The 288,358-nt window shown below is 42.7% G+C and overlaps 2 protein-coding genes and 1 long non-coding RNA gene across 7 annotated transcripts; 1 reads left to right on the top strand and 2 right to left on the bottom strand.

The window, feature by feature from the left end:
• Positions 1-54,279: 54,279 nt before the first annotated feature.
• On the bottom strand, positions 54,280-113,028 carry LOC137381436 (uncharacterized). 2 transcript variants are annotated; one of them, XR_010977176.1, is made up of 4 exons: positions 112,864-113,028; positions 110,583-110,636; positions 54,905-54,992; positions 54,280-54,602 (listed from the first exon to the last, which is right to left on the bottom strand). It is a non-coding gene; the product is annotated as an uncharacterized lncRNA (long non-coding RNA). The 2 variants fall into 2 exon arrangements; XR_010977177.1 differs by having other exon boundaries at positions 112,914-113,028.
• Positions 97,373-243,293, top strand: LOC137381435 (NF-kappa-B inhibitor delta). Of its 4 annotated transcripts, none has more exons than XM_068054023.1 (16): positions 97,373-97,456; positions 97,553-97,725; positions 100,229-100,581; positions 101,401-101,681; positions 144,411-144,593; positions 153,651-153,772; positions 169,452-169,497; positions 171,035-171,321; positions 175,643-175,914; positions 186,518-186,623; positions 190,926-191,072; positions 209,889-209,940; positions 218,323-218,492; positions 225,226-225,342; positions 230,663-230,827; positions 237,639-243,293. In XM_068054023.1, the coding sequence occupies exons 4-16, from the start codon at positions 101,609-101,611 to the stop codon at positions 237,702-237,704; spliced, it is 1,806 nt and encodes a 601-aa protein (XP_067910124.1). In that variant the 5' UTR covers positions 97,373-97,456; positions 97,553-97,725; positions 100,229-100,581; positions 101,401-101,608; the 3' UTR covers positions 237,705-243,293. The 4 variants fall into 4 exon arrangements, with proteins under 4 accessions (XP_067910124.1, XP_067910126.1, XP_067910127.1 ...); XM_068054025.1 differs by having other exon boundaries at positions 97,375-97,456; positions 169,455-169,497; XM_068054026.1 differs by lacking the exon at positions 144,411-144,593 and having other exon boundaries at positions 97,382-97,456.
• Positions 243,294-255,507: 12,214 nt separating this feature from the next.
• On the bottom strand, positions 255,508-282,697 carry linc.pou2af1 (lnc RNA pou2af1). The gene is made up of 7 exons (XM_068054258.1): positions 282,550-282,697; positions 275,059-275,150; positions 273,912-273,951; positions 269,475-269,578; positions 261,624-261,678; positions 259,700-259,935; positions 255,508-258,489 (listed from the first exon to the last, which is right to left on the bottom strand). Exons 1-7 carry the CDS (start codon positions 282,695-282,697, stop codon positions 258,169-258,171), a joined length of 996 nt encoding a protein of 331 aa, XP_067910359.1. The 3' UTR covers positions 255,508-258,168.
• Between the last annotated feature and the right edge of the window lie 5,661 nt (positions 282,698-288,358).

Here is a 288,358-nt window from a genome sequence, read left to right as displayed (position 1 = left end):
AGGAGATTTTAATTTTCCCAACATTGACTGGGATTCACTTAGTGTTAGAGGTCTAGATGGAGCAGAATTTGTAAGTAGCATCCAGGAGGGTTTTCTAGAGCGGTATGTAAATAGTCCAACTCGGGAAGGGGCCATACTGGACCTGGTGTTGGGGAATGAGCCCGGCCAGGTGTTTGAAGTTTCAGTAGGGGACTACTTTGGGAATAGTGATCACAATTCCGTAAGCTTTAAAATACTCATGGACAAAGACGAGAGTGGTCCGAAAGGAAGAGTGCTAAATTGGGGGAAGGCCAACTATACCAAAATTCGGCAGGAGCTGGGGAATGTAGATTGGGAGCAGCTGTTTGAAGGTAAATCCACATGTGATATGTGGGAGGCTTTTAAAGAGAGGTTGATTAGCGTGCAGGAGAGACATGTTCCTGTGAAAATGAGGGATAGAAATGGCAAGATTAGGGAACCATGGATGACAGGTGAAATTGTGAGACTAGCTAAGAGGAAAAAGGAAGCATACATAAGGTCTAGGCGGCTGATGAAAGACGAAGCTTTGAAAGAATATTGGGAATGTAGGACCAATCTGAAACGAGGAATTAAGAGGGCTAAAAGGGGTCATGAAATATCTTTAGCAAACAGGGTTAAAGAAAATCCCAAAGCCTTTTATTCATATATAAGGAGAAAGAGGGTAACTAGAGAAAGGATTGGCCCACTAAAGGACAAAGGAGGAATGTTATGCTTGGAGTCAGAGAAAATGGGTGAGATTCTAAACGAGTACTTTGCATCGGTATTCACCGAGGAGAGGGACATGACGGATGTTGAGGTTAGGAACAGATGTTTGATTACTCTAGGTCAAGTCGGCATAAGGAGGGAGGAAGTGTTGGGTATTCTAAAGGGCATTAAGGTGGACAAGTCCCCAGGTCCGGATGGGATCTATCCCAGGTTACTGAGGGAAGCGAGAGAGGAAATAGCTGGGGCCTTAACAGATATCTTTGCAGCATCCTTAAACACGGGTGAGGTCCCGGAGGACTGGAGAATTGCTCATGTTGTCCCCTTGTTTAAGAAGGGTAGCAGGGATAATCCAGGTAATTATAGACCGGTGAGCCTGACGTCAGTGGTAGGGAAGCTGCTGGAGAAGATACTGAGGGATAGGATCTATTCCCATTTGGAAGAAAATGGGCTTATCAGTGATAGGCAACATGGTTTTGTGCAGGGAAGGTCATGTCTTACCAACTTAATAGAATTCTTTGAGGAAGTGACAAAGTTGATTGATGAGGGAAGGGCTGTCGATGTCATATACATGGACTTCAGTAAGGCGTTTGATAAGGTTCCCCATGGTAGGCTGATGGAGAAAGTGAAGGCGCATGGGGTCCAAGGTGTACTAGCTAGATGGATAAAGAACTGGCTGGGCAACAGGAGACAGAGGGTAGCAGTAGAAGGGAGTTTCTCAAAATGGAGACGTGTGACCAGTGGTGTTCCACAGGGATCCGTGCTGGGACCACTGTTGTTTGTGATATACATTAATGATTTGGAGGAAAGTATAGGTGGACTGATTAGCAAGTTTGCAGACGACACTAAGATTGGTGGAGTAGCAGATAGTGAAAGGGACTGTCAGAGAATACAGCAGAATATCGATAGATTGGAGAGTTGGGCAGAGAAATGGCAGATGGAGTTCAATCGGGGCAAATGCGAGGTGATGCATTTTGGAAGATCCAATTCAAGAGTGAACTATACAGTAAATGGAAAAGTCCTGGGGAAAATTGATGTCCAGAGAGATTTGGGTGTTCAGGTCCACTGTTCCCTGAAGGTGGCAACGCAGGTCAATAAAGTGGTCAAGAAGGCATACGGCATGCTTTCCTTCATCGGACGGGGTATTGAGTACAAGAGTTGGCAGGTCATGTTACAGTTGTATAGGACTTTGGTTCGGCCACATTTGGAATACTGCGTGCAGTTCTGGTCGCCACATTACCAAAAGGATGTGGATGCTTTGGAGAGGGTGCAGAGGAGGTTCACCAGGATGTTGCCTGGTATGGAGGGCGCTAGCTATGAAGAGAGGTTGAGTAGATTAGGATTATTTTCATTAGAAAGACGGAGGTTGAGGGGGGACCTGATTGAGGTGTACAAAATCATGAGAGGTATAGACAGGGTGGATAGCAAGAGGCTTTTTCCCAGAGTGGGGGATTCAATTACTAGAGGACACGAGTTCAAAGTGAAAGGGGAAAAGTTTAGGGGGGATATGCGTGGAAAGTTCTTTACGCAGAGGGTGGTGGGTGCCTGGAACGCGTTGCCAGCGGAGGTGGTAGATGCGGGCACGATGGCGTCTTTTAAGATGTATCTAGACAGATACATGAATGGGCAGGAAGCAAAGAGATACAGACCCTTAGAAAATAGGCGACATGTTTCGATAGAGGATCTGGATCCGCGCAGGCTTGGAGGGCCGAAGGGCCTGTTCCTGTGCTGTAATTTTCTTTGTTCTTTGTGTGGGCCTCTATTTTCCTGGGTCAGCTGCAATGCCAAATGTTGGAGGTCCTTCTTCAGAAAACAACACTAGTCGGATAAACACTCATCCCAGCCTCCAAAAGTCAGGAAGGGGGAGCGGAGCAGCTTCTACAAACTATTAGGTTAAATATCAAAATATCAATACAGCCTTTTCAATTGTGCAGTAGAGATTTGGAAGACCTTGGCTCCAAATTCTTACTTTGGCACTGGAAAGAATATCTAAAACACTCGAACGGCATGCATGAGTCCCCACATCAGCAACTGATTATAAGTGGGCAGAATGCAGCAGAAAGTTTTTTTTTAATATTCATTCTTGGGATGTGAGCGTCGCTGGCAAGGCCAGCATTTATTGCCCATCCTTAATTTCCCTTGAAAAGGTGGTGGTGAGATGCCTTCTGAAACCGTTGTAGTCCATGTGGTGTACACCCACAGTGATGTTCAGGAGGGAGTTCCAGGATTTTGACCAAGCAACAATGAAGGAACAGTGATATAGTTCCAAGTCAAGATGGCATGCACTGGGGAGATGGAAGGCAGGTGCCTATTTCCATTTCCATTTCTGATATTCACCCTTATAGCTGCTTCAGTTGCCCCACTCATGCACAGAAAGGAGTAGCTGTACTTGTGGGTAAAGACATGTTCATCTACTATGGGTCTTGGGTTACATCCAGCTGAGCAATTTTCCTTTGTAGCAAAAACTGCAAGCAGTGCACCAAAGGTTTTGAGAACTGGGATATAATTATTTTATACTCTAAAATAACAAGTAGCAACATATAGGATCTATCCTGAATTGGTTTGACTGCAATTAGTGATTTCAGACATAGGATATCTTTTTAAACTGCAATTATTAGACAACAATAGTTGTGTAGGTAAATTGCAAGAAAATAATCTCAAAAGAGATTCAGAAGATAGAAACTGCTGTCATGAAGCTTAGTTATTATATAAACAAAAAATAAATAGTTGATGAAATTTTATTTTTCAGTAAATGTTACAGTTCTACTCTATAATGGCATAGTACAATATCCTTCTCTTGTCTTGCTTTCAACCAAAAAGCAAGCCTTTTGTGCAGACTTATATAAAGAATAAGCTTTTTTTAAAAAAGTTAACATGAGGTAGATGTCTTCCCAATTAGGCTTTAATAATCCATTACATTACTGAGATTGGTTGGCACATAGTCCAAGACCAGAGATTTCTTCTTAAAAATCGAATCAAGTTTATCTTTTTAACCTATTCTGTCAATCCACAAGAGACCCACTTGTTTTTACGCTGCCAAAACTTCCAGTTGTATCACTGAACTTGTCCTCTTTCTGATCAATCCCAATGGCATTGTGCACCCTTACTCATATTTCCTTCTTAATCACCTCCCCCATCCATTAAACTCCCTTCCTTGCTCTTGGGCTCAGTACCAGTGTGGGGATATCCGCCCCAGCTACGAAATTAAGTAAAATCTTTCATGGGTAGATTTGAAGGCAATTATAGTTTGAAGTGACTTAGAGTTTGAGCTGGGGTTAGGCTTAGGGCTGTATTTAGAATTTGGGAGAAATTATTTTGAAGGTGACTTTCTTTTGTTGAACTGGAGTGCTTATTTCAAGAGCGGGGGCAGGTGAAAGTGAAGGGTTGTAGATTGATTGACTGGAATGGGGAAACAGATTTGATACAGGGAGGGCAGTATATTTTGTGGCAAACATTAGAGAATGATTTTAGATTTGGACAGCCATTTTTGAAAGGATTCTATTGCAACATCTAGTTTAAGTTTTCTGAAAAATTAATAAATTGTTCTTTGATCGTACGTTGGAATGACCGAGTACTCATAAAATCCTAATGTTTGCAGGATGACACAACATGAGATTCCATTCTTAATTTCCACTTTAACCATGCGTTATGAGCAAAGGACCTCTTATAATATGACGTTTACAAATGATGCTCCTGCTTTCTGATTACAATCCTTAACAATCCTATGTTTTAAATGCTTAAAGTCATTTTTCTGAGTCACATTGACATCATGCCAGATTCACACAATTACAGTAAAGTGCTTTACCATCTGTCATTCTTACTCCATCTTCTTTTTCATCTGTCCTCCTCCCAAAAAAATAAAAATTCTTCCAATATTTTAGACTGTGCCTACTGCCCTCTCACAAATTGAAGGCAGGATTTGTTAAAGGGAAGGCAACAATTCCCACTTGTAGTTGAAGCTGGGCTCACAAGTTTGCAAGCCAATGTTACTCAAACTGAGACGCAAGTATATGACAAGACATTTACTGCAAAAGCAACAGAAAATAGACAAGCTATTGATGTGATGAGAGGAGTCTATCCCAACCACATGATTTGGTGAGACACTGCTACTAAAACATAGAACTTTCAGTGATCCCAAAAAAGCTATCACTTTTGCCGAGTGGGTTCGAGCCTGGAGCTGCAACTGATCCCTATAGACTCATTCCTATTCAGCAGCAGTACCATCTGAAATAAGGACACCAAGGATAGCTCCCCGGTGTTCTTCAAAATAGTGCCATGAGATAATTTACATCCACCTGAGAGAGCAGACTGGCTTCAATTTAACATCTCATCCAAAGACAGCACCTCTGACAGTGTAGCACTCCCTCAATACTGCACTGCAGTGTCAGCTTACGCACTTGTGCTCAAGCCTCTGGACTGGGACCTGAATCCACAACCTACTGTTGCACAGGCAAGAGTGCTACAACTGAACACAGCTGACACTGAGGAACATCATTAGACCCTAATTCTGTGCCTGTTAAATTTTGGTTAAGAAACAGAACACAGGTAAATGAAATTGCCTTTCATCTTTTCTGAGGCAAGAATTTCAGTCCATGAATCTTTCCTCAAAGCACTAAGAGTATAACCGTTTAACTACCTCACAACTGTATTGAGGTAATTAGAGCTTCAGGATTCCATTCTTTATTCAGCAAAATTCTGGATCAGACTGAATAATCCTCTTCCTTCTGGTTCCCAAGGAGCTGAGTATGTTACACCACACTAGGAAATCATATCTCAAAATGAGCTGGCTTTACATACTGAGTCCAATAGTCAGAACTGTTTCTTAACCAGTAACAGATTTGGCACCAACAACTCAAAGTTAAGTTCTGATGCCAGCAACAATCCTCAGCTCATAGAACTTTGACAAATGTAGACGCCAGATGATTTATGTTGACTCTCTATTCTCATTAATTGTTTCTGTGGTTCGCACATGGGCACCAGTCTGGGAGTTGCAGATCCCTATTAACAGCAATTGTCTAGGTTTGTGGTTTTACATTCTTCCTCGAATTGCTTTCCTCTGTGTGATATAAAATGTGTAAAATAGAGACAATTCTTGTCACTACCCAATTTTATTAAGTTTTTCTCTTAATAATGATACAACCTTGCAGAAAGCGAACTGTAAATGTTGTTTCTCCCCCAAACAAAGCCCTTGGCCAAGTAATTGTATTACACATCACCCAGAAGACTGTGTATGCATCTCAGACTCCAAAATGTCCCACCCACCATATTGGGTAAGGACAAACAAGAGGTGCCCTTAAGCAGGGATTAGGCCCCTTATTTTCTTGTGCAAAGAACACAACGTCTGTTTGAGTTTGCCCCTCCAGTGTTGATGTTCCCTGAGGCAGCATCATAGGCCACACTGTCGTAAATCAACCCGAGGGATTGCCTACAAGAAAGAAGGCAAGTAACCTACCTGAATGTGGAGACGAGAGGAGCAGGAGACTCCCCAGCAGGTGGTAGCACCTTGCCAGCTCCATTACAATGAGGTCAGAGGCCCAACATCTGGGGATCTTTGGATCTCTCCATTCTGGCACAGGGTATTTACCCAAAAATGGACGCTTCTGAATTTCTGGGCCTTGTTCTTTAGCAATGTTACCTTTAATTTCCTTATGCTGTGCGCGGCCATTTCTTGCACTGCACAGTCCCTTTCAGATTGCTGCATGACCGCTCATGTGTGCATCTTAAAGGGACTGCTGCTTGTGTGTGGCCAGTTTATCCCCTAAACAGTACATTTCCAATTGTATTGCAGCCGCACACACTTACAGTTTAGAAGGAATGTTGGTCTTAGTGAGGTCCATTGCAAGATTCCTGTTTTTATTTTATTCATTCATGGGATATGGGCGTCACTGGCTATGCCAGCATTTATTGCCCATCCCTAATTGCCCTTGAGAAGGTGGTGGTGAGCTGCCTTCTTGAACCGCTGCAGTCCATTTGGGGTAGGTAGACCCACAGTGCTGTTAGGAAGGGAGTTCCAGGATTTTGACCCAGCGACAGTGAAGGAACGGCGATGTAGTTCCAAGTCAGGATGGTGTGTGACTTGGAGGGGAACTTGCAAGAAATTCTTTGTTGGGTTTTGTACAAAACAATTGGCATATTCCTCATTCCAATTTCCATCGACTCCGGAATTGATTCTTGCCTCTTAAATTCTGCCCGGCCCCAAGCACCCCCACATCCCCTAATAACCCATTTATAAATCTCTACTCAGCAATGATATCCAGGGTTGACAGATTGCTTAGTTACACAGACACCAGTTTTGCTCCTCTAGCTTGATGACTGAATCACTGGCAATAGGACTTAGATCCCCACAGATGTGAGGGTATAATGGAAATAAAGCTTTGGATCTTGTTGTATGTCTACAACATAATGTTACGCATGTCTCAGCTTTTCACCTTGTATATCAATGCATTCATAAAGATTGAAAAAAGAATTTGATTTTTAGATTAGTAAACAGAAATTATAGTACGGAAACAGGGCATTCAACCCAACTGATCCATGCCAGTGTTTATGCTTCACACAAGCCTCCTCCCATCCTACTTATCTAACTCGAACAGCATAATCTATATTCCTTTCTTCCTTGTGTATTTATCTAACTTCCTCATTAATGCATCCTTACTATTCATCTCAACTGCAGTTTACAATAGCAAGTCCCCCATTTTAATCATTCTCATGATAAAGAGTTTTATTGTGAGTTAGTTATCGGATTTATTAATCTTACATTTATGGTCCCTTGTTTTGGTCTCCCCTACAGTTGGAAACATCTTTTCTATGTGTACCTTATCAAACTCTTTCTTAATATTAAAGAATTCCAATAGGTCACCCCTCTGCCTTCCATTTCCAAGTGGATAGGGTCCCAGCTTGTTCAGTCTTTCCTGATAGATGGAACTCCAGTTGTGGTATCATCCTTGTAAACCATTTTTGCATCTCCAGTAGCACGACAATATTCTTTTTGTCATTTGTACATCATTTGCACGCTGTGACAATAAGACTAAGCCAACAGCTTTGTAATAATTCCTCCTCAAATGGTTTCCAGGCCGTTAACAATTTGAAGATTTGCTAGGCTCAGAGATGGCTCTCTCTAGAATAACTGCATTATATAAACAGTTTTCTTTTTAAAATTAATGTCCATTCACATACACTTCGTCATTGAGACAGAGGGCTGGATTTTAAAGCCTTTCTGATGCCAGGAACAGTGGCGGGGGGACAATGAAGATGGGAAAGGAGGAGGCCCGCCATCGACCCCGACACCGGCAGGCCCCGTACCGATCTCGGCAGCGGTGGCATAGCCTCGTGGCGGCATCCCCGCTGCTCGGCGACAGGAACACGATTTCCATATGTCAATTAATTTATGTACCTGAGTTAATGAAGGTCCCGTTGTCTCCTTTATTGCCGCTCCGATCTTCATTTGGGCATCCAGCAATGCTGTCCCTTCGAATCCCCGTTCAGGTCCTGTGGGGACGGGGGAGGAGGAACTTTTTTTTACTGTGGTTGGGGTGGGGTGGGAGGGTGCGGAGTCAAACTCCTCAGATTGTTTGGGAGGGTGATGGAAAGGGATAAAGGACAAAGGGTATGAACTTTGTGGGGGGGGTGGGGGCGGGGGTGAAGGTCTTTTAATGATGGTAGGTATTCCAGGATGGGGGAAAGGGCTGAAATGAAGTTTAATGCCATTGGAAGGTGGGAGAGGGCATGGGAAGACATTTAAATCATTTTTTACAATGTGCATAAACAGGCCCTTTCAACATTTAATGTTTCATTTGGGGTTCTAAGTCCTTTAAAAATGGCACCGCCGTCTGTGCATTGGTGCCAGACATCATTGCCGGCAACAGCTCACCCGCCCCCTCTACGTCATCGTGGTGGGGGGGGGGGGGGGTCAGCCGCCCCGGACATGGTAATGAGCCATCGCATTTAGAGTTGCGATAACTCCGCGATGTAGGCCCCGTGCGTGCGGGCTGCAAATTTTTACACCCGCCTCCGAAATAGGCAGCGGGCTTTTAAAATGGAGCCCAGTTTGTTTGCAGCACAGAAGAGGCCATTCAGCCCATCCAGCCCAAGCCAGCTTTCTGCAGAGCAATCCAATCCAATCAGTCCCATTGCCCCTCTCTATCGCCTTAGCAAGTTTATTCACCTCATGTGCCTATCCAATTTCCTTTTGAAATCACTCATCATCTCTGCCTCCGCCACCCTCGTAGGCAGCAAGTTCCAGCTCATTTACCACTTGCTCTGTTAAAAAATTCTTCCTCACATCCCCCCTGCATCTCTTGCCCAAAACCTTAAATCTATGTCTCCTAGTCCTTGTACCATCAACTAATGGGAACAGCTTTTCTTTGTCTACCATATCTAAATCTGTCATTATCTTGTACACCTCTACCAAATCTCCCATCAATCTCTTCTGCTCCAAGGAGAACAACCCCAGCTTCTGGTAAGTCTCCTCTGCACCCTCACATCCTTCCTAAAGTGTGGTGACAAGAACTGAACGCAATATTCTAGTTCTAGCCTAACTGGAGCTTTATAAAGTTTCAGCATAACTTCCCTGCTTTTGTACTCAGTACCTCTACTGAAACCCAAGATCCCATATGCTTTGCTAACTACTCTCTCAATATGTCCTGCCACTTTCAAAGATCTATGCACGTGAACTCCCAGGTACGTCTGTCCCTGCACACTCTTGAGAATTTTCCCATTAAGTCTATATTGCCTCTCCCTATCACTTCTGCTAAAATGCATCACCTCACACTTCTGTGTATTAAATTCCATCTGCTATTTGCCCATTCTGCTGGGCTATCTATGTTCTCCTTACTAAGCAACCATCTGCAGTTTTACATCCAAGTCTAGGGATTAATGATGTTGAACTCAGCCCACGAAACCATCATACACTAACCAGTTCGGATTGAAATGAATTTAATTTATTAACCGTCGATTAACACTATCTTGCCAAATCATCAAGGAAGAAGCCAAACCACAATAAATACCATTTATTGGTAAATCACAACTTTTAAAGACAGGTACATGAAGGCTTAATAGACATGCATAAATGAAATCAGAGTTACCTAGCAGCTGAGTAGAAAATCATTAATGGACCGTTACTCAACAAAATGAACGGTACAGGTCACACAGGCAATTCAGTCTGATGGTTGCTGAATATTAACTACAGCAATGCCAGAGTCTGAGGCTATAAATTGGTGAGGTCACTTTAAGAGTAATTCTTTAGATCAGAATTGCGTTTGATAAGGTGCCACATAAAAGGTTATTGTACAAAATGAGAGCTCAGGGTATTGGGGGTAATGTGTTGGCATGGATTGAGGACTGGCTAATACACAGAAGGCAGAGTCGGGATCAATGGGTCTTTTTCAGGTTGGAAAGCCGTAGCTGGTGGGGTGCCACAAGGATCGGTCCTAGGGCCTCAACTATTTACTATCTCTATCAATGACTTGGAGGAAGGACAGAGTGTAGTGTATCCAAATTTGCTGATGATACAAAAATAGGTGGGAAGACATGTTGTGATAAGGACACAAAGAATCCGCAAAGGGATATAGATAGGTTAAGTGAGTGGGCAAAAACTTGGCAGATGGTGTTCAATGTGGGAAAGTGTGAGGTAATCCACTTTGGTAGGAAGAATAAAAAGGCAGATTATTATTTAGATGGAGAAAGACTACAAAATACTGCAGTACAGAGGGATCTGGGTGTTCTTGTGCATGAAACACAAAAGGTTAGCATGCAGGTGCAGCAAGTAATTAGGAAGGCAAATAGAATTTTGGCCTTTATTGCTAGGGGGTTAGAGTTTAGAAATAGGGAAGTCTTGTTACAACTGTACAGGGTATTGGTGAGGCAACACCTGGAGTACTGCGTACAATTTTGGTCCCCGTATTTAAGGAAGGATTTACTAGCATTGGAGGCAGTTCAGAAAAGGTTCACTAGGCTGATTCCTGGAATGAAGGGGTTGTCTTATCAAGAACAGCTAAACAGGTTAGGCCTTTATTCATTGGCGTTTAGAAGAATGAGAGGTGATCTTATAGAAACATATAAGATTTTAAGGGGGCTTGACAGGGTAGATGTTGAGAAGATGTCTTCACTGGTGGGAGAATCTCGAACTAGGGGACATAGTTACAGAATAAGAGGGCACACATTTAAAACTGAGATGCAACAGAATTTCTTCTCTCAGAGGGTGGTGAATCTATGGAATTCTCAGCCTCAGAGAGTTGTGGAGGCTAGGTCACTAAATGTATTTAAGGAGGAGGTAAATAGATTTTTGAAATCTCAGGGATTTGAGGGTTAGGCAGAGCAGGCCCGAAAGAGGAGTTGAGGCCTGGGACAGATCAGCCATGATCTTATTGAATGGCGGGGCTGGCTTGAGGGGCTGAATGGCCTACCCCTGCTCCTATTTCTTATGCTCTCATGAATCACTGAATCACAGAATTGTTACAGCGCAGAAGGAGGCCATTCGGCCCATCATGTCTGCACCGGCTCTCCTAACGAGCATTTCACCTACTGCCATGCCACCACCTAGTCCCCATAACCCTGCACATTCTTCCTTTTCATATAACTGTCTAATTCCCTTTTGAATTCCTCGATTGTACCTGCCTCCATTACACTCTTAGGCGTTGCTTTCTAGAACTTAACCACTCACTGCATAAAAAATTTTCCTCCTGTTGCTTTTGTTTCTTTTACCAATTACTTTAAATCTGTGCCCTCTCATTCTCGATCCTTTCCCAAGTGGGAACAGTTTCTCCGATCTACACTGTCCAGACTCCTCATGATTTTGAATACCTCTATCAAATCTCCTCTCAGCATTCTCTTCTCCAAGGAAAACAGTCCTAACCTCTCCAATCTATCTTCATAACTGAAGTTCCTTAACCCTGGAACCATTCTTGTGAATCTTTTCTGCACCCTCTGTAACGCCTTCACATCCTTCCTCAAGCGCGGTGCCCAGAACTGGACGCAGTACTCCTGCCGAGGCTAAACTAGTGTTTTTTTTTATTGGTTCAAGGGATGTGGGCATCGCTGGCAAGGCTAGCATTTATTGCCCATCCCTAATTGCCCTTGAGAAGGTGGTGGTGAGCTGCCTACTTTAACCGCTGCAGTCCATGTGGGGTAGGTACACCCACAATGCTGTTAGGAAGGGAGTTCCAGAATTTTGACCCAGCGACAGTGAAGGAACGCAATACAATTCCAAGTATGTGGCTTGGAGGGGAACTTGCAGGTGGTGATGTTCCCATGCATCTGCTACTCTTGTCCTTCTAGTAGAGGTCATGGGTTTGGAAGGTGCTGTCTAAGGAGCCTTGGTGTGTTGCTGCAGTGCATCTTATAGATGGTACACACTGCTGCCACTGTGCATCGGTGGTGGAGGGAGTGAATATTGGTGGATGGGGTGCCAATCAAACGGGCTGCTTTGTCCTGGATGGTGTCGAGCTTCTTGAATATTGTTGGAACTGCAGCCATCCAGGCAAGTGGAGAATATTCCATCACACTCCTGATTTATGCCTTGTAGATGGTGGACAGGCTTTGGGGAGTCAGGAGGTGAGTTACTCACCATAGGATTCCTAGCCGCTAACTTGGTCTTGTAGTATTTATATGGCTACTCCAGTTCAGTTTCTGGCCAATGGTAACCCACAGGATGTTGATAGTGGGGGATTCAGTGATCGTAATGCCGTTGAATGTCAAGGGGAGATGGTTAGATTCTCTTTTGTTGGAGATGGTCATTGCCTGGCACGAATGTAATTTGCCACTTATCAGCCCAAGCCTAGATTAGTCCAGGTCTTGCTGCATTTCTACACGATCTGCTTCAGTATCTGAGGAGTCACGAATGGTGCTGAACATTATGCAATCATCAGCGAATATCCCCACTTCTGACCTTACGATGGAGGAAAGGTCATTGATGAAGCAGCCGAAGATGGTTGGGTCCAGGACACTGCCGTGAGGAACTCCTGCAGTGATGTCCTGAAGCTGAGATGATTGACCTACAACAACCACAACCATCTTCCTTTGCCCTAGGTACGACTCCAACCAGCGGAGAGTTTTCTCCTGATTCCAATTGACTCCAGTTTTGCTCGGGCTCCTTGATGCCAGACTCGGTCAAATGCTGCTTTGATGTCAAGGGCAGTCACTCTCACCTCACCTCTTGAGTTCAGCTCTTTTGTCCATGTTTGAACCAAGGCTGTAATGAAGTCAGGAGCTGAGTGGCCCTGGCGGAACCCAAACTGAGCGTCACTGAGCAGGTTATTGCTCAGCAACTGCCACTTGATAGTACTGTCGACAACACTTCCATCACTTTACTGATGATAGAGAGTAGACTGATAGGGCGGTAATTGGCTGGGTTGGATTTGTCCTGCTTTTTGTGTACAGGACATATACAAGTTCAACTTGGCCTCCTTGCTCGTGTACTCTATGTCCCTATTAACAACAGCCAGGATCCTGTATGCTTTGTTAACCGCTCTCTCAACCTGTCCTGCTCCCTTCAATGGCTCATGCACATACACACCCAGGTCCCTGTACTCTTGTACCCCGTTTAGAATTGTACCTTTTATTTTATACAGTCTCTCCATGTTTGTCCTACCTCGGCTAGATAGCTGACAAGTTAACAGTTTTGAATAGCCAGTCTCCCAAAATGAACTTACACAAATTCATCCTCACAAGCTACATGTTCGGGCCAATCTCCTTCCTTCCCTGCGACGCAGGCATTGGCTTCTGGAGTGTTGCATTGATGAACACCTTCATAACTGGGTAATCAGTTTCACTTTGGATCTTCGGATCCAATTAAACCCGCCTTACACATCAGTGATGATATTGGCACACTTTTCTTGATCCAAGACTACTCACAACTTAGCGATACTCATAGCTCTTAGGCAAAAATTAGCTTTTTTAAACAAAGGGACTTAGACGAATATGTGGAGTCATGACCTGCTTATGACTCATTAAGTACTTGTCCTCTGGACCAGAGCCAAGGAATAATGTTTTCATGACATAATTTCTTAAAAGCCTGTGTTCAATATTTGAAAAGCTGTACTAACAATTCACTTCCCAGCCCAGTTCAGCAGCTAAATTCCATATTATATGGACACCCTCAGGAAATTTACAGTGTTTCCCTTACAAATCTTGAAGGCAGCCCTTCAAGCAATTTTACAGGACGTCGGTCCTGCAATCCCACTTCGAATCTGCAGGGCTACATTTCCAGTGGCATTTCCCCGGCTGGGGAAAATATGCGGCTAAGGCATGATATGCTTCATCAGCACCACCCAAACCTGTGACCTCTACCACCTAGAAGGACGAGGAGAACAGGCACATGGGAACACCACCACCTCCAAGTTCCCCTCCATCGTTGTTGCTGGGCCAAAATCCTGGAACTCCCTTACGAACAGCACCGTGAGTTACCTTCACCACAAGGACTGCAGCGGTTCAAGATGGAGCTCACCACCAACTTCTCAAGGGTAACCAGGTAACCAGGTCACTCACATCTCATGAACGAATAAAACAAATCTTAGATCGGCACTTTCTGGGATGAAGGTTTAAGGGGAATTAAATAAATGTATCAGTTTGAAGTAGATTGGGAGAACGATCCTCTATTTTTTAAGAAGTAACCATTGATGCCCAGTTCGACCCTTCCCTAGCTATCTTTATTTTGTTTTATTTGGAGCAGGACATGTATTGTCATCATATCTGAATCCAATAGACAAGAACCACATGCAGCTGCTAACTTGGATTTAGCTAAATTCAGATCCTCTTCTGGGTAACTGTAGTGAGCAAGGATTATGTACACTTCCAATAAATTCCCTCAACACACTGACATCTATTAACTTGTGACAGCCAAGAGATACAGTGACCATTCGTACTATTTAAGCTTCTTTTTACGCTCAGTCCATTGAGTGATGCACATAATACAGGTTGGCAAAATGTGGATACTTGGAACAGGATGATTGTATCATTCCTGTGTTTTACATATGTGCTTGTATTTTGCATTAAAAAATTCTTGAGGGCATTTACGAAAAATTTGATTCGTGCACAAAATGGATCCAAAATAATGACAAATTGGATGATCTAGTGTTTGATGAATTAGGCTCAGAACGCAGATGGATGTTAGAACATTGTTACCTTTGTTCACCAAATTTGGCAAAAGGCACATACAAATCTAAAGATTTATAGTTAATGGCATTTAGCTAATGAATTATTGTGCCAAAGTGATAAATTATGATACACACCAGCCCAGTGGTTAATGAATTCATGTGGCATTGTACAAAGTATGTGATGCCCTGTGGTGCTAAGTTATCTGATCTTGTCAAGGAAGCAGTTGAGGTATCGCAATTGGCCTTAGTAATTGGTGAACTCATGCAGGCAGCAAGGTGCGGGGGGGTGGGGGGGGGAGGTGGGCACAGAGGTGGGGAGGAGGCAAGGAAGAGAGAGAGGAAAAAAAGCCAAGGTTTGGCTTCAGATTGCCATCACTGAACCGTTGCTGGAAGCTGTGAGATGTCAGATAAGGGTAAGATTTGCCTTGGCTGTGATTTCTCTATATGGTGAAATAGCCACATGGCACTCACTATGAAGAATGGCAACATGGGCACTGCACAGGAGATCTGCTGGTATCTGCAAAACTATCACCCACAAAGTGTGAAGACTCCTGATGAGATTGAGAGAAAAAAATGGCAAAGTTGAAAAAGAAATAGGACATCCAAGTATTAACATCCAGAATTGCTCGTGGATGTAAGGCAGGAATGAAAAGATGTAAGCTCTCATATAAGGTCTGGTATACAAATGTTGTTTGTCATTGTGTGCACTGATTGATGTCTAATCTAAATTTTGAGAGACGGAGGCAGAGCCTACAAATCACTTTGAATTATTAAGTTATCAAATTAACAAAGACCTGATTAATAATCTCCCCAGCCCTTACTGGATTTATGATGCATTGAAAGCTATTTTGACTATGAAAGTTTAGTATACAACACTCAAAGAAGCCTTTGAATTTATATAAGATTTTGCCTGTACAGTCATTGCTGTAACTATGCTTTCATTAACTCAAAGCCATTCTCAAGGTATGTTGAACCTAGGATTGAAGTCTGCAGGACTGATTTTGTTCTAGGGTGGGAATGAAGCTGTAGTGAGTGGAAAATTATAATGAAAAATCAACCAGTCTTCAACTCCCACTTTTGGTCAGGCCTTCAAATAAGCAACCAATGCACCCATTAAAAAACAGATGGGAGCCTCAATATTGTATTCAATTTGGGGTCCTATGACATACAGTATATTTAACCTCCTCCCTTCACACCATCCAAGGCCCAAACACTTCTTCCAGGTAAAATAGTGATTTACCTGTACTTCTGTCAATTTAGTATACTACATTCGCTACTCACAATGAGGTCTCCTCTACACTGGGGAGACCAAACATAGATTGGGTGTCTGTACTGTGGCAGCAGCTGTTGGTAATGATTATTTTTCCCATTTACATCTCCTCTAGACCCAGCATTTGTTTTTTTACTTGTCCAAAAGCATGGGAGAAGCGGTTATGATCTGAAATTGTTGAACTCAATGTTGAATCTGAAAGACTGTCAAGTGCAGGAGGTGCTGAGGTGTAGGAAGCTAAAGACAGAGAGGTCAAAGTAGAAGTGGGATGGAGAATTAAAATGACAGACCATCAGAAGCTCGGGGGTCACGCTTGTGGACTGAACGGAGGTGTTACCAGAGTGACACTCCAGAAGCAAATGCTTGCATCCCAGGGAAGCGAGGAGATTGTCCCAACCATGCCACTTATAAAGTTGAGCTCATGTACATTCTGAAGGTTGTTATTCGCACACCTAGACTTAAACGCTATGTGAGACTTGCTATTCTCATATATATATGAGATGTTAACTTGTCAGCTGTCTAGGGAATTACAGTTAAATAGATCTCACCAATTTATAACTTAGATTCTGGATAATTGGCTGACTGGAGCTTCCAGTGCAAAGGTCCATAGAAAGTCGATGAGCAAGTGCAAGTATAATGAAGAGCTGGTACTGGTCGCCAAGTCCAGCATTATGTTTCTCAAGTTGCACTTGTGCACGAAAGATGTTTACACATCTACTGTCTGTACTGGAGATGCAACTTGGAGTGGAAAGAGGCATAATTACAATTTAATTCCCACTAAATCCTTAATATTTTAAAATTTGATTTCTGCAAATCCTAAGAAAAGTGTACCTGGTAAGATTTTCCTTCCTTCCTTTCTCTATCCATCCAGTGCAGATTCATTGGGCCAAATGGCCTCCTTCTGTGCCGTATGCCTCTATGACTCCCACTTTTGGGCTACATTTTAAGAGGTCGCTGCCAAACGGACCGCCCGAGCAGGCTGCATGTCAAACAACCGCCACAACCTCCCACACAGCGGCCCAGTTAAATGGCCAGGTCAGTCTACCCCCCCCCCCACCTATCACGTGGAGGGGGTAGGCTGTCCGTCACCGGCAATGGCATCAGCTGCTTGTGCGCAAGCGCTGGCGCCATTTTTAAAGGGCAGCCAGCCCTGCCGGCACATTTAAATTTTTAAAGAAGTAACCCCCAAAATTAAATAAATAAATTTATAATGCCCCTCTCCCACTCCCCAATAATAATTACAGTAACTATTTGCTCTTTCGCCCCCCCCCCAAAACCTTTTACATCTGACCTTCCCCCCCCAAACTGCACAAAGTTTAAAGGTCAACCTTTCCCACCAGCCCTACACCCATTACATTTATTTATTTGACCCCGACCCTCCCCCACTCCCGCACTGAAAAACTTACCTCCTCCCCCCTCCCCACCAGTGTGGCGCCGTGTTTCCCGGACGGGGATTCGAAGGCGCGGAAGTGCCGGCCGCCGTGCCGAAGATCGCAGCGGGCCCTCAAGATTGCAGTTAAGTCTATTTAAATGTATTCATTTTATTGATTTCAATATCTTAATTGAGGCCCCGTTGCCCAGAACCTCACCGCCGTCAGGAGAATGGGGCTGGGCCTTCCCGGGTCGAGGTCCGTGGCAGGCCCCATCCACAGCCATCTTCACGCCCTCCCCACCCCGCCACACAATCCGACGCCTGAAGGAGAACAAAATCCAGCCCTTTCAGTTACAATTTCTGGTTATAAAAGTTAGCTTTTTAAAAAGAAACTGAGATATATACAATACAACATTAATATTTATGATTAACACAAATAGATCATTATTGCATGACAATGGTAAACTATTCGCAACTTTAAAGTGCTTGTAATGCATTGCTGTGTTGCACTATTTTTATGCTGAGATTAAGCCATTTAAAGTTAACATATGCGTAAAAATAGCAAAGACAGGAATGTAGTTAACACCTGTCTAAAAACAGTACATATGGGAATGTTGTATGAGCACATTAGGTAGTTCTATGTGTGCTTTGCTGATCAGAAGCTCAAATCTGTGCAGTTTGTACCATTCAGCAATTGTTTGCGGATGAACCATCTGTCCCTCATACTAATCCTCAGGCACCACCAAGTATCTCTTTTTAAATAAGTATTGGAAATTCAGATCAATATGGTTCAGCTTGCACCTGATCACTTTCATGGTAAAAACTCCTGACAAATCACGGCTGTAAACATTATGATATTTATAATCACTTAGGATATTAAGCAGTTTAATTAAAAACTTTTCAGTCAAAATTGAATGAATGCTTAGTTTCAATCATTGGCGTGGTAACTGCTGCAAAAAGCGTTTTTATAAAAAAGGAAAACAATACCACTGAGAGTTTACATACCAAACATTGGTTGTTTATATATCATACAAAGGAAATATAATAATGTAACCGCAGTTAAGAGTCAACGTGTTCCAGCATTTCAAAGAATGTTACCACCTGTTTTCTTTATCCCCCGCAGGATTGTAATTACATATTTTGCGTCAGATTCAGTACTTGACTTGATTAATATTTTCACTTTGGACACGGATCCCATTGCTTAAGCAGGGAAAGGGAACACAAACTACGACAGAACCATGCAATATCAAGCTACCGTTAAGCAATATAATTCCTGTTGCCTAAAGCAAACTTAACACCCAAGCATAATTCAACAGTTCCAACAGGTATAAACCAAAAAAATCTAGCATTCCGAACTGCTTTACATGGGACAAGTTAAATTGCCAATTCCATTTGCAAGTTGTTGTCAGTAACAGGTCTGTTTTTCACAGAAAACCCTCCCTGTCATTTTTTTTAATACTTAGTTTTAAGTATGATGTTAATTTGATAGATTTTGCACAACATATTGTCTATCCCTACATCAGGATAGTTAAATCAGTGAACAGAATTCCAATGAAGTGCAACATAAGGTCGAGGAACAGCATTTCAACTTTCGATTAGGCACCTTACAGCCTTCCGGACTCAGAGTTCAACAATTTCAGATCATAACCTCTGCTCCCATTTTTTTTGGTCAAGTGAAAAAACAAAAGATGTTGAGGCACGCTTGAAGGGCAAGTAAGGATTTTCTTTAATGTGCCTGTGCCAGGCTGGCAGGGCCCAGTGATCAGAGGGGTGAACCCTCCAGGGGTGGCAGTGGTGCCTTGGGGGGACAGCATTGCTGCTGGGGGTGCCCCTCCATGGGCCAGAAAGAAATGCTCTCACCCCATCCGGGAACCCACTGGGTTGGGGGGGTGGGGGGCTGCCACCTCGACATCTCGACATAGCTGGCAGTCTCCCCACGTGACAGGGACTCATCCCAGAGCCAATAAAATGCTGGCAGGAGCGAAACGTCATCAATAATTGGCCACTTAATTGAATTAATTGGCTGGCCGCATCTGCCCGGTGGGGTGGCAGCACTGCTGCCATTCCCACTTCTGGGAATATTCCGTGGCAGCAGGAAGACATCGGGTTTCCCTCCTGATGCCTTCTGTCACCATTTTGCCAGCACTCTCGCCTCCCAGCCTGTCTCCAGAGGGCTGGTAAAATCCAGCTTTTTCTCTCTCCACAGATGGTGGCAGACCTTCTGAATATTTCCAGCATTTTCTGTCGTTATTATAATAGAATTACTTCCTCAGTGTGGAACTTGGCATTATCTAGCTTTGTAGCTCATGTGGTTGGTCATCAGTTTCTTTTTGCTGATATCTATTCTGTATGTACAATGCCCACTCTATTTTTATAAAAGTTATAAGCTTTATATTTAACTCAGGGTAAAAATTATTTAGTGGGGAACAGTGAAGGAGTAGAGCCTTCATTTCTCTGAGAGATCATCCCTGTTTGTTGCTCCACCATGACATACCACCCATTGTCATCGCCACCGGCAGTATGGTGTGCAATTTTACCCAACTACTGTCATCATTGCTGAGATGATGATTGTTCCAAGTGTCAGAGATTCAAGTTACGAGGAAAGGTTACATTGAGGTTGTTTTCTTTCTAAGTGTACAAATCGAAGTTTTCAAGAATATGAGGAGGGAACCACCGAATTCTTCGACTTGTTCATTGTGATGGATATTGTATATTGTTGCTACTAGGAGATAGGTTTGATTCCTCTAGCTTGTAGAGATCACTGAGTCTTTGTAATGTTTTAAACAATAACTCATGTCTTACATTTCAGGAGCTATTTATACTTCATCTTAAGCAGGTCTGACATGATGCTGTTTCTCCTTCTTGGGTCTCTACCACATGTGATCTCTGACATCATCACATTGGGAGGTGTTACATGCACTGTCCCAAAAATTAACCCTTTCAGACCCTTATACCACATCTCCCCCCCCCCCCCAAGTCTTTGTCCATATATATATATTTTCGATATACATTCATTTTTACTTTACATACTACCCCTCTCCCCCAAGTCTCTGACATCACAGATTCAATCTTTCAGCAGTCTTCATGACTCTCCCTGATTGTGTTCTGGTCAGATGTGGAAGACCAGTAGTCTTTCTCTGAACTTTTGCTTCTTGACTTGGACATCCTTTATTGAGGTTTGTTTTCTGAATTTCAGGTACAACATCTGGTTTGTCCAAATGTATGGCTGATTGACATCTTTGATGAATAGAAAAAGATTTCTCCTATTTCTTCTTATATTACCTTCTGAAGTATGTATTAAATAAGATCTCTGTTGATTATCATCTCTCTGGATGATTACTCCTTCTCTGCCTTGGTCACATACCTTTTCTCCTTCCCTCAATTTAAGTAGGTTCCTGGTACAATATTTCCGATTATAATTATAGGCTTGTTGCTTTCAGTAAGACTTTTCTCTGTCTTGAACTGTCTGACATTCCTGGACTTATAGCCCTGGAAGTAACTTCTTAGGTAGGATAGAAAGTTGTGTTTTAAGTTTTCTCCCCATCAACAGCTCTGACGGTGCTAGTCCACATAACAATATATATATCGATAGTTCAGGAGTGCTGTTTGAAAATCTTCATTCATCTTTAACAGTGCTTTGATAGTTCTGACTCATCTTTCAGCGTCGCCATTTGATTGAGGATATCTAGGGGAACTTGCAAGACGCACAAATCCACATTTTCTGCCAAGTGCGTGAAGTAGCCATTTGCAAATTGAGGAGCATTATCGGACAGAATCTGATCAGGAATGCCATATGTTGCAAAGATCTCCTGTAACACTTGAATGAATGTTTCAGTTGTCATTGTGTACAAACATTTGACCTCAATCCATCTTGAGAAGTAATCGATAACAATCAGGTAAGATTTCTTATTAAATATGAATAGATCCATCTACAGACGTTCCCTCTGGTTTGGTTGGAAATTGAGTTGAGATAAGAAATTTCCTCTGGTCTGGTCTGTGCATTGCACATACCTGGCAATTTGAAAACATTTTGTCTATATCTCTTGATACTCCTGGCCACCACACCGATGACTAAGCCCATGCTTTGCATGTTGTGATACATATGTGGCCCTGTCATGCTAGGTCCCCACCTACCAAGAATGAGGCAGATAAATTTTTGTCATGAACATTGATTTTAAACTGTTACTGGAGTGAAGAAAAGATTGGCTAAACAGATCAGCTGTGGCTGGAAAAGGCATTTGCATATTAAAAGACAGTGTTTGAAAGGACAAAGCAGCCATTCCCTGACACATTCAACCCATAATGGACTTTCGATCACCAGACGTTGAAGGTGGGGAGCTCGCATTCCAGGTTGACTGCTAAGATGGCCAAATAAACAAATGGACATGGTCAAACCAACTAGTCACATGACTAATCTGCTGGGCAACCTGTGTTTTTTGAATTTGTACAAACAGTTTGGACAGAAATTCTGTTTGCTCCTGGACTGAGAAGATCTCTCTCCTGTCTGCTCCCATCTCTTTCTCACAACCCTCTGAATCCACTGAAGACACATGAACCCCAAGAGAGAAAAGTCTACAGCAAACAAGGTTTAAGAAGAATACTAGGCCCCGACGAAAAGCAAGAAAAAAAAACAATCAAGGTCTCTACAGTGAGCTCGAAGAACCGAAACAACAACTCTTCAGATATTGCCTCAAACCTTTCTGCTTTATTTTTCTTCTGCTCTTTTCTGTCTCTATTTGCATGTGTGTATCACGTATGCATGCTAGCGAGGGTGCGTCGTGTATCTGTAGGCGTCAACCGAAATAGAGTTTAAGTTTATGTTGAATAAATTTCAACTTTTCTTCTTTAAACCTAAGAAAGCCTGTTTGGGCTGGTTTTTTAAGAAATAAGTATTAGTAGAGAAATGGTGTTGGGGAAATTGATGGGATTGAAGGATGATAAATCACCAGAGCCTGATAATTTACATCCCAGAGTAATTAAGGAAGCGGCCCTAGAAATAGTGGATGCATTGGTGGTCATCTTCCAAGATTCTATAGACTCTGGAACAGTTCCTACAGATTGGAGGGTAGATAATGTAACCCCCCTATTTAAAAAGGGAGGTAGAGAGAAAGCAGGGAATTATAGACCAGTCAGCCTGACGTTGGTAGTGGGGAAAATTCTAGAGTCCATTATCAAAGATTTTATAGCAGAGCACTTGGAAAACAGTGGTAGAATCGGACAGAATCAGCATGGATTTACGAAAGGGAAATCATGCTTGACAAATCTACTAGAATTCTTTGAGGATGTAATTAGTAGAGTTGATGATGGGAAGCCAGTGGATGTGGTTTATTTGGACTTTCAGAAGGCTTTTGACAAAGACCCACATAAGAGATTAACATGTAAAATTAAAGCGCCTGGGATTGGGGGTAGTGTATTGCGATGGATAGAAAATTGGTTGGCGGACAGGAAACAAAGAGTAGGATAAATAACAAAAACAAGAAATGCTGGAATCACTCAGCAGGTCTGACAGCATCTGTGGAAAGAGAAGCAGAGTTAACGTTTCGGGTCAGTGACCCTTCTTCGGAACTGACAAATATTAGAAAAGTCACAGATTATAAGCAAGTGAGGTGGGGGTGGGGCAAGAGATAACAAAGGAGAAGGTGCAGATTGGACCAGGCCACATAGCTGACCAAAAGGTCATGGAGCAAAGGCAAACAATATGTTAATGGTGTGTTGAAAGACAAAGCATTAGTACAGATTAGGTGTGAATACACTGAATATTGAACAGCAGCAAGTGCAAACCTGAAGAAAAAAACCTGAAAAAAACAGTGGGTAAGCAAACTGAACAAACTAAGATGAAATGAAATAAATGCAAAAAAAGATTGTAAAAAATGTAAAAAAGAATGTAAAAAAAAGGAAGAAAAAATAACTAAAAATGAAAGTAAAATGGGGGGCTGTCATGCTCTGAAATTATTGAACTCAATGTTCAGTCCGGCAGGCTGTAGTGTACCTAATCGGTAGATGAGATGCTGTTCCTCGAGCTTGCGTTGATGTTCACTGGAACACTGCAGCAATCCCAGGACAGAGATGTGAGCATGAGAGCAGGGGGGGAGTGTTGAAATGGCAAGCAACCAGAAGCTCAGGGTCCTGCTTGCGGACTGAGCGGAGATGTTCCGCAAAGCGGTCACCCAGTCTGCGCTTGGTCTCCCCAATGTAGAGGAGACCACACTGTGAGCAGCGAATACAGTATACTACATTGAAAGAAGTACAAGTAAATCGCTGCTTCACCTGAAAGGAGTGTTTGGGGCCTGGGATAGTGAGGAGAGAGGAGGTAAATGGGCAGGTATTACACCTCCTGCGATTGCAGGGGAAGGTGCCCTGGGACGGGGACGAGGTGGTGGGGGTAATGGAGGAGTGGACCAGGGTGTCGCGGAGGGAACGATCCCTTCGGAATGCTGACAGGGGAAGGGAGGGGAAGATGCGACTGGTAGTGGCATCACGCTGGAGGTGGCGAAAATGGCGGAGGATGATCCTTTGGATATGGAGGCTGGTGGGATGAAAAGTGAGGACAAGGGGAACCCTGTCACGGTTCTGGGAGGGAGGGGAAGGGGTGACGGTGGAGGTGCGGGGAATGGGTCGGACACGGTTGAGGGCCCTGTCAACCACAGTGGGGGGAAATCCTCGGTTAAGGAAAAAGGAGGTCATATCAGAAGCACCGTCATAGAAGGTAGCATCATCAGAGCAGATGCGTCGGAGACGGAGAAACTGAGAGAATGGAATGGAGTCCTTACAGGAGGTAGGGTGTGAAGAAGTGTAGTCGAGGTAGCTGTGGGAGTCGGTGGGCTTATAATGGATATTGGTAGACAACCTATCCCCATAGATGGAGACAGAGAAGTCGAGGAAGGGAAGGGAAGTGTCAGAGATGGACCATGTAAAGGTGAGAGAAGGGTGGAAATTGGAAGCAAAGTTGATAAAGTTTTCTAGTTCGGGGCGGGAGCAGGAAACGGCACCGATACAGTCATCAATGTACCGGAAAAAGAGTTGGGGGAGGGGGCCTGAGTAGGACTGGAACAAAGAATGCTCGACATATCCCACAAAAAGACAGGCATAACTAGGACCCATGCGGGTACCCATAGCGACACCTTTTACTTGAAGTAGGGATAAATAGGTCTTTTTCCGAATGGCAGGCAGTGACTAGTGGGATACCGCAGTGATCGGTGCTAGGACCCCAGCTATTCACAATATATATTAATGATTTAGATGAGGGAACTAAATGTAATATCTCCAAATTTTCAGATGACACAAAACTGGGTGAGAGGGTGAGTTGTGAGGAGGATGCAGAGAGGCTTCAGGATGATTTGGACAAATTGAGTGAGTGGGCTAATGCATGGCAGATGCAGTATAATCTGGATAAATGTGAGGCTTTCCACTTTGGTAGCAAAAACAGGAAGGCAGATTATTATCTGAACGGCTAGAAACTGAGTGAGGGGAATATGCAGCGAGACCTGGGTGTTCTTGTACACCAATCGCTGAAGGTAAGCATGCAGGTGCAACGGGCGGTAAAAAAGGCAAATGGTATGTTGGCCTTCATAGCAAGAGGATTCAAGTACAGGAGCAGGGATGTCTTGCTGCAATTATACAGGGCCTTGGTGAGGCCACACCTGGAATATTGTGTGCAGTTTTGGTCTCCTTATCAAAGGAAGGATGTTCTTGCTATAGAGGGCGTGCAACGAAGGTTTACCAGACTGATTCCTGGGATGGTGGGACTGACATATGAGGAGAGATTGAGTCGGTTAGGATTATATTGCTGGAGTTCAAAAGAGTGAGGGGGGATCTCATAGAAACCTATAAAATTCTAACAGGACTTGACAGGGTAGATGCAGGAAGGATGTTCCCGATGGTGGAGGAGTTCAGAACCAGGGATCATAGTCTAAGGATACGGGGTAAACCTTTCAGGACTGAGATGAGGAGAATTTTTTTCACCCAGAGAGTGGTGAGCCTGTGGAATTCGTTACCACAGAAATCAGTTGAGGCCAAAACATTCTATGTTTTCAAGAAGGAGTTAGATATAGCTATTGGGGCGAAAGGGATCAAAGGCTATGCGGCGAAAGCGGGAACAGGCTACTGAATTGGATGACCAGCCATGATCATAATGAATGGCGGAGCAGGCTCGAAGGGCCGAATGACCTACTCCTGCTCCTATTTTCTATGTTTCTTAAATCATCCACAATAGTAAAGTGCTTTCTGTACTCAAAGAAGATTTTTTTATCACCATACCACCAGGACATTGCTGTGGCCATCCTTGCATGCAATATTGGCATATTCAGATGCATTCCTAAGTCACTCTAGAAGGCAGAGCAAATTTAGACCTATGAAGGCACAAGCAAATAATACAGTGCTGGATTGCACCTATTTTAATACAAGGAATCTTACATGCAAGGCAGTTGAATTGAGGGTGTTGATTAACACATGGGAATATGATATTATTGCTATCACAGAGTCATGGTTGGGGGAAGGGCAGGACTGGCAGCTCAATATTCCATGGGATAGAATCTTCAGGCATGACAGGGTGAGGCAGGGTGGGGGTGGGTGGGTGGGGGTGTAAAAGCGGAGGTAGCATTGCACTATTGATCAAGGAGTGAATTACTGCAGTAAGGAGGATGATATCTTAGAAGATTCCTCAAATGAGTCCAAATGGGCAGAACATAAAAACAAAAAGGGGGCAATCATTTTGCTGGGAATGTACTACAGGCCTCCAACCAGTCAGGCAGAGATAGAGGAGCAGATATGTAAGCAAATCTCAGAGAGGTGTAAAAATAATAGAGTAATAATAGTAGGGGATTTTAACTTCCCCAATATTAACTGGGATAGTCTTAGTGCAAAAGATTTAAAGGGGGTGGAATTCTTAAAGTGCATCCAGGAGAGGTTTTTGAGCCAGCACGTAGAAAGTCCTACAAGAGAAGGGGCAGTACTGGACCTAATCTTAGGGAATGAAGCCGGACAAGTGGTAAAAGTGTCAGTGGGGGAACATTTCGGGAATAGTGACCATAACTCTAAGATTTAAGGTAGTTATGGAAAAGGACAAAGAGGGACCAGAAATAAAGGTACTTGGGGGAAGGCTGATTTCAATATGATAAAACAGGATCTGGCCAAAGTGGACTGGGAGCAGCTACTTGTAGGAATGTCTACATCAGACCAGTGGGAGTCATGCAAACAGGGAAGAGTGAGAGTTCAGAGCCAACATGTTCCAATAAAGGTGAAGGGTAGGAACAACAAGTCCAGGGAACCCTGGATGTCAAGGGATATAGAGGATTGGATAAGGAAAAAAAGGAGGCTTATGGCAGATTCAGAGCACTGAAAACAGCAGAGGCCCTAGAGGAGTATAGAAAGTGTAGGGGGGTACTTAAAAAAGTAATTAGGAGAGCGAAGAGGGGACATGTATAAACACTGGCAGGCAAGATAAAGGAAAATCCTGAGGCGTTTTAAAAGTATATTAAGGGCGACGGTAATCAGGGAAAGAGTAGGGCTCATTAGGGACCAAAGTGGCAATGTGCGTGTGGAGCCGGAGGATGTAGAGGTTTTAAATGATTACTTTTCATCTGTGTTCACTATGGAGAAGGACGATGTAGGTGTAGAGATCAGGGAGGGGGATTGTGATACACTTGAACAAATAAGCATTGAAAGGGAGGAAATATTAGCGGTTTTCGCGGGCTTAAAAGTGGATAAATCCTCGGGCCCAGATGAGATGTATCCCAGGCTGCTATGTGAGGCAAGGGAGGAGATTGCAGGGGCTCTGACACAAATTTTCAAATCTTCTCTGTCCACAGGAGAGGTGTCAGATGACTGGAGGACACCAAATGTGGCACCATTATTCAAGAAGGGTAGTAGGGATAAGCAGGTAATTACAGGTTGGTGAATCTAACATCAGTGGTAGAGAAATTATTGGAAAACATTCTGAAGGGCAGAATTAATCTCCACTTGGAGAGGCAGGGATTAATCAAGGATAGTCAGCATGGCTTCATCAGGGGGAGATCATGTCTAACAAATTTGATTGAATTTTTCGAGGAGGTAACTCGGTGTGTAGATGAGGGTAAAGCAGTAGATGTGGTCCACATGGACTTCAGTAAGGCTTTTGATAAGGTCCCGCTTGGGAGATTGGTTAAGAAGTTAATTGGATTCAAGGCAATTTTATTTTTATTTATTTTATTTTATTTAGAGATACAGCACTGAAACAGGCCCTTCAGCCCACCAAGTCTGTGCCGACCAACAACCACCCATTTATACTAACCCTACAGTAATCCCATATTCCCTACCTACACTAGGGGCAATTTACAATGGCCAATTTACCTATCACCTGCAAGTCTTTGGCTGTGAGAGGAAACTGGAGCACCCGGCGGAAACCCACACGGTCACAGGGAGAACTTGCAAACTCCGCACAGGCAGTACCCAGAATCGAATCCGGGTCCCTGGAGCTGTGAGGCTGCGGTGCTAACCACTGCGCCACTGTGCCGCCCACAATTTGGCAAATTGGATCCAAAAGTGGCTAAGTGGCAGGAGGCAGAGGGTGATGGTCGAGGGTTGTTTTTGAGAGTGGAAGCCTGTGTCCAGTGGTACACCACAGGGATCGGTGCTGGGACCCTTGCTGTTTGCAGTGTACACTAATGACTTAGACGTGAATATAGGAGGTATGATCAGTAAGTTCGCAGATGACGCGAAAATTGGTGGTGTCGTAAATTGTGAGGAAGAAAGCCTTAGATTACAGGATGATATAGATGAGCTGGTAAGATGGGCAGAGCAGTGGAAAATGGAATTTAGTTGAGAAGTGTGAGGTGATGCATTTTGGGAGGACTAACAAGGCAAGGGAATATACAATGGATGGTAGGATCCTAGGAAGTACAGAGGGTCAGAGGGACCTTGGTGTACTTGTCCATAGATCACTGAAGGCAGAAGCACAGGTAGATAAGGTGGTTAGGAAGGCATATGGGATACTTGCCTTTACTAGCCGAGGCATAGAATATAAGAGCAGGGAGGTTAGGATGGAGCTGTATAAACACTAGTTAGGCCACAGCTGGAGTACTGTGTACAGTTCTGGTTGCAACACTATAGCAAGGATGTGATTGCACTGGAGAGAGTGCAGAGGAGATTCACCAGGGTGTTGCCTGGGCTGGAGCATTTCAGCTATGAAGAGAGACTGGATAAGCTAGGGTTGTTTTCCTTGGAGCAGAGAAGGCTGAGGGGGGACCTGATTGAGGTATACAAAATTATGAGGGGCATAGATAGGGTAGATAGGAAGAAACTCTTTCCCTTAGTGGAAGTGTCAATAACCAGGGGGCATAGATTTAAGATAAGGGCAGGAGGTTTAGAGGGGATTTGAGGAAAAGTTTTTCACCCAGAGGGTGGTTGGAGTCTCGAACACACTGCCTGACAGGGTGATAAAGACAGGAACCCTCACAACATTTAAGAAGAATTTAGATGAGCACTTGAAGTGTCATAGCATAGAAGGCTATCGGCCAAGTGCTTGAAAATACGATGAGAATAGATAGGTGCTTGATGGCCTGCACGGACACGATGGGCTGAAGGGCCTGTTTCTGTGCTGTATAACTCTATGACTCTATGACAAATCTCTTGGAGCTTTTTTGAACTTGCCCCACTTTTGACCTGCTGTTGTAGTCACAGCATTTATGTAGTTGGTCCACTCAAGTGTTTGGTCAATGGTAACCCCTGGGATGTTGATGGGGGGGTTTTCAGTGATGGTAATGGTCAGTGGTGATGATCAAAGTGAGATGGTTAGTTTCTCTTTAGTTGGAGATGGTCATTGCCTGGCACTTGTGTGGCGTAAATGTTACTTGCCATTTATCAGCCCAAGCCTGAACGTTATCCAGGTCTTGCACAATGAGGGCACAAACTGCATCAGTATCTGAGGAGTTGCGAATGGTGCTGAACATTGTGCAATCATTAATGAACATCCCCACTTCTGACTTTATGATGGAGGGAACGTCATTGAGGAAGCAGCTGAAGATGATTGGGCCTAGAACACTACCCTGAGGAACTCCTGCAGTGATGTCCTGGGGCTGGGATGATTGGTCTCCGAAAACCACAAGCAGAGGAGTTTTCTGTCTGAAGGCATGAATCCTATGATCAAAAGTAGTTATGTCCTCTGTCCAAAAGGTAATCAACAGCCTGGAAATTGCTGCCGATGCACCAGTCTGGGAGTTACTTTGAGCTACTAATAGCTTTGGGGAGATACAAAGGCTGGATTTAATGACCCCCCCAACTAACCTCCCCCCCACCCACCACCCCGGGAGTGGGCTAGGAGGCCGGGGGCTATAAAATTGTGAGGAAGGGAGAGGGTACCGTTCTCATCACCTACCCACCCCTGCTGCTATTTTACCAGCAGTGGGGGAGGTGACAAATGGCCTACCTGCCCCAGGCCAATTGAGGCCTGTAAGTGGCCAATTAATTGCCAACTAACTGCCATTAAAGGGCCTTTTCCCGCTGCAGCTGGTATTTTCCAGCAGAGGACGGACACTTCAACACTTGAGGAGGCGACCTAGTAATACCTAGCAGCCTCCTTATGGACTGGAGGGCCCTCCTGATCGGGCATCATGTGCCAATTAAGGGCCAATAAAGGCACTCTTCCTGCTGCCACTGGGATTTTGCCAGGGGCCCTCCGCCATGTGGGGAGACCACCCAGTAAAAGATGGCAGTCTCCCTGTTGGCTTGAGCATGGGAGGGGCCCTCCTGATCGGGAATCCTGTGGCTCACAGTGGACCCCTCCCCCAGTAGCAAGGGCCACCTCCAGTGAAAGGCCCCCCTCTGCCCGCACTAACGAACCCCCCCTCCACCCGCCAAAATCCCTTGCCAGAGCCTGCCCAAGTGGCCCCGGTGAACTCAACCCCACTCACCTGTCTTCTGGGGCCTACTCTGTGGCTGTTACTCCGGGCCTCCTGCAGTACTAACAGTGGGCACTTCTCCCATTGGCTCACAGCTCTTGGGGTGAGATCTTGTCCCTTAAAGGGGACAGCATCCTGACAGTTAATAGCCTACCCACCATTGAATTCAGCCAGGGATCCGACAAATGGCCAAAGTGGGGTACATCCCACCTTCTGCCCTAACCCCAGGACACCTGCCTCCGAAATAAAATTCAGCCTTCGATCTGTTCTTTCCTGCTCCCCATGCCCTTGGTGTTAATTGTATATCAATTGTGTTTGATTGTATGCAGCTGGTGGGCATTAACTGGGGATTCACTTGAGTCCTTATTAATAGACACAGGTGGTGTTGGGTTAGGAGGTTTTTAGTTTAGTTTAGTTTGGTTTAGAGATACAGCACTGAAACAGGCCCTTCGGCCCACCGAGTCTGTGCCGACCATCAACCACCCATTTATACTAATCCTACACTAATCCCATATTCCTACCACATCCCCACCTGTCCCTATATTTCCCTACCACCTACCTATACTAGGGGCAATTTACAATGGCCAATTTACCTATCAACCTGCAAGTCTTTGGCATGTGGGAGGAAACCGGAGCACCCGGAGGAAACCCACGCAGACACAGGGAGAACTTGCAAACTCCACACAGGCAGTACCCAGAATTGAACCCGGGTTGCTGGAGCTGTGAGGCTGCGGTGCTAACCACTGCGCCACTGTGCCGCAGTGTATGCTTGTAATGTGTAACCCTGTAAATAAATATAAAAGTGTGCACAGATTGTCTCCAGTTCTAGCATTCATCAACTGGCTTTCTGGAATAGAACACATGGGAACTATCCAGCAATCCATTATTTGCATTGTCAGTCATCTGCCGTTATCTCATGTTCAATTGCTAGCATAGCTTTATTTTCCCAGGCATTTGATTCAATTATAGCCAAGATTCTGGACAATTTTTGCAAACTATGGATTTACAAAAAGCCTGGGGTGCTGTGTATGACATATTAGTCACTTTACACAATGAGCAAAAGGAAAACATACATCAAATATATTTATAGCTTGATGACAGGGCAATGAAAAATTATCAAAGTAAATATTCCCTTAAGCATTATTCATTGGAAAAAGTGTTGAAAATGCAAAAAAATTTCAAAAGAAACCAAGCCTTAACTTTTACTTCAGTTCTATTTATTGCCATGTGTAATCTAAGGTTTGGTTCTGAATTCTGATTTCAAGATCAAACGAGATACTTGCATGCATTTGGTGTGGCCCAGACCTCCCCACCATATGGGTTCTGGGAACTCATAAAACCCTCCTGCTATATAAGGTTAACCTCCCTTTGTCCATGGTACGAAGATGGTTACAGCCATAGAATCAGCCTGTCAGAATCAATTCTCCAAGGGAATAATATAATACAAAACAACACAACCACCTCACTTACACTGATAATCATGGTGGAAAACGACTGAATGCTAATCGTTTCCTTCATTCCCTGTAAAGCATCTTGAGAAGTCTGGTGCTCGTGAAAGGTGCGATATAAATGCAAGTCTTTCTTTCTTTTGTCATGAAGACCCCACCACCTTCCAAAAATGAGGCATATTAATTTTGTAATATGAACATTAATTTTAAACTGTTGCTGGAATGAAGAAATGACTTGTTTAAAGAGATCAGCAGTGGCTGAGAAACATTTGCTTACTAAGAGACAGTTCCTGGAGACAATAAACCTGGCTCCCTAATTCAATTAACCCAAATGGATTTTGATCACCAGACATTGAATGTGTAAGAAAGCCAGAATTCCAGGGTGTCTGCTCAGATGGAGAATCCACAAATGCAGGACTTTGCGAAAACAGCACAGTTTGGGGCAGATTGCGACTAAACTTGGAAGAAGAGAGCCTCTCTCCTAGCTAGCTTGCTCTCTCTCATGCATCTCTGGATCCACTGAAGTCACTTCAATCTCAGGAGAGAAAAGACTGCTACATCGAAACAGGTTTTAAAGCATGCACTGGGCCCTAATGAAATGGCAAGATTTACTGGCAATCAAAGACTCTACATCGAACTCAAAGGACCATAAATAAATCCCAGCTATTGCCTCAAACTTTTCCCCTTTATTCTTTCTACTTTTCTGTCTCTATCTGCGTGTGTGTTTATCGCATATGCATGCTAGTGTGGTCACGTCGCATATTCGTAGTCGTTTACTGAATTAGAGTTTAAGGTTAATAAACTTTCACCTTTCCTGTTTAAATCTAAGAAAACCTGTCTGATTGATTTCTTTATCTTACAATTGGAGAGCAGTGAACAAGGATTCACTGAGAGGGAGCTTAAACACAGTGTTTTAAAAATTCAACCCTGTTACGGTCAAACCAGGCAAAGGCTGAGAGGGAACCTCTAGACCCCTTTCTCACTTGGTTGTAACACTTTTAACTTACTAAATTTTGCTGTCTGGTGCAATTTCACCACAACAGGGCCAATGTGGAGGGGCATACAAGGCTAAACGTTTTGCCATTGCATCGGTTCGCCCATCAGCTAAATAAGCAGAAGAAAAGCACTTATAAGTTTAACACAAACAAGACTTGCTATGGTTTACCAAGTTTAAAACTGAACAGAAGGGGACAGTGGGTAGGAATGTGGCTCAAATTGCTTCCACGTCATAAAACATAGAAAAATGTGAAAAAGGTCTCAGTTGTAAAAAATTAACCTGTTTACACTTTATAAATTAACAGATAACTCCTTCAACAGTCCAAAACAGCATCCTTAATATATATATATGCACTAAGCACTTAGCATATCCACATGATCCTAAAAATTCAGACTGTGAAGTTGCCTTACTGAAAGCCAATACTACATCCATTTGGCTTTGCTGGTGCTATTCCTGGCCGGGATTCTTCCCTCGGCGCACGGGAGCGGTCCACCGATTGAAAAGTCGGTGGTGAACTCGCTTCCACCGGCCTGGGGATCCAATCTGCATTTTGCAGTTCCCTGGCCTTGAATTGTTCTGAGGCGGGATTTCCACCCGCTTGAGGCAGGAAGTCCCACCTAATAGAGCTACCGGCCAATCAGCAGGCCGGCAGCTCTTAGTCCCAGCAGCACCACCGGAACTGGTGGCCACTGCTGGGACTGCAATCCAGCTTCAAAAAGAAGATGTCAGGGAGCCCCGGTACCAAGTTAAGTTTTGGTTGCCTCACCGGGGGTGATCGGTAGGGCCCCAGTGAGGCAAAGGTGGTTGATTGGGGGGATGGGGGTGCGTGTTGGGTGTTGGGTGTGGTTGGGGCAGCGGGGGCAACCCCGATCATGAGGGCCCCCACCCCCCAGGCCGTCAGAGAGCCACCTGCTTTTGTCAGGCGACCTTTCTCGGGCCTGGGCCACCCGATTAGCCATGGGTAAAATTCCCGTGGTGGCGGGCAGAGGCCTTTAAGTGGCCACTTAAGGGCCTTGATTGGCCTGGGGCGGGTGGGCGATTTTTCGCCGCCACTGCCCTGCATAAAGTGGCGGCGGAGGGAGGAGTGTGTTGGGAAGGCCCCCCCGAGCCTCCCACTCCATTTTGCGCAACTCCCCCCCCCCACCTTCCCGTTCTTTGCGGGGAGCATAACATTCCGGCCCCAGTATTGGAATCTACAGGTCATGGGTTGAATTCCACTCCAGCACTTGAGCACATGAAGAGTTGCACACTCCACGTAAACATGAGATACTATTGGGCCAGATTTTGCTGGAACAGGGCACCAGACAGCATCTAATTTAGACTTGCCTCTGCATCCTTCAGCTCCAAAACATTTCAAATTTTGCCCACTAAGCTACTGGAGATGTGAGCTTATGATGGTACGGCAAGGAAAGCAGGGCGTCTGGGACCTGAGTAATCAGGGTAACCAACAGGGTATCTCCTTAACCAGTAAGAGTTAAGGATTGGAAAATAAACAGTGGAAGAACAGAGAAGTAAGTCTAAATTGGACTGGTTGAATTCACTGCGCATTACAGAGACAGAAAAGTAAAGAGAGGGAAAGAAAGACTGGATTAAGAGAGAAAAAAGAGACAGAAAGGAAAAGGAAGAAAAATAATTGACATTTTTAAAATCTCCTGAAACAACTCACAACTTGAAGGAATGAGACTCTACATGTATAATAGATTATTTTAAGTGTCAGAGAGGTTGATTGCAGTCATTAATACTTATCACATCATTAAAAGAGTACTTACATTTGGAGTTACTAGCTATTAATATCCGCAGTGAGTTTAATTTGTATCGACCGTGCAGTGTCATAATATTGAATGACTCCAATGATGAGGCAGACAGCAAGATGCCATTTACGTGAAGCTAACAGCTGAGCTGTGCAACTCGGACAGAAGTGTTTGCATATTTGCATTTAACTGCACACCTACCCACCCCCCCCCCCCGCCCCCCGCCTGATATCGGTGCGCCATTTGGACATAAATAACAGTGGGCTGAATTTAGTCATGTTGGCGGGGTAGTCCTCAGCCTTTTAGAGCCCCGCCCCCCCTTCCCAACACCCCTCCCCCAGTGCAATTCCACAGCACTCAGGCATTTAAGTTCCTGATGCCGGGATCCCTATCCCTTCAAGGATGCCAATCCCGCCTCCAAGAGTTGCCAGCCAATCAGAGGGCCAGCATCTCAGTAGTGTCAGCAGTGCCACCGGGAGCGGTGGTTACTGCCAGTAATACAGGGAGGCCCTGGAGGCACACCTCATGGTGGAGACCTGGACTTCAGGTCAGTAAGGTGAGGTCGTTAGCGACAGTACGGTGGGCCCCGGTGATGGGGGGAATGGAGGGTGGGTAATGAGTTCAGGAGAGGGGTGTTACTGGAGGTGAGTTGTTTACTGCCGAGGATCCTCCGTTGGCCGCATCCTAACCCCAAGTCCTCCGGGAAGTCGCCTCATTTCACTGGGTGGAAACCCCACTGGCTTAAAGTCTTCAGCCTTTCCCACCCCTGACTTAATCGTGTTGCAAAGGGAAAGTGATGGGCCCTCCACACCACCACCACAATTGTGTGGACCCTCCTCGGTCGTCTCTGGGGGAGGTCCATCAAATCCAGCCCACTGAGTGTCATTAGCTGCACTGTTACTTGACAGCAAAACCTGGCCCATTCTCATGCTTTGGAAACCAAGGCTGCATCTGCCTGTCCCTGTTATTTAGATAGCAACTCCTCCTCTGCCTCATCATAAAAGGTAAGTGGGGCTCCTTAGCCCTGGTTGCAACATACCTAGGAAAAGGTCAAAACTGTGAGGGAAGCAGAAAACTACCTCAGCTACTCTTCGGGTAAGTGGTTCAAGAATCTCACATGTGCCAGCCCTGAGTTAGGGTCTGCCCTAGAGCAGAGCACAATGAACAGCACTATTTTGAGGAAGAACAGGAAGCTCTCTCTTGTTACTCCCAAAATCAAGTTAACAGTCATTCACCCAATTGCTTTGCTGCTGTATTTGATTCAAAATAATTCATCGTGTGAAATACTTTAGGATATTTGTGAGACATATGACATGATGTTATAAATTCAAGTCTTTCATTCTCAAAGTAAACCTGACAGCTCCACTTAATTAACAACAACTGAGTTAAGAATGATCGAATGCACTGGGACTTAGTGTTATTATACAGCACAGAAGGAAGCCATTTGGCCCATCGAGCCCATGCTGTCTCTGCAAAGGATTTGCCATCACAACAATGGCATACACTCAGAAACTACTGACTATGTTATTTGGATAATCCATACGCAACAAGATTGGTTGGCCTAGAAATCGGACCCACCTCTGCCTGTTTGTCAGGTGTGGAACGAGTACAAAAAGATGCTGCAACCCCTACACCTGAGGGTGCCTGAAATACCTTTGACCCTTACTGAGTCAGGTGCGATTCTGCTGTACCCCTAAAACAGATGTTAAGCCCCTTGCCTAATGCCTGTTTCAGCACCCATCCCGATACTTGGTTACGGGTGTAAGTGGGCCTACTCCACTCAGTGTTTTAGGTGTTTCAGTGGTCCAACCAGCCTTGAAGAAATTTGCTGCAGGTCACCAATAAAAAGATAAGCTTATTTTTAAGAACTTAGCTTCATGTGGAGCTGGGGAAAGCAGGAATGCTCCTTCCAGTTCCATGATACTACTGTGAGTCACTATCAGCCTGTGCTAGCCTTTCCCGCTCCCCCACCCCCCAAACCATATCCCAGGGACCACAATCCTTCCAACACCTAGCTGTAGGCAGCTGGCCTTGCAGGTAGCTGGTCCGAATTGGAGAGTCGAAAACTGACGGGCTACCTCTGGAGGCGTGACAGGTGCTCCAAGCTTGCCACAATTACTACAATGCATACCAAGCCTAATTTACAAGTTAATTCTTAATGTACGGATCATTTACGTAACGTGATAAATTCTATTTAATGCGAGATATCATTCATTCTTATTTCAGCTGAGCAAGGCATACCTTTTATCTATTGCACCTGGTATCTTGATAAGAACATAAATTATGCAAATACATTGTAAATGGTGACAAATGCTACTGAATTAAAAAGAATCATCAACAGATGTCTTAGTATCCCTCCAGCAGTTACTTCACCAGGTGTTATTCTACAGCTGTCCTTTGTAATATTAGTGAATTCTCTTTTCCACTCCTTTGCTGCTGATATGATGTCTAAGTCCCCTTAGCCTTTTTTTTCTGCCCTAACTACAAGTTAAAATATTTGGTTTTGACTAAAAACTATCTCCTCTCCATAGAACCATAGAAAAATTACGGCACAGAACGAGGCCACTCAGCCCATCGTGTCCGTGCCGGATGAAAAAACTAGTTGCCCAATCTAATCCCACCTTCCAGCACCTGGTCCATAGCCTTGCCGGTTACAGCACCTCGGGTGCACGTCCAGAGATGTCCATCTCCATATGCTTTCTTCAATAAATTTGAGAAACATCGGCTGGTTTACACTGAGAGCACTGTGCACTGTTCTGCACTCCATATTACAAAGAAAATAAAAAGACACTGGAGAAGGTACCAAAAAAATTTACAAGGATGATACCAGAACTGAGAGGTTGAATCCATCAGGAAACACTGAACAAGCTGGAGCTCTTTTCTCTAGAGAGGTAAAGAATGAGGGGTGACCTAATAGAGATTTTTTAATTATGAAGGGGTTTGATAGAGTGTACGTAGATGAGTGTATGCAGGATCTCATAATACCTAGAATATTCATAACAGCACAGGCATGACGGGCCGAATGAGCTCCTTTTGTGCTGTGTGACTTGTTGCCCCCAAGTATTTTACAGCTACTGAATTGCAATTGAAGTGTCGTCACACCATTTTGTAGGCAAATGCAGCAGCCAATTTGCGCAAATTAAAGTTTCACAAATAGCCATGAGATACGTGACTGGTTAATTTGTTTCTAGTGTTATTGATTGAGGGATGACTCTTTACCAGGGACGACAGCAGAACTCTACTGCTTTTCTTTGAATCACTTCATGGAATCTTTTATATCCTCCTGAAAGGACAAACAGGCCCTCAATTTAACATTTCATTTGAAAGGCAGCGCCTCTGACAATACTGCACTCAAATATCAGTACATGGGTAGCTCTGGCTTGAGTCTTGGTCTGATCATTCAGAGGCAAGTGTTCTACAACAAAGCCAGTGCTGACACAATGAAAGAACATTGCTATTGACTGTTTGAATCTTTTTGGATTGCAACATATGTTGTATGCCCTACAATGAACTTTTATAAAATTTGAGCATGATTCGATTTTAGAAATCTGCAGCACCAGATTCAAATGATATGAAATTATGCAATAGATGTTATCTGTTTTGGTTGTCCCTGCAGGCAATCTGTGGCTGCATGTGATGAGTGATGAGCACATACACAATTTTCAAAGTTGCTTGATATTGCCTCCAGCTTTCTTGCATCTAATTAATTCTCCAGTGATTAATCCTCCAGTAATCTACAGTATACAATAACTGCATTGTGCAGTACAAAATGTTTCAAATCACATTCATTTAAATGCTCAATAATGGATGTTACAGGAACCAGAGTAAAGGTGTGCAAAGGAAACCCGACCGAGCCCGAATGCCAGATCCTGAAGTCCGACCTGACCAGGCCCAAACCCGACACATGTCGTCGGGACCCGTCAGGGTCGGGTCGGGTCGCAGGCCTTTACCCACGTACTGATGTAAAGGCCTGCTACCCGACCCGACCCCAACGGGATCCAACGGCACATGTCGGGTTCGGGCCAGGTCATGTCAGGCTTCCGGCTCTGGCATTCGGACTGGGGTTGGGTTTCCTTTGCACACCTTTAAACCAGAGTAGCCCATTCAGCTTCTCAAGCCTGCTCCACCATCAGTTAGATCATGGCTGATCTATACCTCAACTCCATTTACCTGCCTTGGCTCTCTATCCTTTGATACCCTTACCGAACAAAAATCTATAGATCTCAGTCTTGAAAGCTCCAATTGTCCCAGAAGCCTTTTGGGAAAAGAACTTGAGACTTTTACCACCCTTTGTGCTGAATTTTATTCGGGCACCACACTGCACGGCGGTACCCTTTGAACTCGGCGGGGTGCCCGCATTCAGTGGCCACCAAGGAGCCCCTGTGATATTTTGTGCGGAGGCTCATTTAAATAGTGGGGGCGCAGGCACGGGTACAATTTTTAAAGGGCTTTAAGCCCTTAGAATTAATTTAAATTTTTAAATGGGCAGCAGTATTAAATTTTTAATTAAACAATACGAAATATGTGGATTCCCCAACCTCCAATAGTCATTTCAATGCCCGAAATGATCAACACATTCCTTTTTCCCTACCTGAACTTTACCCCCTAAACTTATAACATTTGGCCTATAACCCCTTCCCACCATCCCCACATCCAATAAAAATTCATTTCCCCGCTCCTCCACCCCTCCCACCCCGAGATTTTTATTACTCCCCACTAGGTTCTCGCCTCGGAACTCCATATGGGGTGAGAACTTGGTGGGGAGGGAGGAGTAATAAAAATCTCCCTACGGAGTTCCGAAGGCACACAAAGGCCGAACGGAGATCATAAAATCGGCGTGGGAGAGCAGGTAAGTTCATTTGAATGTAATTAATGTCAATTTAAATATGCAGATGAAGGGCCCGCTAGGCGGCGGGGGGACTGCACCAAGGTCCCCTCGCCTCCGGTAATATGTGGCGGGACCTTCTCGATATCGCAGGTTGAGTTGGGCCTCTCCCTGAAACATTTTACTGGGCCCTGCACTGCGACCGGTGCCATCGAGGGGCTGGCAAAATTCAGCCCTTAATGTGAAAACTTGCTTCCTGATTTCCCTCCTAAATGGCCTCAGTCTAATTTGTCTTTTCATTCTTAATTCTCTCATCAGAGGAAATAGTTTCTCTGTATCTACTGTTATGATCAGGTGAGGAGGGGTCGAAGGGCTCCCCTCTTTTCCCTCTCCTTGTTTGACAACAACAGCTTAATTTCTTTTTGAAATGGATATACTTGCCAATTCAGTGAGTATTTAATTGTTTATGCACCATGAGCATAAAAAGAACTAATTGGGCAAGTTTTCTTGAGTTTAACAAAGACAGAGGCTAGCTTTATTGTACTTAAACCTATCTAAGTAAAATAATAAAATATGCGCCAACTTTCTCATACACACACACACACACACACAAATAGGTTACTGAATACGTTACTATTTCTATACCAGAAATAGGCAGTAGCCTAGGGGCTAAAAAGAGTGAAGAAATTAAGGATATTGATATCAGCCAAGAAAAAGTATTGGAGAAACTGAGGGACTAAAATCTGACTAAAGTCCCTGGGATCAGATGGCCTACATCCTGGGTTCTAAAAGAGATACCTGCAGAGATAGTAGATGTGCTGGCTATGATTTTCCAGAATTCCTTAGATTCAGGAATGGTCCTGTCAGATTGGAAGTTGGCAAATGTTACGCCACTTTTCAAGAAAGGAGGTAGAGAAAAAACAGGGAATTACAGGCCAGTTAGCCTAACATCAATCATTGGGAAGATGCTGGAAACTATTATTAAAGAAGTCTTAACATTGCACTTGGAAAAGCATAGTATGATTAGAACAAGTCAGCATAGTTTTACTAAAGGGAGATCCTATTTGACAAATTTATTAGAGTTTTTTGAGGATGTAGCTAGTAGGGTAGATAAAGGGGAACCAGTACCTGGATTTTCAAAAGGCATTCGATAAGAAGCCACATAAAAGATTAATAGGCAAGATAAGGGCTCATGGTGTTGGGGATAATATATTTGCATGGATAGAGGATTGGTTAACATACAGGAAGCAGAGAGTGGGTATAAATGGGGAATTTTCAAGTTGACAGGCAGTGAATAGTGGGGTGCTGCAAGAATCAGTGCTGGGGCTTCAGCTATTTACACTCTATATTAATGACTTGGATGAAGAAACAGAAACTGGTAAGTGTTGATGTTCAGTGAGACTTGGGGGTACTCATGCAAGGAACACACAAGTTAACATGCAGGTGCAGCAGGCTATTAGGAAGGCAAATGGCATGTTGGCCCTTTTTGCAAGGAGATTGGAGTACAGGAATAAAGAAGTCTTATTAAAATTGTATAGGGCTTTGGTGAGACCGCACCTGGAATACTGTGTGTAGTTTTGGTCTCCACATTTAAGAAAGGATATACTGGCACTGGAGGCAGTGCAGCGAAAATTTACTAAACTGATCCCTGGGATGATAGGGTAGAAGCAGAGAGATTGTTCCCATTGGTCAGGGAATCTAGAACACGGGGACACAGTCTCAGGATAAGGGGCCAATCATTCAGTACTGAGATGAGGAGAAATTACTACACTCAAAGGGTTGTGAATATTTGGAATTCTCTACCCCAGTGGGTTGTGGATGCTCCATCCTTGCATACATTTAAGGGATAGATAGATTTTTGGCCTCTCAGGGAATCAAGGGATATGGGGAATGGGCAGGAAAGAGTAATTGAAACCCAAGATCAGCCATGATCATATTGAATGGCGGAGCAGGCTCGATGGACCATATGGTCTACTTCTGCTCCTAAATCTTGTGTTCTTGTGAGTGGGGAAGGATAGATTGGTCGAATTAAAGTCCGGAGAAATAAAGGAGGTATACAGTCTGTGGAGGTTGGTGACTCAGCTAGCTTCAGGCTGAATTCGGTGCTCACGTGACGTTCGTTTGTTTGTCCTGAAGCTTCCGGTTTGAAGATGTGGACGGCTGATTCGGTGGTTCTCTGGGAGGCAGAAATGCAGCTGATTTCCTTCAAGAGAGTCTCTGTCTGTCCTTTCCGGAAACCTCCCTACTCTCAGTAGCTCCCCCCCCAGCTTAAGTAATTAAGCATAGTGAGCATGGATCAGTAAACAGACCAACGCAATCAAACACAGATCAATTAAACCACTGAAAACTACAGTCTGCAGCAGAGAATATGTTCACAATCAGCAGGAAGATTTCGAAGCTTGCAAGGTTTGAGTGGTTTGTCTCCACCATTTAATATTCAGGTATCCAGCCAGTGGATTAAATAGCATGTTTTTGTGACACTACCCTATTGTCAGTGTGGTGCATGTGATATTATCACATCATTTTGTCATCAACAATGAAGCCATAAAGCACAGAATCATGGAATCATACAACACATAAGGAGGCATTCAGTCCATTGTGCCCCTATGCCAGTTCTTTGAAAGATTTATCTAATTAGCTCCACTCCCCTGGTCTTTCCCTGTAGCCCTGCATATTTTTGCTTTTCAAGTCGATATTCAATTCCAATTTTTAAGTTACTATTGAATTTGTTTCCACCACCCTTTCAGGCAGTGCATTCAGATCATAACACAGTGCGTAAAAAAAATTCTCCTTGTCCACCCTCTGATTCTTTTGCCAATTATCAAGGATTAACTATTTTTCCTGAAGGAAGAGACTTTGGTAGGAATATTTGTTTAGTTCTATTTAGTTTGGGTCACAGTTGTACAAGTGTTCAAGAATTCAATGAAAAAGCTTGTGTCAGTTTTGCTTTATTTGAAACCCTCGGACACTTAAAAGCACCCATTGTGAGGCAGTTGGGGGCATTATGCTTGGTTAAAAGGTCCATGAAAATGTTTGATCCTGATATAAATTGTTAATGATGCATTCTTTGGGAGCTTTGCTGGGTGTGAAATTGGTCCACACCAGCAGGGTGCATCAGGCTCGTAGAGAATCAGCAATCTATTATACACTGCACCAGTTTTTATTTTCCACTGACTTGGTAAATATTACCGGGATTTTTAATTTCAACCCAAACAAAATCGACAGTGATGCTAGGAAACAAGTCTCCACAAAGAGTTTGAACTATTGTTCTGTGGACTTCAGTGGAAAGAAGATCAGGTACGGTGAAAAATAGGCTGCTGATTTACTATGAGACTCTTTTGGACAACTGGCATAGACTAACTTCACCCCCTCTGCCTTCAGGAGCACATTATGTACTGGAGGTAGTTGAATATAAGAACATAAAAAATAGGAACAGGAATGGGCCATTCAGCCCTTCGGTCCTGCTCCGCCATTCAATGAGATCATGGCTGATCTTCTACTTCAACACCATTTTCCTGCACTATCCCTGTATCCCTTCATGTTTTTAATATGTAGAAATGTATTGATCTCTGTCTTGAACATGCTCAACTATGGAGCATCCACAACTCTCTGTGGCAGAGAATTCCAAAGATTCGCAACCCTTTGAGTGAAGAAATTTATCCTCATCTCAGTGCTAAGTGGCCTGCCCTTTATTCTGGTTGGAGAAGTTGTCTTAGAGGGGAGTGGTTCAGGTTATCCTCTGGCTTAGCATTCTGAAATGTGGAGAAAGACAAAATCTGTTTTCATTGCCGAGGAATAAAAGATTGAGAAATGATATAATTCAGGTCTTTAAAATGCTGAAAGGAACAGATAAATTTAGATGACTGCATGATTTGTCTTGTGGGCTAGAACTACAGCGAGAGTGCAAAATATCATACCTCAAGCTATGTGAAACAGATTTCCTAACTAAAGTAGTTAATGGTATATCAAGTAAGTCATTTTAGAAAATAATTGCATAATTATCTGCCTGAGAACAGGATTATAGAGTAGAAATGTGAATATAGATGAAATATTCTATGGAAGCTGACAGATTCTGGGCTGCAAATGTAGTCCGTTGGGGCGGCACAGTGGCGCAGTGGTTAGCACTGCAGCCTCACAGCTCCAGCGACCCGGGTTCAATTCTGGGTACTGCCTGTGTGGAGTTTGCAAGTTCTCCCTGTGTCTGCGTGGGTTTCCTCCGGGTGCTCCGGTTTCCTCCCACATGCCAAAGACTTGCAGGTTGATAGGTAAATTGGCCATTATAAATTCTTTCTTTCTTTCTTTTGGGCCTCCTTATCTCGAGAGACAATGGATACGCGCCTGGAGGTGGTCAGTGGTTTGTGAAGCAGCGCCTGGAGTGGCTATAAAGGCCAATTCTGGAGTGACAGGCTCTTCCACAGGTGCTGCAGAGAAATTTGTTTGTTGGGGCTGTTGCACAGTTGGCTCTCCCCTTGCGCCTCTGTCTTTTTTCCTGCCAACTACTAAGTCTCTTCGACTCGCCACAATTTAGCCCTGTCTTTATGGCTGCCCGCCAGCTCTGGCGAATGCTGGCAACTGACTCCCACGACTTGTGATCAATGTCACACGATTTCATGTCGCGTTTGCAGACGTCTTTATAACGGAGATATGGACGGCCGGTGGGTCTGATACCAGTGGCGAGCTCGCTGTACAATGTGTCTTTGGGGATCCTGCCATCTTCCATGCGGCTCACATGGCCAAGCCATCTCAAGCGCCACTGACTCAGTAGTGTGTATAAGCTGGGGATGTTGGCTGTCTCGAGGACTTCTGTGTCGTAGATACGGTCCTGCCACCTGATGCCAAGTATTCTCCGGAGGCAGCGAAGATGGAATGAATTGAGACGTCGCTCTTGGCTGACATACGTTGTCCAGGCCTCGCTGCCATAGAGCCAGGTACTGAGGACACAGGCTTGATAGACTCGGACTTTTGTGTTCCGTGTCAGTGCGCCATTTTCCCACACTCTCTTGGCCAGTCTGGACATAGCAGTGGAAGCCTTTCCCATGTGCTTGTTGATTTCTGCATAAATGTAAGATAATCATTAATAAATCCAATATGGAATGTAGGAGAAACCTATTTACCCCAGTGGTTAGAATGTGGACTCACTACCACAAGGAGTAGTTGAAGCAACTAGCATAGATGCCTTTAAGGAGAAGTTAGATAAATGCATGAGGGAGAAAGGAATAGAAAGTTACGGAGATGGGGTTAGATGAAAAGAGTGGGATGAGGATTGTGTGGACTATAAACACTGACATAGACCAGTTGGACTAAATGACCTGTTTCTATGCTGGAAGTACTATATAATAAAATTTCCTAACTGGGATAGCCACCTAAGCACTCCTGGTGCACACCCGAAATGCATAAAGGGATCTTCTGCACATCCTTCCCATAACTTTCCAATTAATGGTCACAAAATAGCTGGCAGGTGGAAGTTCAGGCCTTTGTGTCTGCCGTATACGTTGTCTGTTGTATCTGCCCTCATAGTGGTCAGTTTGAAAGATTTAAGGATTGCCTAAAGACAAAGCTAAAGAAATGTGACATCTCACTTGATGCATGGAACCTGCTGTTTGTGGCTGGAATAGTGGCAAAAGATGATTCATGACAAAGCGTGCAGCCAGTTATATTCAGGTAGCTATCGAAAAGAGATTCCAAAGGAAATCAAGGAAAGATCAGCTCTTGGGTCAATTTAGCATCCAATGTCCTGTGTATGGGAAATATTCCTGGTGAAAATCACTCTCTACAGTCATATGAGAACCTGCAACCTCTGTGAATTGGAGATGAATCACAGACAAACATCAGCATCATCATCATCATCCAATACAGATTAAATACTTCACTATTCATTAAGTATTTTAAGCTTGTATAGACTAGAAATCACCATGAGCAAAAGTATTGTACAAATTCTTGATCCATTTGTGTCAAATTTCTCTATCCACCATTTAAGTAGGAATTAACCTATTTGTTTTAAATTAACAGTTCCGTTAAAATAGTAGACAAGGAAGCTGATGCACAAGCATAATTTTGAGACTTGTGTTATTTCCCTTTCTGATTGCTTCTGATTTATTACACAAGCTAAGAGCATGTGGTGTTGGTGCAGGGGTGGGGAGGGGGGGTGGTAACATATTAGCAAGGATAAAGGACTGGCTAGCCAACAGGAAGCAGAGAGTAAGGTTAAATGGGTGGTTTTTTTAGGGTTGACAAGCTGTAACCAGTGGGAGTGCCACAGGGATCAGTGCTGGGGCCTCAACTATTTACAATCTATATCAATGACTTGGATGATTGTATGGTAGTGAAATTTGCCGATGACACCAGGAGAGGAAGGAAAGTAAGTTGTCAAGAGGAGATAAAGAGTCTACAAAGGGAGATAGATAGGTTAAATGAGTAGGCAAAAATTTGGCAGATGGAGTATAATGTGGGAAAATGTGAACTTGTTCAGCTTGGCAGGAAGAATAGAAAAGCAGTATACTTATTTCAATGGAGAGAGATTGCAGAACTCAGTGGTACAGAGGGATCTGGGTGTCCTGGTACATGAATCATAAAAAGTACAGCAAGTGATTAGAGAGTCAAATGGAATGTTGCTGTTTATTGCAAGAGGAATCGAGTATAAAAGTTTTACTGCAGCTGTACAGAACTTTGGTGAGACCACATCTGGAGTACTGTGCACACTTTTGCTCTCCTTATTTGAAAAAGGACACAATTGCATTAGCAGTTCACAAAAGGTTCACTCGACTCATTCCGGGGATGAAGGGCTTATCTTATGAAGAAAGTTTGAGCAGGATCGGCCTATACCCTTGGAGTTTAGAAGAATGCGAGGTGATATTATTGAAACATATAAGATTCTGAGGGAACTTGATAGAGTTGATCACGGGAAGATGTTTCCTCTTGTGGAGGAGACCAAAACTAGGGGACACTGTTTAAGAATAAGAGCGCTCCCTTTTAAGAAGGAGATGAGGAGAATTTTTTCTCTCTGAGAGTCATTAGTCTGTGGAATTCTCTTCCCTAGAGAGCAGCAGAAGCAGGGTCATTGAATATTTTTAAGGCTTAGAGAGATTCTTGATTGGCAAGGAAGTCAAAGGTGCAGGCAGGAAAGTGGAGTTGAGACCACAACCAGATCAGCCATGATCTTATCGAAAGGCGGAGCAGGCTCAAAGGGCCAAATGGCCTACTCCTGCTCCTAAGTCCTACCTTCCTATGTTCTTAGTTACAATATCACGATTCATTAATAATATTACACAAAAAAATCTGCATAATCAAAAATCCTCTGACATGAGCCATCTAATGCAGGCCCTTGTTTTAAAACAGTGTATCCTCTGATTCACCTTGAACAATTTCACAGGAGATCCATCACGATTTATAACTTACTGAATGTCTTGTGGGGAAACTTCTGTGATTTTAGTATCTCTTGTAGAAAAAAGTTAGGAAACATTTTAAAACATTGCACAAAGAGATCCATTCAAAATAGTTGATGACATTTTAACCATCTTTTCTTTCTCCTATGTCACCAATCTTAATATGCTTGGTCTTTCGGTTTCCTCATGATCACCGCCATCTTATTTTAGCTTTGGTGCCTACTCCAGTGCCATTAAGTATGAGGCACCCGTTCAAGGCACTGAAATAGACAAGGAAGTCTTTTTCCTTTGCACTCTCGATACACCTGCGTGAAATGGACAAGTTCTAGTGAACTGTTTTCTCAAGTCCCAAGACTCAGACTGATGAACAAGGAGGAAGAAGTAAGCATTGGAACCTCTTTGTTGGTGTACCAAGTACAAATTACTGGGATAACCCAGAAGCCTAGTACTGACCAATGCATGGGATTGGTTTAAATCCAAAACTGCTTTATACCCGAACTTCTACTCACGTGTTTTCAACAAAGCCACTAGGCGGAGTATCACACTGAGTACAGTTTTTATTACCCGATTATGGAGCAACCAAGGCAGTATTCATAGAAAAGTCTGCTGCTGCTTTTACCCCTTCACCCCAACCTCAGGGCATCAGCTCTGAATGAACAAAATCATAGGTGAAAAATAATGTAGAACGAAGATGGTGAAGAGGACAGTAGTATAGAGAAAAATATGTTCATATAAACCTGAGCAACTCAGGCTAATTCCCTCTGATCAACATGAACAAGTACCTCAAAGTCGATAAACAGCATGTGATCTGGACTGGATAATATGCATTTTGAGTGCAAAACACACCTACAATTGAAATGGAAGATCTGGTTCTCTAGCGAGTAAATTAGATGTGTCCAGTCAAGCATGTTGATTGCTGTAACTGATTGGAAGAGAAAACATGTTCCATTCTACTCAAACTAGTGCTGCACCGGCAGGTAATATTTTCCCTCACCCTTAAGACTGGAAATCAGAGGTGACTAATCAAGAATTTTGGTTCGTTCTTGGCATTGTGACTAGTTTTTAGCTGTTTGAAGTTGCAACCTTCACAATACTTCATTACTTGTTGATGCACCAAAGCGGAGACTCCTTTCCTTGTCAAAATTATTCTCTGAAACTTGAAAAACATCAAAGACTTGGCCTCATCCAAAACTCTACTGCCCGTATTCTAACTCACAACAAGTTATTCACCTATTATTAGTCTGCTGGCTGACCTACATTGGCTGCTGCCCAGAAGCACCTCAATTTTAACATTCTCATCCTTGTTTTCAAACCTCTCCCTATCTCTGAAACATGCTCCAGTCCTACAACCCTCCGAGACCTCTGCACTCCTCCAATTCTGGCATCCTGCGCATCCCTAATGTTAATCGCTCCACCATTTTGTTTGATAATATTCGTGTGAAATGCCTTGGGACATTTTACTACATTGAAAGGTGTTGTTTAAATGCAAGTTTTGTTGTCTCAGTCTGATTCACATAAATGTATAAGGCAGGTGACATATAAATTGCTTGCCAGGGCTGGGAGTTATACAAACTTCCCTTGTATAAGATTATTAGGTTACTTAAAACTACTAACTAGAGGAAACATTGGCTTATTATTATAAACCAATATTTAGCTTTATTAGAACCCTTGCTTGAATTATAGTAAAGTGGGAAAACATAGGAAATAGGGCACAGTATTGACAAGATGTCAAGATAGAGGGATTCTGGGAGATTATGCCATGTTTTAAAATGCTTACTTGCAGTAAAAGGGTGAGACCTTGAGAGCAGACAGTGAAAACAGCTTCTGTGTAGATTTGTCTCGTAATGAGATAAGGAACCTCGAAATGTAAAAGTATTGAGATAAAGTAATCAACACAAAGGGGTACTACTTGCGCAAGTTCAAAAGGTTAGCAACCATCATAAAATGATCCTTGGTTGGTTAAGAAAGGTATCCTTCAATGCAAGACTAATCACTGATTGGGAGAGGGGCGGGTTAATTGGAAAGCTGCCAGGGTGAAAGAAGTCTTATCTTTGACAATGTACAGCAGAGAAATTTCGAACAACAAGAGACAAGAGAGCGAGACCGACCAAAACTTGAAGACCAAAAGCTGCAAGAGAAAGAGTCGTGCGCTCTGCCGTCCAGTATCTAATACAGGTAATGTCTATGTTAGGCTGTTAACCACTGCCTGAGTCTGTGACAATGATTTATCTGAAAACTTAACAAACTTGTCTTTACCTTTATCTCAATAACGTCGGTTCACAACAAGCTTTGTGTTGCCAAGTCTGTTCCCACCTTAGAAGGGGGTATAAACCACCTCTATCTTATCAAATCTAAATGTTAGTTTATAATAAGAAGTCAATTGTTGGTTTATAATAGCTAGATTTTAACAATTAGTACTCTGGTTAGTAGCTTTTAGTAATGTAATAATCTTACACCTGTGCTGACAATAGCCAGAGTGACTGGGCAATCGCATACATCTCTCTGGCTGGTTTCCCACGGTTACAGGGTGCCATCAATCGCACACACGTGGCAATATGAGCACCAACACCGCAACAAAGAGTTTTCATCGACTGCAAGGGATATTATTCCATCAGTCCTCAACTGGTGTGCAACATCTGTGCCAGGTTCCCTGGGAGCTGTTATCATGCTTTCATTCTGTGGTAGCCCAACATTCAAGACCTTTTTGTTCCAGCATGCCAATTTAAGGGCTGTCTCAGGGGAGATAATGAATACCCACTTCAAATCTTGCTCAGGGCACCTGTGAGGAACCCTACTGATGAGGTGCAGGAGCACTGCAATATGGGCCACATGGCCACCAGGTGTATCATAGAGCAAATGTTGAATAGAAAGTTGAAGATTCGCTTCAGGTGCCTAGGCAGGTCTAGAGGCATGCCTTCAGTACTTGCCAGTATGTCCAAAATGAAAGTGGTGTGCGGCACCCTGCACAATATTGCACAACAGACAGGATTGCAGGTGGACGAGGACACAGATGCTCATCACTCATCTTCAGATGAGGGATCCCGCCTCCAAGAGCTGCCAGCCAATCAGGGGGCTGGCACATCAGTAATATCGGCAATGTCACCAGGAGTGGTGGCCACTGTCGAAACTCCAGGAGGCCTGGGACCTGTCCCATTGCTGGAGGCCTCGACCATAGGTAAGTGAGGCGGGGTCGCTGGTGCCAGTCAAAAAGGCCCCGGCAAAGGTGGGGTGCAGGGGGTGGGGGGTTGTGAAAGGGTGGGAGATGAGGGTGGTGGGGCTGTTACTGGAGGGGCAGCCTTTGCCATGAGGGGACCCATAAAGGAGGATCCCCCTAGCCCACGAGGAGGTGGCCTTGTTTTACTGGGCGCCCTCCCTGCATGGCAGAGGCCTCTCCACCACCACCCCACGCACCCCTCCCCCACCCCCCCCCCCCACCATCCCGCTGCTGGTTTAATTCCAATGGCGGTAGGAAGAGGCCCTTCAATGGCTATTGTTTGGCCACGTAAGGGCCTTTGGCGGGAAGGCCAACCTCGGCTTTCCAGACCCCAACTTAATTGCAGTGCAACAGGAAGGCGTCGGGCTATCTGTGCCCCCTCACCCCGCCCCCACCTTCTGCCATAATTCTATGAGCTCCCCACCTCCTGGCCCATCTGCGGGGGGCACATTAAATCCAGCCAAATATATTTGGTTGAAAATATCTTGTTTTTAAATTCATTCTCTGTAATTGCAGATAAAAAGGCAACTTACACTGTGACCACCAGCTCCTTGCATTGATCCCTTGATAAACCAAAAGCAAGGATATTCCTTAATTGTTTCTAGTATGTAAATGTTGAATTTTGCTTTCATTACGTGGGAGTATCTGAAGAAACTACACACATGTGGTATCGTGGCAAATGTAGGTGGTGAGGCTGAAAGAGAAATTGCAATTGAGAAAATACCATTTAAAGGTTGTTGGAAATGACTGACAAGTCCAGGACACTGCAGAACTGACGGTGAAGTTATGTATGTAGTGGTAGCTACAAATTTTAGAACTATAACTAGAAGAAGGCTGTGGCTCATACCAACACATTCATATTTATTTTAAGAGATGTTTGGGCGTGTATAACAAGCTTGTGATAATCTCCTGATTTTAGTCAGAATAGTGAATCGGAATATTGAATTATTAGTTTCCCGCAGTTTGTCATGATCTTACCACTAAGTCAGAAGTACATTGATCCGAGACCAACTACAGTCTTGAGAACCTAATTGAGACTTGATCCTGCAACATGGTACTCAGAGAATGTTCCACTGTCACAGGGGCTGTTGTTTGGATAAAATGCTAAACTGAGACCCTGTCTGCCATTCAGGTAGATGAATAAGATCCCGGGGCAGTATTCAAATAAAGGCAGGGAGTTCTCCTGGTGTCCTAAGATTATTCCTCCCTCAATCAATGCCAGCAAAAGCAGATTCAATGTGTTATTTGTGAGACCTTGTGGAAAGAAACTGTAACATTTGCCTTCACAGCAAAAGTGACTACGCTTCAAAATTAATGAATTGACTGTTAAGCACTTGGGGACCTCCTGAGGATGTGTAAAGCACTATATAAATCTAAACTTTTCTTCTTCATAATTCCTTGCCATTTGGTATGTAAGGACAGGGGGGATTTTCTAGTTCTGGGCAGTGGGATCACACTGAACACATTACCACACTTCCTGCGAGCTCTCTGCCTAGATTGGGCCACAAAGTGCTGTCAAAGTCCTCCTTCACTGCCAAGGCCAGGGATTGGAATCTCAGGTGGCCTGCCTGCAAAATCCATCTATACTATCTTTGCACCACACTTTCATGGAATCATTTGAAAGTGTCTCATGCATCCTGCAATGTTGTCCACTGTCCAAATCAGTGAGGTGGTCATAGCTACCTCATGGAACTGCAATCCATGAAATGCATGGTAACCCTAGAGCAAGCCACAGCACAGACTGCATTATCCAAAGTCTTAAGCGCAGTGGTGTTTTTGCTCATATATGTCAGGCTGGCATTTATAGAGAGGTTGGACGATAGGCCTTAGGTATGTACAGGAATCTTGCTGGTTGAGTAACAAGATGCCGGCGTATCAAATTGAGAGACATTGAGGCAAGAGTTTTATTGATCTCATTGCTGCCTAGCACTGCACTTCCATGGAGGTCATGAAACAGGCAGCAATTGCACCATAGGACATATAGGGCCAAACAGCAACTGCAGCCTCAGAAGAGCAGGGCCACTCTTTGCTAAAAAGATGCAGAACTACCTCCATCCCAGAGGCATACGTCAACACCCAGCAGACACCCACCGTCCTTCCATTAGGAAAACACTCAGAGTTGTAGAATAGATTCTCGAAGACATGCCATGTACTGTCGTCAAAGGAAAGAATGGGCTAAGAAATGCCAAATATCCAATTCATTAAGAGACACAAGATTCACAGCAGATACTAATCCCCTCAGCTATTATACTCAACAGTGTCAGTTATGTGAACATATAAGAGAATTGGTGCATGAATATCCGTCTCACCAGGGAGGCTTTAAATTAGGTGCCGCAGCTGGCATTGAAAATGTGCAGGGACAGTCAGCCAACTGCCATGCATTACCAAGGCAGTTCAGGTAAAACTTCTTCAACTTTCATGAGACCACAGGGACCTTCCAGGCACTCACAGGGGACATCACAGGAATTAGCCACATTGTTTTTCTTTTGAACCGCTGACACTTCCTTTTATGCACAATAAAGGAATGGTAAAATGTAAGACATTAATTAATTTTAGTTTTCAGTGCTCCTGGGGTATGTGTCTAATCCTTGTGTATTTATCCTTGTGTATTACAAGCAATAAACACTGGCATACAACATACTAGGGAACTAGCAAGACATACAAGAAAACCATGATCTCTGACTAAGCGAGGGGCTACAGCCACTGTAGGTTCATTCTTTTCAGATATGGCACCTGTGACACTTGTGCAGGGCTATTGCATGTAATGAGTTCTTTCATGTTGTCTGATGCAACATAAATGAGATGTATGGAGTCCAGTTGGTTGAAGATCTCAAGCAGGTTTATTACAGCTAAACTGTTATATACTGATGGCCGTGCCTTCACATGCCTAGGCTCGAAGCTCTGGAATTCCCTCCCTAAACCTCGCTGCCTCTCTACCTCACTCTCCTTCTTTAAGTCACTCCTTAAAACCTACCTCTTTGATGAAGCTTTTGGTCAGCTGTCCTGATATGTTTCTATGTGGCTCTGTGTCAAATTTTGTCTGCTAACACTCCTATGAAGTGCCTTGGGACATTTTTACTATGTTGACGGCGCTATATAAATGCAACTTATTGCACAGAACTGCTATTGGATTGAGTCGGGCTGGCCCCATTACTGAATGGCATCTCATCAACATATCTACTGATTGTGAGCCAAAGGACAAATTATCCTGTTTATTACCTCCTTATCACATGTGGGTCCATCCTCACCCATCAAAAAATCCATGACTAGGGATTATTAGCTACTTGATCTAGGTGATAATTTTCAGTAGGCTGCAACATGTTTCTGATGTGAATTTGGATTCAGGATTTTCAAGGGTGCAACGGCCTTTCTGTCACCTTGAGGAGAAGGGGAAGACTTGCGTCAGATACAAAGGGAGGATTGGCACATTAACAGGCATATCTAAGTTAATGTACAGCAGATTGAGCCAACTGGATAAGTCATTCACACATTCAAATAGTTCCAGTAAACATTCACAGGTGAAAGATTAAAATGTCTTATCTTTTTGAGCTCTTCAGAAGCTAATTTCAAGAAGCCCAGCAGCCAAGCATGGGTAGTATTTGGTTTAATTGGCAGCCTTACCAGTCAACCATTGGACAAAAAAGGAGTCATGAGTCAAACTGACAAACTTCCTGTCAAAATGGGATTTAAAGAGGTCCATTAGTAAGATCAGCTGAGACAGGCAGATGAGACCTAATCCAGTCTATATTAAACTGAAGGCCAAACATACCTGGAGCAACCCCTAGTCTGAGGCAGTGACAAGATGGATGAAAGGGAAGTGTGATTTAACCCACTAATTGGGACAAAGTGGCATAGTTTATTACTTTCTTTATGAGAAGGAACTGATGTTAGTTAAAATAAGGTAAGATTGGTTACAACTGCTGCTCTGCATGTTCGTTTACTGGCTGTACAATAAAGCAACTTCATAATTCTTATGGTTCAATGGTTTTATCTGACTAAAGTTTTATCAGTCTGCCTTTCAGAAGGTGAGAGATGCACATGTGCAAGAACCATGATAATGGTATATAACAAGGGAGACTCACTGTTACCCAATTGTTACCCACTGTTACTCCATTGTATGTCTAAATACTGGGCAGTTATTGCGATGGACACAGATCTGCTTATGGGAGAGGATGGTGACACTGGGGACCTGTACCTCAACGTGAGTTAGCAGCTCCAGGACAGGACTGGAGAAAATTGTGGGGGAATGTGGCAAAGAAAAATAACTGAGATCGGACCTGAAGGTACATAGCAACATCTAATTAATCATAAAATAAGACCATTTTTGGCACTAGATTACTGGGAAATAAATGCAATTCATTTAATAAGAATTATTAAAAGGAAAGATTACTTGTTTTTTTTTTACAGATTTCATTGTGATTCCATAATTTTTTGAAAAAACAAATAATGTTAAGACTTAATCCGGTCTATTTTAAGATGTAGGAAGTGGCCACAACCAGGCATTAAAGAGGCTCCATGGCAGAGTTTGGCAAACCTTCATTGTTTCGAGAGGGAGTAGAGCCATGTATCAGTTGTTATGATAACTCCACACGCAAACAACATACTGACCACTTAAAGCTGTTTTTCCTCATTTGCATTGTTTGTAAACAAACAAGAAGGTGGACCTGTAAAACAAGACATGGCAATTTTTACATTGGCTGCTGCATTGTAATATAAACAAATAATTCAGGCCTCAGGGCCTCAATGGCTTCTAAATTTGTGATAGTGTGATTATAAACTTGAGTAATTAAATTTGACTGTTACTGGAGGTACATTTTAGGTAATTTCAGTTGCACTTTAAACGGCTGAAAGCTACAGCAGATAGAGCAGACAGACACTGCGGGGAAGTACCTCCCTGCACTATTACTGAGCTGTGAACAGATCTATTTTCAATGTCACCAGTAACAAAGAAGTGTGTGTGGCCAACCTGGGGATCCCTCTCAAAGCGTCAGAGTGAACTTCATACTAGACCATCACGTTTTTCCCCTTCACTGTGTAGGCGCCGTTGTAGAAACCTGTAAACAGACATGATTCATAGTGACTCAGAGTGAAAGAAAAGGTAAACTTGATAAATAAACGCCCTTTGAAAGGTGACTGTGGGGGAGAAAGGTTGGATGCAGAGGTCAGTGGTTTAGATGCCTGCAGTATTTCTGCATGTTAGCTGGTTTAAATTATCTATAAATTTTCACAAGACAAAATAATCTACCTATCTACATTTTTGATTTGATTCATTTTATATCATGTATATTGAACACCATGTGGCGTACATCAAAATAAAGCTGACAGCAATGTAATATATTCTAATTTTAGTGCTCAAGAATTTAAAATTTTACTGTTTTCAGGACTGCATTGCACAATCCCATGCATTTTTCCAGTGGAAACCACTAACTGGTGGCTTTGACTAGGATTGAGACTCCCAGTTTTGGGTTCAAATCAATAAGACGCCTGAATGGAAAGTTGAACATTATTTTGATAATTCAAAAATAAGGATGAAGGCGAATAAAAATTGGCTGGAAATCCTACATTTTTGTGTGTTAAATTTTCAATCATGCTTTCTTTGAAATACTTCAACAGCAACAGAGAGGAAGTGATGCTTCTCTCAAATAACATTGGTAGTCACCCAATAAAGGATAAAACAAAGGATTTACATTGCGCACGATTTTACTCAAATCTTCCCTTTTTAAGTGCAAGAAAACTAAAAGCACTAATAAAACTTGAAAAGCTTATTTTAGCATAATCAGGCCCTCCATCACTCTTAACCTCTGTTTCTTCTGAAACTTAGCTGCATTGTTACCAGAGCAATACCATAAATAAAGTCTAAGTTTGCTGTCAGGTCCCAAACCTAACACTGGAGTAAGGCGCAGTGAGACTCCCTGGAGGAGTACACACACTCCGCTTCTCTCCTGAAATCCTGAAATCGCTTCATACCAATGCTATACTATAAATGCATCCTTAATGGGCCTGTACCATTAAAGAAACACAAAAGAGATTGAAGAGTAAGTAATGCATGTGGATCAGATATAATTATTTTGCACTGAAGTTACACATGGAGCAGTGCAAACTAATTGCAAGATCAATTTATAGAGACATCAAATCTCATTTCAATTCGGGCATGCCACTGGGACCAAGGCCGAGGCCTAACAAAGATGATGGAGAGACATTACATTGGCTCCGCTAGGGCACAAGGCACTGATCATGTCCCAGAATCCATTGCATAGAATGGCATGAAACCAGTCGACCAGCATCTCACGCTACAAGTTGGCAGATAGCTGGCAGAAGTAACATGTATGGCTAGACTTACTGCACTTTAATGCCCCTCACTCATTCCGGCGGCATTAATATAAGGGAATAATTCAGTACCTCAATCCTGTATATCTTTTGGCATTGATAAACTACTCTAGTTTACTGCCATGTTTTTTTTTAATCATTATCAGAACTGCTTGACTTAATTCTTGCCATCAAACTATTATCCAATCTAGCGAAATAATTAAGGTTTTATTTATTAGATCTCTCTGCCTCTCCATCTCTCTCTCCTCCTTTAAGACACATGTTAAAACCTACCTCTTTGACCTGTCCTAATATCGTTTCATGTGCCTTGGTGCCAAATGTTGTTTGATAGCACTCCTGTGAAGCGCCTTGGGATGCTTCACTACATTAAAGGGGCTATATAATTGCAAGTTGTTGTTGTTGATGTCATTTTGTAACTGTGTGGTTAAAATGGGCAGGTACAGTGGCGCAGTGGTTAGCACCGCAGCCTCACAGCTCCAGCGACCAGGGTTCAATTCTGGGTACTGCCTGTGTGGAGTTTGCAAGTTCTCCCTGTGTCTGCGTGGGTTTCCTCCCACATGCCAAAGACTTGCAGGTTGATAGGTTAATTGGCCATTATAAATTGCCCCTAGTATAGGTAGGTGGTAGGGAAATATAGGGACAGGGTGGGGATGTGGTAGGAATATGGAATTAGTGTAGGATTAGTATAAATGGGTGGTTGATGGTCAGCACAGACTCGGTGGGCCGAAGGGCCTGTTTCAGTGCTGTATCTCTAAACTAAAAGGTAGGCATTTAAAATCAGTCAGGTAACTTGCTTGCATTGATCCCGTTGCTGAAATTTTAATCTGCTCTTCTCAGCAAGTGGCAGTGATGCCCACTTGAAGGTTCTTTTGGGCCTCCTTATCTCGAGAGACAATGGATACGTGCCTGGAGGTGGTCAGTGGTTTGTGAAGCAGCGCCTGGAGTGGCTATAAAGGCCAATTCTAGAGTGACAGGCTTTTCCACAGGCGCTGCAGAGAAATTTGTTTGTCGGGGCTGTTGCACAGTTGGCTCTCCCCTTGCGCCTCTGTCTTTTTTCCTGCCAACTACTAAGTCTCTTCGACTCGTCACATTTTAGCCCCGTCTTTATGGCTGCCCGCCAGCTCTGGCGAAGGTGGTTCTTGTTAAATGTGCAGATTGATGTCCAATTGCGTAATTGAGCTCAGACTGATCAAAGAATCCATTGTGGATTTCCTGCAAGGTCCTGACAACGCTGGAAAAGACCCAAACACATATATTGATTTGTTTGTATTCCTTTTGAGGCCAGAAAGAGCAGGATTGCTCCTCTGGGCCCCACAAGGAAACTTTTGGCATCCCTGCAACTTATTCAAATTTTGGTGACCACTCCTTCACTCCCAGTCAGTGGCCTCCTGCTGCTGTTGTATTGCCTTTCTTGTTCGAATTCATTTTGTTACTTTAAACACCAGAATACACAAACATCAGTTGTAACAATATAGAGCAGGTCTTTCATGAGCTCATGTTGCACGATCCAACATGCATGCTCAGGTACATCATACTACACTATCCAATATGCATACAAGTCTTTAATGAGCTCAAGATGCACGATGAGAACTCAGGTACATCATACTTGACAATCCAGTGTGACCCCAACTTACAATGCTTTACACAAAACTCTTAAAGCAATTCTACCTTCAATCTCTACATTTCATGCAGACGACCACTGCAATGCATCAAATGGCACACAAAGTGACAAATAAAATAACAACATGGAGCTAAGAAGTTGCACTCAGCTCATCTCAATCTCTATTAATCATTCTGTTACCATGGTTATATGGTTCACTTAAGCTCTTCCAATCACTTTATTATTGTAAACACAGTGACCAGACCAACAAGATGAGGATGTCACACATTCCTTCAGTTTCTCAATCTTGCCTTAGGCTTTTCAATGCATTCCTGTTCAGCACAAAGCTGTTTTAAATCATTGTGTACTGATCCCACAAACAGCAGGGTACACAGGTAGTGTAAACCCACATTTCCAAACTGCCCATGCTTCCATTCCTACCCATCACCCAGTTGCCGCTTCCCACCCATTTCTGACTGGCAATTGACTAGAAGCATGCAGATGAGGCCTGGGAGTTAAATATCACCTGGATCTTGCTGCCAAGGCCCTGGGAGATTTGGCGTTCACCACTCCCTCGCCTATCTGATTCCTGCTTCATGCTTAAAATTGCGACGTATGTCTCTTTATTTTTCCTCTTTCTACTGCATTATGCTCTACTTTCATTATTCCCTAATGATACTGCACAAAATGTTCTCCTCCCACAATTTAATTTCTAATTGCACTTGAGAAAAAGCACCCAATCACATTGCAGCAAAATAACATTTATCTGAGGTGCAACCACCATTGACACTTCTTCATCCATACTTAAAAATAAACTTTACCACCTAATTAATGTACCAAAATGAAATTTATTTTTTATAATCACAAACTTTCCCTTTCTACCTTCCAGTCACTCTTTCTATATATTTCTCTCCTTTGACCCCCCCCCCCATATACAAAATAAACAGCTTCGATCCCACCTTCACCCCGCTAGCAGACAGCAGCAAACCCACACACACCCCAACCCTCAAAAGGTCATTGACACAGGAAACATTAAAACACTTCTCAAGCAGCTGCAGTTGATCTGGTCGAAGCTCACCTTCCCAGGTCCAAAGCCCGTGCCCAAATGTTTCCAGTCTCTCTGCCCAGCCCAACAGATAAGCAAGTCCTTCGAGAGATAATGACAAGACCTTTTGAAAACCACAGCAAAAATCACATTCCATGATTCAAACTAGCTGCGAGCATCACCATTATGAGAGATCTAATGGCATCTAATGTAATCTAATCAAGATTACAAAAAATAAATTGTGCTGACATAATGACATTTAGCCAGCAAGGACTCGATGGGCCAAATGGGTTCCTTCTGTGACATAAATGACTCTATGACTCTTTAATGGGGTAAATTATCAGGTATTATTGTAATTTATCCGCCATAAAGGCGGGGCTAAAGTGTGGCGAGTCGAAGAGACTTAGTAGTTGGCAGGAAAAAAGACAGAGGCGCAAGGGGAGAGCCAACTGTGTAACAGCCCCGACAAACAAATTTCTCTGCAGCACCTGTGGAAGAGTCTGTCACTCTAGAATTGGCCTATATAGCCACTCCAGGCACTGCTTCACAAACCACTGACCATCTCTCGAGACAAGGAGGCCAAAGAAGATTGTAAAATATTCCTCTGCATCCCTTATACCAGCTTTCACTGGAGACTTATTCACCATACAGTGGCGCAGTGGTTAGCACTGCAGCCTCACAACTCCAGTGACCAAGGTTTGATTCTGGGTACTGCCTGTGCGAAGTTTGCAAGTTCTCCCTGTGACTGCGTGGGTTTTTGCCGGGTGCTCCGGTTTCCTCCCACAGCCAAAGACTTGCAGGTTGATAGGTAAATTGGCCATCGTAAATTGCCCTTAGTATAGGTAGGTGGTAGGGGAATTGAGGGAAGGTGGGGATGTGAGAGGGTAATGGGATTAATGTAGGATTAGTATAAATGGGTGGTTGATGGTCGGCACAGACTTGGTGGGCCAAAGGGCCTGTTTCAGTGCTGTATCTCTAAATAAATAAATACCATGACACATTTTCCAACTGAAAGCTCATGCTCCATGCGCAAAGTGGCTCTTTCTTTTCAACTAACCGTGCTGCCTATGTCTAAAACTGGGGACCCATGTAACAAATTTCAGTCACATACCTATCTAAAATATTTCTACTTTACAAACATTATTTTAGTGTCAAATCTTTATCACAGATATTTCAGTTCCTCTTCAGAACATTTTAAGTATCAACAGATTAAAAATAGTGTGATTGGAAGTCTGCTGAGGAGGTCCTTCAATACTCAAAGCACAAGGTGAAGCAAACTGGCTTCAATGCGGATTAGTCGAACAACCTGGCCCAATCAACCTAAATAGTTCACACATACAGCACAAGGCAACGGGAAAGGAACACACTTGATAAAAGTCATTTTCAGTCAGCCATCATCTTTTTTATTTCCTCCCCCATGATTTCTTTCTGCCAACTTTCTCTCTCATCTCTTGTCCCTTCTCTCTCACTTCTCTCCCCTCCTCTGCTGGAAATATTAGGGGTAATTTTCACCTTCGGATTGCTTGTCCGTAATAGAACCCGCCCGATTTTTGTTCCATTGAAATTAATCGGAGATCTGGCCTCAAATTTGGGTGGCTATACTCAATGATAAATTGGCATTTGTTTGTGCTCATGGATTGTAATCAGCCAGTTTTGACTCCAGTTCAATCACCATGAGAAAAAGACAAAAAAAAGTTCACCAAAAAAGAGGGTTTCTATAAAATGGCACCACCACTTTGTAAAAGAACCAATCAAGCAACAGCATAAAACCATCTTGAATTATCAGCCCATTAACTGTGTGGGGAATATGAATAGCAAAACTTCACACACCTATGGAGCACTTTCCTATGGTGAGTGTAAACTAGTCATTGTATTGAAAAAAATATTATATGGTTTACAGATGCCATCATCGCAACAGAATTGGTGCATTGTTATTTTTGGCTGTTCTCTTTCCCCAGCAATAGATTTAGTATTGAATTGAAAGATGTAAGAAATAAAAACATCTACAGACTAATATCTGCCAATTTTATCTACATGCAATTACAAATTATGACTATCAAAACAGGAGTAGGCCATTCAACTCCTTCAGCCTGTTCCACTATTCTATTAGCTCATGCTGATCTGTGTCTCAACTCCAGTTACCCGCTGTGCTCCATATTCCTTCATACCCTGACCAAACATAATTTTTTTTATTCGTTCATGGGATGTGGGTATCACTGGCCAGGCCAGCATTTATTGCAATCGCTAATTGCCCTTGAGAAGGTGCTGGTGAGCTGCTTTCTTGAACCGCTGCAGTCCTCGGGATGTAGTTACACCCACAGTGGTACTATTGATCTTAGTCTTGAAAGTTTCTTTGACCCAGCATCTACAGCCTTTTGGGGCATGTGCTCCAGATTTCTACTAACTTTTGCGTGATAAAGCACTTCCTGATTTTATTCCTAAATAAACTAGCTCTAATTTTAATATTATGCTCCCTTGTTCTGGCTTCTGTACCAGGGAATAGTTTCTTTGTATCTATCCTATCAAAATTTTTATTATTTTCAATACTTTGATTAGATCTCCCCTCAACTGTCTAAGCTTAAGGCTATACAAACAAAGTTTATGCAACCTCATCTCATTGCTTAACCATTTTAGCCCCCGTACCATTCATGTGAATCTGTGTTTACCCCCTCCAATGTCATTATATCCTTCCTGGGGTGCGGTGCCAAAGACTGAATGAGCCAGATAACTTATAGTAAAGAAATTAATGTAGTTTCAGACTTGTACTGAATGAAAAGTTATAACCCTCACCTTTTCTCCCAGGTTATAAATGTTCTTTGTTACAATTCTGTGTTAACTTTCCTTTTGAAAATATTACTCTAGAGAATCGGTTCAGAGAATCTACCATCAAATAGATACCGTCCCTCTAGAGCATTGCTTAAAATACACCATATAGCTAAAATAAAATGTTTACTTTAGTTTTGTGTATTTAATTTATGAAGACAAAACTACTTTTTCAGAAATATGTGACTGTGTTCTGCAGATTTCTTCTTCCCTTCAATCCATTTTGTAGAAAGATAATGTTGTGCATGACAGAACACAAGAGGACCGTGACACAACAGACAGACTAAGGCATGCTGCCAAGAACATTGAAATTGTTTTTAAGTTTCTGCTGATACCTTTCTTGCTTCTGTTAGTGAGATCTTGCTTTGTGTAGCTGCCACATTTGTCTACATAATAGATGTCATTACATAAAAAATAATTAATATTAAAGTAAATCGCTGGAAGGAACAATATTTTAAGTACAAGAAGCAAAAACTACATACTGTGAGCTTTGCCCAGCCTCTCTCAATCTATTCAGACCTCCAATCTTGCCCGAGCCTATAGGTCCTCCGATTCAGTTGCCTGTTAAATGTAATGCTTTCTCTTCTCATGGACATTTAGGACATGTTCTGCAGCAAAAGCTCTTTATAAATGCAATTGATTGCTCCAGCGGCATTAGGAGCGGAGATGGGGAGAGTTTCAGAGATGAGCTCAAGCTGGCATCCAGGGGGGAGGATGAGTTTTAGGATTAAGGCATGGAGTTCCTGTTGGGGACTCAATGCAGTGATAGTTGAAGAAGTACAGATGACAGTGTCACAGAAGGTGTTTGGATCCACTTTCCAAATGCCGTAGATCTGCACAGCTTAACCTCTCTGCCTCCATAGCCCTCTCCCCGCCTTTAAAATGCTGCTCAAAACCTACCTCTTTGACCAACAGAAACTCCATGCCCTAGTCATAAATCTCATCCCCCTCCCTGGACCCCAACTCGAGTTCATGAAACATTCCCTACCGCCACTGCTGGAACAACAATAACTTGCACTTATAAAGGGCTTTTGATGCAGAACATGTCCCAAATGTCCGTGAGAAAAGGAGGCATGAAATTTAACTATCAACTGGACTAGAAGGCCTACCGGTAGGGCAAGATTGGAGGTCTGGCAAGAGTAGATTAGTAGAGGCTAGACAAGCCTCTAAGTTCATCGTATGCAGCTTTTGCTTCATGTGCTTAAAGTATTGCGCGTCCACTGTTTCTTCATGGGCAAATATCATTGTCTGCACAGCTAAACGTGCTTTTCTGTCAGCCATGGTTCAGTGGTAGAATTCTCAGTGCTGAGTCAGAAGGTTGTGGCTTCAAGTCCCACTCCAGGAGATTTGAGCACATAATCTAGCCTGACACTCCAATACAGTACTGAGGGAGTGCTGCACTGCAGGAGGTGCTGTCTTTAGATGAGTCATTAAACCAAGGCCCCGTCAGATTTCCCTGCATGCTGTGGAGTTTTAACTTCACACCGCACGACTTTTTCCTTTGTCAGGTTTCCCCACCCTGATTGACAGGCTTGGCTTCCAGTCAGCCAGGGAGCACTCCGGAGCTCACTGCAAGACCAGGTAGAGAGCCTACAGGCTACTGGAGTGTGGCGGGTGGGGGTTCCAACCACGGCAGGGTTTCCAATGCTTGATCCTGGGAGGAGGTGGAGGGAGGCGGGGGGTGGGGTGGTGATCAGATCCCTGATCCCTGTGGGGAGGGGAGGGTTGTCCGATCCCAGGGGTCAGTCCAAATCTCGAACCTTGATGGGGTCTTTGTACGGTGGGGGGAGGGGTAATGTCTGATTAGGTGAGGGTCTGTCCAAAGAAATAAGGTAATCTTGGGAGGAGAGGAGAAGGGGGATGTGATTCTGCTCTTCCTGGCCCACAAGCAGTGCTGTAAAGTCACTGTCAGGTTTCCTGAGGCCCAGGAAACCCAGTTGGCCGGGATTAAACCTGCATGGTGGGTAAAATCAGAGGCCGCCAGCTCTATTCAAATGTCATCTGCCAACTCGTCTCCTGTCCCACCTCCATTAAACCCAGAAGTGAGTGTGTTGGAGTTGGGTTGGGATCGCGATTGAGGTTTTTAAAATTCTAACATCTCACGCTCCCCCCAACCCGGAGCTGTTTCACTTTTTGAAACAACAAAGACTAAAGTTACTGCAATAAGAGTACTAAGATTCAGCAGTAGTTTTATATACTGAAATGAATTTTTTTTTTAAATTCCCAACAGCAATAAAATATTTTAAATACTCCTTGTGCTCACAGTTTTTGACCTTTTTTTCTATTTTTGGTATTTAACTTATTTTCCAACATCTCTGAAATGTTCTCAATTTTCTATACTTTCTTTTAAAACGTATGTTTGAAATATTTCCAGCATCTGCAGTATTATGCTTTTGACCCCAAGCAGTTTTGGAGCAACACGTGAAGCAATCGGGCAGTTTTCGTTAATAGAGTGTTGAAACTGTGAAGTGTGGCATAATAAACAGATGTGGCTAGGTCAACCTTTGATATGATTTAAAACATCAAACGGAGACTTGCAACCACAGGACAGGCTGTCTCAGCTGTGGCACTAACAGTACGATCATACCCAAATAAGATAAATCCTCCAGTGTAGGAAGGGTTCAAAATGGTGTTTTACCCATGGGACTGGAAAATAGATGTGACGGAGTCTGTGACTATTTTGCTGGGCAATACCACACCTCACACATGCCCACTGGAAACTTCTCTGCACTCGTGCCTTGATGCGATGTTTTCTGAATGTTACTTTTTCAAGTACTCTACTTCTCTTTCCACAGATGCTGCCAGACTTGCTGAGTGATTCCAGCATTTCTTGTTTTTATTTCAGATTTTCAGCATCTGCAGTATTTTGCTTTTATATTAGAATAGAACTTCTTGTTGCTTACTGAGAAAAGTTACAAAAGCATTTATTATACATATCTAAAAATTGCCCAGACAAAGATTAAACCCTGCATACTTTTGGTTTTCTCACCTTTGGCCTTTCATACTTCTGTGATACTTAATTAAAGTGTCTATCAAGGTAGACAATGGGCACTAGAAAGTATAGCAGATGAGATTCCTGCATTGAATGGGACTGATTTTCAGCCCTGTCCTCCCTAACTACACATGCCAGTCAACCTGTGCCCAGCATTAACGGTGATGAAATCACAATACATCCAGATTATGTGAAGGCAAAATTCAATATCCCCGAATACGGGCATGGGGACTATGATGTGGGATGAACTCATAATTGTTCCTCCCGATGATGAAGCATGCACATTTCATGCTACCTGCTGATTTAAATGATAGTAGGTACAACCCTGCGCTAAATGTGCTGTGTGCCTCAGCAGAGGGCCCAAGTCGGTGCGAGGCTAGCACCACTTAAAACTAACCTGCTGTACTTAAAGCCAGCCTGCACCTCTTAAAGGGGAGATGCTATCTGACTGCAGCAGATGCTGGAAGTGGCTGGGGAAGAGTGTCTGACTTGCAAGAAGGGTGAATATGGCACTACAGGGCAAACTGTGTGCTCCAAGTTTCTCTTGTGTAGCCCTGGAGGCCTTTGTGCTAGAGGTAGACAGGTAGAGAGATGTCCTCTGTCCACAGGGAGCCAGGATGCCCTCGAGACAGACTTTGTGAAGGCAGTAGGAACAGAGAGCCATCATTGTTAATGCAAGCATTCCAGCCTCGAGGACCTGGATGCAGTGCAGGAAGAAGTTTAATGACCTCACACAAACGGTCAAGGTCAGTGAAATCATCCTCAAATACCATATCCTAACAAATGAACCAATGACTTCATGCACTGCTCAATTCATCACACCTGCTTCATTTACCTACCAACAATTTCTATCAATTGCAACTCTTGCCTAGCATTCACAGTTTCACTACAACCTCACACACTTTGCACTGCTGCAAGCCTCACAGCCACATCTCATGGCTTGCACATATTACCAGCTATTCAACCATGACAGGCATATCAGCAAAGCAGATTTCGCCAAACTCATTGACACAATTCCCTCTCTCTTGCATGACAAGTTGTCGCACAACCGGAGGCAGCAGGAGTTAACTGGCGGGGTCAGGTATGGCTGCATGTCCTCACCCTGATGGAGGAGACAGTGCTCCCCATCAGTGGCCAAGATTGAGGGTGCGGCCAACAGCAGAGCTGAAACAACTGAAGATGAAGGAATCCTCATACCTAATCCTCCTTCTCACATTCCATTTTCCCCTCATTCCACAATCTCTTCTGATTTACAAGCTGCAGATGGTGTAAGCATGTACCATTGGCTTTCCACTAAACCAACCACCCCCCACCCCCTGCCCCACACCACCCTCACAACAACTTTACCTTTGTGCCTTTCTCCTTTCAGATACCCAAGAACTATCACCTGACCAGGCACAAGCAAGAACATGGTAGAGGAAAAAGACACTGATGATGAAGAAACACAGTCACTTGCTCTGACACTCATACCTCCCAGCTCAGGTGCTGGCACCTTGCATAATTTAGAGGGCACCTGAGAGGCAGGTTCTGCGCATGATGCTATAACGGGCATAGTGGCCTACAACCAGGACAGGGGGACAGGGTAAGAACATAGGAAAAGAACATACGGGTTCTGCTGCAGAGGACTTAGATAAGCACTTCGATGGAGCAGTGTACAGAAAAAGGCTGCTGCTTAAGCATAATGAAATACTTGGTGCATTGGCAGATCTGCCAGAAAGTCTGCAGTCACTAGCAAGGAGCGTGGAGGAGTGCAGCACGCACGTTGCACATGGCTTTGTGCAGCGCTTGGAGTCCATTCTTTCCATCATGGAACTGGTGTCCAACTCCAAGAGAACACTTCTGCACCCAAGCATGATGCAGCGTCTGATGACCGATGTCTCAACTTCCATCGCAGCACAAAAAGAAGACAGACAACGTCTGGGCGCTGTAGTGGAAGCTCAGACTGAAGTCAGCTTGCTGCCATGCACACTCAGACTGCTGCAATCATGTCTGTGGATATCAGTACTCGAAGAGGCTTGCAGGCTCGCACAGCAGTTCAACAATCTGTGCTCCAGGATTGCTGAGCTGCTGCCCCAAGAATGTGCCAGTGGCTCTGTGGAGCACAAACCTGCTGTCCTCTTTCAGGATAAAAGCATTTGTCCTCCCACTACTGCCACTCCACTAGTGCCTTTGCTGTTGCCTGCCAGCCAGCCAGACCAGACTGCTGCTGCCCATGTCAAGGCGGTGCAGTCTGAAGGTGCGTCTTCCAGAGCCAGTGCTGCTCGGGGTCGACCTCCAAGGCCACAAGGCCATCTGCAGTCACCCTCACTGAAATTCCGCCAGCCACTGGGGTAGCACTGCATAGGAGCACTAGGACAGGCAAAGGTACATGGAAGACAGGCACCAAGGGAATGCACAAAGAATAATTAGTTAATTTAGTATGGATAATTGGATGGATTGTATGTTGGTTTGGAATGTATGTTTTGTGGTGGGTTTTATTTCAGCATTGTGGCCAAGAGGACACTGGAATGGTTGATCACAGAACAATGGTAAGGTGTGGGACTGTTGTTGAATAGGGAATTGGGTTTGCGTTCACTGGTACCGTAGTTGGATGGGCATGACCAAAAAGTGGATGTATTGGTTGCCTTCTCCCTTCCTCCTCATCCGCCTCCACTTTCTCCTCCACCTACATAAGAAATAGGAGCAGGAATAGATGCCAAACTGCACGACGTCTTCAGCAAACCTGCAGACGGAGCACAGCGTAGATACGCATGGTCAAGGACGGCTGGGTCTGCCCGTTCCAGGATTGACTTCCTGTTTGTGTCCCGTGCTGTCACGGTCGGATCCACCGACATCAAGCCGGTGTTCTTCTCCGACCATTGCCTCTTACTGGCTGACTGTCACTTACAGGACGATCAGCGGGTTGGCAGGGAGTTATGGAAGCTTAATGCTACACTGCTAACCCCAGAGAATATTGAGGAACTCAAAAGGGATTACAAAGGTTGGAGGACCGTGAAACCCCTCTTTGAGTCTCCAGTTCACTGGTGGGAAGCGATCAAGGAGAACATCAAGAGGTTCTTTATCTTCAAAGGTCTTCAAAGGGTGAGAGAGAGACAGAGAGAAATGTCCCGACTCCAGAGAAGTATGCAAAATCTGCTCCGGCTGCAGACGATGGGGGTCGAGGTCAAGGAGGACCTCCATGAGCTGAAGAGCCAGCAGGCCTCGCTCTTTGCCACGGAGGCCTCCAAGATCAGCTTCCGGTCCAGAATCCGCTCCATTGAGCAGGATGAGACGTGCTCCCGTTACTTCTTCCAAAAGGTACACACAGAGAGCTCTGTTATCAGCAGCCTGAAGGAAGAGGATGGCTCGGTAACATCTTCGCAGTCCGACATACTAAGGATCAGCAAATCCTTTTATGCTGGGCTGTATGATGCGAAGCCCACAGACAGCAGAGCCTCCCAGTCCTTCTGTCATCTATCACAGAGGTCCTAGATGACAGCAGGAGGGAGAGACTGGACAAGCTGCTAACTCTGGACGAGCTGACAAAGGCTGTCAAGTCCTTTGAGACAAGTAAAACTCCTGGAAGCGATGGCTTACCGGTTGAGTTGTATTCGTCTCTGTGGGACTGGATCTGCCCAGACCTGCTGGAAGTATACGAGAGTATGCTCCTGGCCGGCAGCATGCTAGAATCCATGAGGAAAGGCATCATCACCCTCATCTACAAGCGGAAGGGGGAGAGGGCAGAAATCAGAAATTGGCGGCCCATCTCACTGCTTAATGCTGACTACAAGATTCTGTCCAAAGTCATAGCCAGTTGAGTCAAGTCTGCTCTGGAGTTGGTGATTCACCCTGATCAGACCTGCACTGTACCCAGCAGGAAGATCTCTGATAGTATCGCGCTACTCAGGGATACGATCGCCTAAGTACGGGACAGGAGGGTGGACACCTGCCTCATCAGCCTGGACCAGGAGAAGGCTTTTGACAGGATATCGCACACCTACATGATGGCTCCCCAAAATGGGGTTTGGGGAGGGAATCTGCAATTGGATCAAACTGCTCTACACAAAAATCAATAGCGCAGTCTCAATCAATGGGTGGGAACCAGACAGTTTCCCAATCCAATCTGGAGTCAGACAGGGCTGTCCTCTCTTCCCTGTCTTGTTTGTTTGCTGTATTGAACCCTTTGCTGAGTTTATTAGGAAGAATGCGAGCATAAGAGGGGTGACAATCCCAGGCAGCGGAGGCACTCAGGTTAAAACCTCCCTGTACATGGATGACGTTGCCGTCTTCTGCTCGGATCCGCTGTCCGTTCGCAGACTGATGAGCATTTGCGACCAGTTCGAACTGGCCTCGGGAGCCAAAGTTAACCATGGCAAGAGCGAGGCCATGTTCTTTGGGAACTGGGCCGACTGATCCTTTGTCCCCTTCACCGTCAGGTCAGACTACCTGAAGGTGCTGGGGATATGGTTCGGAAAGGCCGGGGCATGCACCAAAACCTGGAAGGAGCGAGTAGCCAGGGTACAATACAAGCTGAGCATGTGGGAGCAGCAATCTCTCTCCATTGTGGGTAAGAACCTGGTCATCAGGTGCGAGGTGCGAGGCGCTCATGTTGTTGCTGTATGTGACGCAGGTCTGGCCCATACCCCACTCCTGTGCTGTGGCAATCACCCGAGCCATTTTTCGCTTCATCTGGGGATCCAAAATGGACCAGGTCCAGAGGGACACGATGTTCAAACCTCTGGATAAGGGTGGGAAAAATGTACCCAACATTGCCCTCATCCTGATGACCACCTTTGTGTGCGGCTGCATCAAGCTGTGCGTAGATCCCCAGTACGCAAACTCCAAGTGTCACTACGTGCTGAGGTTCTATCTGTCCCTGGTGTTGCGAAGGATGGGCCTGGTCACATTGCCACGGAACACTCCATCCAGTTGGACTGTGCCGTACCACCTATCCTTCGTGGAAAAGTTTCTGTGGAAAAACACCTTTGACCACCAATCCATCAGGCAGTGGTCTGCACGGAATGTCCTCAAGGCCCTACGGGAAAAGGAGATGGTGGATCCTGTTGGATGGTTCCCCGAGCAGACTGCCAAAGTCATTTGGCAGAATGCCTCATCACCAGAGCTTTCAAACAAGCACCAAGATGTAGCTTGGCTGGTGGTGAGAAGAGCCCTCCCCGTCAGATCCTTCCTGCACGCCCGGAGTCTCACACCCTCCACACAATGCCCTCGAGGTGGCTGTGGTGAGGAAGAGACGGTTGCCCACCTCCTCCTGGAATGTGTCTTTGTAAAGCAGGTGTAGAAAGAGATGCAGTGGTTTTTGTCGAGTTCATCCCAAGCAGCTCTGTAATACAGGAGTCTGTGCTCTACGGGCTGTTCCCAGGGACGCACACCGAGATAAACATCAACTGCTGCTGGAGGACGATCAATTCGGTGAAAGACGCCCTTTGGTCTGCCCAAAACTTGCTGGTCCTCCAGCGCAAAGAATGTTGCAGACTAGCGCATTCCAAGGTCCAGGACTATGTGCTGAGGGACGCACTAAAGCTTGGGGCAGCCGCAGCAAAGGCTCAATGGGGAAAGACCACTGTGTAAGGTCCCCCCACCAAGCTGAACTGAGGGGCTGGATTCATGGAAAACCCCTAGAACTGCATCCAGAAAATCTTTGTTTTGCTGTAAAATGTATATGACAAGAAAAATGAAATGGAAGGGTTGTGAGGCAACTCATTGCACCTGTATTGAAGGAAACTGATCTCCTTTGCACTGTTTGTTTTTTTTGACTTGGTGCTGTTTGGAACTGGTTTGTAATGTATTTTTTTTTACAGATTTTTACGAATAAAGTATATTTTGAAAATAAACAAAAAGAGTAGACCATACGGCCCCTCAAGCCTGCTCCGCCATTCAATACGATCGTGGCTGATCTTCTGCTTCAACTCCAATTTCCCGCCATCTCCCCATATCCCTTGCTTCCCTAAGAGACCAAAAACCTGTCTATCTCAGCCTGAAATATACTCACAGTGCTCTGGAGTACAGAATTCCAAGGATTCACAACTCTCTGAGTGAAGACATTTCTCCTCATTTCAGTCCTAAATGATTGATCTCTTAACCCTGAGACTGTACCCCCATAGTCTAGATTTCCCAGCCAGGGGAAACAACCACTCAGTGTCTATCCTGTCAAACCCTTTCAGAACTTTGTATGTCTTAACATGATCACCTCTCATTCTTCTAAACTTTAGAGACGATAGGCCCAATTTACTCAGCCTCTCATCATAGGACAACCCTCTCATTCCAGGAACCAAGCTAGTGAACCTTCGCTATTCCGCCTCCAATTCAAGTATATCCTTCCTTAGATATGGAGACTAATACTATGCACAGTATTCCAGGTCTGGTCTCATCAAAACCCTGTACAATTGTAGCAAGACTTTCTTATTCTTGTACTCCAATCCCCTTGCAATGAAGACCAACATAGCATTTGCCTTCTTAATTCCTTGCTGTGCCTGCATGCTAACTTTCTGTGTTCCTCATCTTTCTCCTCCTCCTCTACCTTGTCTTCCTCATCTTCCTCCTCATCCTCAACTGCTCATTGTATACCTGGTGGCAAGTGCTGTGCCCTTATGATGACGAGATTATGCAGGATTCAGCAGACCACAATGAATCATAACACGTTCTCTGGACAGCACTGCAGGGCTTCTCCAGAGCAATCCAGTAGTGGAAGCATTGCTTAAATGCCCCAATGGTCTGCTTGATGATATTCCGTGTGGCAGCATGGCTCTCATTATATGCCTGTTGTGCATGTGTGCTTGGGCTGTGCACTGGAGTCATGAGCCAGGTGGTCAGCAGATAGCCCTAGGTGCCCGGAAGTCACCCTTTGGTTTCTCATGGTGGCTCAAATGATGGTGGCAGTATGGATTGGCAAACAGTTAAGGCATCATGACTGCTGCCAGGATACTGAACATTGACCTGCATGATGCACTGAGCATAATCGCACACCAGCTGCACATTGAGGGACTGGAACCCTTTGCAGTTGCAGAATATCTCTGAATTTAGATGTAGCACCTCCAAAGCAAAATGCATGCCATCCCCTGCACTGAGGGGAAGCCCGCTATTCTGGTGAAGCCACACTCCATCTGCTTCTCTCTCTGGAAAGAGATAAGGCAATGCTTTCCTCTCTCTTTGCATGCAATGCAACATAGAAACATAGAAAATAGGAGCAGGAGTAGGCCATTTGGCCCTTCAAGCCTGCTCCACCATTCATTATGATCATGGCTGATCATCCAACTCAGTAGCCTGTTCCCGCTTTCGCTCCATACCCTTTGATCCCTTTAGACCCAAAAGCTATATCTAACTCCTTCTTGAAAACATACAATGTTTTGGCCTCAACTGCTTTCTGTCGTAGAGAATTCCACAGACTCACCACTCTCTGGGTGAAGAAATTTCTCCTCATCTCAGTCCTGAAAGGTTTACCCTGTTATCTTAGATTATGCCCCCTGGTTCTGGACTCCCCCACCATCGGGAACATCCTTCCTGCATCTACCCTGTCAAGTCCTGTTAGAATTTTATAGGTTTCTATGAGATCCCCCCTCTCTCTTCTGAACTTCAGCAAATATAATCCTAACTGACTCAATCTGTCATAAAGAGATACTGCACTGAAACAGGTCCTTCGGCCCACCGAGTCTGTGCCGACCAACAGCCACCCATTTATACTAATCCTACATTAATCCCATATTCCCTACCACATCCCCACCATTCTCCTACCACCTACCTACACTAGGGGCAATTTACCCATCAACCTGCAAGTCTTTGGCTGTGGGAGGAAACTGGAGCACCCGGTGGAAACCCACACAGTCACAGGGAGAATTTACAAACCCCACACAGGCAGTACCCAGAACCGAACCCAGGTCGCTGGAGCTGTGAGGCTGTGGTGCTAACCATTGCAACACTGTGCTGCCCCTCATACCCCTGTGCTCTCCTCATACGTCAGTCCCACCATCCCAGAAATCAGTCTGGTAAACCTTCGCTGCACTCCCTCTATCGCAAGAACATCCTTCCTCAGATAAAGAGGCCAAAACTGCACACAATATTCCAGGTGTGGCCTCACCAGTGGTCCTGTATAATTGCAGCAAGACATCCCTGCTCCTGTACTCGAATCCTCTCACTATGAAGGCCAACGTACCATTTGCCTTTTTTACTGCCTGTTGCACCTGCATGCTTACTTTTAGCAACTGGTTTACAGGAACACCCAGGTCTCGCTGCACATTCCCCTCTCTCAGTTTATAGCCGTTCAGATAATAATCTGCATTCCTGTTTTTGCTACCAAAGTGGATAACCTCACATTTATCCACGTTATATTGCATCTGCCATGCATTAGCCCACTCACTCAACTTGTCCAAATCACCCTGAAGCCTCTCTACATCCTCCTCACAACTCACCCTCCCACCCAGTTTTGTGTCATCTGCAAATTTGGAGATATTACATTTAGTTCTCTCATCTAAATCATTAATGTATATTGTGAATAGCTGGGGTCCTAGCACCGATCCCTGCAGTACCCCACAAGTCACTGCCTGCCATTCGGAAAAAGAGCCATTTATCCCTACTCTTTGTTTCCTGTCCGCCCACCAATTTTCTATCCATCGCAATACACTACCTCCAATCCCATGCGCTTTACTTTTACATGCTAATCTCTTATGTGGGACTTTGTCAAAAGCCTTCTGCAAGTCCAAATAAAGCACATCCACTGGCTCCCCCTCATCAACTCTACTAGTTACATCCTCGAAGAATTATAATAAATTTGTCAAACATGATTTCCCTTTCGTATATCCATGCTGATTCTGTCCGATTCTACCATTGTTTTCCAAGTGCTCTGCTATAAAATCTTTGATAATGGACTCTAGAATTTTCCCCACTACCGACGTCAGGCTAACTGGTCTATAATTCCCTGCTTTCTCTCTACCTCCCTTTTTAAATAGTGGGGTTACATTAGCTACCCTCCAATCTGTAGGAACTGTTCCAGAGTCTACTGAATCTTGAAAGATGACCACCAATGCATCCACTATTTTTAGGGCCACTTCCTTAAGTACTCTGGGATGCAAACCATCAGGCCCTGGGGATTTATCAGCCATCAATCCCATCAATTTCCCCAACACCATTTCTCTACTAATACTGATTTCTTTCACTTCCTCTCTCTCACTAAGCCCTGTGTTGCCCAAAGTTTCCGGTATGATATTAGTGTCCTCCTTTGTGAAGACAGAATCAAAGTATGCATTTAGTTGGTCAGCCATTTCTTTATTCCCCATTATAAATTCCCCTGTTTCTGACTGTAAGGGACCTACATTTGTCTTCAATCTTTTTCTCTTCACATACCTATAGAAACTTTTACCGTCAGTTTTTATGTTCCCCGCAAGCTTGCTCTCGTACTCTTCCCCTTCTTAATCAATCCCTTGGTCCTCCTTTGCTGAATTCTAAACTGCTCCCAATCCTCAGGTCTGTTGTTTTTCCTCAGCCACCTCCCTTAGACAACAGTGGAGGCCAAACTGTGAGATGTTAGAGAAGACCCACGCACAAGTCTGGAGGGAGCCCGGTGTGAAGGCGTTCATGGCCTTGCTCACCCTCAGAGTCACTGGCCGTAACATCTTCCTCCTACTCTGAGGCTACAGGTCTGCCTGCAATAGCTGGCAGTTTTCAATGAGCACCTCCTTAGTGAAGTGGAGACGTTCAACATACTGTTCCTCACTGAGGTTGAGGTAGGAGAATTGCTCCCCGAAGACCCTGGATGGTTCTTGCTTAGAACCCTTTTTCCCCTCCTCCTCCTCCTTCTTTGAGAAGCTTGTCCTGCTCTGTGTCACCCCTGCTTATTCTCCCTGTTATGCTGCAGGGAAAAGGGGATAGAAACTGCAGCATCCACCCATGAGTGAGAGCAAGTGATCTGAGCAGGAACCCTGAAGTGAGAATGGAGGTCTTCACCACATGCCACACGACTCCCTTTGGATTTTAGAACTTTAAATGACATCAAATACTCCTACTAACTCAGCAGCAGACAGTAGAATGCAACCAGCAACTAACCTGAGAGTGGTTGCTGATCCTTTTAAATAGCATTGGTGCAGGTTCCTTCCTGCTGCTGAACACATGTTCAGTTGTGTGATGTTAATCGAGGGTGTTAGCTGGAGTGTTGAGGTCAAAAATGGCACCACTCGAGCCAAATGAGCATAGCATACTGACTGACGTCACAATCTGCCTACTCAAGACCTGCCCTACCCAAAATGGATTCTAGCGTGACCCACATCAGAGGTGTGCATGCTCAGTACGGATGCCATTTTGAATGCAAAACAGCACCTGTAGCGCCGAGCATATGGAAGCTACGGTGCCGGGTTTTTGTGGCCTGCACTTTTGCATGATCCACATTGTTGCATGTCTTCCATTGGCTGTCTGCCCATTAATGGGAAGAAATTGTGTGCTGCTGCAATCCTTGGAGGGCTACAGAAGTTAAATGGGGCATTACTGCAATGATGGATGAGGGAAAATAAAACACCGCAGTGAAGTCTCAAATATGCCTTACAACAGGGAACCCCAGTTCACATTGAAGATGTGTTTTCTGCCAGCTAGCACAGGCATGGAGCGAGGCTCTCTTTCCTGCTGGTGGCCATCAGGTGGGTTAGGGTTTTTGGCAGGATGTGGTGGATTGTATCAATGCTAGGAGGTTGGTGCGGTGGGCCCAATGCAATGTCAGAGAGGTTTAAGGACTTCATCATATGGGGATACGATGGAAAAGTGGTGTTGAAGTAGAAAATCAGCTTATTGAATTGGGGAGCAGGTCCAAGGGGCCATATGGCCTACTTCTGCTCTTACTTCTTAAGCTCTTCCGTACTTCTCCGGAATGCCAAGGCAGCAGAATCAACAATAATATTATTTCAATCCAGTTTATTAATTATGAAAAGTACAGACAGTTCCTTCCCACCCACAGGTCTTTAAGTACTTGTATAGCTTCCCACAGTTACCCATTATGCACTAGAGTACATTTCCCTAAGTCTTTCTTTGGCAACAAAACATCCTCATTGCTGTTCTTGGCAACTTTTTCTAATGTCAGCTTTTTATTCGTCAGATGTGGGTGACACTGGAACAGCTGTATCTACTGCCAGTCCCTAAGGGAGTCTGGAAGTGGAGATGCAGGTAAGCCAGATTGAGAAATGTCAGTAAGTTCTAATCTCTGAAGGGTTTGGGTTTTTATGACAATCCAACAACCTACAAGGTCATTATCTGGTGCCCACAAATGACAAGATTTATCGAATTCAGTTTCACAGCTTTCCAAGGTGGTTTTAAGCAGACAACCTTTGGGTCATTAGTCCAGAAATTAGGCCACGAGGCGGCTGTACCCTTAGCATACTCAATGCATTCTGCTGGTTTTGCAGAAACAACAACTAATGAGAGTGAGAGAATATGCACAATTAGAGGTCAAACAAATCTGCATTGGAGGGTCATTTGAAGAAGTGATCTTTGTTAAGCCCAGGTGAGAAAGGGGTCTAGGGTTCCCTCTCAGCCTTCACCTGGTCTTACCGTAACAGGGTTTTATTTTAAACACACAGTTTTTTTAGCTCCCCCTTAGTGAATCCTTGTTCATTAACTTCCAATTATAAGGCAAAGAAACCAGCCAAACAGGTTTAAAGAAAAATGGTTGAACTTTATTAAACTCTAATTCGGTTAATATATGACGCGCCCATGCTAGCTTGCATACATGATACATACATGCAGAGAGAGACAGAAAAGAGCAGAAGAAATGAAGTGGAAATGTTTGAGGCAATATCTGAAGATGGTTTTGGTTACTGTCCTTCAAACTCACTGTAAAATCCTTGATTGTAGGTAGGTCTTGCTTTTCGTTGAGGCCCAGTATTCTTCTTAAACCTTGCTTGATGTAGGAGACTTTTCTCTCTTGAAGTTCATGTGTCCTCAGTGGCTTGTGAGAAAGAGATGGGAGCAGACAGGAGAGGTTTTCTCACTCCAGGAGCAAACAGCCTTTCTCCAGTTCAAACTCTTTGTACAATTCAGAAAAACCCAGGTTGCCAAGCAGGTTAGTCATGTGACTTAAATAAAAACAAGAAATGCTGGAAATACTCAGCAGGTCTGGCAGGAGAGAGAAGCAGAGTTAACGTTTCAGGTCAGTGACCCTTCTTCAGAACTCATGTGACTAGCTGGTCTGACCATGTCTGTTTGTGGATCCTCTTGTCTTAGCCAACCCTGGAATGTCTCTTCTTACGCACAATACCTGATGCTCGAAGTCCATTGTGGGTTAAATTGGAGCAGGGAACAGCCCCTTTGTCCCTCCAAGCACCGTCTGTTAGTATGCAAATGTTTTTCCAGCCATGGCTGATCTGTTTAGCAACTCATTTCCTGGCTCCACGAACAGTTTAAAATCAATGTTCATATGACAAGAATTAATATGCCTCATTCTTGGCAGGTGGGGGTGGGGGGGAGATCTGCATGACATCTTGAAAAGACTTCATCCTGAGAATGCTTTGCCTGCCCTAGAGTTTGATTGCAGATCAACTTAAAGCACATGTCACAACGCTCTGCATTATCTTTAGTGAGTCAAAGCCTTCACATAACAAGGTTGAGGTCACACATGATTTCTGCTGCAGAGGACTCAGGTGAGCATTTCAAAGGGGCAGGCTACAGATAAAGGCTGATGGGTATGCATAATGAAATACTTGGTGCACTGGCAAGCGTGCATGCAATCTCAAGAAGCATGGTGGAGTCCAGCTGTGTTCAGATGTGCAGGTTTAAGAGAGGGCATTAGCTGGAGCATTGAGGTCCAAAATGGCAGCGGTGGTGTCAAAACGTGCTGATTGGCAACATAATTATAATGTTTACATCTGGCAAACAATTACTCTGGGCACGCTATTGCCCTCACCAATATGGCATCCAGCACAACTAATGCCGCAGTTGTATGCACCTGCCGCAAATGCCATTTTGGAACCAAAATGGCACCTATCATGCATTACCAATCCCAAATTTGCACCCAATGAACCTGGGCAATTTTCCACTTTGTCGAGTACATACCAGTGTTGTAACTGTACTGAAATAGCTTGGCTAGAGGTTAATTTCTGGGTATGTGTGCAGTGAGTAGGGTCATGCCAAGTAAGCCCAATTTGCTTCCAATCTTCTTCCTTCTTTGTCTAGGTAGCATAATTAAAGAACTCCCAAAATGAGCATGGCTTCTGATCCCATAAGTTTCCTGTCCAACATTAGGTTTAAATTTGCTGGAAAGTTTGAAAAACGCAGTGTAAATATCACATGCACACTGCAGGCTGGCCCCTCAGCCAGCTGTAATATCGGCAGCAGAGAATCTCGGGTTGGCCAATTTACAGGGGCAAAACGAATGCGGCATACTGACCAGAAAATGGTGTGCACCTTTAATCGCTTAACACGCATTTAAATATTAGTATGACACTTCCATCTATTTCTGGCAAACTGCAAATGCATGGCAATTGAGAAATGGGCAGAGATCAGGTGTCGTTCATCTTTGACCCTTTTTCTAATCTATTTCACGGGAGGTAACAGATAAAAATGCTCCCCCCTCTACAGTTTTAGTGAGGAGGAGGTAGGAGTTCCTCTGTGGAGGTCATACAATGGACATAAGTACATCTACTTGCAGATGCTTTAGTAAGGTGGGAATGCAGTTGAGTTTCATAACAATTTAAGACATCTCCTGCAGCATTGCAGCATTGAAGTTGTGCTTTTTCTGGTTTCATACTGTTAAGTTCTGAGTCATAATTTGACCCTGCCCCTCGCTGCCCCCAAATAAACCGCATTGCTTAACCCTGGTGCTTTTACTATAAAGCAGCCGTGTGCCATTTCGACAAAACATACACCATTGGTACAAGTGATGACACCCGTTATTTCTTTCCCTTTTGTAGCAAGTTTCCTCTGTCGCCAGCAAAATAGAAACATGCGGCTACTTATTTTTCACCATTATTTTTTAAACATATTTTTTAAAATGTGGAAATACATAAATAAATGCATGGAACCCATCTGTTCTGATATTATCACGAAAATAACCTAAAAAAGTGCTTATCTTTTTTTTGAATTTAGTGATGCACAGCAGAAGTGGTAGACCACAGTGGATTGAAATGTGTAACTTCGATTATTTTTTTTTAATGTGTCAGTGTCTAGTTTCTTTTTGCACATTTCATTCTTGTTCAATGTCTTTTTAACTAAAGTGTTGCAACTTGGAGAGAAAGTATGTTAACTCTTTCTTCCGCTTGCCTTCCATTTGAAGGGAAGATCAAAAGCTCGATGCTGTTGCTAGGGAGAGAGCAAAAGAAAAGATTCCATTCTCGATTGCTGTCACGAGCAAGCATTATTTTGAAAAAAACAACACAGCTTCTTGCAAAATGGTGGAATCTTACCAGCAGAATGCCAATACTTGCTTTACCAATAATTGGAAGACTAGCTTAGAAGAGATAAGATGTATAGTTTATAGACCAGAATCATAGACTCTTACAGCAGAGAAAGAGACCATTTGGCCCAATGTGTATGTGCTGGCCCTTTGAAAGAGCTATTCAATGAGTCCCACATCCCTACTCTTTCCCCATAGCCCTGCAATTTTCTCCCCTGCAAGTATTTATCCAATTCCCTTCTGAAATTTATGACTGAATCTGCTTCCACCAGCATTTCAGGAAGTGCAGACAAGATCATAACTCACTGCATTAAAAAATTCTCTTCATCTTATCTCTTTTGATATTAAATCGAAGTCCTCTGATTACTGACCTTTCTGCCAGTAGGAACAGTTCTTCATTCCTTACTCCATCAAAATCCTTTTGAACGTCTCTATTAAATCTCCCTGTAACCTTCTCTGCACAAAGGAGAACAAGCCCACCCTCTCTAGTCTCTCCACATAACTGATCTAACTGCTTGAATCAAAGGGTGTTGAAGGTGAGAACTTGACTTCCCAGGGAAGCTCAGTGCTGAAACCATTTAAGGGACAATTGAATAGATATCTAAGGGCTGGGTGATTGAGGAAAATATTCGTTTTGTGAATGGCAATAGGGACAGCAAAGCTTTTGCAGTCCTATATTTTCCAATGGATACATTGTGGCACATATATCACTTTGTACTTAAATCCTCACTATCACCCTTCCTCCCACCACCATTACCACCAACCAAACCCCCCCCCCCCCCTCCCCCTGCCCCCGCCCCTGTCACCCACCACCCTGCAGCCATTTCTGGTCAATGTACAGGGGAGGTGGTGGTGTCGTGGTGATGTCACTGAACTATTAATCCAGAGGTCCAGGCTAATGCCCTGGGGATGTGGGCTCAAATCCAACCATCGTAGCTAATGGAATGTATATTCAATTAATTCATAAAAATCTGGAATTGAGAGCTAATCTCAGTGCCATGAAACTATCATCAGTTGTCCCATCTGGTTCACTAATGTCCTTTAGGGAAAGAAATCTGCCGTCCTTACCTGGTCTGGCCTACGTGTGACTCCAGACCCACAGAAATGTGGTTGACTCCTAACTGCCCTCTGAAATGGCCTAGCAGGTCCCTCAGTTGTCAAGGGCAATTAGGGATGGGCAATAAATGCTGGCCTTGCCAGCAACTTCCACATCCCATGACAGAATAAAATTGGAAATGCTCATTGATTCAGGACAAATGATACTCTCAGTCTTGGCTGTGATGGCTCACACATGAACAGTAGCTTCTTAGATAGGATTGCTGTCACCTGTTGAAGCCAAACCCCACAACAAGTCACCACTTTCAGGCATGGGGAGAAAATTGGAGAAGAAATAAAGGAGGCAACCTTTGTAGTTTGCCTATGATCATCCAAACCTCAAGTTTACTTTTTTTTTCAAAATATGAGCTCAGTCCAAGATTGATGTGCAAACTTGCATGCTGTACCTCTTAACCAGAGAGAATGTGAATCTGCAGTCGGAGAATGTGTTTCCTATTCATACCAGTTTCTTCAGTTGTGAAACATAGAGATTGTAGTTTTGGCCTGAGGAAGCTGGGTTTAAATTGTAAGACTGGAAATTGGGTTGCATCTCACAATAAGAAGAAATTAACTCATGCAAAGAAATGGCCTCTGTCTTTGAAGACAGGAGCCCAGACATTGACCCAGATTGAAACCTTGGCAAAAATAAGGTTGTTTCAGACATGTACATTACCACAGACACGTAATGCGGGTCAGATATGTTACTGTGTTTTGCCTATGCCTGATGTAATCCAGCTCTACAGTGGAATGTTGATGTTGTAATGACAAACAGGCACCAAAATCTAACATTTTTTTATTTATGAGCTGTGTTGATAGCACATCTAAACGTGCTCTCAATAAGCCACTGTGGTTGGTGTTAGCACATTTCTCCCACTCCCACACCACTGCACATAAAATGTCATAGGTGACAAGAAAGTTTGAGTCCCTTCATGGTTAGGGCATAAAAAGAGCTGAAAGGGTTGCCATAGTGAAATTCAGATCATAGGTTCTGCTGGCATATTAATTGCTCCCCAGTGTCACAAGTACGCTCACTCTCAGTTATACCAGTCAATTCTCTACAGGAAAGACATAAAATTCGACTCAAAAGTGTGACATCTGTCCGATTTTACAATAGTTTCAATTTGCTGAAATGGGTTCAAGTTCTATTTAGACAATGATTAGGATGGTTGTTCCTTTAATTTGTTAATTGATGCATGATTTTGAATCCAACATTCTTGCCTTTGGCTCTGTTCATTTCTCCAGGTTTAGTGTCAACTGAATCTATCACTTCTGCAACTAGCATTGCATCACAGTGAGGTCCATTGCAAGATTCCTGTTTTTTTTTTATTCATTCATGGGATGTGGGCGTCACTGGCCAGGCCAGCATTTATTGCCCATCCCTAATTGCCCTTGAGAAGGTGGTGGTGAGCTGCCTTCTTGAACAGCTGCAATCCATTTGGGGTAGGTATACCCACAGTGCTGTTAGGAAGGGAGTTCCAGGATTTTGACCCAGCGACAGTGAAGGAACGGCGATATAGTTCCAAGTCAGGATGGTGTGTGACTTGGAGGGGAACTTGTAGGTGGTGGTGTTCTCATGTATTTGCTGCTCTTGTCCTTCTAGTTGGTAGAGGTCACGTGTTTGGAAGGTGCCGTCTAAGGAGCCTTGGTGCATTGCTGCAGTGAATCTTGTAGATGGTACACGCTGCTGCCACTGTGCATAGGTGATGCAGGGAGTGAATGTTTGTAGATGGGGTGCCAATCAAGCAGGCTGCTTTGTTTATTATCATGATCCCTGTCATTATCTTTCTCCCTCTTACAGTCACCCTTCAACTTTCACACATCTTCTCACAGCATGCTTAATCCCAGGTCAAGGAGGTGCAGGACATCTACTTTAAGGTCTCCACCACTGTACGAGGGCAGCTAGCTTAGCTCTGAGTTCAAGCTTTCCTCTCTGCTCACAGAGAATGTAATAGCTTAGGTTCTGCACCTTTCCATTGTGCAATGGCTGAAATTGAGAACTCAACACATGGAGAACTGCGGCACAAGCTTTTTGTTCCATTGGACTGAGGTCGGTCACATCATAGTCCAGTGCATTGAGCTTCCACTGTACCACTGTGTTGGTCTGCTAGTATTTAATTTTAGACTGCATTTGCTGACAATGCAACCACTAGGTGGTGCTGTACTTGCACATGCGTAAATACAGCCTCAGCCACTGAAACATCATTGTCTGTGACGTTTTTGGCAGCTGCCAGCAGTAAAGATGGCGCTGCTCAATTTATCACAAAAACAAAAACAAATGAAACCCAAGTCCCCGCAAAGGCTGCTATCGCCGCCTCCATCACAACTCCAACAGTACCCCACTCCCTCCTGCCATCACGCTTCTCTTCGCCGCTGCCTCCCACGCCTATCTGCTTGCCGCTTGCTCACCCCTCGGCCACTCACTCCCCGCTTCACACCCCACCCCACCACCACCTGTCGACCACTCGCTCCCCGCCTCACTACTTCCTCCCCTCTGCTCTGCGTCTGCTCCCTGCTTCCTCCTGCTTCTGCTCCCCACTCTGTCCCGCTCACAGTCTCCCTCTCCTCCCCTGCCTATCTTGGCACTCTGTCTTTTCCCCGCTTCTCCCATGTGGGGAAGAGAGGCAACGATCGCGGGAGGGAGCAGGGACCAGAAGTGGGAGGGAGTGGGGAGCAGAGGTAGAGCAGAGGTAGAGCAGAGGAGGAGAAGTGATGAGGTAGGGAGCGAGTGGCCAACAGATGATGGTGGGGGGTGAAGCGGGGAGCGAGTGGCTGAGGGGGGAGAAGTGGCGAGGCGGGGAGCAAGCGGCGAGCAGACATTGCAATACGCGATGACATTTTTGCACGCACGCGTGAATTAGTCCTGGCAAGCCTACTGACGTAGGCTGTGCATGTATAGCACCATACTGACAGCAAGAGCCCGTTCTGTGCATGTGTGAAGCTGGGAGCGCTCTGATGAAGTCGGTGCTGGGCTGCATTGTCAGGAGTCACTTTGTTAATTTTATTCCCTTGCATTGAAAAGAATGGGCTTGATGGTCCAATTTTCTTTTTCTTGTTCCATCTGCTTGTTCATGTGAATCTTAACGATCCCATATCAGTATTCAAAGATTAGGTAATTCTCCTGGTGTCCTAAGCAAAATCCCTTTCTCTATCTGCATTATCAAAAAAAAAGCAGATTAACCAGTCATTGCCGGTGCAGGCATGCTTGTCTATATAATAACCGTCATGGCACTCCTAAAAGTAGTTGCCTGCATGAAGATGTTTAGGCAATGTGACCAGGTGCTTTTAAAATTTAAATTCCCTCATTCTATAGAATCTTCAATCTAACAGGAAGAAAGAAAATGTTTTTTTAACAGCACCAGCATGGAGTGGTGGGATGTAGGTTTCAGTTTTCCCAGGTGTTGATCTATTGATAAACCGTTGAGGAGAGGTGCCAAGGGGGAGGTTCTGACTGGCTTAACACTTGTCTGAATAAGCGTGCAGGGGAATGCAGTGTAAACACAAGAAACCTTTGTACATTTCCATTGCCGATCAGAAAATATGTATCAAAGTGTTTTTTTTCCTGTCCCTACAGCAGCATCAGCTGAGGCCGAGGAGGAGCTTGCTCACACACGTTATAACTTCTTGCTGTCATCTGATCAAAAGATCTAAAGGGGGGAGACGAGGAGAATTATTTTCAATCAGCGAGTTGTTGGGATTGGGAACGTTCTACCTGAAAAGGTGGTGGACGCTGATTCCATGTATCATTTTAAAAGAGAGTTAGACAGGTACTTCAGGATGAGGAACATATTACAGATAAAAACTGGGGACTGTGGTACTAAGCAGGACTGCTCTTCCATAGTGCCAGCAGTGCATGATGGGCTGAATGGCCTTTGCTGTGCTGAAAGTTTCTATGATTCTACAATTGACAAGTGGCACACAGTCCCATCTTAATTCATTCATCCACCCTACATGGCATTCTGAAAAAGTGCAACAGAAAATAAATACATTTTGAAGGGAGGGTGGGGGAATATTTTTTTTTCAGCAGCTGTGAATGTTAGATGCCAAACTGAACAGCCCCCAATTCTACAGGCTTTGACTACCATTCAGATTCCATTGACTTTTATGGGACAGTATTGCTGGTTCTCTGTTGGATTGCTGGATTCTATCAAAGCACTCGCTCCTCAGAAAAGGAGGAAAATAATTTGTTGTTGGGTGGGAGAAGCAGGGGGTGACTTATGTTATCATGACTTATAAAGTACCAGGCTGATTATCCGACCCCTTCGCATACTCCTGGCTAGATTCAAGTACATGTGAAGTGTACTGTGATCTGAAACCCCTTATATTCAACAACAACAATAACAACTTGCATTTATATAGCGCATTTAATGTAGTAAAACACCCCAAGGCACTTTACAAGAAAGAAACCAGTAAAAACATTTTTACACTGAGCCATTGAAGGAGATATCAGGACAGATGACTGAAGGTTTGGGTAGATTTTAAAGAGGCAGAGGTGGAGAGCCGGAAAGGTTTAGGGAGGGAATTTGAGAACTTAGCGACAAGGCAGCTGAAGGCACGGCCGCCAATGCTCGTGCGTTTAAATTCGGGAATCCGCAAGAGGCCAGAATTGGAGGAGCACAGAGATCTCGACGGCTTGTAGGGTTGGAGGAGATTGCAGAGATAGGAGATACAGGTAAGCCATCCTTGAAAACAAGAATGAGGATTTAAAATTGAGGTGTTGTTGGCCTCAGCCGGTGTAGGTCAGCAAGCACAGGGGTGATGGGTGAATGAGACTTGGAGCAAGTTAAGATATAGGCAGCATAGTTTTATATGAGCATAAGTTTATGTAGGGTGGAAGATGAGAGGCCAGCCAGGAGTGCATTGGAATAGTAAAGTCTAGAGGTAGCAAAGGCATTGTTGAGGGTTACAGCAGCAGATGAACAGAGGTAGGGATGGAATTAAGAGATGCTATGGATATAGACATATGCAGTCTTAGTGATGCAGTGGATTCAGGTTCAGAGCACTAGTCTAGACACAACTCCACACACAGGCCCATCCACTCCCACTTTATCTAGCAACGAGGCTGAAAACCGCCTACTGCAACAATGGTAATGATCGTTGGCTGCAGGGCTTTCTGTCTCCTGCCTGAAAACAACAGCCTAAAAATCATCAGCCCCAAGGATCTTCCTGATGGCCCTTGATAAAGGTGGCACTTACCATTTTTGACCTTTGTGTGGGCCTGGACATAGTCAGACCCTTGAATTGTTTGTATGATTTGTCATCTGAGAATTACTGTTCCTTTTATAAAGTTCATGGGAAAGGCATGCGGTTCAGGTAGTTTATCAGATATTGATTTGAACTTAGTAATAAATAACCAATTTGGTCAATATATGTGAAATATGCCCTTAGCCAAATTAGAATGTCCACTAATGAATACACAATGTAAATCTTCCTGGATAGGAAGCCTTACATTTTTATAGCACCTTTCATGCTTCAGGATACTGTCAGGCAAGCCTACCAAGACTGAGGCACACATTATTTCGCCACAGAAGAGATCTGGTCAAACCAGTCAGTCACGTGACCATCTGCTGGCCAACTAGGGGAATTTTAAATTGGAAAAACAGAATTTGAACTCAGAACGCCGTGTGCTCGCGGTGGAACAGAACCTCCAGTCCTGCCTGCCTCCATCTTTTTCCCACGGAACTGAAACTTGTGAAACACATGAACCTCAAAGAGAGAAAAGTCTCCTACGTGAACAAGGTTTAAAAGGAACACTGGGCCCCGACGAACAGTAAAGACTACCTACAATCAAGTGAGTTCGAAGAACAGTAAACAAGAGACTCATCTGATATTGCCTCAAACCCCTCTCTACTATATTTTCCTCTTCTCTTTTCTGTCCCTATCTGTATGTGTATTTCACAAGTGCATGCTAGCGTGGGCAAGTCATATATCCATAGGTGTGAACCGTATTAGAGTTTAAGTCTAAGCTTTAACAAATTTCACTTTTCTCCTTTGAACCTGAGAAAACCTGGTGTGTTTGTTTCTTTGCCTTATAATTGGAAAGCTGTGAACAAGAATTCACAAAGGGGGAACTCAAAACACAGTGTGTTTAAAATTATACCCTGTTACAATAAGACCAGGTGAAGATAGTAACGGACCCCTAGACACCTTTCTCACCTGATCGTAAGAGAAATTTGGGGGCTCGTCCGGGATTTTACCCACAGACGAATGAGTGAAATTGGAAGTGGGAAGCCAAATTGTTCCCGATCAAAAAGAGCAAAATATCAATACAGGTTTTCTTGTGGTTGTGTGTGATTAAATACTAACATGTCTGCAACTGAAGAGAGTAGCTTTCCAAGCCAGGGTGAAGTAACTTGGGATAAGTTAAAAGCACTGTCTATCGAGGAGTTGAGAAAAATGGCAGAGCAGTGTGGGATCACTGTACATGGCAAGGCTAGGAAGTGTGAATTCCTAAGGCTAGTGACCAACCATTTTTCCCTTGAATCTGAAGAAGCAGAAGCAGTGTTAGAAACAGAATCTGACAGGGTGTTGTTAGCAAAGATACAACTGGAACAAAGGAAACTTGAATTTGAGGAAAGGGAAAAAAAGAGAGGGAGGCAGGAGAGGGAGAAAGAGAGAGCCTTCCAAAAGGAAGGTGAAGAGAAAGAAAGACAGGAGAAGGAAAGAGAGAGAGAAGGAGAGAAAGAATATTCCAGGAAGAATCCCATTAGAGCTGAAGCGGTTTGAGTTAACTGGGGGGGGGGGGCGGTGGGGGGAGGAGGAGGTGGGGGGGGGGGGGGCGACAGAGTATCCGTGGTGAAAGCATGGCTAATATGAAGGACCACAATTCAGGGCTGGGTGCAAGATTGCTAAAACTCACTCAGTTAATTACAAAATTCAATGAGGAAGATGTGGAAACGTTTTTCATGTCTATCAAGAAACTGGCAAGGCAACTAAAATGGCCAACTGAAACTTGGTCTCTTTAACTGCAAAGCAAACTAACCGGAAAAGCCTATGAGGTTTATTCCTTGTTGCCAGATGAGAGTTCATCAAATTATGAACTGACCAAAAATGTTATCCTCAGGACATATGAATTGATACCCGAAGCCTATCGCCAAACGTTTAGAGCCCTCAAAAAGCAAGCTAATCAAACTTATCTGGAGGTTGAAAGAAGCAAGCAGCTGGCCTTTGACCAGTGGCTGAGGGCTTTAAAAATACAGCTCAGCTATGAGACTCTCAGAGAAGTAATCCTGCTAGAGGAATTTAAAAACTCTCTCCCATTTTCAATAAAGACCCATGTAGAGGAGCAGTGGGTTCAGGGAGCCCGGCAAGCGACCGTTCTGGCCGATGAGTTTGCTTTAATTTATAAGTTGGTTTCCCAAGGGAGAACCTTTCCTAATCACCACCACAAATCCAAAAAGGACAAAGAGTGGGAAGGTATATCTGCCCAGGCAGTCCTGGAAGAGAAAGGAAAGGAGACACAGGGGGCCTTCCTCCAGCCAAAAAGGAAGGTGCTGTGAGCAAGAGTGAGACCCGGAGACTTGTGTGCTTCCATTGTAATAAGGCAGGGCATTTGAAGCTAACTGCTGGAAACTAAAGGGAAAACCGGTAGGGTTAATCAGGGCACACCCGCTCAGTGCAGACGGAACCCTGATGGTAAACACAGAACAAGCTGTGGCTTTAACTGCCGTAAGAGTGCAACCCTGGAAGCTTACTACAGCCAGTGCAGGAAAAGATAATAGGATTCCTGAAGGTTATCGGGTTTTGTATTTGAAGGGAAAATAACCCCATACCCCTTGAGTGGGGCAAGCAAGCCCATAGTAATTCTCAGGGACACAGGGGCAGCTAGAACCCTTTTACTGGGAAAAGGCCTGACCTTTCCCCCAGAGAGTACAGTGAACACTAAAATGGTGCTGAATGGTATTGGAGGGCAGTGTATGCCTGTACCTGTACCTGGGGTGCGACCTAGTTCTGGGACTGTTGACTGTAGGGATTGTCCCTAGTTTGCCTGTGGACGGGGTTGGCCTGCTCTTCGGTAATGATCTGGCCGGGGTAAAGGTGGTACTCCGCCCCCACCCCCCCTCCTAGTAGTGAAAGAAAGACCACAGGAGATCAGAGAGACAGGGAAGTGGCAGGAGACGGACCCCTGCAGAGTCTCTGATGTGTAGTGGATCAGGCCATGATCAAAGAGCTCCCCCAGAGGAGACTGAATTAGCACTGCAGGCAGATGACCAGGTCTGTCTGTCTGAGACTTTATTTGGAAAATTAGGAGATGCAGGGAATGAATTAAATGGATTTTCCCTAGGTGAGGCGCAGCGAGCCGACCCAGTATTGTGAGAGTGAGCACAGGCTGCCCAGTCTGAAAGTGAAGCAGAGGGATCCCTGATTGCTACCATTTAAAGAATGAGGTACTGATGAGGCAATGGAGTTCTCCTCACAGACCTGAGAGCAAAGAGTGGACAGTAGTTCACCAGTTAGTGGTGCCACAGAGGTACCAGGGAGAAATATTAAGAAGGGCCCATGAGATTACAGTGGCTGTACATGACGATATACAAAAGACCAAAGTCAGCATAAGACAGCAGTTTGACTGGCCAAAACTCCACAAAGATGTGGTGGAGTACTGCAGGAGTTGCCACATGTGCCAGGTTGAGGGGAAACCCCAACCTACAGTGAAACCTGCACCCCTAAGTCCTGTACCAGTGTTAGGAGGACCCTCTAGCAGAGGGCTGGTGAACAGTAAGGGACACCCGCCAGGAACAAAATGGGACAGGCAGGTACACGGCTGGCAAATAGTTAGACAGAGAAGGGGAAAAGGTGACCAAGAGGGCAGGTTAAAGGAAGTATGGGAAGAATCCTGGATGAAAATTCCTACCGTCTGGTCAACCAACCCCAGAAAATGTGAAACGTTAGACCCCACATCCTCCTATGTGAATGCAGACTCTAGACACACCCCACCAGAGTTTCGAACAGCATTTACAGGAACCTGCAGAGACAAAGAAAGACCTCTAGGGGGCACAGAAACCGTTGGTGGTGCTGCCTCACCTAGTTGAAGTGCCACAGGAGCGTGCAGCCAAGTCTACACAAATACCTGCAGGTAGGAGTGTCTCAGAGAACGAAGGGGTGAATAACAGAGACCCCTCCCCCACAGTCAGAGGAAAAGAAAACCACCCATCCCCTGAAGCCAGAAGTCTTTGCAAGAATCAGGGAGTTCAGGATAGACCCAGCCGCCCCCCCCCCCCCCCACCCCGAAACTAACTCTCCTGAGAAAAGAAAAAGGGAAATTAAAGCAGCCCTGGCACCCAGAACAGACCATTTTTAATGAGCTTTAAGATTGATGAATGAATGGAAAAAATGCATAGTTTTTCTTTCTGTTTCTTATATTTCTCTCAAACTCTGTAATGAAATGGACCAGTTTTCCTCAAATCGCATTTCACTCCCCTGGGTGTGGAGGTGTCAGGCAAGTCCCCCACCTTCCAAGACTGAGGCACACATTATTTCGCCACATCAGCATTAAAACTTAAAATTGCAAACCCCTGACTGGAAAGACATTTTTTTCATACAAGCAGACAGTGTTGAAACAAGGGAACCAGTCCCTGCCCCAACACACAGAAGAGAGCTGGTCAAACTGGTCAATCACGTGACCACCTGCTGGCCAACTAGGGGAGTTTTAAATTGGAAAAACAGAATTTGGACTCAGAACGTCATGTGCTCCTTGTTGGAACAGAACCTCCAGTCCTGCCTGCCTCCATCTCTTTTCCATGGAACTGAATCTTTTATAAAACAAGTGAACCTCAAAGAGAGAAAAGTCTCCTACGTGAACAAGGTTTAAAAGGAACACTGGACCCCGACGAACAGCAAGACTACCTACAATCAAGTGAGCTCAAAGAACAGTAAACAAGAGACTCATCTGATATTGCCTCAAACCCCTGTCTACTATATCTTCCTCTTCTCTTTTCTGCCCCTATATACATGTGTATATCACGTGTGCACGCTAGCGTGGGCGCGTTGTATATCCGTAGACGTGAACCGTATTAGAGTTTAAGTCTAACTTCTAACAAATTTCACTTTTCTCCTTTGAACCTGAGAAAACCTGGTGTGTTTGTTTCTTTGCCTTATAATTGGAAAGCTGTGAACAAGGATTCACAAAGGGGGAGCTCAAAACACAGTGTGCTTAAAATTAAACCCTGTTATAATAAGACCAGATGAAGATAATAACAAAGCCCTAGACACCTTTCTCACCTGCTCGTAACAACACCCAAAGCACTTTAGAGCCACTGAAGTTCTTTTGAAGCGTAGCCACTGTTGTGATGCAGGAAACGTGGCAGCTAATTTGTGCACAGCAAGCTCCCGCAAACAGCAATGTGATAATGACCAGATAATCTGTTTTTGTGATGTTGCTTGAGGGATAAATATTGGATAGGACACCAGGGAAAACTCCCCTGCGCTTGATAATAGAATTTCTTTATGACCACCTGAGAGGGGGCCTTAGTTTTTCTTCTGAAGTCAGCACCTCCGTTAGTGCAGCACTCCCTAAGTACTGCACTGAAGTGTCAGCCTAGATTTGTTGCTCCAGTCCCTAGTGTCATGAGACTCTGTCTCTTTTTTCTGGACTTTGGGTATGGGGACTGGATGCTAGCAAAGGTCAAATTGCTCCTTTTAACTCATGCCATTAGATAGGAATTGACAGACCAACATTAATATTAATTATAAAGAAGTACCATAATCCAGACTATCCTGCTTCCCTGCTGCAGAGGGACAAAAGGAACTGTTCAGTTTGAAAATTAAAGTGAAGAAGCTCAAAACCCACCAACTGTAAGTGTCCCTTAGAGACCTGTCAGCTCTTTTTGGTAATCTTTATGCACTAATAACTTACTGTTCACAGTTAACTGCCTCTTTGATTCCAGCACCAGAATCTTGTTACATTTGGTTTTTCAACTCAATGGGCAATATTTTATGCTGTTCCCCTGTGAGGAGTTTGGAGGTGGGGAGGGCACTTAATTGGGTGAGGTGGTGGCAGGTGAGGACCCCGCCACCTTCCCGTCTCCACCCCTATAAAGTCAGTGGCAGGAAGGTCGGCAGACAGTCTTCCTGCCCCACCGACAATTGAGGCCCTTAAGGGGCAACTAATGCTCAATTAAAGGCTTCTTCCTGCCACCGCTGGTATTAACCAAGCGGCGGGCAGGTCTGCCACACGTTGACCACAACATGGAAACCCATGCGGGGTTGCTTGTGCTCTCAGGGTGGGGGTGGGGATCCTTCGTTCAAAGGCAGTCAGTGCCTGATCAAGGGACCTGGCTTTGGGAAGTGGGTCCTGCCAAGAGCCACCCTCCAGCTCTTGCTGCTGACCCCTTACACCTTCTCCCTCTGTGATCCCCCACCACACGAAACCCTTCCCGACATCACTTACCTCTGGCCTGGGTTGCTCCAGAGGCCTGGGCCTCTAGTGGGTGCTGTTCCAGCAGCACCCATCGCCTCCCAGTGGTGTTGCTGAGCAAAAGAGCTGCTGGCCTCTGACTGGCCAGCAGCTCTGAGCAGGCAAGACTTCCCTTCCCGAGGGTCCTGATCCTGGGAAGGATGATGGGTGGCCTCTCAAGTGCTTGAGTGCTTTGTAATCCGGCAGGCCTTCCCCAAAGGAGGCAATGTGGGTCTCTTGACAGCTCTCCAGCTGATGGCCCACACCACTGTCACCTCTATAAAGTTCCTCACAATGTGTTTCTTAACTGACTTATATCAGTATATTTTTACATTTTTACTCTACATAGAATGATAAAATGATACAACACAGGAAGCCATTCAGCCCATCATGCCTGTGCCAGCTCTTTGGTAGAGCTATCCAACTAGTGCCACTCCCCCATACTTTCCGCAATTTTCACCCCTTTAAGTGTTTATCCAATTCTCTTTTAAAAGTTACTATTGAAGCTGCGTCCACTACTCTTTCAAGCAGTACATTCCAGATCACAACAAGTCACTGTGTAAAAAAATTGTTTCCTCACGATACCTCTTTTATTTTCCATTTGCCTTAAATCTGTGTCCTCTAGTTACCAAACCTTCTGCCAGTGGAAACAGAGTCTTATTACTTACGCTATCAAAGCCGTTTATGATTTTGAACACCTCTATCCTCTTAACCTTCTCTGCTCTTATGGAGATCAACCTCAATGTCTCCAGTCTCTCCACAGAACTGAACTCCCTCATCCTGGCACCATTTTAGTAAATCTCTTCTGCACCCTCTCTAAGGCCTGGACATCCTTCCTAAAGTGTCGAAGTGTGATGCTCAGAGTTGAACACAGTGCTCCAGCTGAGTCTAACCAGTGTTTTACAAAGATTTAACTTCTTTGCTTTCATTAATTTGTCCATGCCTCTATTGATAAAGCCTATTCCACCTCCAGTCATGCACCTTCAAAGAATTGTGCACATACACCCCCAGGACTCTCTGTTCCAGCACCCCTTTTAAAATTGTACCATTTAGTTTATATTATGACTCCTCATTCTTCTTACCAAAATATTGTCACTTCACACTTCTCTAAATTAAATTTCATCTGCCATGTGTCTGCCCCTTTCACCTGTTTGTCTACATCAACCTGTAATCTGTTAGTATCCTCCTCACAGTTTACTACATTTCTGAGTTTTGTAACAGCTGCAAGCTCTGAAATTATGCCCTAGATACCCACATCCAAGTCATAAATATATATCAAAAAGAGCAGTAGTCCCAGCACTAACCCCTGGGGAACACCACTGCATACTTCCGTCCAGTCTGAAGAACAACCGTTTACCACGACTCTCTGCTTTCTGCCCCTTAGCCAATTTTGTGTGTACACAGCCACTGTCTCTTTAATCCCATGGGCTTTAATTTTGCTAACAAGTCTATTATGTAGTAGGAGTTCTATGTAAGCAATGGGCACCAACGTTACATAAAGCAGCTGCCAGAACAAACTAACACATTCAGCCTATGGTACCGCATTGCAAAGGGATCTATTCCTGCAAATTCCCAGAAGTCAAAATTAATTTCACAATCAGTATTAAAATCATACCCTCATGCAGTCTTTTGTCCAGTAGAAATAGAGGAATTGCTAATAAACTGGTATGATTTATAAAAGATTTTACTAACAGGGAAATAGTGTGTTATTAATCTGACTAATATGTTAGATTTTATAATAATATTCTTGCTTTCTCCATTATTTACGACACCATACCATATCCAACAGTCTTAGAAGAACAAGAGGTATCCTGGTAACCTCTTCCAGCCCCACAATCCAATGGGATCTCTGGGTTCCTCCAATTCTGCCTTCTTTCATATTCCTGATTTTAATAGTTTCAACATTGGCAGTTGCGCCTTCATCTACTGAGGTCCTAAGCTCTGGAATTCCCCCCCCTAAACCTCTCTGCCTCTTTTCCTCTTTTCCTTTAAGACACTCCTGTGAAGTGCCTTGGGATGGATTAGTGTGTTAAAAGTGCTATACAAATGCAAATTGACCATTGACATGCTGTTCTCTCGACCATTGACATGCTGTTCTCCCTTCGTCAGATACAGGAGAAATGCCGTGAACAACAGATGCCCCTCTACATTGCTTTCATTGATCTCACCAAAGCCTTTGACCTCGTCAGCAGACGTGGTCTCTTCAGACTACTAGAAAAGATTGGATGTCCACCAAAGCTACTAAGTATCATCACCTTATTCCATGACAATATGGAAGGCACAATTCAGCATAGCGGCACCTCATCAGACCCCATTCCTATCCTGAGTGGCGTGAAACAGGGCTGTGTTCTTGCACCCACACAGTTTGGGATTTTCTTCTCCCTGCTGCTCTCGCATGCATTCAAGTCTTCAGAAGAAGGAATTTTCCTCCACACAAGATCAGGGGCAGGTTGTTCAACCTTGCCCGTCTAAGAGCAAAGATCAAAGTATGGAAAGTCCTCATCAGGGAACTCCTCTTTGCTGATGATGCTGCTTTAACATCTCACACTGAAGAGTGTCTGCAGAGTCTCATTGACAGGTTTGCGGCTGCCTGCAACGAATTTGGCCTAACCATCAGCCTCAAGAAAACGAACATCATGGGACAAGACGTCAGAAATGCTCCATCCATCAATATCGGCGACCACGCTCTGGAAGTGGTTCAAGAGTTCACCTACCTAGGCTCAACTATCACCAGTAACCTGTCTCTAGATGCAGAAATCAACAAGCGCATGGGAAAGGCTTCCACTGCTATGTCCAGACTGGCCAAGAGAGTGTGGGAAAATGGTGCACTGACACGGAACACAAAAGTCCGAGTGTATCAAGCCTGTATCCTCAGTACTTTGCTCTATGGCAGCGAGGCCTGGACAACGTACGTCAGCCAAGAGCGACGTCTCAATTCATTCCATCTTCGCTGCCTCCGGAGAATCCTTAGCATCAGGTGGCAGGACCGTATCTCCAACACAGGAGTCCTCGAGGCAGCCAACATTCCCAGCTTATACACACTACTGACTCAGCGGCGCTTGAGATGGCTTGGCCATGTGAGCCGCATGGAAGATGGCAGGATCCCCAAAGACACATTGTACAGCGAGCTCGTCACTGGTATCAGACCTACCAGCCGTCCATGTCTCTGCTTTAAAGACGTCTGCAAACACGACATGAAGTCCTGTGACATTGATCACAAGTCGTGGGAGTCAGTTGCCAGCGATCGCCAGAGCTGGCGGGGCTAAAGTGTGGCAAGTCGAAGAGACTTAGCAGTTGGCAGGAAAAAAGACAGAAGCGCAAGGGGAGAGCCAACTGTGTAACAGCCCCGACAAACAATTTTATCTACAGCACCTGTGGAAGAGTCTGTCACTCTAATATTGGCCTTTATAGCCACTCCAGGCGCTGCTCCACACACCACTGGCCACCTCCAGGCGCTTACCCATTGTCTCTCGAGACAGGGAGGCCAAAGAAGAAGAAGAAGGACGAATACAAATTGTTGTTATTATTGATTTAATTGAGATGTATAGAGGGATTGACAGGGTAGGCGCTGAGAGACTCTTTCTCTTGGCTGGAGAGTCTAGATCAAGGGGTCATAGTCTCAGGATAAGGGGTTAGGCATTTTGGACTGAGAACAGGAGATATTTCTTTACTCAGACAGCTATGACCCTTAGGAATTCTCAATCCCAGAGAGCTGTGGATGCTCAGTCGTTGAGTATATCCAAGACTGAGATCAATAGATTTTTGGGCACTAAAGGATTCAATGGATATGGGAATAAGGCAGGAAAGTGGAGTCGAGGTAGAAAATCAGCAATGTTTGTACTGAAAGGCGTAGTCGGCTTGCAGGTCCATATAGCTCACTCCTGATTCAATTTCTTCTATTCTTATGTTCACCAATCTCAATTGGTGAATAGAGTTGGAATGCCCTCTCAAATTACCCCTCCTGTAGCAGGGAGGAGCATTATCAATTCTCAGCCATACTTCTAACTAGTCTACTCGAGACCTTAGAATTTCTATCTCAGATCATTCAAGTCCTCCAAGATTTCTGTGTGTCACCTAGTTTGCAGCCCTCAATCCATGACTTTGAGTAATTGATAAAGCCTGACACTCCAAAGCAGTACAGAGGGAGTGCTTAACATTTCAATGACGCCATACTTCACACAAGACGTTAAACTAATTCCCAAACTGCTTGCACTGCTGGTTGAGATGCGTGTTAAAAGAATTCATGGTACTCTCTGAAGAAGAGTAGGGAGTTTTCCTTCTGCCCTGGTCAACAATCTTCCCTCAGCCAACAGCACCAAAAGCAGAGTAACTAATCGCAGCTATTATTGTTTGTTCAATCTTGTTCTGCACGGCAGTCACTATACTCCAAGTAATTAATTGTCTTCAAAGTGCTCTGAGATATTGCTCAAAGGCAAGGTGCGAGACAAATGCATGTTTTTCTTCTCTGTTCTATATCCTGTGCAAGTGACAAATTCTCCACGATCATTGAGAACCATATAAAGCCTATACACCAAATATCCATGCAAGCTCCATCAACAAATGAGCTTGATTCATGAGGCAAAAAAAAACTGGCTTGGTGTAGTAGCCAGTGCTACTCATTGCACTCACTCCCAAAAACAGATTTTCAAACCTTATCCCTCTAAGCAGAAATACTTACAGAGATCCATCTGTAGAAAATCTATTTTAAATTTTCCTATCTGTTAGTTGATAACTCTCCGTGGATCAATTTAATTATTAAAAGTAAAGAATTGAATTTTGGCATGCTATATATTTTGTACAAAAAAACCCTATTTTCACACTAAAATAAAAGCAAAATACTGCGGATGCTGGAAATCTGAAATAAAAACAAGAAATGCTGGAAATACTCAGCAGGTCTGGCAGCATCTGTGGAGAGAGAAGCAGAGTTAATGTTTCTGGTCTGTGATCCTTCTTCAGAAGTCCTGAAACGTTAACTCTGCTTCTCTCTCCACAGATGCTGCCAAACCTGCTGAGTATTTCCAGCATTTCTCGCTTTTATTCCTATTTTCATACTGTTGTGGAGTTTTGAAGGCAAATGCAGTTTTTTTTCAATAGAAATCCTTCAGAAAAGTTGGTTAAAAATCATTCAAAGCAGGATGCTTACCTTCCACAAAGTGCTATCTTTTAATTAAAATGTGGAGTGTCTGTCAGTAGGCGAGGGAAAACTGGCAATATATATACATGTGCCTCAACAATAACAACTTATGTTTACATAGCACCTTTACCACAGTAAAAAGTTCCAAGGCACTGCAAAGGAGCTTTATAGAAAATTTTATGAAGCTTAAAGTAGGAGAGGTACTGAGGTGGAGAGGTTTAGGGAGGGAATTCCAGAACTTAGGGCCTAGGCATCTGGAGGCGTGGTCACCAGTGGAGACCTCAGCAAGCAATAATCAATGGCAGAGATGGCAGAGAAGTTAAACGGATCAGTAACTTTTCATGTTATTCGAGCTACAAGATCACCAGCTACACATGGATAAGCAACACTAATCAACCCATCTTAATTCATCTATCCCACCCTATAGTTTCCCCATGCTCCCTCCCCATTGCTGTATCTAATTGTTTTTTAAATGATTCCAGGATTTTGCCTATTCTAATCAAGAGTGATCTACGTTCAAAACTTGCTTTGGGTCCTGTATTTCATTCAGATATTTTCTCCTGTGAATTTTCTTTTACAGTTGGTGCACACCCAAAACACCTCATGTGGCTGTTCCTGATTTTGTCTGTGCCAGCAGGGGTGAGTCAGAAAATGGAGGCGAGGCACCTGTCCACTGGGAGGCGGAATCCTGTAAGTCATCCCAGCCTCTCTCATTGAGACATTTGAGCCCACCTAAAGAATGGCAGCAGCAAAGGTGAAGGAATAGGAGACCTGCTATAGCATGGGGAGAGGAGGGGGAAATCAAAAATATTTGTTATTAATTTAAAAATGCTTCCTTCTAATTCAACAGATGCAGACATCAGTGCCGAGATCAGCATTTATTCCCATACCTAATTGCCTCTGTGAAGGCGGTGGTGAATCTCCTTCTTGAATTCAACTGAGTGGCTTGCTCGGTCATTTCAGAGGGCAGTTAAGAGTCAACCACATTGCTATGGGTCTGGAGTACATATAGGATCAGACCAGGTAAGGACAAGAGATTTCCTTTCTCCAAAGTGACATTCGTGAACCAGATGGGCTTTTATTTCAGATTTGTTTAATTGAGTCCCCATCTGCTGCAGTGGGAATTGAACTGATATTTCACAGATCATTAGCTGAGGTTTCTAAATCATTAATCCAGCAACGTAACCACTATACTTCTCTACCCCAATACAGGGAGAGTGGCTGCATGGGCATGTTTTGGGGGCTAGGTGGGTAGGCAATCCTAAAAAGTCAGAAATGAAACATTTAGAACCTACAGAATGTGATATATGCATTTTGATAGTGTGCAGAATTCAACAAATTATGGTGTATGCACAGCAAGTTCCATGTACACTGATGGACTGTCTCAAAGCAGGTCTAGCATCAGCAGGATATGATGTGTCTTTCACTGTATCTTACAACACAAGCCTAAACAGTTCTACATCTGGATCCTTCATCAATATAACACATGGCAAGTTAAGGCTGCCACCTTTGACCAAATCTTAAATTGCACCAGGTCAGGTTAGGGGCAGAGCAAGGAATTGTGCCTTGAGTTCTCTGCTTTGTTGAAGAAACTCCATTTGAAATGTTCATAAACTTCAAAATGAATGCTTTCAGGACATGAGAAACAGAACTATAAAAACTGACTTCCATTTTAAAAATCAAACTTTTGCCCAGAGTTAGCATTTTAGAAATTTCTGAATATCCCGCTCAAAAAAATAAGATGACAATCTTAGATCCTTTGTGGTGATGGAACACTCTGTCATTCCATCCGGCAGGTTGACTGAAAACCAGGACACAAAGAGCCAGGTCCTCAACCACTGCAAACAACAGATACAGGAAACCGAGAGAAACAGTAAATACATAAAAAAGCACGGCAAAAGAAAAGACCATTCTTTCAGTGCATGCTTCCACATGTGTTTACCTAGTTCACTAAAACATTTATGAATGAAAGAATAAGCTTGCATTGATATATTGCCTTTCACATCCTGGATGTCCCAAAGTATTTCATAGCCAATAAATTACTGTCAAATGTAATAGCCAACTTTCACACATCAATGTGTTTTGGTAGTGTTGATCGGGGGATAACTGCTTACCACTGGGATAGTTTGCATACACCTCCACACTGGAGTAGATTTCAGTTTAATGTGACAGCTGATGGTACTTTAGTCAAAGCAGCACTCCATACTGCTCTGAAATCCAGCCTAGGTAATGTGCTTAGGTTCAGGAGTAGGTCTGGAATTGCAAGACCTTTAGACTCCCAGGTGGGGTCTCCTGCCAACGGAGCTAAGCTCTCAAAGCACTTTAATCCCCTGAGGGAAAGTACTGTATAAATACATGCTCTGCGCCCCCAACTGCTGAGTGAGCTTGTCCAGTTAGTAGCTAAATCATGCAGACCAGGAAGGTCCTGGTTCAAACTTTGGTCTATGCTGAGTTTGCCAGTCTCAGGTGGGGTAGCGGTTAAGGGTATTACAATCAGCATTGATGCTCCAGGGATAGGAAGGGGTAAGTGTCCAGGGTTCCAATTACTCATCTCAATTCAATGAGCCCGGTGAAAGTGTGATCATTGGGTAAAAACAAAATTGTGCTTCAATAGCCCGCTGATGGTGTCATGCCTTATGGGCAAGGACCTGCAGAGAGACTGGTACCTGTGGAAATACCTGCCAGCAAGTGTCAACCTTTGTAAGAGTAGGGGAGGGAAGGCAGTTGCTGCAAAAAAAGGGCAATTTATTTTAAAAAAATCTTTATAAATAACTCTTTGATCCTCAGCAATAACCAACCAGAACTTGAAACTATCTATCACCATATCTCTGCTGATCAGTCTGGGATAATTTCCTGCTCCCCTGTTCCAGCAGCACAGGAATCATGATGTCTCTTGGGCTATTAAGTCTCTTCAGCCGTTCTTAGCCTAATAATATTTAAACCCATTCCAAAGCAGATATTGAAATAGTTTTTGTTTTGAATGGATTACTTGACAATGCATCAAATGTAAAGCAGACATCGCAACCTCCAATAATTTTGACTCTTCAACTTTCACTCCCTACACCACCGACGCACAGTGTGTACCATCTACAACATGCGCTGCAGCAACTCAACAAGGCTCCTCCAACAGCACCTTCCAAACCCGTGACCTCTACCACCTAGAAGGACAAGGGCAGCAGATGCATGGGAACACCACCACCTGCAAGTTCCCCTCCAAGCCACACACCGTCCTGACTTGGAACTACATCGCCGTTCCTTCACTGTTGCTGGGTCAAAATCCTGAAACTCCCTCCCTAACAGCACTGTTGGTGTACCTACACCCCAAGGACTGCAGCTGTTCAAGAAGGAAGCTTACCACCACCTTCTCAAGGGCGATAGGGATGGGCAATAAATGCTGGCCTAGCCAGCGATGCCCACATCCCATGAGCGAATAAAAAAACTCTGGAAGATAATATAAAATGAGTGATATTGGTTTGATCACCTGGTAATCACCTATCCTGATATTCATTTCCTTTAATCTCAACAGAAACAAAAATGGGGTGAGGTGTTTATCAGACATTTTACACTGATGCTGAAACTCAAAGTTACCCTCAGAGAGCGCTGAAAGGATGGACTTTGGATTGTTGCTTACAGCAGACATGTAGTCTTCTCTTGCACCAGCAAATTAGTGGATATTTCTGACCTGGGAGACTATACACTGGTGCTGCTTTTCTCAGCAGCGCTGATTAAAGTCAGATGCCGGGAATTTCCTTGGGGATTCTCTCAATCAGCTGCCTTTAACATGAGGGGAAATTCTGGATGAGCGAGTGAAAGTGGTTTCTGCCAATCTTCCACCAAGGTTATGGCAACCAATCGTGAGAATGTACATGGAAATTCCAGGTGAGGATTGTTCCAATTAAAACACCACAGTTGGAAGTTGTGTTGTAAAATGGTGATAAATGATTACTAAAGAAAAACACATTGTGTATCATTTTATGTAAAATATAAAATAAAGTGTTGCTGAATAGGACAAATGAAAGAGGCATCATTGGGTTATATTTTCCTCCATTTATTAATTTTAAGTGTAAAAGCGAGTATTGGTGTAAAGCAGGGGAACACTATTTGTCAACTTTTTCACTAAAATTTGTGAAGATAGGAAATAAGTCCACAATTTTATAATAGCTGATTTGAAAGTGAGCACTTACAAAGGCTGAGTGGGCGGTGGCAATACGTGCATGATATGAAACATGCCTGCCTTCAGCGCCACAGAAATGTCATTACTGATGAGGATAAGTTTACTTGATGACATTCAAACTGACCATTTAAACTAAATAAGTCAACTTTTTTTAAAGATAGGGCATATTAAAATATTTTTCAGCTAGGTTTGGCTCTGAAAAAAAAACCTGCAGGCCGATAAAATATGACATTGCTTCAGAAACAAGAATGATATCCATTTTATTGCATAGTATGGCATACACGCTGTCCCCTTTTTTTCCAAGTCAAGGACAGGAAAATATCTTTAGAACAGGATGTACTAATTCAAAAAGACTTCACAGGTGTTTCCTTTTAGTACGTACTTAACGTGCTGCCAGTAGGCCTACATTCGCCTGCTGAATTTGTAAAAAAAATAACATTTGAGACACAAACTTCTGTTTAAAGCACGGGATAGTCATTAAACCCATGGCATAAAGGTTTGTCTTTCTGCATAATATCTTCCAGACCCGTTGTGAATGACAAGTGCCACTCAGTGGCTTCTTTTTGTGGTTACGTCGCGCTGAGGAAAATTTTAAAAAAACGCAGCCACAAGAGGAGAGATTGGAGCGTAACATGATGACATCAGCCGCAGAGCGGGACTTTAAGTCTTAATACTCTGCAATGTTGCATTTCACTAGTTTGTACACATGTTCCACTGAAGCACTTTGTAGCAATGTCAACTCTGTCTGCATCAGAAAGATTTGAGAGAGACTACAATATGTCACAGAAAATGCACTGGCAAAAATGTAAGTACAATTTTACTTACTTCAAAATATACAGCAATTTATTAATTGCACTTTATTCATGTGTATATTTCAGACACAGATCTGGAATATTTTATACAGGTCCACTTGTTAAGAGCTGGTAATATGAAATATAACAACTAAAATAAGGAAATAACTACCTGTTTGACATTATATCAAGTGTTTGTAAATGTTTGGGTATATATGTTAAATAATTAATTACCTTTATTTATGTGAACATTTTATAACACTGTGTCTTTTTATTTTAAACTATATCAGTCACTGAAACAGCACCTTCTTCAGATTGGAATTTAATTTTAAAACTTTGTAAAATTCCGTCCCAAAATAAAACGAAGTCTCTTTAAGAATGGTTTAACAGTATAAAGTGAATTTTAAAGAATTCTAAAGTACAGATGACATCTCTTTTCTGAAATACTGGATGGAAAATATTTATAACTCCCTTTAATATGGGCATGATCCAGCTGAATAGGTGTATGTATACAATACCTGTAGAACACAAAAGAATATCTGATAGAAATTAGTGAAATTACAAAAAACAGCTGCAAATGCTAAAACTATTTAGCAGGTCATTGAGCAGCTTAAAGAGAAAGAACAGCTTAAGTTCTGGATGAGATCCTTAAACCTATCAGGGAGAAGTCAGGAAGAAGTTTCCCTTTTATAGGGATTCAGTTCTCGTGCAGGCTTCCACACAAAACAGCAACTTTCATTTCTTTCAGGTCCTGGATGGCCTTCTGTGTATTTCCATTATTTGTGATTCTTATTATAAGTAAATATTGTTTAAATCCCTGTTCTGATGGCTTGAAAATTCACCAGGTGCAATGGTCAAAGAAAGGTAGTTAGCCTCAGCGGGATATTAGTAAAGCCTGGGAAATGATTCTGTGCAATATTAGCTTCCGAACACTTAATATATTTATGTGAAATAATAAAGACATTAATCTGTCTATTTTAACTGGGCTAATGCCTCTGTTAAACTAGCAGACAAAGCAATTTCATACGGGTGTGGTAGGTTTTCATAGAATAATATCACAGTGTCATTTTCCAGGGTTCAATAGTTAATTGTTTTGAATGGTGCAATATTAGCTGCTAATGCTGATATTTATTTTTCTTAACATTGTAATAGTTCTGTTATATCTTGTGTATAAAAAGTTGTACTCCAGACAGTACTCTGTCTCAACATTTTTAGGAACACCATTCATTATCAGGAAAAACACCTGTTACAAAGTGCCGGTCCTTAAAGGTTCATGCTTAATACAGGTGGAATTTAAGTTACTGCATCACACGATCGTTTATTAAGGCTTCAGTAATTTTTGAACTTCTGTTAAGTTGGGAGGCAGCTGTGAAAAAGTTGATAAAAGATATAGTGTGAGAATGATTTCATTATCCAATTCAGGACAGATCTTTCAGCAGCATTGCTGAGGAAAAAAAGATATTCTTAGTTAAAAATATCAAGAAAGAGTGGGTTTGAATTTGAGGAAACCTTTACTTTCTGAGTGGGTGTCTTATTTTGCTGGGGCGTTCATTGAGTCTCTTAATGATTTCCAATGTGTATGTAAAAGTATAGAAACTGAGTTCACTGATTTTCTCTGGTAGACTCTTCTTCACTTTGAGCAGAAGCTGATGAAAGAAGAAATGTGGCTGTTTGTACTTTTTACATGTTTCTTCAGTTGACATTTTATTTCACTGATTGTGGAATTTGACGCTTCCACCATTTTATTGCATGCACAATCTAAAAAATACTGAAATCGTTGAATGACCTCCTTAATGTACATTGATTGCCCTATATATTTTCAATGTAGAACCAAATCAGCTAGTATTTGAAAGCGTTTACTAGCCAAATAAGCAAAGAATTAGCCATTTTGAGAGGACTTATATCTTCTACTGACTTCCACAAATACCTGAAAGCCATTGAGACTAAAGGATACAGTATTAGTGAAAATGGAAATACCATTTTATACATAGATTGGCGAGTGGAAGGTCTATCACTTTTTAAGAAAATATTTTACATCAAATGAACAAAATATATATTTACTAGTTAATAGCGTTCCATTATGGGGTGTTAATATTAATTTTTTTCCTCTTGGTTACTGAGGTATGATTGGTGTCAGCTCCAGTCTTTAACATGGTGATCAAATGACACTAGCACTTCTTGTGCTGTGGCTTTCCATTCTTCTCTATTTCCAATCTGCCTTAAAGTATTTTCCAAAGGCTCAATGTGCGCATTGGAAAAAGATAATTCTGACAGCAAAACAGGTAGCTATTGAGACAGATTTTCACCTGGTGAGATGGGGCACATTCATTTCCAAATCCATTTAATTTGAAGGGTTTATAGACACTAGATGGACACTTTTCTGGTGCTGAAAAGGAAGTTAACTATTTGAGGTCAATAGGTTAGAGTCTGCCCTATCTAAAGACAGCTTAAGCATCTGACTGTTGAAATATACCTCCTGTTCCATTTCAAAAGAACAAATCTAGCCTTCATCATGTTTTTCAAAATTTGATAAAGTCACAGAACTATGCATAAGATATTTTTTCAAATATGATTACTTGATTTTTAGCAATGGCAAAACTAGTTGTATGTAAAAACAAATAATTATTTTTTATTCCTACCAACCTTTCTTTATCCCCTGCTTCTCCGTTTCCCGGATTGATTCCTCGGAGGAGTTCTAAAAGGGGATAAGTTGATTCTCTCTTCAACCTCCCCTTCCTCTTGCTGCAGGAGGAACTCAACTCCTCCAGATGCTTTGGTCAAGATTAGAAACTCATATTTTGAGAAACCATGGGCTCAAATACTCATCGCACTTCTTCATGCGTCATGATGTGAGCCAATATGGGGCCAGTTTTTATACATTCAGGAGGTTTCAACTGTTAACTAATTCCAATCCATCGGGTTTTAATCATTTCTCCCCCGCAATACGATGTAATGGCGCTGAGTAGCTTCACTGTAGGTAATGCCTGACATTGCTGCTGGGACTACTTGTATGATTAGAAAATCTCAATCCTCACTTTGGACATGCAAATTTGAAAATTTTAGCCTGAAATCTGAATCCAAGATTACCCCTCCCTTCTCAACATACTTAAGTTTTTTTTTGTGAGGGTAAATTGAGCGGACAAGAGACATGCCATAGGGTATCATGGCATTGAGCCCATAATTGTCCACAGATGTTCAGCACAGTAGTCTCTGAAGGAAGCATGCTATTTCGTATGATAATATGTAGGACAGGTACAACAGGAACAGAGAGACAATTGTCAGAAATTTCCTTGGGGCTTTTCCTACTCTGCTGACAGAACTTTGGCAGAAGTTTGGTGAACACTCCGTTTATGTGCATGAACAGGGTTAGTGCTGATGATATAGCAGCAGAGAAGGAAAAGATCTGACAATCATCCCAGTGAAATTTTTGCCTCATGACAGGAAGGGCCAGGGACATTAGAGCATATTTATTGTGTATACCAGAAAATTGGGCACTAAATGTTAAACAAAGAATAATGGACAGCCTAAAGTAATTACAAGGCAGGAATCTCAATTCAGGTGACATCATAAACCATGTAAGCACTACTCAAATGGTTTTTAACCATTAACAGCTGGAGACAAGATAACTAAATTGAAATAATTTCCATGTATCTCTTTTTATGATAACGGAGTTGATTGGGTCAGTTTTGTGGCTTCTTCAGTCTCCTATTTCTGCCAGTGAGAGACATCATGTTGCAACTCAATGGCCACAACACTCAAATTAATTTGATATAATTTGACGATCACAGAAAAATTAATGACTGTGAGTTCATCTATGAAAATGTACTCATGCAATAATCTCCAGTTAATTGCTCAGAGTACGTGTGCATGTATATCAGAATACTATCCTAAATAAAGACTCAGCCATCTTGGTTATTTGAATATTTATTGGCGTTTAGTGTGAAGGTGAAAAACTATTGCTCTACTCTTAACAGAACTGACTAAGCAATGGGAAGAGCAATGATAAACTGTCATGATCACTTCTGTTTTATCATGAAAAATCAAAGGAAGAATTCATATGCAAAAAAATTGACTTCAATGTACTACCTTTTTGGATGCAATTAGGGACTGTGACTGAGAGTTTTAATGTATGAATAATTGGGAAATGTAAATGTCGATAAATGGTTGTGAATGGAGCTTTTAATCCTGGATCTGGAAGGCTATATTGCAAGAGTGTTTAAGAAAGTACCATGGACCTTTATGCTTAATCAGTTCTTGGTTTACAGCAGAATACCAACTGGTGACCTCTTGTAGTCCTCCTCCCCTTACCCACTGCCCACAGCAGACCTGCTGCTCCACCTCCTCTCTAGCTCTGGAACTCAAATACATAAGAATTGGAAAGGTGTTTTATGGTAGTTAGTGAAAGTTGATGGATTTGTTAGCTATGTTTCAGGAATAATTAAGGTACGAGAGCGATTTACATTTAACTCTAAATTCCCAAACTTATCTAAGAGAGTAATGCTGCCAAAAAAAAGCTTCATGAGAAAGAACCAGGGCTCTATTCTGATCAGTCTTTGACTATTTGCAAATCTTAAATCTTGATCAGTTTCAATGCACCAGAACAACTTAGTCAACAAGACATTTATTAGATGATTGCACTATGAGTCTTCTCTTATGGTGTTAGAGCAGTGTTTACTGGGTGACGCATGACCTGAAAACGACACTGAAGTTCTTCATGCACAGTGAATATTCTTGATTAGTGAAAAAACAACTTGCTTTGTCCATGCTTTGACATTCACTCATTATGTGGTATCAGATAGAATCATACAGCACAGAAGGAGGCCATTCAGCCTATCATGCTTGTGCAGGCACTGTGAAAGAGCTACCAATTAATCGACTCCCCTGCTCTTTCCCCACAGCCCTACAAAATTTTCCTTCAGTCATAAATATCCAGTTTCCTTTGTAAGATGTTTGGCACTGCACAAGAGACTATTTGTTGGTTAGATTTCCAACAAATGTCCTTCGGGGGGAAAACTTCCATCTTTACTCTGTCTAGTGTGCATGTACACGTGACTTCAGCTCCACAGCAATGTGGTTGACTCTTAACTGTCCTCGAAATGGCCTAGCAAGCCACTCAGTTGTATCAAACTGCTACAGAAACATGCACTGTGGGTGTACCTACCTCACATGGACTGCAGCAGTTCAAGAAGGCGGCTCACCACCACCTTCTCAAGGGCAATTAGAGATGGGCAATGCTCACATCCCAAGAATACATTTTTTAAAATCCATGCATTCAGACATAATAGGGAGAAAATTGGGTCCATGTTGAACTCGCATTGCAGTTTGACAGTCAGCAACAATGGCCAGAAGTGGAAACTGAAACATTACAGAGGAGCACACCGTCTGAGGTGACAAAAAGACTCATAGTCATGAGGGACTCATGTCACAAATGAAACTGGGTTTATGGGAATTACAATACAAGATTAGTAATGCAGGGGCAGGGTTTTTTTTTAGAGATTTTGTTATTCTATTTTCACAGTGAAACAAGAAAGCAACAATTTTTTTTGGACAATCCCAGGTCTTTTTTAATTGATATTCAAAAATTGTCTCTGTTGTCCATCCAAAATTATCAATAGTTCTTAATAATAGAGAAAAGTCCATTTGGAAAATTAAATCAATGGACAGCACGAGAGAGAAAACACAATCACATCTATGTTTTATCTTATCAAGAAATATGTTCTGTGTATTATTCAGAACAATCCCATAATGTTGTTTTAGTTATTTTGACCATATACAGGGCTTGAACTCTGACTTGCTAAACTGGTAAAATATAAAAGTGTGCAATTTGAGTTTGGTTTCTTTGCACATTCCAGTGGTCAAGATTACAGTTAAACATGCCTGATACCGCACATAACCTACCCCCCCGGGAGATCAGTTTAAGACACCTGCATTGCTGATGATTAGTTCTGTTTACTCATCTCTCAGCCCTTCCTCTTTTAGTCCAAATCAAGTGTTCATTCTAATATATTGGAGTGGGGGTGGGGTACATTTGAGGGAAGTAGCTTTAAGAACTCAATGCACTGATGAAAACAATGAGGTTTCATATCTACCAGTATTTTTGAATTTTAGTTTTGGTCAGGTTTCATTTTCTAAAAAACTCAACAAAAACTGGTATTCTGTATCTGTGCTTGAGTGCATGGGGTGGATATGCTATCTGCAGATTCAGAATGTTTATTTTTATTTTATTTTTTCTTAATCTGATATTTGGATTGAGTTTCTTCACCTGCTTCATAAAGCATTTTTGATTTATTTTTAAAAAATATTTCTGCACACTTTTGTATTTTTCCACATTCTAGTTGTGTTCTGATCACTGTTCATAAAATACCACATTGTGCTAGTCACTATTGTTTGATTGTGAAAGAGGGGGAATGATTTGTTTCAAGATGTTTGCAATAGTGCACTGTAATGCAGTCTCTGGGGTGCAAAACCATTTGGCTTTACGCCAAAAATGCAGCTTGAATCTAGCATCAGGACTCCATGTAACACTGGAACACAACTGAATGGGACTCCACAGACAGGCTCACTCTGCTTAGCCTGGGAAATAGTTCTGAACTTGAGACCCAACTTACACTCCAAACATAACGGTTTCTGCTTTACACCAGAATTAAACCTGATGGGGTAGAATTTGGCTGTGCACTATGGTGTAATTTGGAGACAGCTCAACTGTTTGTTGCACTCTTCCCAGAAACAAGAGACCTCTGCACATGTATAAGAGTTCCACTCATCAGCTGGTTAATTTTAATGTTAGGCTGAAGTTGGGCATAATTCAATCAACTTTAAACACACTGGAGGCAATGTCCGTCTGTCTAATGTCCAACTTTTCAGTGGGAAAGAGGGGTTAGGACAGAAATTTGAATTTAAAAACTTTGCCAATTTTCTGCCAGAGTTCTGTCTGGTATGGTTTTCATGTGGGTTTTGAGTTACATAACAGGCAGGAGCCAAATAAATGTATGCAAATAAAGTTCCCGCCCTGGTTTTATGACTTAGTCAAGAACAATGACTTACATTTATCCAATGTCTCTACCATAATAAAACATCCCAAGGTGCTTCACAGGAGTATTATCAGACAAAATTTGTCACCGAACCACATAAGGGGATATCAGGACAGGTGACCAAAAGCTTAGCAAACATGTAGGTTTTAAGAAGCGTTGTCAAGGAGGAGGGAGAGGGCAAGAAGCAGAGAGGTTTATGGTGGAAATTCCAGAGCTTGGGGCCAAGGCAGCTGAAGGCATGGCTGCCAGTGGTGGAGCGATTAAAAATCGGTAATGCTCAAGAGGCCAGAATTGAAGGAGTGCAAAGATCTCATCTCGGAGGATTATAGGGCTGGAGGAGGTTACAGAGATAGGGAGCGGCAAGGCCATGGAAGGATTTGAAAACAAGGGTGAGAATTTTAAAAATCGAGGTGTTGCCAGACCGGGAACCAATGTAGATCAGCGTGCAGAGGTGTGATGGGGCAATGGGATTTGGTGCGAGTTAGGATACAGGCAGCAGAGTTTTGGATGAGCTCAAATTTACAAAGGGTGCAAGCTGGGAAGCCAGCCAGGAGAGCATTTTGGTTACTACCTGTGTTGTTATCGAAAGTTGCTCAATTCACCCACAAACCATTGTTGATGTAATTAGGGAGTATGTCATTTTCAGCATTATTTAAAGCAATTCTCAGCTGGGGTAAAACATTGAAATGTTTTAGAAGGCCTTTTTCTTCCAATTATCTTCTAGCTACTTAGATTTCCACAATGTTTTCATTTGTTAAAGGGCTTTCTTTTGGGAATTACCCTGTGGTGAGAGGAACTGGAGGAGGAGGAGAATCAGGAGGAAGGAGCACAAAAGGGTCAAAATCCTGGAACTCCCTTCCTAACAGCAGTGTGGGTATACCTACTCCAAATGGACTGCAGCGGTTCAAGAAGGCAGCTCACCACCACCTTCTCAAGGGCAATTAGGGATGGGCAATAAATGCTGGCCTGGCCAGCGACGCCCTCATCCCATGAATGAATAAAAAAGAAAGCAGCAGCTGCAGGGAGCCCAAGCAGTAAAAGATCTCATAGGAATCTTCACCCTCTCAGAGTTTATAGGCCCAGACAAAATACCTGCACCTCTAAGAGAAGCAGTGCATAAGAAGGCAGCTCCTCTATAGAGGGGTTATTACAGAATTGGCTCATCTCCTACAGCTAGATCTGCATCCAAGAGCTAGTATAGCATTTACCATTGCAATGAAAGTTGCTGCTTCTTTGCATTTGGCTGCTATGAAAGCAGCAGAATAGGACTCAGGTTCACAAGGTTGCAGGCCTCCCCCAAGTCCAAGGCATCATTAACTGAATGGCGCAATATGGGCTCCTTCTCACAACCCCAAGGCCTTCAGGAACCACAAGATTTCCACTCTATGTACAATGGGTGTGGTGACCTACAGCCATAATGCAGCTCTATACCAATTAGAGCTTTCATCTTGAATCAGAACTCCAAACTCCCATCCTTTGACCCTGCATAGCAGGTCGGAATCTGTCTGCTTAGGAACAAGGGGTATTCCCTGCAAACGTTATTTATTACTGCACTCAGGATCCCACACTCACTGGCCAAATTGGGCTGCAACCAGATCCATTCCTCAAATAGACGATTAGACTCCTTAAGCAATGCTGCCATGCACAGGACTAGTGGTGCCATGTAACATAGTCCACAAAGAGTGCCCCATAGCATAGTGGTTTGGTTGCATGTTGTGTAACTGTGTGTGCTACCCAGGGAGGGCAACATTTTGAGCCAACAATGGAGAAGAACCTTCAGCATATTGTGAAAGATGACACTGATGATATTGGTGATGACAAACTCTTCAACAGCAACTCATTGTAGAGCACATCAGCTGAAAAATCCCGAGTCCCCTACATTACCAGTTATGTCCTGCATGTCTTGCAGTCCTTCTGCCCTCCGATGAACTGCAATCCCTGGAAGTGAAAGAACAGTTCTAAGCATACAGTACTATACTCTCTCCAATGCAGGTTCTAAAGAGCTATAATATAAAATAAAATGATTTAGTTTGTCTGATTGCATTTTCCTCAAAAATATAACAGAACAATATTTATAACAGAACAATATTCTAAATTACTAACAACTGATTTCTGTGGCTGGACATTTGGAAAGGCTTCTAGTCAATATCATAGAAGTAACAGCTTGTGGACTCATTTAATGTGTTGTTAACAGGCATAAGTAGAGAATGGTAGGACAGTTGGATTGTTATTCTGGAAGAATGAGATCCAATGGGCTAAAGAGCTTTCACCTGAATCTGCTTTAGGATTACTGACCAGTCTATACTTTATATGTATATGGATACCATAATTCAAATCTGTCCTCCTATGAAAGAACACATACACAAGACATTGGACAGTGGACTAAAGAATACATTCCACAAAAGAGCTTAGTGATACCAAGCAGTACAAAACAAAAGGTATTGATTAGAACATACAAGGTACAGTGTGCTGTTTAGCATAGAGAGTGAATTATGTACACAACGTGAATGAGTTGAATAGTCTATTATAGAAGAACTAGATTAAATGATATGGAGTATATGGGAACTCTGAATCAAACCCTGCACAGTGGCTAGCACTCTAGCCTCATAGCTCCAGTGACCTTGATTCATTTCTGGGTACTGCCTGTGTGGAGTTTGCAAGTTCTCCCTGTGATCTGTGTGGGTTTCCTCTGGGTGCTCTGGTTTCCTCCCACATGCCAAAGACTTGTGAGTTGATAGGTAAATTGACCACTTTAAATGCCCCTAGTATAGGTAGGAGAATTGAGGGAAGATGGGGATATGAGAGGGAAATGGGATTAATGTAGGGTTAGTATAAATGGGTGGTTGATGGTTGGCACAGACTCAGTGGGCTGAAGGGCCTGTTTCAGTGCTGTATCTCTCTCTATGACTGATATAAGGGACATTAGACATTGACCAGCATAGCTATGGAATAAACACTACATTACATAAGCATATTAACTGAATACAACATTGAATGCTGGACACAGAGCATTGTGTTGCATGTAGGACTAAAGTGGATGATTATTGTTTACCAATGATTTTTGTGCTGCATTAAACAGCAGCTTCCTGTGGTACAAGCAAATCATGTGTAAGTATGTACCACAGATACACCTGCAATAGAATGTCCTGTGTGATAATGTAAAATCAAGATTACAAAAGCATGTGCTAGGCTTTGAGAAATCCAAATCTTCAATACCAACTACTTAGACAAAACCCGTCATGTGAAAGAGCACGCAGTTTCCATTGATAGCCCAGTACTATTTTTTCAAGTTCTTCTGTGCTACCAAGCATAATTATCATTGATACTTGCTTATGCCAGGTACACATTACATTGTTTGATAGGTATGGCAGCTTAATGGTTATGTTAGTAGACTAGTATCCCTGAGACCTGGTGTAATAATCTGAAAACATTAGTTCAAATTCCACCACAGCAGTTGGGGAATTTAAATTCCGTTAATTAAATAAATCTGGAATGAGAAGCTAGAATCAGTGACCATGAAACTACTGGATTGTTGTAAAATCCCACCTAGTTCACAAATGTCTTTTAGAGAAGGAAATCTACCGTCCTTACCTGGGGTCTGGTCTATATGTAACTCCAGACACTGAGCAATATGGTTGACTCTTACCTGCCCTTACCTGCCCCTTACCTGGTCTAGCAAGCTATTCAGTTGGCAGACACAGTGGTCCAAGAAAATGGTTCACCACCACCTTCTCAAGGGAAATTTGGGATAGGCAATAAATGCTGGCCTTGCCAGCAATGCCTAGATCCTGTAAATGAATAATAACAAAAATCTGTCTCTATTACAGTTGTCTCTCTTCCTATATTCCATTAACTTTCTCATTGTAATGAAAGGAAAATAAATCTCTCACCTAAGAGGTAGAGCAGAGGGATGCATACCACTCCTTTTAACCACAGTGAGATACAGAAATGCCATTCCGTTTGGCTAAGAGCAATAGAAAGAGGTTCTCATAACATTTGGTATAAATGAATGTATTGGAATGCTCACTGTCACTGATTCTTCCCTACACAAAAACACAAAGCACCTCGAAAGAGCAAACGTGATCAGAGCAAATGACTCACAACAGTCGTACACACAGTAATATCAGTTGAGGTTGGAAACAGTTACTTTCATCACTTTTGCTACCTGCTTGTCCTTTAGTCGATATGTGATAATTGCCACTGGAGATGACTGACCATTATTTTCCATTGAACCCATGAATCACAAGAGTATTGATTGTTTCGTGAAAGTGGATAATTCCGATCGTGACCGAGCGTGGTGGAATGGATCATTCCGACTGCTAAATTGTGCACACACCTTTTCTTCCGTGAGTCTGCACCTTTGATATTGATCTTAGGGTGTACCACAACGCTGCTTAAAGTATTGACCCCTCCTATTTCCTGCTTCTCAAGGGGATCCTGTACCATATATGGTTGGTGGTTTTATGTTTCTCAGAATCATCTGCACCCATTTCCTATAATCGTCGTTAGCAAAGTGCTGTTGCTAGCTTGACTTAAAATAAACAATGAATGTGCTCAGTCAACACTTCATTTTACAGAAATTTAGCAAGCGCATTAAATGGTTTGAAAATGGGTGTAATATGGTTAGTATAATCCTATGAACAGAGGATCTAATAAATTGTGTCAAGTCTACATCAGAGTGTAATTGTCAGATTACACCAACAACTACTTGCATTTATTTACCGTTTAGATTAGTAAAATTTCCCAGGGTGCTTTAGAAGGATGCAATCAAACAAAATTTGGCACTGATTCAAAGAAGGAGATATTAGGGCAGGTGATCAAAAGCAAGATCAAATAGGTTTTAAGCAGTGTCTTAAAGGAGCAGAGAAAGGTGGAGAGGTTTAGGGAGGAAATTGCAGAGCTTAGGGCCGAGATGACTGAAGGCACAGCCACAAATGGCAGGTTGAAGGAATTGGTGGAGTACAAGAGGCCAGAATTGGAGGAATGCAGGGATTTGAGAGGTTTGTAGAGCTGGAGGAGGTTACAGAGATAGGGAGGGGTGAGGATGAATTTGAACATGAACTTTTAAAAATGTCAGCGTTAATGGACTGGGACTCAATGTAAGTCAGCAAGCACAGGGGCGATTGGTGAATGAGTCTTGGTGCAGGTTAGGACATGGTCAGCAAAGTTTTAGATGAACTTAAATAACTAGAGTATTTTTATGGGAGGCCAGACAGGACTGCATAAGAATAGTTGAGTCTTGGATTTAAAAAAGCACGGATAAGGGTTTAAACAGCAGATGAGGTGAGAAAGGGCAAAAAATGGGGCAATATTAGGGAAGTTGATGATTAAGTGGATAGGAAATTGGAAGCTCAACTTGGTCAAATAGGATGTCAAAGGTACAAACAGTCCGGTTCGGACTGTGACAGTGGCAGCGGCCTGAGACAAGAGGGTTTGGAACTGGTGGCTAGGTAACAGAATTTGGGAAAGGGTTGAAAAGAATGGCTTATCTTAGATAGAAATTCACCGGAATTAGATACAAAACAAGTCAGAAAACAAGAGTATTAGAGAAACAGAAATAAAAGTGATTGCACAGTATATTTTATAAGGAGAAAATACTAATTTTAGTAAATTCTTCATGCTTTTCATGAACCGTAGACCACATTGAATAAAAATCTGATAGGATTCTTAACCACTTTGAGCCAGGAAACCATGCTGGGGTCATAAAAGGTTAGGTACTCCTCTGTCTATGAAAGGAAGTTTTAAAGAAGCAAATGGTTTTACTATTTAAACTTTGTTCCTCGAATTTCAAATTTGGACTGACACTGTTGAATTGTATGTGATAGGTATGATATAGTTACAGTAAAATCTTTAAACAACTGTCACCAACTGGAATACAAATACAAACTAATGCTGATACTCTGGTGTTGTATTTTGATATTAGCGTATGACTTATGACTCCAATTGACCCAACCCTGTTGAAACCAGGGTCAGAGCTGAATCTTTGCACCTCACGTCTCCAGCATTTAAAGCCCTTGTAACTGGCCTTAACATCAGTTAATTACTGAAGCGATCAACCTACATTGTATGCTTTACACTACAACACTGATCTTTCTCTTCCTCTTCCTACAAGAAGCCGACCATCTACCAACAACAACTTGTATCTATATAGCACCTTTAGCATGGTAAGATAGCCCAAGGTGCTTCTCAGGAGCATAATCAAACAAAAATTGTCACCCAGCTAAAGGAGACATAAGAGGAAGTGACTAAATACTTGGACAAAGAGGTAGGTATTAAGCAGCAGCTTAAGGGAGGAAAGAGAGGTGGAGAGTTGAAGAAGTTTGAGGCTAAAGGCATAGCTGCCAATGGTGGGGCAAAGGAAGTGATCCAGATCAGGATGTGTGTGCTCGATGCTCCAGTTTATCTTTTTGTCTCATTATCTTGACCTAATTTGCTTTTATGCGTGGTATAAATGAAATGTATAACAATGAAGTGCCTGAGGTACTGACCGTAGCTCACTTGTAAACTGTGAGTTGTCACATCACCCCATTTGTAGAGAAAAATCATCTCCCATTGGTCTTCATGATATAGAGCCTCCATATCAAGAGCAACAATATTGACAAAACATATTTTTTCATCCCTATTTATGACCTTTTTCCTGCAGCGCAGGATGCATTGCTTGCTGTTGTTTGTGACACTCAGTTAGTTAATTCAATCATGAACATAGGAAGAATGATGACAGGAAATGAACCTCTGGTCCATACATTCAGTCCCACACAATTGTGATGCTTGTGTCACAATATATACCCTCCCCAGTCCATCCAATACCATGTGATCTCCTTTGATCTTGTTGAGAACCATTTTGTGTGGTGCCTGTCAAATAGTAAATATAACATTATGTAAATACAAACTTTATATGTTCCTTTGTTCCTTCGGCCCTTTCTATGCTGCTGCCACTCCACGTGTAGGTGGCATTGTTGATGAGTAGACCTTTTGCTAATTCTGTACTGCCATAATTAGATGGGCTTCAGGTAACCAAAAAAGACTTATTTGTCTTGTATAGCACCATCTACAATTCAGGCATTTCTACATATACCATAGATCGCAGTATTTGGAGATTGCTTGAACAGAATATAAGTCAAAAACTTCCTTCACAGCTCTGTTGTTGCTGCTCTCCTGAATTTTTTTTTAAATTCTTCCATGGGATGCGGGCATCACTGGCAAGGCCAGCATTTGTTTCCCTCCCCAATTGCCCTTGACAACTGAGTGACTTGCTAGACCATTTCAGAGGGCGTGGGGTTGAAGTTACATGTAGGCCAGACCAGGTAAGGACAGGTTACTGAACCAGATGGATTTTTGTGACAATTGATGACGGCATGGCACAATTACTTAGACTGTCTTTTAATTTCAGATTTGTATTGATTAATTGAATTTAAATTCCACCAGCTGCCATGGTAGGATTTAAAACCCTGTCCCCAGAGCATTAGCTGGGCTTCTGGCTTACTAGTTCGGTGACATTACCACTAACCCACCATCACTCCTGATAGCTCAGTATGTGCTATAAGTAGCTGGGTCATACACATAATAAATCTCCAAGTTTGATTCCTGATACATGCTGCGCTAACCAATCTTAGTTGGGCTGAAGGTGGGTGTGCTACAATTAGCCTGATGTTTCTGGCCAGGGTTTGCCTGATAACAGTCAGTGTTGGAAGTGCCTGTGTATTGATGCAGTGTAGATACTGTATTTGTCTCCCATAATTTAACAGCTTACCATTAACGTTGCTCACTGCTTAATATCAGATTGCAATACAAACAATCATTGGTCCATTTCTCTGAGTATGGAGCAACATTGCTGCTCTACATCATTGTTACATCCTACGTTTCAAATCAGCTTTTGCACTCTAAGCAACCCACAAATGGCATTCAGTATGCTGTACCTTTGCTCTGTGTCTTTTGAAAACTTCAATTGGACCTCCTTCTAGGTCTTCACAGAGGTTAAACCCAATCTGACTCTGTCAGTGAGGCAGTGCCACACTCAGGATGTATGTCTGGTGCAGGTTTGTTGTCCTCTTTCTCATCAGTCTATTTCAACTTTCTAAAAGATTTGTCAGTACCATGTAGTCCCAGCTAGTGAAATAAACTTTCCTAAATCTTCACTGTTCTATTTTGGAAATGCTTTGTTTTGTGCACTCCATATTTGGATAAAAGCAGGGATGTCAACCCTCCATGATTGTCCTAGAGTCTCCCAGAATTAAAGATTAATTTCCCAAATGATGCTGTGAGCAACCCGGGAAAAATATCATAGGGATATTAAAAAATGGTGTGTTTTTTCATTCTGATTGATCGCTTTTCTTAGTTATAAAAGGTATTGGAAATGGGGATAAGAGGTTGTTTGGGCAGGGCAGTTGGAGGCAGGTGGTCATGTGATTAGACCTCCAGGGAAATATCCAGTCAGAGTTGGTAATCCTAGATAAAACTTATGTGGTCATTTTGTGGTAAAAATTCTGATAAACTGCTTCTTGGTGTGAACCTGGAATGTGTATCACAAAATTGCACACTCTCAGCTTGTTATTGTCCATCCATTGTAAACAGGACACAGCAGATTGGGAATGTACTCCCTCACTGATCCTGAGGGAGTTGCACTTTGTTAATTTTTATCGTTTACCTCCTTGAGTACTGTGGAAGGGTATAAGTTACAGGTGCACCGATGATTGGCCAGTTGGTTTTTCTTTAGACAACAGTTTGCTACACTCTCCAAGTCAGGGAAATAAATCACTTATTCACAAAAAAGGGAAATAGAGTGTTTAGTGTCTATACATTTTCTGATTAAGGAAAACAGACAATAATCCTAAATGCATCTTGGTGAGACCACATCTGGAGTGCAGCATACCGTTTTGGTCTCCTTACTTAAGAAAGGATATGATTGCATTGGAAGCAGTTCAGAGAAGGTTCAGTCGACTGATTCCTGGGATGAAGGAGTTATCTTATGAGGAAAGGTTGGACAGGTTGGGCCTTTATCCATTGGAGTTCAGAAGAATGAGAGGTGATCTTATAAAGAGCACCTGTCAGAAAGGTAGTGAATTTCTGGAATGTGTCCGGGATAGTTTCCTGCAGCAATATGTCCTAGATATAACAAGGGGACAGGCAATATTAGATGTAGTTATGAGTAATGAGCCAAATTTAATTAGTAGCCTAACTGTGCGTGAACATTTATCAAATAGTGATCACAACATGATCGAATTCAAGGTAGCGTTTGAAAGTGAAAAGCACGAATCAGCTACTAGAATTTTAGACTTGGGTAAGGCTGACTTTACCGGGATGAGACAGAGACTGTCCACGGTAAACTGGAAAGATCTGGGTCAAACGACTGAAGAACAGTGGAGAATATTTAAAGAAACATTTCACGAAATACAGAGCAAGTATATACCCCTGAGAGGAAAAAGCTCACTTCACAGAAAACACAGCCATGGACAACTAAAGAGATTAGGGATAGCAGAAAACAAAAAGAAATGGCTTACAAAAATGCAAAACACAGCACAGATCTGGCCGAATGGGATCGATACAAAGACCAGCAAAGGGTCACAAAGCAGCTTAGAAGAGCTACTAAAAGAGATTATGACAGGAAACTTGCAAGGGACATCAAAATCAATAAGAAGAAACTTTATAGTTACATAAAGGAAAAGCGGGTGGTCAAGAGCAATGTAGGCCCACCAAAAGCTGAAACTGGAGATATTGTCATTGATAATGGGGAAATGGCAGCCATGTTGAACAATTACTTTGCCTCAGTATTTACAGTTGAAAAGGAGGATAACTTGCTGGAAGTCCCGAAAAAATTAATAGCCAATAGGGGGCAGGGACTTAATACAATTAACGTAAGTAAATCATCAGTAACAAGGAAATTAATGGAACTAAAGAGTGAGAAATCCCCAGGACCTGACGGTTTCCATCCGAGGGTGTTAAAGGAAGTAGGGGAGCACATTGTAGATGCCCTAACTATAGTCTTTCAGAGTTCCCTAGATTCAGGAGTGGTCCCTCTGGATTGGAAAGTTGCACATGTCACTCCACTTTTTAAGAAGGGTGAAAGGGGGAACCAAGGAAATTACAAACCAGTTAGCCTGACATCTGTGGTGGGCAAGTTGCTGGAGTCTATAATCATAGATAGGGTGACTGAACACCTAGAAAAATTTCTGTTAATCAGGGACAGCCAGCATGGATTCATGACGGGAAGATCATGCCTGACAAATCTCATTGAATTTTTTTGAAGAGGTGACTAAGGTAGTGGACAGAGGAATGTCTATGGATGTTATTTATATGGACTTCGAGATGGCATTTGATAAAGTCCCACATAAGAGACTGTTAACTAAGGTAGAAGCCCGTGGAGTTGAGGGCAAATTATTGACATGGTTAGAAAGTTAGTTGAGTGGTAGGCAACAGAGAGTGGGGATAATGGGTAAGATTGGCAGGATGTAACTAGTGGTGTCCTGCAGGGATCTGTGTTGGGGCCTCAATTATTCACATTATTCATTAAGGACTTGGATGATGGCATAGTAAGTCATATATCCAAATTTGCTGATGATACAAAGTTAGGCGGCATTGTAGACAGTCTAGATGATAGCATAAAATTGCAAAGAGATATTGACAGACTAGGTGAGAGCGCAAAACTGTGGCAGATGGATTTCAATGCGGGCAAGTGTGAGGTTATCCATTTTGGACCAAAAAAGGATATAGCAGAGTACTTTCTAAATGGGAAGAGGTTAAGTACAGTGAATGTCCAAAGAGTCTTGGGGGTTCAGGTGCACAGATCTTTAAAATGCCACGAGCAAGTGCAGAAAATAATCAAAAAGGCTAATGGAATGCTAGCCTTTATATCTAGAGGATTGGAGTATAATGACACAGAAGTTATGCTACAGCTGTACAAAACCCTGGTTAGACCCCACTTGGAGTACTGTGAGCAGTTCTGGACACCACACCTTAGGATATATTGGCCTTGGAGGGAGTGCAACGTAGGTTTACAAGAATGATACCTGGACTACAGGGGTTAAGTTACGAGGAGAGATTACACAAATTAGGCCTGTTTTCACTAGAATTTAGAAGGTTAAGGGGTGATCTGATTGAAGTCTTCAAGATATTAACAGGAAAAGACAGGCTAGATAAAGATAAACTATTTCCACTGGTTGGAGATTCTAAAACTAGGGGGCATAGTCTAAAAATTAGGACCAGACCGTTCAAGAGAGATGTTAGGAAGCACTTCTTCACACAAAGGATGGTAGAGGTTTGGAACTCGCTCCCACAAACAGCAGTTGAAGCTAGAACAGTTGTTAATTTTAAATCTGAGATGGATAGATTTTTGTTAAGCAAAGATATTAAGGGATATGGGCCAAAGGCAGGTATGTGGAGTTAGGTCGCAGATCAGCCATGATCTCATTGAATGGCGGGACAGGCTCGAGGGGCTGAATGGCCTACTCCTGTTCCTATCTTTCTACGTTCCTAAAACATATAAGATCCTTGAGGGGACTTGAGATGCAGAGAGGATCGTTCCCCTTATGGAAGAGACCAGAACTAGGGGACACAGTTTAAAAATAAAGGATCTCCCATTGAAGATGGAAATGAGGAGAAATTTCCTCTCTAAGGGTTGTTAGTTTGAGGAATTCTCTTCCCCAGAGAATAGTGGAGGCAGGATCATTGAATACTTTTAAGGCTGAGTTAGATAAATTCTTGATTGACAAGGGAGTCAAATGGTGTGGCAGATAGCCAGGAAAGTAGAACTGAGGCTGCAATTTGATCAGCCATGATCTTATCAAATGGTGGAGCAGGCTTGAGAGGCCGAATGGCCTCCTCCTGCTCCTAATTCGTGTGTTCGTATGTATCTTACCACCTTCTTTTGCCAATAGAAATGATGGGCACATTAGGTAGTGACCCTTTTTAGCCAGTGGCTAGAATCTTTACAAGATAAACTGAAAGATCTTGCAAGGAAGCTAGTGTTATATTTCAAGCTTGAGTAGATTGATTGGATGTATCATTGTTTTGTTGTTTGCAATATCCTTTTGAATTTCATGGTAATGGATCAAAATCAGCAGCGCTGGTGAACAACCTAAATTATTTAACGCTGTCTGCTAGCTTCATGCTCAACATTATATTCCATCTTCTCAATCTATAACTTATCTTTATAACCTTCAATCCCATTCCTAAACAGATTATTTTTTTAACAAAATGGCTTGATTAGCACAATATGAAGTCCTTTTGCTTTAATTAAGTTTCATATATCAACTGCCCTGTGGAGAAATACAAATGTAATCTCTTTTTCGCTTGAACTTGCTAATTTTGCCCTTGTACCCCTAGTTCTGCAGCAGTAAATTTGTACATGATGGGGAAACTATATAAAAAACAATGGAAGTAGAGGGTGAAATCTTGGGAGCTGGTTATGCATAGTCTGACTTGCCCTGCAGAAAGTACCCATTCTGATGACTGAGAGATTGCAACAGTTAACAGAGCAAATATACTTCATGGCTCAATGCAGGTGCGGCAACAACAAAAGAATTTCTGTCTGTTTTACATCTTCAATCAAAACTCCCTCTTTTGCCTACTTTCCTCTAGTCAAATAAAAGCCCTTGGAAACAATTATTTCTGACAAATGTGTTGAATCAGGTCAATTACCATGCAATTTAAAAAGATATTCCAAACAATGCAATGGTTAGTATTTAACGAATAAATGCATGGTTTTCGAAAAAGATACATTCCATTAAAGCAAAAGAACCCAATAGGGAAAGCGAGTCAGCCGTGGCTAACAAAGGAAGTTAAAGATAGTATTAGATCAAAAGGGGAGGCTTATGAAGTTGCCAAAAAAGCTGTAAGCCAGAGGATTGGGAGAATTTTTGAATCCAGCAAAGGAGGACCAAGAAATTGATAAAGACAGAGAGAATAGAATATGAATGTAAACTAGCAAGAAATATAAATATGAATTGTAAAAGCTTTTATAGGTATTTTAAGACTCTTAAAATGGGGGTCTCACTTCCCTTTAAGGGCCTGACCCCATACTGAGTATCAATGACACGAAACAGACTTACAATTTCCATTTTATGTGGAACACCTTTATTAACTCATCAAATAATAGTATATACTTACAACCCCAGTTGCTTATTAGACTACGTACAGAAGCACATTCCTAGGGGTCAGGTCCTCTGAACGACTTCTCCCGCACAACCTCCTGTGACTGACCAAGTCATGCTTCCCGGCTGCAGCCACAATGTCTTTATGAGCTGTGTCTTTATACCCCTTTCTTATCCCATCCCCTTGACATACAAGGTATTGTTTTAAATTGGGTCATCCGATTGGGTTTCAGTGCCTTATCAATCCCACCCTGGCTATGCAAGACCACCTGCATGTGGTCATATCCTGTTTTCAGCAGGGGAGTTCTTAGGTGCATCTTGATAAGACAAGAAGGAAACTATTCACACATATTTCAAAAGGCCATTGCCCCTGAGTGTGGTTGTAGATTTATGAAGGGGAAATCATGTTTTTTGGAGATGTTTCCAGCTGAGAGGATAAGGGCGAACAAGTGGATGTGGTGTACTTGGACTTTCAGAAGGCCTTTGATAAAGTCCCACCTAGGAGGTTAGTAAGCAAAATTAAAGCGCTTGGGATTAGGGGTAATATACTAGCATGGATTGAGGATTGGGTAACAAGCAGAAAACAGAGAGTAGGAATAAATGGGTCATTCTCAGGTTGGCAGGCTGTGACCAGTGGGGTACCGCAAGGATCAGTGCTTGGGCCCCAGCTGTTCACAATCTATATCAATGGTTTGGATGTAGGGACCAATTGTAATATTTCCGAGTTTGTGGATGACACAAAACTTGGTGGAAATGTGAGTTGTGAGAAGGATGCAAAGAGGCTTCAAGGGGATTTGGACATGCTGAGTGAGTGGGCAAGCACATGGCAGATGGAATATAATGTGGAAACGTGTGAAGTTATCCACTTGGGTAGGAGGAACGGAGGTGTAGAGTATTTCTTAAATGGTGAGAGATAGAAAAGTGTTGATGTACAAAGGGACCTAGGTGTCCTTGTTCATAAGTCACTGAAAGCTAGCATGCAGGTGCAGCAAGCAATTAGGAAGGCAAATGGTAAGTTAGCCTTTATCACACGAGGATTTGAGTACAGGAGCAAAGAATTCTTGCTTCAATAGTTTAGAGCATTGGTGAGGCCGCACCTGGAATATTGTGTGCAGTGCTGAGTCCCTTGCCTGACTGAGGAAGGATATACTTGCCATAGAGGAAGTACAATGGAGGTTCATCAGACTGATTCCTGGGATGGTGGGATTGTCCTATGAGGAGTGATTGAGGAGACTGGGCCTGTATTTTCTTGAGTTCAGAAGAACAAGAGGCGATCTCATAGAAACTTACAAAATGCTTAAAGGGATAGACTGGGTAGATGCAGAAAGGACGTTTCCCCTGGTTGTGGAGTCTAGAACCAGGGGATCAATCTCTGAATAAAGGGCAAGCCACTTAGGACTGAGATGTGGAGGAACTTCTTCAGTCAGAGGATGGTGAATCTTTGGAATTCTCTGTGCCCCAGAGGGTGGTGGAAGCTCAGTCACTGAATAAATTCAAGACAGATCGATAGATTTCTAGTTTCTAATGACATCAAGGGATATGGGAATAGTGTGGGAATATGGCATTGAGGTAGAAGATCAGCCATGATCTAGAATGGTGGAGCCGGCTTGAAGGGCTGAATGGCCTACTCCTGTTCCTATGATCCTATGTTCCTAAACAATGATACATCCAATCAATCTACTCACACCTGAAATATAACACAAGCTGACTTGCAAAAGCTGCAGGACCTTTCAATATATCTTGTAAAGAGTCTAACCACAGGCTAAAAAAAGGTTACTGCTTCATGCCCCTGTCATTTTTACTGGCAAAGCCAATGAGAGAAAAAGCAAGAGTCCTCCTTTGGAAGCCTATGTCTCACAACATGAGCCATCTCTCAGAAATCCCCTCTGTGTCATCCACTACGCATATGGTATCATAGTGGTTATGTGACTAGAGTAGTAATCCCCAGGCCTGGACTAATAATCTGCAAACATGACTTCAAATCCTACTATGGCAGCTGAGCAATTTAAATTCAGTTAATTAAATAAATCATGAATTAAAAGCTAGTATCAGTAATGGTGACTATAAAACTACTGATTGTTGTTTAGAAAAAAATGCTGATTCACCAATGTACTTTAGGGAAGGAAATATGCCATCCTTACCCATTCAGGCCTGTATGTGACTCCAGACTCTCACAATGCGGTTCACTCTTAACTTCCCTCTGGAATGGCCTGGCAAACCACTCAGTGGTACCAAAGTGCTAATCGGTGTTTCAAGAAGATGGCTCACCACCACTTCCTCAAGGATCATTAGGAATGGTCATTAAATGCTGGCCTTGCCAGTGACATTCGCATTCCATTAATGAATTTTTAAAGCGACTCTATGCGGTGAGGTTTCCTGTACAAGCTGCTCCTACACACTCTCGCCCTTAACTCACATCTGGAGCGTTCCATCATGTCGTCCAATGGAGCTGGGGGTCCCTGGTGGAGGGCTCTCTCCATGGGAGTTCTCCGCTGTTCCACTGGGGATCTGGCATAAAGACTGTTGCCTGGAGCAGTCTCATCTAATATGTACGTAAGGCACTCAGGCTGCCTTTAATTTTTGTGGCCTGGATGATTCTGTGTTTATATGGAGCATGAGAAGTTGCAGCCCCTCCTCCATGATTCGAAGGGGCTCAGACTCTATTTCTGGCTGCACTTCAATCCCACGCTCCCAATCTTTGGCATCCTGTGTGGAGGGGAGTGGGCAAGTTGGAGGAACCTCCTCTTGGGACTGCTCCTGGGCCTGGCCAAGTTGGCCATCCACAGGTCCTTGCAGCGGGCATTCGATGTGAGTGTTTGGTCCGATTATCTGCTTTTCTCCCATGGCTATGCTCGTGCCCAGGTGTCCCTGGAAAGGGAGCACACAGCATCTGCTGGTATGCTTGAGCCTTTCTGTGACTGTTGGGCACTGGAGGGACTGGAGTGCATTGTGGATACAGCGAACAAAATTCTAATTCGAAATGTTTTGTGTTAGTTTTGTCATAATTTAGAACTTATTGTCCCTTTAAAAATGGAGCACTTGTGGTTTAAGGTTTGAAGTATTCTTAATAATTTAATTATCCTTATTGATTAATCAGAAAAGTAGAAACAAGGAAAGCTTATGAACCAGGAGTAAAAACAGACACCGCTGGAAAATCTCAGCAAGTCAGTCAGCAGTTGGAAGGATACACCCCCAAAATATCATAACTTACCTTCTGGAGAAGGATACATGCCAGTAGTCACTGTTGAACCAGAGCAATTTACAAATGCTTGAATACAAACAGCAAAGTACTGGAAATACACAGCAGGCCAGCCAGCATCTAGAAAGAGAAAAGAGAGGTTATAATGTCTGAGTGTCTCTTTACAGATGCTGATGCACCTGCTTTGTTTTGGTATCATTCTTATTCCTGGTTAAGAATCTCACTTTGAATCAGCCTGGCTTTATCAATAGAGATGAAACTGATCCTAGATACCAACTGGTGTACTGCACAGTAAGATAAGTATTATGCCAAGCTCTCCTAGTGAGTTTGTGCAGTGTTTAACTGCCACACACCAGTGCAGAAAGTACCTATGGTCAACCCCAGCAATAGCAGGTGCCACAATTGATACACTAAGTTAGGTAAAGGAACAGAAAGTTAGCCAGGGTCCATGGTCCAGAATCACTAGACCCTGTTGAAAGTGTGTGTGTATAGATATTGAATAAGCTCAGCATTGAGCTTCTTCTTCCCAGTTATGCTATTTTAGGGCTGTACCCTTACAGACGTTGACTGACCTTGCTGTGTATTTCCAACATTTCGTCCACTGCTTTAGATCTAGCAGATTGGGCTCTGGGTCATTTCTGTAATGAAGTCACTTTTATACGTGGCCATTGCATTAGCCTGGTGCACAACTGACTAACAGGAGAATTGGGGAGGGGGGAGGGAGAGGTGGTGGATCATCATTTCACTCCCATTAGACATGACTACCCATTGGATGGCAACAAGTATTCAGAGGCTCGTGGTCTACTCTCATGCTTCCCAGGGCTATAATGAGACACGCAGCTGCCATCGAATGTTAGATATAAACCCAATATTCACAGACTGGAACTCTTATCTCCACTCATGGGGTCTGTGTGGTGTGTGATTCAAAGCCATAATCTTCTAACTCAGAGGCATGAATGCATGAATCAGGACTCGTTCCACTACACTTAGGCTTAGGCTTTATTGTGTCGATAGTCTACATTTGACCTAATAATGTGAAATATAATTAGTCTGTGCTTAAACTGGGACCACATGTATGCTGCTCAGATTAGGAGTGAGCAATTGAACGGTAAGAAAGAAGTCAATCTATGTTGATTTGTACGGAAACCAAGAAGAAATTATGCTCCAAGATACTGGTATCTCCAGTACGTCACTGAAAACTGTTGTTGCGACCAGGTGAGAAAGAGGTCTAGGGTTCCCTTTCTGCCTTCATATGGTCTTACTGTAACAGGGTTTTATTTTTAAACACACTGTGTTTTAGCTCCCCCTTGGTGAATCCTTGTTCACTGCTTTCCAATTATAAGACAAAGAAATAAACACAAACAGACTTTCTTAGGTTTAAAGAAAGATTGAAATTTATTAAAACTTAAACTCTAATTCGGTTGACGCTTACAGATACACGACATGCCCATGCTAGCATGCATACATAATGCACACATGCGGATAGGGACAGAAAAGAGCAGACGAAATAAAGTGGAAATGTTTGAGGCACTATCTGAAGAGTTTTTTGTTACTGTGCTTCGAGCTCAACGTATTGTCCTTGGTTGTAGGTAGATCTTGCTTTTTGTTGGGGCCCAGTATTTTCTTAAACCTTGTTCACTGTAGGAGACTTTTCTCTCTTGGGTTTCATGTATCTTCAGTGGGTTTTGGAGTTCCATGAAAAAGAGATGGGAGCAGACAGGAGAGGCTCTTTTCAATCCAGGAGCCAAGAGCTTTCTGCCAGTTCAAACACTGTCTCTTCAATTTAAAACTCCAAGTTGGCCAGCAGGGTGGTCACGTGACCGACTGGTTTGACCAGGTCTGTTTTGTTTATTGTATGGGAGCAGGGTACAGCTCCTTTGTTCCAACGCTGTCTGCTAATATGCAAAAATGTCCTTTGTTATCGCTTGCCCCACCCCCGCTTTACTTGCTTATAACCTTTCACATTTCTAATATTTGCCAGTTCTGAAGAAGGGTCACTGACCTGAAACGTTAACTCTGCTTCTCTCTCCACAGATGCTGCCAGACCTGCTGAGTATTTCCAGCATTTCTTGTTTTTATTGCAAAAATGTCTTTCTGGACAAGGGCCTGGCAATTCCTTGTAACAGGCCTTCTCTTCTTCCCAGCAACAATTTGAAATTTAATGTCCATGTGGCGAAATTAATGTGCCTCATTCATGGCAGGTGGGGGCCTGCATGACACTGTTTAGTTTCAGGAAGAATTAAAGCTGGACAAAACCAGGCTACAAAATATTTTCATATAATTCTCAACAATATCAAACATGTCAGTTACACTAAGACTGCTTTCATTTCATGTAGTGTGTTTAATTTGTATTTAGGATCAATTTTGAGGTTGGTTGTAGCTGTCAATGGAGGTGCCATCTGTCACAGTTGAAGAAGTATCGAGAAATAATCTACAGCTGATTGATGTGCCCACCATATAATATGCAAATTTAACCCAGCACACAAGCGAAAACATAGGATATCATTGCACATGGCTGGCGTTATTCACAACCTGGGCTAGTTATCTTGTAAATGTTTTTTTTCCCCTTAAGTAATACTGCATTCAATATATTTATGTGACAAAATGCTTGTTATAACGTAGCTTTGATGTGTTATGCATTACTTATTTTTGATGTAGATTGAGGAAAATCTAATTTCAGCACAAACACCTGTTGGCAGATGGGCTAGGTATTTATTCCTCTATATATTTGAGAATGCAGCATCTTGGCCATCAAGTTACAGCTACAATCGTACATGTGCTGTCTTTGGTTTTATATTTTTTAAGGATGCCAGAGGTATCTGATGTAAACTGAAGTGCATAATTAAGGAAGGATAAAACCCCAGCTGTTCTTTTCTTCATCTACAAATATTACACTCAAATTCAGTAACAAACAGTGTGGCTAATCATCAGTGCTTTGAATACCGTGCCTGGAGAGCACTAAGGTGCAAATTTTAATTTTACCTTGTGACTGCTTGTGTAACAAGTTTCTGATCCACAGTCATGCCACTGTGGGACAGAAGTCTGGGACTCTAAAGCAGAAAATGCTGAAAAGAGTCAATGGGTCAGTGAGCGACTGTAAAGTCTCCCTGGGTTGCTCATTTATACAGCCTAGCACTGGCTTAAGGGCCCTGAGGATTATGACAGCTGATTATGACCTTGTCCTCACTTGTATGCAGACATTTACACCGCCAAAGCAATAAACACAAAGGCATTGCCATGAGGAATAAACCAGCGAATGGCTGTCACTTATTTTGTTCAACTGAAACAGGCGCAACATTTGTACATATTCTTTCTGTCTGCAAAGAACAGGGCCCTGTGTATTAATATATGTGGCTTCCAATATGCGTACATACTGGTTCATTCTTCAGGACAATGCCTTGACCAATCGGAGTCAAGCTGCCTGGTTTAAATTTTAAACAAAGCTTGGCAGTTAACTGTCAGTCACCTTAAACTGGTGCATTTGCCATGGCAACGCCTCTACCGAACAAAGTTTACTTGCCAACCAATCATCACTCTCTGCTCATGCAGTATAAGCTGTTGTTTTCCATTACCTTGGTTATTCTTGTGGTTGTCCTGATGAGTGCAAGACGAAAAGCTTCAACAACATGTCTCTATTTTCAGCAATATTCAAGTTCTGTACTACTAAACGACTACTATGCCATGCATTTGTCCAGTGAACCATGTGGGGTGACAGGGTGTTGAGGGGCAGTCACAAGGAAATTAAGGTTAAAAATGGCTAGTAATAATTGGCACAGAGAACCAGATCATTGATCAGTTCTAGGAGCTGATTTGAAATTCAGCCTCAACTGATGGAATGAGAGTCTCCCATCTTTGCTCTCTATAAGGACATTTCCAGCAGTCCCAATCCAGCTACAAGTATGTGCATGTTCATTGCACAAAACTTTAAAACTTGAAGAACAAGCTACATCCCTCAATACTCACAATACTGGGAGCTATGATTGTTTAACTTTATCACTTCCAGTTGGCTGGACAAATTAAACCACATTTTAAAATTAAAAGTTACTGAAATGATAAGTATAATAAAGACTTCTTGAATGAATAATAAAAGCAAAATACTGCAGATGCTGGAAATCTGAAACAAAAACAAAATGTGCTGGAACTACTTAGCCAATCTGGCAGCATCTTTGGAGAGAGAAGCAAAGTTAACTTTTCAGGTCTGTGACCTTTCATCAGAACTGGCAAAGGTTAGAAAAGAATTAGGTTTTAAGCAAGTGAAGGGGAGGGGGTGGAGGAGAGAACAAAGGGGAAGGTGTCAGATAGGGCAGAGGGAGATTAAATAACAAAGCTGTCCTGGGACAAAGGCAAATAATGTGTTAATATTTGTGGTGAAAGACAAAGCATTAGTCCAGAGAGACTGCTAAGAGCGGAATAACGAGCAGCTCTGACTACATGAAAAACAGGCACATGGTTAAAAAAGTAAAATAGCTCGAGGAGCAGCACCGGATCTTTCGATTAGGCACTCTACAGCCTTGCGGACTGAACATTGAGTTCAATAACTTCACAGCATGTCTGGCCTTTTTTAGTATTTTATCTGTTAACCATGTGCCTGCTTTTCATGTAGTCAGAGCTGCTCATTATTCCGCTATTAACAGTCTGTCTGGACTAATGTTTTATCGTACACCACAAGCATTAACACACGCTTTGCCTTTGTCCCAGGACAGTTTTGTTATTTAATGTCCCTCTGCCCCATTTTAAACCTTTCCATTTGTTCTCTCCCTCACCTCCCTCCCCTTCACTTGCTTAAAACCTAATTCTTCTCTAACCTTTGCCACTTCTTGAATGAAGCTCCCTTCATACCAGATAAAGGATGAATATTTTCATAGACTAATTTACATCAGATAACTCTGGAGTCCTTAAAAAATATAAAACCGAAGACAGCACATGTACGATTGTAGCTGTAACTGGATGGCCAAGATGCTGCATTCTCCAATATATAGAGGAATAAATATCTAGCTCATCTGCCAACAGGTGTTTGTGCTGAAATTAGATTTTCCTCAATCTACATCAAAAATAAGTAATGCATAACACATCAAAGCTACGTTATAACAAGAATTTTGTCACATAAATGTATTGAATGCAGTGTTGCCTAAGGGAAAAAAAACTTTTGCAAGAAAACTAGCCTAGGTTGTGAATAACGCCAGCCATGTGCAATGATATCCTATGTTTTCGCTTGTGTGTTGGGTTAAATTTGCATATTATATGGTGGGCATATCAATCAGCTGTAGATTATTTCTCGATACTTCTTCAACTGTGACAGATGGCACCTCCACTGACAGCCTCAAAATTGAACCTAAACACAAAGTAAACGCTCTACATGAAATGAAAGCATTCTTAATATAACTAACAACATGACAGGGACCAATGTTAAGGCTGCAGTTTATTCGTGGTTCAGGTGACAGGCAAAACCATTCAAGCTTTGTTTGAATGGTGGCTTCATCGAAACGCTTTGATTAAATTACAACATTGTGGTCACTTCCAGGTAACTATTGTTCTTTCTTTGCAACAGCAGAAATATTATATGAGGTTCTAGCCTTGAGTCACTCCTGAATACCCATTATCTCTCTCAATCTTCTAACCCCCTCTATTAAATTACACACATCTATTCGTTCCTGGTTGTCTTTTTTTTCAATATACAAGATTGTTTGTTAAAGTTAATTAACTGCGGCTAGTAAAGTTTTGAGCTGTGAGTTAAATGGCTGAAATCACCCTGCAGTATCAGAGACAGTCATGTAAAACATTTATGTAGAAATCTGCTGTCCGCTGTTTTAGTAAAAGAGTTAATTAATGGCTTAAAATAGGCTAAAAAATTATGCAAGCACGTTAAAGTATTTGCTATTAATATTTCACACAATTTTAACTCCACAGTATTACCTGCAAGTTGTACCAATCCCTGCAGTTGATAATTGTGACCTTACCGTGCAGGCAGTTTTTTTTTACAACACAGACAGTTGTACTGTATCAGTTAAATTGTTCAGTGCAAATCAGCAAGGGTCCCACATTGATGGAAAAATTCATTAGACAAGTGTAAGAATAATAATAATTCACATAATCCACAGTGCTGATATTTTGTAAATATTTCTTATTGAGAATCTAACCATCTCTCCTTGACATTCAATGTCACAGTATTACCATCACTGAATTCCCCACTATCAATATCCTTGGGGTTACCATTGACCAGAAACTGGACTGGACCAGCCACATGAATACTGTGCTGGGAATTCTGCAGCAAGTAGCTCACCTCCTGACTCCCCAAAGCCTGTCCACAATCTATAAGGCAGAAATCAGGAATGTGACGGAATACTCCCTGCTTGGATGAGTGCAGCTCCCACAACACTCACGAAGTTCGACACCATCCTGGACAAAGGAGCCCACTTAATTGGTACCCCATCCTACACCTTAAATATGCACTCCGTCCACCACCGATGCACAGTGGCAGCAATGTGTACCATCTACTAGATGCACTGCAGCAACTCACCAAGTCTCCTTCAAAACCAACAACCTCCACCAACTAGAAAGGCAAGGTCAGCACATGCATGGGAACACCATCACCTGCACGTTCTCCTCCAAGTCACACACCAGCCTGACTTGGAAATATATCGACGTTCCTTCACTGTCACTGGGTCAAATCCTGGAACTCCCTCCCTAACAGCATTGTGCGTGTACCTACACCACATGGACTGCAGCGGTTCAAGAAGGTGGCTCACCACGTCACATGAATGGTTAAAATAAAATCCATATAAATTCATAGCATCTGTTGAGTGACTTAATTTCATAGCACCTGGTATTATTGCCGATATCTGTAACTTCTCCAGTCTGGCACCCTCTCCTCGATCTTTGTGTTCTTCTGCCACTGGTTTCCTGTTCATCCCTCCCCTTCCTTTGTCCACACATTGATGGCCATGCCTTCAGTCGCCAGGATCCTAAACTCTAAGGGTTCTGCTCCTCCACCTCCCCTGCTTTAAAACCTCCTTAAAACCCACCTCTCTCAGTAGGTGCAGATCAGAAAATTGGTGCAACAGCGTTGTAGCCCTATCCCCAATCCATCTCCCTCTGAATGATGTTCCCATGTAAATCTGTGTGTTAGGTTATATGCATTGCTTGGAAACTACAGTAAGCTATTCTATTGTCCATTATTTAATGTGCAACAAATTCCTCGCTCCTATTTTAACGAGGCATACTTACTTATTTCCAATGAGTTAATGCCTCCCTTAAAATAGTGGATGGAGGAAATCGATATGAATGCATTAAAAGTGATAACATCATCTTAATTTCCAGCTTTATATCTTTTCTCCATTTGGTCTAGTCATGCTCAGCTATTAATCTGCCCTTGTACACCATCTGTTAACATAAGAACTTAAGGAGTAGGTGCAGGAATAGGCCATTTGGCCCAGCGAGCCTGCTCTGCCATTCAATAAGATCATAGCTGATCTGATTGTGGCCTTAACTCCACTTTCCTGTCTGTCCCCATAACCCTTGACTCCCTTGTCAATGAAAAATCTGTCTAACTCAGCCTTGAATATATTCAATGACCCAGCCTCCACTGCTCTCTGGGGAAGAGAATTCCAAAGATTAATGATTCACTGAGAGAAGAAATTCCTCCTAATTTCCATCGGAAATGGAAGATCCCTTATTCTGAAACTGTGCCCCCTAGTTCTAGATTTCCCCCATGAGGAGAAATGTCCTGTCAGCATCCACCCTGTCAAACCCAGCCCTTCAGAATCTTCTATGTTTCAATAAGATTACCTCTCATTCTTCTAAACTCCAATGAGTATAGGCCCAACATGCTCAATCTTTCCCTCGTAAGAGAACCCTGTCATCCCAGGAATCAACCTAGTGAACTTGAAATTTTTTATAAAAATAACTTTGGAGTCAACCATATTTCAGTAGGGGTGAATGCAAACACTTATCACAAATGAGCACATGCCTGTGCATTATTTTGTGTGTGAGAGATTTTCGCCTAGAAATTCGATAATACTGCACCCATTTTATAGGCATAAAACGGACGCCAAAGCATGCAATAGGTTGGCCAGTGTGTCAAAGAGGCATCTGGGTCCTGTGCCTGAAACGGGCGACAGGGCCTTTGCATATGTCAATAATGGGCCTAATGTCTGTACGATGCCTCAATTACCAAATTGGATTGGCTTGAGTGCAGCCACCACCACTGAGGCTGCATTCAAAAAGCCTAGTCTACATGTAACCTAACCAGCCGTCCTTAAAGGGACGCTAGGTCACCAACAAAAAGTCAAGTGTTTAAAAATGCTTAACTGAATGTGGAACTAGATTAATTGCTGCATGGGATGACGGGGTTGTCATATGAGGAGAGATTGTTTAGAATGGGCCTGTATTATCTGCAGTTTAGAAGAATGAGAGTTGACCTTATTGAAACATATAAAATTCTTAGAGAGCTTTGTAGCTTGACAAGGCAGAGACTCATTCGCCTGATTGGAAAGTCTAGAACTAGAGGTCATAGTCTCAGAATAAGAGGGACTGGGATGCAGAGAAATGTATTCATTCGGAGGGTTGTTAATCTTAGTTATTCTCTACCCGAGGGGGCTGCGGATGCTCAGTCATTGAGCATATTCAAGGCTGAGATCAATAGATTTTTGGACACTGAGGGAGTTAAGAGATTATGGGAATAAGGCAGGAAAGTGAAGTTGAGGTACGAAATCAGCCATGATTTTATTGAATGACGGAGCATGCTTAAGAGGCCATATGCCCTTGTCCTGCTCCTATTTCTTAAGTTCCTACAAAGGAAGTGCAGGAGTGGTCCTCTCGACCCCACATTCAAACTATGGGCCATTGTTGGCCACCACTCACCCTCCTCCCAATTGCTGCCTCGTTCACCAATCATACCAATTTTATTGGCAACCATTTAATAGACAAAGCAATGGATGAGTTCCAGTATGGGTCATATCAACGAATCACTTTTTCAAAATACATATTGGATGAGGGACTTCAGTTACATGGATAGATTGGAGGAACTGGGGCTGTTCTCCTTAGAAAAGAGAAGGTTGAGAAGAGATTTGATAGAGGTGCTCAAAATCATGAGGGGTCTGGACAGAGTAGGTAGAGAGAAACTGTTTCCATTGGTGGAAGAGCTGAGAGCCAGAGGGCACCAATTTAAGGTGAATGGCAAAAGAACTAAAGTTGACATCAGGAAAAGCTTTTTTGCACAGCAAGTGGTTAGGATCTGGAATGCACTGCCTGAGACTGTGGCGGAGGCAGATTCAATTCTGGACTTCAAAAGAGAATTGGATAATTATCTGAAGAGAAAAGTTGGCAGGGCTACGGGGAAAAGGGCACAGAAGCGGAACTGGCTGAGTTGCTTATGCAGAATACCAGCATAGGCACGACAGGCCGAATGGCCTCCTTTTGTGCTGGAACCATTCCAAGGTTCCATGACTCTATGATTCAATGATTCAATGAGTAGTTAGGATGTGGAATACACTGCCTGATAGCATGCTGGAAACAGACTCAATAGTAGTCATCAAAAGGGAATTGGATAAATAGAGTCATAGAGTCATTTATGGCACAGAAGGAGGCCATTCAGCCCATGGAGTCCATGACAGTTCTCCAAGGAGCTATTCAATCAGTCCCACTCCCTTGCTCGATCCTTGTAGTCCTGAAAGTCTATTTCCTTCAAATGCCCATCCAATTTCCTTTTGAAGTCGTTGGTTGTCTCCACTTCCACCATCCTTGTGGGCAGTGAGTTCCAGGTCATTACCACCCGCTGCATAAAAAAAGTTCTTCCTCATAATCCCCCTGCATCTCTTGCCCAAAACCTTCAATCTGTGTTCTCTAGGAGGCTACAAAGGGATATAGATAGGGTAAGTAAGTGGGCAAATATCTGGCAAATGGAGTATAATGTGGGAAAATGTGAAATTGTCCATTTTGGCAGGAAGAATAAAAAAGAAGCACTTTATCTAAATGGTGAGAGATTGCAGTGCTCTGAGATGCAGAGGGGTCTGGGTGTCCTACTGCATGAATCGCAAAAGGTTAGTATGCAGGTTCAGCAAGTAATTAGGAAAGCTAATAGAATGTTATCATTTATTGTGAGGGGAATCGAATACAAAAGTAGGGAGGTTATGCTTCAGTTATACAAGGCATTGGTGAGACCACATCTGGAGTACCGTGTACAGTATTGTTCTCCTTATTTAAGGAAGGATGTAAATGCCTTGGAAGCAGTTCAGAGAAGGTTTACTAGACAAATACCTGGAATGGGTGGACTGTCTTATGAGGTTGGACAGACTGGGCTTGTATCCACTGGAGTTTAGAAGAGTAAGAGGCGACTTGATTGAAACATATAAGATCCTGAGGGGTCTTGACAGGGTGAATGTGGAAAGGATGTTGCCCCTTGCAGGAGAATCTAGAACTAAGGGGTCACTATTTAAAAATAAGGGGTCGCCCATTTAAGACAGAGATGAGGAGAATTTTTTTCTCTGAGAGGGTCATGAGTCTTTGGAACTCTCTTCCTCAAAAGGCAGTGGAAGCAGAGTCTTTGAATATTTTTAAGGCAATAGATAGATTCATGATAAGCAAGGGGGTGGGATGAAAGGATATGGGGGTAGGCGGGAATGTGGAGTTGAGGTTACAAACAGATCAGCTGTGATCTTATTGAATGGCGAAGCAATCTCAAGGGGCCGAGTGGCCTACTCCAGCTCCTAATTCGTCTGTTCGTATATGTACAGTATTTCCTTGTCTAACTTATCTAAGCCTGTCATAATCTTATACATTTCTATTAAATCTCCCCTCAATCTCCTTTGTTCTGAGGAGAACAACTGCAGTTTTTCCAACCTAACCTTGTAAATAAAATCCCCCATCCCTGGAATCATTTTAGTGAATCTACTCTGCACCGTCTCAAGGACCCTCACATCATTCTAAAGTGTGGTGACCAGAACTTTATAACTTCTCTGCTTTTGTACTCTATGCCTCTATTCAAGAAGCGCAATATCCCATATGCATTACTCACCATTCTCTCAATATGTCCTGCCACCTTCAAAGATTGATGTACATGCACCCTCAGGTCCCTCTGTTTCTGCACACACTTTAGAACTGTGCCATTAAATATATATTGCCTCTCCCTATTCCTTTTTCCAAAATGCATCACCTCACACTTGCCTGTATTAAATTCCATCTGCCACCTCTCTGCCCATTCTGCTTGAAGGAAAAAAAAAATTGCAGGGATATGGGGAAAGAGCCAGGGAACAGGACTAATTGGATTGCTCTTCGAAAGAGCTGGCACCGACTCGACGGATCGAAAGGCCTCCTTCTGTACTGCGTTATTCTATGAGTTCATTTGGGTGAGAAGCATTTTTGGAAAATCGTTGATGTGACAAGATGTGATTCTGCTGGGCATACACGGGGAATCAGTAGGTTTACATTCTGCAGGATGCTTGTGAAGGTTGTTGCTAGAAGTGTTGGAATGGACTCAGATGCAATATAAATTATAGTCAATTTGAGAATGAACATTTACCAACGTCATCAGAAATGAAGTATTGATGTACTGGGATTATTTTGGTAAGAGAGAGGATGTCTGGGGTCAATTGAAGGGAACTGAAATATTGACGGTTAGTATTTTTAATATTTTTCAGGTTTTGGTTGCTATTCAGTCTAAAATAAGAAATTAGTTCTAGTCATAGGTATGGGGCCAGGTTTACGGGAAGGAGTGTACTTGTCTTTCTTAGAACTTGTTTCTGGTTTTGTTATTAGCAAGGGTTAAAATTGGAAACATGAACATCACACAAAAATACATTTAAAGAGATTCTCGTGTGCTAATGGCCGCTTTCAAAATAAACTAAAAATAAGGTTCCCATAATGTGATAACTGATTTAACATATAATTCTGTTACTAGCTATTATAAAGGAGCATAAAGGTGTAGGGAACAATCACATACAAAGAAGCTTCTCTAAGAAACATTGTACTTGTGCTCTATTCTCAATCAACTTCCACCTTTTGAGATGGAGAGGAAAAGTACTGTGGCACTCTCTGACCAACCATGTATCCATCAGCACTAGCTTCTCTACTCCATAACTTTAAAAGGCTTTATTAACTGTTGGTGAGGTATCTTGTAAGTGACATCCTCTTATAAGACACTGGGAAAATGATCAATGTCGAATATCAAGGCATTTGGCTCCCCAATGTAAACTGCTACCATGATTTGCAAATTTTGTGCGTGTGTGTCAGAAATGGATCTCCTACTGAAAGAAAATCTAAAATAGGGGTAAAGGTCAGATAGGGTTCCCCAATCTTGTTTGCTGTCCAGTGGCGTCCCAGACCTGTCTGGTGGGTGTGAGCTTTGGGTGAGGATAAGTTCCATCAGGTCAAATGGCTAATCAGTACCTGTAGCTCAGATATCAAGGGAGTAATTTTAATCTTCTCTGCCCGATCTAAACTGATGGGATCAGATCAACTGCCCTTTTTACACCCCATCTTATTTTACTTTCTATGGAAGCCAGAGTCAAAATGCAGGTGTCATGCCGGGACCTCATCTGCCAAGAATGAGGCATATCAATTTCGCCATATGGACATTAAATTTCAAAGTGTTGCTGGGAAGAAGAGAAGGCCTGTTACAAGGGTTGCCAGACACTTGGCTGGAATACATTTGCATACCAATAGGGACAAGAGAGGTTACTTCCCTTATCCACTTATCCTAAAATGGACTTTGATCACCAGGTATTGTGTGTAAGAAGAGACATTCCAGGATCGGCTAAGACAAGAGAATCCACAAAAACAGAAGTGGTCAAACCAGCTAGTCACATGACTAACCTGCTGGGCAACCTGGGTTTTTTTTGAATTGTACCGACAGTTTGAGAGAGAAAGACTGTTTACTCCTGGACTGTAAAGACCTCTCCTGGCTGGCTCGCCATAGCCTCTCCTATCTGGCTCTCCCTCTCTTACTTACAGAACTCAAATCCACTGAAGACGTGAACCTCAAGAGAGAAAAGTCTCCTACATTTGAACAAGGTTTAAGAAGAAAACTGGGCCCCAACAAAAAGCAAGACCTAGCTACAATCAAGCACTCGAAGAACAGTAACCATAAACCAACTTCAGATATTGACTCAAACTTTTCCACTTTACTTCTTTGCTCTTTTCTGTCTCTATCTGCTTGTGTGTTTATCGCGTATGCATGCTAGCATGGGTGTGTCTTGTATCCGTACGCGTTAACCGAATTAGAGTTTAAGTTTAATAAATTTCAACCTTTCTTCTTCAAACCTAAGAAAACCTGTTTGGCTGGTTTCTTTGCCTTATAATTGGAAAGCGGTGAATGAGGATTCAACAAGCAGGAGCTAAAAACACGGTGTGTTTAAAATTAAATCCTGTTACGGTAAGACCAGGTGAAGGCTGAGAGGGAACCCCTAGACCCCCCCTCACCTGGTTGTGACGTAGGTAAGGTTAAAAATTATTTTTTTTATTCATTTCATGAGATGTGGGCATCACTGGCAAGGCCAGCATTTGTTGCCTATCCCTAATTGCCATTCAGAAGGTGGTAGTGAGCCACCTTCTTGAACTGCTGCAGTCCATCTGGTGCAGGTACACCCACAGTGCTGTTAGGGAGGGAGTCCAGGTTTGTGACCCAGCAATAGTGAAGGAACGGCGATATATTTCCAAGTCAGGATGGTGTGTAGCTTGGAAAGGAACTTGCAGGTGGTGGTGTTCCATGCGTCTGCTGCCCTTATCCATCCAGATGGAAGAGGTCATGGGTTTGGAAGCTTCTGTCAAATGAGGCATGGTGAATTGCTGCAGTGCATCTTGTATATGGTACCCTCTTGGTTTCTCATATATATCTTCCATTTCTCTGATTAAGCCTCCTTTTGTCTCCTCTACTTATCACTTTTTATCATTTAACCATTTCTCATTTTCCACCTTAACACTTTACAGATTATTGTGTGTGTGTGCACGCAAGATCATTGTGTGCTTTTCCCGTCCTTTGTTTTGTTTCTGCAGTTTATCTGGAGTACCTTTCAATTCTATGGAGCGTTGTCTACTCGAAACTCCAACTGAATTGTGCTTGCAGATGCCACCTGACCTGCTGAGTGTCTCCAATGTTTTCTGTTTTTGTTTCAGAGTTTTCAAGTTTTAACTCATTCAAGTGTGTGTAAGTATCAGGTGAGCACAGGATCAAGCTCAGCTGTGTTCCCCCACTCCCTGAGTCAAATAGCCCAGGTGCACAAGAATGGGCACTTGGCTGAGGCCCTGGAGGAGTGGCTAGTGCCTGTAGAAACTGTACATTCAGGAAAGGAAGGAGTTAGAAAAGAGGATAAAATTAACAAAAAAGATATTTAACAAAGAGCATTCTAGTGTGTTACAGCTGGCCAGCTGGCAACTTAACTGTGCGGAGTGCTCACTTCACTGGCAGGTCACAGTCCGAGATGAACCAATGTTGTTTTCACCTTTCCTGCTTGAATACACACTATCCTGAAGAGAAAGTGTACCAGGTTTTTTCAGGGGCAGAGGCTATACCACAGGCTCAGACTATAAGGCTTCATAGCTTCAATATTTTAAGAACTCCGACTGCTAATTGCAATATTTTCACTGCCGGGACTAATTAACTGGCTTCTAAATCATGAATATCCCACCTTTCTGGCTTCTGACAGACAATTAAACAGTGGCAAACCCAAGAAGATATGAACTCCTCATTTGTCTAGTAATATTAAGCATGGTTGTGGCATTGTTTTTGGCATTCACGAAGGCAGGACCTCGATATGTTACTTTTTAATGAAGACCCAACTCAGTAGTCAGTATCGAAAACAGATTTACACATAAATTGCATTGGCTGTGATCTCATAATGGAAATGTTATTATATACAGTACAGAGAAGTTACCCATGGTCAGTGGATGAACGTAACTACTTTCTAATATAGAAGATGGTGACAGAGTTGAGAGAGAGACTTTGGAAACTTGGTTATAGGGCCTGCTACTGGCCATAGCTTGTAATTACACCATTACAGGCAACTGTTTACATGCAGAATTTCCATTCTAAGTATTAACATAACAATTCCTCCCACATGCCAAAGACTTGCAGGTTGATAGGTAAATTGGCCATTAGCAATTGCCCCTAGTCTCGGTAGGTGGTAGGGAAATATAGGGACAGGTGGGGATGTGGTAGGAATACGGAATTAGTGTAGGATTAGTATAAATGGGTGGTTGATGGTCGGCACAGACTCGGTGGGCCGAAGGGCCTGTTTCAGTGCTGTATCTCTAAACTAAACTAAACTAAATACAAAGTTGGACAGGAAGAGCATGCATACACAAGATTTTTTATTACTATATAGGTAGTTAATATTTCCCTGAATAACTACAATGGCTGCACTTCAAAATTAATTCATCAGATATGAAGCCTTTCGAGACATCCTAAGGATGCTATAATGAACATAAGAACATGAGAGAGATAAGAGCAGGAACAGATCATTCAGCGCTTCGAGCTTGCTTTGCCATTATCCCCACATATCCCTTAATTCCCCTGTATTCAAAAATCGCTCGATCTCTGTCTTAAATATAATCAATAGCTGAGCATCCACAGCCTTCTGCAGGAGAGAATTCCAAAGCCCCACAACCCTTTGAGTGAAGGAATTTGTCCTCACTTCAGTCTCAAATAGCTGCCTCTTATTCTGAGTCTGTGACCGAAAAGCAATTATTTCCATTATTAACAAGGACCTTATAATCCAATGGTAGTAACTGCTATCTACGTCCTTCTTGGATTACTTAAGAGTTCTAACTCAACATTGGAGGTTACTGGCTGGATTTCAAACTGAACAAAGAATTAGAGCACTGGAAAAAGTTAGGTTCCCCCCCAGAACATGAATAATTAAATAATGAATCAATATGAGATACTTTACACACATCCTAGTAATTTTCTGTCCTGTAGTATTGGCAATGGTCTTAGGTCAGGATATCTTTCCCGGTATCAGCAGGAACTAATATTTTACTGTGTAGGTGGACTTTCATGATATGAACAGCAACAGTTTAAAATTAATGAGATTGGAAATGAGAGGTTGTTAAAGTGAAAGAAAACAAAAATGAGAGACGGTCTCATTGAAGCATATAATTTTTTTTAAAGGGTTTGATGGGGTAGATGCTGGAATGATGTTTCCTCTGGTTGGGAAGTCTAGAACTAAAGGTCAGAGTCTCAGAATAAGGAGTCAGCCATTTAGGACTGAGATAAGGAGAAATTTCTTCATTCAAAGGGTTGGGGATCTTTGGAAATCTCTACCCCAGAGGGCTGTGGATGCTCTATCATTGAATATATTCAGACAGAGATCAATAAATTGTTGAATATTAAGGGAAGTAAGGGACATGGGGATAGTGTGGGTAGATAGAATTGAGGTAGGAGATCAGATGTGATTGCATTGAATGGCAGAGCAGACTCAAAGGGCTCAGTGATTTACGCCTGTCCCAATTTCTATATTTTTCTAAAAGTATTGAAGTTCCTTTTCTTCAAATCTTGCCACCTTATTTGCACTTAGTACTAGGTACGACTTAATAATTATTATTGTAATTGGACACAATTGATTTTTATAGTTGCTTACTGGGTTTCAACCAAAGCAGATCACAAAATGCGCACCATCTCAGATAAAGATGACTGAATGAAGAAGTATCTTCTTTCTGGGCTATCCACTTGATTTTATATTTAAGGTTTTAAACTTGTGAAAAGAAAATTACTTTAGAGCGTCAATTTCTATTCCTGAATATTCAATTGCAAGTGAGAGCGTGATGTTGCAATTTTCACCGAGTCAGTGTATTGCAGCTATGGGAAAGCCATGTTTCTGTTGCATAGAAATGTGACCTTTATCGTCACCTTTGTACACCAAAATTTGACCTTCTTTTCAGTTAAATATCATTCATGATGGCCACGACTGTAGAAGATTTGATTTCCAGATAAAAATATTTCTCTGTATCTAGATACACAGGTAGACAAATATACATTAGGGAACTAAAACTGGTTCTGCTAATATCAAAAGCAGAAACTATTATTTTACAATTTTATTTTATGAAGGGGACTATATAGGGGCTTTGGGGGGGAACTAGCAGAAAATTGTCATATGCATGGATAGGGCTTGGATATCAATGAAAGTGGGAGGTGATGACAAACTGATGATTCATTTTTGTGGGTTGAGTATGTTCCCACTAACTTTTATCTTTTTTTTTGTCTCCTCCCCCCACCCCCACATTGCTTAGTGACCTGGAGAGTGGGCCAGTGACTAGCACACAGATTATTGCCCAGGCTACTCTTGTTCTGGCCACAAGGTTGTGCTTGAGCATGGATCAAATGGATATTCCCACGATCCCTATAGGGAGATAACATTTTGTGCACCTTCCTGTGATAGCACAATTAAACTGGAAACTTAATCTGGAGAGAATTACAGGCACAACCTTACTTCCTACTACACAGCACACTAGGCCTTAACACTCCATACCCAGTCTAAATTTTGGACAGTTTTCAGATTGCCCTCTTCAAAACCTGACTTTGGAATTGTTTAAGTGCAGTTTGGTTTATTGGATAGACCCAATTTTAACCCATTCAAAACCCATCCACTTGCACAGAGTTAAAATCAGGCCCAATGTCTTCAAGTACTTCATCATTGCTGTTACCTGCAATGGATAAAAGTGGCGTTTGAAAGCCAATTTGATCTGAACAGGAAAATTTCAGAAAAATTCAAATCTGAGGGGAGGTTTGAACCCATTTAAAGAAAGCAGGTACAAAAACAAGAAATGCTGGATTCACTCAGCAGGTCTGGCAGCATCTGTGGAAAGAGAAGCAGAGTTAACGTTTCGGGTCAGTGACCCTTCTTCGGAACTCCCGGAGTTCCGAAGAAGGGTCACTGACCCGAAACGTTAACTCTGCTTCTCTTTCCACAGATGCTGCCAGACCTGCTGAGTGAATCCAGCATTTCTTGTTTTTGTTTCAGATTTCCAGCATCCGCAGTATTTTGCTTTTATTAAAGAAAGCAGGTTACTGACTACATTATATAGTGGATAGAAGAATTCCCAAATGCATTAAGCATTTGTCCACTGATATCGGCACATGATTGCTAGGCCTCATAGTCCACTAGCTGGTACATATGGCTCACTTGTAACCCTCTTGTCTTTCAGTCACCAAGGTTATGAGATCAAACTCCACTCCAGAAACTTGTGTACAAAATCTAGGCTGACACTCCAGTGCAGTACTGAGGGAGTGTTGCATGGTCAGAGGTGCTGTCCTTCAGATTAGACATTAAACTGAGGCCACATCTGCCCTCTCAAGTGGGCAGAAAAGATCCCATAGCACCATTTTGAAGAGAGGGCCAATGTTTATGACAAAAAGGCAGATTATCCAGTCATTATTACATTGCTGTTTGCAGGATCTTGCTGTGCTCAAATTGGTGACGTTCCTACATTATAACAGTGGCTACACTTCAAAAGTACTTCAATGGCTGTAAAATGCTTTGGGACATCCCAAGATCATGAAAGGTGTATATAAATGCAAGTCTGTCTTTTTCTTTTGGCGCAAAACCCTTTACTGTTGATAAAATCCTTACTTAATATGTTATCCATTTCTTTCTTTTGCCTTTGCTATTTTGAGGGATGCAGGTGAGAAAATGCTTGATCCACCAGAAACCCAACTGTAGCATAGATGAACTAACATTGGGGACACTTCATTTTAAATTATTACATAACATTCTACAAATTTGCATGTGTGACCACACAAAACCTCAAAGTTTAAATTGTACACCAGTAATGTTAATGTTACCATTTTGCTTTAAATTTTGTCAAATGTAACAACACTTTTCAATTCCCCTAATGAATGAAATATTCCATCACTTTTATGGTATGAGAATCAGTTCTCAATTGCCAGGGTTAGAGAAAAGATCAATAGTTGAGAAAGGAAAAGAAAGGAAGGGAGAAAATTGTCCATTTTATCTAATTTGCAACATTATTATAACACTCTCCCCATAGTTGAAGGCCATTTTTATTGCAAATTTGTACTTCTTAAATCTGTCAGCCATCCTATCAGAAAAGTTTGAATTCTTATAAACTGGGATTTGAGTTTGAGAGGACTGAAAGTATGGTTTCACATTTACAGTCCATGAGTGGGCCTGCATGTCATGACTCAATATGGAAATCTTTTAGAAAAAGGAAATGTGCTGTTGTACAAGGTTTTGCTGTACTGAGAATCGTAAATGTGGACCCAACTGAGTACTTGGGCTGTGGAATCATGTAAAAGTTAAGTGGTTTAAGCAGACCGTATTTCACCTTGTTCACGTAGTTTTATAGGAAACAGGCTGTGGAGAGTAGCAATGTTTCGGTTCACATGTTCTACAGTGAACGTCGTGAGTTCAGAGAGCATGGAATACATGAAACTCACGAAAATTATGGATTTCATCTTGTTCTAATTTTTGTGGTTTATAGGTGCTTGGGGAGTCCACATGAGAATTGGCAGCAACAAATTAACATGGGTGTCACCAGTCAACTTCCCTCCCATTCTAATAAAAGCAAAATACTGCAGATGCTGGAAATCTGAAATAAAAACAAGAAATGCTGGAAATACTCAGCAGGTCTGGCAGCATCTGTGGAGACAGAAGCAGAGTACAGGTCAGTGACCTTTCATCAGAACTGGCAAAGGTTAGAAATGTAATGGGTTTTAAGCAAATAAAGCGGGGTTGGGGCAAGAGATAAGAAAAGGGAAGGTGTTGATAGGGATAGGGTCACAGAGAATAACTGACAGGAAGGTCATGGAGCAAAGGCAAATGGTATGTTAATGGTGTGCTGAAAGACAAAGCGTTAGTGCAGAGAGGGTGTTAATAGACAGAAAAATGAACAGCCCTGGCCCAAACTGGAAGACTTTATCAACTTTGCTTCCAATTTCCACCCTTCTCTCACCTTTACATGGTCCATCTCTGACACTTCCCTTCCGTTCCTCGACTTCTCTGTCTCCATCTGTGGGGATAGGTTGTCCACTAATATTCATTATAAGACCACCAACTCCCACAGCTACCTCAACTACACTTCTTCAAACCCTGCCTCCTGTAAGGACTCCATTCCATTCTCTCAGTTTCTCCGTCTCTGATGCATCTGCTCTGATGATGAAACCTTCCACGATAGCGCTTCTGATATGTCTTCCTTTTTCCTCAACCGAGGATTCCCCCCACTGTACTTGACAGGGCCCTCATTCGTGTCCGGCCCGTTTCCCGCACCTCTACCCTCATCCCTTCCCCTCCCTACCAGAACCATGACAGGGTTCCCCTTGTCCTCACTTTCCACCCCACCAGCCTCCACATCCAAAGGATCGTCCACTGCCATTTCTGCCATTTCCAGGATGATGCCACTGCCAAACACATCTTCCCCTCCCCTAGCCTGTCAGCATTCTGAAGGGATCATTCCCTCCACAACACCCTAGTCCACTCCTCCATTGCCCCCGAGACCTTGTCGCCTTCCCACAGCACCTTCCCATGCAATCGCAGGAGGTGTAATACCTGCCCTTTTATCTCTTCTCTCCTCACTATCCAAGGCCCCAGGCAGTCCTTTCAGGTGAAGCAGCAATTTGCTTGTACTTCTTTCAATTTAGTATACTGTATTCTCTGCTCACAATGTGATCTCCTCTACATTGGGAGACCAAATGCAGATTGGGTGACCGCTTTGCGGAACACCTCTGCTCAGTCCGAAAGCATGACCCCGAACTTCCGGTTGCTTGCCATTTCACACACACCCCTGCTCTCATGCCCATGTATCTGTCCTGGGCTTGCTGCAGTGCTCGAGTGAACATCAACGCAAGCTCGAGGAACAGCATCTCATTTACTGATTAGGCATGCGACAGCCTGCCGGACATTGAGTTCAATAATTTCAGAGCATGACAGGGACCCCCTTTTTTACTTTTAGTTATTTTTTTTCTTTTTTCTTTTTATTTTATTTTAGTTTGTTTCATGATTAATTTTTTTTAACTATGTGCCAGCCCACTGTTTATTTTCGTGTTTGTGCTTTGGGCCAGGGCTGTTCATTTTTCTGCCTATTAACACCCTTTCTGCACTAACGCTTTGTCTTTCAGTACACCATTAACATAGTGTTTGCCTTTGCTCCATGACCTTCTTGTCAGTTATTCTCTGTGACCTTGTCCTATCAATACCTTCCTTTTTGTTATCTCTTGCCCCACTCCCGCTTTATTTGCTTAAAACCTATTACATTTCTGACCTTTGCCAGTTCTGAAACGTTAACTCTGCTTCTCTCTCCACAGATGCTGCCTTACCTGCTGAGTATTTACAGCATGTCTTCTTTTTATTCCGCCCATTCTACCACTTCAAAATAAGAAGTAGTGTTTCATTAAAAAAAATGTTGAAAACTGAGTGGACCTTATTCTAATTATGTAAATTAAGGCAACCCAGTAAGTGTAGCATATTCTCAAGTGCATAAATTTTAGATTTTTTCATTTGGTTCCATTTTCTGAACGTCAAGAAGAGGAACCTACAAGGTCCAACCTACTGAAACTAGTTGAAGTCTATCTGGAAGAGAGTGGGATGTCAGGAGGAAGATAGCTCGATAGTAGCCACATGTTTTGACAAAATGATCCTTTTCTAAAAACTCTTACTGGTGATATTTATCCCTATCTAATATCAATGTGGGAGAACCATTATCAAAAGGACTACAATAGTTCAAGAAGAAGGTCCACCATCAGGGCAAGTAAGGATGGGCAATAAATGCTGTCTTTCTGATGGCACCCATATCCTGGCAACAAATTATTAAAAGTCTACTGGTTGACATCCATTATCGACACTTTATAGGTATCCATTAAGAGGCATGTGAAAATAGATTCAATGTTCCATCTTCAGGTGCCTTATGTTCACTCTTTATGCCTTCCTGGTGTAAAAGTAAAGGTTGGGAACTTCTGGTGGTGGATAAAAGCTGGGTTAAACACATAGTTTACACACTCTGCGATCAGCTTACCTCTCCCCAATCTCCACGATCTCCGACTCCCTGATCTCTGATTCCCACACCCACAATCTACAAACTCCCTGATTTCCTACACCACTACCCCCATTTCCAGCTCCCCCTAATCTCTGACTCCCCACGCAATATCCTACTCCCCCATCCCCAATGATCTCCTTTGCCCCCCCCCACCCTTCACGATCCCCTACTCCCCCATCCCTCCATGATCTCCTACTCACCTACAACCACAATCTCCGACTTACCTGGCATCCCCTCCCGAGCTACTTTACCACCTGTCAGGCAACCAGCCTGTCAATCAGGTTAGCTATTGGGCAGGAAACCCACTGAAAAAACATAAAAAGACGTCTTGCAGTTCTTATGGGTTTCCTATCTATAAGTTCTTCCTCCGCTCTCTTCACACCTGTAAGTAAATATCAGGGCCAATGTTTCAGGTCAATGACCTTCATCAGAACTGTGTAGTTAAGATGGCCTTTCATCAATAACCTTTAAGATTAGGTAGCATGAGGCATTTACTCTGTATTCACAGGTCTCCTCCTATGCGAGGCTGCAGCTGATCATTTCCATAGTGTGGGTGGGAGCCGAAAGAGAACATGCTTCAAACTGATGTGGCATAAATATTTTTACAGGTCATCCCAATGCGTTAATAAACTGTTATAAAAAACAGTCATCATCTTCTTTAAAAGAGGCTTCATACACTTTCTAACCAACCTGCTAGCTCTTAAAAAAAAAGTTCACTCCCTTTCCCACCCTACCACCACACTGACAGTTATTAGTATGACATGTGTGTAATTGTTTGAAAGTTCTGGCTACTGAAGCCATCAATGATTTAATCATTGCTGGTGCTGGTAAAGGTTGCTCCTACCTGATTAGACTATAAGTTGTTCATAATGTGACCTTATAAAATAAAACCAGCAATTGACAGAAATCAATGTCTGCAAACTGCTGTTGCTTTAAATGATCAAGGTTTGCGATCTCCTCAAGATCATGATAAGATCAACATGCATGCAGGGATTGCCTGGGTGATATACGTGAACAACAGCAGTGAATCATTCGAAGCATGCCTGTGTTTGGTGGTTTCTCACTTAGTCAGATGCTTGTGTTGTGGGGTAATTCTACCTATTGAATAGCTAGGGAAGGTTAGAAAATTGGTTACTGGGAGGTGAATGTGAATGACTCATATTAGCCAATTCATTTTAAATGATGTAGTAATATGGTTATTCGGGATGTAAAAATACCAGTTATAGAGTACATTAAATATCGTGTTTTAGTCTTTAGCATTAGATTCCATTTCACACTTTTAACCCTGAAAAGGCTGCTACAAAATAGTTTATGCTAATTATATGGAGCTCCTGGTCACCAAGCAGCACCTTGATGTCTACATTGCTCTTATAATAGGAAAGATCAGATAAACGATAAAGGACATTGAGTGCGAAGGTGAAGACTATGTAGAATGGAGTGACAAAACCAGAAAAGCGGTTAAAAAGAACGGATTTAATTGGCATTTCAGAGCAGGGAATGAGAAGGTAAAGTCAAGGGAGCCTCAGCAGGTCAGGCAATGATAACTAAATCAACAGGCACCAGTGATGAAGTAAAGAGGATGAGGAAGCGGAATAGATCAGTGGCAGAGAAGCAAAAACTACAATTAGGGGTACATGATTGAGCATTCACTGAGGTAGGGTGACCCAAGACTGGGGAAGTATATGATGGATGAGGATAATGATTATGATATTGACTTGTAGGGGCACAGGAAACTAATGGAGCTTGGTGAAGAGCAAGGTAGTTGAAGTGCAGGACTTTGAAGAGGTAAAGACAGGATTAGCTGGAATCTAGATTTATTGAAACTAGCTGAGAGTGGAAGTGGGGGAGCTGGCAGGGAGAACATTTGAAAAGTAAATCCTTGAGAAGGACAAGTGTGCATGTGTCCTCAATCATAGCACCTGCATGAGTGGGAGTTTAAATATTTTTCAGCTGTACAAACTCAGCATTTCTAAAGTTGCTGATCATTTAGTAAGTAAGACTACTTTTTGAGAGTATGAAATCCCCCTATTTTTCTTTTTCTCTGTATGCAAGATTTTGATAAGAGCCTGCATCCATGGCTGGGTGTGACATCCTTCAAGACTTCTGCCAATAATGCCCTGAATTGACCTTCAGCATCTGCAAAACTGTAGCCCAAACATGACTCTCCCTCTGATTTTGATCCCCCTCTGTGGGTAGAAGGGAGAATCATAGAATCATACAGCACAGCCATTCGATCCTTCATGCCTAAGCCAGCTGTCTGAAGGAGCTATCCCACTAGTTTCACTCCCCTGTTCTTTCCTCATAGCCCTGCATATTTTTCCTTTTCACGTATTTATCCAATTTCCTTAGAATGTTACTGCTAAATCAGCTTCTGACCCCCTTTCAGGCATTGTATTCCAGATGAGTAAAAAAAAAATCTTTCACCTCTGGCTCTTTCGCCAGTTATCTTGAATCTGTGTCCTTTGGTTACCAACCTTCCTGGCAGTGGAAACTGTTTTGTCCCATCTATTTTATCAAAACCCCTCTTAATTCTGAACACCTCTATTAAATCTTCCCTTAACCTTTTCTTCTCGAAGGAGAATAATCTCAGTTTCAGAATAATCTCAGTGTGTCCTCCTCACAGCAATGTGCCTCCAATCAGGAAATCAGCAAAGAGGGATGGATCATTCCATGATTCCATGGTAGTGGTATGTACTATTACAAACTTGGATACAATTTTTTTTGTTTATGCATTTTTTTATTTTTGCATGGGATGTGGGCGTCACTGGGAAGACCAGCAATTGCTGCCCATCCCTAATTGCCCTTGACAATTGAATGGCTTGCTAGGCCATTTCAGAGGGTAGTTAAGAGTCAACCACATTGATGTGAGTCTGGACTCACCTGTAGGTTAGATAAGGTAAGGAAAGCAGATTTCCTTCCCTAAAGGACATTCGTGAACCAGATGGGTTTTTACAACAATGGATGATAGTTTCATGGCATCATCACTGAGACTAGTGTTCAATTCCAGTTTTTTATTAATTAGTTGAATTTAATTTTTTTATTCATTTATGGGATGTGGGCATCGCTGGCCAGGCCAGCATTTATTGCCCATCCATAATTGCCCTTGAGAAGGTAGTGGTGAGCTGCCTTCTTGAACCGCTGCAGTCCATGTGAGGTAGATACACCCACAGTACTGTTAGGAAGGGAATTCCAGGATTTTGACCAAGCGACAGTGAAGGAACGGCGATATAGTTCCAAGTCAGGATGGTGTGTGACTTGGAGGGGAACTTGCAGGTGGTGATGTTCCCATGTATTTGCTGCCCTTGTCCTTCTGGTTGGTAGAGGTCGTGGGTTTGGAAGGTGCTGTCTAAGGAGCTTTGGTGTGTTCCTGCAGTGCATCTTGTAGATGGTACACACTGCTGCCACTGTGCATCGGTGGTGGAGGGAGTGAATGTTTGTGGATGGGGTGCCAATCAAGTGGGCTGCTTTGTCCTGGATGGTGTCGAGCTTCTTGAGTGTTGTTGGAGCTACACCCATCCAGGCAAGTGGAGAGTATTCCATCACACTCCTGACTTGTGCCTTGTAGATGGTGGGCAGGCTTTGGGGAGTCAGGAGATGAGTTACTCACTGCAGGATTCCTAACCTCCAGCCTGCTCTTGTAGCCACAGTATTTAAATGGTTACTCCAGTTCAGTCTCTGGTCAATGGTAGCCCCTAGAATGTTGATAGTGGGGGATTTAGCAATCGTAATTCCATTGAATGTCAAGGGGAGATGGTCAAATTCTTTATTGTTGGAGATGGTCATTGTCTGGCACTTGTGTGGCGCGAATGTTACTTGCCACTTATCAGCCCAAGCCTGGATATTGTCCAGGTCTTGCTGCATTTCTATACGGACTGCTTCAGTATCTGAGGAGTCGTGAATGATGCTGAACATTGTGCAATCATCAGCGAACATCCCCACTTCTGACCTTATGATTGAAGGAAGTTCATTGATGAAGCAGATGAAGATGGTTGGGCCTAGGACACTGCCCTGAGCAACACCTGCAGTGATGTTCTGGAGCTCAGATGATTGATCTCCAACAGCCACAACCATCTTCCTTTGCACTAGGTATGACTCCAACTAGCAGAGAGTTTTCCCCCTGATTCCCATTGACTCCAGTTTTGCTAGGGCTCTTTGATGCCATACTATGTCAAATGCTGCCTTCATGTCAAAGGCAGTCACTCTCACCTCACTCTTGAGTTCAGCTTCGATGGTGGGATCTGAATCCATGTCCCAGGGCATTAGCCTGGGCCTCTAGATTACTAGCTCAGTGAGATTACCGCTATGCCATCGTCTCCCCTTGTACAGATATGAGGACGTGTATATGTATCTTTACATTGACTTTTAAGTGTGAATACATTCTATTGCCAATGTTGGAGTTAATGGGAGTATTCTGTACAACTTTCCTAATGAAAGAAATTTATTGGCCTGAGTATATATTCATTTTGCTTCACAGGCACCTGTCATAATCCACTGCATCCTCAGTATATGCCTCAGGATAGTTTCAGAATGCAAATTTATCCTGTTTGATCAGTCTAACTAATGTGATAATACAGCTGCAGGGAGTTAAAGGATGCAGATGCTGGTTTTCTGGTTTTTAAAAGATCCACCAGCAAAAGAGGTTGTTCAAAGAATAACTGCCAATAAATTGAATAATGGTGGCAGTTACAGTTAATATTTATGTGTTTGTAGAATTGAAATGATGATTGCTTGGTGCTAAGCACTGGACCAGTGCCAAATGAGTCCATCCGTTCAATACCAGAACATATAAATCATTCTTTCAGACTAATTGCTCTCTGAATTAGTTGCTGCACTCTGTCAATCAAATCTACACCCATAACGTTCAATTACAACAGTGAGAAACTGTTAATCACGGCACAAGAATCTTGAATTCTAAGCTTCAAGACATTGAGTTTGGACCCTTGGTGCAATTAACATTCACACACAAGCTACCCCCAGACAATGGCCCAGAATTTGCTGGAGTGCGGCAATTCACAGCATGCCCCAGCAGTCAGACATTTCCCTCACCGTTCAGCTCAAAAAAATGTTGTGCCTCAATGTTGCTGAAAATGTGAGCTGATAACATGAGAGCAATGAACCATTTGGGACCTTGGTGAGTGACAGAATCAACAGCCTATCTCCTTAACCATTGAGATTTAATAATGGAGAAAGAAACAGAAGATTGCTGGAGAAGGAAATAGATTGAAATAAGATACAGAAAGAGAAATAAAGAGAGGAAAAGGAAGATTGGATTGAGAGAGAAAACAGAGACAGAAAGGAAAATACAAAAAAAAAGTTAAATATTTATATTTCAAGTTTTAAAAATCTCTAATTAAATTCATTGCCAATAGGAATCAGACTCCCCAGATTCAAACACTCCCTTTCTGGACTGGCAAAGTTGAGTGACGCTGCAGGAACAAAAACTTGTCACTAAAAGGGCCCTTACACTTTTAAGTACCAGTCTTAACTTTCTGCGTTGAATTTAATTGGCAATTTATGCGCAAATACAGCAAATTCTTAGAGTTCACAGGGAGGTTCAGGGCGAGCTGCCGTTTTTGTGAGGTCAATAGCAAGCGGCACAAATCATCCAGCAATTTGTGTCAATTAGCAACTCACAGAGTGTCACTTCCTTGCCACAAATTGCTGGAGGATTTACTCCTGAAAAGCTGCATGAGCATTAAACTCTCTGTTACTTTGCCAGAAAATTCTGATCAAAGAGTTCCAGAAACCTGGAGAGAGGACTGGTTGGGTTTCCCTATTGCTGAAGTGTGACCTTTGGTTGGGTTAAGTAAGCCACAGCAGTGATGGGGAAGTCTAGAGGGTGCACCATCCAGTGCTTCTAATTGATGAAATGGCCATTAATGCAGAGGAGTTAACTCCAGTAGTAAAACATGTAGGGACTATTTACAAATATAAGAAAAGCTATGTCAAACAAATTTACTTGGCCTTTTTTTCTCAAACTCCTGATGTAATTCTGGTTCACCTAAGAGGAATGGCTCAGATAAAGGCCGGGAGCTTAAAAATTTCAAAGAGAATCTCAGTGGAATGAGCCTGTGAATTTCCCTAGATAGTTATTGTGCTCTGGAATTTCTGCCCTGGGGTAGACCTGCACTGGTATGGGCACTCACTGGCCACCACAAAAACTGGTGCCATCAGCACTGGATGGCACCAGGAGACAATCGCCAAGATTGTGCCCTGAAAATTTTCAACCCCAGAAGGTCAGGCAAGTATTAAGCAAAGCCAGTCCAAGTATATTGCTGCAGAAACCAGAAGTTAATGAATGTCTTTTGATGTTGTTTTCAGCAGGGGAGTCTTCTTATTAAAACAACATTTTCTTCAAGGAACTATTTGCCTAATCATTAAGCTACTAAGTTCAATGCTGCCTTGAGGTCAAAAGATCAAGCATTATGCTGCATGATAAAATATATAATAATTACCCTGCATGCACAGTCTGACAGCATTGAATGATAACACAGGTGCATTAAGCATGTGGTTGCAAATGGTTTATCTGCTTTACTTTTTCCAACTTCCATAATAGTTGCTAAAAGTTTTACTCTTTCAGTAATTTTTGGTCATCCAAAGACATGTTGCAAATGCATTAGATGTCATGCATGGGGTTATCAGCATTATATTTGAAATCCTTTCTCTCAAAGTTTATTTCTTCTGCTTTTCTAGCCTCCTCTGACCAGTCACAGCAGCGACCTTATTTAGGTGTTCGTGTGAAAGATCCCGTAAAGGAACTCCTTAAAAGAAAACGCAAGAACATTGAGAACACTAACACAAATACAACTAGCACAGTAAGTATCATTAGTATTTATTTAATTTATTCTGCAAGTTGGTGTTTTCAGCATTTAACAGCCAGTGTTGTTAAACAATGATTGATTGATACCTTCACCCATGTTACTCCATTAGCTGCCAAGTGGCCCACGCACATGGGTCTGCCAGTGCCACTTTTAAGTTATACATTCAGGGGTAGATGAAAATAACCCAGGGTGCCACTGTATCTGCGTCCTCTTCCTGCAAGTAACTACCTAACATCAGTTCTGTGCCTATCTCAGTAGCACTAACCTGATCAGGAAACCCAATGCACTGAATATTGTGGGTTTAGATATTGGAGTACCAATGTCCTGTGTCATCTCAGTACCACGTGGATGAATCCAGAGAAAAGTGTTAATTTTTTTAAATTTATTCATTCATGGGATTTGAGCATTGCTGGCCAGGCCAGCATTTATTGCCAATCCCTAATTGCTTCCTGAGAAAGTGGTGGTGAGCTGCCTTTTTGAACCGCGGCAGTCCTTGTATTGAAGGCGGTCCCACAGTGCTGTTAAATAGGGAGTTCCAGGATTTTGACCCAATGATGATGAAGGAAGGACAATATGAATCCAATAAATAATGGAAACACTTGTCAGCACTGCTAAAGATTGGCGACTGCTTACCAAGATGATGAGGTGGTCATCTGTCTAATAACTTCACAAAATATAAACCAAAAAAGAAAGATTTGCATTTATATAGTGCCTCTTATGACCTGAGGATGTCCCAAAGCGCTTTACAGACGATGAAATATTTAAATTTTGAAGTGTTGTCACTGTTGTAAAGTACGATGACTTTACAAAATACATTGATGGGATGTATTTTTAATGGAAATTTTAGAAAGGAAAACATTTACCCTCCAATGGAGTTTTCAGAGGAGCTGTTATAGGAACTGAGGTTGTTCAAAAACTACCGAAGAGGCAGTCAACTGTTTAAAGGTTAAGTTGGCTAATGGAAATTTGTGGTTTGTTATTATTATTAAGATCTTTTAGGGGCACATCCTTGGAATGTGCTGCAATATGTTTTACTCTCTCCTGAGGAATTTGGAACATTCTGTCATATTTTACCCATTATTGTGGTTATAGAATAAAATATTGCCATCTATTAGCGGCTTTAACCTCTTAACTGCTGGAGGATCGTGCTGCATGTGGCTTGTATCTGGAACAAGGCTTGGGAATCCTAACTGGACTGAACTGAACTGTCATCCATTGCTGTAGTATCATTGACTTATGTTTCAAACACTCAACCTGCACAGCATTAACAAGTGATGAATTCTTGAAGAACCATTTTCCTTTGGTTTCTCGGTAAACTAGTTGGATCACCCCCACCTAAAGTGCACAATCAATATCAAAAATTTCCTTTGTACTCCTGCACAATAACTTGAATATAGTTTTGACACACATATACAGTAGGTTTGCTAACCCTCCAACATGACCTCTGACCCGGAGTCTCCAGGAAATGAGATTAATCTCCTGGACACTGCCACGAGCAAAAACATAGGGGCATTTATGTGTTTTCATTTTCTTTGAGCAAGTTTGTTGATTAGTTATAAAAATATTGGAGATGAGAAAAGAGACGATTAGAATCATCCAATCGGGTGATGTCTGTTCACCTTACAATTGCCTTGAGAAGTCTGCAGGACATGTTGGATGACTAATGGTGAGAACATGAGGAGGGAGGCAATGGGAGGCAAGAGATCATATGAGGAACCCCAGGAATACATCCAACCAGAGGCGGCAACCCGAATACACGTGAAAAGTAGTGAAACACACAATATTTTTAAACATCGCAGTATATATTCTGTACAACGTCTTTGGTATGGAAATTTCAGTTCCCCTTTCTCTGAACTGTAATTATCCTGGCTTGGCATATGGACAAGCCCAAGAAAACATGAATAAGAATCAGTAATTGGAGCATCTGGACCATTTTAAGTTTATTGCTGGTGGTTTAGCAATTTGGTAATAGATTAAAACCAGTCTTGCCATAAGCTCAGCACCAATTTGGTAATGTGCCAGAGGGGCGTGCTAATTCTTCAGGAACTAGGAGAACTCTTTCTCTTCCTCTCGCACCCTTACCACCTTCACCCATTTGTGTTGTGTTAGTTGCATTGTACCAGTTGTAGTTGATGCAATGTGATTATGGTCTGGCCAACCTTATTTCCATCCACGAATGTATTCCCTCTTCCTAGACGCAGTACATTCATGCTGATAAACTAAACCGAATGTGTGTGCAGCTGAGGGAAAGCAAGCCTCACACGCTGAGCATAAGGAAATGGTGACGTGGTGGTAATGTCACTTGACTAGTAATCCAGAGGCCCAGGCTAATGCCCTGGGGGACAGAGGTTCAAATTCCACCATGGCAGCTGGTGAAATTTAAAATCGATTAATTAATAATAAATCTGGAATTGAAAGGAAGTCTCTGTAATGGTGCCATGAAACTATCATCGATTATTGTAAAAAAAAAATCACCTGGTTCACTAATGTCATTTAGGGAAGGAAATCTGCCGTCCTTACCTGATCTGGCCTACATGTGATTCCAGACCCACAACAATGTGTTTGACTCTTATCTGCCCTCTGAAATGGCCTAGCAAGTCAGTTCAAGGGCAATTAGGGACAGGCAACAAATACTAGCCTTGCCTGTGATGCCCACATCCCATGAAAGAATAAAACAAAATCCATTTCACTTACAGCACCACGGAATACATGATGTAAAGGAGAAAAACAGAGCACCTTTCATGACCTCAGGACATCCCAAAACACTTTAAAGCCAATGAAGTACCTTGGAAGTGTAATCACTGTTAGAACTCAGCCAGGTGGTAAAGGATCCAACACTGGAGCTTATTCCTTACACTCTTAAAAGCTTTTATTTTACAGAGACACACATTGCATATCATTCATACTCAACCAACAGCTCCTCTTTCAGTTTGCTGCTATGTATATGAGAACCAGAGTCTTGAATACAATTAACACCCAATTGACATACAATAATCGTCCCTGTTATAATGTAGGAACTGAGAAAGCCAGTATGCCCACAGCAACGTTGCACAAACAGAAATATGATAATGACCAGATAATCTCTTTTATTGATGATGGTTGAGGAATAAATATTGACCAGGACACCAGGGAGAACTCCCCGTCTCTTTGAAATAGCACGGTGGGATCTTTTACATCCACCTGAACAGGTAGATGGACCATCGGTTTAACGTCTCATCTGAAAGACAGCACTTCTGACACTGCAGCATTCCCTCAGTACTGCACTAGACTTTGTGCTCAAGTCACTATAGTGAGATTTAAACTCACAACCTTCTAACTCTATCTGTGTGAGCTCACAGCCCTGACATTGTTTAATGGCACTGCAAGTTTCAGAGAAAACTAAAGCCTGGCAAATATAGTAAGTTTGGTACTGATTAAATGCTGTTTCCTTTCCCAAACAGCATAACAATTGTGTAAAAGTTCAGCCTGATTTTTTAAGCTCTCCAGCAGAATTTAATCATTCTCAGCAAGGCCACTAGATGGAGCTTTATACCATCCTGAAATAGTTTCCATCGAAGAGGGAGGAGAGGTTTCCACCATTCTCAAGATTGGGCATGGAAGAGTTTCCCAAGAGGACAATTGGGCATGGAAGAGTTGCTAGTTTCAAAGCAGCCTCAGCAGATATTTATGGCCAGCTGTCCTAGAATCATAGAACCATACAGAACAGAAGGAGGCCATTTGGCCCATCATGCCCATGCCAGCTCTAGAGTTGACACGTCATTATTATTGGGGAAAATGCCACTTTTATGTTAGAGTAAAAGGCTAAATAATAATTAATAAGATAAAGGTCTCATTTTGTAGCTTAAGCACGAATTTCATGTTTGTGCAGCAGTTAAAGTCCATTGTAATTAAGATGGAATCAGAAATGATTCAGCTTCAGTCCATTTGCAGTACCTGTAGATATTAACATTTAGTTGCTAATGAGCCACCTTAACTACATTGCCTGTATATGGCACTAATTCTAGACTTTACCATCACAGATTATTTGCATTTAGTAACCAAGAAAACTAGAACTGAGGATCAACTCAGTTAATTTACTAAGTAGCTATTTACAATCAGCTTAAATGTCACATTTAATCTTTTCACCAATGCAAACCAACATGTATTTATTTATTTTTAATGGTCCAATCATTATTCTAGAGAATGCAAACAAGACCTGAAGGAGAAATGGAAACTGAGCTATACAGAAGCATTCAGGAAGGTGCATTTTGTAATTTGAGGTTTTTGATGTGTCGTCATAGCTGTGGTGTCAAATGGAATGAACCAGCAGTCTTGTTGTGAGAAGGCATATCATTTCTATGACCCAGGCTTTTACATCTACATAGGAACAGGAATAGGTCATTCAGTCCTTCAAGTCTATTCTGCCATTCAATTAGATCATAATTCTGTATAACTCTATCATGACTGATTTGCATCTTAACTCTATTTATCTACCTTAGTTCCATGTTCCTTAATGAAAATTTATCAATTCAACATTGAAATTTTCAATTGACCTCCGGCCTCAACAGATTTTTGGGAGAGTTCCAGATTTCCACCACCCTTTGTGTGAAGAAGTGCTTCCTGACATCATCCCTGAACACGCCAGCTCTAATTTTAAGGCTATGTCCTTTTGTTCAGAACTCCTCCACCCGAGGAAATAATTTTTCCATTTACCCTGTCAAATCTTTTAATTGGCTTAAACACCTCAAATAGTTCATCCCTTAATTTGCCGTTTTCAAGGGAAGTCAAGCCGTCTTGCAACCTGCTGTCATAATGTAACCCTTTCAACCCTGGTACCATTCTGAACTACAAGAGTCAGTAACATAAAACACATCGAGTTGAAGAGTTCACAATCATGTAAAAGCTTCCTTCTGCTGACTTATGTGGTTCTATTCCTAATAGAAAAGAATATTCTGAAGGGGATCACCAATCTGCAGAGGTGCTGCATTTATGTGGGAAGCAATGAATCCCCTGGGTGACTGAAAAGTCCACAGTGCAAAGCACTGAGCAGCAGCAAAAATGCTGACCTGTAGAGCATACGAACATATAATTGGAAGAAAAAGACCAGCTGACCCATTAAATCTGATGACTGGTGTCCCATGAATAGACCTCCTACCAACAACACCCCAGCCCCCTTTTCCGCCCTCCCTAGCATCCCACTGCACAGGCAACCATGTAATCTCCTGGGAGAGACAAAAAACAGAAGCAAACCCAGGGCCAATAACGGAGTAAAGAAATACTCCCAAAAATTCCTCTCCGAAATCCTCGTGCAACTGAACGCCATCTAGGAAATCACATGGGGCACGTGTTTGTTTTTTGTTAATCATGATCTGCTATATGATGTGATCTCTGTGGCAGTAAGGAACCAGTCCAGCTCTCTCTTGAAGGCAGTGAGTCAGCACCCACTACCCCAGCGACAATGTATTCCAGAGACTCATTACTCTCTGATAAAAGAAGAACCGCCCAGCATCCAGTCTGTTTGTACTTTTCTATAGACCCGTGTTCTCAGTCCTCTCCATTTTGTCAAATTGAAATAGTCTATCAATAGACTCCAGCCTTTTCATTACTTTATAACCCTCTATCAGGTTGTCTTTAAGTCTATTCTATTCAGTACAATAGTTCAGAGTTTCACATGAAGCAAATAATTTGTTCTCTTCTATCTACAAAACTGCAAAAAAATGCTGCTCCTTCCACGACCAGGCATTACCACAGTTTCAGCCTCTTCAACTGTACCACTCAACCTGGAGGAAGAGGCAAGCAGCATGGAGCTCGGCAGACATCCACTAATGCCCAAGTACAGTTACTCTAGTCCTGAATCATGGCTAGCAATCCACTCCCGAACACAATCCCTGCCGAATTCTGAATTCCCTTAAACATCCCGGATGGCTATTGTTCCTCCGATTCCCCCAAACTGAACGATTGGGCTGTTTCTATTTTACATTATTAAAACCTTATATATTATCTTCCAATCTCAAACAGTTAAAATTGAATAAAATGTCTGAGTATTTGTTCAGGTGTAATGAAATTTGTGAAATAATGCAACATGTGTTGTTCAAAGTACAAGAAATGTTCATGTGATATCATTTAGAACATTTGCAAATTTAAACAATGCAAGTACTATTCATATGTTTATGTAACAGCTGAAGCAGGCCAGGATATTAATTTTAATTTAATTTACTGTAATCAATGCTTACACCTGCATTGACCCTAAGCTCTGGAACTCCCTTCCTAAACCTCTGTGCCACTCTGCCTCTCTCTCCTCCTTGATGATGCTCCTTAAAACTTGCCGGTTGGATTTTCCTGGCCCCGTGAAGATGGGTTTGGATGTTGGGATGGGGGCTCCCCAACATGTTCCTGCCACCAGGGAAGTTTCCCCGGGCCTGCCGGAGAATCAGAGCAGCTGCCCGCACCATGGAGGCAGGCAGCCAATTAAGATGATGAAGGCCCCAATTAGAGGCATTTTTGCGGCCTCGCTGTCTTTTTGCCACGGCGGAGTGGCCATGCACTGCATGCAGAGGCCGCCAGCTCAATAGAGGCAGCCTCCCTGTAGCAGGATGAGGGCCATCAGAGCCCAAGGCTCCATCCCCCAATGACAGGGCCACGGACAGAAAGACCACACCCACAGACCAAACCATTCCTCCAGAGAGCATTGCCCTCCACTCCGAGGGGCCTACCAACTTCGGCCCTCGCCACTTGTGATTTTCATGAACGCCTCCACTTGCACATTCAAGTTGAGGTGCCGATGCAGTCCCTTAACTACCTCAGCAGTGCCCACCCCTCCTGGTAGGGCTGCCAAGGCTTTTTTTTAATTCATTCATGGGATGTGGGCGTCACTGGCCAGGCCAGCATTTATTGCCCATACCTAATTGCCCTTGAGAAGGTGGTGGTGAGCTGCCTTCTTGAACCACTGCAGTCCATTTGGAGTGGGTATACCCACAGTGCTGTTAGGAAGGGAATTCCAGGATTTTGTCCCAGCGACAGTTAAGGAACGGCGATATAGTTCCAAGTCAGGATGGTGTGTGACTTGGAGGGGAACTTGCAGGTGGTGGTGTTCCCATGTATTTGCTGCCCTTGTCCTTCTAGTTGGTAGAGGTCGCGGGTTTGGAAGGTGCTAGCTAAGGAGCCTTGGTGCATTGCTGCAGTGCATCTTGTAGATGGTACACACTGCTGCCACTGTGCGTTGGTGGTGGAGGGAGTGAATGTTTGTAGATGGGGTGCCAATCAAGCGGGCTGCTTTGTTCTGGATGGTGTTGAGCTTCTTGAGTGATGTTGGAGGTGCACCCATCCAGGCAAGTGGAGAGTATTCTATCACACTCCTGACTTGTGACTTGTAGATGGTGAACAGGCTCTGGGGAGTCGGGAGGTAAGTTACTCGCCTCAGGATTCCTAGCCTCTGACCTGCTCTTGTAGCCACAGTATTTATATGGCTACTCCAGTTCAGTTTCTGGTTAATGGTAGCCCCTAGGATGTTAATAGTGGGGGATTCAGCGATGGTAATGCCATTGAATGTCAAGGGGAGATGGTTAGATTCTCTCTTGTTGGAGATGGTCATTGCCTGGCTCTTATGTGGCACGAATGTTACTTGCCACTTATCAGCCCAAGCCTGGATATTGTCCAGGTTGCGCTGCATTTATACATGGACTGCTTCAGTATCTGAGGAGTCATGAATGGTGCTGAACATTGTGCAATCATCAGCAAACATCCCCACTTCTGACCTTATGATTGAAGGAAGGTCATTGATGAAGCAGCTGAAGATGGTTGGGCCGTGGACACTACCCTGAGGAACTCCAGCAGGGATGTTCTGGAGCTCAGATGATTGACCTCCAACAACCACAACCATCTTCCTTTGCGCTAGGTATGACTCCAGCCAGCGGAGGGTTTTCCCCCGATTCCCATTGACCTCAGTTTTGCTAGGGCTCTTTGATGCCATACGCGGTCAAATGCTGCCTTGATGTCAAGGGCAGTCACTCTCACCTCACCTCTTGAGTTCAGCTCTTTTGTCCATGTTTGAACCAAGGCTGTAATGAGGTGAGGAGCTGAGTGGCCCTGGCGGAACCCAAACGGAGCATCACTGAGCAGGTTATTGCTAAGCAAGTGCCGCTTGATGGCACTGTTGATGACACCTTTACTGATGATTAAGAGTAGGCTAATGGGGCGGTAATTGGCTCCAGAGCTACCGGCTCTCTGATTGATCCAGCAGCATCAAGATCCCACCTGCCGTTTTTAATAGGATAGTGAATGCAGAGGTGGCCATAGGAGGCTGCCTCCGGGCAGACTGTGCTGGCGGGCACACTGTCGCCACATGCAGGCTCGGGATGCCCATTTACTCCGGACGTCAGGGTCCCAACCTCTTTCACCAAACATTTGATCACCTGTCCTGATATCTCCTTTTCTGTGGCTTGGTGTCAAAACATGATATCGCTCTTGTTAAGCACCTTGGGACGATTTGTTACCTTAAAGGCTCTTTATAAATACAAGTTGTTTTTGTTGTTAACACAAAGGCAACTATTTCAAATTCAGGTCTGTCAAATTTTCATTTTGGTTCAATGGTGTAAGTCGTTTCCTTACATGATTTGAACATCCTATATTTTGTGGGAGTTGACTTGCTGTGGTAGCATAATCCAGAAATGTAACAATCTTCCGATCTGAACCAGATACTCATACCTTTCACTTGTGTGCTTCTTTAATCTCTACGACATGGAACCAGATCACCAAAAGGTGAGGCAAGGCTCCATATAACTTGTTAATCTGCTTTAAGCTGCTTTATCTCACAGTCGTCAACATATGGAGAAATGGTTCTGATGAGATTTACTTAGGTCACTAGTTATAAGGAGGTCCTCTTAGATCAATTGTTAAAATTTAGCTTTGCGTAATGATAGAAAAATAATGAATATGCTGCGTTACCCCACTTCAGTGAGTTCTCTTGCCTGACTTTAAACTAATATCCTAACTCTTGCCTTCCTTGTATTCCACCCTTCTCACAATACCATCCACCCTCAATGAAGGCTGCCTGCTTTAACAATGCTTAACTGCTCACATCTGGAGTTTTTGTTCACCTTTCATTTCCACTCAGGAATTTGCCACTTGGCTCACAACATCATGTACTAGCCAGAATTTGGCATAAGGCCTACTAAACAATCCTGCTTCCACATTCCCTCCCTTTGAAACCAGCTTCATGTGAAGCACACCAAGAAAATGGTGTGAGTGTTTGATGGGACCCTTTAGGAAGACACAACAACTCCCCTATTCTGTCTGATCACTCGAGGTAATGGTGTCAATGCACGCCGTCAATGTACGTTTGGTAAATTCCTACAGCCCATGGCCTTTCTTTCAAAACCTGTGGAAAAACAGTGAAAAAAAATCCTGAAACATGACTTTAGCAAAAGAGTGAACACAAAGTAACTTCGCAGATTGATAGTTAGTATCACAGGAGCTAAGTTATAATTTGTAAAACATCTACCCAATATTTTCATACTACATTTTTTGGACAGAATCGAACTTGACAGTCCAGTGCAGTACTGAGGGAGTGCTGCATTGTTGGGGATGAGATGTTAAACTAAGGCCCCGTCTGCCCTCTCAGGTGGATGTGAAAGATTCCCTGGCATTATTTCAAAGAAGAGCAGGGAAGTTCTCCCTGGTGTCCTTGTTAATATTTATTCCTCCATCAAAACAGCTTAAAAATCATTGTTGTTTGTGGGATCTTGCCATGCAAAAGTTGACTTACCAACTTTTCCTACATAACAACAGCAAATGCTGAATGCACTTCAAAAGCAATTCATTGGCTTTGAAAGAAAGTGAAAGGTACTACTTAAATGCAAATTCTTTCTCTAAACGTCCAAGCATTTGAAGTTTGTTTAGTCACACTGCACGAACCACTTCTCAAGCAATAGACCCAGATGATACTTTGAACAGAAAAGATTTACAAGAATGGTTCTGGGGATGAGAGACTTCAGTTATGAGGATAGATTGGCGAAGCTGGGATTGTTCTCAGAGCAAAGAGGATTGACGGAGATTTGATAGAGTGGTCAAGACAGAGTAGATAGAGAGAAACTGTACCCATTGGCAGAAGGCTCGAGGACCAGAGGACACTGATTTAAGGTGATTGACGACAGAGACAATGTGAGGAAACTCTCTTTTACGCAGTGAGCAGTTAGGTTCTGGAATGCACTGTCTGACCGTGTGGTGGAGGCAGATTCAATCGAGGCTTTCAAAAGAAAATTGGATAATTATCTGAAGAGAAACAAATTGCAGGGCTACAAGGAAAGGGCAGAGGAATGGGACTGGCTGATTAGCTCTTGCAGAAAGTCAGCACAGACATGACGGGCCAAATGGCCTCCTTCTGTAACCATTCAATGATTCTATAACCCCAGATATTTTCCACACTTCCTGCACATACATGACTCTTGTAGCTGTCAGTGGTACCCACAAGTAGAAATGACCTGACTCTAGTTACTGAGAGCAGTGGAGACCTGCTCTCTCCCCCAAGTCATGCGATCTGCCATCAAAACATTGATCACCTACTGTGACCTGATAAACATATTTGAATCAGTGTAGTATTGTGCCACAAGCTGGTGCGACAAACCAGTTCAGTGCCAGATTTGCAGGCCCACTCTCCTTGCATGTCATGACTTGCATGGAGTCGGCTAATCTGGAAGCCAGAAGCAAATGGTGGTATAACTGTTGGACAGAGATGCAAGTTACTCATTTTGGTCTCGCTCTCCTGAGATCTGGACTCACGATAAAAACATCTTTAATGGTAAAAGTCTTTAAAAGAAATGTAAATCCACTTGCAAAAGTAACTATTGAAGCAAATTAGCAAAGTAGGGAGTGTGCCTTGTGTGTAGATGACTCTTATGAAAAGCACTGAGACATTCATCACAACAGACCTATAATCCTCAATATTAGATCATGGAAAAGAGAATTAAAATACAAATCTAAGCAGACGAGCACAGGAACAAGATTAGGTCAATCAGTTCCTCTTGCCTGTGAAACTCCCTAGACGATTTGCTAACACTTCACCTGTGGTAACAAAGAGATGTTACTATACACTAAACTATCTGATAGGTAATATCTGTACATACATTATAAAGAGAAGAAAGAACTGTGAAATAAAAACAGAAAATGCTGAAAATACTCAGCAGGTCAGGCAGCATCTGTGGAGAGAGAAACAGAGTTAATTTTTCAAATCTCTGACCTTTCATCAGAACTGGGAAAAGTTAGAAATGTAATAGGTTTTGAGCAAGTTTACCTGGTTCTGCTGAAAGGTTACAGACTTGAAACGTTCGCTTTGTTTCTCTCTCCATGGATGCTGCCTGACCTGCTGAGTATTTCCAGCATTTTCTGTTTTTATTTCTATATCATATCTTCAGCATCCACAGTATTTTGCTTTTGTAGAAAGGTTTGGATGCATCAACATATCACACTGCTTTTCATACTGCAGAGCCTAATCTCTCGTAGTGGTTCAGTATTTTTATGGTAGATTTGAATTTACGTACTGTAATGATGAGTCCAGAGAGAAGAATAAAGGAATTAGATTTGAGAGTGGCCAAATGAATTTGCCTCTAAGTACCATAATAGAAGGATTAGTGATGGGGAACAACCACACTAATATGAGGAAATCCAGCTCTGTAGATGTCCCATGATCATGAAGCCTGCAGTTTACTAACTCCATGAATATTGCATTGATACCCAAACTACTGGACAGTTCTGTAATCAGATTCAGTGTAGAATAACAAATGAGACTTAAGTTTATTTTACTATTCTTTGAATTATTAAATGTCTCAAAAACCTCAAATGTCTGGTGATTTTTTTTTGTAATGCATGTTCCGAGTTAGGAAAACTTTGTGGCACAATGCGAATTTATCCCAGAACACAAAGTATAGCTACATGAGTGAGCACAGTGCTTGAAACTGTCATTTTGCAAGTTATAAAACCACAATGCGTTCCTGCTGAAATGCAAATCAGAAAACCTTCACCCCCAGCAGTAGATGGGTGCAGAACACCTAAATGCAAATTAATTAGCTCTGCTTGTTTATTTTTTGTTACTTTGTACTACATTAATTGTGAGACAGATAAATATCCCATGTGTAGTTGTCAGGCTCTGTTTACATTTATGCTGTAGAGTTGCCCCTGTTTTATCATCACAACAAGTAATTATGACAAATAATTTGTCATTGGCACAACGTCCCTTGAAGTTGGTTGTCAGAACACACAGTAAATCCAGCTTCACTGTAAACCTTCAAGAGAGAGATAGTTGAGGTCCAGAGTGTAATAGACATCTGAGTTATAAAAGGTAGGTGAGGGTTCGTTGTAATGAGTGATGTCAGTTATTCAGTCTCCTGGAGTTTGCTTGGATTGCCTTTGAAGGAATTTTCCAGAGCTTTTTCCTCAATTGCATTAAGGTTTTTTTTTCTCTTTTTTAATTGGTCTCTCTCAAGGGCTTGTGTAATTGGGATGGTGGATAACACTGGAATGCCTGTAGGTGACACTATGCCTGCATAGAGCAGATTAGATGGAGCAATTTGTCCACTCCTGCCTTCTTTTTCACGTGTTCATGTATAACAATGACAACTTGCATTCGTACAGCACCTTTAACGTAGGAAAGCAGCCCAAGTCCTGTCACAGGAGCATAAGAAGACACATATTGACACCAAGTTAAAGAAGGAGATAGTAAGGCAGGTGACTAAAAGCTTGGCGAAAGAGGTAAGTTGTATGGAAGGTATTAAAGGTGAAGAGACACACTGGAGATTTGAGAAAGTAATTTCAAATCTTAGGGCCTAGATTACTGATGGCATAACCATCAGTCATGGAGCAAAGGGAGTGAAGATGGACAAGAAACCTTAAGTGGAGAAACACTTAGAAGGCTATCGGGCTGTAAGTGTTTGCAAAGATAGGGAGGGGCATGGCCATTGAGGAATTTGAATATCAGGATGAAAATTTTAAAATTGTGAGTTTGGGGACCAAATGTAAATCAGTGAACACAGGATGACGGGTGAGAAAAACGTGGTGTAGTGCAGTTTAGAATGCAAGTAAGAATTTTGGATGAGCTGAAGTTTATGGAGAGTGGAAGATGGGCAATCAGCCTGGAGAGCACTGGAATGTTTGAGCCTGGAGATAATAAAAGCATGGATGAAAATTTCATCAGATTTTAAACTGAGGTAGGGATGGAGACAGGCTATGTTACAGAGGTCTTTGTGATGGAGAGTATGTCGGGGCGGAAGCTCAATTCAGGGTCAAATAGGACGCTGAGGTTGAAAATCGTCAGTTTCAGTGTGAGTTAATGGCCGGGGAAGGGGATGAAGTCAGTGTCAGGGAAACAGAGTTTGTGATGGGGACCAAAGAAAATGGCTTCAGCCTTCCCATTTGTTCAATTGAAATTGCGGCTAATAACAGAGTCAAGGGGTTGAGAGAAATGGTGATGAGGTAAAACTGGGTGTTGTCAGTGTACACGTGGAACCTGAGGTTTATGTGTTATATGAATGGGTTGACATCCTTCCATCTACAAAAGATGATGGGCATGCACCAAACAATCCATTTAGGTGGGGTGTCTTCTCTTGATGCACCTTTGCTGATGGCTGTGAAGGCCAATCCTTGAGAGGCTGGTTCTGCCACAAGTGCTGCACATGAAGCTGATGCTGTGAGTTGTTGTTTTCAGCATTGGCGTCTGTTGCCAAGCTGCTGTAGCTACTGGTCATTGTGGTAGCGCACACCAGTCCACAGGATGTGTCACCATTTCCCTCTTTCGCCAGCTAGTGACTACCAAGAGCAGTCGTCGACTTGTAGGTAAGATCCAACATAATTTATCATCAACAGTATAATTTTGAAAGGGTCCTGGCACAATTCAGCCTGGACAATGATGTGAAAGAACTTTTTAGTGGTTGAATTACCCACATCCAGTGATTTATTTGTTATTTGTTACTGTGACCCATTGATTTTCTATTTCTTAATTTCTGTCAACTAACTAAAATTTCTTGTGCCAGCTGCCGTTCTGTTTGTTTTAATAGTCTTATGTTTATATGTAAGAGAGCCAAGTGCTTCCATGGAAAATTGGTATTTGTTTTTATGACTAATCGCCGTTGCAGAATGACAGGCAGGGAATAGAATGTTTCTAAGCTTATGTCAGCACCAGCCCACTCCAGGTGAAGTACAGATCAGATAAAGGGAAGCAGTCCTGGTAGTGCCTCTTTCTGAGTGAGATGTTACTACTGAGTAATGGGCACTTTAGTTGCAATAGTCGACATGTAGAGCCTTCATGTCACACTTGCAAGCATTCTTGAAGTGGAGCGTTGGGCGTCCCACTGGTCATCTGGCCCCAGTTACCTCACCATACAGAAGGTCCTTGGGCATGTAACTCTTCTATCCTGCGGACATAGATCCGTGTAAATTGTAACTCCAATTTTGCATTACAAAATTTAGTCCTTGTATGTAGCAACTCTACAATTGCAGTATCATTTTATTTACAGCCAATAGAGAAAGTTTACCAGGGTGTGATTCAAAGGCCACGATTTTATTTAAAAATGTATTTAAATGAGTGGCGCAGTGGTTAGCACTGCAGCCTCACAGCTCTGGCGACCCGGGTTCGGTTCTGGGTACTGCCTGTGCAGAGTTTGCGAGTTCTCCCTGTGACCGTGTGGGTTTCCACCGGGTGCTCCAGTTTCCTCCCACAGCCAAAGACTTGCAGATTGATAGGTAAATTGGCCATTGTAAATTGCCCCTAGTATAGGTGGATGGTAGGAGGATTGAGGAAGGTGGGGATGTGATAGGGAATATGGGATTAATGTAGGCTTAGTATAAATGGGTGGTTGTTGGTCAGCAGAGATTCAGTGGGCTGAAGGGCCTCTTTCAGTGCTGTATCTCTCTATTGACTATGATTTAATTGCCAAAATCAATGAACAAATCGTGACAGACATTTGCCCCACTAAAAACCCATCCTACAACATTTTTACATAGAACATTTTTTTAAACTCATTCTTGGGATGTATACGTCACTGGCAAAGCCAGCATTTATTGCCCATCCCTAATTGCCCCTGGAAAGGTGGTGGTGAGCCGTCTTCCTGAACCACTGCAGACAATGTGGTGTAGGTACACCACAGTGCTGTTAGGAAGGGAGTTCCACACTTTTGCCTGGTGACAGTGAAGGAATGGTGATATAGTTTCAAGTTAGGATGGTAAGTGGCTTGGAGGGGTACTTGCAGATGGTGGCGTTCCCATGCGTCTGTTGCCCTTGTCCTTCGAGGCGGCAGAGAGCATGTGTTTGGAAGGTCCTGTTGAAGGTAGCTTGGTGAGTTGCTGCAGTGCAACTTGTAGATGATACACACTGCAACTGGTAGATGATACACACTGCACCTGTGGTGGAGGGAGTGAATGTTTAAGGTGGTGAATGGGATGTCTATCCCATTGCTGTTCACAAGTTCCAGTGATTGAGTCAATATCCACAGAATATACTTTTAATGCTGATCGGGATTTTTACATATAGAATGGAATGAAATTAACACTGCTAAGATGAATTCTAATATTTTGCTTATGGGTGTATTATTTTGAATGCATTGCAGGTGGAAAACGTACCAAACACATTCACCAACTCAAAAAGCTTGTATTTACAGCTAAAAAAATACATGTAATAATTTTTCTAACTGAGTGTATTTTTTATCTCAAGCAGATGGTTTTGCCACACCTCTCGATGACATGTTATTCGCAAATAGGTAAGATCAAAGGTACAATGTTGAAAGTGATTTGGCACTATTCAGGCTGAATAATGGTATCAAAGAACTTTTTATTGGTTAAATTACCCACAACCCAGTGATTAATTTATGAATTGTTACCGCGTCCCATTGATTTCCCATTTATCATTGAAATTGTTTTTATCAGCTAATTAAAATCTTGTGTGCAAACTGCCATTCTGTTTGTTTTAGTAGTCTTGTGTATTCTTAAGAGCCAAATGCTTCCATGGAAAATTGGTACATGTTTTTATGACTAATTGCCGTTGCAGAATGACAGGCAGGGAATAGAATATTTCTAAGCTTATGTCAGCACCAGCACACTCCAGGTGAAGTACAGATCAGATAAAGGGAAGCAGTCCTGGTAGTGCCTTTACTGAGTGAGACATTACTACTGAGTAATAGGCACTTCAGTGCAGAGGACTAACAACTAACCATTGGTGATTGCCCAAGCCTTGTTCTTGTCGAGCCCTTGCAACCAACCGAGAGTAGGGATCTTTCAGCAATGATGGCACAGACTAGTCTACAGCGCCATGGCAATAAGAGGATGTAGGTTTTATTGCATCTGAGGCCCCTGAGTTGCCAGTATCAGCCAAAGGGATTATTGTAGTGACAGCCATCGCTAGGCTACTCTCAGGTCCCTCCCAGTGATGAGATCAGAGACACCGATGGCCACATTTTGTCAGGTCAGAAATAACCTCAGCACAGAATTATCAGGGCCAGAATAATCTCCTGGACTTGATTCGATCTCCTGGGAGGGGCTGGACAGTAATTTCCCAGAATTTCTCCCCTCCAAATTGGCCTGGGTTTTTATCCATATTTTTTTGTCTCTCTCAGGAGAACGTGTGATTTTGGGTGGGGTGGAGAGTGTATGCATTGTGATCGTGTGGGATAGGCCTAATGGGCCAGAGGGTGTTTTCCTGTCCATCATTCTTCATATGCTCACATTTTCCTTCATGTGTAAAGCTGGAGGTAAATTATTTTACTGGATTGTTATTATAAGCCAATGAGGAAAATAAATGCACTTTAAAAAGTAGAGAGTAGACTTTCATCTCATCAGGTTTGGCCATGCAGAAGACATTTTATATCTTTCACTCTTTATAATAAAAATGTTACTGCATAGAGCTTTCATCCTTGTGACCATTGTAAAGTCGCACTCTGCACTCTCTCCTCTGTAAAGACTCTTGCTCATTCTCTACACCATTGTCACAAAATAGAAACCTGCTTTACAAAGATGAAAATGAACTGAAATAGCAAGAAGAGGCATTGGGATTTTCAACAGAATAGTGCAGGCTGAAGAATTTGAATTGATTTTAATTCCACAATTCAGACAGACCATTATAAGTAGCTTGGGGTATTTGAATTAGTGAGTAGTCTCAATCCTAGAATAATAATGGTGTGGAATCTTACAATGTATAAATCCACAATGAACGTGTTTTAATGTCACTGCAGTTAGATTCAGGCATATATTGAATATAAACAAACTTTCAAATTTATTAATGTTATCTTTGTCTGTCTTTAGGACATCCTATGTTCCCCGAGGCTGATGTTTCTTCACCGTCATTGCAACATGCTGAAGAGGGAACGTTCCACACTACATGGCTGCCTCAATCTTCTTCTGCTACCCTGCAGCCGATACCACAGTGGTCACCATGTCCCGATTACAACTCGCACGAAGCAGTAAACTCCTCATACATGCAAGATATGTGCATGCAGCCCGTCTGTTCCAGCTATGCAGTAGTGGGACCTCCCTCTGTGGTGTCTTATGCTCCGCAGCCATTGCTGAGCAACTTTGGGGTGAATTGTCAGGTATGACATTTCCAGGATCTTCATATTCTCACACAGAGTGATGATTATAAAATGCAGCTTTTGGCAGCTCACCAATTGCTCAATTGGTAAAGCATTGTGTAATTGAAAATTGCAGGTTTGATTCCCAGTCTATGTTGAATTGAGCACAGGAGTAGCAGAACAGGAATAGATTTATTGAGCCTGATTGACTATTTTGTTAGGGACTTTACAATAATTAACCGTGGTGCTCTAAACTGGAAAAGTGAAAATCACCCATGGTAATAGACTGATAACTATCCAGCAAAACCTGCTGGAGAGTGCATTCATGAACTTGAGTTTAGGCCAATATTGGCCTTGACTATGACATGTCTACAGTCTATTAACAGCAACAACTTATATTTATATGGTGCCATTAATGTAATAAAACATCCCAAATCGCTTCACAGGAGCATTATAAAGCAAAATTAGACATCAAGCCACATATGGAAATATGAGAGCAGATGGCTAAAAGCTTGCACAAAGAGGTAGGATTTAAGGAGCATCTTAAAGGACAAGTGAGAGCTTTAGAGGCAAGGAGGTTTAGGGAGGGCCTAGGAAGCTGAAGGCACAGCCATCAGTAGTGAAGTGATTAAAATCAGGGATCTTCAGGAGGCCAGAATTAGATGAGCATAGATATCGTGGAGGGTTGTGGGGCTGGAGGAGATTACAGAGATAGAGAGGGGCGAGGCCATGGGGGGATTTGAAAACCAGGATGAGAATTTTTAAATCAAGATGGTGCTTGACCAGGTGTCAATGTAGGTCAGCGAGCACAGGGGATATAGGGGAATGGGACTTAGTGTGAGTTAAGACACAGGTAGCAGAGTTTTGGATGACCTCCAGTTTATGGAGGGTAGAATGTGGGAGGAAAACTAAGCGTGCATTGGAATAGTCAAGTCTAGAGATAAAAAAGGCATGAATTGAGGGTTTCATCAGCAGATGAACTGAGGTAGGGATGATGTCGAGCAATGTTACGGAAGTGGAAGTAGGCAGTTCCATGATGGCACGGAGAACAGGCTGACGTCATTCACACTCTGAGTTTACACATGGAGAATTGCCACTAGGGTGAGGTAACAACTCGTTTCTGGTGCATTAGGGGCTGTACCCTTGTTAATCTAAGTTATTTTTTGCCTTCAGTCTGGTTCAGTAAATATACCGAGTCGGATGTGTAGGTAAAATCAATTACTTTATTTGCGCAGTCGCCAGCGGACTTACTCTGAGAACAGCGGCACTGACTCCGCCAGAGTCTGTCAGGTCCCCCCCAGAGTAAGTGAAGTTTTTGATACAGGTACTACTGTTTATACATTAAGATTCATGCTACACCTCCTTGTTTAACCAATCAGTGCGGTACAATTCGACTAAACCCACGTGGTGACATGCAGTACATCTGTTACTGAGGTTAACAATACACTCCATTCTCTATACATACTTGTTACTAATAAAATATTGTTTTGTACCAGCAAGATAAAACAAAGCGGACAAGCAAACTAATTAGCAAGAGCATAGGAATCATCAATAACCATGCTGGTCTCACTCCCTACATGGATCATGAGTCTGTCTCTACCTTGTGACAAGTAATTGCGGCGCATCCTGCTATCTCTATTAGGTGTACATTCCTGAGTGTTTCGTGCAGTGTGTAGCTACATCAAGTAGTGGCAGTTCATGAAGATAAGAGGGGCCTAGCACTTCTTATCACTCACACAGGGATGGACATCATTTGATTCATATGAGTCCATCTGCTTCAAACCACAGGGAGTCATACACTCAGACTATAAAGAACAGATGTCTTTGCAATTACCGGTGTCAGCTAATCTTCACAAACTCACACTTCCAGCTTTTACTTTTAACTATCTCATTGTGGTTTCTGCCACTTAAAATCAAAAGCTCAGCAAAGCTACTATTCCTAACTTGGCTATTTTTCCCATTACGCATAGTGCCATGCCTTTCTGCTCACTTCCACACCCTAGTATGAAGTAAGTGCCTTCAGGAAGGGTGAGAAAATAGAGGGGGGGGGGGGGAAAAACACATATGTGCTGAAGAAAACTGCCTAGAATTCCCATTTGCAGACTTGAAAAATAAATTAAGTGCACTGAAGGATTGATCCAGGTGTTGTCCTCCAGATGTTAAGCAAGTGAGTCCATTTACATATTGAGATGGATGTTGAAAAAATGTTGAAAAAGCTCAAGGCACCAATTGTAGAAGTGCAGGAAATTCTCCAGGTGTCCTGATCAATATACCTCACTTAACCAACACCAATAAAAAACATCAAGTTGTCCTTCATCCCATTGCTGTTTGTAGAATCTTTCCATGTGCAAAATGGCTGTCACATTTATCCACATAATAACTGAAGAGTACTTCAACATATTGTCTCTGCAGCACATCGGGATGTTTCCAAGAAACTTGATGTGATGCTTTACCTTATAACTTAACCTTGTGCATTTGTTGAATGACTTCTGACCTGGCCGATCACTTTTCTGTGACCTCTCGGTGAACCCTGCAGGTTGGGAATCACAATCTGTTCGGTTGCCTATATCTGTACTGATCTATCACTCCTATCCTTGTGGATACTCACCCAGTCCTCTAACTGCTTTTGCTGGGAGGAATTTTCTTCTAATTCAGAACTTGCTTGATTCCATTTAATTTTATCCTTGTGCCCTGCAGTTCTAGGCTCACTGTCTGTGCTAAATGCTAAATAACCTGCTCACATTCCTATTATCCGTTCCTCATGGCATTTTACGGACCTGGATCATATCCACCACCACCAGCCGCACCTCCCCCCGCTCCCCCACCCCTCCCACCTTCAATCTTACCTTCTGTGGTGGAAACCAGTCCAATTCTCTGAGTCCTGAAGTTGCCCAGATTGCTCTTCCCTAAACCATCTCCAGTGCACCAATGTCCTTTCTGCAGGTCAAGTTTGCAAAACTGCACAGAGTACTCCAGATGTGATCTCCATCGATGATATATGCAATGATAGGATAACTTGTTTCCTAAGTGTCTGTGTTGCCTGTTTGTAGGGAGAGTACAGATGGTGTATCACATTCTCTACTTGTAGGGAAAGGACTGATGGTATATCACAGATACTCTGTAGGAAAAGGGCTGTTGATCTCCTTAACTAGGGAAGGATATACTTACCTTACTACTTGCCTTGCACCTCCAATTTTAATTGCTCCCCATGGGTGGCCACACCTTCAGTTGCTTAGGCCTCAAGCTTTGGAATAACCTCCCTACCCTCTCCACCTCTCTGCTTCGCTTTCTTCCTTTAAGATACTCCTTAAAACCTACCTCTTTGACCAAGCCTTTGGTCATCTGACCTAACATTTCCTTATGTGGCTCAGTGTCATATTTTGTTTTATAACGCTCCTGTGAAGCAACTTGGGACGTTTTATTACATTAAAGGCACTATATAAATACAAGTTATCGTTGTTGTCTTAGAGGGAGTGCAACAAAGGTTCACTAGACTGATTGCTGGGATGAAAGTTGGACCCATGAGGAGAGATTGAGTAAACTGGGCCTACATGCCCTATAGTTTAGAAGAAAGATCTCTTTGAAACATAAAATTCTTAAGAGGCTTGACAGGGTAGTCACTGGGAGGCTATTTCCCCTGACTCAAAATCTAGAACATGGGGTCAATGTCTCAGAGTAAGGGGTCAACCATTTAGAACTGAGATGATGAGAAATTTCTTCACTCAACATCTGTTTTCCTAAACACCCATTTTATAAATATAAACAAATTAATTATTGCAAATTACTTACTGCATAAGTAGGCGATAGGCACAATAATGGTATTTTTAAAGCCACAGAGAAGACATGTATTTACGTCATGCCTTTCATGGCTTCAGGATCTCCTGAACCACTTTACTCAATAAGTACTTCTGAAATGTAGTCAGTGTTGTAATGTTAAATACACCAACTGATTTACACACAGGAAGATCCCATAAACAGTAATGATATATAAATGGCCAGATGATCTGATTTTTAGTGATGTTGGTTGAGGGATGAATATTGGCCAGAACACCAGGGAGAACTCTTCTGCTCTTCTTCAAAATAATGCCATGGGCTTGTTTACGTCTACCTGAGAGGGCAAGTGGAGCCTCAGTTTAACAACTCATCTAAAAGATGGCACCTCTTCCAGTGCAGCATTTCCTCAGTACTGGATTGGAATGTTAGCCTCTAAGTCAGAGGCAAGAATGCTACCACTGAGCCACAGATGATAGTCCACAGAGGGTAATCAGTGCATTAATCAACTACTCATAGCTGTGTTTTGAGAAGAACTGCCACTTGTTAATACGCTTTGATTTCTCCACAGTCAAGGACCCCGACTCCTGCTGGTATTCCACAATTGGAGCTTGCAGATCAACAGCCAGCACTCAGTTACTTCTCTTGGAGCCAAACGCTTTCAACTCTACCGACACAAGTGACACCATGTCAGACAAACTCACTGCAGTCTCTGCCGCCTCAGTTTGTGCCCCTGCCCATTTCTGTTCCTGAGCCTGGGCTTATGGAGCTGGAGGATGCCAGGAGGACCATTGCGAGCATGGCCATTGAAAAACTGCTACAGCAAGATGAAGACAATGACACGTATGTTTCTTTACAATAGAGCTGGAAAACAAAAAAGATCTAGACTGATTCTGGCACAGGCATGAAGGGCCAAATAGCCTCCTTCTGTGCTGTAACCATTCTATGATTCTATGAATAGGAATGAGCTGACTGTACAGAAAGCCACAGTTGTATTGCTATTTAAAGGGGCTTGTTATCAAGTCTTTGTAGCCTGCAACTCCTGTTTACAAGAATTCAGTATTTGTCACATTGCTTTTCAGATCATTGTTTTGGTCATTTTTTTAAACTAGATTGAAAGCAATGATTTGAGACTAGTCAGAGAGACCTCTTAGTGTTTGCTATGCAGTACAGTGAACAATCACCGCATTTGCAATGTACTCACTGATCTGTCACATTTGACATTTCACACAACATAGTGAACTTAAATAAAAGCAAAATACTGCAGATGTTGGAAATCTGAAATAAAAACAAGAAATGCTGGAAATACTCAGCAGGTCTGGCAGCATCTGTGAAGAGAGAAGCAGAGTTAACGTTTCAGGTCAGTGACCCTTCTTCACCTTATAAAGACCTCTACCTTGTAAAGGCTCAGCACCAACTTTCAGACACTTCTTCCTACTTCCCCCTGAACTATGACCCCACCACCGAACATCAAGCGACTGTCCACAGGACTGTCACTGACCTCATCGCCTCTGGAGATCTTCCCTCTACAGCTTCCAACCTCATAGTTCCACAAACCCGGACAGTCCGCTTCTACCTCCTTCCAAAAATCCACAAAAAGGACTGTCCTGGCAGACCCATTGTGTCAGCCAGCTCCTGCCCCACTGAACTTATTTCTTCCTATCTAGACTCTATCTTTTCTCTGCTGGTCCAGTCTCTTCCCACCTACATCCGTGACTCTTCTGACGCCCTACATCATTTTGACAATTTCCAGTTTCCTGGCCCCAACCGCCTCCTCTTTACTAGGGACGTCCAATCTCTCTACACCTCCATCCCCCACCGGATGGTTTGAGGGCTCTCTGCTTCTTCCTTGAACAGAGGCCCAACCAGTCCCCATCCACCACCACCCTCCTCCGCCTGGCTGAACTTGTTCTCACATTGAACAACTTCTCCTTCAACTCCATTCACTACCTTCAAGTAAAAGGTATTGCTATGGGAAGCCACATAGGTCCTAGTTATGCCTGCCTTTTTGTGGGATATGTCGAACATTCCTTGTTCCAGTCCTACTCAGACCCCCTCCCCCAATTCTTTCTCCGCTACATTGATGACTGTATCGGTGCCGTTTCCTGCTCCCACCCTGAACTGAAAAACTTTGCCAACTTTGCTTCTAATTTCCACCCTTCTCTCACCTTTACATGGTCCATCTCTGTCACTTCCCTTCCCTTCCTCGACTTCTCTGTCTCCATCTCTGGGGATAGGCTGTCTACTAATATCCATTATAAGCCCATTATACTTCCACAGCAACCTGGACTACACTTCTTCACACCCTGCCTCCTGCAAGGACTCCATTCCATTCTCCCCGTTTCTCCATCTCTGCCACATCTGCTCTGATAATGCTATCTTCCATGACAGCGCTTCTGATATGTCTTCCTTTTCCCTCAACTGAGGATTTCCCCCACACTGTGGTTGACAGAAATGTCCATCCCATTTCCCGCACCTCTAGCCTCACCCCTTCCTCTCCCTCCCAGAACCGCGACAGGGTTCCCCTTGTCCTCACTTTCCACCCCATCATCCTCCATATCCAAAGGATCATCCTCCGCCATTTCCGCCACCTCCAGCGTGATGCCACTACCAAATGCATCTTCCTCTCCCTTCCCCTGTCAGTATTCCGAAGGGATTATTCCCTCCACGACACCCTGGTCCACTCCTCCATTACCCCCACCACCTCGTCCCCTTCCCATGGCACCTTCCCGTGCAATCGCAGGAGGTATAATACCTGCCCATTTACCTCCTCTTTCCTCACTATCCCAGGCCCCAAACACTCCTTTCCGGTAAAGCAGCGATTTACTTGTACTTCTTTCAATGTAGTATACTGTATTCGCTGCTCACAGTGTGGTCTCCTCTACATTGGGAGACCAAACACAGACTGGGTGACCGCTTTGCAGAACACCTCCACTCAGTCTGCAAGCAGGACCCCGAACTTCCGGTTGCTTGCCATTTCAACACTGCCCCCTGCTCTCATGCTCACATCTCTGTCCTGGGATTGCTGCAGTGTTCCAGTGAACATCAACGCAAGCTCGAGGAACAGCATCTCATTTACCGATTAGGCTCACTGCAGCCTGTCCAACTGAATATTGAGTTCAATAATTTCACAGCTTGACAGGCCCCCCATTTTACTTTTATTTTTAGTTATTTTTTATATTTTTTTGTGTTTATTTTATTTTATCTTGGTTTGTTCAGTTTGCTTACCCACTTTTTTTTCATGTTTGTACTTGCGGCTGTTCAGTTTTCAGTCCGTTAACACCCTATCTGTACTAATGCTTTGTCTTTCAGCACACCATTAACATATTGTTTGCCTTTGCTCCATGACCTTCTGGTCAGTTATTCTCTGTGACCTTGTCCTATCTACACCTTCTCCTTTGTTATCTCTTGTCCCACCCCCGCTTTACTTGCTTAAAACTTTTCACATTTCTAATATCTGCTAGTTCTGAAGAAGGGTCACTGACCTGAAATGTTAACTCTGCTTCTCTCTCCACAGATAGTAAACTTAAAACAACCCAAGGGTGCATTTCCATCATCATTGGTCTTATTTGGTGGGCTAATGTATTTTCGAGGTCTCTCTTTTTTATGTTGGTAGACTGACCAGTCTCTGCACTGCATTGTGACAGTATCTGAATTTTGCACAAGGGGGAGTATTGAATCCAACATAACACAGTTAGACAGTCTGTTGCAGAAGATAAAGTGAAGCCCTTTTAAGATCATCTCTCTAGGGTCGCTTAACTTTTTGAAATCAGCTTTATTTTTTTTAAAAAGACATACTTATTCTCGACTGAAACTTTCACCAAACTTCTGCCACAGGAACGTTATCCTCTTAAACAGGTTGTAATTAAATTGTGCAAATACTGCCCCATGATTGTATAATGTTTGCTTGTGCAATTCCTTTCATGAGCATATTAATATGAATTAGAACTTTCTTTGACAATTTGGACTAAGAGATTGCATATGTTAAGAGTTCCTGGTTAATGTTCACACACCTTAATTTCAAGACAAAATAGACCTTCTTGGCCCAATGGCATTGGCAAGAATGCTGTTGTTATGGTAACAGTCGCTATAATAACCCCTAGCAATAGCTCCTTCCTGGCTAATGGGTATTGTGCATCAACCAGAATTTCCCTAATATTGTTCCAAAAGAACTTTAATGGTGCATTATTAATCAGCAATTGTTTAAAGGCAAATTATACAGTTAAAATCTTTAGAAATATTCCAATAAGCAAGCTTTGAATAAGATTATGTGGGTAATATACATCAAATCACTGCCATTATATAAAATTCCTGAACCAAGGGGTAGAGTATCATCTAATTCACATTTCATTACCAGCACACTCTGCCAGTCCAGCCTATGTCAGTTGACTTTCATATTGGGGGCAACTTACAACGTAGCATTTTTGGGCAATAAAAAGTGTTTAATTTCTGTTGTGGACTGAATAGTCAAAACAATTGTGATACAAATGGTTAATGTTTTAATAGGTATTACAGCAATCCTGATCATGGACAAACATGATCTTGATGCATTTAAGGGAAGATGGATAAAAACATGAGGGAGAAAGGAATAAAAGGTTATACTGATAGGGTTAAATGAAGAAGGGTGGGAGGAGGCTCATGTGGAGCATAAACACCGGCATGAACCTTTTGAGCCAAACGGCCTGTGGTGTGCTGTGCATCCTATGCAATTCTATGAAAATAGCAATGCATTTTCAAGTTTTGTTTGAATCAGTACAGTTGGCTTTGAATTGGAACTGTGAACATTCTTTATCTTTGAATGCTGCATTCACTTGGCTCATTGAAGTGATAAGACTAAAGAAGGAGAGTAAAGTGCAATATTCCTCTCTACAGCAATACTGTATCTCACCTTCATGAAGTTCTAACTGTGCTCACATTTAATTTTTGACACAATATAGTGATTTTAATACAACTCAGGGTTGATTAGATGGCATCATGGTTAAAAATAACTCTTGTTGCTGCAAATAGAGATTTGACCTTAAGAAGGCTCCACTATATTGGCTTTTTCATGTCTGTGCTATGCATGTGACATCAAAGCATCTGAAACATGTTTGCTTTCGATTATATTTTATTTGTGTATGATTAAAGTCATATTCTCTGTTTTATCAGTTCAAATACAGTCTATTGTGAGCAAATTGATATACTACATATTTCCTATTTTGCGAAATTAATTTTTTACAGTACAGGGAATCTAATGGCATTTTTAAAATAAGAATTCATGTTCAGACGGAGCTACAATGGAAAAGCAGCTTTGACTTCTTTGACCTTCGCAAAAACTAGTTTTATTCTAATAGATGTGTGTTTTCTTAAGCTTCGCTTTCATATATCTGAGCTGCCATTTTCTCCTTATATTGCCCAGTCAGGAAGGGAAGGAATCAACAGCCAATGTCACAGATCAAAATGCTCTGAATGGCCCGAAAGAGGAGTTGAGGCCTGGGACAGATCAGCCATGATCTTATTGAATGACGGGGCAGGCTTGAGGGGCCGAATGACCTCCTCCTGCTCCTATTTCTTATGTTCTTATGAATTAGTGCCTCTCAGTGGGCAACCCACAATAAGGTTTGGCCTGAAGCTTACTCCTCCCACAACAATATCCCTACCTTCAAACTGGCTTAGTATTCAATTCCTTTTTGAGTTGGTGCTCCAGTCAAGATCAGCAACTTACCATATGGGGGAAGCTAAAATGCCAATGTGGCTCCAAATCCAAGTCCCTAAGTCCCTGTGACAGGACGCAAATACCTACGGCCACTAATAAATTCAATAGGGAATTCAGGAGAAACTTATTTATTTATCCAAAGAATGATAAGAATGTGAAATGCGCTACCACTATGCAAATAGCATAGCTGAAGGCAAAACAAATTGAAGGATATTAATGATGAGGGGTGGGAAGAAGCTGGCATGGAGCATAAATGCCAGCACAGACCAGTTGGGCCAAATGGCCTGTTTCTGTGCTGTACATTCTGTGTAATATAAGTAGGCACAGGATCATTGGGTGGACAAGGGAAGCTTTTACTCTGGTCCCAAATAGTTGAAATAACATAATCAAAAGAGAATATGGCTTTAATTCAACTGATTATCAAAAATATATTCTTTTTAAGATATTTAAGTTGTATTTGTGCTCCAAGTAAGATTAGTCTTGTTCTGATGGAGCACCTGTAAAAGCCAATAAGTGGTGTGTTATCTCGCAGTATATGTAAAGACAGACCAAAATAAACACCAATTTGCACACAGCCTTCCTTCAGTCTCATGAATTTTTGGGTCAGTGAAGAGTGGAATTAAAGTGAATAATTATGCAAACTCTATCCACTTCAATATCAGTAATGGCACAGACCTGAATTGTAGCAGTTGGCTCCTTGGCAGACGCCTTCTGTTGCAGCAACTTCCTGCTTACTCTTTGGAATATTTGAGTTATTTTAATTGAAAATCGATAGATTTTTGTTAGGTGAGGACATCAGGGATATGGAGGTAAATGGAGTTGAGGTACAGATCAGCCTTGATCTAATTGAATCGCAGAACAGGCTTGAGGGACTGAATGGCCTCCTCCTGTTCCGATGTTCCAGTGTATAACAATCATTGAACTGTTGCTTCAGAGCAAAGTGGAAGCAGAAAAGCCTTTCAAACTTAATTTCCGAGCAACATTAAACAAAATTTATCGGAGAAGTATCTTTGCAAAAATTGGTAAAACTTTGTTCATTTCTAAACAAACAGCACAATGACGTGATCATGATTTAATGCCAGATTGTGTTCTACTCCACTGAAAAAAAAAAGTAAGATGTGCTGGGAACTTTTTCCAAGTGCTTCTTTCCCCTTAATGATCTGGTTGAGATTGAGAACTTGCTATATATATCAGTCATGCCATCATTTTATTGTTCGCAATGCACAAAGGCTTGCCTAGCAATCTGTGAATATCACTCAATGAGAAAGAATATGGTATGATCTTTGTACAATAATCCCTTCTTATAGAGGGATCAAACTGACAGCTTAGACACAGTAGATGAAGCGCATTGAGGAGTCCTGAGGACACAATATAAATGTGTTTTACCATTTTCTTATTCTTTAATGTATGATCAATATTGATATTAATTGGATGCTGTGAAGTAAATTATGGATTTCTTTGCTACATGCCTCAGTGAGAAAGCCAAGGTTCAAAATGAATTCAAATATGAAACAAAACAGAACTACAAACCCAACTAATCCAAATTTCCTAAAGTCTCCTCATTTTACATCAATGCAGAAATTATGGAACAGCCGGAGTGAAGTTGTCAAATGATAGCACTTTGAATTCTCAAAAGATGTATCAGACCATGTAGTGAAGGTAGTTTGATACTGCTTCAGGTTCATAACTCTAACTCAAGTGTTACAAAAAAATTCTTAAATTTACTTTAAGACTGTTTATTGTTGGCAAAAAAAACTGTCATCACCTTGATAATATAAGGTTAACAGGCAGATGGATGCTTATAAGTGGAGCTATCTACATGGCTAGAGAACAGTGCAGCGCTAGCAGTATAACTCAGTGCTGTCAGCTCAGCAGCACAGAACAAATCAGAATCTCTGCAGGGGGGATTCTTATCATTAGCATTATTTGGTTGATACTTTTTCTCTTTTCATGGAATTCCCCCATTGTATCATTCCATATTTTCTTGTGCCTGATGTGAGCCTCGAGCTTTCTTGGTCTCTTTTGTAGCATGCCAAGAAAATGACAACCAACAAAGGCTGGCTGATCAGCAATGTCCATTTTACAATTGGGCCATAAGCTGAAAATCTACCCTGATATGTCTATGTAAGAATATCCATCACACTTTAAGACATAGCGCTGAAAAATAGTATTAACGGTATTTATAAAGAGACTTTTTTTTCTGACTTAGGGCTGGATAGTAATAAGCAACTTCCCTCATCTATGGCAATTAAACTCTGAGTGATCTTTTTTCCTGTCTTTATTAACAGAAATTAGACATTTTGGCCTGTAAGGGACAGTGAGTTTAAACACAGCTCCGTCTCAGCAGCAGAATAATACTTGTGCATTATCCGATAAAAAGCTGCTGCTATTTTAAAACAGCAAGTTATCTGAACCATAATGAGCAATATCAAAATGGTCCTGTAGTGTTTACCAAATATGATTGACATCTAAGCCTAGATTTGAACTCCAAGCAGGAGTCCTACAGGTGGGGTGCGCAGGGGACTCAGTCACCAGAGGTTACCTATCAGTCACCCACCCAAACCCTAGCTAGTTGTTTAGTAGGCAGGGGCAGGACTTTGCAGGGCAGGAGGCTATTGCCAGGGACCCAGTTGAAGGTCCTCAGCAGTCAGGCGAGTGCATAAGTGGGGTGGGGGCGGGTGGTGAGGGTTGTTCGGAGGGCATCTTGGCCAGGGATGAGGAAGAAGGCATGGAGAGAAAGGTCCAAGATTTCCTTTTCGGGCCCAGAGACCATTCCTGCTCCTCCTGACTCACAAGGAAACCAAAGTAGAACAGAAAAATTAAGTAAATTTTCTGGCCTCTTCTGGCCTTGGATTCCCATGCCATCAGGTTGGCCTGTCAGGAAAACTACAACAGCTACCCCATTCTTGCCTCAGGTAAAAATTGGAGTCTGGTTTCAATGACATAATTGGACCTCAATCTACATTTTTAAGTAGCTCCCTGCTGCTTTCTCATGGGAGGGGTGGTCCCACGTGCCTGCTAAAAACAGCAGGTTAATATTACAGCAGGAATGGAGTGGGTAAATTGCTGCCTCAATTTTAACATGTCCAATACCAGTTTCCTTCTCGAGTAGCAGAGCACATTAACCTTTTTTTTATAATATAGACTAGTCACCGAAACTGTACAGTTTGGTAGTTCCATTTCCCTGGCGTCCAGCTGGAATATTAATCTTGCATTAGCACATGAAGGTCTGGCTCTGGTTACAGTACAAGAACTGATCTCAGACAGGTATCTGTATACTGAGGTACAGAACTGAAAGAGCCAATTTATGCCGCTAGCTGCATCACACTTTGCCCAGCAAGAAAGGAACACAGTGTGCATGCAACAACAATCACTGGACAGTTACATTTTCTTAGAAACTGAAGACGTTGGCAACTCGGAACAAATCAGTCCAGAATAAAGACATTTCGGATGTACACCCTTATCTAAGACTTCCAGCATTTGCAGTTTTTTCCCCTTTCACCTTATTGTTAAATGTTAATGTTGGGAGAACCCAGTGTGATAGTTCAGCATCAAAGCATTCAAGTTTAAATTTAGACAATCCAACTTGGACTCACACCAGATGGCAGTCAGCAATGCGATATCTGGGTCAAACTGAACCTTTTGGCATGGATGCACATTCAAAGTTGCTTTGCATTGATGCAATGATGGTAGTATAAGGGCACAGTAACATCACCAGGGACTGTCATCAGGAGGAGAGGATAATTTGTTAAACATAGAGAGAAATTCAAGTACCTTACAACTGGCATATGAGCTTCACCTGGTTTACAATCATTTCCTGATATCCTTTATTGTTTACAATATGTACGACTTCAGTTTGATAACGTTTATCTGCAAACCTATAGATGGCGGAAGGGGGGGGGTTATTAATTCATGCTTTTGATTATTTTTATATGCTGGCAGCAACTGTCAGTGCAGGTGCTAACTGTCAACAAACTAATCTTCTGATGTGTTGGCAGCATTTGTACAAAAGAAATATTATCATGCAAGTATACCTAGTAATATCTTTGGCACACAACTGAAAGATTCCCAAACCAGTTATGTTAGATTTTCTGATGGTTTACTTGTAAAAGTAAAGATTGCAAGCAGTGCTATTCTCATACGAATGCTGAATGAATTTGTAAAAAAATCCTCTTTGCATTAAATTAATGCCTGCATTAAAAAAGGGGAGAGGAATTTGGGGCGAACACACTGAGACATGTGAGAACATGTTAAGATACAAGTAAGAGCAACGTGGATTATAAATTCTACCCTTATTTCCTCATAGCAACCAGTATTTGTGCAACCAAGTTTTCTCTCCTCCATTTTGTTCTGACTGCCTACTGATGCTACAATAAAGTAAACTAGGAAAAGTATTCAACCTAAATTAGTAATTATTTTAAAATTAATATACAATTTTCCAATTGATGGAATGAAAATCGAGTGGGTTCAATAAAGGGCGGGTGATTCATTACACCCAGAAGCTGAAGGTGTAAATCTACCCCACAGATAATTGTGTTCAAATTAATGTCCGCATTTGACTCTACAAATTTACGCTGAGTTACTGGCAACAGAGCACTGAGACTGAATTAACACCAAAATGACCAACATGTCCTGATTTAATGATTGCGTTCAAGTTAATGTTGACTCATGTACTGACGAATCAGAAACCCCTCCAAGCCAGTTGATGTTATCATACAGCAAAAATCAACAGAAATGGACAGGGCAAATTAAGAAAGTTGACTATGCTATGGTGGAGCAAATCTTCATATCTACAATCCCCACACATTGGAATTACAATTTCAATCATGCTGTGATTTTCATAGCTCCACCATTGGCAGCCATGTTTTCAGCTGCCTAGGCCCTGAGCTCTGGAATTCCCTCCTAAACATCTGTATCTCTCTACTGTTCTCTTCTTCTTTAAGGCACTCCTTTATATCTTACCTCTTTGACCAACCTGTCCTAATATCCCCATATGCAGTTCAGTGTCCAATTTTGTTTGACAACACTCCTGTGATGCACCTTGGGACATTTTGCTACATTAATGGTGCTGTATAAATGCAAGTTGTTGTTGTTGATGGTGGAGTAAAGACCAACATAAACCAGGTACATCTACACTGCAAGTATGGGAATATCAGAGGGAGGGCCACCCAGAACTGCAAACACGAACCGCAGAGCTAAATTCTCAGAGATCTGGGAGTAGATCAGCCATCCTCCCTCAGCAATGACAGAGGCAGGCCAATAGAAAGAGGCAGAGCTAATATTTGAAATCAATAAGTGGGAGTGTCATCTATCAAAACTATCATTCTTTGCAACTGCGTCTTAGAGATGGTGTTATAATGAACCTTTCTCTTTACTCTCCTTGTTTCTCAAATCCACCCTTGTCCTGCAGTCTAGAGGACATGTGATGGCCTTCTGTCTGGCTTCTACTGAGAAAGCCACAGGAGGTACATTAGGACAGCTGCAGAGAGAAAGGTCTTTCTGGCTATCCATCTTCACCATGGTAATATGCCCATCCTTCACTCGGTTCCTCACATGAAACTGCAGTGATTTGGAACATACGACAGACACATTTATATGACTTTATTCTCTGACACTGCGTGTTGATGCTTCAGTATACTGGACCACTTGAAGCTCTTTTTAAGGACTGGTTACCAAACTACCAAACTGTAATAGAAGGAACAGAGTTAGTGATAACTGTAACCAGCAACTGCCTGATTTGTTTGATTTCAGAATTCTTCACATCTACGCAGCAAAAGGTATGCGGGAACATGCCTACGCAGCGGCTGAACGAATGCGGGAGCTCAGAAGACTCGATACGAAAGAACACAGAGGAAAGGTATAAAAACCTTAACTCGTACCTTCATGAAATAGTCTTACCCGTATACTATTATACAAGCTGGTATTATGGGTTTTGATTCTCCAACTGCATAGCTGCGCTACCCACATGATTCCCCAAAAGGTGCATGAGCAGTGCTGCAAGACTATAACAAAAAGAAATAGTATTAGGATATATTACTGGGATGATCCAATAAAAAACAAAGGCGCTAAATTGCTCTTGTTTAAGACCATGGTTGGCCTCTTCTAGAATATTGCATCCCCCTTCACATAGCCCTGAAAAATATTTAGAGGAGGGCCAGCAGATTGGATCCAGCAGATCTAGATACCTAGATTAGAGGCCCTTTCACGACCACAATATGCTTACAGAGCTGTGGTTTTTAACTCTTGAAAGGCATGGACTTCAAGGAGATTTCATGAAGGTCTTTGAAATAATGAAAGAACGAGACTGTGTCTGACTATTTGAATTAGATAGGTTAGGGAGAACCAGGTAAAGGCCTGCTCGGGTATGAAATTGAAACCCGACCCGACCACATCCAACCCGAACCCGACCTGGGCCCGAGTCCTTTGATTTTTTTTCCCCCGCGCCCGACCTGACTATCGTAATAAAGTTAATTATATAAAACAGGTTATTGTGCTGTACCTTGTCCGGTTGTTGTGATCCTCCATTCCGGCAGCATGTTTCCCGCCTTGACATCCCGGCAGAATGTTCGAATTTTGAAGAACTCTTCCCTCCTTGAGCAAGGCAGCACTGTGTCCACGTCCAGCCCGATCCAACCCGAGCCCGAATGCCGGACCCAGAAGACAGACCCGACCCGACGCGAACCCGACCCGAACCCAACACATGTCGTCGGGTCTGCTTTAGAACCAGGGGCATGCATAAAGGTTATACCAACATAGAACTGGGTTAGGAAGAATTTCTTTTTGCAAAGGTTCATCATCCTTTGGAACATGTAGCCGATTTGTGCGGTGAGTTCAAAGGAAGCTGAAATAGTTTTTGACGAAGGCTGATAGCTCAGTGTTTTAAAAAAAAAAGGGGCAGTAGGTATTGAGCGATGTGTATCATGGTCATGGTAGACTCCTGGAACTCATTTATAATCATCCTCATGGGTCAGAGAGGAATTTTCCTGATTTCGTTTTCCCTAAATTGCCATGGAATTTTCATGCTGGGATTGGGGTTGCGGGCGTGGGGCGCAGTGGAGCGAGAGATGGTGGGGTGGAGGGTGGGAGGGAGAAGTTGCCTCTCCCAGGAGATTATGGGCGGAATTTTCTGGTGATTGTTTATTTTCAGGAGTCGGGATCATTTCCGGGTCCTGACCCCACAGGGGTCTGCAGTACGCCCTCTGGCGCGATCTTCCGGGAATGGGCCTCCTAATTGGCTGCCTCCGCATTCATCGTCCAATTAACCATACCATACGAATTAGGAGCAGCAGTAGGCCATTCGGCCCCTCGAGCCTGCTCCACCAGTCTATAAGATCATGACTGATCTGTTTCTGTCTCGAATTCCACACTCCCATCTACCCCCAATAACCTTTGATTCCCTTGCCTAACGAGAATCTATCTACCTTCGCCTTAAAATATTCAATGACCCCGCCTTCACCACCTTCTGAGGCAGAGAATTCCAAAGTTGCACAATCCTCTGAGAGAAAAGATTTCTCCTCGTCTCTGTCCTAAAAGGGCAATCCCCAATTTTAAAACAGTGCTGCCTAGTTCCTAACTCCCCCACAAGAGGAAACATCCTTTTCACATCCACCTTGTCAAGACCATTCAGGACCTTATATAGTTCAATCAAGTCTCCCTTCACTCTTCTAAACTCCAGTGAAAACAAGCCCAGTCTGTCCAACCTTTCCTCATAAGACAACCCGCTCATTCCAGGTATCAATCTCGTAAACCTCCTCTGAACCGCCTCCAACGCATTTACATCCTTCCTTAAATAAGGAGACCAATCAGAGGGCCCACAGCTGGGGACGGCCAGCAGCCCCACCAGGAGAGGTGGGCGCTGCTCAGGCAGAAAGGGGAGTACGAGGGCGCCTCAAAATGAAGCGGGAATAAAATGATGTTCGGTTGCACCATGGCAATATGGGACATTCTTCATAGATCAGCTGTTCTTCTTGGGTTTTGATCAGTTTAAATTGAATTGGAAAACTGACAATTCACTACTGTCACTGATGCACCATTCACTACTTGAGATTTAAGAAGGGTGGGAGAATTAAACCAGGCAATTGTAGACCTATTAGTCTGACATTTGTTGTGGGGAAGTTACTAGGATCTGTCATTATGGACAGAAAGACTGAACACTTCAACAAATACAAGCTGATCAGAGAGAGCCAGAATGGATTTGTAAAGGGTAAATATGTCTAACTAACCTAGTTGATTTTTTTTTTGAGGAGGTCATTCACATGGTAGATAAGGGAGCGTCCATGAATGTTATTTATCTAGACTTCCAGAAGGCATTTGATAATGTTTCTGGTGTCAAATTTGATGCTAAGATGAGCTGCCAATCACAAATCCACGCCATCGCTAAGACTGCCTATTTTCATATTCCGTAACATCGCCTGACCATACCCCTGCCTCAGCTCATCTGCTGCTAGATTTTTCATAATTCATGCCTTCATTACCTCAAAACTTGCCTATTCCAATGCTCTCCTGGCCAGCCTCCCATCTTCCACTTTTCATAAACTTGAGGCCATCAAAATGTCTGCTGCCCGTGTCCTAACTCACACCAAGTCCCATTCACTCATCTCACCTGAGCTCGCAAGCCTACATTGGCTTCTGATTAAACAACACCTTGATCTTAAAATTATCATCCTTGTTTTCAAATCCCTCCATGGACTCACCCCTCCTTATCCCTGTAACCTCCTGTAGCCCTACAACCCTCTGAGATATCTGCACTCCTCCAATTCTGGCCTCTTGTGCATCCCTGATTTTAATCACTCCACTGCTAGTGGAGCTGCCAAGGCCCTAAGCTCGTGAATTCCATCCCTTAGTCTCTCCACTCTTCTACCTCTCTTTTCTCTTTTAAAATGCTGCTTTAAACCTACCTCTTTTGACCAAGTTTTTGATCATTTACCCTAACATCTCTTTATGTGGCGCAGGGTCAGATTTTGTTTGATAATTGCTCCTGTGAAGTGGCTTGGGACATTTTACTATGTTAAAGGCGCTACATGACTACAGGTTGTTGTTTTTGTTGTTGTTCCACATAAATCAAAAATCAAAAATGAAAACACATGAATTAGAGGTAACCTTTTGACATGGATAGAAAATTGGTTAGAAGATCAGAGACAGAGAGTAGAGATAATGGGTATGCACTCTAATTGGCAGGATGTGACAAGTAGTGCCCCCTAGGGATCTGTACTGGGGCCTCAGTGTTGCACTGCATTTATCTACGACTTAGGTGAAGGAATGGAGAACTGTATGTTGAAGTTTGATGATGACACTAAGTTAGGTGGCACAGTAAATAGTGTAGATTGGAGTAGAAAGCTACAAAGGGACATTGATAGTTTAAGTGGGTGTGTAAATGGAGTTTAATGTGGAGAAGTGCAAGGTCATCTGCTTTGGACCTAAGAAAGGTCTAAATTCTGTGAAGCTAGGAACTGTAGAGGGAGGCGCAGAGAGATTTACAGTCCATATACAGGAAACAACTAGTGAACAAGTACAAAAAATAATTTAAAAGGCTACTCGAATGTTAGCTTTCATCTCAAGGGGGCTGGAAAACAAAAGGGTAAAAGTTGTGCCTCAGCTGTATAAAGGAGCCTGAAGTATTGTGTTCAGTTTTGGGCACCTTACAATGGACATATTGACCTTGTAGGGGGTGCAATATAGAATAATCGGACTGATTCCCAGGCTAAAACGGTTAAATTACAAGGACAGGTTCTATAGGTATGGCTTGTATTCCCTTGACTATAGAAGATTAAGGGGTGACCTAATTGAAATGTTTAAGGTGACTAAAGGATTTGATAGGTTAGATAGAGAGAAACTGTTTCATCTGGTGGGGGAGTCCAGAACAAGGAGGCATAATCTTAAAGTTAGAGCTAAGCCGTTCAGGAATGATGTCAGAAAACATATTGTTACACAAGGGAAGTGGGGGCGTTAATTAAACATTTTTAAACTGAGCTTGATTTCTTTTTGTAAGGCAAGGGTGTTAAATGATATGGAACCAAGACGAGTCAATGGAATTAAGATACAAATCAGTCACAATCTAATTCAATGGCAGAACAGGCTCAAGGGGCTGAATGGCCTCCTCCTGTTCCTATTACATATGTCCTACCTGCATAGCAAATAATACATTTTGTGATATTCATAGACACCCCTATTGGTTGCTGTGGTAGCCAATCAACCTCTGATCGTACGAGATCTGATTATGTTCGGTGCTGATCTGAATGCTGTTGATGACAAAGGACAAACTTTTCTACATCTGGCCGCAACCTACGGCCACTTGAGTATCATTCAGGTAAGCACACCTGTTTACTCCTTCTATGCTAATAATGAAAGCTAATGTCCCATACAAATGTTGCTGAGTAACTTTATTGCTCATACTATTCCACTACAATAATTTATTGCACTTAAATAGGGTATCAAAATATGAAGTCAGATTGTTTCCGATTTAAATCATCCCCTGAAGTATCGATGCAGTTTCTGCTTCCTACGTGTAGCAGGAGTAGAATTACATACAGGCACCCATAGTGTTAAAAAGAAAAATTGCAAACGCTGGAGACCTGAAATAAAAGCAGAAATTGCTGTACCTGCAACATGCCTCTAGCATATGAAACATATACACCAACTGCCAATATTTCCCAGGTAGTCCCTGCCTGTCAGCGCATACTGAAAAACATCAGCATGGGACCATACTTCACTGAGGCGAATTCTGGGCTGCTATTATCCCAAATTTGTCAGTCCATGCACAACAATATAATCAGCTGGCTTCTATGCTTCTGAATATATAAAACTGATGGATAGAAAAAGACCATCAGGCCTGTCCTAGAGAATTGTGACTAAACTCTCTGTCCCACTCTCTCTGTCCCACTTTTTCTGTCCCACTCTCTCTGGTCCCCACTCTCTCTGGTCCCCACTCTCTCTGGTCTCCACTCTCTCTGGTCTCCACTCTCTCTGGTCTCCACTCTCTCTGGTCTCCACTCTCTCTGGTCCTCACTCTCTCTGGTATCCACTCTCTCTGGTCTCCACTCTCTCTGTCCCACTCTCTCCTATTCTCGGTCCCCCTTTCATTCCCACTGTCTCTGTCCCACTGTCTCTGTCCCACTCTCTCCTATTCTCGGTCCCCCTTTCAGTCCTACTCTCTCTGTTCCACTCTCTCTGTCCCATTCTCTCTGTCCCACTCTCTCCTCTCTCGGTCCCATTCTCTCTGTCCTACTCTCTCTGTCCTACTCTCTCTGTCCCATTCTCTCTATCCCATTCTCTCTGTCCTACTCTCTCTGTCCTACTCTCTCTGTCTCATTTTCTCTGTCCTACTCTCTCTGTCCCATTCTCTCTGTCCCATTCTCTCTGTACTACTCTCTCTGTCCCATTCTCTCTGTCCCATTCTTTCTGTCCTACTCTCTCTGTCCTACTCTCTCTGTCCTACTCTCTCTGTCCCATTCTCTCTATCCCATTCTCTCTGTCCTACTCTCTCTGTCCTACTCTCTCTGTCCCATTCTCTCTGTCCTACTCTCTCTGTCTCATTTTCTCTGTCCTACTCTCTCTGTCCCATTCTCTCTGTCCCATTCTCTCTGTCCTACTCTCTCTGTCCCATTCTCTCTGTCCCATTCTCTCTGTACTACTCTCTCTGTCCCATTCTCTCTGTCCCATTCTTTCTGTCCTACTCTCTCTGTCCTACTCTCTCTGTCCTACTCTCTCTGTCCCATTCTCTCTGTCCCATTCTCTCTGTACTACTCTCTCTGTCCCATTCTCTCTGTCCCATTCTTTCTGTCCTACTCTTTCTGTCCTACTCTCTCTGTCCTACTCTCTCTGTCCCATTCTCTCTGTCCTACTCTCTCTGTCCTACTCTCTCTGTCCCATTCTCTCTGTCCCATTCTCTCTGTACTACTCTCTCTGTCCCATTCTCTCTGTCCCATTCTTTCTGTCCTACTCTCTCTGTCCTACTCTCTCTGTCCCATTCTTTCTGTCCTACTCTCTCTGTCCTACTCTCTCTGTCCCATTCTCTCTGTCCTACTCTCTCTGTCCCATTCTCTCTGTCCCATTCTCTCTGTACTACTCTCTCTGTCCCATTCTCTCTGTCCCATTCTTTCTGTCCTACTCTCTCTGTCCTACTCTCTCTGTCCTACTCTCTCTGTCCCATTCTCTCTGTCCCATTCTCTCTGTCCTACTCTCTCTGTCCTACTCTCTCTGTTCCATTGTCTCTGTCCTACTCTCTCTGTCCCATTCTCTCTGTCCCATTCTCTCTGTCCTACTCTCCCTGTCCTCCTCTCCCTGTCCCATTCACTCTGTCCCACTTTTTTTCTCCCACTCTCTCTGGTCTCCACTCTCTCTGTCCCACTCTCTCCTATTCTCGGTCCCCCTTTCAGTCCCACTGTCTCTGTGCCACGGTCTCTGTCCCACTCTCTCCTATTCTCAGTCCCCCTTTCAGTCCCACTGTCTCTGTCCCACGGTCTCTGTCCCACTCTCTCCTATTCTCAGTCCCCCTTTCAGTCCACTGTCTCTGTCCCACGGTCTCTGTCCCACTCTCTCCTATTCTCAGTCCCCCTTTCAGTCCCACTGTCCCTGTCCCATGCTGGTCCAGACTCATTTTTGCTACCCTCACTACATTCATGGCAGTGGTGCATTGTAATATTGATTTCCTTGTAATCTTTCTGGCACTAGAATGTATTTTGAACACTAAAGGTGAATCTGATCTATGATTTCGAGCTTATTATGAACATGAACTTAAAAACAAAAAGGGGGCAATCACTTGGCTGGGAGTGTACGACAGGCCTCCAAACAGTCAGGGAGAGATAGAGGAGCAGATATGTAGGCAAATCTGAGACAGGTGCGAAAATTATAGGGGATTTCAACTTCCCCTGTTTTAGAGGGGATAATATTCGTGCAAAAAGCTTAAAGGGGGCAGAATTCTTCAAGTGCATTCAGGAGAGCTTTTTGAGCCAGCACGTAGAGAGTCCTACAAGGGGAGGAGTGGTACTGGACTTGATCCTAGGGAATGAAGCCGGCCAAATGGTAGAAGTGGCAGGGTGGGGGGTGGGGGGGGGGGGTGCATTTTGGGGATAGCGAACATAACTCTAAGATTTAAGGTTGTTATGGAAAAGGACATAGAGGGACCGGTAATAAAAGTACTGAATTGGGGGAAGGCAGATTTCAATATGATAAAACAGGATCTGGCCAGAGTGAACTGGGAGCAGCTTCTTATTGGAAAGTCTACATCAGACCAGTGGGAGTCATTTAGAAAGGAAATTGTGAGAGTTCAGGTGCAGCATGTTCCTGTAAAGGTGAAGGATAGGACCAACAAATCAAGGGAACCCTGGATGTCAAGGGATATAGAGGATTGAATAAAGGAAAAAAGGGAGGCTTATGGCAGATTCAGCGCGCTGAAAACAGCGGAGGCCCTAGAGGAGTATAGAAAGTGTAGGGGAGTACTTAAAAAGGTAATTAGGAGAGTGAAGAGGGGACATGAAAAATCACTGGCAGACAAGGTAAAGGAAAATCCTAAGGCATTTTATAAGTATATTAAGGCGGCACAGTGGCGCAGTGGTTAGCACCGCAGCCTCACAGCTCCGGCGACCCGGGTTCAATTCTGGGTACTGCCTGTGTGGAGTTTGCAAGTTCTCCCTGTGTCTGCGTGGGTTTTCTCCGGGTGCTCCGGTTTCCTCCCACAAGCCAAAAGACTTGCATGTTGGTAGGTAAATTGGCCATTATAAATTGCCACTAGTATAGGTAGGTGGTAGGGAAATATAGGGACAGGTGGGGATGTGGTAGGAATATGGGATTAGTGTAGGATTAGTATAAATGGGTTGTTGATGGTTGGCACAGACTCGGTGGGCCGAAGGGCCTGTTTCAGTGCTGTATCTCCAAACACTAACCAAACACTAAACAAAGGGCAAGAGGATAACCAGGGAAAGAGTGGGGCCCATTAGGGACCAAAGTGGTAATCTGTGTGTGGAGCCGGAGGACATAGGTGAGGTTTTAAATGATTACTTTTCATCTGTGTTCACTATGGAGAAGGACGATATAGGTGTAGTGATCAGGGAGGAGGATTGTGATATACTTCAACATATTAGCATTGAAAGGGGAGGAAGTATTAGCTGTTTTAGCGGGCTTAAAAGTGGATAAATCCCCAGGCCCCAATGAGATGTATCCCAAGCAGTTATGTGAGGTAAGGGAGGAGATAGCAGGGGCTCTGACACAAATTTTCAAATCCTCTCTGACCACAGGAGAGGTACCAGAGGATTGGAGGACAGCGAATGTGGTGCCATTATTCAAGAAGGGTAGCAGGGATAAACTAGATAATTACAGGCCGGTGAGTCTAACATCAGTAGATGTATGGATGAATGGTGGGTGATTTACTGTTTGGACCTCATTTATTCCTCTGTCAAACTCCAGCTCGCTGGCTACCACTGGCATTCCACTGCCATCAGCTTATGTGGCACAGAACAAAAGTCAAAGCCAGAATAATCCTGTGTTATGTGGCTCAGCTCCAACCTAGCTAGTACTTGCAATAGTTTGTATGCCACATCAAACAAAATGTCAAGTCCACACCTTGGGCGGAATCTTCCCAAGGTTGTTTATAATTGCGGGTTGGTACCATTACTGAGTTCTGATACTTGGCATGTGACAGGCAATCTTACAGGAGGTGGCCAACTTAAGAGGCTGCCTCTTGCATTCGCCATCCAATTAAAAATGGTGGATGGGTTCCCGAGGCAGGAGGCCCAATAGGAGGGCCTGCAGCACTGGACAGATGGCAGTCCCACCATGAGAGGTGGGCGCTACTAAGGCAGGTAGGAGGCGCTTTCGGATGCCTGCTTAAATGTTAAAAATAAGTAAGGCCCACAGTTCTTGGGCTCTCAGTGTGGAGGGGAAACCCCTCCACAGGAAGGGTTAGGGCTTTTTTATTCCTGTGGCTCATTCATTCGAACAGTGAGAGGAGGCACTGATGGCCCTCCAGACTGCTGCCAGGAGGCCGCCTCCAAGGTGCTGCTGGCCTCTGGACTCAGTGGGGAGGGGCCACCTCAGCACCGATGAGATACCATTGGTCCCTGAAACTTGCCCCTAAGTGGACCTTAATTGGCCTAATTGGCTACCCACCACTGCTGCTGTAAGTCCGCCTCCAGCAAAAGCGCTCAGAGGGGGGAACAAGTCAGGGAGCCAACCAATTGCAATTCTCCAAATTCCCCTCCTCCCCCCACCACTCTGCGGGGCTGGTCAGATTCCACCCATTATACCTTCAGAAACTTTAGGTCCCTGAATGACTAGCTTGGCTCTAAAGTGAAAGCTCTTTGAAAATCAATACAGTAAATAAAACAAATGAATCATTGAAAGGAAAACAGATTGTTGTACTTTAATTATGAAAATTATTTCTCCATGGATCCATAGATTGGCTTTAGCAAGTGTCAGCAATTTTGGAACAAATTTTATCACCTAGCAGAAACCTGTCCAATTTTGCTTTCAAACATTTTTTTTGAAGCTCCAAATATAAAGTTGGATGTAAATTCCTTCACTGTCGAGTTTACCATACAGATTCAGATTGTGACACCTTTTACTCTTCTCCTCTCCCTATCGCTGACTTTTAGTGTGATACAGGTGGAAGCTGCCATCTAATAACTTGTCCCTTCTCCAAATGGGAGATTAGTTGGTGGGTGTTAGCAAGCTAGTGGATAATGGAAGGTATCACAGTCTGTTCGAATCCTCTGTCTACAAACGCACATATTTTCTAGGAGTCACTGGCGAGCAAATAGGAGCCCAGAATGCTGAGGCAAAATGCAATGCAATAAATTGCCGCCTTGATTGAGATCACCAACTCACCATCCCCCAGGAAATCAAATTAGACGTCTCCCTGTAAGGCTGAACAGTTTCAGGTTTTTTATGGAATTTTGGCACTTTACTGAGGGGGTTTTGGGGCAGATATGTAACTGGAACAGATCCATACTAGAATTTAAGTTCAAACATCATCAACAACAACAATTTTCATTTATATAGGGCCTTTAACATAGTATAACATCCCAGGGCATTTCACGGCAATGATATCAGACACAAATTACACCGAGCAAAAGAAGGAGACATTAGGGCAGGTGACCAAAAGCTTGGTCAAAGAGATTGGTTTTAAGAAACATCTTAAAGGAGGAGAGAAAGATGGAGAAACAGTGAGGTTCAGGGACAAAATTCCATAGTTTAGGGCCTAGAAGGTAGAAGGCAAGGCTGCCAATTGTGGGGTGAAGGAAATGAGGGATGCACAAGAGGCTAGAGCAATGCAAAGTTCTCAGAGGGTTGTAAGGCTGGAGCTGATAACAGAGATAGCGACACCATGTAGGGATTTGAACTCGAGAATGAGAATTTTTAAATTGAGGTGTCAGTGGGCCAGGAACCAGTGTAGGACAGTTAACACAGGAATGAATGGGACTTGGTCCAAATAGTAAATCACCCACCATTCATCCATACATCTACTGTTCACTGATCTTTTCAGCAGTGTTGTCATGAGGGCACCTTTAAATATGCAAGACCTGTCCTTGGTTATCTTAAGAGGAAAGGTTGGACAGATTGGGTCTGTATTCATTGGAGTTTAGAAGGATGAGAGGTGATCTTACTGAAACATATAAGATCCTGAGGGGACTTGACTGGGTGGATGCTGAAAGGATGTTTCCCCTTGTGGGAGAAACTAAAACTAGGGGGCATGGCTTAAAAATAAGGGGTCTCCCATTTAAGACAGAGATGAGGAGAATTTTTTCCTCTCAGAGGGTCTATGGGACTCTGCAGCTCTGCAGGCACTCTCTTCCCTGGAGAGTGGTGGAGGCAGGGTCATTGAATATTTTTAACGCAGAGGTAGACAGATTCCTGACAAACAAACGAGTCAAAGGGTATCGGGAGTAGGCAGGAAAGTGGAGTTGAGTCCACAAACAAATCAGCTATGATCTTATAGAATGGTGGAGCAGGCTCGAGGAGCCGAATAGCCTACTCCTGCTCCAAGTTCGTATGTTTGTATGTTCATAAAGGTTCCATGAAAGGTATATTGTGACTTCGCTTTGGGAGCAGGAGGCTCCATTCTGACCAAAGGCGGTTTATTAGTTTAAATTATTTGCTTGTAACTAAAGATTCAACCAAAGAACGATGCTCCTCCTTCATTGAATGGACCGAATGGTGCTGAGGCGAAGGTCTATGGGTACCACCACCTTCTGGTATCCTGGCCAACTGGCTATTTACTTTGAAGCTGGTTGGCAGGTCATTCAGGCGTGGAAGGGGGCCTTCACAACCAAGACCAACAGCATCCATATCAGGCATTCACACGTGCTCTGTTGTATCAGGGGCTTCTGGATTGTGGCTAAGAGTAGGAATGTTATCTGTACTTTTTCCCTCATTCGCTATGGCAAAATAAGGCCAATTGCATCGCTGGCTGAAATCAGCAAACTCAGCACAGGCTGCAGATTGAATATAGGATCTTCCTGGTCTGTGCACTTGGTAATGAGCAGTTCTTTCACCAGCTAAGCCACTGAGGAAAGGAATGCCAACACTAACTTTTCAATTTGGTGATCCAGAACGTGTCAAGCTGCTTATCTGAGCGCCAGTGGAGGCACACGCCTTATCTCATGAAGCAATCAGAGCCATTATAGGTTTCAGCCATGGCTCAGCGGTAGCATTCTCATCTCTAAGTCAGAAGTTTGTGGGTTCAAGCCCCAGTCAAGAGGCCTCACTATGTGATCTAGGCAGCCACAACAGTGAGGGAGTGCTGCACTGTCAGAGGTGCTGACTTTAAGATGGGATGTTATATTGCAGCCCTCTGCCTGCCTGCTCAGGGGGATACAAACTATCCCTTGGTAGAAACGAGCTCCTTGGCCCCAGACTTTCCTGGGACTTCTTGCTGCTTTGAAAATGGGCTTCTGTGAAGTGGCAGTGGCTGAACGTCCCAGGAAATACACAGGAAAACTTGTTCAACAGAAGGGGTTGGTAATCTGGAGCTGTGCCAGTTTACTTCATTGAATTTGGAAAAGCAAGCAAGGTCCATTCATTACTATTCAGGGCAGTTACATTCAATATTAATCACACCACCCCCCCCCCCCCCGCCGCCCCACACAACAGATGGGAGATGCTCTGGGAGGTGGGTGCAGGTGCTGGTGATAAAAACTAATTATCAGGAAACGTATTCACAAGCTGCTGCTTATGCTCCTGCTGTTATTTTTATTCTGGCGGGTTGCGTGGCGTGTGTGCCATCTTGGAAAGTCGAAGCACTTCATTATAACTCCACAGCTAAATGGAGATGGGAGCAGCTGGCTGCAGCAGCTAAGTGCTTTTTAGAGGATAGCTTGTGAGCCTGGAGGCTTGCCTCCCCTTCCCTCACCTCTGCCACCCCAGTTTCTGGCCCCCTCAACAAAACTTTGACTGTCCCCTGTGCCGATTGAGACCTCCCCTCGCTGCTGCGATCAACCTCGCACCCTCCCAAACCCTTCCCTCCAGCTTGTCGGACTCCGCCGCCACTCCCACCAAGTGCCAATCCTCTTTGATTGCCGGGAAACATCTCCAGCGGTGTGCAGCTGCAGCTTCCTGTCACAGACTCTCCCTGTCTATATGGCTGACTGCCAGACTGGTAACAAAAGAAGAAAATGATAATGAGATCCTGCCGTTAAATTTGGCAGGACCTCCACGTGCCCTGGTTTCCAGGATCACTCCTGCCACCCCACCCTCTCACCCCCTTCCTGTAAATATGGAGGCCATTGGCAGCATTTGTCACCAAGGGGTTGCATTGATGCTGAACATGTTCCTGTGACATTGCTTTGTCGCCTGTTTTAACAAGGGCCTTCAGCTGATAAATGGTTCAGTGCTTTAGTTTAAGCAGCTGACAGAGGAATATTCTCTGGATGTTTACAATCGGCTAGACCTCCCTACTTTCTAGGTCATGCTCCCATCGAAGATTAAAAATCTAACCTGCAGTGTTTTCTCACAGATAATCAGTTATAACCACTAGAGAAAGCCACTACAATTGAAAAAATATCGCACAGGAGCAGGAGCAACCTCTCTTTTAATGATTCATATACCTTCAGGCTCAAGTATTTGCTCGCGAGCTTCAGGGTGTAATTCAATCTTACAGTTCTCCTGATATTTATCAGTACTCAAATTTATTGTCAGGATTGGCTTCAAAGAGTTGATTTCATTGTAAGCCCATGTCCAGCTTCTGTTTTCATGTGGATAATGAAACAAGGTCACAGTGAGGAAAAGTACAAAAAAGAACAGCATCAGCAATAAATTTGAAATCTTCCAATATGCAGAGCTGAAGAAAATAGTTTGTAATATTTTTAATGTGTCTTCATGCCTTTAGCCAAGGAGTTGTTTATCACAGCTGCCGTTGGCACATGTCCATGTTCACAGATTCACGCACTTCACTGAGCATTATTCTGTACAACCAGATTATAACTTGGAAACCATGTAATTGTGGATTCAAACTTATATCGGAAAAAATGATGCGCGATTTAAATAAGACTGCGAGGGGATGACATTTGTGACAACATCTCCCTGTTTGCTTTGAAGAACATGGTGGTAATGAAGGCAGACTTGTCGGACTGCTCAAAGCGTTAACTTATCAACAAGTTTCTGGTCCACTCGGATGGACTTCATTCCTAACTGACCAGAATTTTTTTTTTTATTCATTCATGGGATGTGGGCATCGCTGGCCAGGCCAGCATTTATTGCCCCTCCCTAATTGCCCTTGAGAAGGTGGTGGTGAGCTGCCTTCTTGAACCACTGCAGTCTATTTGGGGTAGGTACACCCACAGTGCTGTTAGGAAGGGAGTTCCAGGATTTTGACCCAGTGACAGTGAAGCAATGGCGATATAGTTCAAGTCAGGATGGTGTGTGACTTGGAGGGGAACTTGCAGGTGGTGGTTTTCCCATGTATTTGCTGCCCTTGTTCTTCTAGTTGGTAGAGGTCGCGGGTTTGGAAGGTGCTGTCTAAGGAGCCTTGGTGCATTGCTGCAGTGCATCTTGTAGATGGTACACACTGCTGCCACTGTGCATCGGTGGTGGAGGGAGTGAATGTTTGTAGATGGGGTGCCAATCAAGTGGGCTGCTTTGTCCTGATGGTGTTGAGCTTCTTGAGTGTTGTTGGAGCTGCACCCATCCAGGCAAGTGGAGAGTATTCTATCACACTCCTGACTTGTGCCTTGTAGATGGTGGACAGGCTTTGGGGAGTAAGGAGGTGGGTTACTCGCCTCAGGATTCTTAGCCTCTGACCTGCTCTTGTAGCCACGGTATTTATATGGCTACTCCAGTTCAGTTTCTGGTCAATGGTAGCCCCTGGGATGTTGACAGTGGGGGATTCAACAATGGTAATGCTGTTGAATGTCAAGGGGAGATGGTTAGATTCTCTCTTGTTGGAGATGGTCATTGCCTGGCACTTGTGTGGCGCGGATGTTACTTGCCACTTATCAGCCCAAGCCTGGATATTGTCCAGGTCTTGCTGCATTTCTACATGGACTGCTTCAGTATTTGAGGAGTCACGAATGGTGCTGAACATTGTGCAATCATCAGCGGACATCCCCACTTCTGACCTTATGATTGAAGGAAGGTCATTGATGAAGCAGCTGAAGATGGTTGGGCCTAGGACACTACCCTGAGGAACTCCTGCAGTGATGTCCTGGAGCTCAGATGATTGACTTCCAACAACCACAACCATCTTCCTTTGCGCTAGGTATGACTCCAGCCAGCGGAAGATTTTCCCCGATTCTCATTGACCTCAGTTTTGCTAGGGCTCATTGATGCCATACTCGGTCAAATGCTGCCTTGATGTCAAGGGCAGTCACTCTCACCTCACCTCTTGAGTTCAGCTCTTTTGTCCATGTTTGAACCAAGGCTGTAATGAGGTCAGGAGCTGAGTGGCCCTGGCGGAACCCAAACTGAACGTCACTGAGCAGGTTATTGCGAAGCAAGTGCCGCTTGATGGCACTGTTCTTGACGCCTTCCATCACTTTACTGATGATTAAGAGTGGGCTGATGGGGCGGTAATTGGCCAGGTTGGACTTGTCCTGCTTTTTGTGTACAGGACATACCTGGGCAATTTTCCACATTGCAGGGTAGATGCCAGTGTTGTAGCTGTACTGGAACAGGATAGCTAGGGGCGCGGCAAGTTCTGGAGCACAGGTCTTCAGTACTATTGCCGGTATATTGTCAGGGCCCATAGCTTTTGCAGTATCCAGTGCCTTCAGTCGTTTCTTGATATCATGCGGAGTGAATCGAATTGGCTAAAGTCTGGCATCTGTGATGCTGGGGACTTCAGGAGGAGGCCGAGATGGATCATCAACTCGGCACTTCTGGCTGAAGATTGTTGCAAATGCTTCAGCCTTATCTTTCGCACTGATTTGCTGGGCTCCCCCATCATTGAGGATGGGGATATTTGTGGAGCCACCTCCTCCAGTTAGTTGTTTAATTTTCCACCACCATTCACGACTGGATGTGACAGGACTGCACAGCTTCGATCTGATCCGTTGGTTATGACATCGCTTAGCTCTGTCTATCGCGTGCTGCTTACGCAGTTTGGCACGCAGATAGTCCTGTGTTGTAGCTTCACCAGGTTGACACCTCATTTTGAGGTATGCCTGGTCCTGCTCCTAGCATGCCCTCCTGCACTCTTCATTGAACCAGGGTTGGTCTCCTGGCTTGATGGGGGATATGACAGGCCTTGAGGTTATAGATTGTGGTTGAGTACAATTCTGCTGCTGCTGATGGCCCACAGCACCTCATGGATGCCCAATTTTGCATTGCTAGATCTGTTCAAAATCTATCCCATTTAGCACGTTGATAGTGCCACACGACACGATGGACGGTATCCTCAATGTGAAGGCGGGACTTCGTCTCCACAAGGACTGTGCGGTGGTCACTCCTACCAATACAGTCATGGACAGAAGCATCTGCGGCAGGCAGATTGGTGAGGACGAGGTCAAGTATGTTTTTCCCATCGTGTTGGTTCCCCCACCACCTGCCGCAGACCCAGTCCAGCAGCTATGTCCTTTAGGACTCAGCCAGCTCGGTCAGTAGTGGTGCTACCGAGCCACTCTTGGTGATGGACATTGAAGTCCCCCACCCAGAATACATTTTGTGCCCTTGCCGCCCTCAGTGCTTCCTCCAAGTGGTGTTCAACATGGAGGAGTACTGAGTCATCAGCTGAGGGAGGGTGGTAGGTGGTAATAGTAGGAGGTTACCTTGCTCATGTTTGACCTGATGCCATGAGACTTCATGGAGTCCGGAGTCGATGTTGAGGGCTCCCAGGGCAACTCCTTCCCTACTGTATACCACTGTCCCGCCACCTCTGGTGGGTCTGTCCTGCCGGTGTGACAGGACATACCCGGGGATGGTGATGGCTGTGTCTGGGACATTGTCTGTCAGGTCTGATTCCGTGAGTATGACTATGTCAGGCTGTTGCTTGACTAGTCTGTGGGACAGCTCTCCCAACTTTGGCACAAGCCCCCAGATGTTAGTAAGGAGGACTTTGCAGGGTCGACAGGGCTGGGTTTGCCATTGTCGTTTCCGGTGCCTAAGTTGATGCCGGGTGGTCCGTCCGGTTTCATTCCTTTTTATAGACTGTGTAGCGGTTAGATACAACTGAGTGGCTTGCTAGGCCATTTCAGAGGGCATATAAGAGTTAACCACATTGCTGTGGGTCTGCAGTCACATGTAGGCCAGACCAGGTAAGGACAGCAAATTTCCTTCCCTAACGGACATTAGTGAACTAGATGGGTTTTTACAACAATCGACAATGGTTTCATGGCCATCATTAGACTAGCTTTTAATTCCAGATTTATTAATTAAATTCAAATTCCACCTTCTGCTGTGGTGAGATTCGTACCCATTTATTTATTTATTTTATTTTTTATTTAGAGATACAGCACTGAAACAGGCCCTTCGGCCCACCAAGTCTGTGCCGACCAACAACCACCCATTTATACTAATCCTACATTAATCCCATATTCCTATCACATCCCCACCTGTCCCTATATTTCCCTACCCCTACCTCTACTAGGGGCAATTGCTAATGGCCAATTTACCTATCAACCTGCAAGTCTTTGGCATGTGGGAGGAAACCGGAGCACCCGGAGAAAACCCACGCAAACACAGGGAGAACATGCAAACTCCGCACAGGCAGTACCCAGAATTGAACCCAGGTCCCTGGAGCTGTGAGGCTGCGGTGCTAACCACTGCGCCACTGTGCCGCATTGCTGGCAAGGCCAGCATATATTGCCCATCCCATGTCCCCAGAGAAATACCCTGGGTCTCTGGGTTACTAGTCCAGTGATAATACCGCTACGCCACCGCCTACCCTTTCCACCAGGAAAGGGCAAGGTGCCTCATACCTATATGAAAATCAGGATGTCCAGTTCAGAGCCCACTGGACGGCCATTTTTGACTCCACTCACCAAAATGTCACCAGTTCCTGCCCTCACCCCCCAACTATGGGGGCTACAAGTCGATGACAGCAGTTGGGCATTGGTGCGAGAATTAAAGGGATCATCTACGGCTGTCGGGGGAAGCCAGATGGAGGTGTGAGAGACACTCTTATGGCAGTCGCCCATGAATATTGAACGTTGAAAATTGAATGTACGTACTGCATGGTTCTGTGCACAGGCTACCTGCTGCTCTGAAGCTCAGCATGTTTTTAATTCCTGATATTTATTGCACACCCCCTTTATGGGGCTGCTGCAGCTCCCATTCGGTTGTCCCCACCCAATAACCTACCTCCTGGTGGCTGAGCTGCCTCTTTAAGAGCATAAGAAATAGGAGCAGGAGTAGGCCATTCGGCCCCTCAAGCCTGCCCCACCATTCAATAAGATCATGGCTGATCTGGCCCAGACCTCAACTCCTCTTTCATGCCAGCTTCTCATAGCCCTCAACTCCCTGATATTTCAAAAATCTATCTACCTCCTCCTTAAATAATTTCAGTGATCTAGCCTCCACAACTCTCTGGGGTAGAGAATTCCAGACATTCACTACACTCCGAGAGAAGAAATTCCTTCGCATCTCAGTTTTAAATGAGTGTCCCCTTATTCTGTAACTACGTCCCCTAGTTCGAGATTCCCCCCACTAGTGGAAACATCTCAACATCTACCCTGTCAAGCCCCCTCAGAATCTTGTACGTTTCAATAAGATCACTCCTCATTCTTCTAAACTCTAATGAATAAAGGCCTAACCTGTTTAGCCATTCTTGATAAGTCAACCCCTTCATCCCAGGAATCAGCCAGGTGGTGTGTTTCGCCCTGGCAGCTCACCGATCGCATTATATTGAGGACCCAGGGCCAAAATAGATCGGAACACTCTTTTCCCGATGCGACCATGCCGGAACAGCTCTCAGTTCGAAAATAACGTACCTTATATAGCAACACATGCCATGCAGCTGCACCTAGATCAGCTCAAGCCCTGAGGCTCCATGTATCATGTTCTCTGCAAACTGGCGATCTCACAACTCTGCTTTGACTGTTCAATCATTAGCACAATACTGTGGCCAAACACAGTGTTTGCATAACAGTGATTACAGTAACACTCCTGGTTAATAACCTTGCTCACCAAGCAGAATGCTGTTGCTTTCTCTGGTGAAGGTTGTGTGTAAAGGTATATTTCGCTCATCAGAGCATGTAAACTTTTCTGGCGTCGACTCTTTGTTGATGTTTCTGACATGTCCACCAGATATATGTGTTACAAGGGAAGAGCTATTTGTTTTCTGTCTATCCAGTGTTCTCTCACAAATTGCTCTTTGCAATTGATGCCAGGAAATGGATTTTGTTTTAAATACGGCTGGAGAACTATCTCGCCGTAGAACCAATATTCTGCTTTGGTGAGTTTAGAAAGACTTGGTCAAACAGAAATCTCTACACCTCTAATGCTGCTAACTATAACTTTAGGAAATGCTATCTTTCAGATGCGGCATTAAACCATGTCCCCTCCTGCCTTCTCAGGTAAAAGACCCCTTGGCCACTATTTCAAAGAAGAGCAGAGGAGTATTCCCCAGTGTCCTGGCCAATATTTTTCCTTTAATCAACAACACTAAAATTAACTGGTAATCTGGTCATTATGTCGATGTGATTTGTGGGACTATGCTGTGAATAAATCGGTTGCTGCGTTTCCAACATTACTACAGTGGCTACACTTTATCAGCACTTCATTGGCTGCAAAACACTTTGTAGCATCCTGAGATTGTGAAAGGTGCTATACAAATGAAAGTTATTTATTTCTTTTTCCTTTTCTGCAACTTATTTGGTCCCGTGATACAGGGAAAATAATTGATTAAGCACACACAACAACTGAATACAATTTATAGCAAATGTCATGCTAGACCCCCACCTGCCAAGAATGAGGCATATTAATTTCACCACATGGACATTAAATTGCAAATTGTTGCTGGGAAGAAGAGAAGGCCTGTTACAAGGGCTGCCAGATACTTGGCTGAAAGACATTTACATACCAGTAGGGAAAAGAGAGGTTGCTTCCCTTATCCATTTAACCCACAATGGACTTTGAGCATCAGACATTGAAGACAGGGAAGCGCATTCTAGGCCCTGCTAAGATGATACAATCCACAGAGCCAAGATGTGGTCAGACCAACTAGTCACATGACTAACCTGCTTGGCAACCTGGATTTTTCTGAATGGTACTAACAGTTTGAACTGAGAGACTACAGAATGCTCCTGAACTGCAGAAGACCTCTCCTGTCTGTCTGCTCCCATCTCTTTCTCACGGAACTCCAAATCTACTGAAGACACATGAATCCCAAGAGAGAAAAGTCTCCTACAGCGAACAAGGTTTAAGAAAAATATTGGGCCCCAACAAAAAGCAAGATCTACCTACAATCAAGGACTCTACAGTGAGTTCGAAGAACTGTAACAAAAACCCTCTTCAGACATTACCTCAAACCATTCCACTCTATTTCTTCTGCTCTTTTCTGTCTCTATCTGCATGTGTGTATCGCGTATGCATGCTAGCGTGGGCGTGCCGTGTATCCGTAGGTGTTAACCGAATTACAGTTTAAGTTTAATAAATTTCAACCCTTCTTCTTTAAGAAACCTGTTTGTGCTGGTTTCTTTGCCTTATAATTGGAAAGCAGTGAACAAGGATTCACAAAGGGGGAGCTAAAAACATAGTAGTTTAAAATTAAACCCTGTTACAGCATCTGTGGAGATAGCAGAAAAATTAATGCTGTGGGTGTAAACATTTGATCAAAAATAAGAGGTGGACTGGCATATTAATATAATCAGAGAAAGGAGTGGAGGAAAATACATATTTAACAAACAACCCCAGAGAGAAATCATGATGTATCCTCAGTTAAGTAGTAGATAGAAACATTAATACAGTAAAAAAAGACAGAGGGGATCATTTTGACTTTGGGTGATAGTGTGAAACGGTGATATCAATTCAGCTGCCAGTTATACATCTCTCCTGACGTTCATTTCCATTGACTTCCAATGAAGCAGAATTGATTTAGCTGATTTCACACCATCAATCCAAAGTCAATATTACCCCAGACTGTGTAAATGACCATGAAAGTAGAAGAACTGGGGAAATGCAAGAAGAGGGGAGAGATGTAAAATCTGGCATTGGGCATGGAATTAAAAGCAGGCTGGAAAATTGGCACATAGCTAAAGTCTGGAGTTAGCAAAAATCAATACTTAGATTTTCCCCAGGAGAAAGAGATAAGGCATGAGTTGCAATTCTCCAGAACTTGCTGGTCGATTTGTGTCACTCTGTTGTTTGCTCTGCACAAACGGCATCTCACTCGTACCATTATTTTTAAGAACTTTCTGGATTTTCACATTAATTACCCATTAAACCCGCTGCAGAAAGTTAGTGTTGGAACTTATCAGTGTAACTACCTTTTTAACCAACGTCAATCAATCTCTTTAGCCCAGAAAGCAAACAATTTAAACTTTTCAATCCCATCCCTGCATGCAGTAAATTCTTCTTGGAGGTTTTAAAATTTAATTTTTTACAGTTAATTTTTCTATTTTTTCTTACATTTCTGTCTCTTTTTCACTCTCTCTCAATCCAATCTTCCTTTCCCTCTCTTTGTAAGATCTCACATTGTAGATCTGTTATTGTAAATCTCTGGAAGAAACACACAGCTGAATAGCTGCTATAAACAAACTTTATTATTGTCTTCCTCTACTGGCAGACTGTGCATGCAACACCAAGCATGCACAGTGGCCTCAAATGAACAATACACTATATATTAAGTGAACAATAAACGCATAATACACCACACTCTTTATTTCTTTTTCTTTACCTGTGCTGAGTATAATTCACTTTCCTTCTATGCTGCTCCAATTTCTTTCTCAATCCTTAAACTCATTGGTTAAAGAGACAGACTGATGGTCCTGCCATTCGCTAACATCCCATATGCCCCATTTCCCTTGGCACAGCGTTATCCACCCGCATTTTCAGCAAGTTACACGGAAAAAATATTTGAGCTGAAGGGTGAAGGAGAAAATCTAACGGCGTGCCCTGAAAGATGCCCCACTCCAGCATTGAGCTTTGCTGGACCTGTGTATGAGACCAATGATGGAGAAGTCAGAATGGGAATGGGTGAAGAGATTAAATGATGAGACCTACAGAGCCTGGGATCATGCTTGCACAGAGGATAACCTAAGCTACATTTGGTCTCCCCAGAGATCACACCATGAACAGCAAAGACAGTATATTAGATTAGAGAAAGTATAACTAATTTGCTAGATCACATAGAAAAAATGTTAGTGACCTGGGCTGTGAGAAGTAAATGGGAAAGTTTTGTGTGTCCTACTTTTGCGTGGCTTTCAGCTAACCTCAGACTTCTTGGGTAAGGGAAGGGAGGACTCTGGGATTCCTGATCCTATTTGCTATCTGACGATCCATGTTGGAAGCACATGCATGCAGAAATTACCTGACAGCAAGGTTGGATTCAGCTGTGATGTTGCCCATATTTGAACAACTTATTCACACTCACTGCCAAGTTTCACATACGGCTAATGTCTGTTTGCATTATGTACTGGAAGGCAACCAGCGTTCATGGAATCCAACCTAGCCAATGAGCCAAAGATCAGAGTGAAGGGGAGAAAATTAGTGCAAAAAGAATATGTTGATTGTTTTACATAGTCTGCAGGAGAGAGTCAAGTGACTTTATATTGATTTCTCTCCTCGTTTTCTTAGGGTCTTTTTCACTCACCATTTCTCCCCTTGCTTTTTTGTTATTTTTCTCCTTTTGTTTTGTGAATTTGTGAGTTTTTATTCTCACCCCAGCAAAAGAAACCAAAAACTATTATGGAGGCAGACCTTACCCATAGCAGTAGCAAAACACCTCTATCAAAACTACAGCATCCATAGTTTTAGCAAATAATTTTATTATCGCTATGAACAGTCTTGCCTCTAGAGTGTTACCAGGATTTCGGTTGATCTTCAAGGGAAAGCAAATGAAATGCATGAATTACTGGCTTGGACATTAAACACGTGGGATCACATTCCTGGTATAGGAGCTTCCATGAAATGCAAGACAACTTATATTTATAAAGCATCTTTTATATAATAAAACTTCCCAAGGCACTTCACAGGTGCATTATAAAATAAAATATGACATGGAACCACAAAAGGTCAGATGACCAAAAGCTTGGTCAAAGATGTAGGCTTTCAGGAGTGTCAAAGGAGGCAAACAAGGTAGAGAGGTGGAGAGATGAAGGGAGGAAATTCCAGGGCTTAGGGCCTCGGCCACTGAAAGCAAGGTTGCCAATGGTGGAAAGATTGAAATCAGTGGTGCCCAAGAGGCTAGAATAAGATGAGCACAGATATCTTGGAGGGCTGTGGGGCTGGAGGAGATTACATAAATAGGAAGGAGCGAGACTATGGAGGAATTTGAGAATTTTAATATGAAGACGTTGCTTGACCGGGAGCCAACGTGAGTCAGCGAGCACAGGGGTGACGGTTGAAAGGAATTTGGTGTGAGTTAAGACACAGGCAGCAAAGTTTTGGATGACCTCAAGTTTATGGTAGAATGTGGGAGATCAGCCTGGAGTGCATTTGGAATAGTCAAGTTAAATAGCATGCATTAAATAGCATGCACAAAGAAATGTCTTTTGATCTGTCAATTCTGATCCTCAGTCAAACGTCTCTGTCTTTGCAGATGGTCCTGGCAGCTGGGGCATTGGTGAACTTGGAATCCAGGGACTTTGAAGGTATGTAATTAGTACTTAATCATGAATGGATTGTCATCACTGATTCTATGAAAACACTATGTGACCTTTGTTGCCAATCTATGTGACAGATCAGAGTTGTCGCCTGCCCACGGCTGATGGAACAGTCCCGTTCTACAGTGGCCTGCATTCAAATTTTTGAATGTAACACAAGCACCAATGCTCTGATTTTTACAATCTTGTCTTTTCCACTCACCAGCCTAGATTTCCCACTACTGGTGTAGTTTAATGAGATTCTTCTCAGGTGGTAACGCAGAATGGGCAATAGCAAATTGGTAGCCCTTTTTTCAGCCTATCCAATATCCTTTTCCATTGATATTAAAACATGCTTCCAATTCGCTATCAGCCACATTGTGTTAGTGCCCAAGATCAATTTCATGACCAAAGGCTTCTGGCAGGTTTTGGGTAGGCTAAAATGGAAATGGGTATTTTTACACCCAATTTTTTGAGATCAACTCACTAATGTGGCATCAGGTGTACATTCAAATAGGTGGAGAGAATACTAGGGGTGAATCTGGACTTTATGCAATAATGTAAAACAAGTGATTGCAAATCATAGCCAGATGGACATCTCTCCTGGTTTTTATTTCTAGTTATCACCTGCTTTAAGCTTTTGCACAAAGTCAAGATTCACCCCTTAGTGTCGGGCATGGAATATAGCTTGTAAGTGAAATTTAAATCAATGGGAACAATTTAAAGGAGAATATCAATATATGGAGACAGGAATTATGAAATCCTTTGTCAAGGCTGAAGGGGTAAGGGACTAAGAAGGTACAGGCAAAAATGTAGGTAAAGAAAACCCAAGATAAAGGATAGTGACAAATCAATGTAGCAGGTTTAATGTTTAATGGCTACTAAAATGAAGGTGAGGCTACATGAAATGGTTGTGTGGAATGAGACCCTCTGTGTCACTCCGCATCACTATCCCCATAGATAAGCACTGCAGCATGTCTCAAAGTGCCACATGTCAGGCCACAGCTGACCATTACTATTACTGGACATGCCAGCCCTTTGCTTTATGATAGGTATTCTTGTAGCAAATGGTACAGCTCTCCCTCTGGCTCTCTGCTGACCAGGACCCTGTAAAGACAGTTCAGTGCAGCCAAATCCAGCAGCTGCAGAAATGGCATCTTTTGTTAGTGTGCCCAAGCAGAATATGGTGGTTGTTTTTCACACTGGTATGCCTTCCTTTATATAGTGCCACTGAAAGTCATTCTTCAGAGGAAACAACAGACCTGGCGATTGTCAGGCTTTCACCTATATTAGTGGTCCTATTCAATCTGCTATTGCAGCTTCCTTTAGGAAAAGGAACCTCTACCTACACTCTAATTGTCTGCCAAAACAAGGCTTGTCTAATGAGATGTTGGAACTGTCAGAAGAAGAATCCCATCTGCAGTTTAACCACTAATTCCTCTTCTTCTCAAACATGGCAGATGAGGAATTCCCATTGGGAAACCCATTAGCGCATGATGTGATGCGGGAGCAGAATTTTGAATATTATCACAAAATCTCTGCACAATGTACATGCCAGCAGGGCAGATAAAATAAACAAATACGACCAGAAATGACTGAACTATTCCTTAGCTTTAGGGTAAGCACTGAAAGATCTTTACTATTTAACTGCACAGCAGCACAGCTGATTCCGCAGTGGCCCTAAATGCCACCTTTTACACCCAATGTCCTGCATGCCCAAGTGTCAGGAAATAGAGTTAACATTTCAGGTCAGCGAAGGGTCACTGAACTTTCATCAGTTGCAAAGAAACTATTCAAACATAGGTCTGAAAGAGGTGGGGACGTCATTTAGGTATGTATCTGGGGACTTTCTGCAGCTCCAGTTCTCCTCCATCTAATTTTGGACTTTGCAAAAAAATTACCACTCTAAAAGGGATTCAATATATTTAAATGAAAAGATGTTTAAAGAAATATCTGCCAGACCTGCTGAGCATTTCCAGCATTTCTTGTTTTTATTTCAGATGTCCAGCATCCGCAATATTTTGCTTTGATATTAGATTATTATGTAGACTGTTCTTGTTTCTCAGTTAATTTGAAATAGATTTTCTAATGACTTCAGTGGTGGGGCGGGATGCAAAACAAACAGCCGATCAGTTTCCGTCAGCAATAGAGTGATAGCTGAGCGAGTTAGGTTATAATTGCTCCCCGAGGTGCTGATTTTATTGGTCTTTAGTCAGTTGGAACCTGATGATCCCATGTCCGAAGAGAGTGAAGATCAGAGATTGAGCTATAACACTGTAGCACCAGTTCTGAGACCCACACTCTTACTTCAAATGTGGCTCCTCACTAGGAGTTGAGAGTGAGAGAAGTTTCCATTTCAGGCACACATTGCTCACATTAAGTACTCCTAGATCAGGTATAATGTGGATTTAATGCAACATACACTCCATTTTATCAACCCCAACAATCAGCCAGAATCTGATCTTCAATTGGCACCCTCTGGTGTGAGCCATGGCTTAGTGTAGCACTCTCGCCTGTGAGTTGTGAGGTTCTGGGTTCAAATTCCACTACAGGGTCTTGAGCACAAAAACTAGGCTGCCTCTCCAGTGCAGTACTGAGGGGCTGTCTTTTGGGTAAGATATTAACCCAGGGCCTGTCTTCCCTCTTCGGTGAACATAAAAGATCCAATCGCACAATTTCAAAGAAGAGTAAGTTGGTTCTCCCCAATGTCCTGGCTAATATTTATCTCTCAGCCAATATCACTTAAAACAGATTATCTGGTCATTACACATGGCTGTTTTTGGGAGCTTGCTGTGTGCAAATAGGCTGCTGCATTTCCCACCTTACAATTCTAACTCCACTTCAAAAGTCCTTCACTGTGATTTGGAATGTCCTGAGGTCATGAAAGGCGCCATATAAATGCAAATTTGTTAACTAGAATTATTATTTTGATCCCGATGCCAATATACATTGCAATGAGAGCTGTTTTTATGTAGTCTGATGCAACATCAAATGAAATGCTTAGAGTTCAAGTTGTTGAAGATCTCAAACAGGTTTATTAAACAGCTAACTAATATATACAGTACAGAGCTATCTATTAATAGGACTTGCCTTTTGGTGTTACAGTAGCAGAGTGAGACTGGCATGTAGTCACATGACTGCATCCTGGTACTCAGCTCATTAGCATACTAAAATCTTAAAGGTACATTACTCTTAAAGGCAATCACACAACATCACACTTCTTTCCAAAGATATGCTAATAGTGAAAATATATAGCATTAGATAACATCAAAATTATTTACACATGTATAGAGATTATGAACTTTACAAATAGAGGCTAAAAAGTCCATAGGTTGTCTTGGTAGTTTGACAACTCTTGCTCAGGAACTTTGTGTCTCATCTGTTGTTGTTCTTTCTGAAGTTTCTCCCTCTCTGCATTCAGTTTCTGTTGCTCTGCTTTCAGCCTAATAACGTACTTTGTTGCTTTTCTCAAGATGACCATCTTTGAAGTCTTGTCATTCTTGGGAAGTTCCAGCACCTCATCTCGAAGAGCTAACAGACAATGCTTCAATTCATTCCTCCTGTGCCTCGCCAGGACATTGCGTGACCTTTGCCTCTCCTTATCCTTTGTGTCTGAAGGCTTGGGGTTCAAGGTTGAGGACTTGTTGGGGAAGAGTTTTTGGTCTCATGGAGATACCTGTCCATTCTGGCTCGTTGTGGTGCTGGCGGTTCTCTATAGAGCAGAAGTGAAGGCGCGGCATGGATGTGCTGTTGCTTGGTTTCCAGACTGCACCGTTTGATGCTGGTCGGAATCTGCGAGCAGGTTCCAGTCCTTGGAGATTTCCCCTTGGCAATGCTCTCGTGGGTCGTTATGATGTTGATGTCCTTACACGCTGGTAGTCCTGATACTGCTGGTCCGCTCGTGTCTACCAGGTAGAATATTTGTGGTTTCCAAGCCGGCTTGCCATATCTGCATTGCATTGTTAATGTGCCACTGCAAGAGATAGGTGACCCATTGTACGCAGATAGTTTGGCAGATGTCAGTTGTATCATCTCCAATGACTCCGGTACGTATCTTTGAGGATTCAGACTGGTAGGATATTTGCACTAGCACCAGTGGCAATCTTGACCTTGAGTGTGTGTTTGCCAGCTTTCTTTGGGCACGTGATGTTGATGGTGGTGAAAGATTCTAGTTGTTGGACTTCATCAATGTGATGTGTCAGGTTTACAATGTAGAATGCTTGCTCATCCTCTGACTGAGACTTGCTTCTCTCTGGGTCTTGTCCCAGGTCAGTTTTGCTGTTGACTTTGTGTACCGAGTTGCATTTATGCAGGTCTGTGGCGCTTTCCTTGCCGCTGTTGCCCTGTTGCTCTGTTGCTGTGCCTGTCTTCTGTTGGCTCGTGTTGGCTTCTGGCTGCATCTTTAGAGCCAGATTTCCTGCATAGGTGAGCCCATGCAGGTGCTGATGTCCAGCTACAATGGCTTCGTATTTCCTGTCATCTTTCAGTGGTGCATCAATGCTGTGACCTTTCTTTTTCACCAAAAGGTCTTTCTGAAATGCTTCAATGGGTTGATATGATTACCAACTCCCATTATTCGGCCTGACAGCTTAGTTTCTGAGAAGTCACATACGTTGCCCTTGCTACAGCATCTGGTCTATTGATTCCTGTGGCTGTTGCCTGTAGACATCAATTCTAGGCGGTGAATTTATAAATTCACTTTCAATTGGAGCTGATCTTCCAGCACTTTCCATATCTTAGCGGGATCTTTCTGGTCCTGTTCAAATAATCCAGAGATATTGATTCTGTGCAATCACTCATTTCCAATCGCTATCATTATTTTTACAGCTTGCTTCTCTGGTTCTACCATCACTTGCTCTTTGAAGCATAACGGCATTCTCTGTTTGAACAGTTGGAACTGGGATAGTTCATGTTGGGAAAATTGGTATCCATTTCTGCTGTTGTTTTGCTTTAGACTTGCTTGAAGAACTTCCTTTGTGACTATGTCCTACTTTTCCCTTTAAGAAACTCTCTTGGCTGATTTGCTTGACAACAGCAACTTGTCCGTCTAGCTTCCAGCACTAAGTTCTGTTTACACAGCTGTCCAATTAAACTCTAGCTGAGTGAACTAAAACCCTTCATGCTTGAGTGATTTAATAGGGCAAAGTGATTATTGACAACGCAGCCGGCAGCTGACGTCATCATACTGCGCCAATCTGTGCACATACGCAGATTGGCTCCTACTCTCTGTGCATGCATTGCGTTCTGTATTGCCAGGACTGGTTGGCGCATGCGCAGATGGCATCATCGCGTAACATGGGCAGAGAGCGGGGGTGGGGGAAGTGGGGAGAGAGCGGGGACAGAGCAGGGGTGGGGGAAGCGGGGAGAGAGTGGGGGTGGGGCAAGCGAGGGGGAAGCAGGGCTGGGGAAAGCAGGGAGAGTGTGGCTAAAGACCTCCTCCTCCCCCCCCCCCCCCCCCATCGCTCGCTCACTCCCTCCCCGGCCCGCTCGCTCACTCCCGCCGGCCATTGTGTGCTGCCATGTGTTTAGGTTGCCTTCATGTGATTATTTGAGCAGCGCCATCTTTCGTCCTGGCAGCTGCCTGACGTCGCAGACAGTGACGTTTTAGTGGCACAGGCTGCATTTGCGCATGTGCCACTGCAGTGCCACCTAGTTGTTGCGTTTTCAGCAAACGCAGCCTATTTTGTTCAGCTGAAACAGGCACAATATGAACAAAGAACAAAGAACAAAGAACAGTACAGCACAGGAACAGGCCATTCGGTCCTCCAAGCCTGCGCCGATCTTGATCTTGATCTTGATCGTGTGTACATGTTCTTTCTGTCTGCAAAGAACAGGGCCCTGTGTATTAATATATGTAGCTTCCAGTATGCGCAAATGTGCCACACTGCGAGCCCGACTGACAATCTTAAATTGGTTGTCAGCGTAATTCTTAGCACATTGAGTATTATTTAGCAAATGTTGTCCAATTGCGGAATCACATCTAATGTTGGACACTGTGTTTTGAGTTTTGCAAGCATGGGCTGGTTGGGTACAGCCTGTACCTTGCAAATAGCAGAAGGGCCTTATTGTTTGATATGATCCGCCAGTCTTTGGGACGTATGGCCTATATGTCAAAAAGATGTTCTGCCTATCACACAAATGAGTAATGTGATATATGAATTTCAATACCAGTGTGATGCTCAGTATACAGGTATTTCAAGTGCCTTTTTTCTAGTTTGTTTATACAGCCATTCAATAGACAATTCTTAACACTTGAGTGGTTTTATGAGTTTTTTAAAACTCTGGCTGAGTGAATGAAACCCAACAAAATAAGTGACAGCCATTCACTGGTTCATTTCTCAGGGCAATGCCTTGACGAATCAGAGTCAAGCTGCCTGGTTTAAATTTCAAACAAAGCTCGGCAGTTAACTGTTAGTCACCATAAACTGGTGCATTCTCCATGGCAACGCCAGTACCAATCAGAGTCCACTTGCCAACCAATCAGCACTCACTTCTTATACAGTATAAATTTATTGTTTCCCTTACATTGGTATTCTTGCGGGTTGTCCTGATGAGTGAAAGACAAAAAGCTTCGACAAAATGTCTCTATTTTCAACAATACTCAAGTTCTATACTACCAAACAACTAGTCTAGATTTCATTAGCTATTATGCCAAGCCTTCAATGGACCACAAGCTTTTCTTCCACCACAGTAGTCTATTTTGAATGACAGTTCTATAGCCTGAAGAGGTTTGAAACTCGGCATATGATATGCTTTTGCTCAATCACGAGTTTCCAACTATAATGAGAACTCGGTAGGGCTCAGTCTCACCTAATACTTTTCCTCACAGATGCCAAGTCCGAATTGAGAGTGTTAGTATCAAGAGGTGTTAGAGTTTTGAAATATTATTGTTTTGAAAGATACTGTTGGTTAAGTTAGATATTGCCTGCTATCAGTTACAAAATAACTATCTTCTTTATTTTTGCTTCTGTTAATCTTATTGCACCTTTGCAAACTTGATTTGTAGTATTTAGTGTAGTCTGTCAGGGTTTTATTTGCCCTTTCATCAGAGAGATCATAATATGATGATATTGCTTAATGTTTCATGCATGTTGGTAAATGGGTTCATTATCAAATGGAGCGTGCTACATCCCAGATTACTTTGCACATAAATCACAATTCAGTTCCTAAGGAATGTAGAACTTGCCTTAAGCATGTCTTGTTCCACTTCGAGAATGTTCTAATAATCTAAGCTTTGCATCTTCCATAAATACATTAAAAATACACCCTATTCCCTAACTATCCTTGTTCTCCTGAATAGCCTCCAACAATCACAGTCTTTGTCTCAGCCTAGCAGCCAGCTGTTTGACTTCCTCACCTGAGATAACACACACAGTACTTGACTGTCCAGGCCTCCCTGAAACAATTCTATAAAACATAAGATAACAAGAATCAATAAATGAATGCTCTTTCATTGGAATGCTCCAAGAGCAACTTGACTAGAATAGGTTTCAATCTTTATCTGCCTAATTACTAATGTATAAACTGTATAAATCATTGATTAGGCCACAACTTGAGTACTGTGTGCAGTTCTGGTCACCTCATTACAGAAATGATGTAATTGCACTAGAGAGGGTACAGAGGAGATTTCTGAGGATGTTGCCAGGACTGGAAAAATGCAGCTATGAGGAAAGATTGGATAGGATGGGGTTGTTCTCCTTAAATTAGAGAAGGCTGAGGGGAGATCTGATTGAAATGTACAAAATTTTGAGGGGCCTGGATAGAGTGGAGGTATTTACCTTAGCAGAGCGGTCAGTGACTAGAGGGCATCAATTTAAAGTGATTGGTAGAAAGATTAGAAGGGAGATGAGGAAACTTTTTTCACCCAGAGGGTGGTGAGGGTCTGGAACTCACTGCCTGAAAGGGTAGTTGAGGCAGAAACCCTCAACTCATTCAAAAAGAGTCTGGATATGAACTTCAAGTGCCATAATCTGCAGGGCTACAGACCAAATGCTGGAAGGTGGGATTAAACTGGATGGATCGTTTGTCAGGTGGCACAAACACAATGGGCCAAGTGGCCTCTTTCTGTGCCGTAAACGTTCTATTGTTCTCATAATACAATGTTTATATATGGTTGGCATACTTCCATCTACAAAAGATGATGGATATGCAGCAAACAAGCCACTTAGGTGGGGTGTCTTCTATTGGTGCACCTTTGCTTATGGCTGTGAAGGCCATGTTTATATATATGTTTATATAGAAAGCATTAGTATAGAATGGAGGCCTGCGAAAGTACTTGTCTTACAGGAAATCAGTTACAAAATAACTAATTATCAGGATGAAACAAACAGAAGCCATTTGTTGCTAGTCTGTCTGCCAGAGGATTATTCTTTGTTTTCCTTTGTGTTTCAGGGCTTACTCCTTTGCATTGTGCTGTCATTTCTCATAACTCTGTTTTTCGGGAATTATGCTTTGATCATACCCTGTTGCCGCAGAGGCAGGATGAGCTACAGTACAAAGCTGAACAACTGCAGTCCTGCATCAGACTTCTGATTGAAATGGGAGCCTTAATAACCAGCCAGGTAACTTGTGTATCAGAATTGCCTCACTGTACAACAAAGTACAATTTGATTAACTCTTTCACAGACGTTGTCCAAAAATAAATGTGTATATTACTACATTACTACTTATTTATATATACAAGAATGCTTTGCTCTATCACTTTTATTATTCTGTGTGTATTCCCCCATGAAAGAAACAAAAAAGATATTCTTCACTCTTTCACATTACTTTTGAGTAAATATCCCATAGAAACAATAATTTTTTGCACCAATTGTTCCTATTTTTTTAATTCTCAGAATGTGGGCATTACCATATTTATTGTCTATTCCTAATTTTGAGCTGAGAAGGCCTCTTAAATAGCGATTGTTTTTTAAACAACATTAAAAGTCAACCTGGAACAAATTGCCAAATGGATAGGATTCAAGTTCACAACTTGTTATGTTGGCACCTGGATTCACCTGGTTATTAGTCTAGTACAACTGGGAAGAGGCTTATGGGAGCATCTGAGTGGGTGATCTATCCAGCATCACAGATGCCAGTCTTCAGCCTATCCAACTCACTTCATGTGATATCAAGAAATGGCTGAAGGCACTGGATACTGCATAGGCAATGGGCCCTGACAGCATTCTGGCAATAGTACAGAAGACTTGTGCTCCAGAACTGGCCGCGCCCCTAGCCAAGCTGTTCCAGCACAGCGACAACATTAACACTGTGCACAAAAAGTAGGACAAATCCAACCCGGCCAATTACAGCCCCATCAGTCCATTCCCGATCATCAGCAAACTGATGAAGATGTCATCGACAGTGCTATCAAGCGGCATTAACTCAGCAATAACCTGCTCACTGACACTCAGTTTGGGTTCCACCAGGCCCACTCAGCTCCTGACCTCATTATAGTCTTGGTCCAAACAGGGACAAAACAGCTGGATTCCAAAGATGAAGTGAGAGTGACTGCCCTTGACATCAAGGCAGCATTTGACCAAGTACGGCATCAAAGAACTCTAGCAAAACTGGAGTCAATGGGAATCAGGGGGAAAACTCTCTGCTGGTTGGAGTCATACCTAGCGCAAAGGAAAATATTTGTGGTTGTTGGACGTCAATCATCTCAGTCCCAGGACATCACTGCAGGAGTTCCTCAGGGTAGTGTCCTAGGCCCAACCATCTTCAGCTGCTTCAGCAATGACCTTCCCTCCATCATAAGGTCAGAAGTGGGGATGTTTGCTGATGATTGCACAATGTTTTTTTAGAGATACAGCACTGAAACAGGCCCTTCGGCCCACCGAGTCTGTGCCGAACATCAACCACCCATTTATACTAATCCTACACTAATCCCATATTCCTACCAAACATCCCCACCTGTCCCTATATTTCCCTACCACCTACCTATACTAGTGACAATTTATAATGGCCAATTTACCTATCAACCTGCAAGTCTTTTGGCTTGTGGGAGGAAACCGGAGCACCCGGAGAAAACCCACGCAGACACAGGGAGAACTTGCAAACTCCACACAATCTGTCTTTTTATTTTGGTTGACCAGGTGAATAGATCACTTAGGCTTAGGCTCAGGAGCACCAACGTTACTCCAAAACTTAATAGTGGCTCCAAAAGATCACCTGTGTTGATAGATCTCTTGTTTAGGGAGAACTTGGACCACAGGTGAGACTAAGTATTTCCACTTTACTGCATAAGTTACATTTCCAGTGTTAGTTCCAATCAGACTGCAGTTGACAAATCAGCCTGCACAGGTCCAGAGTCACCAATGCAAGTGTCCTAGTTCATGCTGCACCACGTTACTGTCACAAAGTCACAGAGAATGATATAAAATGCTATTTAAACAAAGACAGGCTGACTTGTATAAACATGTACATGAACTAAGTAATAGCAGCAACTGCAGCTAAGTTATAGCAGCAAATCAGTGCCCTCAGGAGAGAAGAGGAGTAAGGAAATTTAAGCTGTAGGAACAAACATCAAGAAGATCACCCCCCTCAAATCTAAATCGGGGGACATAATCACTGACCAACGCAAACAGATGGACCGCTGGGTTGAGCACTACCTAGAACTGTACTCCAGGGAGAATGCTGTCACTGAGACTGCCCTCAATGCAGCCCAGCCTCTACCAGTCATGGATGAGCTGGACATATAGCCAACCAAATCGGAACTCAGTGATGCCATTGATTCCCTAGCCAGCGGAAAAGCCCCTGGGAAGGACAGCATTACCCCTGAAATAATCAAGAGTGCCAAGCCTGCTATACTCTCAGCACTACATGAACTGCTATGCCTGTGCTGGGACGAGGGAGCAGTACCCCAGGACATGCGCGATGCCAACATCATCACCCTCTATAAAAACAAAGGTGACCGCGGTGACTGCAACAACTACCGTGGAATCTCCCTGCTCAGCATAGTGGGGAAAGTCTTTGCTCGAGTCGCTCTAAACAGGCTCCAGAAGCTGGCCGAGCACGTCTACCCTGAGGCACAGTGTGGCTTTCGTGCAGAGAGATCGACTATTGACATGCTGTTCTCCCTTCGTCAAATACAGGAGAAATGCCGTGAACAACAGATGCCCCTCTACATTGCTTTCATTGATCTCACCAAAGCCTTTGACCTCGTCAGCAGACGTGGTCTCTTCAGACTACTAGAAAAGATCGGATGTCCACCAAAGCTACTAAGTATCATCACCTCATTCCATGACAATATGAAAGGCACAAGTCAACATGGTGGCTCCTCATCAGAGCCCTTTCCTATCCTGAGTGGTGTGAAACAGGGCTGTGTTCTCGCACCCACACTTTTTGGGATTTTCTTCTCCCTGCTGCTTTCACATGCGTTCAAATCCTCTGAAGAAGGAATTTTCCTCCACACAAGATCAGGGGGCAGGTTGTTCAACCTTGCCCGTCTAAGAGCGAAGTCCAAAGTACGGAAAGTCCTCATCAGAGAACTCCTCTTTGCTGACGATGCTGCTTTAACATCTCACACTGAAGAATGCCTGCAGAGTCTCATCGACAGGTTTGCGTCTGCCTGCAATGAATTTGGCCTAACCATCAGCCTCAAGAAAACGAACATCATGGGGCAGGATGTCAGAAATGCTCCATCCATCAATATTGGCGACCACGCTCTGGAAGTGGTTCAAGAGTTCACCTATCTAGGCTCAACTATCACCAGTAACCTGTCTCTAGATGCAGAAATCAACAAGCGCATGGGTAAGGCTTCCACTGCTATGTTCAGACTGGCCAAGAGAGTGTGGGAAAATGGCGCACTGACACGGAACACAAAAGTCCGAGTGTATCAGGCCTGTGTCCTCAGTACCTTGCTCTACGGCAGCGAGGCCTGGACAACGTATGCCAGCCAAGAGCGACGTCTCAATTCATTCCATCTTCGCTGCCTTCGGAGAATACTTGGCATCAGGTGGCAGGACTATATCTCCAACACAGAAGTCCTTGAAGCGGCCAACATCCCCAGCTTATACACACTACTGAGTCAGCGGCGCTTGAGATGGCTTGGCCATGTGAGCCGCATGGAAGATGGCAGGATCCCCAAAGACACATTGTACAGCGAGCTCGCCACTGGTATCAGACCCACCGGCCGTCCATGTCTCCGTTATAAAGACGTCTGCAAACGCGACATGAAATCGTGTGACATTGATCACAAGTCGTGGGAGTCAGTTGCCAGCATTCGCCAGAGCTGGCGGGCAGCCATAAAGACAGGGCTAAATTGTGGCGAGTCAAAGAGACTTAGTAGTTGGCAGGAAAAAAGACAGAGGCGCAAGGGGAGAGCCAACTGTGCAACAGCCCCAACAAACAAATTTCTCTGCAGCACCTGTGGAAGAGCCTGTCACTCCAGAATTGGCCTTTATAGCCACTCCAGGCGCTGCTTCACAAACCACTGACCACCTCCAGGCGTGTATCCATTGTCTCTCGAGATAAGGAGGCCCAAAAGAAAAAGAGGAACAAAAAGGCAGGATTATGAGCTGGTGACATTAGCTGTCTGTATCTTGTAGTCTTAAAACTGATCCAATTCTTTGTTCAGCAATACCCTGCAGGACCTCATTAACAGTACAATTAAAAGAACGAACAAACTTCCAGATGCCCACAGTGAAGTGCCTAACAGTTACACCCACTCTAGCGGCTATTTCAAGAGCTGGCTCATTTATGTTTCACACTGTGCAAATATAGACAGCTGGGGTACTAATAAATTGAAGTCGAGCTCCCTCCCTCACTCTGGGAGTTGCCTAGTAAAACCACTCCAGCGCTACTGGGCTGAACACTTCCTTTAGACCATGCAGCAGAGGCTTCAGTCATGGTAACCCTGAAGTAGAGCCGGTGGAGGGCTTCACCAGACACATAGGTCCCTCTAAAATAAAAGCAAAATACTGCTGCAATGTTCAGCACAATTCATGACTCCTCAGATACTGAAGCAACCCATGTCCAGATGCAGCAAGACCTGGACAATATCCAGGTTTGGGCTAATAAGTGGCAAGTTACATTGGCGCCACAAAAGTGCCAAGTAATGACCATCTCCAACAAGAGAGAATCTAACCATCTCCCTTTGATGTTCAATGGCATTGCCATCTCTGAATCCCACACTATCAACATCCTGGGGCTACTATTGACCAGAAACTGAACTGGACCAGCCACATAAATGCGACAAGACCAGGTCAGAGGCTGGGAATTCTGTGGTGGGTAACTCACCTCCTGTCTCACCAATGCCTATCCACCATCTACAAGGCACAAGTCAGGAGTGTGATGGAATACTCTCCATGTGCCTGGATAGGTGCAGCTCCAACAACACTCAAGAGGCTTGACACCATCCAGGATAAAGCTGCCCGCTTGATTGGCACCCCATCCACCTTCAACATTCACTCCCTTCACCACTGACACACAGTGGCAGCAGTGTGTACCATCTACAAGATGCACTGCAACAACTCACCAAGGCTCCTTAGACAGCACCTTCCAAACCCGCAACCTCTACCACCTAGAAGGACAAGGGCAGCAGATGCATGGGAACACCACCACCTGCAAGTTCCCCTCCAAGCCACACACCATCCTGACTTGGAACTATATCGCTGTTCCTTCACTGTCACTGGGTCAAAATCCTGGAACTCCATTCCTTACACCACTGTGGGTATACCTGTACCCCAAGGACTGCAGCTGTTCAAGAAGGCAGCTCACCACCACCTTCTCAAGGGCAGTTAGGAATGGGCAATAAATGCTGGTGTTGTTAGAGATGCCCACATCCCACGAACAAATTTTTTTTAAATGGTATAGACCAGTAGGGCCAAATGGCTTGTTCCTGTGCTGTAGACTCTATGTAACTCTATGTATGTAAGTATAAGCACTACATGATAGTATCCTAACTCCTACTTGCTAGTCTTCTCTAGGTTGCCTTTTTGTATGTTAGAGGTTTTAAATGAGCTTGTAAAAGGGCATAGTTTACTGGTGCATCAGTGTCTGAGCCACATAGAGGAAGGACTTTCACAGATCAAGTTTCCATTGTCAAACATGTTATTGGAGAGGAAGGATTCTCCAATTTCTCAGCTGGCAGGACTAAGCCACATAGACCAGAAAGGTTCTGGGTTCAATCTCCAGTCTATGTTCAGTTACCTTACCTCAGTTGAGACAACATAGGGATGCTATGGTTGCCTAGTCTAGGAATGGAGTATCAAGAGTAGTACAGGCAAATATCTGGACAGCAGTTATCTCCCCACTATCCTTGTTGTGAAATGCTAAAGAGAATTGAGAAGAGATCATAGATATAATTTCCAATATGTGTCTTCTGTTTTTCACTATTGGGATGAATGAGCCTACACCTAACTGAACCAAAATACAATGTGGTGATGAGTACAGAAGGCTAATGTCCTTGGGAAGCACCCCAACCATAATTTTATATTGAGTTATTTTTGATTTAGTTTGAACTGCCTGCATCGGAACAAAGTAATTGCAGTAATTTTAAACTAGTTATAGAAGAGCTATATGGGCTTCATGAAGATTACTTATGTTTGTACATCTTCATTGGTACCCCATTTTCTAAAGTTATTTTGTCCCTCTTTTTGTGAATCCTGCACACCTTTGCAAGAAGCCAGATAGGCAGTCTGCTCCCACAACTATGTTTTACTGCTCTATAACTAATTACAACACGATCAATGACAGCAATCTGAGTTCAGCTATTCTCTAAAGGTTCTCCACCATCCTATAAAAAATACTTCATTTCCACCAGACAACTTCGCAAGGGGTCTGACTGTAATCAGGGACATGCTACATTTTGAGAAAAAAGAGAGGTAGAAGAAAGAAATTGCATTTATATGGCAGCTTATTATGTCCTCAAAATCTCTGAGGCATTTCACAATGAATTAATTACTTTTAAAATGTAATCACTTCTATTACATGGGCAGAACGTAGTGGTCAATTTGCATACAGCAAGGTTCTACAATCAGAACTGGGCCAAATGGTCACTTCATTTTTGTTTGATGGTGGTAATTTAATGAAGAACGCCGTGACAGAAATTCTAACCTTTTCTCTGTGTTGTGACATGGACCTTTTAGGTGCATCTCCAAAAAACCTCATTTCTTCAGTACTGCACAGTTTAAGTGCTGGAGTGGGGCTTGAACCCACAGCTCAGTGGTCAGCATGCTACCAATTGAGCCAGGTTGATGCTCTGAAGTACCAGTACACTACAACTCCTTTGTAGCACTTAAGAAAAGGCTTCACTGCAAGATTTGGAATGCAAATGCATATTTTAACCGTTTTGTTTTATGTAAACAGGATGTGAAAAGCAATAAAACAGTGGTGCACTTGACCGTTCAGGAAGGAAACCTCTTGCTGCTGGATTATTTTCTGAAACTCAGTGGGGCCAGATCACACGAATTTGTCAACATGAAGGTTTGTGATTTTTGTTTAGATACTATGTCCGTTAGAAAAAGATAAATAACTGATGTACGTACATTACCATTATAATACACAGGCTAGATTCTAAGACAATTTAATAATATCTCACTTTAGTTATATTGTTTCTAAAATACTTTAGTTAATTGGCATAATTGTTGGAATGAATTAGCACCTAATAAGTCTTGATGTCCTCGCATACCATTGAATTGCAGCAGCAATATCTCTTTGGTTTAATCTAGCGAATAGATTTTCAAACTGGGACTCCAGACTCCAGAGAATTTGTCAGGTTAGTTCCATATATATCAGATTTCTGCAGTTGTTAGAATCATAGAGTTGATTTTCATTTGCTTACCACCCCATTCATGCTCAAAACTTGGGCAGGTGGCAGACAAAATCTATCTTTTAATTACCCAAGGTTTGCTTCATTCACCTTTTGAGGCTCAAAATAGGAAGACAGTTCTTTCACCAAAACAGGTTTTTCTTTATTCAAGTACTTTAAGTGGAGTCCTCTGCCATTTGTAGGCCCCTAACCCCACAAATTGCCCATCCCGACCCCTCTGAAATCTTCCACTTGCTGCAAGTAGCTTAGTGCACTGCACACCCCTCCCCTGCTCCACCCACCGCAACCCCTCCTCCCCCAGGATTGCCCCCACTCCCTTTACATTTAGACTTCCAGCTGAGCTTTATGGAGGAGCTACCAATGCCCCCTTCCTCCCCCCGCCTGTCATCGTACATTGAGTGCTGGCAAATTGTAGTCTCAGGAAAAGCACTCAGCCATTTTGGACTGAGATGAGGAGAAATGTCTTCACTCAGAGGGTTGTGAACCTTTGGAATTCTTTATCCCAGAGTGCTGTGGATTCTCATTGAATATATTCAGGCTAAGATAGACAGCCTTTTAGATGAATCAAGGGATATAGGGATAGGGCAACAAAGTGGATTTGAGGTAGAAGATGATCTTATTGAATGGCGGAGAAGGCTTGAGGGACTGAATCACCTACTCCTGCTCCTATTTCTTATGTTCTTATAAAGATGAGGCCCAACTGTGAAAATGGTCTGAGCCTCACACTGGTGCCATTGGGTGGACTCTGCAATCGCTCCGCCCATCAGTCACCCAATGCGCGCCCAATCCAAATTAGGCCCGAATAAGTTTTACGGCAGAGAAGGAGACCAGCCCTTTCCTCATAATACTTTATTTCTTTTCTTTTTTAGATTTTTAGCTCCATCCCTTTTGAAACTTATGAATTCAGACTGTTTCCAATAGAGCATTTCATGTACTAACAACCCCCCCCCCCCCCCCCGTACAAAAATAAATTCTCCTAATCCCTTCCTTCATTTTAATCTTTAAGCTGTGCCCTCACCAAGTCACAATGAAAATACATTTTCCAATTCACTTCATCAAAACCTCTCAGAATTGTGAACACCATTATCAGACCTCCTCTTAATCTTTTTGATAAAAGGAGCTCAGTTTCTGTAGTCTTCCTCATAACTCAAGGTTCTCCTTGTTAGTATCATCTTAGCAGGACCTCCCCATAGTCTTGGTATCCTTTCTAAAATAAGACGTTCATAACAGGTATAAGCAATAACTCATACAGATTTAGTATTACCTCTGCTTTTATACTATACATACCTACTTCTAAAACCTAGGATTCCAAATTCCTTTTTAACAGCTTCATCACTTCATCATCCTATTTGTTATGTCTGCTCTATATTCTTCATCCAAAAACATAACTCCATGTTTCAGCTACTGACTGCTATGCTGTACATTTCCAGTACTTTCCATTTTAATACTTTTGGTATTTATTTTGATAATTCTCCTCTCCTTTTACTATACATAATATAAAGGATTAGAGGGAATGATTGCTCTGATCACTCAGTATAGTAACACGATAAATATGTCAATGAAGATTTCATCTGGTCAACAAAGCTGCAAACCTCTTATATTAATGTGTTTACAGTTTGACTAGAAATGTTGATCAAAGAAATTCCTCATAAAATATTTACTACAACACTACACCTAGCCATCTGAATGATCCTTCCTGAGAATTTCTAGTTCCATGGAAAATTTGTTCTCACAGCAGATACAGCTATTGTAGTAACAGAATGAGGGCACTGTGAAGTCAATGTGAAAAATATTTGCGCATGTGTTTACAGATTATGGGTTAACCAGTTCAGTTTTGGAACATGTATATACAAGAAAGCACAAACATAAAACACCAGCACTACGAAGTTCCAGAGAAAAGAGATGATGGGTGTGTATGATCAGCCTGTAGAGACAGGTCCCACTAAAGACTGGCTCTATTCCAGACCGTAAGAGATGCAGTAATCAGATCTGTACAAATAAAACTCTCTTGATTGGCCCTAATCCAGCGCACTCTGAAACCAGTAATTGGATCCAGGGAGAAAGACTCATTATGGACTGGAACTCATCAGTTTATTATCAAAATATAAGTAGTTAACATTAATGCACAATATTACATGTTATTCTTGATCAGTACTTTTAAAGTGGAACAAGACTAATCAGGTTAATTCCTTCCAGCCAAATTAATGACGATCATCACTAATATGTAATCTAGCATCCAGCCTGTTCCAACGGTGTTCCTTAACTCTAATCCCATAAATGTCCTGTTCCAGTATGCATTTCCCATTTTTCATCGCCTGGAACTAGACTTTCCTCCTCCTTCTAAAAGTGAGAGTGTCAAGTTGAGGGCGGTTTTGTGCTAGGGATTGATGCCAGTTAGAACCTGAGTTGAAACTGCCCCAAATTCATTTCACTCAAGGGACTATGGGGTAGATTTTCAACTTGCTGCCAGTGCGAAAATTGGCATTACAGATCGGCCGCCTCTAATAAAAATCTGATTTTCAAGGGAAATGAAAACTTTTCATCTCGCAACATGTCCATTCTTGAGCTTGGCTATCGACTTGAGTTCCATTCGATTCACAATTTCCTTCAAACGCTGAGCTTTCTCACCTACGCTCACCTTCTCGTCCACCTGCATTATTTTGTCCTTTATTAGAAGCAACACCTTGATCAGCTCTTCCTGATCCTCCGAGCCAGCTTCAGTATTCGGAATAATTCTCTCCACCAACACAGGGTACTTGGTCATACGTTGAGAGAGCAGTAAAATGCATTCCTGGACTCCAAGATGCCTCACCACAGAGTAATTATTTAACTTCTTGATCAGGTTCTGGAACTTCTTGTGTTTATCTAAGAAAGCGCAAAAGACTTACATTTATATGGCGTTGTTCACAACCTCAGGACGTCCCAAACCAATTTACAACCAAAGGAGTGTTTTTGAATTGTAATCACTATTGTAATGTAGGAAATGGCAGGCAATTTTTGCACATCAAAATTCCGCAAGCAGCAAAATGATAATGAGCAGATAATCTGTTTTTAAATTATGTTCGTTGGGCGATAAATATTGGCCAAGCACCAAGAAGAACTCCCCTGCTTTTGTTCTAAATAGTGGGTGGGATCTTTTACATCCATCTGAGAGACCAGGTGGCATCTCGGTTTAATGCCTTATCCAAAAGACAGCAGTGCACTGGAGTTTTAGCCTAGCCTTTGTGCCAAGTCTCTCAAGTTGGACTTCTGACTCAGTGGCAAGAGTGCTACCCACTGAGCCACAACTGGCAGTACTTGTAATCTGTCAGGACAATTCAATGGCATGTATTAATGTATTAAATGTTACTTAAGATTATTTTAAAGGAAAATTCAGAAACTTTCAATAACCTCCGCAGTGAAAGGGTGATCTGAGGGATTTACTAAGGCAGCATTGACCCAACCAACAACTCAAACATTACCAAGAGATTGACATTGGGGTGTGGCCAGATATAGGTATTCTACACAACTGCATACAGTTCTTTGTCCTCTAGACAGTGGCTGCAACCTGAGTAATTAACCAACTAGAATTTTTCTTACCTCCCAGGGCAACTCACTCATAATTTTGCTTTTGCGGGATTGGAACTTCCTGTATCACAGAAAACAAAATCATTTTTCTGGGGTTTTATTGCAATTTTCTGAGCGAATATTTTTCTAAAAATCCTCTCCCTGAGCTCTAAACTTTATTTTCTGTTTCTTTGAATGCAATTTATGACATTGGTATAAGTAAGGTTAAAAATTGAAAAGCTTCTGCAATTGCAGGTTGGAAAATATGCTGCGCCTAACATGCATGAATGATGGCTTGAAATTTAAATATTCCAAACAAACATGCAAAATTTCAAGTAGCTACCTGTGCTCCAACCTGAAGGTGTCAATGAAATATTTCTGTTCCAGATAATAAAGGTTAATGATAAGTTAGATATAAAGTATTGATCAAAGTGTGATCTGATTTATGACAATAACAGTTATGGTGAGGATGATGGCCAGCCACAGTCATGTACACTTAACCTTCTTGTAAGAACAGTGATGGCTAAAATTATATATCTGCATGTCGATACAGGTTAGCATTAGTTGGTTTAAATCCTGGAGCAACTAAGGTAATTTTTCTTTGAAGGGTGTATGACTTCCCTGAGTTGACTTCCATTTTACTTTCTGCCTATGGGAAAGAACCTGCCCATCACTTGACATTGTCAAAAATGGCATGGCTGGGATTAGTACTCAGTAAGCGAAGTATGAACCCCTGCCCCAAAATTCGCTGCCGTGCTACATTGGAACTGCAATGCACTACACCTCACTGAGAGAAGAGACAGTAATTCTCCTTCAGTGATCCATGGCAGGGCATGTTCGGACAAGGTTTCTCCATGTTACTCTTATTAGTTCTGCTTCAAAAGTACTTACCTACAGATTTATCTATAACTTAGAGTTTATGGCATGTGATATGAATTTATGGATGCTTAATGTGACACTTTATCTGCTATTTATTGAGTTAATGCCTCAGTTAAAATACCAGACCAAGTAATTTGATATGAGTGCACTAAGCATTCTTATACTAATATTGCAGACTGTCATCACCAGGCATCTGAATTTATATATCTGGAATTACAAACTGAGACTCCTTGGGGGTAATGCTAGCCTTTGGTGACAGAATGAAAGGAACAAAATGGGATCACCCATTAATTACCTCCCCAAATTTTCCTTAACGCAAAGGGTAATCGGGAGAGGTGTATAACAAGCACCCAGTCCGCTATCACCTGCTTTACGCTATTGCCAAAAGTCACAATTTACAGCTTTATTTTGGAAAGGTGATACTTAATCCTACAGGCAAGAGAAGGAAAACACTTTAAGAAATGGACAAAATGGATTAAAAAGGCAAGGAACTAGTAATCAACAAAAAGAAAAGCAGGATCTCAACCAATTTTTTCCACTTGCTACTAGGCTCATGGTAACACGGCTTTGCACATGGCTGCTGGTCTCCAAAATGAGAGAAACCAAGAGAGAATAATTAAACTGCTTTTATATCATGGAGCAGACCCCAGCATTCGAAACCTGGAGAATGACCAGCCCATTCATCTGGTGCAACCAGGAGAACAAGGAGATCGGGTGAGATAGAATTGAAGTGTGATCTCTTTGTTGATTTCTTATTTTTTCAGTTACTCTTCCATTTCTTGCAATGATTACTGCTGTTCTATGTGGTCTCCCTACATCTATACTTGAGCGAGTGCATTCCAGTGCAACAAAGTTATAAGGGGTGAATTTCCTGCATATTTGCTGTAGCTTCAATGGAAGAGCTGGAGGAAACCCCTACTTTTCTCCAGGGTTCCTCGCAGCTCTTTGTGAACCCTCATGAGGATTTATTCCCACAACATCTGGTGGCTGTATGATTTTAAACACACCGTGCAACCCCTTTGTGTGTTTTTTAAAAATTCATTCTTGAGATACGAGCATCGTTGTCAAGGCCAGCATTTATTGCCCATCCCTAATTGCCCTCGAGAAGGTGATGGTGAGCAGCCCTCTTGAACTGCTGCAGTCCATGTGGTGCAGGTACACCTACAATGCTTTATCTGTAGCAGTTTATACACACTACTGAGTCAGCGGCGCTTGAGATGGCTTGGCCATGTGAGCCGCATGGAAGATGGCAGGATCCCCAAAGACACATTGTACAGCGAGCTCGCCACTGGTATCAGACCCACCGGCCGTCCATGTCTCCGTTATAAAGACGTCTGCAAACGCGACATGAAATCGTGTGACATTGATCACAAGTCGTGGGAGTCAGTTGCCAGCATTCGCCAGAGCTGGCGGGCAGCCATAAAGACAGGGCTAAATTGTGGCGAGTCGAAGAGACTTAGTAGTTGGCAGGAAAAAAGACAGAGGCGCAAGGGGAGAGCCAACTGTGCAACAGCCCCAACAAACAAATTTCTCTGCAGCACCTGTGGAAGAGCCTGTCACTCCAGAATTGGCCTTTATAGCCACTCCAGGCGCTGCTTCACAAACCACTGACCACCTCCAGGCGCGTATCCATTGTCTCTCGAGATAAGGAGGCCCAAAAAGAAAAGAAGCAGTTTGATAGAACTAAGTGGCCGTTTCAGAGGCAACCGCTTGCTGTGGATCTGGAGTCACATGTACTCCAGACCGGGTAAGGACGGCCGCCTCCTGAGGTCTCCAGCATCACAGATGCCAGTCTTCAGCCAATCCAATTCATGTGATATCCAAGAGATTGCTGAAGGCACTGGATACTGCAAAGGCAATGGATCCTGACAATATCCCGGCTGTAGCACAAAAGACTTGTGCTGCAGTACTAGCCTCACCCCTAGTCAAGCTCTGCCAGAACAGCTACAACACTGGCATCTACCTGATGATGTGGAAAATTGCCCAGGTTTGCCTTGTTCACAAAAAGCAGGACAAGTCCAATTTGGCCAATTACCGCCCCACCAGTCCACTCTCAATCATCAGCAAAGTGATGGAAGGTGTAGTCGACTGTGCTATCAAGCACCACTTAAACAGCAATAACCTGATCACCAATGCTCAGTTTGGGTTCTGCCAGGACCATTCAGTTCCTAACCTCATTACAGCCTTGATCCAAACATGGTCAAAAGACCTGAACTCAAGAGGTGAGGTGAAAGTGATTGTCCTGGGTATCAAGGCAGCATTTGACTGAGTGTGGCATCAAGGGGCCCTAGCCAATCTGAAGTCAATGGGAATCAAGGGGAAAACTCTCCACTGGTTGTAGTCATAACTAGCAGAAAAGAAGATGGTTGTGGTTGTTGGAGGCCAATCATCTCAGCCCCAGGACATTGCTGCAGGAGTTCCTCAGGGCAGTGTCCTAAGCACAACCATCTTCAGCTGCTTCATCATTGACCCACCCACTATCATAAAGTCAGAAGTGGGGATGTTCGCCAATGATTGTACAATGTTCAGTACCATTCACGACTCCTCAGATACTGAAGCAGACCTGGAAAACATTCAGGCTTGGGCTGATAAGTGGCACGTTACATTTACGCCCCACAAGTGCCATGAAGATTTCCAAGAAGAGAGAATATAACCATCTCCCCTTGATATTCAATGGTGTTACAATCACTGAATCCCCTACTATCAATATCCTGGGGGTTACCATTGACCAGAAACTGAACGGCAGCAGCCACAAAAATACTGTGGCTACTAGAGCAGGTCAGAGGCTGGGAATTCTGTGGCATGTAACCCACCTCCTGACTCCCCAAAGCCTGTCCACCATCCACAAGACACAAGTCAAGAGTGTGATGGAATACTCTTGAGGGCGGCACTGTGGTTAGCACCGTAGCCTCACAGCTCCAGCAACCCAGGTTCAGTTCTGGGTACTGCCTGTGCGGAGTTTGCAAGTTCTCCCTGTGACCACATGGGTTTCCTCTGGATGCTCTGGTTTCCTCCCACATGCCAAAGACTTGTGGGTTGATAGGTAAATTGGCCATTGTTAAAAAAAAAAAATTGTCCCTAGTGTAGGTAGGTGGTAGGAGAATTGAGGAAAGGTGGGGATGTGAGAGGGAAAAAAATGGGATTAATGTAGGATTAGTATAAATGGGTGCTTAATGGTTGGTGCGGACACGTTGGGCCAAAGGGCCTGTTTCGGTGCTGTATCTCTCTATGACTCTCTACTTGCCTGGATGAGTGCAGCTCCAACAACACTCAGGAAGCTCGACACCATCCAGGACAAAGCAGCCTGCTTGATTGGCACCCCATCAACCAGCTTAAACATTCACACCTTCCACCACTGGCATACAGTGGCAGCAGTGTTTACCATCTATAAGATGCACTACAGCACCTTACAAGCCTGCGACCTCTTCCACCTAGAAGAACAAGGACAGCAGTTGCATGGGAACACCACCACCTGCAAGTTCCCCTCCAAGGCACACGCCATACTGACTTGGAAATATATCAATGTTCCTTCACTGTCGCTGGGTCAAAATCCTGGAACTCCTTCCGTAACAGTACTGTGGATGTACCTGCACCAGATGAACTGCAGCGGTTCAAGAAGGCAGCTCACCACCACCTTCTCAAAGGAAATTAGGGATGACAACAAATGCTGGCCTTGCCAGCAATGCCCACATTCCATGAAAGAATAATTTTTTAAAAATTCCTCCCCTAAAGGACATTCGTGAATCAGATGAGTTTTTACAATCCAGTAGTTTCATGATCATTATTAATGAGCCTAACATTTTTATTCCAGAGATATTAATTAATTGAATTTAAATTTCCCCAGCTGCTGTGGTGGGATTTGAACACATGTTTCCAAAGCATTAGTCCAGGACTCAGGATTACTAGTCTATTAGCATTACCACTATGCTATGATGCCCCAGCACCAGCTAGTTTGGCAATAAACGAGGGCACGGAAATGAGGAAAGACTGCCTCCTTTCTTTGCAAGTGGTCTCCCTGAGGGAGCTGCAATTCGTAGTTTTGGTTTGCACTATGTGTGCTATTCCCCTATAGTAATATTATGGGTGAAATTCAACTTTGGCAGTGGTGAATCACAGGGGGTTGCAAAGTGGCAACCTGTTACACACCCTAGGTGATCGTCAATGGAAAGGCAAATAGGGTGGGGTGTGTAACCAGCAGACAATCCACTATCGCCCCTTTTGCACCCCCACTGATGTTGAACTTTACCCCAATGTGTGCAAAGGTGAACACACCTACCCTGTTATTGCTTCCAATAACCAGAAACTATCTTCCACATTTTGCTCACACCAAGTCCGCAGCTATGGCACATTCCATTCACTTTCTGCACTATCTCTGTCCAGGTAGACTGTACCTCTGCTTTCACAATGGGATACCCTTCCACTGCAAAGAGGAGAATTATCCTCTCCTGTATCTCATGTAACACATCCTGTAAACCTTCTTTGGTAAGTGGATGAGGATGCACAGCATTTCTGCAGGCACACGTTTCCCCAAGGTATGCTTACACAATTCTGACAATAGCGATCAGTCCCTGTTGCAGCAATAAAGCTATTCTGCCACATTACCACTTTAAGAGCAAGCAGCAAACCTTTTAAGCATCGCCAGACTTACTGCATCCCATCCTGCTGCTCACTAGGCTCCCTGCACCTGTTCTTTATGTGCAAGAACCTATTCAATTGAGCAAGGTGAATTCACCTTGCAAAATTCTGTGCTGCCAGCCCTCCTTGATGCCAGCACAGATGCATCAGGATCACATGCTGGTCCAGACTCATTTTTGCTACCCTCACTACATTCATGGCAGTGGTGCATTGTAATATTGATTTCCTTGTAATCTGTCTGGCACTAGAATGTATTTTGAACACTAAAGGTGAATCTGATCTATGATTTCGAGCTTATTATGAACATGAACTTAAAAACAAAAAGGGGGCAATCACTTGGCTGGGAGTGTACGACAGGCCTCCAAACAGTCAGGGAGAGATAGAGGAGCAGATATGTAGGCAAATCTGAGACAGGTGCAAAAATTATAGGGGATTTCAACTTCCCCTGTTTTAGAGGGGATAATATTCGTGCAAAAAGCTTAAAGGGGGCAGAATTCTTCAAGTGCATTCAGGAGAGCTTTTTGAGCCAGCACGTAGAGAGTCCTACAAGAGGAGGAGTGGTACTGGACTTGATCCTAGGGAATGAAGCCGGCCAAATGGTAGAAGTGGCAGGGTGGGGTGGGGGGGGGGGGGGGGGGTGCATTTCGGGGATAGCGAACATAACTCTAAAATTTAAGGTTGTTATGGAAAAGGACATGGAGGGACCGGTAATAAAAGTACTGAATTGGGGGAAGGCAGATTTCAATATGATAAAACAGGATCTGGCCAGAGTGAACTGGGAGCAGCTTCTTATTGGAAAGTCTACATCAGACCAGTGGGAGTCATTTAGAAGGGAAATTGTGAGAGTTCAGGTGCAGCATGTTCCTGTAAAAGTGAAGGATAGGACCAACAAATCAAGGGAACCCTGGATGTCAAGGGATATAGAGGATTGAATAAAGGAAAAAAGGGAGGCTTATGGCAGATTCAGAGCGTTGAAAACAGCGGAGGCCCTAGAGGAGTATAGAAAGTGTAGGGGAGTACTTAAAAAGGTAATTAGGAGAGTGAAGAGGGGGCATGAAAAATCACTGGCAGACAAGATAAAGGAAAATCCTAAGGCATTTTATAAGTATGTTAAGGGAAAGAGGATAACCAGGGAAAAAGTGGGGCTTATTAGGGTTCAAAGAGGCAATCTGTTTGTGGAGCCGGAGGACATAGGTGAGGTTTTAAATGATTACTTTTCATCTGTGTTCACTATGGAGAGGGACAATGTAGGTGTAGTGATCAGTGAGGGAGTTTGTGATATACTTGATCAAATTAGCATTAAAAAGGAGGAAGTATTAGTTGTATTAGCGGGCGTAAAGGTGGATAAATCCCCAGGCCCAGATGAGATGTCTCCCAGGCTGTTATGTGAGGCAAGGAAGGAGATAGCAGGGGCTCTGACAAATTTTCAAATCCTCTCTAGCCACAGGAGAGGTACCAGAGGACTGGATGACAGTGAGTGGTACCCTTATTCAAGAAGGGTAGCAGGGATAAACCAGGTAATTATAGGCCGGTGAATCTAACGTCAGTGGTAGCGAAATTATTGGAAAAAATTCTGAGAGACAGGATTAATCTCCACTTGGAGAGGCAGGGATTAATCAGGGATAGTCAGCATGGCTTTGTCAGGGGGAGATCGTGTCTAACAAATTTGATTGAATTTTTCGAGGAGGTGACTAGATGTTTAGATGAGGGTAAAGCAGTTGTTGTGGTCTACTTGGACTTCAGTAAGACTTTTGATAAAGTCCCGCTTGGGAGATTGGTTAAGAAGGTAAGAGCCCATGAGATCCAGGGTAATTTGGCAAATTGGATCCAAAATTGGCTTAGTGGCAGAAGGCAGAGGTTGACGGGCGAGGGTTGTTTTTGCGAATGGAGGACTGTGACCAGTGCGGAACCATAGAGATCGGTACTGGGACCCTTACTGTTTGTTGTTAACATTAATGATTTAGACATGAATATAGGAGGTGTGATCTGTAAGTTCACAGACGGCAGGAAAATTGGTGGTGACATAAATCATGAGGAGGAAAGCATTAGATTACAGGGCGATGTAGATGGGCTGGTAAGATGGGCAGAGCAGTGGCAGATGGAATTTAATCCTGAGAAGTGTGAGGTGATGCACTTTGGTAGAACTAACAAGGCAAGGGAATATACAATGGATGGTAGCACCCTAGGGAGTACAGAGGGTCAGAGGGACCTTGGGGTGCTTGTCCATAGATCACTGAAAGCAGAAGCAAAGGTTGATAAGGCAGTTAGGAAGGCATATGGGATACTTGCCTTTATTAACCAAGGCATAGAATATAAGAGCAGGGAGGTTATGTTAGAGCTGTATAAAACGCTGGTTAGGCCACAGCTGGAGTACTGTGTACAGTTCTGGTCACCACACTATAGGAAAGATGTGATTGCACTGGAGAGGGTGCAGAGGAGATTCACCAGGATGTTGCCTGGGCTGGAGCATTTCAGTTATGAAGAGAGACTGGATAGGAGCGGAGAAGGCAGAGGGGGGACCTGATTGAGGTACACAAAATTATGACGGGCATTGATAGGATAGATGGGAAGGAGCTTTTTCTCTTAGCGGAGGGGTCATTAACCAGGGGACATAGATTTAAGGTAAGGGGCAGGAGGTTTAGAGGGGACTTGAGGAAAAAAATTTTCACCCAGAGGGTGGTTGGAATCTGAAACACACTGCCTGGAGGGGTGGTAGAGGCAGGAACCCTCACAACATTTAAGAAGTATTTTGATGAGCACTTGAAACACCATAGCATACAAAGCTACGGAAAATGGGGTTAGATTTTATGGGTGCTTGATGATTGGTGCAGGCGCGTTGGGCCTGTTTCTGTGCTGTAAAACTCTATGATTCTATGTTTATGCTTTACAGATCAGGCATCTCTTGAAGAAAGGAAGAGTTGGCTCAGGGTCAAACCAGCGAAGTGCTACATCCTAGGGATGTAGTCCAATCTGGACTCAACTCAGTCCCACCAACTTCACTCCTACGGAATGATCATGTACCTTATATTAGGAATACTTTAATGTGCACTCATGCATAAGAGCTCAGGGTTTAGCTGCCAATGTACTTTAACACATCTCAGGGTCACATCCAACAAATTACTGAACATCAAACTAATTTTACCATCTCAATGTTGAACAAACTTAAGAGCAAGTTTACTTCTGATAAACATTTTTTATTTCTACCATAATGTACCACGGGACTCCATAATTCTTTTTGCATTCAGAGAACTTGCATTTATATAGCAGCTTCCACAACCTCAGGATGTCACAAAGTGCTTAACAGCCAATGAAGTACTTTTTCAGCTGATAGAGTGGGAGCAGCACAGTTCAATGATGCATTTGCAACTGATTAAGGTGTTTAATTATAATTTTGAACCCAAATATCCAAAATAAAAGCAACATTTCACACCCAGTGTATACCTGACCAGTCAATTTTAGCTGTTTAGAATTCATCAATCAACTGTTTCAAGAATTGATTCAGAATTAGGTGTTGGAGATGCTGTCATGAAATGTCAAAACAAGGTCCAATCTTCCCTCTCAAAAGAGCATAAAAGATCTCATAGCACTATTTCGAAGAGAGCAGGGTCGTTCTCCCCAATTGCCCTGGACAATGTTTATCTCTCAACCAACATCACTAAAACAAATTATCTGGTCATTAGCTCATTGTTGTTTCTGGGAGCTTGCTGTGCACAAATTGGCTGCAGCGTTTCCTACATTATAACATTAACGACACTTCAAAAGTACTTCTTTGGCTGTAAAGTGCTTTGGGATATCCTGAGGTTGAGAAAGTTGCTACAAAATAGAAGTCTTTCTTTTTCAGGTAACGATAAATTACAACATTCCCAGGCAACTGTAATTGAAATATCATTTGTTTATATTCTTAGGTCAAATGAAATACTAAAGTGCTACAAGATTCTGAGTAATTACTGTAATCTAACAGCTCCAAGAAAGTATCATCTGTGTCTTTATGAATTTAGACAAGTTATTGGACAGTGAACAGTTGACAGAGTGCAGTGTTACAGTCTTGTGAGATCCTCTGGTCCACCAATAACTTAGCAAGTACATCTCATAACTAGCTGACCTATACAAACCAGAATGTCCCAGTTCAATCCCTGGCAAATCATAGCTCAGTGTACAAATGCTCTCAGTACAGTTGTGCTAAGGAGAGTAAAATCAGACTGGATTCCTACGCAGGACCACTATCCAGCAACTCCTTTTAGATAAATACAGAATTAAGCTCAGCTGCAAAAATAGGTTAAATAGGTTGCCAACACTTCTTGGTAAAACTCAGACCTGAAGAACTTGGGTGAGTTGCTACAGGTTGATGGAGCCATAGCCCAGCAAGGAATCAACACCTTCAGAAGAGGAGGGGAGAAAATTGGCTGAGAAAAAACATCTACTTGCCTTAGAGGGAGTGCAACAAAGGTTCACTAGACTGATTCCTGGGATGAAGGGATTGTCCTATGAGGAGGGATTGAGTAGACTAGGCCTAGATTCTCTGCAGTTTAGAAGAATGGGAAGTGATTTCATTGAAACATAAAAAATTCTTTAGGGGCTTGACAGGGTAAATGCGGGCGGATGTTTCCCCGGCTGAGAAGTCTAGAACCAGGGGTCACAGTCGCAGAATAAGGGGTCGGCCATTTAGTACTGAGATGAGGAAAATTTCTTCACTCAACTGGTTCTGAACCTTTGCAATTCTCTGTCCCAGAGGGCTGTGGATGGTCAGTTTATTCAAGCCAGAGATTGACAGATTTTTAGATACTAATGGAATCAAGGGATATGGGGATAGTGCAGGAAGGTGGAATTGAGGTAAATCAGCCACAATCTTATTGTATGCTTGAGGGGCTGAATGGCTTACACCTGGTCCTGTTTCTTATGTTGTTATGCAAACATTGATGAGAAAAAATGTACGGCCATTTTAATTCCTTAATTCCCCTCTCCCCAGTATGATGGGCACATCTCCTGTAACTGAAAGGTGACCAGGTAATCTGTTCAGAGGTTATGCTGCCCTTTGTCTAGTTTCCAGGAAATGTACAAGAGTATCCCAGCACCGGCACGCCCTCTGATTCCTTCCCTCTACCCCATTATGAGGGCAGCAGAGTCACTCAGCAGCAAAACTCAGATCAAGATCCCAAGGGCACAAGGAATTGAATCCATGATCCTACTGCCACTGCCACTCCCAAGTTTAGCTTTAAAAATTAAGAACATTTTCAATATTAAGAAAAAAAAATGCGAAGGCTTGTAGGCCATAGGTCTGATTACCACCAAGGTTGAACGGAGTAAAAGGAATTAAGTAAATTAGGAAATTGTGCTATATAGTGTCATTATCTGTAGCATTCCCTACAAAAACATGCTTTGTTTTTTTTATCGTTATTTAAATCAAAATTCTCTCAGTTTACACATGGCTGGCCTCCAACTTGAGCAACCATACATGAAGCATTTCCCAGGCTTGCGAGTTAACAGTTGCCAAATTGCGTGAGTTACATCAGGCTGCATTCTGATCCAGATGTGGATATTTTCATAAGGAATACATAAGGATTAAGCCATTACACAGCCTCATTCTGGACACCACACTTTCGTTAGAGTGTGAAGGCTTTAGAGAGGGTGCAGAAAAGATTTAGGAGAATGGTTCCAGGGATGAGGGACTTCAGCCTCATGAATAGATTGGAGATGCTGGGATTGTTCTCTTTAGAGAAGAGATTTGATAAAGGTGTTCAAAATCATGAGTGGTCTAGACAGAGTAGATAGAGAGAAACTGTTCCCATTGGCAGAAGGATCGAGAACCAGAGGACACTGATTTAAAGGTGAATGGCAAAAATTGTGGCTTTCAAAAGAGAACTGAAGAGAAAAGATTTGCAGGGCTATGGGGAAAGGGCAGGGCCGGGTAGTGGGATGAGCTGAGTTGCTGTTGTGGAGAGCTGGCACAGTCACATGATTGGCTGAAAGGCCTCCTTCTGTGCTGTAACCATTCTATGATTCATTCTTGATTATTCTCTAATTTTCAAATACCTTACGCTTCAGGAAGCCTAAAATGCTCTGGTTAAGGAATTCCACTGAATCCTATACTGTACCCAAGGACGATGTTCCATTAATATTGTTGGAGTAAATAGTTTTGGGTGGGTGCTTGCCAAGAAATGTTCTGCAATTCTTTGTCAGCACATGTTCAGCAGCATCTTATAGCATCTTTACCAATGGCAATAGTGTTCCAAATTCCGTGTATCCAAATGTGTTACCCAGTAAACTCAATACTTTGCTACAACTACGGAGATTACAGCCCATAAAGTACTTTTGATGGTTTTAGTAACCAAATGCTTCACACAGTCATATGGCATTCCTCTGGATGGTCTTTTATTGGTCCATTTCAAATAAATTTAAAGAATTTGTTAAAATGATTGATAGAGAAAAGTCATATGAACCTTATCTGCCAATAAGACCACTATAGCTTCTACCCTACACCAACAATATTTATCATCATTACCAGAGACTGTTCTGATTTGGGGGAGACATCAGAGCCATTTCCGAGATTTGAAATAGCATAACAGAAGAGAATCATAGATAGGTTCCAGCACAGAAGGAGACCATTCCCACTCCCTCTTTCTATCTGTGCCAGCTCTCTGCAAGAACAACACAACTTGTCCCGCTCCCCTGCCTTTTCCCTGTAGCCCTGCAAATCTTTTACTATTCAAATAATTACCTAATTCCCTTTAGAAAGTCATGATTAAATCTGCCTCCACCACAAGCCCAGGCAGTGCACTCAACCACAAAAACACTGAGAGTGTGCAAGTTGCCCTTTTCCTGGCACAGTCACACTTAGTAGTTGCCAATGAACATTGTAGTTTGAATTTAAAATGCAATCCTCATACAAGAAATTATTATTTTACAGCTTTCTACCTTATACTCAGGTTTTCAGTTTGCCTACATTATTTTTATTATTTATGCATGAGCCTATATTATCTTCAGCTTGGGACATTGACTTGGTACCGTATTGTCTCTTTAAAGCAGTGTATCTGGGGATTCATTGCTGGAGGTTGCAAGTCCCTATCTGCACACAAATCTGTGATTTTCTGATGTGTGGATCAGGTGGAAGCAGGATGTTTCTTTATCATTTCTGTGAAATAAACTGTTGATTGCCATGCAATCTGATATATTTGTATTTTTGTATAAATCGATTGAATACACTGTATCAGTGTGGCTGGACTGTTTCACTTGCCTGCATTTTGCTTTAAGATATTACGCATTACAGCTTGAAAAGAGCACAAGTGTCGCTACAAAATGTTGGTGTGCTTCAGAATGGCAGAATGGTAAACAAGAAATCATCGTTTGCATGGTATACAGCGATATCACTTAGTTCATTTACAGGGCATCTTAGTTACAATCAATTACCCAATTCATAACAATGCATCACAATACAAAAGTTAGAAGACATTCCCCTATATCGCACCAGCATTTCTTTCAACTCCATGACTTGTTTCATACAGATATATGCAATGGACTTGTGTCTAATTTCAGCTAGCTTGAGACTGCCAGACATTATATCAGCATCCCTTACAAAAGGTTTAAGAGAGTGAGAAGGCCTTTGTTCCATCTTTTTGAAGTCGTTCAATAGCTAGAAATAAGATACAACTACTTGAAAACAATCATTCTGATTTGGGTTTTTTAAGATGTTGCTATAATCCTCAACAGGGTAAAATAAACTCTGTTGAAATAACTTTGGCTAGATTCAACTGAGTTCCTAGTAAGCATAAGCACATAGTATAAAACTAACCCTAATTGGTTACTAATTAACTCAATTAAATTAAGAAGGAAAATTTATGATGTTCACCATTTGGTATTTTAAGCACGTGTCCACAATTTCACTACAAACAATAAATAAATAAACTCATCCACCTAAAATGGCTATCTCACTCAGACAGACAATGAGGATGGTTGCTATGTCACATTCGTATAGTAATGGGAGCAATTCTGAAGTTAGCACTGAGATATATAGTGGAGACCAGAGGGAGCTTTGCTCTACATTTAACCCTTGCTATATTTGATCTGGGAATGCTGAATGCTGACACCTGATTCCAGAATTATAATGTGTTTTGTTTCCAGCAGCAATAATTTTCACCTTTAAGAACATAATATTTGCCAAAGAAATTGCTGTAGCTTTTACTATTTACAAACATCTTACATGAGTGAATGTCTCTTTACTCTCTCCGATATCTGGAATAGCTCCAACATTTGCATCCTGTCCTTGCCACATTTGTTTTGATGAATATGTTTTACATGATATTACATATGAACATGGCACTGTTTTTGGATTTGCCATTTCACAATGCTTTTGTATTTATTCTTGTTCCTTTTAAAATTATTTGTCACAAAAAGCTTTATTATTTGTGGGGGGATAATGGGAAATAGTTGGAACTTGACTTTGTTATTCTTTTTTTAGAATATCATTTTATTGTGTATGCACAATGTCACATTTCGCTGGTTTAACTGGCTTTTCTATGTGTATGCATATTGATCATAGTGCATAATAAATCTCAGCATACATCAAACAATTCCATGTGTACCGACTCATACTGTTGCATGTTAATTTATCTTGTATTTTTCCTGGACTTCAAATTACTTTATAAACTAGCTCAAATATACAGCTAGTGAAGTTACCAATAGCTCCAAGAGCAATGCTATCCATAGATTTGCATTTTTTTTTAGAAGTTATGTGTTCTCCTAATTAGTGCCTCCCAAAATATGCAACAACTTCAGCTAAGGAAATGGACCATGCAGCCAAGTCTACATCAAAGCCAATCATAGCCAACTATCAGGATATGCATGAGAGTGGCCTCTGATGAGTCACCATCTAATCTCTTATCTGGTCAGACTGTACTTTGAAGACTGTGTCCAGTTCTGGCCACCAAGATATAAGGAGAACATTCAAATGCTAGAGACAGTGTAGAGAAAAGATTGATCTTTATTGCCAAAGATCTGAGTTATGAAGAAATTGCAGTTCATCCAAGACTTCAAGCAAAATAGTGAGAAGACTAAAGCTGTCATCTTTGGCCCCCATGATGAACTCAGCATCCTTCCTATCGATTCCATTCCCTCCTCCACCACGGTCGCTGGCTTAACCAGATTCTACACAATGTTAGTACCCAATTCAATCCCATGCTGAGCTTCTGACCCCATATCCTCTCTGTCACAAAGACCTCCTACATCCACCTTTGTTGTTATTAGTATTTTATATTTTTTCCAAGCAGGTTATAAAAAATAAAGAATATGCAGAAATATACAAGCTCAAGAAAACAGAAATGCAACATAACATAACTCATGCTGACCTTTTTGCTGTCCATAAAAAGGTGATCAAATTTGAGGACCAAATTAGGAAGGAGGGAGAGTGGCTGAGAATACAATTCCAAACCATTCGGCAAAACAATGCATGACATGAGCGGTGGTCGTAGAAGCAGATACATTAGGGACATTTAAGCGACTCTTGGATAGGTACATGGATGATAGTAGAATGAAGGGTATGTAGGTAGTTTGATCTTAGAGTAGGTTAAAGGGTCGGCACAACATCGTGGGCCGAAGGGCCTGTACTGTGCTCTATGTTCTATGTTCTATGTTCTATGACTCCGAAAATGATTGACCACTATATTGTCTTCCTGCCATCTGCGCCACGCAAGGTGGCCAAAACAAACAAAAAGAGAAACATGAGAGAAGAGAAGGACAAGCAGACTCAGACTGCTGCCAACATGGCCGTGGATACCAGTGCTGAAAGGGTTTGCAGGGTGTCACAGCAGTCCAGCAATCTGTCCTTCAGAAGATTACTAGGATTGCTGAGGCATCACGATGGGGGTGCAGCAGTAGCACTGTGGGTGCATGAACCTACTGTCCTCTCACAGGATGACAACATGTGCGCTCCCACCACTACTGCTCCTTGTCAGCCAGGCTAGACTGTAACGCTGAGGTGGTACAGTCTGAAGCTGGGCCCTCAAGGCATGAGGGTGTCCTGCAAGGCAATCTTCAGTCTTCCCCATTGAAAATCAGCAGCCTTCCACCAGCCATGCTGGAGCCACTGGGGTAGCACCATGTAGGAGCACTAGGATAGATAAAGGCACTCACAAGACAGGCACTAAGGGAAAGCACAAGGGTGAATAGTTACGTACTGTATATATTATTGGAAGTGTATTGCATAAATTTCATATGAAATAGTTGGTTTGTGGTGTCTTTTATTTCAGAAATTTAGCTAAGAGGACTCTGATGGCCATGACAAAGGGATGGAAAGATGGAGAAGTATTGAGCAACGGTGATCTCGGGCTTTTTTTTTACAGGAATTGGAGTCTGATTAGATGCACACAGACAGCCTGTCTGGAGCAATGATATCCCAGATGCCTCCTCCCTTCTTCCTCCTCATCCTCCTCCACCTCCTCCTTCTCCAGAGGTAAAGGCCTAGTGGCAAGGGCAGTGCTGTCACAGTTGCTAGGTTCTGTAGAATACAGCTGACCACCACAAATTGCGAAACATGCTCCAGCGAGTACTGTCGGGTCAACGCAGTGGAACTGTTGTTTGAGGACGCCAATGGTCCTGCTCCATGACATTCCTAGTGACAGGATGGTTCTTGTTGGAGGAGCACTGTCCATATGTGGTTGGGATGTGGAGGGGAGTCACTAACCACGTGTGGAGAGGTTAGTCCTTGTCATCAAGCTGCCACCCTCTGGTTCAACGTGGTAGCATGAAGATAGAGGAAACGATTGACAAAGCATCATGGCTGCTACCAGAATAACAGGCACTCAGCAACATGATAGTCTGTGCGCAGTCGCACACTAACTACACGTTCAGAAAGTGACATGCCTTGTAGGTCCAGTACATCTCCCTATTAAGATGTGACACCTGCAGAGCCACATGAGTGCTGTCAATAGCTCCCTGCTCTATTGGAAAGCTCCCTACCCTGGCAAAGCCACGTGTCTGTTCCTCTTGCTTCTCTCTGCTTAGAGAGAAGACAATGAAGCCTTCTGTTCAGGGCCTTGGTAATCTCCCAGATTCAATGATGCATGGCAAACTGAGAAATTCTGCCAATGACATCAGATCCAGCCCAGAAGGATCAGCTAGTAAAGAATTTGAAGGCCACAGTAATCTTTTTCATCAGTGGCATCGTCATCTTTGTCCTGCTCTGAGGCTGCAGGTCCAGTTGGAAGAGATGGCACAATTCTGTGACCACCGTCGTGGTGACCCATAGTCAACGCAGACACTGTTCCTGGCTGAGGTCGAGGTAAGAGAAGTAGTCTCTGAAGATGGGTAAGGTGTTCTGTTGCGAGCCCTCCTCCTCCCTCTGCAAACATCCTCTCTGCTGCCTCTATTCCATCTTCCCAAGTGGAATTGTAGCCACAGCCCCCATGACTGGCAACAAGTTTCTGCTCAGGTGCCTTTCAAATCCACATCACGCCCTTCTGACAAAGTCCTTTGGTCAGCTTCTTCAACAATAGTAAACACTAGTTCCACTAACTCTGCAGCAGCTCACCTGAAAGTGGAATGCTAATCCCTTTAAAAAGCATTAGTGGGAAGACCCTTGAGCATCTAGCTATGCGTGTTTAAGAGAGGGCATTAACAGGACTTGTGAGGTTCAAAGTGGCATGTCAGGCACCAAATCAGCGGTACACACTGACCGATATCACGATCCACCATTCTGCAGTCTCCTACCTCATGCACAGGATGCCTGTGCTATCACCTTTCCAAGCATGCTGATCAGCATGGGCTGCACTGGAAGTCATCAGGACCAGACCCTCGCCCACCATCTTTATCATCCGCCACTCCCATTGCACCACAACCAGCAACGCGACGAAGCCGAATTTTGCTGTCTTTGTCTTTCACCTTGGTTACTCATTTTTGTAAAACCACCTTCATCTCCATGCATTTCTGTGCAAACTGCAGGACATACAACATTAATCCGATTGCTGAACTGATTGCCTGAAAATCAGCCACTGAAGTTATCCATTTCTTTTCAAACTCTGAAGAAATCTGACTCTGAATCAGAGAAATTTGGATTTTTCTCACTTTATTCAGATTGTTCAGAACTGGATCCCTTAGAATTTCTAGTAAAAAGTTTCAGTTACTTGACAAGAATCATGGCAACTTCAGGAGTGAAAGTTCATATTTGAGTGCCATTTGTTTTACTTTTTGATTGTAGTTAGCCCAGTGAATGAGATTGTTGGATTGTGGGAGAAAGCAACAGTATGCCTGCATAGAGTAACAGCAAGACAGTGGGAGCTTCTGGAAGTTTATTCTGGAGATAAACAGGCAGCAATAAGGTGAGAAAGGTGCCACGTTGTAACATTTGATTGCACTGTGTATTCGAACGATTGAGTCTTACTTTAACTGTAAATTTGAAAACAACTGCTATGTTTATACTATGTACTGTTGATGCAATCACAAAAATGATTCATCACTGTTGCCACAACACAAGTGGGCGCTCACAACATGGGGCCAATTCCTGAGTTGTTATTGCCACAATTCCACCAGCTCATGGGTTGCAATGGCATCGTGGATGAGTTAGATACTTATAGCTTTGGGTTTCTGCAACTTTCTGACAGGATGCAGCATACAGACAGACTAGGCAATGAACAGCATATGGAAGAATATTTAACAGGCCAGTAATAGAACTAATTGAGCAGTTTTTAGGTTACTCATAGCCCATTTTTCTTCATTTTTTTTGGCCTGACATTCAGGTTCTCACAAGAACACTGTGCCATTTGTTACCTAGCACAGGTACTATTGCTGGCATCAAGCAGTTTCCCAAAGGAATTTCTCCTTTGATATTTTTGGGAGAACAGCTGCACCAACAAAGGGATACTAGTAGGTTAAGCAACCCGAGAGAGTTTCCGTGTCCAAATACAGTTTCCGCATCTCCACATCTTAAAACAGGGATGAACATACCTCGTTTCGGCAGATGGTTATTGCATGCAGGGGCTTCAACTATAAAGGTAGGTAGAGATAGCAGGCCCCATGACATACCCAAGCCTAATGTGACAATTTCTAATGGGCCCTTTAAGGGAGGCCCACATTAGAAGATAAAGATACTGATCCTGGATAGTTTTCTCCTTGTTACATGGTCTCTTTTCTTTGCTTCCCCTGTTTCTTTGTAGGTATCCAACTGGGCCAGATTCAGGCTGTTGCTGCTTGTGTTGACAATTCCTGCCACCTCTTGACATGCCTTGAGGATCTTTCATCCATCTCAGGGAAACAAAACTTACATTGTTTCACTTCCTACTTTAACTGTTTAATTGCCAGATAGCTTGTGGCAGGTGGTGAGAGAACCAACATGAGAGAAAAACCTGCTTGACCCCATCTTCACAAACTACCTGTAGCAGATGCACCTGTCCATGACAGTACTGGTAGGAGTAACCACTGCACACCCACCTTTACACTGAGGACACCCTCCATCGTATTGCATGGCACTACCACTGTGCTAAATAATATAAATTCAGAACAGATCTAGCAGCTCAAAACTGGGCATCCATGAGGCAATGTGGGCCATCAGCAGCAAAATCTTATTCCACCACAATGTGTAACTTCATGGCCTGGCAAATTCTTCACTCTGCCATTCCCATCAAGTCTGGGCACCAACCCTGGTTCAATGTGGAGTATAGAAGAGCATGCCAGGAGTAGCACCAGGTGTACCTAAAAATGTGGTATCAACCTGGTGAAGCTACAACACAGGACTACATACATTCTAAATATCTAAAGCAGAATCCTATAGACAGAGCTAAGCAAACCCACTACCAAGGGATCAGATCAAAACTTGGCAGTCCTGGCACATACAGTCATGGATGGTGATGGACAATTAAACAAATAATGGGTGGAGGAGGCTCCATGAACATCCCAATCACATGAGTGCAAAAGACAAGGCTGAAGCATTTGCAACTATGTACAGCCAGAAGTGCTGAGTGGATGATCCATCTCACCTTCCTCCTGTGGTCCCCAACATTATAGAAGCCAATTTGAGTAAATCTATGGATATCAACAAACAGCTGAGTGCACTGGATACAGCAAAATCTATAGGCCCTGACAAGATCCCAGCTGTAGTGTGAAAGATTTGTGCTCCAAAACTAGTTGTGTCTCGAGCCAAGCTGTTACAGTACAGATACAATACTGGCATTTACCTGAGAGAGTGGAAAAATACCCAGGTATCATTCTATCCTAGAAAGCCAGTTGGTGAAGGATAGAACTGGAGCCAATCTTTACACAGAGTTACACATTGTAAGCATACACCTCCCAACCCAACAACCACAGTTTTTGTCTGTGTCTATTTATAGGGGGCTCAGATGAATGCTTAGTTAATGCCCACTACCTGCATACAATTAAACACAATTTATATACAATTAGCAGGAATGTCAGGTCCATAAAAATCAAGACAAATGCAATCTGGCCAATTACTGTCACATCAGTCTTCTTCCGATCATCAGCAAAGTGATGAAAGGTGTTGCTAATAGTTCTATCAAGCAGCATTTACTCACCAATAACCCATTCACCAACACTCAGTTTAGATTCTGTCAGGACCACTCGGTTCCAGATCCCATTACAGCCTTGGCCCAAACATGGACATAGGAGCTGAATTCCACAGGTGAAGTGAGAGTGACTGCCCTTTTAGTAAGATTGAAGTCAATGGAAATTGGTGGGGTGGGGGGGGGGGGGGGCGCGGGGGGAGCTCTCCATTGGCTGGAATCGTGCCTAGCACAGAGGAACATAGTTGTGGTTGTTGGATGCCAATCATCTCAGCCACAGGACATTGCTGCAGGGGTTTCTCAGAGTAGTGTGCTAGGCCCAGCCATCTTCAGCTGCTTCATCCTTCCCTCCATCATAAGGCCAAAAGTGGGGATGTTCGCTGGTAATTGCGCAGTGTTCAGTTCCATTCACAACTCATTAGATAATGAAACAGTCCATGCCTGCATGCAGCAAGACCTGGACAGTATTCAGGCTTGGGTTTATTAGTGGCAAGTAACATTTGTGCCACACTAATGCCAGGCAATGACGATCTCCAATGAGAGAAAGTCTAACCACCTCCACTTAACATCTCATAGTGCTGCCATGGCCAAATACACCACCATCAATATCCTGAGGCTAGGGTTAGGTTTAGGGTTGGTCAAAAACTTAACTGAACCAGATACATAAATAATGCATCTAGAACAGCAGGTCAGAGGCTGGATATTCTACGGCAAATGATTCACCTCCTGACTCCCCAAAGCCTTTCTATCATCTACAAAGCACAAGTCAGGAACGTGCTTGAATACTTATCACTTCCCTGGATGGGTGCAACTCCAATACTCAAGACGTTCAACACTATTTAGTACAAAGCAACTTGCTTGATTGGCAGCCCATTCACCGCCTTAAACATACACTCCCTTAACCACAGTGTGGCTGCAGTGTCTACTATCTACAAGATGCACTGTGGAAACTCGCCAAGGCTTCTTCAACAGCACCGTCTCTACCCGTAACGTCTACCACCTTGAAGGACAAGGGCAGCAGATATATGGGAACACCACCACCTGCAAGTTCTCCTGTAAGCCACATATCATACTGACTTGAAGCTATATTGCCATTCCTTCATTGTCACTGGGTCAAACTCCTGGACCTCTCTCCCTAACAGCACTTTTGGGTGTACATACATCACAGGACTGCAGCAATTCAAAAATGTGGCTCACCACCAACTTCTCAAAGGAAATTAGGGATGGGCAATAAATGCTGGCCCACATGCCGTGAATGATTTTTAAAACATCAACTCATGATCAAAGCAAAATGCCTTAATCCTACACACATTTTTATGTGACTTTGTGTTGTAATGCATAGATACAATGAAATGCAGCCATAAGAACTTCTTCTTTGGCAGTTTAATTGGAAAAATTCTTATGCTGGCAGTATAAATTTGGCCAAAAGTGCTCCGGGATATTTGGCAGCAAGTTCCAAAATGTGGCTTTGGCCTTACTGAGCAGTGTTCCATCCACAGACTCTTCAAAAGCTTCAAGAGGGATTAACTATTTTAAGCAGCCACAGGTCTTCGAGGCTTTCATGACTGAACTTGATCGGAACCCATCATCTGCTTATTACATGATAATTAGTTCGACCAGACGTTGGGGCGCCACACACTGACTCCAGGTGCCAGGCACTTCTGGCATGCTGTCTGCATGTTGCAACCTCTGAAAGGGCCTGGAAGGAAAATCATTACCGTAGTGTCTTGCCTCTTCAAATTAATAAAGCTTGTTAACACTGGGTAGAAATCAATTGGATAACACATTTTTATAAATTTGTTTGCTATTTTAATAGAATCGTTAACCACCATTAAATAGCAGAGAAAATAATTTCAAAGGAATGTATTAAACATTTATGCACCATCAGAGAGTGCAATTTTATCCTCTCATGGTATCTACATCATCTACCAGTGTAAAGTCTCTTCCTTTTTGCGCTCATGTATATTTCACAACAACTTGCATTTATATAGCACCTTTAACATAATAAAACACCCCAAGGCGTTTCACAGCAGCATTATAAAACAAAATATGACACCAAGCTACATAAGGAGATATTAAGGCAGATGACCAAAAGCTTGGTCAATGAGGTAGGTTTAAAGGAATATCTTAAAGGAGAAAGGAGAGTTAGAGAAGGGGAGAGATTTAGGGAGAGAATTTCAGAGCTTAAGACCCAGACAGCTGAAGGCACAACCACCCAGTGGTGGAGTGATTAAAATCGGGGATGCTCGAGAGGCTGGAATTAGAGAAGTGTAGATATCTCAGGGGGTTGTAAGGCTGGAGGAAATTACAAAGATAAGGATGGGCCACACCATGGAGCACAGGAGTGATGGGTGAACGGGATTTGGTGCGCATGAGGTCATGGGCAGCAAAGGTTTGGATGACCTCAAGTTTACAGAGGATAGAATATAGGAGGTTGGCTAGGAGTGTGTTAGAATAGTCAACTCTGGAGGTAACAAAGGCATGGATGAGGATTTCAGCAGCAGAAGAGCTGAGGCAGGAGTGGAGTAGAATGATGTTATACAGGTGGAAATAGATGGTCTTAGTGATGGTACGGATATATGGTTGGAAGCTCATGTCAGAGTCAAATATGACACTGAGGTTAAGAATAGTCTGGATCGGCCTCAGACAGTTGCCAGGGAGAGTGATGGAGTCAGCGGCAAGGGAAAGGAATTGGTAGCAGGAACCAAAGACAATGATTTCAGTCTTTCCAATACTTAATTGGAAGAAATTTATGCTCATCCAGCACTGGGTGTCGGACAAGCAGTCTGACAATTTAGAGACAATGGGGGAGTTGAGAGAGGTGGTGATGAGGTAAAGCTGGTTGTCGCCAGTTAAATGTGGAAACTGACATTGTTTTGTGGATGATGTTACTGAGGGACAGACTGTAGATGAGGAACAGGAGGATAGATCCTTGGGGGAAGCAAAGGTAACCATTGCAGGAAAGAGAAGAGAAGCCATTGATGATATCTGGCTACAATTAAATAGATAAGAATGAAACCAGGCGAGTGCAGTCCCACCCAGCTGCACAACGGTGGAGAGGCATTGGAAGAGGATGTTGTGATCAACTGTGTCAAATTTTAGGAAACAGCTGCAAAATCCCCATTTCCATCTTTGCATTTGGTACCTGTTTTATGGAGCAACATGGAAATGCTGGACTTTTAAAATTGCGAGTAGGTAAATTCATGCACTGAGCTTCTTATGTGGAGGGGGGTTGCAAGACATTCTCCAACGTGAAAGAAGGAAAAACCAGAGGGAATATCAGCCCACTCTGCTATTATGTATCTCCTGGCAACCAGGCTATATTGGCAAAGTTCTAATAACAGCTCATTTGCCCACAACCTCAGTAGACGAAGCAACAGGAAGAAAGATGGAAATGGCTGATTAAGTGGTATTCTTACCTACTCACCAAAAAATAATTAATTTAATGTTTCTGACACGTCAAATATTACAAAGCAATTGTCTTCAGCCCATGCCAGTCTATCAACTCTCTCGACTCCTCCAAAGTCTCTGTTTTATTGGACCACTTCTCCCACATCCTTTCCTGAATGAGCAGCAATTTCCCCTATTGCAACCTTGGAAGACCATTTCTTTCAGCCTCTGCAACAAACTCCTCACCACCAATTCAAATCCTGCACAGCCACTCCCTCAGATTGAATAAGACTGTTTGCAACCTCGCCGTCCTATTTGACCCCGTAATTAATTTCTGACCACTTATCCTCTCTATTTTTTTCAAAATTGCCTATTCCCACATCACCCGGCTCCGCCCCTGCCTCAGCCCATCTGCTGCTGAAATCCTCATCCATGCAATGATCATTTCCAGATTTAATTATTCCAGTGCTCTCCTGGCTGGCCTCCTATCGCACACCCTCCATAAACTTGAGCTCATTCAAAACTCTGCTGCCCATATCGTAACCTGCACCAAATCCATCACCCATCACTCCTGTGCTAACCTACATCCACTCCCAGTCTGCCAACACCTTCAATTTAAAATTCTTATCCCCATGTTCAGATTCCTTCATGGCCTCACCCCTCCCTTTCTATGTAACCTCCTCCAGCCCTCCAACCCTCCACGAACTTTGTGCTCCTCCAATTTTGGGTTCTTATGCATTTCCCAACTCTTTAGCCGCACAACGTACAGCCGTGCCTTCAGCCATCAAGGCTCTGACCTCTCTGCCTCTCCATCTCTCCTTAAAACCTACATCTTTGACCAAGTTTTTAGTCACCCCTTTTAATATTTTTTCCATCGGTTTGGTGTCAATTTATGTCTTGTTACTCTGCTGCTGAGAAGTGTGTAAGGGCATTTCCTAAATTAAAGGCACTATATAAATGCAAATTGTTGTTCTTGTCTGTCCCTTGCTGCTTAATGTAATACTGGGCTTCCATTAATCTAACTTTATCATTCATGTTAAATTGATGAAATCCTTTACAGGGGCCAACTTTGCAAGGCCCTATGTAGCAGATACCATGGCAGCCACTGGGGGACTATAACATAGTGGTTATGTTGCTAGATTAGTAATCCAGAGGGGCATAAATTCAGATTCCACCATGGCAGCTTTTTAAGATCTGGAGATTAAAAGGCTGCTTTAAGTTATATGCCAATGGGTTCACTAATATCCTTTAGGGAAGGAAATAGTTTCGGCATCCAGATTGTTATATTTATTTTACAGATTTGATTTACAGCTGTCATTTCAGCTCAGCTCCTCTCCCAGCTCTGAAGCTAACTGGCTAGGAATCAAGGGTTACTGACCTGAAACGTTAACTCTGCTCCTCTCTCCACAGATGCTGCCAGATCTGCTGAGTATTTCCAGCATTTCTTGTTATTATATCAAATGAAGTTGTTGTGTCTCTGGACTCGAACTCCAGATCTAGATTGGGAGCTAGGCAGCACTGGTTCCAAATTTCCTGTGCCAATATATATCTTTCCACTTCTTGGTGGTCTTAGGTTTCACAAGCTGATTACACTTCTCCTGTGACTGACACCACAGCTGCTGCAATGAATAATCCAAAAAATAGGAACGTAGGAACAGAATAGGCCATTAAGCTTGTTTTGACATTCAATTAGATATGGTTGATCTGTATTTTAACTCCATCTACCCGCCTTGGTTTTATGACATTTAGTATCGTTGCCTAACAAAAATCTGTCAATCACAGTTTTGAAATTTTTAATTGGCCCCCAGCCTCAACAGCTTTCTGGGGGAGAGCATGAGGTTCTTTGTGTTTCACCATTGATGTCTATCCTGATGCTTGCTGAAAGGAAATTAGATCTTAAGGCCTGGATTGATTTGCAGTTGGAAGATTGAATTGAACCAATCTTGATATTTGGCCATAAACCAGGCTGCTCACAATGACTGATTCTCTGCTGTTTATTTATGATCAGCCAGGTTGAGGGACTGTTAAATATCACTGTTGTTGAGCTCTCAGATCTGAGGTAGGTTTTAGTTGAGAGGCAGGCTGTCAGGTCTTCACTGTGTAGCAAACTAAAAACTTTTCAATATGTGTATGTGCTGATGAGACTGTGAGTGAAAGGGAAGAGAAGACATCACAGTAGTTTGAATGAAGTAAAAAAAATGAAACAACTCCTGGGGGAATCCTATAAAGCATAGGCCCTATATAAACCCTTAACACACAGGCCTTGGAGAGGGTGTAGAGGAGATTGACCAGAATGATACCAATGATGAGGAACTTTACTTATGTGGAGAGACGAGAGAAGGTGCATTGTTTTTCTTACAGCAAAGAAAGTTAAGGAGCGATTTAATGGAGATGTTCTAAATTAGGAGGGGTTTTGATGGAGTTAATGAGGAGAAACTGTTTCCACTGACACAAGGGTCAAAAATCAGAGGACACAGATTAAAGATAATTGGCAAAAGAACCAGAGAGGAGTAAGGAAAAATATTATTACACAGCAAGTTGTTATGAACTGGAATGCGCTGCCTGAAAGGGTGGTGGAAGCAGATTCAATCATAACTTTCAAAAGGGAATTGGATATTTATAATTGGAAAGGAAACATTTCCGGAGCTATGCAGAGGGAGCAGGGGAGGGAGATTAATTGGATAACTCTTTCAAAGAGTCAACACAGGAACAACGGGCTGAATAGAGAACCTTCCGTGCTGCTTGGTTCGGTGGTCTAAGCAATGATCGGCTGGGTTATGACTGACTGACCATACAGCAGATGGAAGCATTTTTATTTGATTAATCACTGAAAGTTAGAATACTATTGTACATATTTTTTAATTTTCTCATTGTAAAAAAAGGTTTATTTTCAAAATATAAAAATGATTGTTTAGTTCTACATAAACACAAGTGCTTTACTCCAGAGCGGCACTACAATGCACAAACGAAACAGATAAGAATCAAACAATCCAGGCGTACAACCTAAAAAATATATTCTCCGTGCAGATATAAAAAAAGAATGACATGTGGTAAAGTATTAAACTAACATTCAAGAGTGATTTGAATAATAGTGACTCCCTTAGCATTCAGGAATGCGAGTTTTAGGCATATTTGCCCACCTGTGGGCTTGAGTAATCCATTCACTCAAATAGCACTGGCAAAAAACATGAAATGTGTCATCTCTATTTCAATAAACAGTAAGCTTTCAGCTGGAATTTTAATATGTGCTGGAGGAACTGGTTGCAACAAAACATTGGATTGTTGTCCCTTCACCAATGCAATTAGGTTAACTATTCAAGCACAAACAGAAGTGTGTGTATTTCTCCTCTTCTTATCAGCCCTCTCCAAAGCAAAATGAATTTTAGGATTTAGTTTGATGCCTAGGTGCTCATGTCCTCATTAATTTATTAATTTGCACTTAAATAAGTCAAGAGATCGAGTCCTATCATTGGAGAAGCAAATGCATTAAAAAAGATCTTGAGCCTTAAAAAGCTGAATGATTGGGGACCCTACAGAACTATGTAAGTTAATAGTACAGAAAAATAAATCCAGTACAGTACTCTAAGACAGTGTTGTCTAATCCATTAGCCACTAGCCACATGTAGCTAATTGGGAATCCAAATGTAGCTTATTGCATTTTTGATTAGTAGCCAATAAATGAGTAATAGATACCTCATTGAGTACGTGATCCTAGTACTAATATTCACATGACATATGCATGTGAACTTTAACCTTTTGTGCACTTGTAGGTAAAGTGGTAACAACAGCAGAGTATACAAGTTTTTTTGAATCATCTTGTGTGCTTTACTTCCTTCACTGCAGCTTATTGGTTAAAATGGTGCGTACAATGGATGAGAATGCCAGATTTTTGAGTAGAGAGGGGAGCTGTCACCATAGTTACCTCAACCAATCAAAGTAACTACTTTGGGCCAGCAGAAGAAAGCAGGTCCAAATGATAATGAGCAGCTCATAGCAAAAGGCAATTAGCACAGGTAAAGGGCAAATAGCACTGAACCGTGTTCTGGATGGAAAGCAGTTGCAGGTTTCGTTGTGTGAGTCAATATTTGCAGTAAACACCCTGATTAAGTCAAGGTACCACTCACAACTGCTGGACAAAAACCTAGAAGCTTCAATAAGATGTGTTGTGCTTGATAAATTCATGTGAGATCTCAAAACTTTGGTGAAAGACGAAGACTGCAAAGTTTCACACTGAATGGTGGCAGATGTTTGTTCAGATAACGTACACGTCAAGTATATTTAGTAGTATTGTGTCTGAAGGTGTTTTCTACTAAAATTAGTGTGTGTGTGGCTGAAACCGTGTCACCGTAACCATACATTTGACTATTCAATACTGCTCAATGATAAACCATGACAACAGGACAAAAGAACACAGGTTCAAACTGGCAAAGGCAAATTTAGGGCTGATATCAGAAAGCTCTTCACACAAAAAGTGATCAACATGTGAAATGTACTTCTGAGCAGAGAAAGGAACTTGGAGTCATTTAAGAGATGTTTGGATATTGTATTGAGAAAAGTATAGGTTATTTTAGGTGAATGAACTAATGTGGCTCAAATGGTTCCTCTATCTATATTTATGTAAACTTATGAAAAGAAAATGTGGAAATGGAAAAAATAAACTTGTACCGTGTATGTGGTGGATTCTCAGATTGCTGGTTGCATACATTGTTAGGATAACATGGGAGGAATTTAGCATTACAGCTAACTGGTCCCATTTGGAAGTATTTAATCATCTCCAACTATACAAGGGGGAAAATATTCCAAATATTAGCAAATGAACAATATGCCCCAGAAAAGTTAAAATAAGATCTCTCAATAGTTCAGTGAGTTTATCCAGCCAACCACTACAGTGAAAGACAAGTTGGTATTAATTAAACACTTTTTAAAAAAACTTCTGTATAATTCTTCAGGGATCTGCCTGGTCTGTATGGCTCAGCATGGTTATCCAGTGTGTCGCTGAGAGGTACAGATGAGGAAGACCCCAGCTTTTATCCCATTCTGACCTCAACCTGGGCACCAGAATAGGTTCTACATTTCACCTTAGTAACCCTGGATTAGAGAGGGGAAAAGCCACCCAAGCTGTTCGTAAAACTTATCCAGCTATCATTCTAGAAATGAGTATGTGTGGGTATTAACATGTGATACTTACGTAATAGACCAGTCTACCAACACGCACTACACGTGTTTGTGCCTCATAATAGTTACTTGGGCATTGTACCAGACAGCGACCAGCGCCCATGGTACAATGCCCCAGCAAGGTGTCAATGCATTCAGGGGAAGACAGAACATTTGACAGAGAAAATTGGTGTGAAGAATTAAGGCGGCAGTGATTTAAATGCTCTGGATTTGGAAATCTTTCTCATCTGATTTTACAATATTGTTCAGCGGAACTACTCTTGTTCAAATTCAACCAAAATCATTTTTAAAAATGTCAACTTGTACATACTGTTTAAAAAGCACAAGATATTCCCAATACCACTATTGATAATTATATCAATAGTCTAAACATTCATTTAAGTTTCCTCTCCAGATATCTTCTGTGAGCATTGCTGGTGAATAGTCATTATATTCTGGCATTGTAAAGGACCCATTTTCAGACACCAGGCCCATTTCTATGTTGTCTGGCATGTAGGAAAAAATGGAGCAGATTGCTGATGTGCAACTGTAGTGCTGGTGAGAAAAATATTCTTCAGGAGTTGAATAAAAGGAGTTAGGATCCAAATGTGAAGATGGACTGAAGTCTTCTGGAGTTGTTGGAACACATTGGGTAGAATATCCATAATCCACTGAAGAGTAAGCAGGCGATCCTGAGATCTGTTGAAGGAACAATGGAATTATCTGTGTGTACACTTTAAGAAATGAATGTCATCAATTCTAATACACTCTCATCTCTGAATCCAATGGCTGGGGGTTCAAGTCCCACTGCAAGACTTGAACACGTAATCTAGGCTGACATTTTAGTGCAGTGCTGAAGCTGTGTCACATTATTGAAGGTGCCATCTTTCAGAACAGATATTAAACGGAGACCCTGTTTGCCAGTTAAGTGATTGTACACAGTCCCATGCCATTTTTTATGAAAAAGAGCTGGAGATTTTCCTGGTATCCTGACCAAAAATCACCCTTCAGCCAACAACAGCAATGTAAATGGACTCGTCATGCATCACACTGGTATTTCTGGGGCCTTGCTGTGTACAAATTTAATTCTTTCTTTGAAATGACTGCATTTCAGAAGTAAATCATTGGCTTGAAGTTCTTTGGGACAACCTGAGGATGTGAAAATTGTAAATGTAAATTATTTCTTTTTGACCAGGTTTGTTCCAGCAACATTTGATTTCTAACAATTTATTTCAAAAGGTGCATACTTGCGTAACTTTGACTGTACCTGTGTTGGAAAGATCTAGTCGTAGCTCTCAGGACAAGGTCGTATGTAATCACAATGCCTGCAACCTTTGACCAGTATGATTAGATGAACAACTGCATTATTGCATTGACATGGTACTGAAGTTTTACTATTTGGGCTGATCATATCGCAACAATTTAAGCTACAAGAAGAATGGTTCTCAGGAATTACTGCTCCTCAAGTTATGTAAACACAGCTAGATGTTAGAAGCCCGGTTGATGTTAACCATTTTACCACATGGATGACAGAAAACTGCTTATTCTAGCTGAGTTCCAAGAAAAATGGCCACAAAAAATTGCCTTTTTATGGGGAGAACAAATCAAGAACTCCTTGTCATCAATGAAGGAGATCGCATTACAACTGTCTAATGGCATTTATCACATGATTCATATTTCAGATTTAAGAGAACACGGCCAAATGTGAGAGGGATTGGCTAGATTTCCTTAACTGCTGATGAGATTTGGGCAACTGATGTAAGTTTTCCCTGCTGTATAATTGGTTAGGTAAGTAAACTGGACGACCCCCCCCAAAAAAACTGCCCTTAAGGGGAACAATTTACACTGTGTACAATGTCAGAAACTATTGGGAAACTTCAAATGAAGAGGCTAAAACGTGTTGGCTTACCATAGCTGAGTGATTGCAGTAGGTGGGTGTCTGGTAACTGGCTGGCGGACAGTGCAAGGTAGGAAGTTGCGGGGTGAGTGAGTTGTCAGTATAGAGGTCAGGAAGGCATCTTTCATACACCTCAGTGCTTTCATAAAAGATCGGGTTCTGGTCGTATGGAACATTCTCTGGAAACTGGTTGCACTCATAGAAACTGGATTCACGTCCGTTAGATGGAGGACAGACATTGTGGGGAGCTAGAAAGACAAAAACAGGGACACAATTCAGGAACATTTTCATGCAGATTTTCGGAAGTAGTTGGTGAAATAGCAGGACAATTTTGCTGTTTGTGCTGGTGGATTTAACTGCTTGTGTATGGCATTCTGGATTTGTAAATAGAACGGAATTGCTTCTTTCAAGTTGCAATCAGTTTTTCGGTTTCATGGGGTGCTAAACATTAAAATGGACTTTCATTAAATACAAGCTTATACTGAAAGGCTGAACTCCCGCTACAACAGACAAAATCTGTCCATATCTTCAGAAAGTTGCTTCTCCTTAGGTCAGTGAGGAAATAATTCCAGGTTTACAGAAATATTCAATTTCTGAATAACGTGTTTACAGAGAGAGCAACACGTTTATGTGCATGCCCGACACGTTTAAAATGTCAACCAACTGAACAAGATGATTTCAAACCTCATTTCTGCGTGTGTTCATTCACAAACGGCTTTCAATCCAGGGACTGGGAAGAATTGTACAAAACAGAACTGAACACTTGTCTATATCTCTCACTTAGCAAGTGTTTGGGTTTAACCCACAATAATGAGTAACTTTAATAACTGTAGAGAGGACTTTGAAACGTGTTAAGAGTTTATTTTCTCTGAACTGCAATCTGGAACCCAGATGCATCTCAGGTCTGTTATCGTTAAAATCTGATCCAATAAAAGCTGTTTGTGAGTCCCAAGCAGTAATTTCCTTCAAGCAATACTGGAGTTATTTCAGGTACCCTTTCTATTATAAAAGCAAAATACTGCGGATGGGTTCTGATGAAAGGTCACTGACCTGAAACTTTAACTCTGCTTCTCTCTCCACAGATGCTGAGTATTTCCAGCATTTCTTGTTTTTATTACCCTGTCTCTATTCCTGGCATCCTTTGCACAGACTGTCGCTGACAGACTGCTTTTAGGCATCTCATGCTGCATAATACAAGATTCTCCATGAATCAGATTTCAATTTGCAGATGTGTTAGGTATTTCCTGAGTTACATTACATTAAAATAATACGAAGGAAGGGTTGTGATCAATTTGATTTGTTATGTTGCTTTCTTTTAGAAAGCAATTCTTTTCGCTTCAAAAGTTTGATTTAGTCCTGTTAATGTATTGATTAGAAGTTCACAGAGCAGTCAAACTTCTGCTCTGAGGACAGGATCAACTGCATTACTTTTAAAATACTGTTTTTTTTTTAACTTTCTCTAACAGGTGGATGAAGATTGTGAGCGAACACTCTTCAACTTTTTGACACTGCACTCAGAGAAGTGCAGTCTTGAGCAAGAGACAGACTCTTGTTCAGCCGAGGTTCGGAGCCTAGCAACAAGTGGGAGGAATCCCGCAGCTAACAGAGATGTAATGATGACAGGATACAATGCTTAAATCATTGCGACGATTCGATGCCAAACTTTACATTTAAATGGCAGCCCCCACGCCCCGTTGTATTCACAAAACGTTCCCGATGAAGCTGATGGATGTTGGAGGACCCGACGGTCTGATTCGTTCTAACCTATTCATCTGCATTCCTTTCTTCTATTTTGTGTGTCTGATTGGTGGATTGCAGATTATGCACTGCCTGGTCTTTAATATTAAAGAGTTGGTGCTTTATCTCGAAAAGCGTGAAAATTTGTAGCCCTCTTTTGGGAGAGGTGGATGGTGTTTCTTGCGTGTGTTTCACTGACCTGCGTGCGAGGAATAGACTGGCTCCGCGAGCTGAGGACTGTTGGCTGTGGTAAGCTGAAATAGGAAAATACAAGTAAATGTGGAGAGGTGAGGACGAATAAACGAAAAAAAAAGCAGCAAAGCAAAATGAATCAGCAGCGAAGATGACTTAAATAATTAAGTTTACACAAACAAATATCATTCATTTAATTAAGTTTTTATATATAAAAATATAGATTCCTTATTTGGCACAATCCATATTCGGTCTACCCTTTTGTATCCAGATTCGTTTGCTAGTTTTATTTTTGTGTCTACACTGTCATTTCGAATTATTTACAAATCGTTAACTAAACCTGAGCAAAATTTGGAAGCGATGAGGGAGTTATATTCAAGTGAGTTGGGTTTGGATCAAAGTTTTTTTTTAGTTTTAAACTGACTCCAAAGCGACAGCACCTGACCGGTTGCAGACACTGTCTTCAGGTTAACATTGTGAACATGGCTTCCTCCAGATCACATGATTTAAAGAATCAGATTTCCATTACATCACCGGTGTTGTAGCTCTCAGGTTGTTTATTTGAGATTATTGACTTCAGAATTTATAAAGCTTGGAAACATCTCTGGAGTTTTTCTTTACAGCCCCGCTATAAAACCGATATCGTGAACAAATGCACCGTGTGTTTCCTTTTTCCAAACTCTATCATTGTCAGGAACCTTCGGACCTTTTCATACATTATAAAAGTTTGATTATGTGCTGCTTTCCAGTATTCAGCGTTGGAAATTGGCATGTTAATGTTTGGAGCAGAGATAATCATTGGGTTAAAGTACGGTCATGTCTATGATGAGTGCGGTGGGGATGGATTGTCCATGTTTTAAATACAGATTGAACTCCGTGTTTAATTAAAGTCAAACTCCAACTGGCCAAAGATTTCTGAAACCATTTTGTAAGGTGTGCTTAGGTTTTTTTTTTAAGACGCACTGAAAGCAGAATAACTTTTGAAAGTACAATGCTTCTTTGAGCAGAGATTCGTTCAGTGTTTTCTCAGGGGCCGAAAAGAAACTTTTTAAAAGGTGACTGATTTGCTTGCGCAATAATATAAAAGCAAAATACTGCGGATGCTGGAAATCTGAAATAAAAGCAAGAAATGCTGGAACCACTCAGCAGGTCCGGCAGCATCTGTGGAAAAAGAAGCAGAGTTAACGTTGCGGGTCAGTGACCCTTCTTCGGAATTGCTTGCGCGTGTTTGATGAGGGTGCTGTCAAGCAGACCTGACCGGAATCTGGTAACCCGACACTGGGGAGTTGAAATGTGCATTGGACAATCACATGGCTGCCCAGTGCTCCCTTCATAACAAAAGAGGTAATTGTGAATGTACTGGGTTTAGGGATTGCAGTCTAAAAACAATCCACACCCCTTCATTTGGTTACAGTTCAGAATTATTCCTAATTCTTACTTGCTGTTTACAAAGATTCATTTTCAAAAATGTTTTTGATGGAATATTTTTTAGTTTTAAATGAACTCATGAATACTCATGAATATGAGTAAATTTAGATTTGTTGGTTTGGTTGAGATTTTTTTTAAAAAGCGTAATCACAGATGTCGGTATGTGTTTTGAGAAGTTTGGGAATAGGGACAATGCAATAACTTGAATACACTCAATTTGCATAAGAACCTTCAGACACCTATTGCTTGACTGCTGGCAAAACTTCAACATCAAGCTTTTCTTTAAGCGAGTGCAGTGAAATCCCCCATTTCATAGAAGAAAAATAGAAGGGAAATATTATATCTTGCTAAATGTTTGGCACAGTTGAAATTGCTTACAGACCAACCCTTAATAGTTGTACTAGACAGGGATTAAACATCAAGTGGTTACATTCAGAGGAGATATGTAAAGTTGAATTGATTTCAAGCATGCTGACATACCACAAAGTTCTCTAATGCTAGCGTTAACATGTCTGAAACTTTATGCATGTTGACACCACATCCATGGATTGCTGCAAGCCTACAAAGTTCTATCTTACCCCAGCATTCATCTGAAAAGATACATTTTGCTCTTGTTTTCTTGGCACTGGTGAGCATAATTAACCAATTTAATTTGGGGATGAAGTGGTGAGAGGTTTGAACATTGCTTATTGTTTAGTTTAGTTTAGAGATACAGCACTGAAACAGGCCCTTCGGCCCACCGAGTCTGTGCCGACCATCAACCACCCATATATACTAATCCTACACTAATCCCATATTCCTACCACATCCCCACCTGTCCCTATATTTCCCTACCACCTACCTATACTAGGGGCAATTTATAATGGCCAATTTACCTACCAACCTGCAAGTCTTTTGGCTTGTGGGAGGAAACCGGAGCACCCGGAGAAAACCCACGCAGACACAGGGAGAACTTGCAAACTCCACACAGACAGTACCCAGAATTGAACCCGGGTCGCTGGAGCTGTGAGGCTGCGGTGCTAACCACTGCGCCACTGTGACATTGTGCAATGTAAACTTGAATAGATTTCAAGGGTGCTGAGATGCAGTGAAGATCTGGGATCGAATGCAGCACAGACTGAAGTGATGAAAGTCTTTTCTCTATTTTTTTTCCCCATCTGCCCAGCAGCAAGATTGTTCATTAAACGAGCTTCAGCACACTCAGCCACTTACTAGCTGGCAGGCTCTTGCAGCACAGAACTTCCCATAATTAAATCTGGGTAACAAATTATACTTTTCCAGATACAGGGAAACACAGCAGCCAATTTGCAAAAAAAAAGTGAAATTTTATTCAAATGAACCGGTTTAGTGCTGCTGAAGGATATCAGGAGAACTCCAGTGCTTTTTCTTTGAATAATACCATGGAATATTTTACATCCATCCCTGAGGACTGCCGAGGCCTCATTTTAATATTTTATCCAGATGATAGTACCTTTGACAGTATTGGAGTGTCAGCCTAGATTATGTGCTTAAGTGTGTGGATTAGGGCTTGAATGATCACTGGCAGAGTCAAGAGTGCTGCCACTGAGTGAAGAGTGAAACCCACATGGCAATAGTGACTACACTCCAGAAGTACTTCATTAGCTGTGAAGTGCTTTGACATGTTCTGAAGCATTAAAGTCATTCTACAAATGCAAATTAATATACTTATACATCCAGATTGTAGGTGGTTACAAGCTTGAAATCTGCAAGAGCATATTTATGAAGTTTAGGAACTGGCTCTGTTCAAAATCCCACATGCAGGTGATCTCCTAATGACCCAGACAACAATGTGGAAGCATGTGTGTTATTACTTTGTTGTGCAATGCACCATGATATGTACGATGTTAAGAATAAACTCTGTTATCCTGTAGCTCTATCCACATAGCACTGGAGCAGAATTAATACGTAATGCTAGTTTTTTTTGGTTGTTGTATTGCAGTTTGAGAGTTTGCCTGAATTTGGAGCTGCTTTTGGCAAAAACATGCAGTCACTGGGATAAAAATTGATAATCTCACTCTGGAAGGATGGGAGGCCAAAAGGGAAATGGAAATGTTACACCAGTGAAATAGGGGCTTCTGAGGTACATTGTCCTGGGAATGTAGAGTACTCTGCACCTGACCTATGAGTTCCTGCCATTGATTTTAAGCATCAAAATCAGCAAAGTACTCCATGCCTTTAATACTGACATCCTTGACTCTATGAGGACAAACTTTCACCCACAAAACACAATTTTCAAATCAAAACAAGATTTTAAATACAAATATAGAGCAACATTCTGATTTTTTTCCACTCATTTTATGATTATTAATCATCTCTTCCTTCTTTATAATTGGAGTAATTCATATGTAAAGTCTTCCATCAGAATACTACTGTGGAAAGCGGCAATAGGATTCAGCTCCACAGTAGTTTCAACAACTTCACTGGGGGGGGGGGGGGGAGTCCTTTGCTTATACAATTGCCCCATTCCTGTGCATATGCAAATATCTTATTTTTCTGTTTTTTAGAAGATATAATTACATACTGTAACTAGAAGCAACTATAACAAGGATGTGTCTTATAAATCTAACCCCCAGCAGTTGTTGGAAGTGTGGAAAAGTACTAGACAAATTCTTTTGGGCCTCCTTATCTCGAGAGACAATGGATACGTGCCTGGAGGTGGTCAGTGGTTTGTGAAGCAGCGCCTGGAGTGGCTATAAAGGCCAATTCTGGAGTGACAGGCTCTTCCACAGGTGCTGCAGAGAAATTTGTTTGTTGGGGCTGTTGCACAGTTGGCTCTCCCCTAAACTAGACAAATTACCTTGGGTATTAACTGGCAAATTAGATTTTTCTTAGAATTAATCATTCATGTTGAATCATGTGTTATGCAAATGTTTAAACATAGATTGAGCAATAGTGAAGGTGTTGCCAAATTCCATTTTCAGTGCTACCAGCTTTAAAACAATGGGATAATGGAAGGACCATGCCATATTGCCCTCTCTGTCGATGCAGGAAGTGGAATTCAACGTACTTACACTAAAATGTTTGTATGGAGCATCACTTAATGGCCTCTAGCTGCTGTGACTTTTTTTTTTGCTAATTGAGAACTACTAAAATGTCACTTGTACCCTAACCAACATTCATCCCTCAACCAACATCACAAAACCAGATTATCTGGTCATTATCACATTGCTGTCTGTGGGATCTTACTGTGCCCATATTGTCTGTGTTCCTACCTTGCACTGATGATTACAATTCAAAAGTTCGTCATTGGCTGTAAATTGCTTTCAGACGTCCTGAGGTCATGAAGATGCTATATAAATGCAAGTCTTTTTTTTTCAATAGGTGGAAATTCAATGGGACCTTATCAAAGATATTTTCTAAAGAGAAATGTGGAAGGCAGATTTTCAACTGGCAACAGTCTCACTCCTGATGCTATGAAGTGAAAAACCATATCTGCCAAGCATCAACTGACACTGGCAGCTCTAGAGGGCAAAGCATAGCAGGCTTGCCCACAGTTATACTGCATGCTGTCAATCATATACTTTCTACCAAAAGAAGAAGAGCTCTTTTTTTCCCCCTGGCAGATACTTGTTTTTCAATATTAATAGCTTGTGGGAGAGGATTTTCATTTTCTCATAACATCAGAGATTATGCAATGGAGTTAGTTTTTTTTTAAACCCAGTTTCACGGGGTATTGAGTACAAGAGTTGGCAGGTCATGTTACAGTTGTATAAGACTTTGGTTCGGCCACATTTGGAATACTGCGTGAAGTTCTGGTCGCCACATTACCAAAAGGATGTAGATGCTTTGGAGAGGGTGCAGAGGAGGTTCACCAGGATGTTGCCTGGTATGGAGGGCGCTAGCTATGAAGAGAGGTTGAGCAGATTAGGATTATTTTCATTAGAAAGACGGAGGTTGAGGGGGGACCTGATTGAGGTGTACAAAATCATGAGAGGTATAGACAGGGTGGATAGCAAGGAGCTTTTTCCCAGAGTGGGGGATTCAATTACTAGGGGTCATGAGTTCAAAGTGAGAGGGGAAAAGTTTAGGGGGGATATGTGTGGAAAGTTCTTTACGCAGAGGGTGGTGGGTTCCTGGAACGCGTTGCCAGCGGAGGTGGTAGATGCGGGCACGATAGCGTCTTTTAAGATGTATCTAGACAGATACATGAATGGGCAGGAAGCAAAGAGATACAGACCCTTAGAAAGTAGGCGACATGTTTAGATAGAGGATCTGGATCGGCGCAGGCTTGGAGGGCCGAAGAGCCTGTTCCTGTGCTGTAATTTTCTTTGTTCTTTGTTCTTTAGAGTTCTAGTCCAAATAGTGCCAAGCCCACATGGTGTAAAACAACATCCTGGGTGAGAGGGGATGGGGGAGAAAGCTTGCTAATCACTTAACCATGGAGCTTTCTAGAGTCAGATATGACGTTTCAATGCATGATTGAAATTGCTTTGCGTCTACAAAAATGGCAGTACATTGTACCCTCAGCCTAACATCATTGGTGGAGAAACTCCTGGAGATGATAATCCAGAACAAAATTAATTCATTTTCACTTGGAAAAATATGGACTAAATTAATGACAGGCAAAATATATTAAAGGTAAATCTTGGCTGAAAAACATGACCGAGTTCTTCAATGAAGTAATGGAGAGGGTTAATGAAGGTAATGCAATTGATGTGTGTGTTTTGAACTTTCAAAAGACATTTTTGTGAAGTGCACATAGTAGATTTAATGAAAAAAAAAACTTTGAAGTCCATTGGATTAAAGAGACAGTGCCAGCATGAATACAACATTGGCTAAAAGGCTGAAAGCAGAGAGCAGTGATGAATTGTTGGTTGTTTTTTTTTAGACTGGAGGGAAATATACAGTGTTGCCCCCTGCCACCCCACCCCAGGGATCGATATTCAGATCACTGCTGTTTTCAATAGACATTAATGGCATGGGCTTGGGTATAGGGATCACAATTTCATAGTTTGCAGATGACACAAAGTTTGAATATAGTAAACAATAAGCAGAACAGTAGCAGACTTCAGGAGGACATGGACAGGTGAAATGGGCAGACAGATGGCAGATGAAATTTAATGCCAGAGAAGGTGAAGTGATGCATTTTGTGCAGGAATGAGAAGCAATATAAACTAAATGGTACAATTTTAAAAGAAGGTACTGGAGTGGACAGACACCAATCTTTGAAGGTGACAGGACAAGTTGATAAAGCTGCTAAAAACATATGGGCTGCTTGGCTTTATCAATAAAAGCATAGAGTACAAAAGCAAGGAAATTAAGCTAAACCATTATAAAGTTCTCAGCTACAGTATTATATTCAATTTGCTGTCCACACTTTAGGAAAGATGTCAAGGCCTTGGAGAGGGTAGAGAAATTTACCAGAATGATGCCAGGGATGAGGGATTTCAGTTATGCAAAGAGATTAGAGAAGATGGGATTGTTCTCATTAGAGAACAGAAGGTTAAGGGAAGATTTAATAGAGGTTTTAGAAATTATAATGGGTTTGGTAGTTTAAATAAGGAGAAATATGATTCCATTTATGGGTGGATTGGTAACTAGAGGACACCAATTTAAGATAATCGGCAGAACAACCAACAGGCAGAAAAGGCTTTTTTTTTATACAGTAAGTTGTTATCTGAAATGCACTGCCTGAAATGGTGTAGAAGCAGATTCAATGGTAAATTTCAAAAGGGAATGAGATATATACCTGAAAAGGAAAGATTTGCAGGGCTTTTGCTGAGGGAGCGGGGGAGTTAAAGCAGAGGAGTGGGATTAATTGGATAGCTCTCCTCCTTTTATGTGCTGTAACATACTATGGGGACCTGTTAGAAATTTATGTAATGCTGGCCAGTGCTGAGTGTAAAATTACTGAAAGAAATACTGGCACTTTTTATAACATTTTCACAACCTCAGGAACTCCCAAAGGACTTTACATCCAAGAAATACTTTTGAAATGTAACCAGAGTTGTAATGTAGGAAATGTGGCATGCAGAGTGGTCCTACAAACAGCAATGTGATTTATTTTAATTATTTTGGCCAGGATACCAGGGAGAACTCTTCTACTCTTCAAAAATGTGCCACTGAATCTTTTTTTTTTATCTCCATCAGAGAGGACGGACAGGCCTTGGTTAAATATCTCAACCAAATGATGGCAACTCCTACAGTGCCAGCACACTCTCAGTTCTGCACTGAAGGACTGGCTAGATTTTGTGCTCAAGTCTCTGGTGTGGGACTTGAACTCTCAACCTTCTGACTGACATCAAACAATGGCTGACCCCTGGAGGGCAGTTCTATCATGATATGCTATTTTTCTCATTGTTTACTATCTTTCATGAAATTAATCTTCTATTCCACAACCAATAAATCTAGCCTATCTGGAAGGTCTTGTGTACTTGAAGAGTTAACATATATAGGAGATAATGCCTACCGCTGTGGTGGTGGTTACGCCTGCTTGAAGAGCCCTCCTTTGCTGCAAAAGCTCTTTAACTGTGATCTTCACCCTCACCCCTTGGTAAACCTTCTGTTTCTCTGCTGGAGAAATCAAACTTGATTATAATACAGAAGCATGGACACAATACTGGGCCCGATTTTTAACTTGCACAAAACCCATTCACTCAGACTGCATTAAAATTGGGCCCTGAGTAAACACTTTCTGTAACATTTACACTTAAACCAATTCCATTCTTAGAATGGATTTGTTATCATTTAATTCCTTAAACAAAAAAAGTCTAGGTTTTCATGGTGCTTTCCAAATTGTGTTTGTTTGATCATGAGTAAGTGAAATGAGGCTGCAACCTCAGAGATCCATATGTAACACTGTTGGATACAAAGAATCAGTGTCACATAATCCATTTGTTCTACTATCTCAGCTCCTTCAACCTGCAAGCAATGATGAGTGTTATCAGTAACTCAATACTGAAGTTGTGTATACAAATCATAAATCATTGAAAGGTATAGAATATGTTGTCAGGCAAAGTAAGATAAAAATTATATTCTGAAATATAAATATTTATACTGATTATATAAAAATTTATATATACACACTTGAAACACTTTGAGATGGCCTAAGGCACTTTATAAATAAGTTGTTTTTTTTGTGTAAATGTGTTTTTAGAAAATTTTGCAAATGTATTGGGTTAGAAATTTGGAAACAGAAATCCAAGTTACAAAGAAAGAAATAACTTGCATTTATATCTTCAGGACATGCCAAAGCACTTCACAGCTAATGAAGTACTTCTGAAGTGTAATCACTGTGTTATAAAGAAATGTAGCATCCAAATTACACACGGCAAGGTCCCACAATAGTAATGTGATGTGACCAGATAGTAATGCTTTGGTAATCTTGATTTGAGGGGTAAAATGTAGGCTAGGATACCATGGAGAACGCCACCGTTTAGAATCATAGATTGGTTACAGCACAAACCGAGGCCATTCAACCCATTGTATCCATGCCGGCTCGCTGCAAGAACAACTCAGCTAGTCCCATTTCCCCTGCCCTTTCCCCATAGCCCTGAAATTTTTTTTCTCTTCAGATAATTATCCAATTCCCTTTTGAAAGCCACAATTGAATCTGCTTCCACCAAACTGTCAGGCAGTTGTCATGTCCAGGTGAGGCAGGGGTCTAGGGCACCCCTCTCAGCCTTCCTGGCTTGGCTGTAACGGGGTTTAATTTTTAAAAACACTGTTTTCAGCTTCCCCTTAGCGAATCCTTGCTCACTGCTCTCTCATTGTAATGGCAAAGAAATCAACCAGACCGGTTTTCTCATTTAAACAAGAAAGGTGTAGAAACCTAGAAAAATAGGAGCAGGAGTAGGCTGGCTGTTGCACTTTCAATGGCTGTTGATCAAAATCCATCTGGCTAATTAAATCAAAGAGATACTCCCATTGTTGTCTTCAGGCAACTGTCTTTTTTAGAATGTTAATTTGCAGCCATGTTTTCAGCCACTTTTATGGTCTTTTTAAACAAGTTATTTAAAGTCCAGTAACAGTTCAAAAATGTTCCATATGACAAAATGTCTCATTTTGGCAGGTGTGGGTTTCGTTACAGTGCATTCCAGATGCTAACACCTCGCTGCATTTAAAAAAAAACATTTAAAAATTTACTCATGTCACCATTAGTTCCTTTACCAACCACCTTAAATTGGTGTCCTCTGGGTCTCAACCCTTCTGTCAATGGGAACAGTTTCTCTCTATCTACCCTATCCGGACCCCTCATGATATTGAAAACCTCTATAAAATCTCCTCTCAACCTTCTCTAAGGAGAACAACCCCAGCTTCTTCAGAGTGTCATGGGATCTTTTACCTCCCACCTGAGAGGGCAGATGGGCCTTGGTTTAATACTTTGTCCAAAAGAGAGGATGTTTGATAGTGTAGCACTCCCTCATTTCTGCACTGAAGGGGCAGTAATGGGCTTAAAACTCTGGAATGGAGCTTGAACTTTCTGACTCCATAGGCCAACATGCTGCCATTGAGATAAAATGGCCTGTAGATAAGTAGAGCTGGCTGGTTCAGAATAGCAGAATGTTTTCAGTGCTCCAAGTGTGGGAGTGTGCATATTTCTGCCATGCTCTCCTGGCTTAATTAACACGCTCAGGCTTTGCTGAAACATATTAATACTTTGAAATCTGAATTCACATCAGAAATTCAAGCAAGTTCCTATTGAAATAAAAAAAACGGATTTTTTTTTTGCTTCTGATCCTAGTGTGTAGCCTTTAAAGATGATACGAATGTAACATGTTTAGCACTAAAGTGATAACTGAGGTCTCCAATTAGTCTCACTCCCCTGTTTTTTCCTAAATCCCTGCTCACGTTTCCTTTTTTTTTTAAGTCATTCCCTTTTTTGAAAGCTACTATTAAATCTGCTTCCATCACCTTTTTCAGGTAGTGTATTCCAGATTATAACAACTGGCTTAATAAAACAAAAACTCATCTTCCTTTCCCCCGCCCCGTACAAAACACTTATCAGTGAACAGTCTGGAAACAAAACTCGTTCAGCTGATTTTTTTAAAATTCAGGATAATCATATGGGCATTTTAATAAGAGGTAAAAATAGGGAGTGGATTCTGTAGTCCTCTTTTTCAGTTCAATAAATGTCTCTAAACCTTTTGCCTTTATTCGAGTATGTTAACATCTCGTCTCATCTGAAACCGCATTAACTCGGAGGTGCCTTGGGGGGCCAGTTTAACTCCATATTTCACGTCTGCCTTGGAGACGCGTGGTTTGTATTAACAGGTCAGTTGCACACTCAATTTAGTCTCACCAGCAATCTCCACTTCACGCTTAAAAAAATACATTGGAAGCGCCAAAAATCTTTGCTTTTTGATCGACACATACTATTTTTGAAAAGTTAAATGGACTGCATGACGTCATTCAATGTCTCTGCGAGTTCCCATGAGAAAAAGTGAATTTTAGCGTGTTTTTATTTTAAAATTGAGAGTTCTGTTTGTCTGCCCTAACCAGAGCCTGGGATGTATTGTATTCTTTCCAAGGACTTTCCCCAGTGTTTTAAACATCACTGGGTTATTGGAGGAAGAATTTACTGAACTCTATTGAGATTCCAATTAGAGGACCAAACTCTGGAGTGGGTTTCAATAGCTCTGGAAATCCCAGTATTCGTTCTCGATATAGTTGGAAAACACAGAATATTCGGCGGAGGGTTTAACAAATAAAATACCCCTCTCGGAAAAGCCTCAGTGGCAGCACTAAATTGCTAAAACACTTTCTCAGTACCGCGAAGTTTATTTGGCTTCTGTCATTTGGAGTAGCTGAAATTAAATTGTTCTACCACCTCTCTCATTTCCATAATAATAAAAAAATACTGCAGATGCTGGAAATCTGAAATAAAAGCAGAAAGTGCTGGAAATACTCAGCAGGTCCGGCAGCATCACTTCTCCAGTCACATTGCCAGATTCTTTCCGTCAGCCTGAATTAAGCTGACGCACCAAGAGAGTGTTGCTAACTGGGTGACAATGGATCTTGTTAAATGCTCGAGCAGAGCGAGTTAACAGCGCGAGGTCAGAAAGCAATCATCTCTCATATTTCCAGAAACCCAGCTACCTTCCTTAACAATAAAATAATTCGCGTAAAACACCTGGGGGATCATTGTAACTTTCCTGTTCCCCCTCCCCTTAACCAAGACCCATTTTCTCGTCGCAAATCCCTTTCTGATCCCCCTCCTGCTTTAAGATTTAGCACATTCTGGGCTGGCACCAAATTTCTAACAGCCGACGAAGTCGTAAATAATAGCATTGCTTTTTACGGCAGGCGTTTTCCCCCGGAACAAAAAGTGAAGTTCTTCATTCTCCCCCCCCCCCCCCCCCTTAAAAAAGTACAGGATTCCGAAATAATTACGAAAGTGTTGTGTTCAAACTATGAGGAGACGGGCGAGCAAGGTACAAGAGTATAAACATGTAGGTGAGTGTATGTGGATGGCAACAGGAAAGTTATTTTAATGAGTAACCTGGGTGAATTATACGGCGCTCCTTCTGTTGTACTTTAACCTTTCTCTTGGCACGTTGACGGTACTTGTGAGACTGGGCGCCAAACTATGGGTAAACGTTGCCTCGAGGTATGCTTTGCATCGAATACTGATAACGTTTTTAGGCTTTATTTAAAGGTTGAAAAGATTCAAGTCGACGATTAACAACTTTGGTATGAAAGATGCAAGAAAAATGGTATCAGAATGGTGGCGGGTCTGCAGAGCAAACAATACCAAAGGTTTTTTTTTAAAAGAGAGAAAATAGGAAAGAAAGAATTCACTAAATCTCCCATCTAGCTTATAAAAGCCAAAATTTCCCTTTCTTAAATCTGGATAAGCGCTATTGTAAATATAACGATCCCCGTCCCACTGTCCCCTGTGGTTTACCTGCAGACACAGTACGATGAGGAGCTGGCAGGCTCTCGACCTGTTAAAATGCGCCTCCCGCTGTCCTGGTCGTGGAAACACACGAGCTTCTGACACCAACTGACTATATTTTAAAAATCACACATCTGCGATCTCTTCGCAATGTCTACATTTTGTACTAAGAAAAGCTCAATCTTGGAGACAGTTTGCAACATTTTTTTAAAAAAAGTCAATGAATGTGAAAAGTAAATGAAAATCATCATTTATATTCCAAGAATGTGCTTATGTATTGCTGGAGACTGCGAAGAATATGCCTGAATGATTAAAGTGCAACTTGTTTCAATGCTGTCACGCAACTCTTCACAATCGCAGTTTTTATGTGGAGAAAGTGGCGCGGTTAAGAAGTCAGAAATTAGCAGCCGGGCTAACGTCAAATGATGTTGCAACATTTAAAAAAATATCCTTTTCCCTTTCTTTAACTTTCTGTTTTGTGGAAACACGTGTCTTTTTACCTTGCTTGGGAGGAGGCGGAAAAGAAAGCTTAAATCTCATTAAACACCACCAGTTCATTAAGCTTTAGGGGAAAAAGTGAACTGAACAAACGCTGATCAATAAAAAGACACAATCTAGCCATCCCTACTCAAGCAATTCCTTCCTAACAATACTTAGTTCCTAACTTTGCCAAAGGGAAGAAAAATGATCAATACAGTACTGCAGTCAACAACTCGCAGAAATACTTCATCACTATTTTACATTTCTGGAAACTGTTTACAATCGATTGCATCCAAAAAGTTTAAGTACCAAGTGTAATATTTAACCCTGTGAGTCTTGTACTGAAGAAAAATAAACATATAACGGATTTGAGCACGTATGTAACAGCAGCTCAATAAATGCTGATTTCCTTCTTTTTACAGGTGAATACTAAGTGAGACAAAGCAAGAAAAAACAGTGGAAAAAGATCTTCAAGAGAAAAAAAAAAATTGCCTTACCAGACATTATAGGATTATTAAACTCAGTTTGCTGCAGGAAAGATGCTTTGAATGGCCCCAGCAATGAGTCTAACTCTTCAGATTTGTTGACAATAGTGCAATATTCTTAAAATTAAGGCAATGTGCTCCCTGCAGCACTGAAATTTCAACAATACACAAACAAAATTATTGCACTATACCTTGGGATATAACTTAGAGTTTTGCAGCACACATGCCGACCTTTTTAAAACCTCTACAATCCAATGATTTGACAATGAATGATTGCGCGATACTTTCAATTTGAATATTCAAAGCCCAGACAAAAAGAGTGCTCTCTTTTTGAAACACTGTGCTATACCATATAATAAAGACTCCAATGGAATAAAATACAATGTAAAGTGTGGAACTTTATGCAGAATTGGCCACATTTTTGTGATTTTATTAACCTTTGGCTAGAGGAGCAGGAGAGACTCGAACATGTCCATAATTTCTATCCTGCCAGCTCATTTTTGCCCCAGACCACTCCCAACCTCACATGCAAGTTTACGAGTGATGTGCTGCAGCTTTGGATATACTTCATATTCGCGTTTTATCGTAAAAAGTAGTATTTGTTCACAATTTTTCATCAAACATGGCAGATTTGTGGGCGTGGCATGGGGCAGTCCTTTATTTGACCATACAATGAGAATGAAAACAGCAAGTGATGATCCTCACGTTCATCTGCATCTATTTCATTCTATCACATCCTTAATAATTAGTATGTTTCTCATTAAATTATATCATTGGAGTCAGTGACATTAGTAAGGGCCTCGTTACGGCCCAGTACATTTTAACACTCTATCTGCGGTGTTTGAGGGCGCCAATATGATTTCCGAACTTATTTTGCAGGATTTCTGGTTATCTTTGGAAGAAATTTAGGGCCTTTTGGCCGGATTCCGATTCACCATCGGAGCAGTGATGTCTAGACGCACGGAATCCCTGTGTTTTAAATTCATCACGTCTATGTTCATTGGTTTTTAATCCGATTATGGTGTGTAACTAATAAAAATTCTGCTTTTGAAAGTGTTTTCATTCCTTACAAACCACACACTCCCTACATTCACATCCGATTATTAATCACTTACACTGTTGTATTCATTATCATAAGAGTGCAGGCTTTATAGATAATTACAAGTGCAAAGAACATTTATATATGCATTAGGCTAATTTTATCTCTGATCTTTGGTGAGGTAAACTACCTTCGTGAAACAGACCCAATATTATTAAGTAAATGACTCTCAACTGATGGGTTTATTTCGAGGGCCACTTGTTAATTCCAAGACTGGTTCATTCACGCAAACTACGTCTGGCGGGGAACATTCCAGATCTTCTTTAAATCTTGTTTTGGAAAATGAAATAATCTGACACTGAAATATTTTGCATCTGGTCCTGCCTGGGCTTATGGCTATTTGTAAGATTCCGGGAGGAGCATCACTGTATTACTCTGAAGACCGTCCATTCCTATACAACGGTCTGGCAGAAGTGAGTGCTGAGGTTTGAGTTTGCTCATTCCCCCTTACAATGTCAACACGGGGGGGGGGGGGGGATAATTAAACACTTTATATTAAATTACACTCATGGGCCCTTGTTTTTACTTAAAAGTCCAGTTGTCCTTTTCTAAACTGGAACTTTACTAGATCGAGTTATTCGTTGCAAGCTTGCAGTTACGATACAGCAAGTGAAGGTAAGACGGGAATCTAGTATTGATCTGCTGAAAGGACTAGGGACCTCCGTCTTCACAACCCTCCCAGCCGCAGTTTATATATACCGTCCACTCTGAGGCGCAGGTTAGTCGTATTGTCATGATTATTAATGTGTTTTTTTTTAATTCCCAGTGGCTGCACCGGACCTATTTGCTTGATTATGTAATACCGAGGCGAACAACCTCAAGCCTGTGAGAAAAGTATACCTTTGGCGAATTGTTTGTCCTTTCCGGATCTATGTAGAGAGAGGGATGTATGTGTTAGCAAGGCGAGTTATTGCTTTATGATACTGTTAAAACAAGGGGACAGATCTTCAGCTGAATCGAAAGAAGTGGGCACGCCAACTCCTGCAGAGAACTTAGAAGTTTTAAAAAAAAAAGTCACTTCAGCAGCTCGGAGAAATTCAGTTTCTTTCACCGTGCAGCGAAAGAAAAAGAAAATCAAAGGGATTTTTAGTTGCTGAAGTTCATGCATGTTGCTACAAATTCGATGCTTCGAGTAATCCATTCATTTTCTATTATTCCATAAACCCATCTTAACTTCCTCCAGTTGTACTGCTGCCCCAGAGTAATATTAGATAAGTGATTCCTGTCCCCTTTGGGAGCTGTTTCCTGTGAATGCGATGCGTTTAAAACTTACAAATATATAATTGGCGCACATATTTGGCCACTATAGTGCTGAGATACTGCATATATATAGGGCGCTTTCTATTATCTATACGTGGTGCGTGTGTGTATATATAAATACACACTTTATCACTTCATAAGTGTTACACATTTATTGGGACATCATATTACCCATAGGTGCGACATATATTGGAACGCTTTTGATTATCTGTAGGTGCTGCCCATATATATCGAGGCACTTTATATTACATATAGATACTAGTGTGTGTGTGTGTATCTATATATTAAGGTCATATTATATTGCTGCCCATTGATGCTGCAGAGACCTCGTGTACTTTTTATTATCTATATCCTTTGCTAATATTGCCTTCTGCCAGGGCAATAAAAAAAGTGCGAAAATCAATAAGCGACGGCTATATTAATGGTCCTCGTAAAAATATAAATTGCCAAAACTAACAGGATGCCAGTAAACTTCCAACAGTTGGCATGTGGCATTAGGTTGCCTAATATGGCACTAATTCAAGGAATCTGGCGGACTGTAACTGTGTAAAGATCTTTGTGAAGAATAATTATCCCCAGATATTGAAGCTAATTGTGCCGATGGGCTTGACAATTTTAAGCGATCAGTAGCAAAAACAGACTCGGTGTAAAGGGACTAAAAGGTTAGGTTATTTCGTTCTATTTCATTCACGCTGCGATTGTCAATGCTGCCTGTAAATGTAGCTCCTAGCTCTCGTTTTAAAATTTTCAAGTCTTATTTCTACGGATTGAAAGGGTTTGTCATCTGAGTTTTTTAAAAAAAAAACGAATATTGAGTCAAGAAATTGCGGACAGAGCATGTGTGAGGAGCCAAACACACCGATCACTGTCAGTCAACAGTAGTACTGTCGCTGAAGTCTAAGTTGTTGTTCATCAACTCTCTTCACCGTTGCTACCAGACCAGCTGAGGATTTCCAGCATTTTCTATTTTTTATTACCGATATTGGCTGATTGATTTTTCTGGAGTGTATGGGATCAATAGAGACAGTAGTACCCATGGGCAAAGAATTCTACCTAACCTTAGGTGAAGCAAAATCGTGACACCTAGCGACAGAGAGGAAATATTCGCTCCTCAGTTTGATTGGCATGATGAATTAACCCCTCACCCCAGCTCCCACAAGTGAGGACCTGCTGATTCTGTTGCCCTCCCCACTCCATGGGCCTGGTGGGGTTTGATCTGCCAAAACCAGGCGGGCAACTGGCTGGAGGGATGTAAGCCACACCTAGTCGTTACTATTGGTCCAGACCTCCCAAATAGCCTTACGGGCCAGAACACCATTATTTCCCTCTGGCATCCCGCCCAGGAGTTAAAATCCACTTTGTCCGGTCCCAATTAAACAGCCTGCTTCCATCACTGTCCATGCTTCTCTGCTTGTTCAAGAGTTCCAATGTGCCCTGAGAGACCAAGGGCAAGAATTCTGAGCTGTATACATAGAGGCATTGACCACAAGTCATGGGAGTCAGTTGCCAGCGATCGCCAGAGCTGGCGGACAGCCATAAAGGCGGGACTAAAGAGTGGCGAGTCGAAGAGACTTAGCAGTTGGCAGGAAAAAAGACAGAAGCGCAAGGAGAGCGCCAACTATGTAACAGTCCCGACAACCAACCTTATCTGCAGCGCCTATGGAAGAGTCTGTCACTCTAGAATTGGCCTTTATAGCCACTCAAGGCACTGCTGTACAAACCACTGACCACCTCTAGGCACTTACCCATTGTCTCTCAAGACAAGGAGGCCAAAGAAGAAGACACATAGAGGCATAGGGTGAGAAAGCCAGGAAGTTATGCAAAACCAATTATAAAACATTTGTTCAGCCTCAGCAGGAGTATTGTGTCCAGTTCTGGGCACCAGACTGTACAAGGGACATGAAGGCTTTGGAGAGGATGCAGAAGAGATTTAATAGAATGGTTCCTGCGGGGACAAGAGATTGCAGTTCTGTTGCTAGACTGGAGAAGCTGGGATTTTTCTCCTTAGAGCAGAGAAGGATAAGAGGAGATTTGATGGAGATGTTTAAATTATGAAGGGTTTAGATTTCCAATGGCTGAAGGTTATTGGCAAGAGGACCAGCGGCAACATGAGGAAAACTTTTTATGCAAGGACTGGTTAGGATTTGGAATGCACTGCCTGATGGGGCGGTGGAAACAGATTCAATAGTAGCCGGAATTGTATAAATACTTAGTGGGCCTAACTACATTACTCCTTTGAAAGAGCTGACCGATTGGGTGGGCCAAATGGCCTCCTGTGCTGTACCAGTCTATGATTCTATTAATGTCTTTCTGAATATTGTTGAATACACAGTTGCAGACGTTGTGCTGAATGTGCCCTCACCAAAGAGACATATGGCTAGAATGGTTTGTTTTGATTTGCTATCAAAAATGGTCAAAATGCATCCTATACTTGATAAATTTGGTTGATAAATGATCAGTAATCACTTTCATTAGGACAGGTGAGCAAAAGCTTGGCCAAAGAGGTAGGATTTAAGGAACAACTTAAAGGGGCTGGGGAAGAGAGAGAGTGAGAGAGGAGGGGGTTTGTAGAGAGACAAACGTTTGATCTTTTAAGAAGTGATAGTTTCAAAATCTTAGGATTAAAATGGTCAGCTGCACCAGGAGTCAAATAGTGCTGAAGGTGAATGTTGAAACTGGGGTGAGATTACTCAAGTTTTGAGTCTTGCAGAACAATCTCTAGTTGAAGTTATGTTTCACATATGAGTTTGGCATCCTCTATTGATAGTAAAGGGTAATGACATTTATAAAGAACTGGAAACAGTTGTTGAACTGAACTGGAGACTACCCCAGCTATCAAATCCTGCTATATACTCCACTTGTTATATATCAACCAGGAAGACAAATTTAAAACTTTCTTTGTGGTGCTTAATTATCTCAATATTTTGTTTGTGGTGAGTAATAATGTAAATCATATTCCTTCATCGGTACATCTTTAAGTTAGGAAATTATGAGATGTCACAAAAGGCTGGTTAACAAAATTGAGGCTCATTGAATATGAGGGTCAGTATCCAATTAGATTTTTTTTTTAATTGGCTTAAGGACAGAAAACAGGGAGTCATGGTAAATGTTTTTCAGACGTGATGGTAGACAGTGGTATCCCCCAAGGGTCAGTGCTGGGACCACTGCTTCTTTTGCTATATCTAAGTGACTTGCATCTTGGAATACAAAGTAGAATCTCAAAATTTGCAGATGACTCCTAACTTGGAGTCAAACGGTGAGGACGATATGAACCACCTGCAACAGGACATAGACAGGATAGTGGAGTGGGCAGACAGGTGGCAAATGGAATTTAATATTGACGAGTGTGAGGTGATGCATTTTGGCAGAAGGACTAGGGAGAGACAATATATACTGAATGGCACGGTTCTAAAGACAGTGTGCAGACACAGAAGGCTCTAGGGGTGTCTGTGCATCCATCTTTGAAGATGGCAGGACATATTGAGAGAGTGGTTAGGAAAGCCTCACAGCTCCAGCGACCCGGGTTCAATTCTGGGTACTGCCTGTGCGGAGTTTGCAAGTTCTCCCTGTGACCGCGTGGGTTTTCGCCGGGTGCTCCGGTTTCCTCCCACCGCCAAAGACTTGCAGGGTGATAAGTAAATTGGCCATTATAAATTGCCCCTCGTATAGGTAGGTGGTAGGGGAATATAGGGACAGGTGGGGATGTGGTAGGAATATGGGATTAGTGTAGGATTAGAATAAATGGGTGGTTGATGTTCGGCACAGACTCGGTGGGCCGAAGTGCCTGTTTCAGTGCTGTATCTCTAAATAAAATAAATAAATAAATAAATCTTGGGCTTCATAAATAGAGGCATTGAGTACAAAAGCAGGGAAGTTATGCTGAACCTTTTATAAAGCTCAGGTTAGGCCCCAACTGGAGTATTGCATCCAGTTTTGATCACTACCCTTTAGGAAGGATGTGAGGGTCCTTGAGACATTGCAAAGGAGATTTACCAGAATGATTCCTGGGATGGGGGATTTTAGTTACAGAGCTAGGTTGGAAAAACTGTGGTTGTTCTCCTGAGAACAAAGGAGATAAGGGGAGATTTAATAGGGGTGTTCAAGATTATGACAGGCTTAAATAAGTTCACTCCATTGGCCTTTATAGCCACTCCAGGCGCTGCTTCACAAACCACTGACCACCTCCAGGCGCGTATCCATTGTCTCTCGAGATAAGGAGGCCCAAAAGAAGAAGAAAGAAAGAAAGAAAATAAGTTAGACAAGGAAAACTTTTCCCTTTAACTAATTGTGCAAGGATTAGGGGACACAGATTGAAGGTTTTGGGCAAGACATGCAGGGGGAATATGAGGAAGAACTTTTTTACGTAGTGGGTGGTAATGACATGGAACGCACTGCCCACAAGGGTGGTAGAAGCTGAGACTTCAAGGGGAAATTGGATGGCCACGTGGGAAATAGACTTGCAGGGGATCGAGTGGGGGTGTGGCTCTGACTGAATAGCTCCATGGAGAGCCAGCATAGACTCAATGGGTTGAATGGCCTCCTTCTGTGCCACAAACGACTGACTCTAAGTCAGATAATGTGTTTTTGCTTTCTATTTATCCCCTATTATTTTGCCAGTCTGCCTCTTGTTTGTAAGTTTGCTTGTCTGTATTACTTTTCTTCAGCTATCTTTTTTGATCTCTCTCTTCATCAATGTCAGATTGTTATGACTTTTCTCTCTAGTATTTCTTATTTCTGTTTTATGTATTTTTCTGGGTTTTTTTCTCTATCACTGTCTTTGTTGGGCTCAGTCCCACCTTCACAAAAAGAGGAAACTCGGCAACAGCCAAAACCATATAAAATAACCAGATCTTATTTTTCTCATTTAAACAAATCATATATGAATCACACAAGAGGTATGTATGCATAATTGTATTTAATATTTTTGACATGAAATTTCCTGCCTATTTGATTCCAGAGGCACACAATTGGTGCTAGTATGCAGTGTAAGTGAGTTAAGCACATGAGTACAATTCACCCAAATATGCTCAAATGTATATGACCGTCTTTCTATCCCACTGCTGGAACATATCTCCGCCTAATATACTGGCAGCTGTAGCACCGAAGACTTGAAGACCATGTCTCTGAGAAGCTCCACGTTACTGCTGATGGAGCCCAGAGTTTCTCTGGTCAACCAGCAGGTGCCTTTTCAAGACTGTTACCATCAAATCACACCCCACTGACTCAGAAGTCCTTGGCTGCTTTCTAGCCAGTCTCTCTGGTCAGATGTGGGCACACCTCCTCAGAGTTTCCTGAAACTGAACTGTGAAGCTGGAGAGCTTACCTGGTGCTGAGGTGGTGCCCAGATGGAATCTGTCAGCACTGGTATCAGGTTGAGGAGAGCCAGACGACTCTGACTCTACTTGGGAGAGGGGTACACTCCCATGAAAAAGCAGAGTTGTGAAGCTCCGACTTTTCATCCATCCATCCATCTGGCAACAGGGTCAAGTTGCAGGACAAAGTCAGAATCTGTGTTGTCCAACTCCTCCAGAAGCTGCTGTCCCTCCCTCATTTTCTCCTCTTTGTTTTCCCCTCCTTCCCCTCACTCCTCCTCCTCCTTCACAATGATTGATTCTCGCATCTTGAATAGCCCACAGGAATAAAAAAAAAACAGAGGGTTAGAATGATTTGCCTTTGCTAGTACTGTGATGCCATGGTAGGTGGCAGAAGTCTGGGCCTCTATCATGGAGCGTTAACAGATAACAAGTGAATAAGTACTTTTCCTGCTCTCCTCATCAACATCCCTCAACTCTGTCTCCACTATGGCCACAGGCGTCCAACAGCTCTGCAGTTCCACTGGCTTCTCCTTGTGTGGGGTGAAAGAACAGAGGTTTGCGACACAACCCACCCTCCCCAAAATCTTTGCTCTCTCCTGGATGTTGTGTGCCACCTTGCTCTGCAAAGACAAAAATAGATAAATTAGTTCTGTGGTCATTTGAATATATTGAACAATTGACAGACTTACTCAGCTGCCTCTTTCCAGGATTTTCACTGCAAGGTCAATGAAAACAAATTCCACCTCTGAGATTTGAGTGTGGTGTCCACATTAGTCAAGGAAGTAAATGATATACGGAATGTCTTACCTTCCCTACTCTGGCCAGAACATTGAATTTTTTTAACACTGCTCCTCCATTCTGGGTATTATGGAGGGGGCAGTCAGTGCCTTTGACACCCATCAATGCCCACCTCCGGACCACATGTGAGGGCTGAGATATGGGGAATTTGGGTAACCTTCCCTCTACCTCATGCAGAATGGCCTTCAAGTGTTTTTTCTGTGACATTGAAAGCCCTCTTCCTGGCAACCTTGTCCCGTGAGGCAATCAAATGATGTTCAAACCATGCTGAACAATTACACAGATATATGCCCATTTTACATTTGGGCGTGTGCTGATGAGATTAGCATAACATTTGAGTGTAACTTGACATCGGAAGAATGGACATATTTTCAATACCAACTTCTGAGTTGACCCAATGCAGGAAATTCCCAGCCACTGTAGAAGCAAGTGGGAATTGAATTTCACAAAGTTACAACTTCTGTTTGCCACTGTAAGCAGACTGAATTGGCTGTTGATAAAGGAAACCCATCCAAAAAAAGTGGTTGCTGACGGTTGAAAATCACATAGAATGCAACCAGTTGAAACTGGCTGATCCCCAGTATCACAACAACTTGGATGCCCTTGCTTAGACCACTCCCAACCTTCTGCGATTGACTCCCACTCTTGCTCATGAATCAGCAAATTTGAACTGAAATGTGAAAGGGAGCATTTGCCTGAGTGCCCTGCATGCAGTTTGCTAGCACAAATATTTACCACTAAAATGTATTCATTTCATTTTATAGCTTCAATTTATTGTGTGAAAACATCAGGTAAATGAGAGGCTTGCCACAGCAAGGGAGCATGAGATGACAATGGGAGGGCAAGTCCAGTTGGGGCATGGGTTTCTACTTTTTAGAAACTGCCTTCAGTGTTAATGTTCATTACTGGGCAGGTGCTAATTTTCAAATGCTGAACTCAACACAAATAGAGTACATAGGTGGCACTCTCAGATGTCATACAAGCAAATTGCTCACTTTAGACACCATGTGCTGAATTTTACTGTGGTCTTCAGGAGGCCGACATCAAGGCGAAAAGCAGGTTTCGATCCCACACTTGCTGGCTGCAGAACGACTTGGTGAGTTTACCACAGGAGGCTTCCTAATTGGCCACCTGTGGGCCTGTCATCCAATTTAAGGATGTCAGGCAGGCTCCTGATGCTGCCAGCCTAATCAGAGGACTGGCAGCTCTGAGGCCTCAGCAGCCCCACTAGGAGATGTGGGCACTGCTAAGGTAGACAGGAACACTTCAGGGCTCCTTTAGGTAAGTAAATTAAAAAAATTCAGGGGGACCAAGGCTTGGAGTGGAAACCTCTCTGGGTAGGGTGAGGGGGGTGGAGGAGTTAGTTGGGGTTTCCTTCCCTGCCCTCAGCCCCCTCTTTGGGTCAATGGTGACTCTGGCTCCGATGGCCTCCCAGGAAGCTGCAGGGAGGCCACCTTCATTAAGCTGGTCACCTCCCCATGCAGGTGGTGGGGGAGAGGTTGGAATGGTGGGGGCTGCCCTGCCATTGACAAATGCCAGCCGCTCTGTAAAATGACCCTAATAGGGCCTTTAAGTTTCCTTGGAGTGGGCTGCTGATCCACCTCACAGCCCACCGCTAGGAAACCCCCTGGCTGCAAGACAGCATTAAGGAGCCATCCCAACACAGCTCTTCTCTAATTTATCAATTCCTAGGCCACCCCACCACCACCCCCCACCACCACACCTCCATTCCCACCACCTGAGAGCTGGGAAAATTCTGCCCCATGATCCTGAAAACCCTGGGTTGGGGGAAGGCATAAATAGGGAATTGTGTCTTTGTAGGGGCAGGGAGATATGATATGGGTGATATATACTGGATTCAACTGCAGAAGCACCCTAACTTAAATTCTACTGAAGATAGGCCCCTAACCTCCCAGTAGCAGCTAAACACAAATGGCAGATCTGGAACAAAATGAGATCACTCCATCCTAAATTGTGTTACTCATGCCTCCCTATCTGCTTTAACAGATGATAGATCTGCTTATCAAGCACTTAGTTAAAGGGGTGCTTGCAGAGACTTATTCAGTTGACTTACTGGCCCAAGAGCGAAAATGAAAATGGCCACAGTGCGTTTGATCAAAGAAACCTCTTTTGGACTGGTGCTAAGCCATCATATTTAATCTTAATCTGCTGTTACTTGAGTCATAAAAGTTTGAGCAAATGGCGCTGCACGTTTTAAACATAGTTGAGATACTTTTTAAATCAGTGGTTTTTCTCAAAGATCATGCTGCAGTTGCATATTTCAAGAAGGCTGTCATTTTGTAAATTCTTGGCACTAGTTGTAATTATATTGACTTAGGGAGCCTTTACTCTGCACAAATGATGCATTAAAATATTACTTTACCCTTTATATACATCTTGATTCCTATTTGTTCCTTTTATCTTTTTCACTTTCTTAAGCTGTCTTTTGTTGGCTTCAACAAAGTTTGTAACCCTAACTTACTGTAAGAGACACCTGGCCTGCACTCAGTCTGTTGGCTGTAAACCATTGTAGCATGCGAGAGACTGGAAAACAAATGGGGAATGCAAAATTGGAGGGGAAAGTGTGATAATAATCCAGTTGATCTAAATAGCAGAACATGGAGTTCTTTGGCCAGAAGACGAAGAAATATGAAGTAGTTATAATTAAATGTGCAGTAAAATAATTCAAAAACAGGAAAGTCAAACAAAGTATTTTCCCAAATAATTTCTAATAAGGCAAGTATTCTTCCTTCATTCTATAATGTGAGGTGAGTTCATTTAAATAAATTTTTCCCACTCCTGGCTCATAACATTGGGAGGGGCACCAGTGACCTTTTGTATGGCTGCTGATTGGCCTTTAAGGAAAAGTATGCACTATACTTTGATCGACCGATATCTCCTGTGGTTAATTGGAAAGGCCCTGTTGCTTAAAAATCCAAGGCTACTGTCACCTTGACTGCCAATGCGAGCAGTCACTGTTACTGAAATGATTTGCAGGTCTAATGCAAGAGCAAAGTTAGTTTTTTGAGGAAGCATGTCCAGATACAAATGTCTGGGCCTCTATACACAGCTGGCAGTGAGTACTAGATAATGCTGATACTGCTCAGCCTGTGGAATCATAAAAAACATCTCAAAACAAGAGCAGGCCATTTGCCTTTGTGCCTGTGCTAGCTCCACATTGCTACCGTCTACTCTAATGCCTTCAATCTATTTCTTTCTTTGTTTTCATCTAATTCAAAATATTTTCTCCATCAGCAGCTTGAATACCCTCAACAATTAGGAAGTGAAATCCCCATCTTCAGTAATTGTAGCAAAAAAGTAAACCTGATTTTTAAAAAGTGATTTTTGTAAAAAGTGTCAATCCAACATGCATCAAGCTTTATTATTTCTTAAGCCATTTATGTTCCTTCAGAAAAGGATTTATAAACATTAGTGTTGAAAAGGGAAAATACCCTTTGTTTCAAGCCTTGATAAGGTCATCAATGAGGGATTTTGCACACTTGTCCACAATGCAGAGGAAGAGGGAACTCCAAATAGCTGGTCAGTGAGTTATTTAGAAGAGGTAGACTACACAAGAAGCTCACTCTCAGCAAGGTTGCTGTCCGTCTGTGAGGCTTGACATCTGGCCCAAGAGTGGTTCCGTTCTTATCTATCCATTCAGAGCCAGAGAATCTCCTTTGGTTTCTCCTCCTCCTCTGTCACCGTTAACTCTGGAGTCCCCCAAGGATCTATTCTTGGCCCCCACCTATCTCTTATCTACATGCTGCCCCTTTGCAACATCATCCAAAAACACAATGACCAATTCCACATGGACAGCACCTAGCTCTATCTCGCACCACCTCTCGACCTCTCCACTACCTATTATTTGTTAAACAGCTTGTAGAACATGTATTGGAGAACGAGAAATTTCCTCTAATTAAATATTGGGAAGGCAGAAGCCATTATTTTCAATCCCTGTCACAAACTTCATCCCCCTCCCTAGCCACAGTCTGAGGTTAAACCATACTCTTTGCAACTTTGGCATTTTCTGTGACCCGTCTGACCCCATATCCTCTCCATCACCTAGTGCCTACTTCCATCTCCGTATTATCATCCATCTGCTGCTGAAACCCTCGCTCATGCTCTTGTTACTTCCAGACTCAAATACAAAAACAACTTGTATTTATATAGCATCTTTAACGTAATAACACATCCCAAGACACCTCACAGGAGAGTTATCAGACAAAATTTGACATCGAGCCATATGACAATATTAGGGCAGATGGTCAAAAACTTAGCCAAAGAGATAGGTTTTAAGGAGGGTCTTGCAGGAGGAAAGGGAGATAGAATGCAAAGAGATTTAGGGAGGGAATTCCAGAGCTTGGAGCCTAGGCAACTGAGTGCACAGCCACCAATGGTGGAGCAATTAAAATCAGGGATGCACAAGAAGCCAGAATTCGAGGAGCGCTTATCTTGGAGGACTGTGAGGCTGGATGAGATTACAGAGATAGGGGCAAGGCCCGGGAGAGATTTGATGAGATGGATGCATGTAAGGACATGAGCAGCAGAGTTTTGGATGGCCTCAAGTTTACAGAGGGTAGAATGTGGAAGATTGGCCAGGAGTTTGTTCAATACCTTCCTGGCCAGTCTCCCATTTTCCTGCCTCTGCAAAACTTGAACTCCTCCAAACCCTGCTGCCTGTATCTCAACTTGCTCCCAGTCCCATTTGCCCATAATCTCTGTGCTTGATAACCTGACTCCTGGTCGAGCAACGCCTTGAATTTAAACATTTTCATCTTCTGTTCAAAGCCATTCATGATCTTTGTAATGTCTTTGAGCCCGACAACCCTCTGAGAACTCTGCATTCCTGCAATTCTGGAATCCTGTGCTTTCCCCATTTCCCTTGTCTGTTGTCATCTTCGTACTTTTAAAAAGACTGACATTGTAAACCTCTGAACTTGGAGAGTTGTGAAAGCTACAACTAAATTTCTACAGTTACTCATTAAGTAAATACTTGCAATATGCTCCCCTATTGCTTAA

The sequence above is a fragment of the Heterodontus francisci genome, chromosome 22 (assembly GCF_036365525.1).
Source record: "Heterodontus francisci isolate sHetFra1 chromosome 22, sHetFra1.hap1, whole genome shotgun sequence".
Taxonomy (NCBI): Eukaryota; Metazoa; Chordata; class Chondrichthyes; order Heterodontiformes; family Heterodontidae; genus Heterodontus; species Heterodontus francisci.
The sequence above is the reverse complement of the archived record's forward strand: the minus strand, read 5'-3'. Positions and strand labels throughout refer to the sequence as shown.

Excerpts from the sequence above, each read along its gene's own strand:
- linc.pou2af1 (XM_068054258.1), bottom strand. The coding sequence starts at position 282,697 with ATGGATGGATGGATGAAAAGTCGGAGCTTCACAACTCTGCTTTTTCAT. Across the intron at positions 275,151-282,549 it reads GGGCACCACCTCAGCACCAG|TATCGCGCAATCATTCATTG; the intron begins GTAAGCTCTCCA and ends TCAAATTGAAAG. Across the intron at positions 261,679-269,474 it reads GCGTAACCACCACCACAGCG|CTTACCACAGCCAACAGTCC; the intron begins GTAGGCATTATC and ends TTCCTATTTCAG.
- LOC137381435 (XM_068054023.1), top strand. The coding sequence starts at position 101,609 with ATGTCAACTCTGTCTGCATCAGAAAGATTTGAGAGAGACTACAATATG. Across the intron at positions 169,498-171,034 it reads GACATGTTATTCGCAAATAG|GACATCCTATGTTCCCCGAG; the intron begins GTAAGATCAAAG and ends GTCTGTCTTTAG. Across the intron at positions 191,073-209,888 it reads GCCACTTGAGTATCATTCAG|ATGGTCCTGGCAGCTGGGGC; the intron begins GTAAGCACACCT and ends CTGTCTTTGCAG.